Source organism: Rutilus rutilus (assembly GCF_951802725.1).
Source record: "Rutilus rutilus genome assembly, chromosome: 3".
NCBI classification, from domain to species: Eukaryota; Metazoa; Chordata; class Actinopteri; order Cypriniformes; family Leuciscidae; genus Rutilus; species Rutilus rutilus.
Window position 1 is genome coordinate 18,776,858 of NC_140211.1, and position 288,358 is coordinate 19,065,215.

At 37.6% G+C, this 288,358-nt stretch overlaps 16 protein-coding genes across 30 annotated transcripts in view; 8 read left to right on the plus strand and 8 right to left on the minus strand.

The window, feature by feature from the left end:
- Window positions 1–3,533: 3,533 nt before the first annotated feature.
- Window positions 3,534–7,409, minus strand: sox19b (SRY-box transcription factor 19b). 2 transcript variants are annotated; one of them, XR_014626689.1, is made up of 3 exons: window positions 6,501–7,409; window positions 5,207–5,889; window positions 3,534–4,975 (listed from the first exon to the last, which is right to left on the minus strand). XR_014626689.1 is itself a non-coding variant. In XM_084403699.1 (2 exons), the coding sequence occupies exons 1-2, from the start codon at window positions 7,133–7,135 to the stop codon at window positions 5,643–5,645; spliced, it is 882 nt and encodes a 293-aa protein (XP_084259825.1). In that variant the 5' UTR covers window positions 7,136–7,409; the 3' UTR covers window positions 3,535–5,642. The 2 variants fall into 2 exon arrangements, 1 of the variants encoding a protein (XP_084259825.1); XM_084403699.1 differs by having other exon boundaries at window positions 3,535–5,889.
- Window positions 7,410–12,892: 5,483 nt separating this feature from the next.
- eif4a1a (eukaryotic translation initiation factor 4A1A) lies at window positions 12,893–18,968 on the minus strand. Of its 2 annotated transcripts, XM_084404242.1 has the most exons (12): window positions 18,882–18,968; window positions 17,717–17,731; window positions 17,442–17,490; window positions 17,198–17,330; window positions 16,763–16,902; window positions 16,242–16,410; window positions 15,997–16,106; window positions 15,251–15,394; window positions 14,810–14,947; window positions 14,631–14,720; window positions 14,276–14,355; window positions 12,893–14,191 (listed from the first exon to the last, which is right to left on the minus strand). In XM_084404242.1, exons 1-12 carry the CDS (start codon window positions 18,902–18,904, stop codon window positions 14,047–14,049), a joined length of 1,236 nt encoding a protein of 411 aa, XP_084260368.1. In that variant the 5' UTR covers window positions 18,905–18,968; the 3' UTR covers window positions 12,893–14,046. The 2 variants fall into 2 exon arrangements, with proteins under 2 accessions (XP_084260368.1, XP_084260369.1); XM_084404243.1 differs by lacking the exon at window positions 17,717–17,731 and having other exon boundaries at window positions 18,882–18,920.
- A 248-nt stretch (window positions 18,969–19,216) lies between these two features.
- On the minus strand, window positions 19,217–26,891 carry senp3b (SUMO specific peptidase 3b). The gene is made up of 11 exons (XM_084405823.1): window positions 26,694–26,891; window positions 25,249–25,986; window positions 24,237–24,380; window positions 23,888–23,999; window positions 23,608–23,755; window positions 23,468–23,515; window positions 23,274–23,351; window positions 21,425–21,562; window positions 21,172–21,255; window positions 20,996–21,046; window positions 19,217–20,007 (listed from the first exon to the last, which is right to left on the minus strand). Exons 2-11 carry the CDS (start codon window positions 25,946–25,948, stop codon window positions 19,897–19,899), a joined length of 1,614 nt encoding a protein of 537 aa, XP_084261949.1. The 5' UTR covers window positions 25,949–25,986; window positions 26,694–26,891; the 3' UTR covers window positions 19,217–19,896.
- Window positions 26,892–28,664: 1,773 nt separating this feature from the next.
- tnk1 (tyrosine kinase, non-receptor, 1) lies at window positions 28,665–40,752 on the plus strand. Its single transcript, XM_084404292.1, has 14 exons — window positions 28,665–28,965; window positions 32,357–32,539; window positions 34,197–34,267; window positions 34,357–34,545; window positions 34,659–34,811; window positions 35,762–36,039; window positions 36,175–36,301; window positions 36,416–36,562; window positions 36,794–36,888; window positions 37,573–37,719; window positions 37,836–37,900; window positions 38,594–39,072; window positions 39,960–40,055; window positions 40,149–40,752. The coding sequence occupies exons 2-14, from the start codon at window positions 32,380–32,382 to the stop codon at window positions 40,284–40,286; spliced, it is 2,145 nt and encodes a 714-aa protein (XP_084260418.1). The 5' UTR covers window positions 28,665–28,965; window positions 32,357–32,379; the 3' UTR covers window positions 40,287–40,752.
- Window positions 40,753–41,425: 673 nt separating this feature from the next.
- On the minus strand, window positions 41,426–45,684 carry LOC311286981 (phospholipid scramblase 2-like). The gene is made up of 8 exons (XM_084403497.1): window positions 44,977–45,684; window positions 44,779–44,883; window positions 44,367–44,431; window positions 44,225–44,267; window positions 43,531–43,730; window positions 42,971–43,132; window positions 42,685–42,846; window positions 41,426–42,230 (listed from the first exon to the last, which is right to left on the minus strand). The coding sequence occupies exons 1-8, from the start codon at window positions 45,191–45,193 to the stop codon at window positions 42,186–42,188; spliced, it is 999 nt and encodes a 332-aa protein (XP_084259623.1). The 5' UTR covers window positions 45,194–45,684; the 3' UTR covers window positions 41,426–42,185.
- A 1,095-nt stretch (window positions 45,685–46,779) lies between these two features.
- plscr3b (phospholipid scramblase 3b) lies at window positions 46,780–61,861 on the minus strand. 2 transcript variants are annotated; one of them, XM_084403499.1, is made up of 9 exons: window positions 61,625–61,861; window positions 60,913–60,982; window positions 55,770–55,979; window positions 55,302–55,366; window positions 54,218–54,260; window positions 53,165–53,385; window positions 48,706–48,867; window positions 48,414–48,578; window positions 46,780–48,175 (listed from the first exon to the last, which is right to left on the minus strand). In XM_084403499.1, the coding sequence occupies exons 2-9, from the start codon at window positions 60,923–60,925 to the stop codon at window positions 48,116–48,118; spliced, it is 939 nt and encodes a 312-aa protein (XP_084259625.1). In that variant the 5' UTR covers window positions 60,926–60,982; window positions 61,625–61,861; the 3' UTR covers window positions 46,780–48,115. The 2 variants fall into 2 exon arrangements, with proteins under 2 accessions (XP_084259625.1, XP_084259626.1); XM_084403500.1 differs by having other exon boundaries at window positions 61,610–61,845.
- LOC311286984 (uncharacterized protein) lies at window positions 53,399–66,667 on the plus strand. 4 transcript variants are annotated; one of them, XM_084403504.1, is made up of 5 exons: window positions 62,664–65,361; window positions 65,605–65,703; window positions 65,840–66,036; window positions 66,236–66,299; window positions 66,404–66,667. In XM_084403504.1, the coding sequence occupies exons 2-5, from the start codon at window positions 65,605–65,607 to the stop codon at window positions 66,431–66,433; spliced, it is 390 nt and encodes a 129-aa protein (XP_084259630.1). In that variant the 5' UTR covers window positions 62,664–65,361; the 3' UTR covers window positions 66,434–66,667. The 4 variants fall into 4 exon arrangements, with proteins under 4 accessions (XP_084259627.1, XP_084259630.1, XP_084259629.1 ...); XM_084403501.1 differs by adding an exon at window positions 53,399–53,653 and having other exon boundaries at window positions 65,219–65,703; window positions 66,236–66,667; XM_084403503.1 differs by having other exon boundaries at window positions 62,664–65,703.
- A 98-nt stretch (window positions 66,668–66,765) lies between these two features.
- On the minus strand, window positions 66,766–71,762 carry phf23b (PHD finger protein 23b). Its single transcript, XM_084403498.1, has 5 exons — window positions 71,256–71,762; window positions 70,040–70,071; window positions 69,864–69,956; window positions 68,423–69,026; window positions 66,766–68,237 (listed from the first exon to the last, which is right to left on the minus strand). Exons 1-5 carry the CDS (start codon window positions 71,281–71,283, stop codon window positions 68,044–68,046), a joined length of 951 nt encoding a protein of 316 aa, XP_084259624.1. The 5' UTR covers window positions 71,284–71,762; the 3' UTR covers window positions 66,766–68,043.
- Window positions 71,763–76,310: 4,548 nt separating this feature from the next.
- Window positions 76,311–77,946, plus strand: hsbp1a (heat shock factor binding protein 1a). The gene is made up of 4 exons (XM_084403505.1): window positions 76,311–76,502; window positions 77,074–77,140; window positions 77,284–77,428; window positions 77,681–77,946. The coding sequence occupies exons 1-3, from the start codon at window positions 76,458–76,460 to the stop codon at window positions 77,403–77,405; spliced, it is 234 nt and encodes a 77-aa protein (XP_084259631.1). The 5' UTR covers window positions 76,311–76,457; the 3' UTR covers window positions 77,406–77,428; window positions 77,681–77,946.
- A 4,369-nt stretch (window positions 77,947–82,315) lies between these two features.
- tp53i11a (tumor protein p53 inducible protein 11a) lies at window positions 82,316–108,846 on the plus strand. Its single transcript, XM_084404293.1, has 8 exons — window positions 82,316–82,404; window positions 83,913–84,023; window positions 95,178–95,346; window positions 102,895–102,953; window positions 103,198–103,246; window positions 103,568–103,658; window positions 105,677–105,778; window positions 106,874–108,846. Exons 3-8 carry the CDS (start codon window positions 95,221–95,223, stop codon window positions 107,005–107,007), a joined length of 561 nt encoding a protein of 186 aa, XP_084260419.1. The 5' UTR covers window positions 82,316–82,404; window positions 83,913–84,023; window positions 95,178–95,220; the 3' UTR covers window positions 107,008–108,846.
- A 1,952-nt stretch (window positions 108,847–110,798) lies between these two features.
- On the plus strand, window positions 110,799–126,756 carry cd82a (CD82 molecule a). Of its 3 annotated transcripts, none has more exons than XM_084403898.1 (11): window positions 110,799–111,015; window positions 111,242–111,296; window positions 111,656–111,858; window positions 116,434–116,505; window positions 118,661–118,733; window positions 122,660–122,784; window positions 123,105–123,179; window positions 124,257–124,355; window positions 124,655–124,828; window positions 125,306–125,389; window positions 125,492–126,756. In XM_084403898.1, the coding sequence occupies exons 4-11, from the start codon at window positions 116,443–116,445 to the stop codon at window positions 125,567–125,569; spliced, it is 771 nt and encodes a 256-aa protein (XP_084260024.1). In that variant the 5' UTR covers window positions 110,799–111,015; window positions 111,242–111,296; window positions 111,656–111,858; window positions 116,434–116,442; the 3' UTR covers window positions 125,570–126,756. The 3 variants fall into 3 exon arrangements, with proteins under 3 accessions (XP_084260024.1, XP_084260025.1, XP_084260026.1); XM_084403899.1 differs by having other exon boundaries at window positions 111,261–111,296; XM_084403900.1 differs by having other exon boundaries at window positions 110,834–111,015; window positions 111,264–111,296; window positions 111,659–111,858.
- A 15,342-nt stretch (window positions 126,757–142,098) lies between these two features.
- On the plus strand, window positions 142,099–171,517 carry tspan18a (tetraspanin 18a). 3 transcript variants are annotated; one of them, XM_084403908.1, is made up of 9 exons: window positions 142,099–142,357; window positions 156,126–156,201; window positions 166,922–167,017; window positions 167,553–167,747; window positions 168,424–168,498; window positions 168,584–168,682; window positions 168,769–168,930; window positions 170,600–170,683; window positions 170,897–171,517. In XM_084403908.1, the coding sequence occupies exons 3-9, from the start codon at window positions 166,955–166,957 to the stop codon at window positions 170,942–170,944; spliced, it is 726 nt and encodes a 241-aa protein (XP_084260034.1). In that variant the 5' UTR covers window positions 142,099–142,357; window positions 156,126–156,201; window positions 166,922–166,954; the 3' UTR covers window positions 170,945–171,517. The 3 variants fall into 3 exon arrangements, with proteins under 3 accessions (XP_084260034.1, XP_084260033.1, XP_084260035.1); XM_084403907.1 differs by having other exon boundaries at window positions 142,143–142,357; window positions 156,126–156,210; XM_084403909.1 differs by lacking the exon at window positions 156,126–156,201 and having other exon boundaries at window positions 142,153–142,357.
- A 2,043-nt stretch (window positions 171,518–173,560) lies between these two features.
- LOC311288076 (uncharacterized protein) lies at window positions 173,561–177,782 on the minus strand. 3 transcript variants are annotated; one of them, XM_084405305.1, is made up of 6 exons: window positions 176,746–177,269; window positions 176,520–176,590; window positions 175,620–175,802; window positions 175,477–175,538; window positions 175,102–175,242; window positions 173,561–173,601 (listed from the first exon to the last, which is right to left on the minus strand). In XM_084405305.1, the coding sequence occupies exons 1-6, from the start codon at window positions 176,907–176,909 to the stop codon at window positions 173,590–173,592; spliced, it is 633 nt and encodes a 210-aa protein (XP_084261431.1). In that variant the 5' UTR covers window positions 176,910–177,269; the 3' UTR covers window positions 173,561–173,589. The 3 variants fall into 3 exon arrangements, with proteins under 3 accessions (XP_084261431.1, XP_084261432.1, XP_084261430.1); XM_084405306.1 differs by lacking the exons at window positions 173,561–173,601; window positions 176,746–177,269 and adding an exon at window positions 177,682–177,782 and having other exon boundaries at window positions 174,810–175,242; XM_084405304.1 differs by lacking the exon at window positions 173,561–173,601 and having other exon boundaries at window positions 174,810–175,242.
- ext2 (exostosin glycosyltransferase 2) lies at window positions 177,450–202,971 on the plus strand. The gene is made up of 15 exons (XM_084405302.1): window positions 177,450–177,650; window positions 178,413–178,753; window positions 178,847–179,070; window positions 179,283–179,372; window positions 182,477–182,593; window positions 182,677–182,872; window positions 184,342–184,481; window positions 184,911–185,004; window positions 189,251–189,382; window positions 194,161–194,350; window positions 197,039–197,205; window positions 198,519–198,662; window positions 198,943–199,071; window positions 201,194–201,276; window positions 202,068–202,971. The coding sequence occupies exons 2-15, from the start codon at window positions 178,439–178,441 to the stop codon at window positions 202,204–202,206; spliced, it is 2,160 nt and encodes a 719-aa protein (XP_084261428.1). The 5' UTR covers window positions 177,450–177,650; window positions 178,413–178,438; the 3' UTR covers window positions 202,207–202,971.
- Window positions 202,972–205,736: 2,765 nt separating this feature from the next.
- On the minus strand, window positions 205,737–226,996 carry alx4a (ALX homeobox 4a). Its single transcript, XM_084405303.1, has 4 exons — window positions 226,323–226,996; window positions 212,850–213,163; window positions 209,174–209,302; window positions 205,737–207,942 (listed from the first exon to the last, which is right to left on the minus strand). Exons 1-4 carry the CDS (start codon window positions 226,831–226,833, stop codon window positions 207,625–207,627), a joined length of 1,272 nt encoding a protein of 423 aa, XP_084261429.1. The 5' UTR covers window positions 226,834–226,996; the 3' UTR covers window positions 205,737–207,624.
- Window positions 226,997–276,556: 49,560 nt separating this feature from the next.
- The window catches only part of caprin1a (cell cycle associated protein 1a), a 12,279-nt gene continuing 477 nt past the window's right edge, over window positions 276,557–288,358 (plus strand). The window contains exons 1-19 of one of the 3 annotated variants that reach the window (XM_084403482.1): window positions 276,557–276,737; window positions 277,422–277,553; window positions 278,208–278,270; window positions 278,362–278,448; window positions 278,649–278,887; window positions 278,962–279,044; window positions 281,093–281,245; window positions 281,334–281,383; window positions 281,522–281,605; window positions 281,891–282,070; window positions 282,144–282,234; window positions 282,944–282,996; window positions 283,075–283,185; window positions 283,271–283,399; window positions 285,551–285,704; window positions 285,831–286,031; window positions 286,129–286,235; window positions 286,335–286,395; window positions 288,187–288,358. The exon at window positions 288,187–288,358 is cut by the window's right edge and continues 477 nt beyond it. In XM_084403482.1, coding sequence (XP_084259608.1) covers window positions 277,422–277,553; window positions 278,208–278,270; window positions 278,362–278,448; window positions 278,649–278,887; window positions 278,962–279,044; window positions 281,093–281,245; window positions 281,334–281,383; window positions 281,522–281,605; window positions 281,891–282,070; window positions 282,144–282,234; window positions 282,944–282,996; window positions 283,075–283,185; window positions 283,271–283,399; window positions 285,551–285,704; window positions 285,831–286,031; window positions 286,129–286,235; window positions 286,335–286,395; window positions 288,187–288,251 — 2,043 coding nt within the window. In that variant the 5' untranslated portion in view covers window positions 276,557–276,737 and the 3' untranslated portion in view covers window positions 288,252–288,358. The remainder of the gene's footprint in view (window positions 276,738–277,421; window positions 277,554–278,207; window positions 278,271–278,361; window positions 278,449–278,648; window positions 278,888–278,961; window positions 279,045–281,092; window positions 281,246–281,333; window positions 281,384–281,521; window positions 281,606–281,890; window positions 282,071–282,143; window positions 282,235–282,943; window positions 282,997–283,074; window positions 283,186–283,270; window positions 283,400–285,550; window positions 285,705–285,830; window positions 286,032–286,128; window positions 286,236–286,334; window positions 286,396–288,186) is intronic. The other 2 variants (XM_084403483.1, XM_084403484.1) reach the window with 2 other exon arrangements.

The window sequence follows — 288,358 nt, forward strand, 5'->3', positions numbered from 1 at the left end:
GCCAGTCTTTTGATGTAGATTATGTTCTGTTGACAAACAGGAATCCATGCGTTTTATTTTATTTTGCTCTGAATAAATAAAGTGGAAAAAGTTAAGAGGTTGGCCTACACACCTCCCTCTTAGAGTAGCATCCAAATTTTGATAATAATAAAAAAAAGGATAGCGCAAGATAGGATGTTGATAGATTTGGCAGAAACATCCTGCCTACGGTGTGCAGATTTGTCGCTATACCTTGGTTTGCTCTACCTTTTAGTTTTTATAATGTTTGTCTGTGCACAAAACACACGAGCTCTTGTAATACACAAACAGATGTCTCTGTTTAATCAGGTTTCATATTCTATTCATATCTTATAAAATTAGCCAAACATTTGACAAGTGGCAGACACAACAGAATGTTATCGGATGAGTCTGGCCACCCCCCTGTTATTGCGTGACAGGCAATGCTCGTCGAGGTTGACTCACACACATGCGTGTCTGCAGCCCTGGTGGCATTTCAACCAACCGTAGCGGCTGTTTAAAAAAAAAAAAAAGAAAAAAAAAGGGAAGAAAAATGTACGCCCACTCACTCACCTGTGCATACACAACGTCTAGGTATGACTGACAAGCCAACACGCAAGTGAGCGATGAAACATGTTTTGATGTAGGCCTGTGAACAGATTGAAAATGAAATAGCGCACTCAAAAAGAAAAGCATAGGTTATGTTATATTTGCTCACCCTTATGTCGTTCAACTTGTTATTTTTCTGTGAAACAGAAATTAAAAGAATTATAATAGGCCTACTGAGGAAATTCCGCTGTAAAGAGAACAACATTTTAATGAGCATAAACAAAACACCGAACAACATAAATGCAGCCAGAACATGGCAGAAGGGTGAAATAATGAAATAATTTTCTTTTTGGAGCAAAATATTACTTTACATAAAACATTTATCTTGTATGGGACAAAAATGTTGCATGTTGTTGGTGTGGACCGCATATGCTCGTGAATTTTCATAAATGTAGTCTACAGTAGGCCTAGCCCATAGGCCTTATTCACGGCAGAGGCGATTTTTTAGCGGGAATTAAATTAAGTAGCCTAGCCTATTAAAGCCTCGTTTTCTATCGCTGTTCTGCATTGTTTGAAGTGGAAATGCTATGGAATATCTATATTTCAGAGTCAATTTGTCAATTCATAGCCATAATTACCACGTTCTTCACATTCACTGTTTTTATTTCACCTGTTAGGCAGTGCAGCCTGTGCAGTGTGTGTGTGTGTGTGTGTGTGTGCGTGCAGGAGGGGAGCGGCTCCCTCGGAATGCATGTAAATAATACGCACCCCCCAGTTTCCAGAGCAACCATTAATCTCGTTTCCGGGTTTATGACGAAATAGTAACATGCTGTCAACGAATTTAAAAAGAATGTAAAAAATATTGCAGTTTAACGAATAAAAAAAGAGAAAGAATTAAAAAAATATTATCATGATCATTCAGTCAATTTCATTCATTCGAATTTTGGCCTTAATCTGCAAACTGGCAACCCAAAATATACCATGGTAACAGTTTGTTTAAGCCTCAGTGGTCGTTGCTAAGTGATGGTATGTTTCTCACCAGAAAATTCAACACCCCCAGTCCCCCGCCCTCTTCTCGACACCCACATTCGCCCTCTTAACCCCCAGCTTAGTCAGAAGTCGTCTGACGATAAGCGCAGCTCTTTTGAAACCAAAGTGGGTTTGATTTTCTCCCTTTAAACACTTTAAAAAATTGGTAATGGATAATGATTTACTTGCATCTAACTTAGGAACACGCCTGAACTGTTATCAAGGTTAATGAAAGTACGCGCTCTTCCCAGCAACCCCCCTCCCTTCGCCCTCCGATTAGCCGCGGCGAGCTTTTACATTTTCATGAGAATGACATTAGGAGGTGAGGGGGTTAAACCCGAGAAGAAAACGGAGAGAAACGACGGCAACGCTAATTTTCCGCACAGCGGGAAGCGAGAAAAGGGAACAAAGTGGTCCAAGGGAGCCTCTCCGGATTCAGTGGCTTACTACGTACACCTGCGATCTCAAAAGCAACGGACAATGTGCCTCCGAAACGGCCAATTACGACCGAGACAACAACCAGTTTTCAATCTGGAGAGAGAGGGTTATGTTGAGGTGGACAGTGAATTTGGGGGCAGAGTAACGTTAGATGATTTCGCCATTGAATCGTTCCATTCGGCCTGTTTCTTTAAATATTTATTCCTCGTCTCTAACTTTTTACGACACAAACGTATTATTAAAACTACATAATACAAAAGAAAAACTAAATAACTGCTTTAATTAAAAGTAAATTATATGGCTTAAATGTTTAACACAAAATGTTTGAAAAGTTTGATAAATGTAAAAAAAAATATATATATATATATATATGTTTGCATTTTGCAGAGTTAATGCCTGATCATGGATTTTAAATTTGTTTGTAAATTGCAAATAAATAGTGGCAATTAAAAAAAGTTTATAATAAAAACGGAAAGGTTTTTCCTTTGCGCTTTAACATACTGTCAAAACGATCCCTGTTCACACGATCTACGGAAACAATTAAAAACGCTGTATTATTCATGTACATTTATTGGCGATGTCACTTTGTAAAGAAAAACTAGTGTCTGAACAGGTAATACACATGCCACGTGCATGACGTTCCTGTTTTCACAAATTCACGTTTTTGTGGTTTACAAAGAGACAATAACGGTATCGTTTTCAAAAACTTGCACTTTGAAACCCTTTTTCAAAAGTTTGCGTTTTCAGGCCGCCAAAACGCTGTCGTCATGTAAATGAACAGCCAAAAACATAAAATATTTTTTGTTTTTAATTGAAAACGTTGGAAAACGATCCTTAGGCTGGTCATACACTTAAAGAATTTAACCTTGGTTTGCAACCCCTAATGATCTGGGGAGTGTGGCCCGATTCGAGGTTTCTCGCAACCAACTTTTTGTCCAAAAAAAAAAAAAAAAAAACTGTTTTGTTATTACGATTATTTTACTGCTCCCGACCTCTTCGGAGCTCACGCGATCCCAAATCTTAAATCAAACTCTTGATCGGGCTGCCTCTGACGTGTACCCGCGATAGCCAATGAGAGCGAGCGAGCTTCACCAACCGGATATTGCGTGCTTCTATACCTAAAACTTGTCAGCCACAAACAAAAAGCGGAGTATTGAGAAAGATCACCCATATTCTTTTTTTTTTTTTTCTCCTTTGTTTTTTTAATCCACTTAAAACAAAACTCACAGGGAGAATTCAGCTGACGACGTTGATCATCCTCCATTTGTTTTTCTTTAAGTCAAGTGTTGACTCGCTAGTCTACAATCGACAGGTGTGTGGTCTCACGGTCCGGACGAATCTTCTAGTGTGTGCGGTTGAAATCGCCAAATCGATCGGTTGAGATTAAACCAAATCTGTTGAACCTGCTCTTTAAGATTTGAAAATAGTCTAGTGTGTCCCAGACTAGGAATCAAATAAACATTTATTTAGATTCAAATATTTATTTCAAAATGAGAAAACTTGAGACCAGATGTTGTATTTAAAGGTTTTATTCTGTAAAAACGGCCCTTATAAGAGCCACAAAAACCAAGAAATATACACTGTACAAAAAAGGTATTTACAACCTAAATCAAAACCATAAAAAAAATTTAAAAAAAAAATTAAACAGCAAGCTGCAAACTCACTTCAATGGTAATGTAAACTGTTTATCATTGTGCTTAAATCACCATTTAACCAAAATATTAGTAACTAACCAAGCTTTGTGGCGGCCAACTTAATTTTTGACTGCCACAAAATGCCACCTACACACACTTTGAGCTCAAAACAAACCTCAAGACCTTGACATAACTTTGCATTTTGTTGTCAAAGGACAAAACAACAGAGCCCAACAGAAAATTTCAGTCAAGTCCACTGAACTCACTGGTCAACCATACTGTAATGGCAAAAGCAGACTTAATGCTGTGGTAGAATGAGAAAGACCAGATGAGGTAGAGAACCTTCTAGTCTAACGAAGTGCATCGACTGACAGCGAAGATCAGTGCATTCGAGTTTGACCCATAAGAGGGAAATACTGGAATGCTAGGCAAGACAAACTCAACATTTAGCAATCTGTAAATATGGCTAAAATATTGAGCAATTACAGGAGTGCAATTTCATTGTAGACTACATAAAAAAAAAAAAATAAAAAAAAAAATTTGTTCATTCACAAACGTATGTGCACACTGGTATGGTACATATGCATTTTCAGTTATTATTAAAGTATGAAAACAAAGCATATAGAGACTGAATGACTTTCCTCTCTTACAAATTGGGTAGCAGTATCAAAGATTTCTAATTGGATGAGGCAATGTCAAAGCTGACCGATACTGTCATTTTCATGCTATTTATTTGAAGAAAGCCCTGAGATTGTCCAAAACACTACTATATTAATATCCAAATTTAAAGAAACTTAAAAGGTCAACTTGACCAATGACTCAGTTATTCCACGTGCTGAGCCAGTTTGGGCATACAAGTGGGAAACTGGGTTCACAAAATAAAAATAAAACAATTTACACTCCTTAAGGTCTCATGTTGTCCATCACTGGCCATTGCTATCAATATTGGCAGACCGGTTTTGTACCCCAATTAGATTTTAAATCATGACTGCCCACTGCTGCATGAACAACGCATGTTCTAAACATTGCACAGAGCACAAAAGAATACTGTTTAAAAAACAACAACAAAATATCTGGAATTGAAAAAAAAAATGAAAAAAAAAGAAAGCCAACTTAACGGGTTAGTTCACCCAAAAATGAAAATCCAGTCATTAATTACTCACCCTCATGTCTTTCCAAACCTGAAAGACTGATGTTCATCTTCGGAACACAAATTAAGATATTTGATGAAATCTAAGAGCTTTCTATCCCTCCATTGACAGCCTACGCAATTACCACTGTCAAGCCCCAGAAAAGTAGTACAGACATCATTAAAGTAATCCATGTGACTGCAGTGGTTTAAACTCAATTGTAAGTGACGCAAAATATGAGTCTCCAACATAAGAGCACCACAACGCATGTGTTGTGTTGACACGAAAATGGACGTTACGTAACTGATTACAATTTTGTAAATAAAGAGGTAAATTATGTTTTTTTGCTCAAACAAAGCACTTGCGTCGCTTCATAAAATTGAGGTTAAACCACTGGAGTCACATGGATTATTTTAATTATGTCTTTACTACCTTTCTAGGGTTTGAAAGTATCAGTTGCGTAGACGGTCAATGGTGGAACAAAGCTCTCACAGTTTTCATTAGTTTATCTTCAGAACACGAATGAAGATTTTTTTTTTAAAGTCTTACGGGTTTGGAACGACATGAGGGTGAGTAATGACAGAATTTTCATTTTTGGGTGAACTAACCCCTTTAAATGTCCATAACGCCATGAGTTAGGAAGTTAAGGTGATCTGTCATAGTGTGATGGCTGCAAAAACAGGAAGAAAACAGGAGACTGAAAAAGCTAAGTTTGCTAGACAGTTTCAGCAGACAACTTCAGATCATTTAAAGCAAGGAGGTAGTAAACAATCAGAAGTGTTCAGTAATCCATACAGTCTATGTGTGGCACTACAATCCCAATAAGGGTCCAACTAATAGGAGTTCAGGGAGCATTCCCCAAACTTCAGATATGAGTGAGGGGAACAGTTCCACCTAGATAGTGCTGTTGGACACCAGAGTAGGCCCTCTGGTTTGAGCTATCGCTGGCATCCCCACCTGGAATGTACATGCTAATCATGTCCCTCAGGTCCCCTTGGAAAGCGCCACGGTGGTGGTTTGGTACTCCAGTAGGTGAATGGGATAGGGGTTCTGATTTAACCATAGACATCACTGGACTGGGCTGCTGAGGGCTGCCACTATACGACATTTGGCTGTGGACAAAAAAAGGGACAAAATAAGCCATTAAAATGTGATCAACAAAAGAAGATCAGGGCATCAGACACATGAACAGCTTTGAGAATCTGTATTTGTTCAAAGTAATGAAAACAAGCAAATAACCGGTCTGTATACAGGTTAAGTCAGCTTAGTTGTGGTGAATCTGAGAAAAATCTATAGGCAAATGCTAAATAAATATGGGCAATGATAAGAATCTAAATATGCAGTTATGATGAAAAAAATAAATCTAGTCAAATGCTGAATAAACGCATTTATAAATCAAATAAAGTGTCATGTTCAGTACAGAAAGCTTATTAATTTACCAACTTGAAAAATAACTTAAATGAAGTTACTTTTATATAGCCTACTACGATTAATATTTTAAAAATCAATTTTGGTTTGATAATACAAGTTTAAAGAGACAAATATGAATTGTTCACAAATGTTTGATTCATCAACTTCTTTTCACAGTTAAACACGACGAAAACTGAATCAGTTAACATAAATGTATAAGTGCGCGCGCCCCACATAACTAGTTTTCTAGTTCCCCAATTTGTCAAGCTTCCCTAGTACTGTAACTGCACTAAAATCCCTTGATAAAACAAACCTGTAAGGGCTGGCGCTGTTCATGTACGTCTGTGCCGGCGGGTATTGGAGAGCTGACAGGTCGTAGCGGTGCAGTTGCTGCGGGTATCCGAGTGCCTCGCCCTGCATGCCCATATAACCACCGGCGTGACCCCAGCCATAGCCGTCCATTCTCGGGCTGCCACTTTGTCCCTGTGCCACGGCTGAAGCCAACAGGTTGCCGTGTGCGAGAGGATATTTGCCGACGTGATTGTCCTTCTTCATGAGAGCTTTGGTCTTACGCCGAGGTTTGTATTTGTAATCGGGGTATTCCTTCATGTGTACAGCCCGCAAACGTTTGGCCTCATCGATGAACGGTCGCTTCTCCGCGTCCGTTAAAAGTTTCCATTCCGCTCCGAGGCGTTTGCTTATCTCAGAGTTGTGCATTTTGGGGTTCTCCTGTGCCATCTTCCTCCGCTGACCGCGAGACCACACCATAAACGCATTCATGGGGCGCTTCACTTTGTCCATAGGGTCCCCGCCGGGTGGACAAGAAGTTTTTGATCCGTGGTGCGCAGTTCCAACCCCGTTGACCGGAGGAGGCATCCCTGGACTGTTCTGGTGGGGATGAGGTTGACCCGCGGTCTTCAGTTCATGCTCCATCATGCTATACATCATGCCTCTACTCACTTTGAGTTTCAACCACTCAATGCGTAAAGCAGCCAATTAAAAGTGTCCAAGCGAACCTAATCAGGTCAAACAAATCCGGCGCAGGTGAAGTCTCTTTACAGCCGGGATTGTCTCGCCAAATTAAACTCCAAAAAAGGAGCAATGAGAAAACGATCAATCAAAACATTTATAGCAAGTTTTTAAAACCAAAATAAAGTAAAAAGGTCTCGAAAAGTTTCTCAATCTCTGCTGTTTGTCTCTCTCTCTAACTCTGTTGAACGATATCCACAAGCCACTTGTTGAGCAGAAATAGTTTGCAGTCCACACTGAACCAATTGTATAATTGTATTCCACGTCTGTCCAATCAGCGCTCAACGCAACCCTTTGCCCATTTGCATAACAATGGTAGGGGTGTGGTGTTGTACGTCGAAGATCACTTGTTGCAAGGAGGTAAACGGCACGCAGAGACAAATAGAGACTCATTTTATTGATCAGAGAATTCAATTCTAAATATATATTACTGATAATTATTACATATTTCAGTATAAATTGTCATGGCACATGTTTTTAATACACTTCAAAACAGACAAGCCTTTAAAAATTAGACACAAATGTTGTGTAGCTAATTTTGGACCTGATTTCTTTGAATCACTTTCTATGACTTAATTAGTTTCACTTTGCACCTTTACAATTTCTGTCTCTTCTATTGTCATTTCTTAGCCCTGTCATGGTGGGGTCATGAGAACATTTTCTGTGAAAACGAACAGTTTGTTTAAATCTTGTGCGTTTATTGAGCTGTGTTTCCAGGGTAAATTTGTGTGAAATGGGAATTGTTACAGTACGCACAATATATAATTACAGCAATGTGCCATTACTCCCTTTTATGACCATTTATGACATGTGAATGTCAGAAACTTCTAAAGGTGTGGATTGCTTCTATAATTGCTTGAGAAAAGGTGTGGGTGCAAAGCTTTATGTTGTTTCTTTCTCTTTTTTTGTAGACACAGGTGTGAGTGCCTGTGAGTTTGCAGGTGCTTTGTGAACCATGCGAGCGGCTTCTGTTCGTGACTGACAGTTATGCCTTAATGCCAATCAAACCACAAATTGTGGGGCTTCATTCTTATAACCATGTCCAGAAAACACTTTATGGAAAGTGCCTGACTCATTCTGCCATCCTTTGTCTCTTTGTCCCACTTGGTTGAGACAGAACCAAGACAGCTCAGAGAATTTCTCAGAAATGTTAAGTGTAGCCCCCTACAGACACAGATAGCTCAAAGACCTCATGTTTGCATACACATGTGCTCCACATGCCTCTCTTTGACTGTTGTATTGCTTTTTAAAACCAGTGTTTTCATGGGTTTGAATATGTATGTCCAAAACAAGTTACAACACAGTTGTTTTTCCAAAGCGCACACAAAAGATAACCACCCATTCAGCTGCATGGGCTCTAAGCTGCTCAAACACAGATACCTGAATGAACCTGTAAAGGAGAATCAACACGAGTTCTATGGCTGAACTAAATAAATACGGCATCTAGACTGTTTTCACTTATTTGATCCTTCTTATAGTGTGTGCACGCTCTTTTCCCCTTGAATTGCAGAATAAGAAATCTAATGGTCAAATAATATTTAGCTTTCTAATAAATAATTATTTTCAATCACTGTAAGTCTTACGCTACATGACCAAAAACGGAGTATTTATGGATACTATATGCTCAAATGTAACTTTTATGTAAATGTAAAATATAGAGTTATATTAAATATCTTTTAAATATCAATTATTACTTCTTACATTTTTTTAAATGAAGAATGTGTTTATTGATCATCAAGATATCTAAGAAAGTTTACGGTCATTTCATTACAAACAAAAGAGAATCCTGATCAAAATATATTTTTCTTAAAGAAAAGTATTTTAATGATATCTTGATAGGACAAGAACTTTGTCAGAGAATATTCACTCATGACCACTGAGAAGCTTTAATATGCATGTTTAAAAGGACAGTGAATTTGGCATATATTTTTTAGCATTTATGTGAATTTGCATCAACAAAATTTGAATGATTAATTGCAAATCAGTAAAGTCATAAAATTAACACACATTATACATAGCTTTATATGTGTGTGTGTGTGTGTGTGTGTGTGTGTTACACATACATACATATATTTTATTTTTATTTTAAAATACCATTTAGAATTGAATTTAACTTTAAGACAGATGGGGCTTTTTAAAACAATATTTGGCGTTCAAAATATCCTTTTAAGTTAGAGTGTATTCGTGTAATACCTTTTTTGAGTTGTTGTTGTTGTTGTTGTTGTTTTAATCTGTGAACAATGAAAAATTAAATGCTATGTAATTCATTGGGACAAATATGACATTTTGATTTGAAATAGGAAACCCAATAGAGTAAAAAAAGAAAAAAATTAAGTGGCCCAAAAATGAAGAGACTGAGTACAATGGCTCGAAGAAAGGAGGACGGATGAGGAAAAGCTTGAGGAGAAGGGAGAATGGCAAAGATAAAGAAGAAAAGAGAGACTGAGAGGGGAAGAGGGCAACTTGGAGAGAGTGCAGTTTGTCCCTGAGTCCTCCCTGACAGACCGAGTGAATGGGGCCTCTATTCTCTCCCTTCTTATGTAAATGGGGGCTCCTAGCCATCCGTCACTGCACAGAAAGACCCTGGCAGGCCCTTTACGAGCCTCCTGCTCGCATAATCCCTGAGCCCACAATCATGCGCCCAGCAGGGGGAGAGGGGGAAGTGGAAGGGGGGGGGGGGGGGGGGGGAGGTTACCATGCAGACAGTGAAAGTTTTTCGGAGGGCCACCTACACTGAGCACACATAATCAAAACATTTCTCATAAGGTGTATAGCCCTGGGCGAGATGGAGGGGAGAGGTTGTTATGCCTCCAGTGGAGGGCTGTGATAGGAGGAAGAATGTTGGAAAAGAAGACTGAGGGTATAAAAGGGCAGGAAAGAGAGGGGATTGGTACAATGAATTGAATGAAGGGGACGTGGGACAGGGGTACATGATGCGGGAATTAACATAGTGTTTGCGTGATGGACAGGTGAATGAGGCCCTGCACTTTATGTCAGGGGATGTTGGTGAAGCGATCTCGCTGAAGTGATCAAAAGTTGCAGCCGTGGAATTGTAATGACACAGGCCTTCAGGGAGTTCGGATAACTATTGGCACCTATGTGTGAATAAAACATTTCCTAATACATCCCCATGTGCTGGAATGACAAGTCCAATGGGATTGGTATGCATCCTGAGTTTGTGGCACAGCTGAAAGCTCCTTTCTCTCCTGTGGATCCAGATGGTGTACAGATCTGCCCTCCTGTGGACGCACTCAGAACTTGCCATTAAAGGAGCTGTACTAGGTCTGTCTCTTGACTCTTGCTTCAAGAAGTGCGCTTCTCAGGAGGTTTTCAGTGAAAAATGGGCACCAGATTCAGCATAATGATATGTGAACATTTAGTGCTTACATATCTAATTTAGGCCTGGTTTCACAGACAGGGTTTAGATTAAACCAGGATTAGTTTAATTAGGACTTAATTAGTAGCTTTTATAAACATGCCTTAGACAAAAAAAAAACATCACTGGTGTGCATCTTGAGACAAAACAATAGCAGTGACATATTTTAAGATATGCCAGTGCAAGTTGCTTTCAGTTAAAACTGCTCAAACATGCATTTTAGTCTGGGACTAGGCATAAAGGGGTAGTTCACCCAAAAATGAAAATTCTTTCATTTACTCACCCTCAAGTTGTTCCAAACCTGTATGAGTTTCTTTCTTCTACTGAGCACAAAAGAGGATATCTTGAAGAATGTTGGTAACCAGACAGTTGTTTGTTTGTTTGTTTGCTTTCTATGGTCAGTGGCTACTGTCAACTGACAAAATGTACATTTTTGGGTGAACTTTCCCTTTAAGCCGTGTCTGTGAAACCGGGGGTAAGTGTGCTTATTGATTGAGCAAAAGTTTAGTTTTGCCCAAATGGGAATAGTTACGTCAAATAAGATTTAAGAGAACATTTACTCATTGATCGCAGTGCAAATAATTGCCATAACAGAAGTTAATTCCATCACTTTAATTGTAAAATATACATATTGTGACCAGCAGGTTTAGTTTAGTTAGGTTCAGTTTTTCAACATACGAGTATCTACATATCCTCGAAACTACACTACAAGAAAAAATGAATCATGGTATAGTTTATTACTATTATTTGCATATATTTGAATTTAAGTAATCTGCAGCTTTTTTTTTTTTAGGCTTTATTCAAATTTCAATTTTAGTTGTGAAAACAATTAAATGGAATCCATTAAAAATTATGAACATGGTTAAAATATGGCGGGCTGAGGAACAAACAAGATTCAGTTAGTTAATTAGAGCTTATAGCATTGTAAGCATGTATGGTGTTGTATAAAGTAACACCCTTCTTTTGTTGTTTGTAATACTTTTTTTCTTGTCATCTGGCACTGTTCTTATTTTATTTTACTTTATATTTGTTTCACTTTGAATGATGATCTGGTTCATGGCATTAATAAAAAAAAGAAAAAAAAAAGATTGGTTTACGATAGTAAACATAAACCTAGTTATTGTGTATTTAAAACATATTCAGTTTATTAGTTCTATTAGGCTACATAAACCTAGCTTTTGTTTCATTCATGTACTACCGACAGCAATGCATCAGAATCAATTGTTTTTGTTGAAGGGTTATAGTTCGCCCATAATTCTGTCATCATTCACTCGTCACCTCATTTCGCTCCAAACCCGTAAGACTTTTGTTCATTTTTGGAACACAAATGAAGATCTTTTGATGAAATCTGAGAACTTTCTGAACCTCCATCGACAGCCTACACAAGTTCATAAAGACATTGTGAAACTAATCCATATGAATTGAGCGGTTTAGTCCAAATTTTCTAAAGAGACAGATTGAATTTAGGCTTTAATTCACACACGTGGTGGAACCTCAATCATGTTCGCTTGACTTGTAAGAGTGAGCTTCCACAAGAACCAATCAAGTCTGTTCTCGTGCATCAAGCAGGTTCGGTTGAGCTTGATTATGTTCACTGATCAATGTTTATATGTGAATAAAAGCCTAAATTAAATCTGCTCATATAAAGTAATGGAGTGAGTGTCTCTTCAGAAAATTTTGCCTAAGCAGCTCAATTCATATGGATTAGTTTCACAATCTCTTTATGAACTTTTTGAAGCATCTAAATGGTAGTTGCGTAGCTGTCAATGGATGCGTAGCTTCATTTGTGTTCCGAAGATGAACGAAAGACTTAGGGGTTTGGAACAACATGAATGTGAGTAATTAATGAATAGTTTCAGGTGAACTAATGCTTTAAAACTAATTCAAACGGCCATGCAGTTACATCATTTTAAATGATATTTATCTTAAATTTATACCTAAATATTTGAATGCATATTCTAGCAAAATGTATTACATTAACGGAATTAACACTTCAAAACATGAATTGTGGTACCATAAGTTCCAGAAGCCATCATTCCTGTTGTCTGTAACTATGACGTGTGCAGTTGTTGCTGTATGTTTGTCATGTATACTGTCGACTGATCAAACAGCCAGAGACACTGACTGGAATGTTGATAAAGAAACTAACAGCAAAAAGGTATGATGCGTTTAGCTTCAAAATAAAATACAAGCTCAACCAGGGCAAGACCCATAAACATATTACATTAAAGGTTTTCACTTGTTTAACAGGATCTATTGATTTATTATATAAAATAAAGACAATAAACAAGTAAGACAACTTAGCATGTTAAAAATGGGAAATACCTTTATTTCAGACCATTAAAATAAATACTATACAGAACCCAATGTAGAAAAGACTTAATACATTGCTTCTGTCTCAAAAAGGTTAATAATTATCACATTTGTAATAAATTTGTTTAAAAAAATAGCCCTAACCACCCCAAATGTAAACCCCACATCCAAACCCACCCAACAAAAGACAGGCATTTTTTGAACAATACGAAGACATAATGATCTCTATATACTCTACTACTGCAGTTTGGTCCTTTACATATTTAGACCCCTCCAACACAGTTTGGTGAGGTAGGTTATGGGAGCAAAACTCCTCAATAGGACTTTGATGCAGAGAAAAATCTGAGGCAATACAATGGTGGGTTATCCAATCATATCAACCATTCCAAATTCACTTCTAATGCCTTTAGCCATTCATCCCGCCAGAGTAAAGCCTATTTACAAAAACCAAAAAAGCTACAGCCACACACACAGGACAACAAAAGATGTAACAAGAATTGGACAGTTTGAGAAAATTACTTGACCACATTTTTCAATTCTAGAATCAGATTTGTTCCCACAAACCAACTTCCTTTTGAACTGAAGCATCTTTTAAATCAAGCAGATCTTAACCAACTCAGATGCTTCTGTAAAAGGAAAATGGCAGTGACTTGCAATTTGGAATAAAAGTCCAAGTCCTCCATATAAAACACATGAATCATTATATAGTTTACATCCTTTGCCCTGTGCTAGAAAAAAAAAAAAGGAAAAAAAAAAACTTCCAATGTAGAGTCACATCTCAAATATGGTTAAACCAACACTATCAAGAAAAGCAGGGCATGTCTCCAATCCATTATGCCAGTCAGTGCATTAACATTTACACCACACATGCAAATAAGCCCTGCAACACCTCCTTGATCACTAGATGGCACCATTTTAAATGGGCAAGATTAAATGAGCCTTATGAATATTGTATTCAGTTTGAGTATTCAATGAGGCCAACATACTGGATTTATATATATATTTTTTTAAAACACACCATCAGAACCAACAGTACTTGATTTGTGAGGGATTTGCATGAAAAGAGATGTGGGTTGGAATGAGACTAAAGAGGGGAGGAAAAAAAAAAAGTAGGGAAGGAGGAAAGAATGGGGCAGGGGTCTTAGATCAGATCAGCAACGTTCATGGGCATTTCCTCCACAGTAGTATTGTAGAAGGTTTCAATGTCTCGCAGCGTGCGCTTGTCATCTTCGGTGATCATGTTGATAGCAACGCCCTTTCTGCCAAAGCGTCCACCACGTCCGATTCTACACAAATAAAGCACTGTTACTAAACAGGGACAAATACACAAATCAGACAACCACCATCACAGAAAAGGCTTTTAGACTCACCTGTGAATATAGTTCTCCCTGTTGGTTGGAAGGTCATAGTTGATAACCAGTGAAACCTGCTGCACATCAATGCCTCTTGCCTAAGAGTAAACAAGTACTGTGAGGAATGGTAACGGATTGAAAAACAACTAGCAAACCCAAGTTAATTACAAGCAACAGTGCGTTTGAAAATTGTAAATGTCAACTGCTTTATAGTCGTGTTGAGGGACTTGGCAACCCAGGCACTGTGGAGAGCAGTTAGAATAATCTCCCAAAGAACTTTATTCCCATCACAGCACAGCACGCTGGTGGAAGAGGGATCCTTGGTGTGACATCTGAGAACTGTGGGTAAAGAGGAAGACGAAAGGTTGCTTACCAGCAGGTCGGTAGTAATGAGGACTCGGCTGGAGCCAGAACGGAACTCTTTCATGATGACGTCTCTCTCCTTCTGCTCCATGTCACCATGCTATGAAGCCATAGAGTGCAAAAAGTTAACCACAAAGGCATTTTGGAAAACTATATAAACAAACACACCACAACCCGTTAGTCACTCACCAGCGCAGAAACCGTAAAGTCCCTCGCATGCATTTTCTCGGTCAGCCAGTCCACCTTCCGGCGCGTGTTGATGAAGATTACAGCCTGAGTGATGGTCAGGGTTTCATAAAGATCACACAATGTGTCCAACTTCCACTCCTGAAAGACAGAAAAAAAGCTTAGCAAATGGAGGGAGATAAAACCCTGCTCTTCCAATAGGTGGTGCTGTTTTCAGAATTAAGTCAAGATCATGTTCCCAGAGTCCTACAGGCTCAAAATGCACTGGCAAGCAAAACGCTTACCAGACACTGAGCACTGCAGAGAGTCTGGGATCAGTTGACACGCATGGGGATCATCACAAAACAGCATTACAACTTCAGTCCCAAAAAACTAAACTAAAACTGCAAATTAACATCTTTGAAGATTTTAGGGTAGAGAAAGGAATATTTATTACTCACTCACCTCCTTCTCAACATTGATGTAGAACTGCCGGATTCCCTCAAGGGTCAGCTCTTCTTTCTTGACTAGGATACGAATAGGATCTCTCATGAACTTTGTAGTCACCTCCAGCACCTCCTGAGGCATGGTGGCAGACAAAAGAATCACCTGGGAAAAGAAAAAAGAAACCCATGCATAAGCTTACAAAACGAGTCAACACTAAGAACACCTTTTCATGTTATAGGATAGGCTACTTGTTAGGTTAACAAATGTACAGTTATCATGGTCAAATCTACAGCAATCTAAGCTGACCATGGTGCGGAGGAAGTTATGGACTGATTTCACAAACGGGGCTTAGATTAAGAGAGGATTAGGCCATTTAAGTATTTCATAAACATGCCTTGAGACAAAATGGCATTGACACTAAGATGAGTCAGTGAAAGTTGCTTTCAGTTAAAACAACTCAAACATGCATTTTAGTCTGGGACTAGGGTTAAGCCTTGTCTGTGAAACCAGGGGTTAATGGCTCAGCCAGATTTCATCTACTTTGAAGTTAAAACAAACTGCACAGCAATTATAAACTCATTTAAGGTATGAAGTGTCAGCTGCTTAATAGTCATGAAGAGGGACCCCAAGAGCCCAATCATAGTGGAGAGCAGAAACATTTCTCTACCAAAGATCATGATTCCCAATTCAGCATAGGAAGCTGGTAGGAGAGGGAACTTTGGTGTGGGCACCAAGAAACTGTCAACAGAAAAGTATTAGCTTACCTGAGTATCTGTGGCCAACTTCTGAAAGATCTCATAGATTTGGTCCTTGAAGCCTCTGCTCAACATTTCATCTGCCTCATCCAGCGCAAACATCTTTATATATTTAGGAGCTGAAAAAGGAAAATAGGTGTCATTTCTAAGACATTAGGCATGCAGAATACTAATCTGTGAACCATTGCAATCAACAGAACAGGTAGTTGAGAAAACAATAAGTGCTAGAACAAGTGCCCATAATCTGTACTTACAGAGATATCTGCGGTTAAGCATGTCAAACACACGACCAGGGGTCCCAACCACTATGTGGGGCACATCAGCCTGAAGCTTCTGAACGTCATTACGGACATTGGTGCCACCGATGCAGGCATGGCAAGATGCCCCCATGTAGTCTCCAAGAGCCAGGACCACCTTCTGAATCTAAAGACGACAAAGACAGTTTAGCAAATAAAAACGATCCAAAAATAAAACATCTGTGCTCATGAGTCACTGCACAAGAAACAAAATGGATGGTGAATCGTGTTATAAAATAATTTTGATGCGTATCTGTGCCCATAGCATGAAACAGTCTTTGTCTCACTGTGTTGAGCTGACTGGGATGAATATGGCCTTAATTTCCTCTTCCCCTAACAGATATCGGACTTTGCGTCACTGACAGACACAGCCTTGCCCAGTTGATAGGGGACATGCTTAAACTTTCCACACTTTTTCATTTCAAGACAAAGACAGAACCTGTGTGCTATAGCAAACCTGAATGAGTAATGCTTTTCACCTGTTGGGCCAGCTCTCTGGTAGGAGCCAGCACCATTGCTTGTGTAGCCTTCAGCTCCACATCAACCTGCTGCAGAATGGAGATGGCAAACGTGGCCGTCTTTCCTGTGCCAGACTGAGCCTGTGCAATGACATCATACCCTACAGACAGAAAACTGCAGAATATTAACCAATGGCCATTCAATCTCATGGAGTTTCAAACTGACTGTAACTAAGGAAAGCACTTGTGCCCATACCATGAAACAGTCTATGCCTCACTGTGTTGAGTTGACTGGGATGAATATAGGCTTTATTTAATCTGCCCTTACCAGATATAGGTCAGTGTCACTGACAGACACAGCCTTGCCCAATTAATAAGGGCATGAATAAACTGAACTTATAATCCAATAATATAAAATGACTAAGCATAGATGGACAGAAATAAAATTCTACATACCCTTGATACAAGGGAGGATTGCCCTCTGCTGAATGGCAGAAGGTTTCTCAAAACCATAAGCATAGATTCCTCTGAGAAGAGCCTCTCGCAGATTCATATCATCAAAACTATCGACAATCTCCTTCCAGTTGCTCTGAAAAAATAACAAATGATATATTTATAGTTTACGCTGATGCGCATATAAACACGTGTTATTTTATATCAATATAATTATAGAAAAATTAAATGGCTCTTAGACACCAACCTCAATGATACCATCTGGCTCCATCCCCTCAGGGCCATTGTCTCTGGGTCTGAAATGAGAGGCTGTAATTAGTACAGCTTTGATGTAAAACTCATTTCACATTTTCCAGTGTTGAGATGTGAAAAGTCAGCTAAATGACTAAACAGCAATTAATTGGATTTCATCCAATAATTCAGTCACTCGGTCCCCCTATAGTGTTGGGGTTTATCTACACACAAACATTTATACATTTATTGTTAAATGTTTAATTAGTTCAAGTAAAAACGAAAACTTACTCAGACTCATGATGACTTGTGGGGAAAAAGAAAAGAAAAGGTTAGTCAGAATGACAGCCTCAGTCACTATTCGCTTGCATTGGATCATTCTCCATAAAACGAAAGTGAACGGTTACCAGTGCTGTCAGTCTGCCTAATATCTCCTTTAGCATTCCACGGAAAAGTCACGGGTTTGGATTACGATAATTTATAAAACATAACGATATTTTACAGTTAAGACACTGACCTCGTAAATTAAGAATATGACCAAGAGGCAGCCATTTTCAGTCAGCGCCATTAACAACGTGGCTCTAGTAGTTCGTCGGAAACAACAATCGATCATTACAATTACAATGTTCTCTCTTATAAAAGCGGTTTAAAATAACACCGTGCGTCAACTCCGTATTATACCAATCCATGTATACATTTAATTATCGACCCAAAGTATTCAAGTAAGTTAATAGTTTCACAGACGACATAAGTTTCCCTTTTCTTTTAAAATTTTAAGAGAATAATCAGCATCTTTAGCATTTATATACATTTTAATAAGAGAGGCCTATGTGAGGATAGGCCTTGGGCCTACATCGCAAGAACACTCTATTGTCTAGCCCAGGAAAGGCACATGGCCTACATATTTTCTCCTTTGTAGGCCTACATCTGCGAACAAAATACATATTTTCCATTAAATGGCACCTGATACGGTGATATTTGGTGAAGTACGTTAAAATTTACGTTATAATGTAGATAATATGTTTAAAACGAGGATAAGGGAGTGACCATGTGCCGCATGGACGCGCCGGCCACACGAGGAACTGAACAAGCGCGTGAGACACGTTGCGTCACAAAAACCGGCATTCTAACGGAACGTCGAATAGACGTTACAAAAATCATTCGAAAAGACTTTCCAATAAACATGACGAGTATAATCTTAAGTAAAACGCATGGTAGTTACGCTACCTGGTGAAAAAACACATTTCTGGGTAATTTTCTACGAGGCGGGAACAGGGAGAGGACGAACGTGCCAAATCGGCTGATAATGCTAGCTTTTAAAACGTTGATTAAAGACAAATATTCTATATTTTCCACACAACATATGAAATCAATAACACTGACTAAACATTTCCCGTAAACCGATCAGCACTTACATAGATACATAAAAAAAATTTCTTCGAGCACGTTTTCTTACCTATCTTCATGTTCAGACGACATTATTACAAAGGACTGTAGACTGGCGGAAACGCGCAAATACTTAAACTGTGACGACGACCAAAGTCCATTGATTGGACAACTTCCCGTTCAATCAGATTATAGACCCGCCCAGCGTGTCTTCCAATTGGCCAAGAAGCGATTGGTCTCTCCCTATTATAAGCGCCTGTTTAAAGACGTCACCAAACGAAAAAAAGAGATCAAAATCCTAGCTGGAAGTTAAAAAAATGCTATATTAACCACGTTTTTTCTCTAAGAAATGTGATGTTTGGTTTTCTAGCATCTACATTTTTTAAATGATAAATTCCTAATTTTATATTAGTAAACTAAAATTCATAAATATAAAAGGTTTTGCTCACTTCCAGAAAATATAGTCAGAAGTAACGCTTCCCTTATTACCCAAGAGCTGCAAGTGAGTCATCTATTATTCACAGCTATTGTAAATAGTTGTTCTTTTAATATGTGATATAAATATGCGATGAGAAGAAAAGAAAACAGCTTACTGGGATTATTTCCAGTTTCAATAAGGGTGAACAAAGCTAACTTGATGAGAATACTACCATAATAAATCCTGGCCATTTCAAAATACAACATTAATTACAAAGTGACTAACAGAATAACAATTTAAGTGTTCTGATGATTACCCAGATCGTTATTTTCATAAGACGATTTATTAAAAACAAAACTGCAGACAAGATTCGTCACTTGCTTCAAGGGCACAGTTACTCTCATCTTTATGCACAGAACAAATACAAAACCCAAAACAGAATCTTCCATTTAGGCAGTATGTCACAAGGGCAAGCCAGGCTGTCAACCGTGGATTACCTCAGATCTCTCAGTCAAGATGTTGGCTTCAAGTACGAAACCAACTGAAAAGGTTATACAAAATAAAAATAAAAGTGAGTGATGAAGAAATATCCTCATTGTGAAGTCTCTCAGGCTTTTTGGACAAATGTATCTCTTTCCTCACTGGTTGTGCAGTCTTTACACAAATATCACAGTGAGAGCTTGCAATGACACAGTTCTTTGTACATAAGTCTCCTCAGCTTGGGCATGTCCTGCTGACGGAAGCTGAAGGGCTGACCCAATGCGAGACACTTGCAGTACTAAAGAGGAGGTGGATAAATAAAGAGAAATAAAAGGTCAATCTTATGACATCGAACAACACATATTCTGACAATATGTCTGTGCATTTGTGGAGTACAGTTTGTCGTATTTTGGATGAAGCATGTTAAAAACTTCAACCCACCACAGTCTATTTTAATGGATTTTACTCTAGATAAACAATTATAAATCTACAGCATTGTGTCAGTTAATCTAAGGCCCCGTCCACACTACTGCGTTTTCGTTTAAAAACGGAGACCTTTTGCTACATTTGCACCTCCCGTCCACACTAAAACGGCAAAAACGGAGAACCAAAACGAAGAAGTTTAGAAACGCTGCCGACCCGTTTTTCGTTTTGAATCTCCGGAGGGCGTTTTAGTCTGGACGGGTCAAAACGGAGGACTTTAGAAACGATGACGTAGTAGAGGCTCACGCTCGGATCTATGATTGGGTGTCATCAGTCATGGCGTAGGCTATATCTTTTCTAGCAGCTGTTGTGCAAGTAAATTCTGCATTTTACAATGCTAACTGCCTACATGCGCCGGAGGCAAGCTATTATTCGAGCGATCTGTGACAATTCCCGGTAAAATAGTGACAATTCCCGTGTGCAACTGACAATTCCCGATAAAATAGTTTACGTTTGACAATTCCCGGTATCGACCGTGTACATGGAGCGTCAGTTTTGGGTTAACCCGGGAAGAACCAGCGCATGGTGGGATAATTTTATCAATGAAGTTGTGTTTACACCGGCTCGCGCATGCCCAGTGTTGGTGAATGGTCACGTGATCCGCGTTTTCAGTCGTTTTAATGTGGACGGAGATCAATTCTAATACGCAGCTAAAACGCTGGTGTGGACGGAGATCGTATTCGTTTTAATTCTCCGTTTCTAAACGAAAACGCAGTAGTGTGGACGGGGCCTAAATCTTATCAACCACCACTCATAAAACCCCAGACCATGGTCAGCTATATGAAAATGGTGTATGTACAAACCTGCAGGACAAATGCCCCACAGTCACTGTCATTATTCTGTCTGCCAACATTCTGTAACATAAAAAAGAGGCTTTATTAACTGTCATTGACACATTTGAACAGCATTAGAAAAAAAAGAAAAGCCGTCACAACAAGTAGCAATTTGTGGAAATGTTCACTGCAGTGTCTGGACTTACCATTTTAAAAAAGCCTTTCCACCCTATCAGGAAGTCTCTCTTGTCTTTTATCATGGCTTCTGCCTGCAGGTATTTAAAAATATGCTGTGGAGGGAAAAAATGGTCACTTAGCTAATTAGAGTTACAAACACAAAGGCTAATTATTATATTGTTTTAGACATTGCACACAGGTTTAAAGAAATTTCATAGTTTGTGGAGAAGATTTTGAGTGTACTATAGCACATACAACACTATATTCTCATGTGGTTTATACCTTGGGGCAGCGGCGATTAAGAGTTCGCTGAGAATCGAAGTATGTGATGGAGCGCCGTTTAATATCAACCGAGACCAATGACCAGTGCACTTCTAAATGAATGGGAATCAACAAAAGATCCTTCTGGAAGATGTCCACCTGAAACATGTTTGAATGTGTGTTAATAAAAGCAAGAACAAGAAAAGTTCTGCGGATTTGTTTTAAAGGGATGGTTCGGAGTAATTTCAACCTAGGGTCCTTTGCACCATGACCTCGAGCCAAACATTATACGGATCCAAGTTTGTATCTCGTAAATTACCCCACTAATAATGCCCATAATGGTACCAAACTTCTACAGTAGTACAAACAGGTTCTGTACTCATAAAACGAGGCATTGGAAAGTTTGTAAATACATCAGGAGTTTATTTAAATAACACTTGCCTGATGGCTCATGCTACCGCTAACCCGGACGTCGAGGTCACTTCCGTGATTTGGGAAAAGCCTGTAAAAGTCCTGGCAGAAAGCGATGCATAAGGATCTAGTGTAACGACGCCCAGTTCCAGGAATGCACTAATATTTGTAATATAATACACTGATATTTTCTTGGTAGTACCAGTTTGCAACAATTATTAGTTAACACTAAGTTGTCAACACTTCAGAAAAATAATTAAAAATGCATCGCTTTCTGTCAGGACTTTTACGGGCTTTTCCCAAATCACAGAAGTGACCTCGACGCCCGGGTTAGCGGTAGCATAAGCCATCAGGCAAGTGTTATTTAAATAAACTCCTGATGTACTTACAAACTTTCCAATGCCTCGTTTTACGAGTACAGAACCTGTTTGTACTACTGTAGAAGTTTGGTACCATTATGGGCATTATTAGTGGGGTAATTTACGAGATACAACCTTGGATCCATTAGCGCCTGCACTAAGCCATTCTGGGGGGGTGTTTGGCTCGAGGTCATGGTGCAAAGGACCCTAGGTTGAAATTACTCCGAACCATCCCTTTAAGGATTAGCACTGAAGAATGGATCCACCAAAATATCATCAGATGTGTACATGTATATGATCTTGTTATATACAACATAATCTTCAAAGGTTTGGGGTCAGTGAGATTTTTTTTTGAAGAAATTAACTCTTATGTAGCAAAGATGCATTACATTGATCAAAGTGACATATTTCACGAGTTCACACTTACATACAATTAGAGGGAGTAAAGTTTAATGCGTATTTGGCGTGCTGTCCGGGGGGAGGGCTCCGAGCTCGGAGTTCGGCCCGAACCCAGAGTACTCCCCTCCGTATATAAATGGTTAGGACTAGAAGTGTGGAGAAGGGGTGGTGGAGGGATGCTGCTAAACTGTCAACGAATTGAGGTGAGACTGCTGAATATATATACACCTCTTATCGTTGACTGCTGAGTGCTCTCCACTCGTGTTAATTATCTGAACGTGCTCCTCCCGAACTTTGTAAATAAAATATCATTTATAATGCTAGAAAAGATATCCATTTCAAATAAATGCTGTTCTTTTGAACTTTCTATTTTTTAAAGAATCCAGCACAATGTTTTCAACATTGATAATGATAAGAAATGTTCCTTGAGCACCAAATCAGCATATCAGATATATTTCTGAAGGATCATGCGTCACTAAAGACTGGAGTAATGATGCTGAAAATTGAGCTTTGCCAACAAAGGAATAATTACATTTTAAAATATACTAAAACAGCAATATTTCATAAGATTAAGTTTTTTTAATTTAATCAAATAAATGCAGCCTTGATGAGCACAAGAGACTTCATTCAAAAACGTTAACATCAAAATGTTTGAATGGTAGTGAACTTTTGTGAGGTAGTGAAGTTTACAGTTGTCTTACATTCTTTGTCCACCGTTTCACTCCATCATAACCTTTGGTCCTCAACTTGTCATAAAAGAAACTGTTGAAGAAGTGCACCTAAAAGTAAATGAGATGGCATTAGATACAAAAAAAACCCACTGAACACAAGTGAATACAACTGAACTATATAAAAAGAAAGAATTCCATAGGAGAAATAAGAAAAGAATATTCACCTTTTCAGGCACTGAATCCATCACAAGGTCTCCATACATGTTCATGATCTTAAAAAATCAGATGAAATAACAATGTGTGCATTAAGAAGGACTAAGAAAGACTAAATAATGAAATGTATCATGTATAACTCAAAACTGACCTGGTCATTGAGCCAATTCTGTCCATAGAGGGTGCTAAGATCATCCATTGTGAGAACATGACGCTTGTAATTCACCCGGAACCCTTTCAACATGGCAGTCCCTGATGACCTCTGGTAGGATTGAATTAAATGTTGCACCACAACCTTCCTGTGGGCACATGGTAAAGAAAAGAAAAACACTTCAGCTTTCCTTCTAAAGATCTATGTGATACACAATAGATGCACAAAGACAAAGAACTAAACGAAAAAGAGTGTATTTGAGGTTGTGCATGAGTGAGACCTGTGAGTCTGAGAAAAGTCCTCATTGAAGATGCCCTGCAGTTCCTCGACAATATCATCTGTTTGTACGGGAATTAGACTTCCATACTTTCGAAGGTATTCATCAAGAAGACCTGAGAAAGAAAGAAATACATGCATGAGGTAGCACCACCACTGAGTTCGGGACATTTTACACATTTTAACACCAAGATCTGTGAGGACTGAGGTGTATTACATCCACTTTGGCCTGCAATCTTGGCATAAACCCTAAATTATCCTAATATGCTGGACATGCTTCCATATCATAACCTAAAGAGATCATATGAGATAGGATGTATGTTTCTGCAGCTTCTAGACAACAGGAGTTTTACCTTGGACATACGCCCTGTGCTCCTCTGTTAGGACCATCTCCATCTTTTGAGTGGTTGGCTTCACGAGATATTCCCGCCCCCCTGTCACTACTGAATTTGACTGAGAATCCCCATGATAACCATTGAAACCAAAAAAGGGATTTTCTGTGGAGAGAGAACAAACATTAATATAATGCAATTTCGGCTATAATTCTATTTACTTTAAATCAGTGGTTGTCAGTGGAGGGGGGTGGGGAGTCGGCCTACTATGATATTAGACTACATAGCCTATAAAAGATAGTGAATTTCAAACCTGAACCAAACATTTTTATTCAAAGATCAACAGTCTGTCATTAGTCTTTAGTCTGCCACAAAAAAACAACATTGAAATCATGAACTCAAATGACTGTTGCCTAAAAACAATGACTGTTGTAACAGTGCGTAAATCAGACCTTTCAGGCTATAGCCTAACGCTAATAAGCCTTATGCCAAAATTATTAAATTATATAACTAAATTGTCAGTCATTAAATAAGAAAACTAAATAATTGTGTAGATGATTTGCTTTGTGTAACCCGACATCAGACCGAAGTATTTTTTTTTGCACACAGTGCCGCGACCAATCACTCCTTTACGACTGGCTGCACATCCACTGTCCTCGCGACTGTGCCAGCTTGCGCTCGCTTATCAATGCATATCTAAATTCGCGCCTATGGTATCTTTGTAGAACTTCAAAAAAAGAAAAAAAAGATGCTGCAGCCAATGAGCAGCCGACGGGGGCTGGCTGCAGGACGACTCAACTTCCACGGACAGTTTTTAATGTTTTATCAGACAATTACTACTCAAGATTTTGCTTTAGTATAATTTTCGGGACAATTAGGGCCGGATTCGGGATTCGGGAAAACAACTTAGATTTCGGGACGTCTGGTCACCCTAGACCTCCTCCTAGTACTCCCTTGTGGCCCCTTGGGGGTCCACATACCCCAGTCTGAAAACCCCTGCTCTAAATAACAATGAGAAAAGGAAAAATCTCACCTGGTTCTCCTCCACTTGTTGTCTCCAAACCTATTTGTGATGAGCCCAAGGTGTCACATCCCTGTTCTTCTCTCTTGCTGGCATAAAGGCTATACCGGCGCCACCTCCTTGCCCGTCGATACCCTAAGTTGCCAACCCATTGTGCCCGCTGTCTCCACGTTTTCCAATTCTGCACAAGCCGGTTGCGTAACCTTGCACTAGACCGTAGTCTTCGCCAGCGCTTCAGTCTTTGCTGCCTAAGTCCACGAAGTCGAATCTGGACGGGATTCTCGTGAAAGTCTCTAGCTTGGAATTTGACCTCCCCTTCATGTGAGGACATCTGCTGCCGATAATTGTTAGCGAGCATGACTTGCGGTTGTGATTCAAATGGCATTTGCCAGTCTTCCACTTCATCTTTCTCTTCCCAGGAACCACACTCAGAATCAATCTCTTCCTCATCTTGTTCTTCTTCTTCAATATCTTCTTCATTCTTATCAAATCCAAGCTCTTCATCAACTTCTACCGGTTCTATGCACTCTCCAGTCCAGATTCGCTCCTTGTGAGCTATTTTGAGGTGAATGGGGCTGGTGGTGTTGGGAGGGGAGTTTGGATCCATTAGATCACCTCCCATGCCCCCAACACTGCTGGCCTCCTGGCTCACAGTCAAGGAGAGTTCCCCTTGCCAGCGGTTCTGGGCCAGGCTTCCACCACTGTCTCTCATAGTCCACTGGCAACCTGCTACCTGCGCCAGCTTGCCGTCTGCAAGAGTGAAAAAATGTGAATTGGAAAAAAAAGTGAATTCAGTATCCTGAATTTTGTTTCTGATGCAGGTGGATAATTTGCATTATACAGATATGTTATTTATGACTGACTGATAACTGGTCTTGTATAATGGTGATTGTCAAAGTGGAGAACATATTAGTTATCTTAAATATATCTCATTTTACATTTTAGATATTATATATATAAATAAATAAATAAATATATATATATATATATATATATATATATATATATATATATATATATATAACATTTTGTTTTCATTTAGTCTTATTTAAAAGGATCAAATACAAAAGAGCAAAACACTTCGGACAGAAAGCAAGTATTAGAATTAATACATTTTCACAATAATTTAACAATTTGTCCGCGTTTAACCAAACGTGATTCATGAAATTTGCACATATATTCATGCACAATGGTAAAATGCTACTATCAACAACAAAATGAGCGAAGATATTATACACTCACATCTAGCATGCCTAATCAAAGCCTTTCAATTGTCGTGTCATATCTAGAGAACAACACATATTTTGTGTGTTTTGCAACGACGTTATAAGCCGAATAATTCACGGTTGCTAACTAGGTAGTTTTCGATCTCTGGCATGTGCAAATTCGCTAATTAGCTGACTAGCTAACAGCTACCTACTGTACAGTCTCTTTAATTATACCCACATATCACTCACCTTTTACGTGCAGTTTTAAACCAATGTAAATGAAAAACACACGCGGCAGCTTTGCCTTTATTTTCAACGATTTGAAGGCAAAGAAACCAGATTGTGCATTACGAGGATTTCCACCTCAATCAATGAATACAGTCGCGGTCTTTGCACGAAACCATGAACAGCTGCTGCGCGCAACTGATGACATCATTGGCCTCGCGTAATGGCGTTACAGACCCTTGCAAAATAAAGCATAAAAATAATACTCATATAAAGACACTTGCAACACGTTAGCATATAAATATTGGATTGAATCGTGTAATGAGGGAAGAGTAGTAAAATAAAAATGAGGGGTGTGCACCCTTCTTCCACTCTTGTAGGCTACCCTTCTTATCGACTAATTTTGATTTTTCTGAATCAAGTATACTTAGATTTTTAATAGGTTTAAAAAAATAACATTTTAGTAGGTTATTGAGTAGGTTTTCAGTAGCTGAATTTAAATGGCTATCCTTCAAATACATAGTTACTCATCTATTTTGTCAGTGATCTTTTTCTATGCTGTCAGTATGTCAGTATGTCACGTGTTTCCAGTCTGAAGTAGATCCTATGGTTAAGAACATGCGGCATATTTCTAGGCCTGAGTCACAATATGATGGGAAGGAAGAACTTAAAAAAATCGCACTAGTCTGGCTAAATGATGAGTCCTTTGAATTGCAACATGCAGTTGACTCAAGAGATTCACAACAAATGGGATTTCCCAGAACTCAGCTGTTAAATATCTGTTATATCTTACTGATATGGCCCATTATTATATACAAAGTTTTCATCTTGTGTGTGTGTGTTTTTGTTGGTTTATTGACAGATTAAATTAGCAGATAGCAATGATTGTATACATTTAGAACAGATTTCATGCAGTGAAGTTGCAGTTAGTTTTATACAATCCAGTGGGTCATATATGCACATTTTAAGGATCACAAAAAAAAAGAAAAAAAAGAAAAAGAAACCATGTATACACCAGTTTTCTATTGGTAAAGTTAGCATGGACAACCCATGATGTTTCAATATTTATGATATATACATTATAAATATCCAGGAAGTGAATTGTTCATAAAAGTTCTTTTTACCCTAAAGGGTGATTATGTAGGGTAACGTAATACATGATTTCACGTGATCATTTGCATATGTATGCGTTTGTGTGTCTTTGTGACAAGAAGAAAGTCCATAAATATACCAGTCAAACTGGAAAGACAGGATCAGAGGGGCATGACTGAAAATGACACTGGGGAAAATAGTCTCTGTTTTCAAGTTCTTTTAATGATGCAGGGCTTTATAGTCCACATGTGTGAGTTCCTTCATGCTGAGTGTACAAATACAATAACTCCCAAGTTTCCTGTCACACCTATTTATTTTCATTTGTTATTAAACAATTGTTGATGCCTTTTATGTCAACACTTCTAATTGTTTTAATGTATGCCTATAACAAGAAGTAAGCCCATATTTCCTGGACAGCTAAACACTTGGCTGCTTTGGAATTTTGCGTTTATCCATTATCACCGCAATCTTAAACTCAATGTAGGCTATAGCACCACATTTAAAATCATTTATAAGTAAAATGTAAATAAATGGAAAACCATGTTGTCAAACTACATAATATTCAAAATAAATATAAGTTGCAGACACAAATAGACACAGTGTAAAGTTTTATTTATTATAAAGAGTATGAAACAATAATAATACTTTTTTTATATAATTATGATGGGTAATCAAAGAAAAAAACACACGTGGTTTTCAAGTAGCCTACAGGGGAAGTATAGTGCCTTTTTTAAAAGTAGATTTTTGAAATCATGCAGCATAATAAAAATATAAAAACGGGGGAAAGGAAGAAGATAAATAGCTACAATCTACATGATTGTCAAATTTGGGGAGAAAAACAACAGTCATTATTAGTATGATGTAATAGAAAGGTATAAATCCAGCAGGTGATCGAGGGGAAGTATTGGTGAAGGGCGGAGGACGTGAGGAGGCGGTGTGACGGAGAACTCAGCCCGAACGCTTTGAAATCACACAGAGACGTCAGACGCAGTCTAAAACACCTGTCCTTATTTTACAAACTACTCTTATAACTTCAGATAAATTATAGTCAGAATACTACTTTTTTTATAGGCTGTTCTAATATGGCGGATTTTAACATTATAAACATACGTGAAACGTGGACTTAAAGGACATCTTATACCAAGAGTGCATTTGACACGAGCTGAAGAAGAAGTGATTCTATTGTGGACAACGTCGATCGTTTGTAAGTATACGCTTTTGTTTATTAAGTAGCATTCTTATTCTGCAACAAGTGAATTATATCTTGAAATAAGTAATATATTTAATCAAAGTGCATGAGAGTCTAAACTGGTTGGTCAAAACTAAGGATTTACTAGGGAATTATTTTGAAAAAGCGTCATTTCCGCTTTGGTGTTATGCTTCAAACACTCACCTGGGCACAGGTATATATGTGAGTCGTCCTTATCTGCTGTAATGGCTGATTTGTAGTACAAAGTGAAACTATGAGTAGGCTATTATTATTTACGTTTTCGTTCTGAAGCTGCATTAAAGACTTTCCTTCGTATCCCCTGCAATAAATCCCCTGCTGTTTATTCTAGTCTATAGGATAGGCTATACATATAATGTTAATCTTTATGCAGTTTTTTCCTACCTACAGTGTGTGTGGTTTCAGTTTCAGTGTAGGCCTATGTGTTTTTTATATTTGTTGAAATTACACATTTTGTAAAAAAGAAAAAACTGAACTGACATTATTAATGCTGTAGGCCTATTATTAATGCTGTCATCTGTTTTGCTATTTCATGTTTGTGTAAAAAAAAAAAAAATCCCAGCACTCATTCTGAATATTGAGTGGCCAGGCACCCTTAAAGACTAGGCCTACAACAAATCTCTCAAATAACTGTGATATAATAATTAGTACTACACTGTTAATTGGAAAATTAGTAATAGCCTATGTAGTATGATCCACACATTTATTTGTGACTAACCGGTCATAAGTCACATGCATATGTTTGACACATTTCTATAGTTTCTGAAGGATTAAAGTCACACCTTTTGATAAAAATCCCAAACCAACAGAAGCTGTCATTTGTTTCAATGCGCTGGGTTTACACTCTTTGTAAATGGCCACTCTTTTCTGCTTTCAAGACTTTAAAAGTTTGAAACATATTTGATGTAATCCTGTAGAATCTGTCTGATCTATCGGTTCACACCCAGTTTCAGACGAGACTATGAAATGTGAATGGAAACAACCAAGCACGGCTTCATCAAGTTGGCTAGAGGAAAACAGGCCTGAATGTTGCAACCTGTTAACTGAAATGATTTGTTGTGTGATAATCTTTCAGTGTCCTCTTCGAAGATCATTTTTCTCTTGTCATTCAGGGTGTGGATTTTGGGTGTGTTGTCTTAGAATCTTATTTTGACTCTCTCGGGTTACCTGCTCAGACAAGCCCCCATAGTTTTAGAGTGATCTCTTCAAGTATACTGGCTGATTATTCACTAAAGGTCACATGTGTCTGACTCTGAGTTGGTCTATATGTTGTCCTAGTTCTGTAAACAGAAGAGTGCAGAGAGTTTCACATTTTCTCTTTGTACGCATGCTGATAGGAGTTCGCATACACGTGAAGGCAATGACCGTGTTGAACAGGCCAAACTAGTATTTATTTGAGGTTTCATCCTATTCTGCACATAACTTTAAAACAATGCTTTGCATACTTGCGCATACAGTATGAAGCTGTTAGAGGGGGAGAGGGGGAGAGGGGAGATTTCCTTGCCAATACAAACAAGTTAGAATACATTAGAGAGGTATTCAGTGGTCATTCATAGCATAATTACTTTATGAGTTTAATTGCATTGCACAGGTAAATCATTCTCTTTTACACACACATGCCTGAAGTGGTTGGCCACATACCTTTCTCCTCATTGGCATCTGCTGAAAAAAGTGGTTCGTTTGGTTTATAAACTTCTCTGCTTCCTTGATTCAAGTATCAGATTGTTTTGTCCCGTCTGTTGCTATGGTTATATCACTGTCAATCATTGCTGTTTTGGATAGAGTTGTAAATCCAGAAACTTTGCAGCATGAAAAACAAAAACTTTTATTCAAATTGTATATGGATTATAAACAGAAAACGAGCAAAGAGCGCTCCTTTTATAATCACTGAAGCTTGGTGTTTTGCGCTGTGTGCGTTCACATGCTCAACAGGTATGTCTGTGATTGGCTACAATGATCAACACTTCGAAAACACATTGTAACCTGTTTTAAAATTATTTTTAAAAATCAATCATAATTCCTGTGCCTAAGAAAACAACTGCCACGGTCTGTATGAATGATTTTAGACCTGTAGCCTTGACTTCTGTGATAATGAAGTGCTTTGAACTGCTTGTGAAATCATAACTGCATTCCTGTCTTCACTGATCCACTACAATTTGCATATAGATCAAATAGAGCTGTGGACGATGCTGTGTCTTTGGTTTTACCTTATACTGTCTATGGGTTTTACATACTTCACTTCAACATCTAGAGGGTAGGGATACGTATGTCAGGATGCTGTTTGTTGATTATAGCAGTGCCTTCAATACCATCAGACCTTCCATTTTAATATCTAAGCTGTTAATTCAAACTAAGCTTCAAACTAATTCAAACGCGTACATCACGTTTTAGGGACAATTTTTACCCACAGGTTGTAAGGCTACTGAACGATAGTGCAAGAGGAAGGAGGGTTGAGGTTTGAGCGGATGTTTTAATTTTATTTTTATTCTACCTTATTTATTGACTGGTGCTGAGAGAGTGCTAAGGCACATTGTATTTCATTGCTGTGGTACTCTGTACGAATATGCATATGCCAATAAACTTGAACTGAACTAAATAGAAACCTTTGAAGCTCTTCACAGAGCGCTTACACGAATACACACAGGATCATTCGAAAGCTGTGAAAGCACAGTTAATGTCAGCATTTACGAATAGATTATTCAAATCAAAAATTGTATCTGTTAATATTATTTAATGGACCTGAGCTAACATGAACTAACAATGAGCAGTTTTCTTTTGATTAAATTATGTTATCAAAGATTAATAAACATTGTGACAAATGCACTAAAGTTAGATAATGCATTAACTAATGTAATCTCAGAGGACCTTATTGTAACGTGTTATCAAAAATAGTATTAAATGTATTTTGAAAACAGTTTTAAATGTATATAAATCTTGATTTAGTTTATTTATTTATTTAGTTGATAATACATCCAGTTGAACTACAGTTGAAAATTACCTCAAACTCAGAAATGAGTTACCTGCACCATCCCTGTAAATCTAAACTGAATAAAGTAAAAAGGGATTAAAGCACCTTGCACTTTAAGAGGACTTTCTCAACAAAGCTCTCTTGTTTTTTTTGTCTGGCTGCAAATTCCCAACAGGCATCCATAGCAACCCAGTGAAACCTCTAATTCTAACAGCCGTGCGGTGTCTGTTCAGAAGAGATATGTAAATGCAGTACTCTAGGTGTATATAACTAGTTTCTATGAAAATAAATCCAAAACTGTAAAGTGCTAACCAGAAAAATCGAGTAACACTCTCAGATTTTTTAGGCTTGTCGTACTTCCTTTTTTGATCTTATCTCATTGCTCTGTTTGCCTCTCAGAGTTGCTGTGCGACAGTCTAATAATGATGGATCATGACACTCAGTGGCTGTACCAGCTCCTCGCTGAAGTGCAGCTAGAGAGATTCTACCTAAGGATGCGAGATGGACTCAATGTGACACGAATTGAACACCTGAACTACGTTAAAGAAGCAGATCTTGAACAGATTGGCATTAGTAAACCAGGTTTGTCTTGTAAAGCAGTTTTTTATTTGAAGATCATGTTGTTTTGATTTTGTTTTGTGTACTTAAATCTCTTTCAGGGCTAAATGTAATGTTTCTGATATCATTACTACCTTTACAGTTTTTCACAATTGCTAAGACTCGTTTCTTGAAGCCTTCACACATTTTCTCACAACATTAAACAAAACCAAATCTTCAAACTAATTACAAAACCCCCCAGATTTTTCTGGAAAAAATCAAAATCAAACAATCGTCTCAAAATCAAAGCTTTCAGATCATACACACATCAGTCAATATATGAACACTACAGAACATTCATTAGACACTACATAGCAGCATCCAGAGCATGTAGTAAAAATTGTATATTGTATACAGTAAACAAATTTTGCAATTCCGTAAAAAAGTATAGTAATCACAACTTGGTAAGGTGACTATATTGTACACTGTATGCATTTTGCAAGTATAGTGCTCTATATCCAGCACTTGCATACTGTAAAAATGCAGTAGTCTAACTACAAAACCCCAAAAGGTCAAAGAAAACTAAATGAAAAGCTTTTTTTTTTTACTGCAAAATCCAGTCCAGTACAGTTTTTCACAATTTTTAAAACACTGACTAAACTCTGTCCTCTGAACCTAATTCTCAATGGCCTAAATCGCTCTTTCTTCAAAGCCTTAAATAAGTTCAGGTAGTTAGACACCATTTGCAAATCACATGCATTCTTTTTGCAAAACTCTAAACATTATCACTCACTAAAACACATTTTGCACTGTGATGCACTTGTGTTGCAAAACAGTAACACATGTGGCAAAAGTAAAACACAACTACCACAGTTTTCATCGTTTACACACAATGGCCCAAAATTGTTCACTGAATTCAGGTGCACTGAATGTTGAAACCAACTATGGAAAGAAACAATCTGAGAGGGAGAGGAGGAAGAGTATGTGTTTTTTCCTTTGCCTGGCAAGTGGCAAGGGACATAATTGCCTGTAATGTGGAAAAGATTCTCAGGCCGAACCCAGCATGAAGACATGATGCTGAGGCCGAATGAATCTCTCTTTGACCTTGATTTTGTAGTTGCACAACTCTTTTGAGTGTACTGTAACATGCTTTTCATTTAGAGTTTTCTTTGACCTTTCTTGGACATGAACTTGAAATATTTGACAAATATGTTTAGGCGATGAAGCATTTGGTTCAGATTTAGTGTTTTAGCAATTGTGAAAAACTAATATACACTCTTAAAAAAAGTTTCAATCGGGTTCTATAGCCATAGGGTTATGTATAACCATAGGGTTCTTGACTCAATTTTAAAGAACCATTTATTCCAAAAAGGTTCTATATAAGAAGAAATGTCTTTAATGATTGCAAACTTCTTTCATGTTTAGTGTCAGTGATAAAGCATGTTTACAAAAAATATTAATTAAAAAATGAATTAAAACTAAATCCATAAATTCATCCCATGATGGAAACCCCTAGAAGGTTATATATATTAAGTGCCTGACAGAACCCCTTTAAAGTTCTATATATAACCTTTTCTTCTAACTTCTTCTATGTTTTGTGTGTCTGTTTGTTAGTTCTTTGTTTTGAATTATTTTCTTAGCTTTGTATTTATTGGGGTTTTCCTGTGATAAATTTTTTTTGTGTGTGTGTGTGTGTCAAAAGGACAGCGACGATTATGGGTAGCCGTCAAACGGTACAAAACCAACATGCGACCACGGGCACGGATGACGAAGGTATAGTAGTATTTGACATCTTTACACACCCTCTCTGTTTATTCATTCACTCAGCCTACCTGTGATAATCACTGTCTGTTTTCTGCTAGCCCTTCAATGCCCGCACCCCTGGGGGAAGTGAGCAGAATAATGGTGTTGGGTCAGGCCAGGGGCCAGAGACAGGCCGCACGCTCCCCTGTCTTATCCAGAACAGCGAACTGATCTTTGGGGAGAGGCTAGGCTCAGGTTCATTTGGGGTAGTTAGGAAAGCAGAATGGCACACACCGACTGGACGAGTGGTGAGTACTCTATACCAAAAATGAGTATCTATGTATGTCCTCTTTTTGTCTATCAAAATGCTTAAACACAGGAATAAATGTCACCCTAACTGTCATGTTTCCCTCTTTTTAAGTTGCCTGTAGCAGTGAAAACCTTGAGGAGTGGATCGTGCAGACAGGACGACATGGTGACTGAGTTCCTCCAGGAAGTTACAATCATGCAGTCTCTGGACCACCACAACATTATACACCTCTATGGTGTTGTCCTTACTCATCCTCTTAAAATGGTAAATATAACTTTTTATCTAAAATCATATTCTTTACTAATATTCGATTATTTGTATGCATTTACATAGCCTATAAACGCCTTATTCCCTTTTTCACATTTGTTTTATTGTAACTTTACTGTTTATTGTATCAGTCCTGCTGACATTCAGACCAAAACATGAATGTGAGTGTGGTATTGGGTTTTATATAACAGTTCAATAAATAAGAAGTTAATAAGTATCTACAGTTTAGATACAATATTTCCATTTACTTTTTTTTGTGCTCCGCTAAGGAAACAAATGTTCAAATTCTAATGCAGAATTAACCACTGCACGTTCCTCAATGAATCAGTGTATTTGAGCGAATCTGTTGAACGAATGATTCAATGACTCGCTTGTAAAGACCTGAATTAATTGTGTTTCTGAACCAAACAGTTTATTCAGTGATTCAGTTCGCTACATACTGGCACAACAATGTAACTTGCAGAAATTACAATACAAAATACAATTTTTATATTAGTATAACATCTTGGTGCATACACTGCATTACTTTTCGGTCATTTGTATTTTACTTTACATTCGTTTTTTTGTTGTTGTTTTTTTTTACATTATTTTAATCCCTCTTAGATAGTGGAGTAAAATAAAACTGTATAAATTTGATATTGTTTAAAGATGTACACTACTGTTCAAACATTTGGGGTCAGTGTTTGGGGTCTTTAATTAGATTTTTTTTTATATATATATAAACAAGGATGCATTAAATTGATCAAAAATGACAGTAAAGACATGTATTATGTTACAAAAGCTTTCTATTGTAAAAAAAAGGCTGTTCTTTTGAACTTTCTATGCATCAAAGAATCCAGATTTTTTTTTTTATCATGGTTTGCACAAAAATATTAAGCACTGATAATCATAAGAAGTGCTGGGAAGCTAAGATGGATGACATAATTACACTTTTTCTTTTTTATCAGGTGACAGAGCTGGCTCCTCTCGGTTCTTTATATGACACTCTGCGTTTACGACAGGGAGAATATCCTCTTTCCCGACTCTGGCTCTTCAGCACACAGATTGCTGCAGGTATGGAGTACCTAGAGTCCAGACGCTTCATCCACAGAGACCTTGCCGCCCGGAATGTGTTCTTGGCTGCTAGAGAGGAAGTGAAGATTGGAGACTTTGGACTAATGAGAGGCTTGAATCTGAACAAAGACCCCTATATCATGACGCCACACAAACGCATCCCCTTCGCATGGTGAGAAACTGAATTTAAGCACAAAAAAGAGTTCTGAGTACAATTTCAGAAAGCAAAGAGTACAAACAGTGAGCTTCATTGTTTCACTATTACTCACTTAGGTCAAGGATAGTAATTCCATCCTCCTTTCTGTAGGTGTGCTCCTGAGAGTTTGCGTGTGGGTTCTTTCTCTCATGCTTCAGATGTCTGGATGTTTGGTGTCACATTGTGGGAAATGTTTACTTACTGTGAGGAGCCCTGGTTGGGACTGTCTAGCAGACAGGTATATAGTTGGTTTGATGCAGATAAAGTGTAAAAAAATGTGTTCTGTTTATGAAGTGCATCTGTAAACGCCACTATTTCCATTGGTGACAAATGGATGCGCGTTGTCGTGTAGATTTTGTGTCGTGTAGAGCGGGAAGGTGAGCGGTTGGAGAGACCTCCAGACTGTCCGCAGGAGTTGTACTCTGTAATGCGCAAATGTTGGGCCTGCAGTCCTGCTGACCGACCGACCTTCTCACAGCTCACCACCATGGTAGCAGATGTAAGTGTCTCATTAAAAAAATAGTCTCATTAATATACACTACTGTTCGAAAGTTTTGGGTCAATAAGTATATATTTTTTACCAAATAAATACAGCCTTGATGAGCAATGCATAATCTTACCAACCCCTGTCTTTTGAATAGCACCACTTGTGCTATTGACATTACAAAAGATGTATCTAAACTCAGGATGTATTCTTTCTCTAATTTCTCTCTCTTTAATGTATTTTCAGGCACAGCCAATGGAGGTTCGTGCCATGAAAGATCTCATAGATCCCAGAAAACTCTGTCTACAGGCGAATGATCTAGTGACTGTAATAGACCATGGGTAAGAGAGCCCATGGGCAAACTATATTTTAATTGATTTTTAGTTTTAATGTATTTTTCTTTCTTTCTTTTATTTACCCCCTTCTTTTTGTTTATTTTTTATATTGTCTATCGTTTATTTTCTTTAATGTCTATTTCCTTTACCTTATGCTCTTTGGCAGTATTGTTTACAGTAATGCCAATAAATCTTAGTTGAGTCTGACTCTGATAAAGGTCGTTGTGGGTAATTATTAACCTGTCTCCCCTCCCTTTGACTTAGTAGCATTCCATTCATAGTTCAACCCTTAATTTCAATCAACAAAGAAGTTTTGTCAGACTCTCATGCAAACCACACTTGGACAGTACAAAAATTCAACAAATGTTGAATTTGACAGAACAAATTCCACATAATTTAATAATTACAGCAAAACTAGGTACCAATGACTTTAAACAGTTTTAGATACAGTATATATTAGTGACATTTGATACTATTGAAATAATTAGCATATGCAATATGCATTAGCAGATAGATTTCCCAATATATTGAAGTTTGGAGTGCAAATCAGTGACTTGACACAGAGGGGAAGGTGCTGTGGATTATTTATCTAAATGTATTTGTAAATTAAAAGTAGAGAAACCAAATAGGGCTTTGTGGAAGTCATATTAGATGCTATAAAACTGACTATGCTCTTATGTTTCCTCATAGGCTGGAAATTTGTGAGTGGAAGGGGCAAAACCAGAGAACTCTAAGTGTTGGCTGGTTCCCCCCTGTGTTAGCTGCCCCTGCTCTCACAGCAGCAGCTTCTCTGTCTGGTTCGACACGCAGCTGGGCCGCCCCAGATCGAACAGATGAGTGAGTGACATTTTAAATTAAGTTGTAAACTATATGGGTTGAATTTACTAAAGAGCTGAATGTCACTCTAATGGGACTGTTTATGTGACTTTTGCCATTCAATGTGAACTTTTCAGCCCCAGACGTGGGAGGATTCCAGTAGCAAGAGAGAAGGCAGTCTCAAATCTGAAGAAAATGTCAGGTTAGAACTTAAAATATACTATAACAAACTTCTTACTTTATCATTTGAGTATTATTGAAGGCCTGAACGTACTGCAAAATAGGCTATTGTCTTGTAGGCTATACACTAGCATTCAAATTTTTTTAAGAAATTAATTCCTGTATTCCTAAAGGATTCGTTAAATTGATCAAAAAGTGACAGTAAAGACTTTCACATTGTTATAAAACTTTTTATATATATATATATATATATATATATATATATATATATATATATATATATATATATATATATATATATATATATATATATATATATATAAACGCTGTTCTTTTAAACCTTCTATTTATCAAATAATTTTGCAAAACATGTATCATGATTTCCACAAAAATATTAAGCAGAACAACTGTTTTCAACATTGATGATAGTAAGAAATGTTTCTTGAGCACCAAATCAGCATGTTAGAATAATTTCTGAAGGATCATGTGAAACTAAAGACTGGAGTAATGCTGCTGAAAATTCAGCTTTGCCATCACAGGAATAAATTACATTAAAATATATTCAAATATTAATAACAATATTACTGTATTTTTGATCAAATAAATGCAGCCGTGCTGAGCATAAGAGACAAAATCATTAAAAAATCGTACCAAATCTCACATTTTGAGTGATAGTGTATCCAATACCATTCTGTGTCTTACTCTCATTCTTCAGGCATATCGATAAGCCTGGAATCCATCCTTGATATTTCAAAAGACAAAGGTCAAGATGCTGGTGGGAATGGAGCTCAGAGACCCGACCCACGCAGACTTATGCAGAGTAATTTGATGAGAGACCCTCGCAGGTTTAGTGATGCTGTTGTCATCCCACCTCCACGCCCACCACCCCCCAGCATCCAATGCATCAGTCCACCAACCACCAGCTTCAAACCCCAGATGATGTTCCATGATCGGAGAACAGCAAACCCAGCTGGCTGGACCCCTCAAACTCATCCACAGCTACAGACACAGTTCCAATTCCAACCACAGCAGCAGGTTTTAGGGACTAACAACCTTGTCAGGATGGCACATCTGGCCAAGTCAAGCCCTCAGTTAGATGATGGCCTTGAGAGAGAGCAAGAGAAAGAAAGAGAGCGGGAGAAGGGAAGGGAGAGGTATCCACCACAAGTTAACAAGGAAGCAGTCATAGCGCAGGTATGTCGATTTTTTTCATGTTCAACAATTTTTATATCTTATAAATGTGAATAAATATAAAATTGAATAAAGAACTTATGTGTGTGTGTGTGTGTGTGTGTATATATATATATATATATATATACATATATACATACAGTGAGGAAAATAAGTATTTGAACACCCTGCTATTTTGCAAGTTCTCCCACTTGGAAATCATCGGTGAGCTTAACCAAGTCCTAGAAAAAAAAAGTTATATTTTTGGCAAATGTAAAGGCCCTTACACACCAAAAGGGAAATGAATAAGCCTCAGGCTGGAGGAAATGCAAATTCTCGCCTGTACGGTAGAGGACACAGCTCAAACAAACCTTTCTGCTGTGCTGCCGTTCTGGATTTCAGAAGAATATGATGCAGGAGAAGAAAGTTCAACACTCTTACATAAGCAGTAAAAACAAAAACATTTAACACAAAATGTGATGTTTATCTAGTCATTTTTGCTTATTAGTATGGTTGAATTGGATCATCAAAGGTCAGCAGCTAAGACATTGGTTAATAAAGTGAGATTAAATACATTTGTGTAATTTAACATTTAATTAATTGATTTTGCATTTCACTCCCCTCAATTGTGCAGTACTTTTTGTGCAAGTTTTTGCTCACATTTAGTCTAGAACTACAATAACCGCCATGTTTACACAATGCACACAACACCTCTGCACTTACTCCAGATTTCTCTCAACATGAGGGCAGAAGAGCTGTCAGTTAATGAATGGGAAAACAAAGTAACTTGCGTTACTTATATGAAAAAATGACTTTTATTTGTATTTCGTAGTAAATTTATAAGTAATGTGTTTTAAAAAATATTTTTTTTGTTTATTTTTTTGTGTAATACAATTCTCTTTTGTCATCAGGTTCAGGAGGCGGTGCATGGAGTGACCATTGAGGAGGCTCAGAGAGCTCTGCATCGCAATGACTGGAATCCTGCACGGGCGGAACAGCAACTTAAAGTAATCGAGAAATAACACTTGTTCAATGTTAATGATTGCATACATTACTTTGATTCTCAATGTCATTCTTTTGGGTTTTCCTTGCATCATCAGACAGACCAGCTCTATTACATGAATCAGTGCTCTCGTGAGGAATGTCAAAAAATCCTCGCCCGCTACAACTGGGACCTGCATGTGGCAAGCCGTTACGTCCTCCGACTGGTTAAAGATAGACGAGGAGAAAGAATTTAACGCAAGACAATATTAAGCGTTAAGATTGTTCATAATTATTTAGGATTTAAAGTTTTTTTGTGATATCACTGAATTGTCAAGAGGTCACACAAAACCCCTGATGAAGTTTCCATTCATCTCCAATGTGAAACTATCTATAGTGAGACTGTATTATTGCTTGATGGATAATCTGGTGATATCAGTTGTTATTTTACATCTGTTTGGAAAGACAGCACAATGTTTTTTTTTAACAGATGTCATTCCAGTTGCTATTGTGACTGCTTATTGTTAATTATTTACTGTTTTTTTTTTTGTATTCAAATAGTTTGTGATATGTGTATGTGATCAATTCAGTGAAACTGAGTAAATGTATATGATATATGGAATGTTAGAAAACTTGCTTTTTTGCAGATTTTCATACAATTATTAGAAATTAAAATATGTAAGGTTATGGAAAATAAAATGCTGTGTATTTTCCATAAAGAGATGACTCGATTTTTCACCAGTACTTTAACAAACATTTTCCACATAAATACCAAGTTAGCCTATATTTATCACAAAAACAAAGCGTGCCATAAAATGCTGACAGAAAACTACCAATACGTTATTGTTTCTGCAATTGTAAAGCATTTTAAACCTGTGCTTGTATTGTGACATTAAAACAAGACCTCATATGGTACAAGAATATTCATTAACAAATAAATGTCCTATTAATTATACATCAATACTTGAATGGGAAGTGAGGCTGAAAAGAAGAGTTGCTGTACCCAGAACAATCACAATGTGTCATTGGAGAGCTAAATCTGATTATGAAAGCTAAATACTAATTATGAAAAAGAGTGACAATAGAAACTGACACTTTCAAGAAACAAATCAAATCGTCTGCAGACATAAAATATGGATTTGCATCAAGTCCTTATTAATCCTAACAATCTTCAAAGACTGCACACTGGCTCCTCAGAGACTTAAAATGGAATTATGACAGATAAGTGACTGTTTGAGGTTGATTCAATTAATTTAGGACCTTATGCCAAGTCTCTTATGCTCACCAAGGCTGCATTTATCTGATCAAAAACACAATACAATTGTAACATTGTAAAATATTATTACATTTTAAAATCACTTTTTATTTATTTATATCCAGTCGTCAGTGTCACGTGATCCTTCAGAAATCAATCTATTACTCTGATTTGGTGCTCAAGAAACATTTGTTTTATTATTATTGATGTGCTGCTTAACTTTTTTTTGTGGAAACCATGCAGCATTTTCCCCCAGGATTATTTAAAGAATAGAAAATTCAAAAGGACAGAATTGATTTTAAATATAAATGTGCACATTTTGCAGCATTATACAGTCACTTTAATGCATCCTTACAAATATATATATTTTTTAAATGTCTTTCAAAAAACTCTTACTGACCCCAAACCTTTAAAAGTAGTGTACATTTCGAAGAATGCTTACGTTTGAACACAGATGAGAACGGTGCAAATATCTAAAAGCCACAACAGTACATTTGAAGTTAAATCAATAAATAACTTTTGGAAAGTTACACAAACACAATTTTACATATCATATTGTCTTATGTCTTACCTCAAATAATTCTGTAGCTGTCTCCTCTAATGCATTAAAGCAAATATCTACAGTATTTGTATTAAGCATATATCATTTTCTATGCAAAATAATTAAACAGTCAAGACAGTTGGGAGTTTACATTTAAGTCTTAAAGGGCAAGTGCCCTGGCTCAAACTGAGCTTTTCAGTCAGAGTGCCAGGGATTGGATGGAGAATATCAAAGGGTATTTACCAAAAAAAGAAAAAAAAAGAAGAAGAAGAAGATCCCATAAAAACCTCACTAACACTACAAGTGACCCTCAAGGAAATGATTATAAATAGAAAAAAAGGCATTTCATGCTGCCTTTAATCATTTTACAAATAAATGTCCACCTTTGTCAAAGAACATGATGTCCTGTGAGGAAGAAGAAAGAAAGAGAATGAAGAGAGATTAGTTCAAACAAAAATCACTACTATAATAGGCTACTACGGGCCAGATTTAATAAACGCAAAATGGATCAAGACATGCCTTTTTTCAGTGATACATAAATGCGCAAAGTACATTGATTACCGCAAACCAATCACGTTGCATGATATATTTAAATACTCTCCTCCCATATTTTGCGTCTGAAAGGAAACCTCCAACAAATGCATAACAATAAGGTCAGCCACAAAAATAATTTTCATCGCTAATTTTTCATTGCATGTCTTTAATAAATCCTGACCGTTTAATGCCAAAAGAGGGTTTGCGCTAGTGCAAACTGTTAGTAAATCTGGCCCAATATATTTTAACTGAATGAACTTCTCTAGCATACAATTTATACAGCGATGTCCAGTGAATCACTTGAAATCCTTGACTTAATACTCACAATAAGGAAGCAAGCACCCAATAATACAGTCTTCATTTTAACATCCATGTCCAGAGGGAACTGGATGCAAAAGTTGCTGGCATCAGTGAAGCATTTCTTTAAGAAACCACTTCGTTGTTTTATGATTCGACCAATTGAATTCCCACCATTCATGCCTTTTACCTAAAGATAGACCTTCTTAGTTGTGCAAATCATGCATTGGTATGCAAAATGTAAAACGCCTGAACATGTTTGAGTCTAAAAAAAATAATTAATTCAAGGACTAGCATTGCCTGAAATAAGTTACCTCAAAGTTTATGTCACCGCAGCATTTGAGAGGAAGGAAGGGCCCCTGGATTTTCAGTAGTACCTCATTGTTGGGGCCCAGGATAGAGAATTTTGGTAAAAAGCAGGAACACTCCTGTTTCACATAGCCTATGGTAACTCCAAGGGGAGCCTGTACCTCAATCTGAGGGTGGGAAATTCACATCAAGTATTAAATAAGAAAGGAAAGTATGTGAAATGTGTGCACTAAGTAGACACATAAACTTATTTGAGGCACCTACAGTTACAGGTTGTAACAGAATAGAATTGGTTTAAATCAGACTATCATTGTCTATCACTACTCGTTGTAGTTTATGTGCTAAAACATTCCTTTACAAAGCAGTAACTCTTGTTAAAAACTCAACTATACAAACATCTTTATTGAGTGATTCTGCTTAATGTCACTTTAGGTGCCAATGGCATCCTCGTTGATTTGGTGTTGAGGTCTGAAGCCTTTTATGTTGGAGCTCCTTTCAATTTCTCTATTAAGACATTTTAATTAGATGTTGCATAACCCCTGATAAGACTGATAACGTCTTCTACCTCTTGCAGGAAGCAGCGCATTGGTCTTATCATCCGTATGACCTCTTGGCCCACGTTGTTTTTAATTCGCATTTGAAAACAGCGCGCTGAACCAAAGATATTGCGTGAGCAGCAGTCACTATTTTCTTTGGCGTGGTAGATCTCTTGACCGATGCTGTTCTTGATCTTATACTGGTTGTTGGTCTCAAAGCCAGTGAACACTGTAGACAAGTATGATCAAAGTTTGTCAGTTTAAAGGGATAGTTCACCCCAAAATTATATACTTTGGAATAAGTCAATACTTTGGAAGTCAATTGGTGTCGTCAACTGTCTGGTTATCAAGATTCTTTAAGATATATTTTCTTGTGTTCAGCATGAGAAAGAAACTCATACAGGTTTGGAACAAGATGAGGGTGAGTAAATGATGACAACATTTTTGGCTCGATGGTGTTTTTAGCCCCCAATGGCTCCTTAGAGGCAGGTAACCCTAACCTCAACCTTAAACCTACCCATCCCCTTGCTGCCTGGAAGGCGCCATTGGGGGCTAAAAACACCAAACACCACATTTTTGGGTGAACTATTCCTTTAAATATGGCACAGGTAAAAAGTATGCAATCTATCAGAAATGGTAAAGGTGTGGACAAAAATGCTTTTAAACATTGGCAGTGCTCTATGATTAAACAAGAAACATGAACATGGCTCGGAGAAGACTCACTCTCTAGACACGATACTTTTTGGTGGATAAGGATCTGGTCTATCTGAAATGCACAAAAAAATGAAACAAAACAGGTTGTAGCCAGACACCACACTTTAAGACAAATGTATTGATAGAACGAGAGAGAGAGAGAGAGGCCCACCTCCATGAGGTACTCGAGACCGGGTGGGACTCCAAAAGGTATAGCCAGCGGTGGAACTGCAGGTGCTAGAGACATTTACGAGGAGGATAGAGATATTAGCCTTCCATTATCTTTACAGCATTAATGATCATTAAATACATCCATTCCACACACAATTTCCTTATGGCTTTAAAATAAATAACATTTGAACATCCAAATATTACAGCTCTGCAGGAGGAGCCGGTGCAGGACCTTCAGGCAAGAGATTTGGAAGATTGTTTTTGAGATGTGGATGCCACTATTTGTATGAATAGACAATAAAGAGACAACAAAGTCAATTTGAAACTTTTATTGTATAATGGAAAGTGGAGCCTTTGTTGAACATTTGCACATCTCAATGTAACACTCAGATATGCATTTATTCTATGTTTACCTGCATATGGCTGAACCTGGTGAGGTGCTGGATTCATGACCGGCTGAACTGGAACTGGTTGGTTCACTAGCTGGACCCCTGCAGGTTGAGGAGCCGGTGCAGGACCTTCAAGGCAAGAGATTTGGAAGACTGTTTTAGTCTGGAGAGCCAAGTTTGAGACAATAAAAACACTCAGTTATACATTTATTCTATGTTTACCTGCATATGGCTGAACCTGGTGAGGTGCTGGATTATGTGGACCTGACAGATTCATGACCGGCTGAACTAGAGCTGGTTGACTGTCTGGATGGATCCCTCCAGGTTGAGGAGCCGGTCCAGGTACTCCACAACCTCCTATGGGATAGGCGGGTGTGTACTGTCCTGGCTGAGGAATTGGATTTTGGACCGGAGAGCCTAGTTTAGGATGACAAGACATCTTCTGAGTTTCAGATCACAGACCTTCCATCTTTGCACACCAAAACTGAATCTGAGCGAGAACGGGATATGAGAGCTACAGTGGGTGGTAAGATTTTCAGTGAATAACCACTTTGGTCTGTTCATCAAATAAAGCTGTCATATGGCCTAGTTTTAGGATCAAGGCTTTTTCTAAGCAATGTTGAACTTGATGGTTAGAAGGTGATATTATAACTATGCAGGGACGTATACAGCAGAGACAAAAGAACGTTGAAACCACTCACGGTTGACTGACAAAAATGTTACAACATAAGCATGTTGTATTACATAGAATGTGCCAAAACTTGTTAATGTGCATTTCCTGCCAGACACCAGTTGTTTAAACTGAAAAAAATGTAATTAAAAGAAGACAATTCACTTCCAGACAAATCACATAGCAGTAATCATCTGCTAGAGAAAAAAACGGTACAGTAAAACTCTGACTGCTATAAATAAAAGACATTATTATTATGGTAATACTTTAAAATAAGGTTTTATTTGTCAACATTAATCACATTAGTTAAACTAAAAATGAACAATACTTTAGCATTTATTAGTCTCAGTAATGCATTTTTAAGATCAAAAGTTGTATCTGTTAACATTAGTTAATGCAAGTGAACTAACATAAATGTGAACATTTTTAATAAGTTACATTAAGAAAGGTTAATAAAAGTTAAAACCATAGTGATCCTTGTTATTTCACATTACTTAATGCATTAGTTAATGGTAACAAATGAGACCTTTTTGTAAAGTGTTACCATAATTATTTAAAACGAATAAACCGTCAGTACCTGGTTCTGACATTTCGAAGACAAGTCTGTTTGACTGCACAATCACCAGAAGCAGCACGACCTCTGTGGTGATGGAGGGAAAATAAATAAATACATTTTTACACAAAATTGTGTCCAAATGAAGCCAGACACAGTAGTATGATTTCCAACAACTACAAAGACCAATGGTAAATGATCCCTTACCTATTAAAACTCTGCACAGTCTGACCTCAGGATGCTCCACGAAAAAGCCCAGTTCCTTGGTGTTGGATTGTTAGGATAAAGGAATTAATAATATTTTGTGATTTCCTTTCGTTTAGCGTATGCATATACAAACACAAATGTTTGTGGCATTATATATGCACTTGTACTTTCAGTTTTTATAGTATCCCTCCCCTTTTCTTACATATTCAAATTAACAACCTGAGAAAGGTGCAAGGTGATTTTTTTTATTAGATCGACTGATGAAGGTTAACCGGTTGTACAAGAGCATCTTGTTGACATCAAAAAATGTTGTCGCACTGTCTCCTTTGTGTGTATGTTTGTATGTATGTGTGTATAGAGATAAACATTAAGAAACATTCTTGTTTTGTTTAAAAAGATTGATACAGATGATTTGTTTTTTTAAGGTATAAGTATTGTAAATGTTAGTTATTTTAGCTTTGACTCACATCTTAAGTCCTTTATTTAGGTACATATTATGGGGTTAAACACAAGCTGGGTATGGTTTTTTTTTTACAGTGCACCAATATGCCTGTTTTAGAACTTTTCCTAGATCCAGTCATAAAAAACACACAAATCACCAACATAATATTATACGTTTATTATTTATGATGTTACACTAATATCGCATATTATAGAAATGAATACAAACACATAGACAAAACGACACATATGTATATTGATTATGGATAGGTAGACCAGGGTGTTTTGTAACTGTCAGTTGAACCAGTTAGTAATTAGCTACCGTGGTGGTAAATGTGATTAACATAGAAAAATTGTGTACAAAAATTTTAAACTGATGTCTAACTATTAATGTTACAATGTATGTAACAATGTAAGTGGTAGCCTACTTACTTTAGAGAACAACTTTCATTTGCAGTGTATAATGTGAGAAAATATCAAAGTTTAAGGAAAATAGTGACCAAAACACAGACGTTTAACAAAAAGTGTTAACACTGCTCACTCTGCATATTTTTATATTGTTATCTATATTTAATATATTCCCATATTGATAGAAGGCTAGTCTCTATATAGCAAACCAGGACAAAAACATTGCCATATGGTATGTAACGAGAAAATAAAGAGACTTAATAGTTTTACTTAATAGTTTTTAGAATAATTTCCTGAATTGTTTTGTATTTCAAGCTACTCATTTATTTATTTAATTGGCAAACATTTAATATTTAAGATCCTAAGATTTGAGAGCGGTTCAATGGGAAGCTGGTTTTCCAAGTCCAAGTAGGACACTATTTCTTCACACACTGAAAAAACTGTACTAGTCAATACAAATTGGCTTTCTACCAGTTTTAAGTAACATACACACAGAAAACCATGCAACTACTTGGTTGTTTAACTTGATAGTTGTACTGCCCACTTCATCATGCATTATTTGGCTGTGTAGGAACATTTGTGTACAATGTCAAAAATGCTTTGCATTTAGCACAATAAAAGTGAATTTCCTTCTAAAAGACAGAAAAATATACTTTATGTATGAGAATAAAAAAAAAAAACATGGATGTGGTATATTTCTAAGAAAAAAACTTGACAAAAACATACAAATGTTAGCTGCTTGCGCTGTAACAGTAATTTGTTCAGTGATTTATTCTTAGGCAATGACTAGTTTTAAAGGCACCAGTGAACAGTTACTCATGATACTTCGGCTGTCACTGTAAATATTGCTGGTCATGTGATCACTATAAAATGACCATGAACATGTCCTTCGGGTTCACTGCAGTGGCAGTTTTCTATAAGGTTTGGTTACTTAAGAAAACACAGGAAATAAAGGAAGTCCAGACTTAGAGGACATCCACAGACTGTGGGAATTTCAGAAGTTTAAAAAAGACCTGAAATGTTTGCAAAGTGATGCGAGTTAGTTGAACATATGTTCCTTTATAAGTAACCTTTCAGGAGCTCTAAGAGAACACAGTATTACGCTGGTTTGTGTCTCCAACTTTTTCAAAGAACATGAAATCCTATGAAAAGAAAAAGAGAACAGAATCAAAGAGTCAGAACAGATATCCAGTGGGGAAGAATGTGTTCTAGTCTATGTGATTTGTATTTTATTCTATATTTTTATATTGATCGTAGTTGCATAATGGTAAACGATCTGTGCTCTTATGCATACTGGAATGCCCTCTAAGGCAATACCAAGCACTTCAGACTACCATCTAATGTGTGGATCATTAAATGTGTTGTTAGTTTAATACTCACAATAAGGAAGCAAGTGCCCAAAAGTACAGCCTTCATCTTAACATCCATGTCCAGAGGGAACTGAATGCCAAAGTTGTCGGTGTCAGTGAAGACTTCCTTTAACAGGCCGCTCCACTGCTTACTGATTCGACCAATAGGCTTCCCACTACCGTCTTTGCCTTTGAGCTAAAGACAGAAATAAGACTTTATGGTGAGAACCCACCAGCTTTTGCTTGATTTGCAAAGATTTTGCTTGGTGTCATAATAACGTCTGCCTTTGAATTTCAATTTCAATCCAATTCTAAATAGCTACCTCGAAGTTCACATCACCACAGCAGTTACATGCCAAGCAGGGTCCCTCGAGCTTCATCATAGTCTCCTTGTTGGGCCCCTGGATGGAAAATCTTGGATAACAGGGGTGCCAGTCCTGCTTCACATACCCTATGGTCGTTCCAGGGGGGGCCTGAACCTCCATCTGAAGGTGACATATTCAAAAGAAGACATTGTTATTTACAGTATATACATAACAAATTATAAAATGTATAACAATGCCCAAAAAGATTTTTAAGCTAATAGCTATGTGTGCCGGTAAAGTTCTTAAAGGTTTTTGAAAGAAGTCTCTTATGCTCACCAAGGCTGCATTTATTCGACTGAAAATGTCAAAAACACTAAAAATATATTGTGAAATATTATTACACAGTAAAATAACTTTTCTATTTTAATATATTTTTATTTTTATTATATTTATTCCTGTGATGGAAAAGCTGAATTTTCAGCAACATTATTCCAGTCTTCAGTGTCACATGATCCTTTAGAAATTATTCTAATATGCTGATTTGGTGCTCAAGAAACATTTATTATAATTTTTTTTAATCAATTTTGGAAAAAGCTGTGTTGCTTTATAGTTTTGTGGAAACTGTGATAAATTTTTTCAGGATTCTTAGATGAATAGAAAGAACCGCATTTATTTTGAAATATTAATATTTTTAACATTATAGATGTCTTTACTGTCTCTTTTGATCAATGTAACATCCTTGCTGAATTAATTTCTTTCAAAAGTTTACGGACCTTAAACTTTTGCACAGTAGTGTAACATTTAAACTAAATAAACAGTGTGACTGTTGACCAGAGACTGTCAGACTCATTGTTTAGGTCCATACGGACTCTATGCCATTTATAACTCATAAGTCACACACATGTTCCTGTCAGTAGTAGATCACACAACATGTCCTTTAGATGGGTCACTAGCTGAAACCCAACACAAAGATCAGGGGCCGTATTCACAAAGAATTTTAAGGCTAAAAGTAGCTCCTAACTGGCGAATTTAGGAGCAACTCCTAAAAATAATGGGCGTGTCACTCGTAACTTTAGGACTCCTAATTTTTTTCACTAAGAGTAATTCATGAAGCATTTTAGCCCTAAAAGTAGCACCTAAGTCTGGGACAGCTTAAAAGAAGTCGAGAGGACTCCTAACTCACTAAGACCTATTCACAAACAGCTTTTTGTGGCATTTCACGTTGCGATGTTTTGAAATGCGTACGCAGCGGCTACAGGAGCTTCCAGTCGCGAGGGAACAATTTTGCATTGTAAGCATAACTAGGGATGCAATAACGCCACCAACAACAACCAAAACTAGGCTACTCATTGCATTTAAACTAATTGTAACGTTTCATTGTGGATCAAATTAAAATGTTCTTCTCTTTGCAAACGTAGGCAGAGGCATATAGTGACAGATTAATTCAATAATGTTGCAAAGATATTGCATCAATCCATATGTTTCATTAGGCTACTAGGCTATTTGTTTTGCCTTACTCTTCATTTAGGCTATTTATTCAGTTATTCATCATCTTCCGTCCTTCGCACTACTTGTGTAGCGCACGCATTCTCAGACCTGTCACCTGTCACTCATCATCGTAGGGGAGGTGTTTGGAATCATTCCCGCGTTACAATCATCAGCCAATCAAGGTGGTCACTTCAGTCAAGCTCGTGCATGAGTAATGATGTCATCCATAGCAACGAAGACTCACTCTTAGTTTAGGAGTTGTCATTTTTCTTTACTAAGAGTAGGTCTGAAAGGCGTTGTGAATAACTTTTAAGAGAAAACTCCTAGCTAAAATCTTTTAGTGCGATTTAGGAGTACTCCTAGTGGTAAGATAAAATGCTTTGTGAATACGGCCCCAGATCCTATATAGTGATTAGATTTAAACATTTCAGGTTTTTGAGACTTAAAGGGATAGTTCACCCAAAAATGAAAATTCTGTCAGTAATTACTCACCCTCATGTTGTTCCAACCCCGCAAGACCTTCGTTCATCTTCGGAACACAAATTAAGATATTTTTTTATTAAATCTGAGAGCTGGATCACCCCTCCATAGGCTTCTAAGGGATTGAAACGTTATTAACCCAGAAAAGTTATTAAAGACATTGTTAATATAGTCCAAGTGACTACAGTGGCTCAATCTTAAGTTTATCAAGCGACGAGAATACTTTTTGTGCACAAAAAAACCCCGACTTTATTCAACTATTCATTTCCTTCTCTCTGGGCCTCGAGTGAGTTCACGTAGTGTAATAGCGCAGCGCTTCTGTGTTGTACGTCACACGCATCACACACATGACCAGCATCGGCCAATAGTGAGCCTACGTGTGACGTACAACACAGAAGCGCTGCGCTATTACACTATGTGAACGCACTCGAGGCCCACAGAGAAGGAAATGAATAGTGGAATAAAGTCGTTATTTTTGTTTACTTTTTGCGCACAAAAAGTATTCTCGTCGCTTGATAAACTTAAGATTGAGCCACTGTAGTCACTTGGACTATTTTAACGATGTCTTTAATAACTTTTCTGGGCCGGCAAGTTTCAATCCCTTAGAAGCCTATGGAGGAGTGATCCAGCTCTCAGATTTAATCAAAAATATCTTAATTTGTGTTCTGAAGATGAACGAAGGTCTTACGGGTTGGAACAACGTGAGGGTGAGTAATTACTGACAGAATTTTCATTTTTGGGTGAGCTATCCCTTTAACTAACATAACTAAATGATTTTTTATTCCCCGGGAGGAATGTCGTGTAGTCCCAACCAGCCGTTTGTTGTAGTCCTTAAAAAACGATTTCTTTAAAAATAAAATATCTCGCTTTGCTTTGAACTTTGAGCGTCGTAACTTTGCAGATGTTGTTTATGTACAAACGGCAACATTACACACTAACTAAAGTTAGAAAAGTGAAATCATAATCAACCACCCCTTTAAGTCAGTTCGAGGCTGGGTCCTCTTACTCATTTTCTATGACCTCTGCAAGTGTGGGGAACTTTGTCTTCAGTGAACTCTGTCAAATGATTGAACTTCAACTTTGACTTCTGGGGCCGTATTCACAAAGCATTTTATCTTACCACTAGGAGTACTCCTAAATCGCACTAAAAGATTTTAGCTAGGAGTTTTCTCTTAAAAGTTATTCACAACGCCTTTCAGACCTACTCTTAGTAAAGAAAAATGACAACTCCTAAACTAAGAGTGAGTCTTTGTTGCTATGGATGACATCATTACTCATGCACGAGCTTGACTGAAGTGACCACCTTGATTGGCTGATGATTGTAACGCGGGAATGATTCCAAACCCCTCCCCTACGATGATGAGTGACAGGTGACAGGTCTGAGAATACGTGCGCTGCACAAGTAGTGCGAAGGACGGAAAATGATGAATAACTGAATAAATAGCCTAAATGAATAAAGAGTAAGGCAAAACAAATAGCCTAGTAGCCTAATGAAACATATGGATTGATGCAATATCTTTGCAACATTATTGAATTAATCTGTCACTACATGTATATGCCTCTGCCTACGTTTGAGAGAAGAACATTTTAATTTGATTCACAATGAAACATTACAATTAGTTTACATGCAATGAGTAGCCTAGTTTTGGTTGTTGTTGGTGGCGTTACTGCATCCCTAGTTATGCCTACAATGCAAAATTGTTCCCTCGCGACTGGAAGCTCCTGTAGCCGCCGCACACGCATTTCAAAACATCGCAACGTGAAATGCCACAAAAAGCGGTTTGTGAATAGGTCTTAGTGAGTTAGGAGTCCTCTCGACTTCTTTTAAGCTGTCCCAGGCTTAGGTGCTACTTTTAGGGCTAAAATGCTTTGTGAATTACTCTTAGTCAAAAAAATTAGGAGTCCTAAAGTTACGAGTGACACGCCCATTATTTTTCCCGAGTTCACGCGCATGATCATAGCAACTAAACCTATGCGCGTGAACTCGGCAATCGACTACTTTGGACTTCAACCGAAAACAGGATGTAAACACAGGTATTTGCGCTGGCTTAAATAACATCATTTTTATACATATCTTTCACATCTACTGCAGTCAGATTCACTCGTGTTCACTCAGAAGGAATCACTCACATTTTCTGTGCACTTGTAATGACACATCAAGGATGTCAAGAGGCTAAAAGCAGGTTTACTACTTGCCCCATTGAAGTCAACAGGGTGCAAATTTTAAAAATAGAATAACTCGGTGTAGGCAACCCCGATTTTTGTCGTTGTTCTCTGTATTGACAGCACTCCAAATGTACAAAAAAATGAGCCTAATGTTAAAATTGACCAGAGTTCTCCTTTAAGCATACTGGTCTCTTTATGTGGCTTAACTGTAATTCCCTTACATTATTATTGACAAAACATTAATCCAAAAATACTGTGTTGAGTCATAATTCAACACACTCACTTTATGCAATCTAGGGTTAACCTTACATTAGCTTTGATATGACTTGTCTGTTAGCCATACCTCTTGCAGGCAGCAGGGGCACCAACAGGAGACACAACGGAAAGGTCGGATGAGTCGAATGACCTCTCGGTCAGTGTTGTCTTTGATCTTCATGTCAAAGCTGCGCAGGGCACCACAGCAGTTGCGTGTGCAGCAATCATTTTTTTCTTTGGCAGAGAAGATCTTTTGACCGAGGCTGTTCTTGATCTCATACTGGTTATTGGTCTCAAAGCCAATGATTGCTGTAGAGGACCGAAAATTATGCAGAGAAGTTGAAAAAAAAGTTTACAATTAAACTATGAGTTAAAACAAGTCTCTAGTTTAAAGGAACCGTATGTAAGATTGTGGCCAAAACTGGTACTGCAATCACTTTCAAATTACTGTAGAGCGGTGTATCCCCTCCCCCCTCCCTCTTTCCCCTGACTCGAGGTTGCCAGTTAGGCTGCAGGATCCAGCAGGAACGTAGGCTGCTACAAGGAGCTTCCAATGGCAAGTGACGAGTCCTACACAGTAAGTTTTTTTTTCTGTTAATTATGTTTATGCTTCATGAGAGATGTTTTGCGTATTTCGGATTCATAACGAGGTCTTTTAGGTTTCGTAACATTAGACATGTTTTATCCGACACGTTTGTAGCTGCAGCTGTGGTAACTAGAGCAGAGCTGGCAACCCGGATGCCGAAACACTACTGACTTCGTGATTAGTAGATAGGTGGAGGGTGGGGCATCAAGCCAAAACACAACATGACAACATCAACATCAGTTGAGGGCTGCAACTTCACTTTTAAATGACTGGCCGGACTACTGTTGTCAGCGATCTAAGTATTTGAAATGAACATGATTTCTTAATGTCTAGTGACATATCAGGGCCATTTTATGATTAATTGAAATACATTTCTTACATACGGTTCCTTTAAGTCTCTGGTTTAAAAAAAAGTGTAGCAAAAAAGCAACAGTGAATAAAATTGTCTCAGGGTTAAAAAATAGAAACGGACAGAATGTGCTTTAATGCACATTACTGCACTGAAATATAGTAAACAGCTTCAACTACATATACATAATAAACAAAAAGACTTACCCTCTAACAACTCCACTTTCTGATGAATAAGGATCTGGTCAATCTGAAATGCAAAGAATATACTAGTAACAAGAAACAAGAAAGATAGCGATGTACCTTTCCTACAAACTCCCCTTCTATAAAAAGATGAATAATGAATGCTCATCAGGTTTGTTTTGTGAAGATAATACATTTTTGAAGGTATTATATTTGTAATATTTTTTATTGTAAATAAAATAATAGTAATTTCATACATTTCAACAGTTTATCATCAACTACAGACGCAGCATCTATTGTGTTCACCATGCTTACACACTGACACGCCTCCCAACTTAAGCCCCTTGCACAGATATTCTGGAAAACACATTGATTTTGGTTCATTCACACTGCCAGTGATTTTGCGGAATCTGTGAGTGCGTTCACACACATCCCGTAAAGATCCTGTAAAGACACTTGACGTCAGGATGTGTTGTAGAAAGGCCAGTCTAATTTTTCGCTACCGCTCTTTCCATTGTAGTCGTGCACTTGGTGGATTTTTTTTACGCAGCATCTTAAGTTTACTAATGATCTGCGCTTTCGATCTCGAGAAACCACGCTCAAGCATTTTTTTCCGGATTCGGTCGTACATTAACGTACCGTTCCACAAAGCTGGCGAACGATCTCAGCTTCAGCGTGGATAGTAAGGAGCTCCCTGGTCTCTGCTTGCAGACATTCTTTCGTTCTTTCTTTGTTGATGACGAACACAAACTTTCTTCTAAGAGCAACAAAATACCTGTAATACGGCATTGGTCCTGGCTTTTGTTCACACAGGATGCGTCCTGGGACTGATCCTGGCAATGCTACTAGGTCCCCATCCCGGCATTGATCCGGGCATCAATCCCGGGACGTGTTTGCGTTCACACAGAAGGCATTCTAGCAATTTTACAGCAATTTCCCGGGATCAACGCGCTGTGTGAAAGGGGCTTTAGAAACTCTTGGCACAGAGTAAAAAAATCCCAAGATTCCCAGAATCAGAACTATGACATTGTGGTGGCATTCATGGGAGTTCAACTCGTAAATACGATCTTTCCGACATGACTTTAATGTACCAAAAGACATGGCCTACCTGAGTGAGGTACTCCAGACCAGGTGGTACTCCAGCAGGCACTGACACTGGTGGAGCTACAGGTGCTAGAGAAGGTTGATAAAGGCACATCACAATTAGTCAGCTTGCATAATGCAAAAAATGCGTTGCATTGTCTTCATAGTATTAAAGTTCATTAGAATGTGTAGATACTAGAAAAACAGCACATTTTCATTGAATCCGTACTATTACAATTATTTCAGCAATGATTTGTAAATATTAGCTTAAGTACATATACATACATTATACATACATACACAAACACATACATTAATATATCTTAAGTATAGAATATTATATACTAATATATAATGTATATATATATATATATATATATATATATATATATATATATATATATATAATAGGATAATAGTACATTAACCTTTTACCTACCACCGGTTTTTTTAAAACGTATTTGTAAATTAAGTACAAATTAGACATGTTTACCTCCATACGGCTGGCCCTGGTGCAATGCTGGACTAACTGGACCAGGCTGATACATGACTGGCTGATCTGGAACTGGCTGGTACCCTACTTGAAACCCTGCAGGTGGGGCCACATATCCTGGATCTCCATAACCTCCCATGGGATAGGGGGGCATGGATTGTCCGCCTGGCTGGGGCATGGGATACGGAGGCTGGTGTGGAGATGGGTAGCCTGGTTTAACACAATTTCGAAAGCAAAGAGAGAAAACCATCATGTTAGTATACTGCTTATTTAGCTTTACTATGAAAAGAAATATTAAGCAATGATGTAAAAATCTGGAGGGAACAAAGTTTAAATCATAAGATACAGTATCTGGTCTTGGCTTTTTGTTTAGTTGTTTGTTTGAATCACACATTTGGTACATGCAAGTCTGCTAGATTTGTGCTGTGTTATGTCATTAACGGGGATGTTTTTGTGCAGATTATGGAGTTGGTTTCGTGTTTGTATGTCTCTTTAAGATTGTGGCTTCAAGTCAGAAACTCTCCACATTATAGTCTTTGAGCTACTCGGTTGTTGATTTACTCCCGCCTGTACTTTGATACTTTGTATAAGTCAACCTCTTTTTAGTCTTAATCATAAACAGACGTCCTGAAACGCTGTAGAAAGTCCTGAAGACTTGGAATGTATTCTTCCATTCAAGCTGTCAATGAAAATCCCAACACCATGTCTAATCACTGGGATATGATCGGAGTTGGTATGCAGTGGATTGTAAAATGACTGGAACAACTGACCGATTTATTCTCTTTCAATCAATAAATAGAGACACACAGAAGTATGCATGTATGCTGGGTAATTCTTGTATGATCAGATTTGAGATGGTTAATGCAGGCCTCCCATGTTCTGTGGACTGGATCTATTTTAGACTGCAGCGTGCATGTTAGGCATTCCAATGGGAAAAACAAAAATAGCCACCCATAACAGAAAGGGTCATGAATAATTAATTGTAACAATATTGACTATTTGCAGTCATTATAAGAACATCATGAACAATGCATGTAATTGTGAAATAGAGAAGATGGTAAATATTTAATCACATCAGCTCTTTTACAACAACCACACAATGTTTTTTACAGACATATAAAGTAGATGAATATGAGGCATTAACTGAGCATCAGCAATTAGGACAAATATTTCATTCATTTCTGTATAACAAACTTTATTTGATTAAAATATATAATTAATCAAAAATCATTACCTCAAATTGCAACCCTTAAAACTTTATCATAAATAATGAAGGCCCATGGCAAAGCATCTTATATACAAAGCACCTTTTCTGATGTATTTTTTTTTTGTTTGGTTTTTAAAGGCCCAGTTTCTCTGAGTTAGCAATACAGGTTGCATGCAAAAGTATTACAACCTCAAATTATATAATATTATTTTTGAGAATAAGTTCTAGCATACTTTTGAACACCATCATCAAAGAACCCCATCAGAAAAGCAGTTCAACAATACATCCAGTTGGATCTCTCTCTCTACCAGAGAGCAAACTGTTCTCGTATACACATTTTTTTCAAGATTATAAATCTTGTAGTTTCTTGATAACGATGTAGCAATATTGAGCCAAATAGAGGATAATTCTTTACTTGCACCCATCTACACAACCACTCAAAAGTTTTGTTGTTGTTGAGAAATTAATACTTTTATTAAAAAAAGGATGCATTAAATGAATCAAAGTGACACTAAAGACTTTTACACAGTTACAACATTTTTATTTCTTTTTTAACAAATGCTGTTCTTTTGAATTTTCTACTTATGGAAGAATCCTGAAAAAATGTACCATTGTTTCCACAAAAATATTAAGCAGTACAACTGTTTTTAACATTGGTAACAGTAAGAAATGTTTGTTGAGCTCTAAATCAGCATATTAGAATGATTCTGAAGAATCATGACACTGAAGACTGGCTCCCGATGGCAAAAATTTGCTTTGCAATCACAGGGATACATTATATATATATATATATATATATATATATATATATATATATATATATATATATATATATATATATATATATATATATATATATATATATATATATATATATATATATATATATATATATATATATATATATATAAATAGAAAACAGTTATTTTAATGTTTGTGCTGTATTTTATCAAATAAATGGTGAGCATAAGATACTTTTTTCAAAAAACAACCCCAAACTTTTAAACGGTAGTGTATCCCAAGAGTGAACACTGCAGGTGTCGCTTAATATTTGATTCGTCTAACCCTCTCACAAATCCAGACCTGCCATTTTCCTACGAAAAAGCTCAGCTTTTGAAATATTCAAATCTTTCACCAGCCTTTTGGGGGTGGAATGATTCTGAATGGAATAAAGCTCTTTCATCACAAAGGTCTCTCATTCAGGTGCTGTTGAGGCACAACCCTTAGCATCATGGGACATTATTTGAAAGGTGCTGGCTTTGTGATAGATTGCTGACTTCTAAAACCAAACCACATATCTGCTATCCAACATTATGGGGCCATTGAGAGAAGCCTTTGAAGACTCAGCATTAAGGATGTTGTCTATTAAATAGTGTACCTCCACAATCATACATGTATGATCACAAATTATTATATTTCCTACCTAGACACTGAGACAGAAAAAAAAAAAAAAAATGCAAATCATTGCAAAATAAATAAATAAAACTATTCAATGTGTCTAACTGTGTCTATTCAAGACTGACAGCCATGGGGCAAAGAAACAACAGTGCCTTTCACTACCAGCAGAGAGAAGAACCTGGCGTGCATCAATACGCCTGAGGTCTTCAAAACAGGCTTGCAGACATTTTGCTTAAGGGGAGAAAGTGTAGTTTATTTAAAGTAAATTTACTGTTATTTTAATATGCAGTTTCCACAACAATTACTGACCACTCACACAGGGGAATCACTGAATTAAGAGATTGTTGAACCAGTAATGGTTAGAAATGTGGCGGACCGCATTCATGACACATTGCTTGTTGGTGAAGTTATGAAGCTTACTGATAAATGGCAAGGGCGCTTTCTGGGTCGTCTGGCAGACCAGCTGAGCTCACACTGAATCTAAGCCCTCGATCGTTGCTAATTTGATTCTCCAGACCTGCCACGTGGAATTGCAACCTGCTTCCATCATGTTATCTTACCGTTCATGAATCACATGTCCATTGCACAAAGCATTATATTAAGTGCTGGGGAAACCAGTCTCAAGTCATTTATCATTCAGACTAGCACAATAAATTGCCTTCAGACATCCACTATTCCAATTAAATTAAAAGAGAAACATAAGAAAAATGTGCGTACACTCTTAAACATAAAAAAGTTCTTTATTGCCATCGATGGTTCCATTAAGAACATAGTTTTTATGGCCCAGCTACAATCCTCCCCCAACTCACTCATCAAAACAGACTTCCTGCATAGTATGACGGCATAATCCTTGACCGTCCCTAATAAAACCACTGACATTTACATCACATGTTTTGTGATTGTATTTTTTGAACACACCCTTCTTTCCATTCCTGTTTTCAGTGCTACTTAAATAAACATTTCTTGACTTGAGTAATTCACCAAGACAATGGATGAGGCAAGCTCTTTTGCAACAGAACGATCCACTTTCTTAACATGGACTAAATAGTGTCAGTCTGCTTGGTGAAGCTATCTTGAATTCCCCAGCTTGTTAAGAACACAGTTGCTCCAAAGAACGACTCTTAATGGGGTTAAGGAATCACTTGACTGCCGATTTAGCAGCAAAATGCAGTCTGGTATAGATAGGACTTGGAATATTTTTTTGTAAGAAAGATAGAACACAATCATCTGCTCTGAATTAAGTGCATGATACATTTACCCTTATGATAGAGCTGGGTCATTTCCGGGATTCGGTGCATTTTGTGTCCCCCGTAAAGAACATGATCTTACTGCCTTAAAATAATGAACAATATGAATTTTTAAACCAGTCTGAATCATAAATAACACCAATTGAACGAAGCATATTGAAGTATATCAAAATAATAATTTGATTTTACAGCATTTTGAACCACCACATATCACCATTTTTTCCTGTCCCCAGGCCTGCACCCCATTTTCATGATAAATACAACAATTACTATACATGTTATTATTTATTTATTTATTTATTATATATAGTTTGGGTATATCAGTAATGATTCTCTCTAATGTATATTATTTTTTAAATGTATTTAATAATTTATTAAATCAGTCTTTGACTTTTCCCTCAATTTATTGCCCACCCTGTTATTTTTGACTATTTTCCCTTTAAATAAAAGTTGAAAGAATAACTACATCATATCATAAAGCAGTCATCACTTCTTTAAAGGGATAACAACCTGGGCAAGTGAGTGAGATCCTCGATTATTTTTACCAATTTTATCTTTCAAATGTGATGTGGTCAACCTTGGCACTGGCAGAATGTTAAAGGGAAATATACTTTTTTTTTTGTTGTTGTTGAAAATCATATTTTTAAAATGACAGTTTTAAAGACCATGTAGTTTTTATTTGATAAACCTAGTATGTTAGCTTGTTATTGCTCAGACACTGTGCATTGACTGATTTTAGATCACCCTATCATGATTCATGACTACACTTACATTTATTTGTGTTTGATTTTCTACATTTTATGATGGCCAACAGGCACCGAAGAGACCACATATTTTCAGATAACAGTTTTGTATCATCAGACAAACTTGTAAAATAAGAAAAAAATAGCTAAGTAAAACTAAAGCCACAGCCATTTCCTGGTGTAAGATCACAGACATCCCCCACATTCCATATAAGCTGTGGAAACTCATAAATGTGGAACACAGCCACTTTTGTAGGGCTACACTTCCTGCATTCCTTTCCCACTGACCTCTAGAGAAAAATGTTTTCACCTTCAGTTTCACACCTTCATTGAAACAGCACAAATCACACTTAAGAGGAAAAATGTAAATAGACAGTGTGGACCGTTTTCAGCACAATGATTGACAATGAGTTACAGCAGGTGGTACTGTAGGGCAGCTATTGCAAAACTCACTGGTTGTTTGAATCATTACATGCTGCATTTCCTAAACTACAAATCCACAAACTGTTGCATTTCAAGGAAGATAAACAGATTATTATCATCATTACCTGGTCCAGACATGTTGAAGACAGATGTGTGATTTTCAGAGCCAACGCCTGTATAGCAGCACCACGATCACTAAGTGGGCGAAGAAAATGTAGGGAAGTTGTTTTGTGAACAATACAATCGCTGGAAACAAGCAGAACAGGTCCAAAAGAACAGAAGCTCAGCTTGAAATGAAAAGACCCAGGTTTACATGAAGAAATACGGAAACCCAACCGGATATTAAAGGAAATTCGTGGGCAAGATTCGAGCCAAACATTAAACCATAACTATCATGTTTAGTTTTTTTGTGTTTTTTTTTTTTTTTGTTAGATGGCGAGAAACACACTGAAGCAATAACACTATGACGTCAGGTCAGGTGGGTGTGGCGACGGATATTATTGCGTTTATCTTATGAGTCAAGTAGCCTACACTGTTTCCAAACAAAATAAAACGGCAAATATTGCCAAGCATTGGCGAAAAAAAAAGAAAAGAAAAATGAAATGAAATGTAGAAACTGATCCAAACCCCTTACCCTAAACGTCTCTCGAAAAATAGACTATTTAATCAAAATAAATTAAGATAATTTATTGTATATAGCCAATTAACAATTTAGCGAACACAATTACTGCAAAAGCGTTTTCTTTAAAACCTAGCCTACTCTGTATAGCCGAGGCTTCAAAAAGGGTAAAAAATATACATATATATAAATATGTAACCCACCATACTCTCACTTACATCTCAGCTCTTGGGGCAGGCTTGATACTCCGCAAACAAACCTTCGGGGGAAATCTCCACAAAGTAGTTATTGTTGTCGCAGTGATTATTCGGATTTATGGAAAAAAGAGAGTTTTTAAATAATTTTCTTCACTTTCGCTATACACTTTTGCTAAAAATAAAAAGACTATCGTTTCAACACTACGCCCAAACATGAAGCATTCGTTTTCTCTATGAATCAAACTCCTCCCCTTTTATGACGCATTCGATTAGAAACCTGAGAAATCCACGAGACTTCTATTAAGCAACTAGATTAACTTTTAAAAGAAAAAGAGGACAATTCTGCGTTTATTGCAGTGTTGTCAGTAAACGACAAAGAAATGGGAAGAACTTGAGGATTTTCTTTTTAATTTGTTCTTATATTTCATACCCACACAGCCTATAGCTTTTTTACACACTTGCGGCGTTTGAATCCATTTCCTGACACACTCACGAGTGTAAACCACACAACAACCAAATACATAAATAACCATCAGCAACACCTCCAGTCTGCTCCGAAATGAGATACACTACTCATACCATGACCTTCTCTTAAAAAGGTGTTTTGAGTAAAAGCTTTTCATAACTTATATGATAAATGAAAAATATAATAGTTCACCAAGACATTTTTTATTGGTCAAACATGGTAAAGCTTTTGATCATGTTGGCTAGTTGGAGAAACTTGAAGTTTTAGTCACAAGCATTTGCTTTACCACGTTGGTGTTTATCTTTATCTCCCCCAATAGGAGGCACAACTGAGCAGATTCTGTGAAATATCACATCCATTCTGACAATGATTACTAGCTGTTTTTAATAATCATTTCACACATTATGGACCCAGCATTTATAAAAGAAAGGGCAGTGAATTTGTATATGTGATGTGAATATGTGAATGTCAAGACTCAAAAAGTATGCCCGGTCACAGTTCACAGTAAAACAATACAAAAAATACAAAACATTAATAACAAATTATAAAAATAATCAATTATGTTTAGCAAAAAATTACAATAAAGTATGTTTTGGAAAATATATTTATTTTTGCTTGTTGACGGGAGAATTCAAGACAATTAAGCACATTGCAGAGATAATGTCAAATGTTTGTTACAAGAATATTTTTGTCATTGTACCACCTTGTGGAAATCCCTACTATACACACACACATGCCAACTGAAATAACTTTTTTTTACCAGTTGACATTTGATAATAAAATATTTTTGTACAAATTGCACTCACAAATAAGAACAATGTTGGAAACATTTGAAAACAATGTAAAGAAAGATTTTACAAAACAGACACTCACCATAAAATACTAGATTAACATTGTCTATCGAAGCATTACAAAGAACTATGTAGTAAATCAGCTCCAAATCTTCAATCTTGCTCTCAGTTTTCAACTTAAATGACTGCATTTTCCACAGAGATTAACAATTTTGTTTCTATCTGTTATGCCTTGTCATGTCTGTGGTTGAAATTGAATGTTTGGTTTAATGTTCTGCATTTTGTTTTGTGATATAACTAGTAGACTGCATGTACACACAGTAGTCACTAAAAGAAAAAGAAAAAAAAGAGCATGCACTTTTCACCTACTGAACATCCGTAAGACAAAGCTGAGAGCAAGCTGTAAACCAGTAGACAAATATATTTTCAATTTAATGAATTGCAAATGTAGTGCAGTACTGTAGAAAAAACTGATCCATACCTTGGATGAAACCAGAGTAGTGCAATATGAACTCTGCATATTACTCAAGATCTTATTGAATCGCCAAATGAAGTGCTGAAAATTGAAGTGCTCTATCATCTTGAAACGTTTTGGATAAAACGTTACTGCGTCTACAATAAATGTTATATACAATGAAAATACGCAGCCTAAAATAACATACATAGTAAAAAAAAAAAAAAAGTATTGATTCTGCAAATAATTTTCACAAAAACGCTTATATTGGTGCTGGCACTGGACTCTTTGGAATTGTATTGTTCTAAATTTGGAACTCTAGGTACTTATAGGGGAGAAACGAGAAGGCGGGATTGTCAAAAAATAAGCACACACACTCATTTTACACTAATTAGAGTAATCAGTGGCAACAATTTGTTCCCAATCTCTGTTGACAGACATCTTGGCGGATTGCAGCGGCCCCGTTTAGTAAAGGTAGTTTATTTTCACCATGGGTTGTCTGTCAACAGCTAGTCTATGTCTGGTGGCCCCAGTTGCCCGAAATAGCGATAATTAGGATAGGGAGGGAAAAGAGGAAAAGAGAAAACGTGTAAGACTGCTGGTAGGCCATCCACAGAGGCCTCTCCTCCTTTTTTTCTACTTGCTTCTGTTTCCTCTGTTAATACTACGACCATCCCTAATGAGACAGATAGAGACCGTTCTGGTGTACGTGGATGAGAATCCAGTGTTTTGAAACTGAAATTGGGCGAGACAAGATTATCTGATACCTGAACAGGCCACACACAGAGTCTCCAAATGACCGAACATTCAGAATTTGTATGAATGTCAACTAGCTAAAATGCACAGTTGTCTCATAAAATTACTAGTGATGCATAATATCAGAACCATAACCATTATTAGCGGATATTAGAGATTCATTTTATATCGGTTGACATGTTTAACTATATATGCTAGTTTCTCACATTTTTACATTTGGATTCACTCCTTATGGAATACTCTTAAAAAAATTCAATTATAAAATTTTACATTTTAAAATTACTAATAAAATTCTTTAAAAACACTAATTAATAACACTAAAATGCAATCTTTGGAAAATCTCAAAATGAATGTCCACTTGCCTAAATTCACTTAGCATATGATTCATTTGAATTTTTATTTATTTTGTGAATATTTATTAATTTATTTCAAGAATATATGGTCGATTTTTAATATCAGCCATTTGTCAGTTTTTGGTCATAACATTGAACCCTATACAGTTCTTGACTCAGTTTTGAAGAACCCTTTGTGCCCAATAGGTTCAATGGAGAAATGTGTTAAATGAGTGAATAATGCTGCATGTTTAATGGGTTATTTTGAATTGAATTAAAAAAAAAATTAATTATTAATTAATTAAAATTAAATCCATAAAATGATGCCATGATTGGAACCTCTAAAAGGTAATATGAAGTGCCAGACAGAACCCTTTAAACGTTTTCTTTGTCAATCAGAATTTGAAAATCAAGTGCAGAAATCACATTGTCACATTTGCTTACAAAATTGTTTAATTAGGAGTTAACACAATATAGCTAAATTAAAGCCTTACACACCTTTCAGGGCAATATGTAAATATGTATATACATTTTGAATCAATAGTTTATGTATTGTGCATACTATGAAACATAAGAATATCCCACACATGTCATTATGAAATACTGACTTTTAAGTGTAATATTCTCTGGGTGCCCTCGAAGTAGATACTGTCTTGTCAACTTGTTAACCTGAGTTTGAACTAGAACATTTTAACAACAACCAAAATGATGCTTTTATCATGTTCTAATCTTTTTGGAGGGTGGGTGAAGTCATGCTAGACACACCGACTCCCTTTATCCATAATCTCCTGGTCATCCTATATAAACCCACCCCAGCTTCAGGTCTACAAATACCCAAAACACACATGCCCTTGACAAAGAGGACGGCAAGGCAACATACACAGTCAAGACAGGACAGAGCAGGATTGTCAAACAACCCCTGAAGAACCTTCTAAAGGACAGACGAATTCACCAAGAAGGTAAATATGAGAAACACAATATACTTTTATTAGATTCTGAATTTTATCCTAATCATTGAGCTGAATTTGCCACATTTTTCTTAACACGTGGCCAGTGAGAGCCAACAGAAACTCTGTGTGAACTAGAAGTTTGAAACAACTTCCAATCAGCTGATTGTGCTCACTGTGAACAGTTTATCGTAAAAGCAAGTATTTGAAATAACTTTCCTCAATATAATATTTGGTGTGATGTTGTACCCTCAGATGATGTGCTCCAGGTGTTTGCTACTTATTCTGGTTGTCTACTTCTTGATGGACGAGCTTTATGCTTTCCTGATACCAGACAGACTGCGAATGAAAAGAGTAAATATCACATTACTTATACGCTTCACGTATCCTCTTCTCAACAGAATACACATTTATATACAGTTCTGATGTGTTTTAATACAGCATTTTAAAATATATCAGATACATTAAAAATGCATCTAATTCCCTGCAGAGCAATCACAGGTCGGATCAGGAGATGTCACACATCTATGAGCTCTCTGATCTGGCAGACTTGTTCCCAGGAAATGAAGGTGAAATGACACGGGACTGGGATCCCAATCCGGCTAAGTCTCCTGCCTTCTTTTCCCCTTTGGAACATATCAACGTGCAACCGGCAAACAGCAACCGCCGCAAAAACAAGGATAAGAGGTCAGTTGGAAGTATTTATTCCATTAAATATAACATTTTGAAATAATTTTGTTATATATATATAATTATTTTCAATCTCTATTTATTTTACAATTTGTAAATTGATTTCAAGTTTTTTTTTTGGAAACTCTTAGTTCTCTGTAACAGCTATTCTATGATTTTAAGCCCAAATTGACATTTTTTTTTGTTCCGCCATTAGGAGGAGGATCACTATTCCTCTGGATCCCATTGGAAGCTCCTACTTGTCTACTTGGAAAAGAAAGGTATTTTCAGACACGAGAAAACCATGGTGGCTTGGCTGCATACATTTGAAGTAAAGACTGCATATCCTATCAGTGTTAAAATATTTTTTGTCCCCCACCCTTAGGAGGAACCTGGAGAGTATGATGCAAAGTGATCAAGCTGACAAGATTACATATACCGTTAAAAATGACAATATATTATGTTGTGTAGTTTTAGTTCTTTTTTTTTTTTGGTTTCTATTAAGTCATTGCATCTCAGGTTTATGAACTGTGACTTATTTATTTGTATTTATGTTTTATGAATATTAACTCATCAGCTCCCTCTAGTGGGGTGCAAACTGACAGACGCTGTACTGGTGTTGCTGCAAAATAAAACATTAATGGATAAACTACCGAGTCTCGTCTAATGTTCTTTCAGCTTATGTTAAAATGCATCATGTCTCTGTGAATTAAAATAAGCTGGATTAGGAAAATAAGACATTCAAAGCCCAATAAAGAAAAGTTTTATTTCTTCAGGTAGTTAAAGAAAATGATATCAGATGCAAAAAATATACCTTTTGCTTTGCTTTTCTCTTCACTTTCACATATGTACACTTCTCAAAATCTGTGCTATTTACAGACTGAAACATTAAGCAAGAGATGTTCGGTTTATGGGGATTTCCAGTCCCCCTTGCTTCACAAACAAACAAACAAAAAAATCCAAACAATAGTCTCCAAACTAATTCAAATGAAACAGCTCTTAGCATAAATGAGTAATCTTCACCAGTTCTCAGAGTTTAAAACCCCCAAACAATTCCTGAAAACAATTACAACCATTCCATTCGAAGACAGCTTCAGCAAAGCTCCTAAATCTAGCCTTCGCATCTTATTAAACTGAAATCTTTCAAAAACTCTTTTAACACATTGAAAAAAATAACACTATGTTGTGCAAGTGATTAAAGACTGAACAGTTCTGATAGATTCTTCGACAAAGTACATGGGTTAACATACTGTACATTACCAGTAGAGTTAGAAGAAATTAATGTTTGATATATCAATAACTGCAACTGAAAGGATTCCCTGCTTAAATGACTCATATAGCTCTTTATATTTGATCATCTAATATATGTTAGCTGACTGAAGTTCATTTAGGTGTGACATAAACATCAATTAAAAGGGTGTATGATCACCAACAGGAAAGGCATTCAGACTAACACAATACATCTACTATTCTTCAAAAAAAGCCATTTATCCAAACGAAACAAAAATGATCAATTGGACAGTTCACTAAGAAATATCTTTGGCAAATTCATGACAACATTTTCCTGTAATTTGAAGAGTTTTATTTGATTTTAAGTAGGCTATTTTAAATTGTAGTATCAATACAACCAATATAGTACACATTTGTGGAAACTGTAGGGTGGAAACGGTGCCCTCTAACTTTTCCCACAAAGGAAAATAGTGCCAGCCAATCATTTCAAACAAATGTCAATTTGATGTGACAAAAGGATAGTTTACAAACCAGCCGTCACATTTGAGCCAAACAGAATTCACACTGCTCGTGGTCAAATACCAACTCAGGAGGTAAGAGATTAATTCAAACATTATTTCTCCATCTGTATTTAAGACCTCTGACTGCAAAATGTAATGAGTAACTATTTGCCAAAACTAGAAATGCAAAGAAAGTAGAAAAAAAAAAAAAGGATTTTGAAACTGAAAATGGTGTCGGATACAAAAACTGGAGAACCGGGAACATTCAGAGCTTGGAGGGAATGAACACCCTCATCTAAGTGTCTTTTTTCTGACTTGACCGCCGAGTGTCTCTGCATTTGTGGCAATTAAATATGTCAGGCACATTAGACTTCTTAATTTTGGCGCAAGAGAGGTGCACCCACACGCTGCACTGACTACATTCAATCATGGGCCGTCCTGCAAAGGGTTTACCGCAGTAACAGGTGATTAAATCCCACGAATCGTCCCCTGTAAGGAAAAGATATATAAAATAAATAAAATATATATATATATAAAACAAAAGAAAAACTAAGTCCTACACATAAAAAAAAATATATATGTGTATGTACATAAATATACACACACAACCATACATAGATAAACACACACACAAACAACTGATCTAAATCTTCCTCGGTCCCTAATAAACTAACCTGACTCCACCATTATGTCTTCATCCGCTATCCAAGTCTCGCCTTCACTGGAGCTCATATCCGCCTCTTGGGTGGCCTCCTCCTTCTCCTCTTTCACCTGTGCCTGTAGTCTGCGCTCAGTCATTGCTCCCGGGTCCGAATGCTCCTCTCCATGGCCGAGACCATTCTCAGAGTCTGACTCGCTGTGGGCCGAGCTCTTAAGCTTCTTAAGGGCTTTGGACTGTTTGGGGTTTTTGCTGCGCTTGATCCTTGCACGTTTCTCGCCACCACTGCTACTGCTACTGCCAGCGCCTGAACCTAGAGAAAGACGCTTCAGCTTCTTGTCCTTTTTGCGTTCAGCTTTGCTGGCCACTTGGTCCTCATAGAAAGAGTCTTTTAAACGCATTTTGTCCATCATGGTACTGTCAGATGAGAGCCGCCGCATACTCTTGTTGCTCTTATTGGCACGAGCCTTGCGAACGAAGGTGTGGATGGTGTGCAAGTCCGACGTGCCGTGACTCCAGCTGGGAGCCATGTTAGAACTCGCTCCACCTAAAACACTGCCTTCTCCTGAAGCACCAGAGTTATTTGGAGAACTGGAGGATGCTGCCGACCATGGCCTTTCCTGCCGACAGAAACAGGCACACAAATCTCAATCTGGATGGATCGCATGAAATTTGGAATTAAAACACCAAAGCCATCACTGACATCTAGAAATACAGGTTCAAAAGACCAGTCAAAAGTTCAAGAGGACATTCAAAGGAAAATGTACATTGACAGTACAGGTTAAACCAGGAGTGCCCAATCCTGATCCTGGAGGGCCAACATCCTGTAGAGTTTAGCTCCAACTTGTCCCAAAACACCTGCCCAGAAGATTCTAGCAATCCTGAAAACCTTAATTACCTTGGTGCAGATGTGTTAAATTAGGGTTGGAGCCAAATTCTGCAGGACTGTGGCCTTCCAGGCGCAGGACAGGACACCCTTGGGTTGCACTCGGTAAATCTGCAGGTTATCACTGTTATCATCTGCTGGTCATCATGGTTAATTTCATAAAAATTCAACACTTTTTTTTTTAAACTCCTGACTTTAAAAACTATCAGCCAATTAATCAGTTAACTGGCACAAAGTTACAACTTGCCCACACCTAAATATTTTTGCATTGCACCAATAAACTTAGTTGAAGGAACTCCAAGTATAAACTAGATATTTACAGAAGCCTTAGACCAGTAGTAACGGTTGGAATTAAATAACAGATTTACTGAATTGCACCAACAAGCTCTTGTTTTACCTGAGAGACTTATGAATGGCTGGTGCAACCCTACCTAGCACATTAGTACAGGCTCCATGCCCTGAAATGGATGTCAAAATGTTGCAGCCCTTGGAGGTCTTTGGGAACAATAATTTTGCAAGGGCTTCGATACATAAAACCACACATATATGAGAAACAATGCTCCATTCTTACCTCCTTTGGAGAAGGGATGTAACCTGCATATGCAAGAACAAAACTGCAAAACTTGTTGAAGTCCTCCACTGTCCTCTTTCTTCTCTCTGATGGCTGGACATGAACATCAATCATTAGCATTGGGACAAGCACTGCCATCTGTAGGGTGAAATTTTTAATTTCCTTGTTCGACTTACCAGAGTCTCTGCTTTGCACTTCAGTAATGAATCTATGTAGCAAAAAGAAGGGGAAAGAATAACATTAATTCGTGGCTAAACAACAGGTTTGAACGAAAGAACGTTGCACGGAGTAGATTCGTGCCGTTTTCAGTCGTACAAACCTGGTAAAAAGTGCGTTTTCGACGGTAAGCTAACTAGCTAACTGTGTTGTTCCTCGCGACACCCTGTTGATCGAGGCGTAAAATTCAAGTGCGCAAAGCACCATTTTACATCCAAACATCCACACGGTTTGAGGGACTTAAACTGTGGAGAAAGCTAGACTAATTTAGCGACATACACGGTAAGCTAAACCGGTGATAAAGAAAACAGGACGCAACAGCAGCATGTGTCTTAAGCATTAATTATCGACGTCGAAACAAGTCAAGACAACTTAACTGGTTTGGAAACTCTTATAAAATCATATATGGTTGATTATGGAGTATTTACAAAAAAACAAATCAATAAGTGCTAAGCGGAGATCAGACACCATCGACAATACATTTACCGCGGCAAAACAATGGGTTACAGTCAGGCAGCGAAATGCTACAACGCTAATAAGCACAACACAGTGACCTGTATTAAAAAGGCAACATCTTTGTCTCAAATGGTATAAAAATATCAAATAAAAGGACGAACTGTGTATTAAACAAAAGGCAATCAACTGGCATCGGGTTAAAATGATCAACAGCAGCAACTAACGTTACTTTAAAAACAGAGCTGGTTTAAATGTTACTTGGCGAAGACAAAATGCGCAACGATGCGTAACTGCGGTTTTGGAAACGTGCACATTAAATCATTTAAACAGAAAGCAGTGGTTGGACATCAGCAATGTTTTTGAATCATACGAGTTACTGCTTAACGACTAGCTACAATCAACTCGACTAATTTTACTCCATTGCACAAGATAGCAACTTGGCCAATCCCTGTATGAACCAGCTCGTCAGCGCAAGTAAAATGTCCCCTACTACATTACCACGATCATACAGTACAGAGTGACTGGCAATGAATCAGGCTTACTAGAGAAAGCAGACTTATAAACTAAAGAGTATGTTAAATTACTACAGTATGAAAGCTGCTAACTGCTAAAGCTGCTAACGTTAGCTGACTCTGCTAAAACTGATCGTTAATGGGTGTTGCTTATCACAACATGGTTAAAGTTTAAATATTTAAAATCAAAGTCAAGATTTTTCCTTACCTTGGTGCTCGGACATTATTTCAAGCATTGTCGCCTAATAAACTCGATCCTCTTCAGTTGGATGACACCAAGCAGCGTCAATCTTCGCCCGGCTTGGGCGCAGCAAGCCCCGGCTGACCAGCTATAGTCTGGTTAGCTGGGCATCAGAATGACTTGTACGACGATTTTACTTCGTTTTACAAACGGATCCAATGGAATATCGCTGGATCTTGAGTCCCTGGAAGGATTAATTAACTTAATTTTGGTCAGCAAGAAGCGTTGCAAAAATAATCCAGCTTCTATTACCTAACGGACCACCAAGTGAAAAAGAACCAATAATAAAACCAAGGATCCAGCATTTTTTTTGTTTTGTTTTTTGCAAACGAATGTTAGTAATATAAATAAACTCTGCGTTCGGGCGATTATCCTTTTTGACGAAGGGGGAAAACGACCAAAGTTCCCAAAAAAAAAAAAATTACGTGTGCGTGTCGCCTCCGGCGCGCCTCACCAAAGTCGACGATGTCAACTGACTCAAGAAACCCCTTGCGGTGAAATTGCCGTTGCGATGTAAAATTTGCCTAAGTGTTAATGGGAAATGTAGTTCAACCAATGAGATTTTCCGACAGACTGCACTGAATGCAATGACAAATAAACAACAATACCCATGATTCATTGCGCTAGTCGCTGTTTTTATGGGAAATTGAGTATATCTGTTGCAAATCTTATGGTTTGTGTTTGCATTGTGCACATGATTAATAATAATACATTTATAAACTATCATCCTTCTATGCAGATATGTGGACATTTCAATCCAAGAAAGATCAGTAGTTAGTTAGACAGGCTTTACTTTCCTGTTCTTGTCGGTTGCCAATGACGTTTTACCATTGAACCTAATCTAGAGGAATGGCTAGAAGCTGTTTGCTATGAAATAACCATTTTACATGGAAAGGGGGCGCTAGGAAGCATTGGTTCACAGGAGACGCCTCTTCTTCTACTGTTGTTTAAATGGCGGTTGCATAGGAGACGCTGGTAAATAAAATTATTTAAATCTAGGAAATAGTTAGTACGGGTTAAATAAAGCTATATCGTTAAATAAAATATTAAAACTTAATAATGTCAAAAGGCCATTAAAAGTCTTAAATATCTTAAATAGCATAAAAAGTCTCAAATGTTATTATTTGTGGAGCCATTCAATTTAAGAATGGAAAGAGTGACAATTCTAATAAGTGAAATGTCACCATCGGCTGCCATTTAAATTCAATTGTTGATATCAACAATTGATTTGTTACTAGTTGAAATTCCAATTTCACATATCAGAAATACAATTCTTACTCGTAAATCCTTTATTTTCGATATCAAGAATTCAATTGTCACTAGTTAAAATGTCTGTTCTTGATATCAACAACTGAATTGCTACAAGAATGTACATTTTTTATATCAATAATTCGATTTTCATAATTCGAGACGTTGGTGTCCGTGCCAGTGTCTGTTCCGAAGAAGTTGGTGTCCATTCCGGAGATGGTGGTGTCCGTGCCGGAGACGGTGGTGTTTGTGTCGGAGACTTTGGTGTCCGTTCCGGAGATGGTGGTGTCCGTGCCAGAGACGGTGGTTGGTGTACGTGCCGGAGACGGTGGTGTCTGTGGCGGTGTCCGTGCCGGAGACAGTGGTGTTGTTTCCGGAGACGGTGGTGTCCTTTCCGGAGATGTTGGTGTCCATTCCGGAGACGTTGGTGTCCGTTCGGAGACGGTGGTGTCCGTGCTGTTGTCCGTGCCGGTGGTGTCTGTGCCGGAGACGGTGGTGTCCGTGCCGTTGTCCGTGCCGGTGGTGTCCTTTCCGGAGACGGTGGTGTCCTTTCCGGAGACTTTGGTGTCCGTGCCGGAGACTTTGGTGTCCGTTCCGGAGACGGTGGTGTCTGTGGCGGTATCCGTGCCGGAGACAGTGGTGTCCTTTCCAGAGACGGTGGTGTCCGTGCTGGAGACGTTGGTGTTCTTTCCGGAGACTGTGGTGTCCATGCCGGAGACGGTGGTGTCCGTGCCCGGAGATGGTGGTATCTGTGTCGGAGACTTTGGTGTCCGTTCCGGAGATTGTGGTGTCCATGCCGGAGATGGTGGTGTCCGTGCCGGAGACGGTGGTGTCCGTGCACTTGTCCGTGCCGGAGACGGCGGAGACGTGCCAGAGACGTTGGTGTCCATGCAGGTGTCCGAGACGGTGGTTTCCATTCTGGAGACATTGGTGTCCGTGACGGAGACGTTGGTGTCTGTGTCGGAGACTTTGGTGTCAGTTCCGGAGACGGTGGTGTCTGTGGCAGTGTCCGTGCCAGAGACGGTGGTGTCCTTTCCGAAGACGTTGGTGTCCGTTCCGGAGACGGTGGTGTCCGTGCCGGAGACGTTGGTGTCAGTGCCGGAGACGGTGGTGTCTGTGCCAGAGTCGTTGGTGTCTGTTCAGAAGACGTTGGTGTCCGTGCCGGAGATGGTGGTGTCTGTTACGGAGACGTTGATGTCCGCTCGGGGTACGGTGGTGTCCGTGCCAGAGATGGTGATGTCCATTCCGGAGACGGTGGTGTCTGTGCCAGAGACTTTGGTATATTCCAAAGATTTTAATTTTGGTGCATTTTTCTCTCTATAGAGTGTTGATATGGCATCTAGTAAATACACTAATATAAGTTTCATCATGCTAGCATGTGTGGAAGTATTTAAAACAAGGGTGTTACAACTAGCCCCGCTTTAGGTTGTGCCCCGCTCTCCCCTATCCCTGGGGGTACGTCAGGTGATAGAAGGGGGAACGCGAACAAAATGCGTTTATTTAATTCTACCCCACCTTAAAATAACATTAAAACTGAGCATGTATTTCTAGCTGGTAAAATGCTGTAAATACATGACATCCGATCAAATTACCTCATCTTTTGCAGTCAAAACTGACTGCATTCACTCAACAATGCTGCGTTGGCTAATCGCGCGATAGCCTACTGCTGTTCTCGACCATGTAGCCTACCTTTGTAAAATTGGGGATTTAGCACTTACTAGCATGAAGAACAAATATAGACAGACTGTGCATAGAGATCGATTTAAGATTTAAACTCTCTTCGATACAAAAACATACCCTGTGTGAGTTCCTGTGTTTAATGTTGATCACATGAATCGAATATCCACACGATTGCAAATGTAATTTTAAACACAGTATTGTCAGTATTTTTTTTCAACAAAATAATAGCTCAACGAAAGCCACAGCAGAACAGCAGCACACAGCAGTGTTTGTGAATGAATTTGTAGCTTTGAACAAATCGTGAGAGTCAATGATTCAATGATTTATTCATAATTACAGCCAGTTGCTTCGTTACTGAATAAATTACTGACTCGACTCACTCATAAAGACAGTGACTTGCCGCCACCTAATGGCGGTTTTAATTTGATATTTAAAAGCATCATTTCGTTTTTTACCATCATTGCATATTTCTCTATTGAACTTTTTTATTTATTTAAAGCATTATTTATATTATAAAGGAAATTGTAAAGGTAAAAAATGCACTGGAAAAATCGATTTAAGGGGGCAAATATTGCCTCTTAGGCTATTGAAAAAGGTGTGACGTACAAGGATGTTAAAAGCCTTAGGGGGTACGATACTCTAAAAAGTTTGAGAACTTAACTGTACAAATGGTATAATGTTTACAAAAATGTTTTATTTTTCGTTTTGGTTGTATTGTGTTTTCATTTGATGCATTAGAACAAAGTGTGAAGAAAACAACAATTTTCGTTTTGAAGAGAGAACACTATGATCTGGGCTGCGTTCAGCCCCGACAAAAACTTCCAAAATGTATTTTAAATGAAAACGGTGGTGCGTTGAACACCGTTCTGATGACTTAAGAGTTGCAACTATGGCAGCTGAGAAGGCCATTCTTTGTGTTCTTTTTGAAGAATTTTCGGAGCCTGATGAAATTTAAATACGTGTTTAATACTGCAAAATACGCTCGATGTTACAGTCACTGCCCTTGCCATCCAGAATAAAAGAGAACATCCCAATCGAGTGAAGGGATTTGTGGAAACTGACTAAACAAAAACAAACAAACTAATAATAAATAAACAAGGAGGCGTTTCTCTGACTGGATGTTCTTCCTCCATTTTTGGCATAGGCTACTGGCGCTTAAAGAGGAGTGTGGGAAATCCAGTTCTCATTAATATTCATAAACTCATTACCATAAGCTATTCTTACCTGTAAAAATTACATTTCTAGAATACTATTTTCACTAGTTAAAATGATAATTCTTGATATCAACAATTGAATTTCAACTAGTAAAAACTATAATTCTTGATATCTGAGACCCTAAAGGGACATGGTGAAGGAAAAAATATGAAACGGAGGGGAAAAAAAATATGTCAGTGCTTTTGTGTTCTCTCGCAAATGTTTTGAGTTCTCCAGAGAAACTTTGCGTTCCCTCGCAAAAACTTTTGCATTCCGCAGAGAAAACGTTTTATTTGCTCGCAAAGAGCTCAAAGGTTTTTCAACTGAATGCCGAGTTTCTTGGGGGAACGCAAAACATTTGCCAGAGAACGCAAAAGCTCTGACTGTGTCTCATACTCTCTTGAGTAGGTAGGCTGCTCATTTTTAGTATGTTCTATCTATATAGTATGAGAGTGTGTAGTATGAATGTAATCTGGACGTGCTACATTGTCATTGTCATGTGACCTATCAGTGTTTTTTTGTCGCTTCACTGCTATTCATGAATCCTCTCCCGTGGCCACATGGGATAGTAAAGTGTCCATCGTATGCACACTTCATAATCTTGCCGGAAGAAGTAGGTCATCTGGGTACTTTTAGCCTACTCTTACATTTTTCTTTTGTCTAAAAAAAACTATAATAAAATATAATCAAAAGGCTGAAAATCAAGGTTTTATTAAGCTATTTGTAACTATATCGCCATTTCAGCTGCGCAGATTAATGTGACATAACATTCTTTTTAATCTTTGTTTTTGCTGCAAAATTGTTATTTCTGACTTTCTGAGCCATCGAGCGCCCCCTGTAGGAAATAAAAATGATACAAGCTAAAAATGCATGCATAAACCGCTCTATTGATTTCAGTTCACTGACCAAACCCCTTAACAACGAAATCAGCTATTGCTTCCACGACAGTTTCCACCTCGAATGCTTCACACAGGCAGTACTGTATTGCCTTGACAGGGCTCTTGATCACACGCAAAGGCACGTATAAATTAATTGTTGAAGAAGATAATGTCCGAGAAGGACCTTAAAACATCGCAGGACCTGACTGTTGTGGTGAGTGTTTGATTTTCACCGAGCTACAATGCTGGGTCGTGCACTTTTACAGCCGCCTAATATTTAGTCACGCTCACTCCACTAGCCAAAGTATAGTTTAATCGGTGTATAATACTGAGAAGTGTTAAGTGTTGTGATTTGCCTGACTTCATTAATCGTTGTGTCTTGAACTCGTACTGACAGATCACTCTAACGAGTTCCTTAAGCAAATGTTTTCTTTCTTCATCAATCTATAGTTAAGTTAAATTAGAATGTATTTATCATTTATTTTCAGGAGGGTAATGAAATGAGAGCTTTCTTTATTTCAATGTCAGGTATCTTGTGTGATTACAGTTACACGATGATGTTGAGAGGTTTCCCTTGTTACTATGGTTTCAGTTCCACGCGTGGGCGGAGAGCATGCCCTTAAACTGCTGTTTTTACTCCTGTGTGGGAAGCCCACGCAAAACCCACACGATTCTAGATATTTCTTTTATGCTAGTTGTTCATTCACAATTTTAGTGAAACTGCTCTGTTTAGTCTGATTGCTTGTTTCGTTTTTACGTTAACATTTTTCTTTTATTCAATTCAGGTACAGACATTGCTGCAGCAGATGCAGGACAAGTTCCAGACCATGTCAGACCAGATCATTGGGCGGAATATCCTTTTGCATATAGTAATTGCTGAATTGAGTGGAATACACTAGCTATGTATTGTATGCCATTAAAACCTGATTCATGCTTCCTAGCTTGATTATGAGATGATAGGTTCTTCAAAAACGATTTTGTCTTAATTCTAATACTTGATGAGATGAGTACGCGAATCGATGACCTGGAGAAGAACATCTCTGATCTCATGACTCAGGCAGGCGTGGATGAGTTAGAGGACGAGATAAAAGTCTCTGAGACCTCTGGAACCGCTTGAAGGCCATGACCAACATCATCTTAGTAAGTGTAGGTGGTGCTATTGCCACTTTGAAGAAGCCTTGTTACCATTTAGAGAACACTTACATTCCATAAATTGTGGTAGAACATGTATTTGACATTACATTTGGATTCTTCTGCTTGTGAAACAGTATATAAAGAAAGTCACATAGTCATTTTTTTTCCAAACAAAGTTATTTGTAAATTTAAGTCAGGTTGTTGTCTTGTGATCATGTATTTCTGTTTTGTTTACGTTTGCTATCTTTTCCCTTTCAGACTGCCAAGGAACACAGTGAAGACCTTCTACTGCAGTATCAGAATTTTTAAATGAAGTGTGAATTAATCCTTTTTTAAGCAATTCATTAAAAATGGTGCTTGCCTATGTGTATTACATATTATATTACATATTGTAAGGTTAATTAGATTACTGGCCTGAAGATTAAGATATTAAAATCTTCTTTTGTATTTATTCATTGTAATGACAGGGGGAAATCATGTTGTTCCTGCATGTTTTGCTGATTATTAAAAACCCCATAAAACTACTTGATGATCACAGTTTTCTTTCCTATTAAAACAGAAAATAGGCAGGGGTGTATTGAAGGACACGTCCCTTGTTATATAACCAATAGCATAGAGCAAATTATTTAAATAATGCCATGCAGTGTAACTATTATTATTTTTTGCATTTCATTGACAAAGAATTTAATCAGAATACATGGCTACATTTAAATGGCCTTCAATGAAAAGTTTATGCAGCCAGTCGGTGTGGTTATGGCATCTACCAGCAGGGGTTAACTGGGCCAAACCAAAGTCCCAAAAGTTTTTGGCTAAACCTTCACTAGCGACTAGGATCAAAGACAGCAGATCAGCTAAACCCCTGTAGATGTGAATTTTTATCCTAAATCTGTTTATCTTGTACTGGCATCAACATTTAGAGGGAATGAGGTCTATTATGGGTTTGCCTGTTACATTTTTGACAAAAAAAACACCCAGTTAGATACTAATGACTGAATGGCTTGTTGACACATAAATAATGTTTTAAAATGGAAATATTAATTGATTCAAATCATTGATTGTATTACTTGCTGTTTACAAAAATGAAGCTGGGTCTATTTTACCATACAGATTGTTCTACAACCCTTTTAGGCACATATTTTAGATTTGGATTATATTCTACATCAGACTTGTATACGTTGATTTGAAACCTGCTGACAAGATCGATTAAGTCCTTCTGGAAAGTTCATATTTTATGAGTTGGGAATTCAGTTGGGAATTCCCTTCTCTTAATTAACTACACAAAAACACATCAAGGTTTTTAAACTATACTTCTAAAAAATGAAGAACAATGAATGTGCATACAATTTGATATTTTGTTGTAAATAAAACAGCTTGACAACAGTACTGCTAAATACATAAACCGACACGTTTCTCACGAACACGCCCCTAAATCGTAAACTCGGGAATTCTCACTCGTATTTATGACGTTTGTGGTGGATTCATAAATACGTAAATCGTAAATACGATCTTTCCGACAATGCTAGTGTTTAGCTTGCTAATGCTAACCCGAAATCACCACGTTAGTTCCCTTGCCAATAACTAGCTGACACTGACTTCCCCCCGCTCAGCCACACAACATGCGCATTTATCAGCACATTAACTTACATTAATTCCGCACAGGTAAAAGCCTCATACAATAAATTATTCATAATTCCACCACATTGCAAACAGAGTCGATAAAAGCTGTGCGATTTAACCGAGGCAACGGCTCTAGGTGGTAGCCTGCCGTTTATTACTGGGTTTATTATTTGGACTCTTTCTGCGACAAAAGCACGATTTTCCTAACATAGTAAACAATGACTCATAGATGAGGTGTGCTAGCTCGAAAATATTTTTGCATGAATAACTTCAATGAAAGTAAATGATAAGACTTATAAGAATTGGAGACTTTATTGTATATATTTTTATACAATTTTATCAAATTGTACAGTACAACAATACAGTATATCATACAATTATGGCTGAGATGGCATGCAACATTCTGACATTCTGAAGTCATGTCTTCACAAATAAAAAATGACCAGCAATGTCCACTTGGTGGAGCTATTTAGTTATTGAAACATTTTTTTCTACAGTTGTTGTTTTTTTCTACATCGATATTGCTGTATCTATTTGAAATCTTGTTATAAGATGCATATTCAGTCACGTTGTTGTTTGAATTGACCAGGCAGAATCAATTAGCTGTCAATAAATGTTAACATTAAAGTTAAAATTGCAAGATCCTGTCTGAATTATTCCTTTAGGGAGTAGTCCCAAATGTTTTGTTTTCTTACAAAATTTCTTTCAGAAAATGATCGAGTAGCCTAATCCATGTGGTGTTTTGTGTCTTGGTGATAGTGACATCTGAGACAAAAGATAGCCTGCTCATTGCCAATGTGTTATAATGTTTGCATGCATCTATATAGTTGCATTTGTGCAACAATAGGGGATATATTTTTTATTTTTCAAGAGTTGGAAATTAGATTCCCTTCTTTTTCTCAAAGCTGAAAGTCTCAACACACTTGATAGAGGTAATTTTATACCTCAGCTGGGAGTACACTTTCCCTCTGGAGTCTGGATGTAACATAAAGTGGACCATTTTCTTTTGCTCTCTCTCTCTCTCTCTCTCTCTTTCTCTCACTCTTTCTCTCACTCTTTTTTGCCCTTCACTGTGTGAATTTTATCACAACAACCCATAAGACAAAACTCTTCAGCCTTTTGGATTTTGCAGTTTTTTTCTTTACACTTCATATAGCATTACACATCCCTCAGATTTAAAGGGAATCTTTTTTTTACTCTCTACATTTGACATTTAATGTCTGTCTGTATGAGTGTTGATATGATAAAAAGATAGAGCACCATGCATTTTGGCCGCAGATGTGGTTAAATAAGATCTGTTTATTCAAATACCTGGAAGGAGAGATATAACAGCCCGATGGACAATCTAATCTTTGCTATCTAATCTACTCATGCTTTGTAATTTAACCAACTGCTTATAAACTGTGGTTCTCTTTCCCCTTCTGTGGCAGGATGTTTCTTCTCTTCTGATCACTTTTACATCTCAAGTCGTCACCACGATCCATTAGAAGTGTCATGGGAAGCATAGAATAACAGGGGAGTGGCTGAGCATTTTCCTCTTTAGGACTCCACTCTATTACATGGCTAAAACTGAACTGAGGTCATAATACATTCAGTGATGTTACTTTTGTTAGTATTTTATATTTTCTGAAACAGATTAAACATTCGTTCAGACATTTTCACATGTCATCGATGAGTTTTTCCTCTTTCCTGAGAGTAGGCCAGGCACGTTATAATGCATAAGACTGATTGCATAATGGTTACAGACTGCATTTGATGAGGGTCAGAGGTAAGGAGAGCAGCCAAAGCTTTTCTGTTTGAAAGCCTTTTATCAGAGGTGCATGTGATGTGATTCAAGACATAGCCTGCTTAACTACGGTATTAAATTGCTTTTGTGATCTTGTGTAAGAACAATGTAGTATTTTATGCTGTTCAGAACAAGGGCACAGTGAGGTAGATAAAACTTCAGATAAAATTTCCAAAAAGATTTGAGGAATAGATGGAGGAACTACCATTCAGTAATATTAAATGGACTTTCACTGGGGTGCTGGACATACAACGATATTAGTGACAGGAATCGACTGAGGATGCAAGTAATCTTATGTGAGAATGATCGCTTCCAGGTCAACACCATTTTTGGGCTCTGCTGTAAAATCAAAGAGGGTTATTGCACTTGGCTTTCTTATTTGCAGAATGAATAACTATGGATTTAAAGACCCTATGCATCTGGGGGGCAAAGACCCCTGTTGTCAAGAATTGATTAGGTACCACGTGATCAGCTAAGGTCATCTGTCTGGGTTTAGAGAATTTTTCATCCTTTTTCTTTTTTGTGGAATGACATATTTTGTGGAATGAATTCATGTAGCATTCATGTAGCAGTTGGCCTATATTTAATTTTAAAATGATTTTTTTTTTTAAGTTTAATATATAAAAGTAGCAAGAACAGACAAGTAAACCATTTAAAGCATGCCCAACATCTGCATGGGGCATTATTACTTTATTAATTACATCATCAATTAAAATGTCTTTACAGACACCTTGTTTGACCTGAGGGGTTGACTTGTCTTTTTATTCCTTAAAAAATGCATGCCTTGTGGTAGAATGCTTCTAGGGCCAGAAAATATATTCTGCAATGAGAAATTTCCAGTGATTCATTTAGCTCATACATGCATTGAATACCTTCATAATAAGACAGATACTCACAAAAAAAAAAAAAAAAAAAAAAAACCTAACCCAACCGCTATTCTTGCAATTTATGCTGAGGGCAGCATGTTCACCAGTTTATACTAAACTGGAAAACAGCAGATTCCCCGCAGGTACATACATCTACTTCAACATTCTAGCCTAAAATTTGATATTTTTCAAGAAAAAAAATCTCTGAAATATGTTTTCAATACTGAAACAGCAAATATGGGCTACTTGCTATCAACTTAAAGTTACTGCCATACATTGTTTTGCTAATGATCTATTCCACTTTACTTCAGTTTACTTAACAAAAAAAATAATAATAAAAACCTGTGCAATGTAGTGCCTTATTATGTCCATGAATAACACATATAAACAACATTCGTTTTTGCTAAGCATTTATATTTAGGAAGGTTTTGTCATCAATCTAAAAAAAGAGTCAATATGACACCTTCAAATGAGGACCTAAACACAAGGCTATAATTTTAAGTGAAGAAGAAAATTATGACGTTTTGTCAGCTATATTCATTACGGTAGTTTCCCGGCGCCGCGCGCGAATTCTCTTCTGTTGCTTACGGTAACTGAGTGCGTGTACGTGTGCGTGTGCCTTGTGGCTTGTGTTGGTTTTGCGATTGTCACAACTGTAGCACGCGAGCGCACTGCATTGAAGGCAGCACACAACAGATTGTCTGCGATATAAGGTAAAATTGATCATCATTTCTTGGTCTCATGAAATGTTAGCTGCAATTTTAGTTATTTTAAATTAAACTCAAGCATTAAAGATCGCTGTTGGTTTTATTCAAAAGGAGGAAAAGTGTTATTTAGGACTATTTTCTTTTTTGAAGGCAGCAGTTCGTCACATTCTCTCTGTTTGGTCCGATTAATAAAACCGTGAAAACAACTTACGGTAATTAGCCCACACACACTTTCCATTTTAAAGTATTTATCTGCTTTAGCTCTAGACTAATAAAGGAATGTCATTGAAAAGTTAGGGAATAAATCAACTTTCTTCCAAACTCGGCGTGCTCCGTCCGTGCTGTCATAATACATCTCGTGTACTGGCTTTGGCCAGTTTTTCTGTCTTCAGGGCGAACATTTTGCATTTGCAATACAATAAATGGTCATATTAATGATGAGTAAAGAAGGTGATGGAATTAAATTGTTTTGAAAGCCAAGTACACAGAATAAGGACAGATGTCTGTTAAAGTCACTTTTTGACGTTCATTTTTTTATAGTAGCCTAGGCTATACAATCCTAGGCTATTCCAGACATCGAAGAGACACTTGCAGTTGCCACTCCCCCTTCGAGAGATGTCATATCTTTACTAAAAAAAACAACTAAAAATCGTCATCTGATATATGTACATTCTTGATGTGCCTTTTAAATCTTCTATAAACAATAGCATCATTTTTAGTGGTTTTGCTGTGTCTTTTATGAAGTATTTATACATAACAATCTGTGAACCTTCAAACTTGAGTAGGCTACACTCCCTTTGTTTGATGTATTTTTGGGTGTTTTAGGTTTGAGTATGATTATATATTTCTGTTATGCAGGCAGAATTACTTTATGATTTCCAATTGATTTTGATTACAGACATGCTACGCTATACATTTTTCAACATGAACTACTGAGTTTGGGGTGGTCAGTTACTGGGATGAACAGTAATGTTAATGTTGTTTTAAAAAATCCCTTTCGCCACTCTTTGCTATCTTATAATCAGCTGTCGATGTGTTGGATCTCATTTTTCAGTGGACTAAAATTGAAAGCCAGTCTTACGGTTAGACTTTTGTATATGGCAACAGAAATCAGTGTAAACAGTCTTATCTGATTTTCAGTATAGCACAGAATCGTATTTAAAGCACTCAATGCATCAGTGTTTAGGGACAGTGTTTTAAAGAGTAAGTATAACAGTTGGTCACAACAAGGTCTTATTTTGCTTGTGGTGATTTGGAATAATTGTTTAGTTATGTTTAAATAGACAGTGATATGTGTGTGTATAAAATAGCAAATAGCCTAGCTTTGATTTCCCTTTCAGTACCTTTAACAATTTTACAGTATAGCTTCTAAATGAAATTGGCACATAATGTGACGATTCTCACCATATGGATTGAAAGTACACAACAGGAAACACTCTTAATTAGGCCAGTCCCCTGCGTTCTGACTTCTTTAACCTGCTTCACATTAATTAATCATTTTCTCTGTTCTTCAGATCTCTGTAGATGCACGTTGGAATGTGCATCTGAGTATTTACCAGAAGACGCTGGACCATATGTTCAGAGAGTGGGATTTTGAATTCTGTGTCCATCTCAATTGACTAGAAGTAAGTTGTTTACATCTGTGTTTGTTTCATATTTTGATATAATATTTGTAAAATAACAGCAGGTTTATAATCAGGAAAATAATTTGACTGCATAGCGTTTTAAGTTTTTCATAAAATCTAAATTGTATACATTTACCATTCATATTTGTCTAAATACGATGCAATGTGTAACACGAAACACGCAAAAGCACGAAGGTGGTACTTCAAGCTTGAATTGCTCTGATGGAAAATCCCTTTTTGTGGAATGTGCATACATGTCAGTGGCCTGATTAATTGCGCTAATTGTTTTAGTTAATTCATTTCCTTATAATTAATTTCAGTGTTAACACATTAAATTGCCTACAGCCATAATTTTGGTCACATCATGGGTCAATAAAATCAGGACCCTTTAGACAGTATTGGATTAAATGCTTCCAAAAGCCTCTTCAGACATTGTGTCCTTTTGCTGTAGAAAAGAATTTATGTGAGTCCTTGTACTGAGTCACTGAGGAAGATGCATGCTGTGCTTCATGAAGTGAAACATTAACAGCTCTGATTGAGGTAATGGCTCTGTGCCGATCATCAGTAACCCAAGTCTAGAAAAGGGCCAGAAGGAAAATTTCCCATCACCAGGTGATTTCCATTGTAAATTTGTAGGTGTAAGGTTAGGAGTGTGAGGGCTGTGTATTTCTATTACAGTAGAGAAAGCACATTTTCTGTTTTTTTTTTATTTATTTTTTTATCTACTATAGTGCTATATGCTAACAGCTTGTCATTTGATTTCGAGGTTGCTGCTGGTGAAGGAAATATGCAGCAGTTTTTAGGGTGATAGAACTATATGTATCCGAAGATGCAAATGAAAAGTGGCACTTTTTAGCGTCCTGTTGCTGTCAAAATCAGATTGAAGCTTAAAGCCAATGATAGTCTTATCTTCTTCACAATTAACCACCCAACCCACCAAGCCGTGTCACTCAGCTGCATCTGCCTTACTAACACTCCCATCTCTCACATAAAAGCCCTCGTCTGTCGCAATCCATGAATTCCTCTCACAGTTTTTGTTCAACCCTTGTACTTCAAGTCATTATACGGCACTTTGTGACCTTTCTTATAATACTTTTTGGTAAGAAGACATACAGACAATACGTATAAACAAAAAGAGAAAGCTTGTCCAGATGAAACACATCTTGTTTATTGAGCAAGTTCTAAAAATGTGTTACATCATCTGTTTAAATCTGGTTTGTTATGGCCGGTATTGTAAAGTAATAGAGGTACAGATGATTGATAGATTAAGGTTAATGATAAATGAGGTTTTTATGTGATGCTTAGTTTCTAATGTTTCCATTCATGTGGCCAGTGTTTACTTTTACAGTATTCAAATAATACAGCAAATAATTTTGACTGAAGTGGCAGATGATGGGTTTTCATTCAAAGGAGCACGGTGAAGTATTGCTCTCAATATAGGCTGATTGCCTGTCTGTCACATATTACGAAGGGTAATCATTTGACTTAATACATTTCCCTTCAGACCAATAAAATATCTTTCTATAAATACCCAATTGACCCTCCACACATATTCTCCATTGTATAAGACATGAAGATTCCTTTGGCATGAGAAGCTCTATGCCACTTAACCAAATGAAACCGGGTTCAAAGCAGTCCTTTGTGAGACAAAGTGCAGAATGTCTGTAGCCTTTATATATAAACCAAATTGATTTTTCCCCACACATGGCCATGGAAAAGAACACCCTCAACCCTTTCACTGTTCGACACAGATGACTGCACACCAGAAAAGAGGGCTTTTCATCCTCCAGCCTAATTAGCTTTGGGGGTCTTTGTCAGGAACCTCTTTGACAAGAGCATTTAAATATTTAGCTGTACTAATTTCATTTTATAACCATAGACTGTCTAAATGTGCAAATTTGGCTAAATGCTGAGCATTATTCTACAGCTGCAAGTACATTTCAAATGTGTATATCTTTTCCCTCAAGGACCAAACTGATCACACAGAATCATTTTAAGATTATGAATGCATGATGATTAGTTGCTTGTTGGCTGCATGCAAAATTATTACTGTATAGGACAATTCTTTAGAAATGCGAGTGCTTGGATGGGCATTTACCTAGTTTTGGCCCTAGAGACTTTAGCCCAGACGTGTTGAATTTGGTAGGATGATGTGCTTTAAAATTGTTAAACTTAAACTGATACTGATTTGTTGCTGTCAAAGTTTGATCGAGAAGCAGGCTTGTAATTTAATGATTAAACAGTTTCTTTTGTTAACCTGGTGTTCATATGCACTATTCAGACGTGAAAGTAGTGTAAGCAAACGTTAAAGTTTGTTATTGGCCCATCATAGAGGAAGACTGTGGGAGACAAATTTCATGTGGGTGAGTCAAATAATGGCTGCGATAACTGAAAATTCTGGTTTGGTCAGCGTTTTTGCCAATATCATGAGAACGTTACTCAATGTTCTTATGTTTTCATCATGGCATGGGTCATTAACATCATTTCACAGCTTTTGTATTTCTAACATATTTGATGTTGTTTTATGAATGCTGTTGTTGCCCCACAAAAATATCCATCACTTGCCTGATTTGCAGGCAGCTTTTTTGATTATAATGGGAACAATCTAATTTAGTCATGCCACATTTTACTGCTCGCTTATAGTGTAGACATAGCATTGGTCAGAAAATGTACTTTATTTCATTTTACATTGTAGAGTGAAGTATCTGAAATTTACTCAAATCGGTATAAATAATACAGATTTTTCTACTTCAGGATCAATAATACCACAGTGTTATTTTAGTATCATTGGTATACTATTATTATTAATATTGTTATATTCATATTTTATTTTTAGTTGATGTATTAGTAAAATTGCATTTGTACTCATTTGAACTAACATGTAGAATCAAAGTAGAACATTTACAACATGATATTTCTATTTTTTGTAGTAAATATAAACTTATGAGAACTGAATGAATTTAGTACAGCAATGTGAAGTAGCCTTCCTTTTGCTTTTTGTTTAAGTGTTCTAGTGGAAAAATGTAAGTGTTTATGCATTGTTTATTTCTGCTGATGAATCACCTTTTAGTTTGGAATATGAGCATTATGTCAGCTCTGTTTAACTTCACCAGGATTGTACTGCTCGTTAATATTATTTTCACTGAGGTGACTCAGAGAAGCTCTTGGACTTTCCAAGCTTTCCCTCACATGCCAGCTGCCAGGAGGCACAATTCACAGAATTACTATCCAGGGCTGTCCCCCGGCCAACGATTCTTCTAGTCGACTAAAGTAGTCATTCATAAGCTATTAGTCGACTAATTGCATTTTTATATGACAGCTGAAGGCATTGCATCATAATATATTGTGATAAAACTGCTTTTCTTGACAACTGAAATGGAACCTTCGTATATTGAAGCTTTGACTAAGAATATATTAGATATTTAACACCCGTAAATCTCATCATTTTCTGTGAGCTCTAGATGCACTTGTTTCATTTTAAGGAACCTTTGCACTCCAAATATGTGATTAGGATGAAATGTTTAATCTGTCAGATCCCAAGTCATGTAATATGCATGACTATAAATCCCACCCAGATCTGCACTGACCTTTCTTTTCTGCTGAGTATGAGAGTGTGTTGTCATGGCGAAAGCTTGACTGATGTGTAGACATGAGATCAAGATGTTCATCTCTGCTGTTGGGGCTTTGAAATGTCTGTGTCGTGAAGGCTTCTCCACATTCAAACCCTGCTATTTTCGCAAACCTCTTTATACTTTGCATGGATGCAATGTTTTCTTAAGCAGCAGGAAGCAGTTAATGACTAGATTACTGCCAAACTGTTTGTTTAGGGTCAAGAGGGCTCTGTCACAAGAAGGTTACCGAGTAACAGTCCTGAAAAGCTTAATGGTTTGCCATTGCTAGGATGTGCATGTAAAATCTATTTTAATTAATTGATTTGTTGAGAAATTTGTTATTGTAGGCCAGTTGAAGTTGATTTCAGCCAAATGTTTTTTTGTAGCTTCAGACTATGAATCTGATGATATCAAACACATTTGATATTTTGAGCTGATTTTAGAACACATATTGCTTTCAACAAGTCATATTTCTTCATGAGTTTGTTGTGTTCAGAACGACCTGAAAGTCAGTGTGAGATCCTCATTGGTTTAGTGTATGATGTATAGTTTTTCTCTGTGACCATTTACAAAGTCGGCAAGTGTATGGTGCCTTTTGTTGTTTAGATTTTACAAGTTGTGTAGCGTATCCCAGCCTTAAGTCACACATGTTTGGAGCTACATAATCGTTTCAGTAAATTATGACAGAATTCGAATTATTTGGCAAATAATTCCTTTTTTTTTTTTTTTGCAGAAGGGTTTGTTTTATGTGAATTTTATGTTTATTATAATTTCATATTTACCCTTAAAGCAATAGACTGAATCATTTTAAAAGTTAAATGATAATTCCAGAAAGTGTAATATAAATGAATTTAAATAACCTACTAAAAAATCTATAGAATGGACATAAATGTATATTTGGTCTGAGCATGTAGCGGAGTAGAATGCCTTTGCTAATGCAGTAATATAGAGTACAATATTGCTAAGTTGTGCAGTAGCGATGTATGTGTAGGCCGGTCTTAGTTCAGATGGGGTCTCAAGTATTCCAGAGAGGCTAGTAATGGAAGCGGTAGAAGGCTTCTTGATAATCGTAATAAGTTAAGAAGCTGCACATTGTCCTGGGGGGGAAGTGGAGGATCAGGGCTGAGATGGAGAGTTGTTCAGTGATGTCTTGCAGCATCTTCTTGTCTGATAAATGTCCTGCAGTTATTGCACAGCCTAGTTCACACTGCCAAACACAAATCATCCAACATTTATGCAGGTTGCCGTTTTTTGGTGTTTTGCACAGAATGTTCAATCAGTGTTTATTTATAAAAGTCTTCACTTTTGAGCAATTGCATACTTGCTAAATATATAAATCTATTTCAAATAAAACACTTTTGCTCTCAGTTAATGTGAGAAATTTAAAGATGTTCACCTTTATCTTTAGGGAGAGGTGGTTGTTCTTGCACCAAATTACCAGGTCAGTCAGCTTCATCATCATTTCTGTTATTCTGGTGCTAAAATAGATAATTAAATAGTTTGTTGTGGGTACATTTGAGTGTTTATTACTCCCTCATTCAGATCTGTTATAGACAATTATCTTACAAATCCATTTCCTTTCCCAGATGATTAGTGGGCCCATATTGTAAAAGGGAACAAGTCGAAATACCTTTCATCTTGCAAACAAATTGATGAATTGGCAATCTGATTTATGTAACATCATAGTGCTTTTTTCTGTTGTCAGTTTGTTTAAATGAGTTGGCAAACTGCTGTGATTAAGCAACACATTGTAAGCGCACGGCTAATGGAGAATTCAAATGTTTGCCCTCGGTGCGCCTCATAAAACCCTCTTTGAACGTAAAGACAATGACATCGAGGAAATGATATGATTAACATTTCAATAGAGGGCACATCATTAATAACAGCCAGCCTCAAATAGCTGATTAATAATTAGAGAGGCATGATCCCTGAATATATTTATGATCATATGAAAGGCACAAAGTTTTGTGTTACTAGGCAAATGAAGCAACTTAATGTTTGTTGTGAAGATAATGATATGAGATTGAAGAACAATTGGATGAGCTGTCATGGATGGCAGACTGTGCATAAAAACGGATGGAGCAGACAGTTTACGCTTTGCATTCATAATCGTGCCGTATTGTACAGCCTGGAGGGGTTTGAATCTGATTTGAAATATCAAAATAATAACTAGTGAAATAAGCAGGGGGTGAAATTTAGTTGTAATTTTGGTTTTCCTGTGCAGCTGGGATTGTAATGTATACTGATTCAGTATAGGGTACCGATAGAAATGATGAATATCAAATAATATTGTTTGTCGCTCATTGTCACATCATTTTGTGTGTAATAAGGTGCATGATGACAGCTAGAGAAACAGATATTAATCTGCATAGTGTCTAGCTCAGTGTTAATTTGTGACAATATTTTTGTGGATTGATTACTGCATGTGCATTTAGCTTCGTCTCCAACTTAGCGTTCACATTGGAATTTTAACAGCGAACCTAAAGACGAAGGGATATGTTCACAACCTGATTGGTCGGCTTTTATTACCGAACATGCCAAAACAATTGTGTGCTAGGCTAAATGCGCTCATTGTATGTGTGTAGCCTACATATGATAGTATTTTGACCAGCTGAGAACTCGTGAAGAGCTTATAAAAAGTTGAGAGGAGTCCAAATAGCAACAGGAATCCCTCTGTGTCACACACAAAAGAAGATCTGCTGCAAGGAGGTTCTGTTGTCTGTACCAAACTGTGATGGGCAACATCGCGACTATGAAAAGAAAAAACGGGTATGCTTGAGCATTCTGTCCTTTTTAGGATCGCATCTTGTTGTGACATCATGTCCTGTTCGAACTGCACTGGAGTTGGTTTGGTGCGCACCAGGTTTCGGATGGCAGCATTCAAATAAACCTCACTAACAGAGCAATCGCACCAGGTTTCATTATAATCAAACCAAACATGCCAAGTGTGAGCACACCCTTAATATTCATCAGTATTATAGATTTGACGGCCGGACACTATTGGATGATGATGATAACTGAACTGAGCTGGACGATGACTTCACTATTTTTCCGCAGAATTGCTTTATGGATGAAATTAACTAAATTAATAAGTGATGATCTTTACAATATAACTGAATCAACACTTAACTAACTTCAGCAGAACAGTGACACTGTTTTCTTTTAGAGCTACTGTACATCCGAAATGAACATTTTCCTCTTATCACTGTAAAGCTGCTTTGAAACAATCTGTATTGTATAAAACACTATATAAATAAAGGTGACTTCACATTGTAAAAAGCTATTTTTAGAAGAAATTAAAATGCTGGGAAAAACCCAAAGAGTTACTTGATGATTATTATTTTGGTGTTTATTTAATATCACATCATAATGCAGATTTGCTATCACGATATAGGCCTACACTGAAAAATACTTGTGATTCAGTCACATCTACATTTTTCCCAGCATGCCAGCATTTTACCAGCACATTAATAATTAATATGGGTGCATTTATGTGTATCTCACTGAACATGATTTGATGCTTCAGGTTTATGAGTGTTGCTTGATGACTTTTTGTCACTATGTTCTATTGTTTAGTATTAGCATATTGTCCTGGAACATTGCAGAGTTGTAATTCTATGTGAAAGACCATAACAGACTTAGTGAAAGTATATATAAATGTTCTTATAGAGTTAAAGCCAAAAGCCTGTTTAACTTTCATGATGTCAGTGGATTTTAAAGGGTTTATATCTCTTTAGAGCATTAATACAATGTTTAGATTTTAGCATTTAGTTTTTATTATTTTGTAAAAAGAAAAAAAGAAAGAAGCCATTTAGGACTGGCTCCTGTTGTTTAAATGCCTCAATAAAGTAAATTTGTGGTCCATTTTGGCAAGTGCCTGCAGTTTTTCTCTCTCTCTTTTTATTAGCTGCCATACTCAGTTGTCTAATGGAAATGAGTTGAGTAATGGAGTAGGACATCAGTTCTAACCCTACAGACTCGTTGGGGCTGCGGCTTCGGCAACATCAGTTCATCTTTTTGCAGTAAGCAGCATCTAGTGTCTCACAATAAGTTGAGCAGCCTTAGTTTGTGCTTTCTGTCCTTATTAGACTGAGGGCTAAAGAGCTAGGATCAACATGAGGCAGCTGCTGTCATGAATCAAGCTCCATTCATTAACACCAACCTAATCAATTAGATTAGAGTTGTTCAATAAGCAGTCTGCAGTACAAGATATCAGAGAAACATGTCCTGTTCCCTTCTGTGCAGCAGAAATTAGCTGTCTTTGAACCTCTTTCAAAGTGTATTCCGTGCCCTGAGACATGTCAGGTAATTTCATGTCTAAGTTATCTACACAGAAGGATAATAACATAATACCATTTCCTGTTACTGATGAGACATTATGTGGTGTTCTTCTCACCTAAAAATGTAATTCCTTTAGGCTGTTCAAAGCTCATTGACAGTAAAAATGCAGTCATGTCACAAGGTCATCGCTGTCTCCTTTGGTGTTTGCTTCTAAAAATAACCCAATATTTATGGCCATTGTTTGAATATAAAAAGAATTGTGATTAGAATGATGTGTTAAATGGAGTTTATTTATTCAGGACACATTAATTTGACTCAGTAAAGACATTTATATAAATATATATATATTTTTTTCCTATTTCAAATAAATGCTGTTCTTTTGAACTTTCTATTAATCAAAGAATCCCAAAAATGTATCACAGTTTTCACAAAAATGTTAAGCAGCACAACTGTTTTCAACATTGATAATATTAAGAAATGTTGCTTGAGCACTAAATCAGCATATCAGAATGAAGTGACACAAGCTACATTTACATGGACACTTTGTTTTTTGAACAATCCAAACGTAATTTTTACATGAACGCTAAATAAAGTGATTGGGTTGATGTTCGCGTTTGTGTCATAACTTCACAAGCTTCAGGCCATCCTTAAAAATATTTTGGTTTGCAGTAACAGCAAAAAAAAAAGAAAAAAAGGGTCGGTAGGTCGGTCTATATTTTTTTATATATAAAAAAAATAATATAAAAAAGTATATATTTTTTCATTTTTTTAAAAAAAAAATCAGGGTCGGTGGGGGGGGTGGGATGACATTTTTCACCTATGTCTAAGGGCTGTTTACACCAGGCCACTTCATGCGTTTTCTCAGATCGGATTGCAATCTGATTTATCAAAACGATTCCATTTACACCTGGTTACATAGGCTAAATGTGTGTTGTTTTTTTGCGGATATAAATCCGATCTTCAATTACCGCTATATGTAGATTTAATGGAGTGCACGTCACCGAAAGTTATGACTACATTATTTTATTGATCAGCTAAAATTTCTGAATCAAAGCCCGCAATAAGAGAAAGCGGAAACAGCCCTGGTAAGATCATTTCGTTTCTTTACATTTAATGATGATGATTGTGTGTTAAGCGTCAGCGACTTACTTTCACTTTGATTTACGATAACGTTAGTTTGCACGTTGATGCTCAGCTTCTCATCTGCGGCAATGCGTGTTGCAGTAGCGTCGTCATATCTGACTAAAACATGACATATAGCCTATAACACGCTCTCGCATGTTTATTTTTTAATAAACCATATTCAACAACATATAAAAATGAAATAATCTTTAGAGTAAAGCCGCAGCCATCATTACCAAGCGCGAAACACTGACAGTGAATGAAACGAAGCAAACTTAGCTTGCAGGCAGTAGTGTGACATGCGTTAACGGTTAACCAATGGTGTAAACATAATCATAGATGACGCGCCACGGGTTTTTATTTAAAAGAAAGAACGTAGCTTATGTTTGTATGTAGGTCTAGGCAATTTATATTCACAATACTTAATAACTAATATTATTTTATTGCATTTGTATTAGTTGTTTGAAGAGTTAAAAAAAAATCGGTCGGTCTTAACGCAAGTTTACAACCGGCAAGTCGGTCGGACTGAAAGGGAAAAAAATAAAATAATTGGGTCGGTACTAAATTGACAGGGTCGGTCGGGTTACGGCAAACAAGAATATTTTTAAGGATGGCCTCAAATCACACTTTATTTTTTGACATGAGCACAGTGCACGAATATACAGTTTCTCGCTGTTTGTGCTTACTATTTTCCTAAATTGATTTTTTGACTTAATATTTACTTATTTCGGGTCCAAATTAGGAGACTACGAGTACATGAAGCTTTGTGTCGTGCTGCTTATATTTATTGAGCAGTAAAAACTCTCCTTCCCGCACCCAAAACAAGGCGTCTATGGATGAAAGTCTGAAACAAGGACTATAGTGGGACGTTCCACTTCACAGGCCCTGTCCCAAATGGCACCCTAAGCACTCACGGTCTTCCTATGAGTTCGCACTTTTGTGACGTAACGGCACTTTGACTGTCGAGAAGAGGTCTGTGGTGGAGCTCGCTTCAGTGCGGGCTCAGCAAAACTGTGCATCGAGGGAGCATATTGACCGCAAAAGGGGGCGCTCGCCATCACCGTTCTGAATCCTAAAATGACAAATGGGACACCCTACAGTCTCATGGACTTAACGGACAGGCGCACGCGGCAGCCATTGTAAGTCCACAAGACCGAATGCGCATATGAAGTGTGACATTTGGGACAGGGTCCCAGATGATGAGTGGAAGGAGAATATTAGAATGACACAACAGTCATTTATGACACTTAATTCAACAACAACAAAAGCTCGTTACTCGCGCCATACGTCATTACGCCATTTTAACGTCATTGCACACGCTCAGTACTTTCCAGTTTCTTTTTTTTATCCGATCAAGTGTTTATGTGTCCTCTTGATCGAATTAGAAAAGGTTTAAACCACATATTACAATCCAAAATTAAATTTCAGATTTAAAAATCAGATTATTAGGGTCCCATCCATGTAAACGCAGCTACTGGCATCACAGGAATAAATTATATTTTTAAATATAGGCTATTAAAACAGATAACAATTATTCTATATTATAATAATATTTCACAATATTGCAGTTTTAGTGGATTTTTGGTCAAATTGATGCAGCCTTGGTAAGCATAGGTAAAATATTTCAAAAACAAACCAACCCCAAACTTTTGAATGGTATTGTATTTAACAAGCATGCAAGAGACAGGGAATATGTCGAATTTTGTGAATGAAGGGGATCGGAAGGGAAATCTGTGGAGTTTTACATACACACATACATTCTATATGAGTCTGATTATAACCTTGATGTTGCTTTCTTTTCTTTTCAGTCTTTAAAAATGTTTAAAGTACATCCCTATTCAGCTAAAACATTTTCGTCTGAATCTTTGTGTGTGCAGCTGTGTGGGAGCAATGTTTTATGTATTTTCACAATGCAATGTTTATGTATTTTTCTACTGCTGTCTTGTTTCGTTTAGCCTGTGTAAAACTTACTGATAGCTATGATTATTCATAGTCACAGTTGTGAAACAAAATGACATGCTATTGTCAAATTTCACAAACCCTACATATTACTAGTTGTGAATTCTTTTTCCCTATAACTGAAATGCTAGGCACAAACAACTCTGAGAAAGTGCTCCTGCTGATGTTATCGTTTTCTTAGTCCCTCTGACAGCTCATTGAAGTTCCTGCTTTCCTCTGCTGCCATGACCTCCACACCACCACCTCTTATGAAGAAGCACAGTCAGACTGATCTTGTGAGTCGCCTCAAGTCCCGCAAGGTTCTGGGTGTCGGCGGGGAGGATGATGACGGAGAGGTGCACAGATCAAAGGTAACGTCCCACCTGACTGCATCAGTTTTATTGGCGAAATTTACAGACTTTCAGCTGTTTGCAATGACCAAATCAAACAAAAGTTATTGAAATAGCTCAACACAACAAATATTTCAAGTGGTTTCCCCAAATTCAACTGAAAATGCAACTTTTAATGACTTCTGCAGTCTCAAAATTATCCAACCTCTTTATGGCAAGCATCTTTAGTACTTAGTAGAACACCCGTTTGCTGGTATGACCTGCTGCAAACGAGATGTATAACCAGACAACAGCTGCTGGAACCGTTTCTGAGGAATCTTAGCCAATTCCTCATGAGCAATGGCCACCATGCTGCAACCACTGCCTTCAAATCCCACCAGAGATTTTCTATAGGGTTCAAGTCAGGTAACTGATGGCCACTGTAGAATCTTCCAGGACTTCTTCTGCAACCAAGCCTTGGTGGAATTTGAGGTAGGCTTGGGATCATTGTCCTGTTGGAAAACCAATGACGCCCGAAGCTTCAGCTTCCTCACTGACGGCATGACGATTTTCTCCTAGGATTTCCTGATACCTCAATGAATCCATCTTGCTTTCCACACGCTGCAGGTTCCCAGTGCCAGAGGATGCAAAGCAGCCCCAGAATATCACAGAGCACCACCATGCTCAACTGTAGACAGAGTGTTCGTTTCAGCATACGCTTCAGTCTTCTTCCTCCAGACATACCGCTGATCCATAGGGCCGAAAAGTTCCACAGAACAGAATCCCAAAACTTCCGTCTTATTTTTATGATTCTGTGCACTTTTCTTGTGCTTTTAGGTCAGTAGTGGTGTACGTCTTGGAGTTCTGGCGTGGAAACCGCATGCACTTAGTACTCGCCTTACTGTGCAAGCTGAAACCTCAGTGCCTTTTGCCACCAAATCTTGCAGCAGGTATTTTGTAGCCACTCAAGTTATTTAGTAAACCTGCCTTCTCAGAAATCTGGTTGCAGCCATTGATAGCTCCCTTTTTCTGTCCTGTCCAGGTAGTGTAACCACCGTTCCTTTAACTTTGAACTTGCAAACTATGTGTAATTAAATAAACTAAACTAAGCTAATTTTTTGGACCATTCTTTTGACTTAGCCATGTTCCTAACATGCAGACAAATGTGGCACTCAACAAACCTAGCCAGTTGAGGTATTTCATGTGTTCTAGCTCAAGCAAACCTGGTGCAACTAATAAAGCCCTTGATTAGTTGCATCAGGTGTGCTTGAGACAACACCAGTTTTGCAGATTTGTGCTGTTTTGAGGGATTGTATTCAGGGGGTTGGATAATTTTGAGACTGCAGAGGTCATTAAAAGTTGCATTTTCAGTTGAATTTGGGGAAACCACTTGAAATATTTGTTGTGTTGAGCTATTTCAATTACATTTGTTTGATTTGTTCATTGCAAACAGCTGAAAGTCTGTACATTTTGCCAATAAACCTGATTTGAAATGGTGGTTGAATAATTTCAATTACAACTGTGTGTATATATGTATATACATATATATATATATATATATATATATATATATATATCTTATTCATATATTCTTTTATTCAACAGCAACCACAATCAAAAAGTATTTAATTTATTGATTTATTTATTAATTGAATAATAATAAACATTTTGTTATTATTAATAATTATATTAATAATTAATATAGTATTCTATTAAGTAAAATATTATTATTATTATTATTATTTAAATAATAATAATAAAAAAAATTAAAAAGAACAATTATTATTTTTGGATTGTTGGATTCTAGCTGACTGTTTTCTGCTTTCTGTTTTCTGAGATGCTGCTGTTTATCATTTATAGTTTTCTGTTGAAAGGAATTTATAAATTATAGAATATATTGCGTACAGAGCTCTCTTGCTATATGGGAGGTAGGAATACATCACTCACAAACCACAAATTTATTGTGCATTAGGAACACACCTGCTATGGGGGAGGTGGCTGACTTGATGAGTTGTGGCATAGTGTGGAACGCCAGCTCTGATTTAGGACATTAATTGTCCCCACACAATGATCCTGAAGCCAGTGTGCAGTCATGTTGCACGACTATGAATAAGGGAAGTGCGCAACGACTAATTTCGTTAACGTTTAAATTGAAATTTTGCAACCGACTAGTCAACTTTTAAGAGTTTTCTCTTCCTTAGGTTGTTTATATAGCAACTGTTCAGGTGCCAAGTAATTTTCATTCATAATGTTTCTCCTTCAATCTCATATAAAATTTCATATCGTATTATTGTCGCTCTTGACCGGTAGTATAACAAGTCTATAAGCATGCTTAATGGTTATATACTAGTTTGACATGACGTGTAGGCTTACAAAATACCCCTCACCTTGCTCATCTTCCGAGTGGACATTTCTCTGAACCTTCCGCGAGTTCCACAGAGAAAACAAACACATGCACAATCGGAGGTAAAATGAAATTATTTGTTCCCGCTCCAGAAATACACTATTCAAAATAATATATTAATTTTAAAATGTAACATTAACATGATGGTAATTTAAACGTAGCCTTTGTAAAAATAAAAACATTAAATGTGCAAAACAAAATGAAAATGACTCTCGCATCCCAAATATGAATACCCCACAATGAAAGCTTATTGGCACCACTTCCCATCTCACGCTCAGCATTATTAAAACATATGGGGCTTTGAGGTAGTCCACATGAAACATGGGCGGCACTCAGACACAGCTGCCCTTTCCGCCCCTGCAATGTGCATCAATCCTTGGGTAGGGTCACAGAGAAAGATCTAAGAGAACATCCATTAAGGGGCAGTCACCCATCACCCTCTGTTTCAACAGAGATGGCTCAGCTAGCACCATAATGGCGGGAGATGTATGCATGAATCCAGCTCCACAAGAGCTTTCAAGAGATGCTACAGTATATTAGTAAATCAGCAGTTTCACCAGTCAAAGTAGATCTTTTGGGTGCAAAATTTTTCTGAGCAACTTGAAAATTCATTTGTGGTACAAAATGATTTTGCTCTTCCATTACTATTTGAAGACTTGAAGACATGATCATGATTTTCTGTTTGTCATACCTAATATGGGCCGTGATGTATATTCGAAGTACTCTGTTTAATTTCTCCATTAGCTTGTCACTTAAATAAGCAGTTGCTGCGATCCTGTGGTCAGATTAACATACTGTGTAGAAGGGGTGCAATGGATCACAACACTCATGGGTCAGATCATATTACGGTTTTTGAGTAATGGATCGGATCTATCAGGGAGAGGCAATCGGTATCTTCTTCCGATCATTGTTTTTTTTGTTTTACAGCTTTTCGGAATTGCTAAAACAAAACTCTGTTCTCTGAACCAAATTCTCAATGGCCTAAACCAAATACATGCTGTGGATGCTGTGTTCACCATTTTTTCTTATGTAGTGTCTAATGAATGATCTGTAGTTTTTATAAATTGACTGATGTGTGTTTGATCTGAAAGCTTTGTTTGATTTTGCCAGAAGAGTCAGGGGTTTTGTGAATGTAGTTTGAAGATTTGGCTTTGTGTTTAATATTGTGAGAAAATGGGTCAAGGTATCAAAACCTTTTTAATAAAAACAAAACAACAATATGGCTTGATTTTTAGTTTTTATGTTCAGGGATAGAAAATGCATAAAGAGCTTAAATATTCGGTCTCTACATGTGACCCGGAATGAAATGCTGATTGGTCAACTAAACATCAAAATGTGCCATCATCAGTTGTTCCTCTGTTCCTTGCAACAGAATAATAGTCATCCGCTGCTACAGTTGTACGGATTCTTAAAGCTTTTATTGCAACTACATTTCATCTCATTCTCATCAAACAACTGGACTAACACTTGACCAGTTTAACATCCCTTGAATGTTTAAATTGGCATGACTTAAAATGTGCAAATGATAAACTTTAATTTACAATTATCCACGTCAGATGCGTGGCAAACCGTGTGGCCAGGTCTGGATCAATACGATCTGTTACACCCAAACTGTTTTATCATCTGCCATTACAGGTCTTATGAGAAAACGGAGTACTCCCTGTTCCCAGCAGTTGTTGAGATGTGTTAATCCCCTCAGAAACAACCAGAGCGAGGTGTCGATTGAGTGGTGGTCTCCATAGAACATGACATGCTCTTGTTTCTCGGTGCGACATGCTTTCTGAACACCATATCTCTGTGAACACTTTTCTCCTGAGAGGATTCAATGACCTGCCGTACTAGCTGTTTCCTAAATACAGCAGCATTTGTTCATAGTATACATTTTTTGGCAATTTCATTTGAATGAATTGCAGTAAATGTTCATGGTCTAATGTTACAATAAGCGAAACCTTTAGAACGGAACCTTTACAAAACAAAACCAGCTGATGTCAGCTTGTCTGTGACATCAGTTTTAATCTAAGCCATTATTACTATTTAAGCACTCCTGAGAGGCTAAAACAGACGCTGTGAGAAACGCCCTCATACAAACACACACCATGTACTAGGGCACACAGATATTTTTTCTTTAAAGGGGCCTACCATAGCAAGAAACAAGCATTAGGACTAAAGAAAATACAATTATATGTAGTCCACATGTTTGCACTGATAAAAGTGACGTTATTCTTGAGCTGCTATAAAGCCAAAACAATCTCTGTTACTTTATTTTCCAATTATCAATGTAAAGCCGCTTTGGAACAATCTACATTGTTAAAAGCGCTATATAAATGAAGATGACTTGACTTGACTGATCAGGGCCGCATTCTGCAGGCCACAGCAGTCACTTTCCATCAGTCCCGCTCACCTTCCTCGATCACATTCTTGCTTCCCTCTATGAAATGACCTTTGGCCAAGAGTTCATCTTCCCATCAGAAACGGATCAGGTTTTCATCAACACTAAATTACCCACGCTGCGGAGGCTTTTAGTGCAGAATGGCGGAGAGGGAGATGGATAGCTCCCTCTCTTTTAGGGTGGGAGAAGAAAGAGAGAGCTTGCATGTTTAATGGCCATTAGGGTGTATTGGGGGTTTTTTTTAGGCATGGAAGCCACGCACATCAGTTTGAGATGGAAATGGAAAGGAGCGAGGTAACAATAATTGTGCTAATTTCTTATAGAGCACATCAAAGTAAGGGAAATGCCTGTTTATGTGTTTCAAAGATGGTAAATGGACATTGCTACTGTAAAATTAGCCTACTAATTTCCCACTGCACATTAGACCCTTCGCTAAGCCTGCACCCATGGTTAGTATTGCTGGATCTGACAAGCTTTCCTGTTAGTACTTTCACTGCGGTTGATAACATCTAGATTAGCTATGAATTTAAATATACAATTATATATAGGTTTCATCATCTGGCATATGCTGCTAACTATCGAGATATACTGAACTAAAGCTGGAGGAGCACAGGTTTGTTAAAAAATATGGCAGATGGCTACAGTTTTCCCGGGAAAGGATTGACCAGTTAACGTTTTTAAGACCAGGCTTAGCGAAAGGTCCACTGCCCTTCTTATCTTAACCACCTGTTTCCCTTTGCCCACAAAATGTACACTACTGTTTGGGTCAGAAAGATTTTTTTTTTATATTAAATTAGTACTTTTATTCAGTAAGGATGCATTAAACTGATCAAAAGTTACAGTAAAGTAACATTTTATGATGTTACTAAAGATTTGATTAAAAAAAATTACCATGGTTTCCCCAAGCATATTAAGCGGCACAACTGTTTTCAACATTGATAGTAATAAGAAATATGTCTTAAAGGGGTCATATAATGCCATTTTTGTACAAGCTAATATGATTATTTAGGGTCTAAATTAAAAGTTTGTAATATACTTTAATTAAAAATTCTCAGTAGTATTGTAAGAAAACACTCATTTTACCTGGTCAAAAACAGCTCTGTTTTCAGCACGCCATTTAAGTGCATGTGTCTTTAAATGATAATGAGCTTTGCTCACCCCGCCCCTCTGTTCTGTGCGTACACCGTTTGTAACACAATAACACAATAACCATAACGCGTTGTTCATTATAAACGTGGGATTATGAATTATATTGAGAACGTCGTACATAGAAAACATGCCGTAATGTACCCTGAGTGTAAACAGCCGCATTCATCGTGAAGCGTGCAAGCGATTTGCAAGGATTAATATAAAGGTTAATAAAACGTTACACTCACTTCAGTTATTCTGGAGGTGCAGCAGGAACATGAATAGTTGGTACCGATCCTTTTTTCAGGAGCAGCTTCTTAGCAAAACCAGCTTTACTGACCCTCGTTTGTAAAGCAGTCTGGTGTGTGAAATGATTCGCGCAAACATGAAAGCATTTACGTTGATCGTGGGGAATATTCCCTTCGAAAAATAAAACTCAGCCACTGCGTCTTCAGCGGTTCGGATTTAGGAATATCAAAATGACTGCTGTGTTCCTTATTACACCCAAGAACAGAACACCACAATCGCTTAGATGCCATTCTGCTCATAGACAGTGCTCCAGCGTATCAACAATGACCACGCCGGTCCGCGCGGACTATGATTGACAGCTCGCTCACGAGCGAGGGCGGGTCTGTGTTGAAACGCTGCTGTCAATCAACAATCGCGGGAGGGGCTTCCGACCGTGTGACGTCACACAGTCGAACGGCTTGATTTGAGATGGGGGAAAACATATAAAAAGATTTTTAAAAAACCACTGGATGGATTTTTATCATTTTATGATGGTTGTGTACAGGCACTGCCAACACACATTTCAGTACAATCAACTTGTAAAAGTGCATGTACCATTATATGACCCCTTTAAGCACTAAATCAGAATATTAAAATAATATTGACACTGAGGACTGGAGTAATGATGCTGAAAATTCAGCTTTGCCATCACAGAGTAAATTACTTTTTAAAATATTTTAAAATAGAAAAGAGTTATTTTAAATTGAAACTATTTCACAATATTACTGTTTGTTTTGTATTTTTAATCAAATAAATGCAGCCTTGGCAAGCATCATTTTGAGTTGGTTCCTTTAGAGCTTTAGCACTCTTTTAAACAGCATTCTCCTACAAAACCCCCTGTCACTTATAGAATGATAAGAGTTAGGCTACCCAAACAAAGCATTATATTGTAGCATACCACCTTCCACATCCTTATCTGTATGTGTCTGATTCTGTCTGAAGGAGCTGTGCTCCCCTGTGGCCCACAGCCTGGATTACGAATACAAAGCCATCATTGTGAAACCACCTAGCCTGCTGTCAAAATACACATTAAATCAGAACAAAACTCAAACTTTCCTATCAGTCCCTCCAGATGCTACACCAAACTTTCCATATTTACAAAATAAATGTGTCCCTCTACATGGACAATTCAGTCTTGGCAGGCTTCTGCTATCAGCAAATTTGATAATCCCACTTTCTTAGGCCTGTTTTCCTAAATTTGACATTTTCCTTCCATGGGCCTGTATTTTAGTGCGCCACCTTGCTCGACTTAGTATATTATAGTAGTAGTACATGAATGAATAGTATATTAATGTGTCTTATTAATTATTACATTTCTAAAAAGAAGTTAGTAAACTGACTAAATGTTACATGCTAATATTGATAAATTCTCATTTTGCAGATCAGTCAGATGTTGGGTAATGAGATGAAGTTTGCTGTACGTGAGCCCATTGGTCTCCGGTAAGACTTTAAACATGATCAGTCTCTTCACATCAGACCACTGACTTCAAGCTTGTCTCTGTCTTTACGTGTGACATCAAACACCCTACTAATTTAATTGCTCCAATGTTCTTTGGTTTTTTTTTGTTTTTCTTTTTTTTGTTGTTGTTGTTGCAAATCCTTAAAGGTTTTGATTGTGGCTCATTTGTGTCTTATTAGAGGCCAGTTGGTTTGATGTGTAATGTCTTTCATTCTCTCATTACAGGATTTGGCTCCTCATCTCTGCAGTGCTGTTCACATCGGCATCCTTAATGGTGAGCAGTTACTTCGAAATAGTTCTTGCTCCGAAATGACGCAATGCTCATTGTGTTTTGTGAAATTATTTACGCTACTGTACAATAGATTTTCTTTTAAAAGAAATAAATTCTTTTATTCAGCAAGAATGCATTAAATTGATCAAAAGTGACAGAAAAGACATTTATAACATTACAAATAATGTTACAATAAATTTTTTTATTTATAATTGACATTTCTCATTTCGCTGTCATCTTGAAGGGATTTTACAGCTTTAATGCCTCTACCTAGAGGTCCCATAACATTACAGTCATTATGTGACCACATTCTCTGTGTTGTAGGCCCTGGCTTTCCCCAACCAGCTCTACGAGATAATATTTGAGCTCACCACCACCAGGATCTCCATCAGGCTCTTCGGCGGAGCCCTTCTATGTATGTTCAGTTTTTTTTTTAACTATACACATGTACATATACATTTCCATGTAACATAGAGAAACAAACACAAGAACAAAAACAAACATATAAACAAAAAATGCTTCACAGTATTTTACATTGATATTCAGTACCACCTCTTTTCTTAGTCTTCTATTAACACCTTTCCTAACACGTTTTAAGAACAATCTGAAAGGTCCCCAAACTCTATCAAAAACTGTATATTTATCCTTTAAAATCCTTATCTTTTCCATTGACATATTTGTTACAATTTATTTTAGCCAACGTACTATATTTGGTGCTCAAATACTTTTCCAGTTTAAAGAAATAAGCCGTATTGCTTGAAGAATACATATATTTATAAAAATATACTCTTTCTTTTTTAAGTTGATCTCCTTAGGATATAAATAAAATGTAATTAAAAAAGTAAAGGTGACAGCAGAATGTTAACATCAAGGATGTTCACTATCATTTCTTTCACACCTTTCCAGAAATATTTCTTCACACTCCATATGCAATGATATAGTGTACCTTTAAACTCACTGCATCTTAAGCAAGTGTCAGGGACATTTTCATTATATGTATGCAATACAACTGTAGTTATATAAATCTGCATATATGTTCAGGTTTAATTGGATAAGGTTAAAGATTACGTCTCCTCATTATATACTATATATGAAACAGAACATATATACAGGGGTTAAGATGGGGACTGATGAGTGCACAGCTGAACGTGATTAATGTCCGTGACAACAAATGAGTGACGTAGGCAGGTGATGACAAAACATAATGAGTCCAAACTAACCTGAATATGACAAAAGGGATATTTAAATGCACGCTTCTCCACATATTATTGTCAATGTAGCATATGTGCACTTCTTTACACTTAAGCTTTTTCCACTCTGAATTTATGCATAGCAAATGCATAATGTAAACACATTTGTGCAAATCTGTCTCCCACTCACAGGAAATATTCATGACTAGATGAGCTGTTCACTGCCAGATTAGTATGATTTCACGAGATATTAATATTTTATGCCTCGGTTTAAAAAATGGATGAGTCCATACAATTCCATTTAGCCACATATAGGGCAGGGCTTTCAGAGTGCTGGGTAGTGCTATTGCACTAGAACTAGTAATGACCCCCTGCTGGTCCCAGGAAGCTTCATAACAACAGCACATGCCAGGCACACCCCGTGCTTGAGCTTACAGTCAGCCGTAGGAGGTCCTGTATTATAAAAGATCGCAGGGGTGGCTTATGGGTATGTGAAAGAGTTTTGTGGAAATAAAATCCCTTCCCTCCCTATGCCCTTATTTCATTATGAACAGCAGCCTATTTGTCTTTTCTCCATAATAGCATAACGCAGCCTCTAATTCAGCATAAAGAAGTTTCCCACCCCAATTTGTTTAGATTCCAGCCCTAACCAGTGGGTGATAAAATATTATGCTAATGTGATTATTACATACATTATCTGTCTATGAATGCTCAGTAGTAGGGTGCTGCAGCAGAGCCCTGAAGGCTTTGCTGTGTGCACAGTATACAAATTTCAAATGGGCTGTATTTTGTGGTCAGACCCCTCACTGAGCTCCAGTGGTCTTTATACAGTGTGACACCTGGTTTAGCTCACAAACAATTCATACCCCTGTGGCGCTGCAAGGTGTGAGTGTTCTTCTGTCAGATCAATGGCCAGTTGAGTGGTGGGAATTACTCAAGCAAGGCTGAAAAAATAGTGCTGGCAGATGGCACTTGGCAGGGTTGAAGAAACAGCTACCCTCCTTGTCATCCATATCCACAGTGTGGGAGGAGATCAGAAGGACTCTGCGCCTTTCCCTGAACAGAGTCACAACCCACACCAGCATCGGTCCTCTGATCTTGGGCCAGATTTCAAGCTTTTTAATTCCGAGCATAAGTGCTTGGGTTTGAGGAGATTCCGCATTATATTTAATAGATGAGCCTCTTTTATTGTTTCTACCTGACTTAGGATGAACTGACTCTGAGTGTTTCCTCTTCCCAACAGGTATCTCATTAATCCTGTGGAATGGCTTGTACACACCGGAAAAGGTCATCATTCAATGGACACTACTTACAGAAGCGTGTTACTTCGGGGTGCAATTTCTAGGTGAGAGAGGGATTTTCTTTTTCTGAGAACAGTGGGCAGACAGTGCTAAGGGGGCAGACCCATAATTAAGGGACATTTAGAGTGGAGAAAATGTTATTTAGGCCACTTAAGAATGATTAGCAGGGCTCAATGATGAGATTTTTTTTACATGGTATATATTTTTTTATGTATTTTTTTTTATGTGCCAGAAAAAAATATTTCTTAATATTTACTTAATATGTTCTGTTTTATTTATTTGTATTAATATTATATTTACTAGCAAGGACTTTTATTAGCATTAATAATATTAAATTAAACAGCAATTATGTGGCTACATAAGCTGTACATTTATAAACACTTACTGGAAAACAATGCAAAGCATTACAGATTGGTTCATAATTACCCATTCTCCAGATGCTTCCAAGCCTATCAGAAGTTGATCAAATCTGTCTTGAAATACTAGGCCATTCTTACTGTTGAGTCCTGGTTAGCAGAGAAGGTCTGGAATACTCTTAGCTCTTAAGGCTGTACTGCCCTCTTATGGCAACCAGCTCTCTTAAAAATCCAATCCAAGCATAGGGTTCAAATTAACTAATAAACTCCTTACTTTGTGCTAAATATAAGTTAAGGAGAGTGATCACACTTACTGTATTTAATAAAAAGCCAATGGGTTGAAGGTGATGCTTGTTTTTGGTCATTTTTTGTCTTGAAGCTGTAATTAAGTCTGACTGTAATAATTTTTTTGAGTAGTATGAAAATTTCTTTAAAAACAAAACAAAAAGGCCAAATGACAAAAGAACTGATTCCAATGTTTGTGACATATAGCCTCTGGTACATTCATCTATTGGTACAATCATCTCGTGGTAGATTCAGATTTTTTGATTGATTGATTTTTTTTTTAGTCCATTCCATTCTACCCTTTATGGCATTGTTTTACCAATGCTAAAGCATGTATTTCCATAAGAGGGCAGTGTATCATTGTCTCGGCACATATTTTTACGAGTTAAATAGGTTTCTGAATTCTGCTTGGCACCATTTTGCTAGATGTCTATATAAGTCTATGTCTACTTCTTTGTCTGATTTTGCCAATTAGTCTCTATACACTTTTTTCCTCAGTGACATCCATCACTCTCTTGGAGATGGGCACAATGTGCAACGGTGCAATCATTCTTCTTGTTAGTGAAGCCTTCTTCCTCTCCATCACCTTGAGTTACTATCATCACCTTGGCCGGCGCTCCAAAAAGATGTGAGGGAGGCCAGCTACCATGCGTTTACCAATCTGACAAAATCTTGTGTTAGATGGGTGGGTTTGAATAGCACTATTGCCTGGACCAAATGAATTTACACTTGACTGAAAATCAACCTCTGTTTGTGGGAAATTTCCATTTTATGTAAGCACAGTATCAGGGTTATTTATCTCATTAGATCCAGAGGGCCTTAGATCTTGACTTTTGTTACATTAAGTTCACAACAGTGGCTATAATTATCTGACAGCTTACCTGTTTGTAAAAGCTTTTTCTGAGAGTATATATTGTATGGAGGGTTGATGTATGGCACATACCGTGTGTGTGTGTGTGTGTGTGTGTGTGTGTGTGTGTGACACAGGGAATTTAGTCTCCCAAATGTTCAAATTGTTTTGGCAAGGTGACCACAATTCTGGTCATATTATGTAAGAGTTTTATGAAATTCCTTTGTGGTGTGTTATTCTATGCTAAGAATGCGTTCAACAACACCACAGTACAACCTCCAATAATGTAAGACAAAGGGTAAAACAAGGAATAGCATACATACAAAATAGGCCTACATTAAAATTTGAATGTATTGAAGAACTAAAATTGTAAATTGTTACATTTACATGTAGTTACTAACATTTCCAATTAATTTACTTTTCAATTTACCTCCATAATTCATCTGAATTACATTCCAAAGTGATAAACATTACAAAGTAAAGCCTTTACAAATACATTACTTTTGAATTTGGACTCCCAACAGTACATTTTGTGATATGGTAAAAAAATAACGGATGTAGTATTAAATTGTATTTAAAGTGTGTATTTCAGAAAATACCTTATTGACTTTGCAGTTGTATTTATTACTGTCTTTGACAAATCCATCTATTTGTGGCTTCAAACAAAGAAATTCTACCCCTGCTAATTCAGGCGTAATTAGTTTGTTACTTTTTTCTGTTTAACATATACCTAATGGACATTTACACAACAGGTACTGAAGTAAATAGTGTAATTTATTCATTTAGCACAACTCCTCTTTTATTACGGATTAAGAGATTACAGAGAATAATTTTTTTCTCATGTTTTCTCGGACTCGTTGTATGATCTGCGTGTTACTCATGGTTTAACTTTTACAAATGTAACTATATGTATTAAAGGGACAGTTCACCCCAAAATTGAAGTGCACTATCTACTCTCAAAACGTATGATTATCTATCATCTGTGGAGTAAAAAAGGAGTATTCAAGTCTGAATTCATATGATGGTTCCTGTGTATCTCATCATCGACAGCAAACTTCAGAGAATTTACTTTTTGTTTGAACTCTTTTTAAAAACTATCATTATGCACAACAATAATACATTTTAGAATTGTATTTAGTAAGAAATACTTTATGCCTTTAGTGATCCTTGCATGAAGTCAACAATGCAGATCAGCAGTAGCTTTAAAATGTAGCACTTTCATAAATATAAAATATGTCAGTAAAATATATAGTCAGTGATTAAAACTTCTGTTCAACTTCCACATAAAAAAAATAAAATAAATGTTAGCATGTTGAAATTCTATTCTATTTATTCACCTCTTATAGTCACAATAATGTAGCCATAATTGAGAATGTTGCAGCTCTTTTATCACACCATCAACATCTGGGCCAACATCAGCTAAATTTAATTGCGATTAATAATAGTATAAATGATTGTTCTATAATTAGATAGCAGGTGTCATTCCTAATAGTATGCTTCCATCAATGAACTGTCATTTGAGATGTGACCAGTCACATTACCCTTCCATAGATCTCAGATGCTGCTTCCAGTAAAACACAAATGGCTTTGTTCCAAAGGGAAATCAAAGGATTAGATATATATATATGCGTTGGGATAGCTAGATAGTATTTTAGGTGTTTGTTAAGAGGTGGTCTGATTAACCCATTTCATAATTTGATATTAACTGCATAACTTCAGAAGTAAACTGCTGTTTGTTTATTTATACTGTGCATCTCTCTTTTAATGAACTGTTTAGTAATACTCTGTTAACTAGCAAGACAATGGACCATGATTCGATTGTCAAGTCAAAGCACAGTTAATGATTATACGGTAGATTTAGGTCATTTTTTTTGCTCTGTAAATATTTGAATGATTAAGGAATGTGTAACACTTCTTAAACGTCTGTAAACGTGCAACTTTTTATTTTATTTTGTTTTTGTTATGGACAAAGATGATTACTGTCAGTTTTACAATCTTTGCTTAAAGGAGAACTCCGGTCAATTTTAACATTGAGCTCATTTTTTTGTACATTTGGAGTGCTGTCAATACAGAGAACAACGACAAAAATCGGTGTTGCCTACACCGAGTTATTCTATTTTTAAAATTTGCACCCTATTGACTTCAATGGGGCAAGTAGTAAGCCTGCTTTTTAGCCTCTTAACATCCTTTAAGTGTCATTACAAGTGCACAGAAAATGTGAGTGATTCCTTCCGAGTGAACACGGGTGGATCTGACTGCAGTAGATGTTAGAGATATTAATAAAAATGAAGTTAATTCAGCCAGCGCTCATACCTTTGTTTACATCCTGTTTTCGGTGGAAGGCCATAGTAATCGATTGTCGAGTTCACGCGCGTGATCATAGGTAACTAAGCAACAGTGGAGACTCAGACTGTCAGCCCAGCCGATGACGGTGCTGTGTGGTGTTCTGAGAATATCAGATCTGATGGATAGTTCATCCGAATCAGATGTTGAACACACAGAGGATTTTTTTGAACTCGACAATCGATTACTATGGCCTTCCACCGAAAACAGGATGTAAACAAAGGTATGAGCGCTGGCTGAATTAACTTCATTTTTATTAATATCTCTAACATCTACTGCAGTCAGATCCACCCGTGTTCATTCGGAAGGAATCACTCACATTTTCTGTGCACTTGTAATGACACTTAAAGGATGTTAAGAGGCTAAAAAGCAGGCTTACTACTTGCCCCATTGAAGTCAATAGGGTGCAAATTTTAAAAATAGAATAACTCGGTGTAGGTAACACCGATTTTTGTTGTTGTTCTCTGTATTGACAGCACTCCAAATGTACAAAAAAATGAGCTCAATGTTAAAATTGACCGGAGTTCTCCTTTAAGTTTCTTATACACACGTTTGGTTTGACAGTTACTTTTTGTACAGTGAATGTGCTCAATTAATAAATCTGTAAAGTTTTTCAAATGCAAAAAGTATTCTTGAATCCTGGTCTGATTTCTTCCCACAGGAGCATTGATTCTGTTCCATATAAAGGTGTTGAAAGCTTCGATCAGAAGCAGTTTGAAAGTTTTAAAATCGGGTGAGGTCTAGTATATATTATCACACACATACCCTAAAATCATATTGAGGCCACTGAACTTTTGCTGAACATGTGGTAGGATATATGTCCACTGGCCTCACGGAAGTGCAGTCCTGCAAAGCCTTGGTCATGAAAAATTGATAAGCAATGGCGATTTTTCATAAAAGAACTATAATGAAAATAATCCATCAATCCTCAAAGTGAATGCTGCTTTCTCTTCCATATTTAGTGTTATAATGACTTTGAGTGAGGAGCAGTTTAGAAATAGATGTTGTTTTGGCTCAATAACTCTGGGCTTCCCCTTTTAGCCCACATGCTGTTATGTTTCCCCATTTCAGCAGATGACATTACTGCTTTCACTTTCTCATTGACGATTGGTGGTAATTTAAGATTTAGGAGCAGATTTATTCATTGCGTAGGTATTTTTGCAGCTTAAAGGTGCAGTAAGCGATTTTTGAAAAACGCTGTTGAAAAGTGGATACAAAGTGGATACACGTATGTAACCAATCAGCAGTAAAGGGCGTATACACTCATGATGGGGGAGAAGAGAGCCAAGTGCACAGCACATACATTAGCAGAATGACTATAGAAAGAGAGAACTACTGCTTGTTTCTGGCTCGTTTCCAAAGACTATAGATCATTACTGCAGGTTTCCCCTTGTCAGGGGTTTCACTTTTCTTTTGCCTCCATGTGGTCATATATTGAAACCAAAAGGTTTGTAGGCCTACTGACATTTTAGCAGGTGGCATTACTCAAAGTGAATGCATCTTTTACTTTCAGTGTTCATTATTAGTAACCGCTTTGAATGAGGCAAGATTTATTATGTGTCCTGAATGTACTGCTTGCTACTAGATCAGGTGGTCTGGATTTTCCCTTGTTGGGATTTTCACTTTTCTTTCCTTCCCCACATGTTGTCATTTATGCTTCCACGTGCAACAAGTTTGTGTCCTCCATTTCAGCAGCTTTCTCACTGACGACTTCAAGTGAGAAGCTAGGTAGGTAACAGCTTCTTTTTGTATTTTTTTTTATCTCTTAAACTTCTGCTGAACAAACAAAGTTGTTTTCAATCTCATATACTGATTCTAACGAGATTAGCAGCTTTAGTAGCCTGACCTCCGGAGGAGAAAGCGATTTCCCTAGCGATTTATTTTTTTATTTTTTTATTTTTTATAATAAAACGTTTAGAAATGCTGTCATATATTGTACAAGCCTATATAAATGGGGTCTTAAAATATGTATTCGCATAGGATCAGTTGACAAATTTTTATGGGTCAGTGTCTTTTTTTTATTTTTTATCGTCAAGTTCGTTTGTTAAATGTAACGAATTTTTAAAGATATTTTTTGTATTTCTTAGCAGTTCACTGAGGCCCCCAAGTGGACAACTCGCTGGTTGAGCAGCACTGTTGTAAGGTCAATAATATTCACACGGGGGAGACTGTGAGCAGATCTTCTTCTCTAACTCCAGCCTGCTCACTCGCACTAGACTCATTAACGCTGGAGGAGACGCACAGCTGACATCTATTGTACTTTTCTCCTTTTCTCATCCCGACACTCTACGTGAGTATATGCTTTCAGAGCTTGACACCTAAAGTAATAAATGTTTTGTACCTCATACTGAATAGTTCTTTACATCTCAAACTGAAATTGAACTTACGACTGAAATGAAAAGTTTGAATAGAAAGTGGTCATGAGTTGGTAAATTAGATTTATTTTCAAGTGTTTTAATAGCAGAGCGAGTTTTCATGTGTTGGTGTGTCATGTATAACATATTTTCTGTCAGTAGCTATTACTAGGCTACAGTAACGGAGTTGACAACACTCGCCTGTTCACTCTATTTAAGTTTTCTACTTTTGGATTTAAAGGCTAATTAAATTCTGTTCACTTCTGCGTTGTTGCTCGCACTCATTGTCATCATTTCGCTTTCAGTTTATAATAATTTGATCCTTCAGTCCTTCAGGGAAGAGCTATTATCAGCCGAGATAAAGTACCAAGCATGTACCTATTCTTCACAGTCCTCAAAATAATTTGCTTGAGTTATTTTTGTTCAGGGTTATCAAAAAGCCCGTTTTCCCCGCCTGCGCATTGTCCTTTTTTTCTTCTTTAATTTAGTCTTTTTAGGGAGCTCTCTTTGTGAGGATGTTTAATGCACTGGTTATGAACTGTAATATGAGATCTGTCGTATGTAGGTCAGGTCGGTTTACAACTGTAAGTGATTTGGCACGTCAGTTGAAAAATACTTTTTCTGTTTGGAGGCGAATAGGAATTTAATTGAGGTGAACTAAGCTAAAGTTTGAGTCTATGTCTGCCTACAAATTAGGTTCTTGTAAGATGTTGATGTGTGGATTAAGTTGAACTAGATTAACTTACAAAATAATGCATTAGTAGCCTAATAACAGGAATATGTTACACTAATACTTTAACTCAAGTTCAATTTATAGTCAGTTGTTTTTGGATAAAAGCAAAGTATGTGTATCCATTAGCCTATATTTTACTTTTTTTTTTTATTGTTTAGAATTAGCTGATTGCAAACGCACCAATAGGGGGAAAAAATAACAATTGAGATCTTTACTATCTCTCCTAGACAACAATAAGAAAATATGGAGCTCAAATGAAGACTTAATCATCTTGAGAAAAATACCTCAGTAATCTCACGTCTCCTCTAAGAGATCTCAGCAATTCAACACATTCTATTCAAATCAGGCCTAAACGAAAACACTGCATCAAATTGTCCTAAAACCAAATGATTTGGTCTTTGATATCCACTTTATTTTTTTATTTGGTCCATTGGTCTTACTGTATGTCAACAATTGTCTCATTTAAGTCTACCTTAATTTCTCAGAATTGTTGGACAAGCATCTGAGACAGAGTTAAGTTGATACAATAAAACAAAACGAATCTGAGCTTCGCGTGAGTAAACTCTAAACAATAACACCTTCTTTCGAGTAAACTCTTCTAGTTTGCCTGCATTCCACTGATAGGTGATGTTTCAGAGAGAAACATCTGTCCCTCCCCGTTGTTTAATTGTTGTTGCTTTTTTAAACCATAGTCATCGTTCATCCTAAAACGTTTAATAACTTCTCTGGGACATTTTAGTAGCTACTCGCGCAGCCCACTTTAACATGACTGGTGGCATCAAGTTGGTCTTTGTGTTCAGGTGGAGAGAGATTAACCGTCCTAATGAATGTACGCCTTGTTTCTGGCTGAAGTAACGGTGGAGAGACAAGGCCATTGGCCCCTGTGGGCTTCCCCTTATTTGGGGTTTCGCTTTTCTTTTTTCTGCATGCTGTGTGGAGTGCGAGACTGTTTAGTCCCTCAAGAGGGGTTTCTCTGCACCCCTTTATGCCAGCCCGCATCATGGTTGCAGTAGCAACCTGTTTGGCATGTGCAAGTTCAAATGAAGTTTTCATGAAAATGACAAAGCCTAGAAGGCGTTTAGACAGGGGTTAAATGATCAGCTTTAGGCTTCATTTAGTCACTTGCAAGTAAGCTCAATCACTTTATATAAAGCACACTTGCTCAATCAGCATTTGTTAATAGATTCCACAACAGTTGCACTTGTAAGTTTTCTTTGGATGTTAAAGTTGAGGATGTCATCAGTTTGGTGGTAACTTTAAGGCTACTGGGCTCCTGAGTGTGTGGAGTTTCTCCTTTTGTTCGATTTGAAAAGCGTGGCTGAAAGCTGCCGTTGTGGTTGTGGGAAATCAAAGCTGGTCCTATCGCTGTGAGTGTGGGGGAGGGTGGCTGGAGAGTGGAGTGTGAACTAGACTAGAGCCTCAGTGTACACTGTGTAGATGAGCTGAATGCTGATGAACCTCAAAGGATACTTGCTCGCAGTGGCTATACTCATTTTGCAAGCATTTCATTGCTTTTCAGCTTAAAAAGCCCTAAGATGAGGTTTAAAACTAGTCCCAGACTAAAATGCACGTTTGAGCTGTTTTAACTGAAAGCAATTTGCACTGGCATATCTTAAAATATGTCAGTGCCATTGTTTTGCCTCAAGATGTACACCAGTAATGTTTATTTTTCTAAGGCACATTTATAAAAGGAAGGCCTAATCCTGGCTTAATCTAAGCCCTGTCTGTGAAACCAGGCCCTAAGGTTATTTTGCAATGACAGAGATAAGATAAACTGTTTCGGTTAAAATATGTACGATCAGATTTTTCCCTGTGGTGATGTGCTGGCCTGATTCAAATGTTAGTGCGTTGTGACACACTTTTTGTCTGTCTGACTGAGATTGGATAAGCTACATGTGTGTTGGCACTCTTTTAGGTAGTCATAATAGCTCTGTGACCTTATGTGGTATATCAGCTCAATGCTGACATTGATCAGAAGCACAACAGTGTTCTTATCAAGGTTGAATTTGTTTAAAACCTCTTTTGTTTATGTCTTGTGTAAGACCCTGTACAGATATTCGGAAACTCACTTAAGGTAAAAAATAAAGCCTTGTTTCTCTCTGTAGAACGAGGAGGAAGTGCAGGTAATTTGATTCCACAGACTTTGTCGCACGGGACATATCAACGTCTGAAAAAAAACCTTACGATCTCTCCCATGGTGGAAAAATATGAGAGATTTTTAATTGAGCAGCTGGTTGGCCTCAGCTCAGCAGCACTGTGATGCTTCTCTTCAAAACTAAATTGAAGCAAGCAAGTTAAACAAATGTTTGTTTATTCCAGGCTATTCCTCACAAGGTTAGTTCCCCATGAACTGATTAAAAACTACGTAGAAGTTAATGTAAGTTTGTTTATGAAGTTTTTTTTCTTTTTTTCTTTCTGTAAGATAACTGTCTAAAAAGAAAAAGACACTCTGTGAACAGATATTGGCTTATGGGATATTTGAGCTTTTTGGTCAATTTTTTCTCTCTCTATTTTAGACACTTTTATCCAAAGCAACATTTTGAGTGTATTTATATACATTTAAACACACACTTTGGGGTTGGTAAGGTTTTTATTTTTGAAAGAAGCCTTTTTTAAATAAAAAAAAATACAGTAAAACAGTTATATTGTGAAAAATTTGTTTGCTGTGTTAACATATTTAAATATGTAATTTATTCCTGTGATGGCATGAATTTTCAGCATCATTACTCCAGTCTATAGTGTCACATGATCCTTCAGAAATCATTCTAATATGTTGATTTGGTGCTCAAGAAACATTTCCGATTATTATCAATGTTGTTAACGGTTGTGCTGCTTACCATTTTTTCAAGAATCTATGATGGATAGAAAGTTCAAAAGAACAACATTTACTTGTAATATAAATATTTTATAACATTATAAAAGTCTTTACTTTAATACTGAATAAAATGATTAATTTAATTAATATGAAAATTTTTATTATTTTATATATAAAAAAAAAAATCTTACTGTCCCAAACTTGTAACCATAAAATACTCTGCTGTTTATATATTGACACTCCCATTCAAAGGTTATGGTCAGTGGTTTAATTTATATCACTGTAAAACTGAAGTGGTTCTTCAGATGTAGTATCTCTGAGTGGTGGAATGAAAGTCCATCCATTCATCTCCACTGCAAGAAAGCTTTGAATGAGCTCCTGTGTTTGTCTATAAATGGCTCCAGCAATGCTGTTTTCTCCATCTGTGGCCTGATCTGCTTTGTGTTGGTGCTCTATATCTGCTTATCATTACTCACAATTCCTTCGCCCTCTCTGAGGTCATTGGACGTGGTGAAGTGTGCCACGCAGCACACAGACCCACAAATAGCACGAGAAGTATAATACTAACCTATTAATGATAACCAGAATGTGGGTCATTATCTAAAAAGAGTGCTAACAGCCATCACGCAGTCCAGAGGAGAGTATTGACATATCCTGTGGTATTTAGTTCTGTGTGCTCCATATTGATCTGATGATGACGGCATGCTGTGTCTGAAAGCAAGGGGATGCTGTATTGAATTTTTAAAACTCTAGCAAACATGTAGCATGATGAAAGTGTACGTTTGCTTGTAGATTCTATTTTTTATTTAGCTCGCATCACTAATCCTGCAAAAAAAGTTATTGTAAGCCATCTGTTTATCTGTTATGTCCTGTTGCTCATTTGCCATTTTTCTTAATCTGTGAAATGTATTGTATAAACTGGTCCTTAATTTACTTCTGTTTCCCTGTTTTGGGTTTTTACAGGTCAGCAAAATGGGGAAAGGATGCATCGCTGCCACCAAGTACTTCCTGTTTTTCTTCAACTTAATATTCTTTGTAAGTCTCACTTTCTAGTATTTAAAGAACAAAGAAAAGTTCAGTTAGTTGAATCATTTGAATGTCAACTGCTTTGTGCTTTGTTATTGTTCCTTGAATAGAACTAATAAAAGTAAGATCACTAATAGAATGTTAGCATTAGATGGAACACTTTTCAATAAGGTTCAATTTGTTAACATTGTTTAATGCATTATGTATCATGAACTAACAATGAACAGTATTTTTTTACAAGGTTGATGTGAATGTATAAGTATAACCTATATTATTCATTCATTTGTGAGTGTCTAACACACTAATGTAAAAATGAACCGTGCCGAAGATTAGTAAATGCTGTAAAATGATTGTTCATTGTTAGTTCATAATACCTAATAGATTAACAAAAGTATTCAAATTGAACCTTATTATTAAGTGTTACTACATTAGGCATGGGTGATCTGTTCTGGGCAAGTTTTCCAAATGTTCTGAGGGCAACTTTCCCCCAGCTTGTTTCTTTTTATAAATGATGATTTTTAGCTCACTGCTAAAAGCTGATGTCCCAGTTTTCTCAGTTTGACTGACATTCACTGAACCAGTGATAACTTCGCTGTATTATAAATAAGTCATTACTGCTTAAGGTCTTTCAGTTCATGGAAAAAGCCACATGTTTATTAGTTACAGGTGCTTCATAGCGGCCTTGTATCTCTCTGTCGCAGGAATGCACTCTAGTTAACATCCAGATGAAGTGTTTGCCATTTGTTACCCAGACAGTTTACTTTTTCTTGGTCTCAGAGAGAGAAACAGCCTGTTCTCCTTTGTCATCCTTGGGCTTGTTCCATGTAGGAAAAAAAAGAAATCTCTGATCCAAGTTTATTCTTTGCAGGCCAGGGTGCTCAGGCTTAAAGGGTACAGGAAGAGTCAAACGATCATTTCCAAGCATTTGGAGTGCAACCAGTACGTTTAAATGAGCCAAGCAAAATGTTTTAAGAAAGTCAAAAATATGACGACAACATTATGAGAGGAAGGTCTCAGATTGGTGGTTGAAATATGTTCATGTCTTTGCACTTACATATTTGTATTATTTGCAAGATGCTTTAAGTGATTTAAACATTAGGAACATCATAAGCAATTTATTATAAGAGCCAACTGTATTTGCAGTACATAAAGTTTTAAATATACGACTAGATTAAGTACACAGACTTGAGCAGAAATGAAATACAGAAAAAAAGAGAGAACATGAATTTTCTTGAATTATTTCATTTTTTATATATATATATATGTATATGTATATGTGTGTGTGTATATGTTAATATTTTATTTTTATATACATTTATAAAATAATTTTTATATACATTTTATTTAAAATATTATTTTTTAAATAATATATAAAATATTAAAATATTATTCTTTAATTTGTAGCATATTTTACTATTTTTGTCTGTTCTTTTTTTTTCTATTAAAAATAAATACATTTTCTTCATTTGTTTTCTTTAAACCCTAATGAAGATCTGTGTGCTAAAATGCGTTGATTTTTTTTAAGTAGTTCATCAACAAGTGTTCCTGGATTTGCCTTTGTCACTTCCCATTCCCAATTTTCCTGTTTCCATGCACCTTATTTGTGAAGTTGCACCAGAGTAACTAAAGAATCGGTACACAGAAGGAACAAACCTTAGTTAAACTCGGTTAAAAAAGCATTTTGACAAATGATAGCGCACCACCAGCATGTGCCCTGGTGTTATAAATGAGGAGAGTAGATGGAGCGCTTGTTAGCGAAGACTGTGGTGCTGTTGGACTCCTGCAACATCCGCTGCGCTCCCCCCCTCCCCTCCAGCCACTGCCACGCAGAAGCACAGCCCAATCAGTCCCAGATGTGAGAAAGAGTCTGGAACCCCACAGTTAGAGATCAGGGAACAGTTCATAGCTTCCTACGGGCCAGGATTAGTGTGTTTGTTACATACTCTCACACACAAGCACACAACCTTCCTGTCTTTCAGGGAACACATTAATACTAGAGTTTCCAGCTTTAGCTCTGTCCAAGAGATTTGGAGTGAACAAGTTGCAGCTTGTAAACTGAAATGTGGGGCCCCTCGTTCCCCTCCTGTCCTGCACTATATGATTGATTCTCTCTTTCCTTTTTTCTTTCCTCTGTCCCCCCTCCATTCTTTTTTTGTCTCTACAGATCTTCGGAGCTACGATTATGGGATTTGGACTGTGGATCCTCCTAGACAATCAGAGCCTCATTGCAGTGTTGCGTAAGTTTCTGCATAAAATGTGTGCAACAAACCATAAAATGTCATGTAGTTGGGAAATGATGCTCCTGATAACCTAAATCTACTCTCACTGCCATTTTCTCTAGGATGGTCTGAAAATGAGTTCACATTAATCTAAAAGGCTATTTAATGCCCCATGGGATAGTTCCTTTGCTTTTAGTTGGTTGTTGTAAAATCCAGCGGAAGTGGTGATAAGAGTTGGTCGTTGATCTTGTCTTTTTATGCTCTCATTAGTGAAGTTTTATCCCGTTGTACCTTTGAATGAAACCTTCTGGGCTTGTGCACCAGTGACTCAGACCCACTTTTACAGGGGCCATCTGTCTCTCGTTTTGCTCTTGTTTGATGATAACCATTAGTCTCATCTTAAAGCATATGATTCAGGCTTTTGGACAGATTGTTCACGATGGGCTCTGTATTTTTCATCACTCCTCCCCCTGCACATTTTCGGATCTATTTTCCATCCCAGAGGCCATTGCAGGGAGCTCTGGGTCACTAGGTCTGGTCTTACAGACACTGCCAAGCAGGCTGGAGCTACATGTTCACAGCTGGCTCCGGATCAGCCATTGAGTTCACGGCTCTGTGCGCGAGCCAGGCAGGGCCTGTGTGTGACATAGCACGTCTGAGGCAGTCTGCAGGTGCTCCCTCGCTGCCACACAGGGCTCTTTTAGCGGCTGACTCATTAGCATGCATCACGTCAATGCTCAGATCAGGCCTCTTGTTGCATTAGACATTGGAAAGAACAAATTAACACTGGTGAGCAAGTATATCCAAGTAGGGAAAAGAATGAGCCTCTATCTGCCTCCGGTCTTAATCGGTTCAAAAGTTTGGTAAGATTCTTTAATGTTTTTAAAAAAAGAAGTCAAAAATGCTTACCAAGGCTGCATTTATTTAATCAAAAATACTGCAATACTGTGAAATATTATTACAATTTAAAATAACTGTTTTCTATTTTAATATAGATTTTAAAATATAAACTATTCCTGTGATTGTAAAGCTGAATTTTTAGCTTCATTACTCCAGTCTTCAGTGTCCCACGATCCTTCAGAAATCATTCTAATATGTTGATTTGGTGCTCTTTGTGTCAACAAAATGACTGACAAATGTGGTCAATAACAAAGGGTTTTTGATTTTATCAACAAAAAAATGCACCTCATTAAGATTGAAAATATTGTGAAGAAAAAAATAACACTGCAAGATATTAATAGTGCAATGTTTTGAAAAGATAAAATCTAGAAAGAATATGAATTTAAATCCTTAGTCAATAATGTTTTGGATTGACTTCCTTATGCGGCGTAAGCTGAAGCGGAGCAGTAAATGTATGCTGGTTTAAATTGGCTCTTTCTCATCAACTAAATTTAGAGGCCATTTCAGTCCAAGTAAAATTGACTGAAATAAATGAATATAACAAAAGAATGTGTGCAAATGAACAATGCTCAAAGCACATTGACAGTCCCTAAATTTACAAAATGATTACAGTAGTTGACTTGGGGAAAAGTTTTCAAAGGTTGTCTTGTAAAATGTAGTGTGCCTGACCCAAGACTTGAACCCAGTCTGAGTGGCTGTGCTATAAAAAGTTTGTGTTTGATTGATTGTTCAGAGCAGAAACTGATTTTAAGAAAGCCCAGGCTCACGCCATAAGCATGATACCAACTGCAGTGAATCTGTCAACCTTTAGTACTCCTCCTTTTAACGTCATAATTCTTCTGACAGACACATTCCTGCAGTGCACAGCGGTCGCATGGCTGTTTGTTGGGACTCCCAGCCATGCATGCAAACAGTGAGCCCTTTAACCCATCGTAAAAAAAAATAAAAAAAAGTTTTCTGAACATCATTGTTTTTCTAATCCAGATGCCAGTGGCCTTCACCGGCTCACTGATCCCTAGAGGATTTTCCTGTTTCCGTTAGACACCATTAGGCACTTCAACAGCATGGGGTTGTTTGAGATTTACAGTACTGAAGTTAGAAAGGCCCACACATTTGAAGCTGAATTGCAGACGCGCACGTTTAATGCTTTTATTTGTAATGCCAGTGCCCATTCTTGGGGTTTGGGAATTGGATTGAATAACTGAAACCGAATTGTTGCATTCGGAACTGGTTTCCTCAGCCAAATGCTTTGAACTTGGTTACTGCTGAGCACAGTGGTCGAACTTACAAAGGCATTTGCTTTGTTAAAGGAAAAAGGTCTTGGTCTTTGTTCTATTCTTCTATTGTTTATGGCGACAGAATTTCAGTAATATTTACCACATGGTACAAAAGAGCCTTAAATCACTGTTTCCAATTTAAAACTCTCTGCCATTTAAAAAAAAAAAATCACATTAACAGCTGTTTACCAATAGTTAAGTCAAACATTTCAGAACAACCAACTGCTGTGAATCTTGTGAGAATTTCTCCACAACGAACAGAATGGGCTGAGATGATTCACTCACTTCACATTGTTCCTTAGGATGCTAGATTTGTTTGCTTACTTGTGACTAATTGCAATCCGCTGGTTCACAGTTTCCACCTTCTAGGTTTCCCAGTATCTAGTTCTCTCTTAATCATTAATTATTAAATGGCCTGAATTATGTAAGATATAGATCGTGCCTTCTCAACCGTGTGAAAAGATGAACTCATTGTGTTATTTGTGCTTTGACGAATGCTGTAATCATCAGGGTTGAGCTGGTCATCTCATCTAAGTGCTGGGTTTCGTAATGATGATTACATCAGGTCACATGATAGGCCATTGTATCCTCTGCACCCACAGTCACACAGCGCTCTGCTCCACACTGTGGTATTGTTTGTAAGGCTGTCTGTGGTAATGTTGTTTTTGCTGGGGAGCCATTGAGGTATTTTGAGGCTGGATGATATGACAGAGGCTTTTCAGTATGGCGTTCTGACAATACGCATGAAAGCCTGACTGAAGCAGGACCAGTTGGAGAATGTGCTGCTTCTTTGAGGTAAAGCCACAGAATGTCTGACTCAACTGTTCAATGGCGTACAGTGAGCATTGCACTGTACTATAGTTCGTCACGACTCAGTCAAGATTGCAAGGGAGACCTGCTAAACCCATCTCGACATTACACAATGCATATTCATGAGGACAACCCGAGACTGTATTTACTGGCTTGGAGTATTTGACGTCAGAATTAGTTTGTAATGTGCAACAAACCATATAAAAAGTGTTGATGACACTTTAGCATAAGGTTTAATAAGGTTAAAGCATTTACTTATCTAGATTAATGCTAATTTATAGCTATATTGTTCATCATAATTTTTTTTTCTAATTTGTACAACTTGAAATGTTAAAAATGTAAACTACCCTATAAAAGATAAAACTTTTTTTTTTTAAATCTCTTATATGCTCACCAAGACCTGATTTATTTGATCATAAATACAAACAAAACAGTAATGTTGTGAACTATTGTTGTAATCTGAAAAAAAAGAAAGAAATTCTAGTGTATTTTAAAATGGAATTTATACTTGTGATGGCATCTTCAGGGTCACATGATCCTTCAGAAATCATTCTGATTTGGTGCTCAAGAAAATGTCTTATTATTAATGTTAAAAACATGATTAAATGTATTTTTGTGGAAACGGTAATACTTTTTTTCAGGATTCTTTGATGAAAAGAAAGTTTACATAAATGAAATGCTCTGCTTAAAAAGCTAAAGTTTCTTAAAAAAAAAAAAAAAACTTTTACTGACCCCAGACTGTTTAATATGTCGAAATTTACATTAACCATTAATAAGTGCTGTAACTGTATTTTTCATTGCTATTTCATGTTAACTTATGCATTAACCAATGTTAATGTTTAGAAAGTGTTACCAAAGTGTAGAAAATAAGGGCTGTTTACTGAGTTACTTCTAATCAACACAATTATGAAATGATTCGTTTGTAACCAGGATTGTGTTTGTGTTTCTCACTAACAGAGGATTCATCCATGGTCCTAAAGGTGGTCTCCTATATTCTGATTGGCGTGGGCTCATTCTCCATGATTCTGGGATTTCTGGGCTGTCTGGGGGCCATATATGAGATCCGCTGTTTGCTCGGATTGGTAAGACACAAAAATGCAGCCCAGCCCTATTCAGCCCTATTTTTATCTATCCTAATTGAGTTTTATTTTGTGTGTGTGTGTGTGTGTGTAAATCATGTTTTTTATGCAAACTCAAAGTGGAACTTCTGCTGTCATGTGGAAATTTGCCTTGCTGAGCAGTTTCATGTCACACGATCCGAGTATACTGGACAGCACCAGCTGTTGCATTTCTGTTGCACATATATGCGGACTGTGCAGTACATATGTGAGACCGACATATGTGGCGGGGGTGCACATGGATCTGTGATATCTGAATGCACTGTCTTTTTCTTTCTCTACAGTACTTCACCTGTCTGTTGCTCATCCTCCTTGGTCAAGTGGCTGCTGCCGTTCTCATCTACTTCCAGCGTGAATCGGTGAGTTAGTGAACGCCCTAATGTGGCTGCCGTAGAGGGATTGCCCATGAGAACATTTGAATTCTGTCATTTACTCATCCTCGTGTCATTCCAAACCTGTATGACCTTATTTCTTCTTTGGAATGTAAAAGAAGATATTTTGAAGAATGTTTGTAACCAAACAGTTGTGAATCCCTTTTTTTCTATTGTATGGTCTGAAAATATAGTGAAAGTAAATGGGAACTAAAATAGTTTTGTTACCAACTTTCCTCAAAATATCTTCTTTCGTGTTCCATAGAAGGAAAAAAAAGTCAAACAGGTTGTGAACTAGATTTCTAGTGAGTAAATGATGTCAGAATTGTCATCAAGCCTGTCATCAAAATGTTTTTTGGAGTGCAAGACACTTATGGCTTGCATGTTCTGTGCCGTTAAACACTTCGGAAAAGTTGAAGCCAAACCTCCATGTGTTCCATTTTCCAGCTAGATTTCATTGTGAAGGTTTTGTTTAGATTTCTGGAACAGCTGGAAAAGAGGTCAAGAGAATCAGTGGCTGAAAATGAAATGATATCGCCCCCTATCGCACATACCAAAAAATACACATGGAGTCTTTGCAGGGCATTTGAGGATCGCTGTTGTTGAATAGACCTTCACCATGATGACCCATGAGGGGAAAAAAAAAAATCACACAGGAGGAAGATGAGCAATGGGTTGACCACAAACAAACACTTCACTCACTCACACACACTTCACTCACACCTCCACCTAGGTCAGCCAGCAGCAAGTGTGTCTGAGGACACTATAGGAAGCATCTGAGCAGGATATGCAGTAAATCATGAAGTATTTGGAACAGGTAGATGATAGACGTTGTCCTTTTTTTTGCTCATCTTTTCATTTTCGACATAAATGCAAACCGGCTTGGAGGCTAATACAGAAATTTTGCCTCCAATACAAATGCAACACGTGCTTTTCTAATGGAAAAGGAAACACTGTTCCATTTTAGTAGCTTAGTAACTTTTTCCTCGGTCAGCAATGTGAATCTCATGTCAAATACCTGGGGCTAGAAAAATAAACCACTGACCCTTTTAACTTTCATTGCAGTTGAGGAAGGAGACAAGCGAAATTGTGTCCCAAGTCATAGAAAACTACACTGGACAGAACAAAACCGCAGAGCAGGCCTGGGACTACCTACAGAGAACAGTGAGTTGAGAATGGGCGAAACTCATGTGTTGTCTTTAATTCAAGCTTGAGACGTGTATTAAATGTCATTCGAATGTATTGCCATGAAAAACACTCGGTTTCTGTGGGAGGTTCAAGCTTTGGAATGTAGAAAGGCTTGTTGGGTTGACCGAGTTTAACCTTTCACAACATTATGACCGTTCCCTGTTCATTTTCTTGTATGATGGAGAGATTTTATTGGGTTGAATAATCCTGGTTTATCGTTTAGCCAACATTATAAAATGCTTCATGCCTTGTTGTTTCTTGTTTGTGTGTCTCAGATGCAGTGTTGTGGCTGGCTTGGAAGTGAGGACTGGGATGTGAACCATATGATAAAGAACAGTTCAGAGAATTTGTACTCATGCTCCTGCCACAATGCTTCCCTCCAACCATTTAATGTCACAGATAGCGGCTTCTGTTTGGACGCATCTAATAAATTGCCCATCTATGAGACGGTATGGGAAATATTAGTCACTTAAGTCATTTTAGCGTGTTAAGTGAATCTCTCCATGTTTCCCTATATTTTCGTGTAATTCTGTGTTGTTAAAAGGATAGTACAACCCAACATAAAAATGTGGTTACGAAGCTGTATGACTTTCTTTCTTCTGTGGAACTTTGAAGAATGTTGGTAACCAGTTTCGGGCCCATTGACATTCTTCAAAATATCTGTTCAACAGAAGAATGAAAATCATACAGGTTTGGAACTACATGAGGGCAAGTAAATGACAGAATTTTTATTCTTGGGTGAACTATCCCTTTAAGGTTGTTTGAAATGGTAGATAAATAAGATGTACTTTTGCTGAACACTGAGGGCAAAGTTATTAAGATACCGGTTTCTTTAATCATTTTATGAATTTTGTGGTGGATGATTTCAATAACAGGTTAGTTCAGGTGAATAATGTTATGACAGAGTGTTTTTCTGTCTTCATCAGGGCTGCATGGATAAGGTGGGGAGCTGGCTCTTCACAAATTATGGCATTATTTTGGGAATCTGCCTTGGTGTGGCTGTCATTGAGGTATGTTGTATGTCCTCCAGCCTAGGCGTCATGAACAATACGCCTGTGTATTACTAAGAAACCGTGAGGTGTTTATTATCAATGATTTTTTTCCCCCTACAGCTCCTTGGTATGATACTTTCTATGGGCCTTTGCAAGACTGTACACCAAGAAGACTACACCAAAGTGCCAAAGTACTGAGGAGGAAACACAGACACTTGCACACAAATGTATTCAGTCCTTCCTTATTTGGAACAACAGATCTCCCTCTTTTTCTACGGTATATACAGTGTTTCCAAAAGATAAACTTTAGGGTTGTGTTTAGTCATGAGATTTCACTCTTTGTCAGTAACGCTATCGCCTGATATATATATATAATCAAACCTTTTTAGTCCAGTTTGAATAGCCCATTGTAATGACAGTCTGAAGTGCAGAACATGAAAGCTGCCCACGTAAATGAATGAAAAGTGTATGAGTCCTGGTGCCCCTCAAATGTCTATTTATATACAACAACACTTTTTAACACCCAGGCTGGCCTACAACGTATTTGCTTTGATATTTCTTCATTAAAGTGACCCAAACTATGAGTTAATAGCCTATTAAACTTCGGTTTATGCTTTATAGACAACGGAAAAACCACAAAGGCCTGCTTTTGTTAAAACAAGGGACTTTTCTTTAGATATTTAGCATGTGTTTGTTTTGTGTATACATAGACTGACACAATCTCCACCCTGCCCCAGTGGCATGTCCCAAATAACAAAGTTGGCTGTGTTATAGTCTGTCATTTATGTCTGTACATCAGTGTTGTTGCCTTTGTTTATATTTTTTAGTGTGTATATATTTTTAGCTTTCATTTGCATGTTGATTTTGACAAGTCTCGGGAGTCAAAATGTTCCCTTTTTTTGTACAGATGATAAATTTTTATCTTTTTCTACATGCTTAATTTGAGCATATCTGTATGAGCATATTTGTAAGGAAGTACAATATAAAGCTATTCCTTGATGATGTGAACCAAAATGAAGATTAGCCCCCAAAGTTGACTGCAGACTTGATTTAAGTTTATTTTTGATTGCATTGATCCTAATTTAACTGGTTTACTCTGACACCGCTATGACTTTAATTGTATACTTGTTATGACAAGTATAAATGGAAAAATGCTAACAGTGTTTTCTTTGTCATCTTTAATAGTTCTGTTAAATACGTAAAACTTTGAGTTCTTAATAAAAGGTAAAAACTTATGTTACTGTTTTAATGTTAAAAAAAAAATCTTTTTTTTTAATACAGGGAATATGATCCCCAATCAAGTAATTGATATGATAATGATAAAAGTATTGTAACTACATGTACCTTTCTTAAGCTGAATGTGTTACAATAAATGACTCACCACACCCATTTGTGCTCAGTGTGTTTATTCACCATGTACTTTTGCCAGATCTTCACTAGGTGGCAGTAGCACATCTGTTGTGCTATGGTTCACATCTACTCTATGGTTCAACTTAATAAAGTGAACTGGGAAGTGGTGGTCAACATCTCACATTTGCATAATAGGCAAGTAAATAAAAACATACCCTGTATTACTAAATCACCACAAACAAAACTTTAAGAAAACTGCATTACAAAAATCTACTTGTAAAATATCATTGCTTGTGCCTTTTGTTCATTTCTGCAGCAGATGGTGGTCTTTCTCAATGGTCATGGTGGTCTGTGTTTATGTGAGGAATTAAATGGCATGACTCACCCTTCTTTCTCTCAACAATAGAGGGTTCATTGCCACCTGTTGTTGCCCCCTTCATATCCGGCCTGCCCTGCCATCCTGTTTTCAGAAGACCATGTCCATGACTTTCCAGTCTTGCCCAGGCGTCACACATATGGATACTCATGATCAACTTCTCTTTTTTAGAAACATGTCAAGTGCTCTGAGTGTAGTAATAATAATACACATAAATGCAGCTATGGATACCTTCAGTAGGCTACAGTGTTTTCTTTTTTTACCTGAGCATTTAGGGTCTCCATTGATCTATTCTATGGTAATAATGCAGCTCAAAGAGGATGTCGGTTTCCTCTCCCAGCCTTCTGATAATGTTCTGTTCCAGGTCTCCAGAGCTACACTTGTAATTATAATGCTGTAGGGATGACACTGGAGATGAGCTGTCTTTTGTCAGAAAGCAGTCTGGAATATCGCTCTGATCATGTACTGCTAGTCTCCCAAACAATAACAGCTGCTGCTCTTTGCTGTAAAAGCTTTCATAGACAGCAGAATTATTCCATCATGTAGCTGTATACAGCTGTAGAATGCTGATGTTTTTATGAAGTAGTTTTGAAACTGCATTTTATAAGCAATATTTACAGTCAAACATGTTCTCTACGAGAAAGAGCAGATGACAGGAAGCCCCAGAGACATACAGGAGACAGAGCTGTCATTCACACACACTCACTCTCTTGTGACCGAGTCATACTCTGCTCACCCTCATTGAATTTAATCTAATTTCACTTCACAGAGATGGCTAATGAAGGGGAGGAGGAAGTCCACTAATAAAATGAGAACCAAAGGGAAGTTCAAAAAGTCAAATCAGCTCTGAGTTACTACTACATTATGACTTTAAAAATGTATTTTTGACATAATCCATGGTATTTTCTTCTGCTGAGCATCAGCCCGCATTATTATAGCTTATAAAAAATAAAAATAAAAATCGTGTTCATTATATTACACATGATGCTATACAGAAAATTACACCAATCAGAGAGTCGAAAAAGGCAAAACACGGCAAAATAGCTCTGTTTTGCCGCCCAATCCCATGAGGCACTGTGAATGACGGAATTGAGTCGATCTGCATTCAAAATGCTTAAATGTTTGTTAAATGTATAGTTTTTTTAATGCATAATCAACATTTGTAAATGAGTATTTCGGTAATTAATTCAAGTAATTTCCCTATTGGTTTTTATTTGAGTATGCTTTTCACAATGCTTCATGAGCTTATAGTTCTTTTCCTCACGCTGATAGCCTACACAGTCTTGTAGGCTACTTTTTTTTTTTTTTTTGTCTGATTTTCAAAAAATGTTATGCTTCCAATCAAAGTTTGTATTGTGATTCACAGCTGATTGGATCTAGCACTGCTGAAAAAGGGGGTGGCACTGTTAAAAGAGCAAATCGCTGACTGGTAAAGTAATCATGTAACTGTCAGAAGTTCTGGATCTGGATTAGTGTTCTGAGATTTTTTCCACCTCTATTTAGTATGTATGTTTTTTTTTTTTTGTCTCTGGTATGGTATGTCTGTATAAATGTTTGATTGTATATTGATGGTTTTACACGTTTGTACCCAATGTTACCATCAATAAAAATACGCTTTTTTTAACGCTATTTGAGCATAAGAAATACAAATTTATGAGACAGTTGTTGTCAGATTTCATTGGTGATTTCAGATATATATATAAAAAAAAATCTTAGTAAACAGCTTTGGAGAGTTTGATGTTTCCCTATTCAAAGAGATAGGAGCTGCACTTGTATGACTGAAACTGCTGCCCGAGTGGGGTTTCAAAGATGGCCGCCGAGTCAAATGACTTGTCTTAAAGGGACTTTGATGACGCTGCAAGAGGGAGGGGACGTTTTTTTGTTATTTTGTTTTGTTTTAAGAAGTAAAAAAATAATGAGGATGCACATGAATAAATTGTTTATAGTAAATAGTGCAATATTCATAAAAAAAATAAGAATTGTCAGTTTTGATTTCATGGTGACTTTAAGCCTTTAAGTCCTTCAGACGGTGTAAGGTCGGATCAGAGAACGAATAGTTTTTTAATTAATCTTTTAAGTGAACGAACACAGACTCATACTGTATTTGTCTTCGCTAAAGCCCTGTTGACATAGCTCTAATTTGAATTGTCATTATTTGTCTCATTTATATTTTTTATTTAATTTTATATTTTTCATTTTTATTACAGTGGCACTACTAACAGAGTTTAATTGTGATAACAATAGCTATAGGCCTATTAGCTGGTATTGCGACAGCACTCTAAAAAATGCTGGGTTGTTTCAACCCATGTTCAACACAACCCAGCATTTTTTACAGTGAGTAGTGATTTTTGTATCCACACAGTACATTTAGGCTACTCATTGCCGTTTCATTGTAGTGACTCATCCTGTACATCTGGTCCTGGCCAGAGGACCATACATTGAGCTGCTGGAGAACAGTCCTATACAGGAACTACAGTTGTTTTCATGGAGGCACAAGGTGAGATGTGAGGGTGAACATGAATAATAAGTGAAAAAGGCTGACCTGGTAACAGGTCCAGCTGGATCGAGGATCTGAAGGGCCACTCATGGCAGGTCTGGAACACTCATCTAGGTGGACGTAATAAAGCTAGGCTGGCCCAAGGCCAGTGTATGGTTCCCCTCCTGTTAACCTCTTAAGGACTCTTGTCTTTAGCTGGACATATCACACAAGAGCAAAGAAACACTGCTGAGACAATCTAGACAATGGCTCTCTTTGTATACTGTAGTCAGTGTAGACAGAGCTAAGCAGACTTCTGTTTGATCCACAAAGTTAACTTTATAGTTTTTTTTTTTTAATCAATATAATCCATACACAAATACATAAGGATTATTTAAGAAGATTTTGAAAGACCATCTAACTTTGAACAAATGTTCTATTAACGTTACTGGATGACTTTGAGAGAACCTTGATAAAACATTAGCCAAAGTTCTGAGAACGTTCCCTGTTATACCCTTGAAGTGTAATAAATATACCACACATGTGCTTATTCCTTTGTTTATGTACTTTACTTAATAAACGCAATTCATTTCGCACATGGCTCTTTTGTCTGGGTTATGCTGCGTAACACTGCTCTTATGGTATGTTTTTACTAACAGACCCCATAGAGAAAATGTGTGGAGGTTTGATGGAACTAAATGGTCTGTGGAAAGGGAATGTGATGTACCGTAGGTTCAAGTTGTTTTTCCCCTCACATTGCCAGTCAGAACACAGCAAGAGTTCATGCTTGGTTTTCATACTCTCCCAAAAATTCCTATTTTTTGAAAATTTTTACCTACTAGTTACTTTGATAGTGCAGCTTCCTTCAAAGAATAGAATACTGAACCCGTGAGACAGGCCACTAACCACTTATAACCTCCTCCTCTCTGCATGTATGTAATAAGAATAATATCCTGTCTGGAAATAATTTGGTCCTAGTAAAGCAGCATAACATATCCGGCAATGAGATCAGCACCAAAGATGCCCCGCCACTCCTTTGCACTCTGGATGAGGTCACATATAGGCCACGACCCTTTTTCCTGCATTTGGCAGCTGCTGGAGACTGACAGACTGCTGACTTGCGCATATTATTGGGATCATTCTGCTTTATACTACTGTGGAGTTTTATAGCTTAGAAGAAACTGAGTAATCACAAGACTGACAGGGTGGTACATAATTATTTGATCATGAATATGATCGTAGATTTTCAGTTGACTTTTGCCGTGACATCGCTCCAGTTTGTCAGGTATTTGTGGTTTTATGAGGCCTGTAGAGATACAGAACTTTTCATGATTGTCAGTATGCTGGGCTCTCTGAATCTTCCAGAGATTCCAAGATTCCAGGGAATTCTGTTGCCTGGTTAAAAGCCAGATGTTTGGGTTTCTGATTTCTTAGAGGAATGTCCTGGATCTTAACAAGCCGAAGACTTCCTGGAACTCAGACATTTATGGAGAAAAAGACACTAGTCCAGCTAAACAGATTAGCCTAATAGAGACAAAGTCATCTTATGTAGTAGCCTTCATTATTTACATATGCAAAGATCTGAACAGACCTGTATTTATAATATACAGTATGTATATTTTTTAGAAAATAAACCTACTATCTGAAATATATCATTGTATAAGATAACACCAACTATATAAAATGGCTCATTTTTTTAGCTAATGTTCTGGCAAGGTTATATGAACATTATTCCAGTAACGCTAATAGAACATTCGCCTAACATATTTTATATGAGATGAGTTTGTATAAGAAAAATATTCATATTTAAAACCTTATGAAGTAAAATAACTAGCTTCCGGCCAAACGAACATACGGATTCGACTTAAGTCGAAAGCGCAACTTACGCAACTTATGACGTCAGAAGTAGCGTTGTGCTTCATGGCGTAGTGTAAATATCAGCAGTGCGTCGCATTTCTCGCATAAGTTGCGCTTTTAGACTTAAGTCGAATCCTTATGTTCGTTTGGCCGGAAGCTAATTATTTTATTTTATAAAGTTTTAAATATGAATCTTTTTCTTCCACAAACGCGTCGCTTTGCTCCAGAAGGCCTTTATTAACCCCCCGGAGCTGTCTGGAGTTATTTTATGATGGATGGATGCAGTTTTTTGAACTTCAAACTGATAAAGCTTGGAAGTGTCAGGGTGTTTATTAATATAACTCCGACTGTATTAGTTTGAAAGAAGAAAGTCATATACACCTAGGATGGCTTGAGGGTGAGTAAATCACGGGGTAATTTTCAAATGAACTACTCCTTTAACGTTAGTACAACCAAAGAGTTTGTCATATATATATATAGGCTATATAAAATGTTTTGATAACATTAAATTATTTCTGAAAGTTTTCTGAACATTAAACGTCCAGTTTATATATATATAAACTGGACGTTTAACGTTCAGAAAACTTTCAGAAATAATTTAATGTTATCAAAACATTTTTAAAACATTATTGGTAGCTGCTGGCTAATTAAAAATGTTTTATGTCATTCTTTTTTCGGTTTCTTTAAGGATTTAAATATACATTTTTCGGATCATTATTAAATGCCACAAAATTTGGAGCAACAACCGGTAGCGATTTTGTGTTTTCATGAGTTTGGACGATTTCCCATCTGTCAACAACGTCTAATATAAAAAGAATAGAAAAACAAAAGAATTAAAGTCCCCCTGTAGTCAATAATTTTATCCTTTAAAACTCACTTGAATGTTACTTGCCTCATTTAGTCTAGCCTACGCAGTTCTATGAATATGCAAATGAGCCCCGCCCCCATTTATTCACACCAGCTCAGAAATTCACTGATTGGTTAGTTTGTGACGTCAGAAACACCAGCGATTTGAACCCACGTTTTTGAGACTGTCTTTGGTTCACTGCCGTTTTAAGGAGAAAATAAATAAGCAATGGTGTATGGCAAGCCGTTTTAACTTTTATTCATTTCCAGGATATGAATTGTTGATATCAAGAATTACATTTTGATGGAAAATGTAATTGTTGATATCAAAAATTTAATTGTTGATTTGTAATTATATTTTCACTAGTGAAATGTCACCATAGGCTGCCATTGAAAATCAATTCTATATCAAGAATTGATTTCTTACTAGTAGAAATATAATTTTTGATATCAATAATTACAATGTTACTATAGTAAAAATGTGAATTACTGATATCAATAATTCAATTGTCACTAGTTGAAATGTCTATTCTTGATATCAACAATTGAATTGCAATTGAATTGCTACTAGTAAACATTTTCATTTTTGATATCTGAAAATGTATTTCTGATATCAATATTATTTCAGATATATAAAATGGCTTTCTTACTAGTAACAATCACATTCATGATATCAGAAATTAACATTGTTACTAGTAGCAATTCAATTGTTGATATCAAGAATAGACATTTCAACTAGTGACAGTTTAATTCTTGATATCAAAAATAAAGGTTTTTACTATAGTAAGAATTGTATTTCTGATATGTGATAATGTGAAATTGGAATTTCAACTAGTAAGAATTAAATTCTTGATATCAACAATTGATTTTGAATGGCAGCCTATGGTGACATTTCACTAGTGAAAATACAATTACAGATATCAAGAATTATAGTTTTTACTAGTTGAAATTAAATTGTTGATATCAAGAATTCATATCCTGGAAATGAATAAAAGTTAAAACGGCTTGCCATAATGGTGTTGACTTATGAATTTGTACATGGTTTGTCTTAAAGCACATTAAAACACCACACAGACATATAAACAAAATGAAAAGCTTGATTATCACCACAGGGGGCTTTAAAGACGAGAGTGAACATCGGTAAAGCGGATCCCTGGAAGGGCTGAAAGCTTCAAAATAAAGATGCCGAGTTTGCTTTGCTTGACAGGTAAAAACCATGGTTACTCCAAAGCGGTGGGATTATAAAGAGAGGGGGCGTGTCTTTAAAGTTTTAGACTGACACTGCTAACAGCACTTCAACTTTGATTGACGCAATGATAATAGGCTGTTACAGTATCACAAATCCATCTAGTCTCAAAGATATTTTAAGCTAAATCCATGTTTGCTGGTTGCTGCACACCTTCGCACTGAGACAGTAGTCAATCTATGTTGATGTCCAGGTTGGTAGACGGTGCTCTGATAGCCTATGCTGTATCTGGCTGGTCAGTGAGGGCATGAAGTGCACTAGGCTTGAGAAACAGGAAGGAAAGTAGAAGGGAAGGGACTGAACTGAAGCTGTTTAAACAGCTGTACTGAATCAGCAAGTCCAACACCACAGCCCGCACACCAAGCTGAAATATACAGTTAAAAGAACAATCTTCGACCCACATTTTGCTATCCAATTTTGTGTTTTTTTTATGGTGGCCGAGAGAGCTGCAACTGAAGAAAACACATGCAAATAGAAAAACACCCACAAATTAAGAAAACATCTTCATCAGTTTCACAACACATATGTGTGCTCCAAATACTCACAACACAACCAAATACAGAAACGTGCTGCAAATAGCACAGAACACAACGGAAACGTTTCTAGGTGAAGAGTGAAGATAAGTGAAGAACCCGGCTGGGACGTGCTTATTGCTCGTGAGCATCCCTATGTCCTACTCCCTTCTAAGGGCAGACGGCAGAGCCCTTGAAGTGGGACTTTGGAGTGAGCAGGGCACTTGTGTGCCATTATGTAGCCGTTTGGAACGCACTTGATGAAGGGAGCAAAGAAAGACAACGTAATTTCCTCATTATTTTCACCTGGGATGTTCCCACGACAACGCAGCACGGTGTTATTACCAGAAATAACATAACTGTTGCAAATAAATATACCTTTTATACAAAAAAAGTTTGTATATATCTGTGTGTGAGTGTCTCTACTTTAAAACTTTCCATCTCATCTTTGGACCATGCATTACCATTTCTTATGAAACGGTATAATGAAATTATCATTATTATGGGCTTGTGCAGAGGATGTTTTTGTATTATATTTTTATGAGATATGAAGAGCTATGAATATCCCTTATGACAGCTGTTTTTTTTTTCACTCTATTTTGATCAAACCAATACCGACACATATGCAACGCTGTATGACTGCTATTTGTTGATTGAAACGGACTGCTTACAAATGACTCACATTTTATTACTAAAGATTTTTAAAGGCTATTACTTTAACCCATCTGTCATGACATCACTCCAAATCACTCCTCAAAAATGCATGAAAGGCGACCCAGTCTGGTCCTTTCTTTCATCTACTCTCTGTCAAGAATCTGATGTTCGACTTGATGAGGCTGAAACTCCTGTGACAGTTGGGAGAAAAACACAGTCCCAGAAGACCAAGGCTGTCACTCTATCTTTATGTAATGTGGAGATGAGTGTGTCAAGACAAGTCTTCACCTAAACTTTACTTGGACAGCGGCGAGCTCTGCACTGAAAGAAAACACATACCATTTGAGGTGTTTTTGCTTTGAACTGTATAGATTTTAATAGTACTTTTATGTTTTATGAGTTGATTTTTATTCAAATTAACTAAGGTTTCAGCTTTTTATTTTTGTTATGTGAAGATCACATTTATAATATATACACATTATATATAAAAGGAGACAACAGTGTTGGTAAAGAGCATTCTTTAGATGGTTAGGCATGCGATGATTGAAATATGACTTTTATTTATATCTTTATACTTTTATTGAGTGTCATTTCCAGTCAAGCTGTAATTTTGTCTATGCAAAAAGTGAAAATATTGTGTGAATTATTATTTAACTTTGTGCTTTTAGGATGCATAAAATGCTAGTTATGAAATTACCCATAGCAAGAAATTTTTTTAAATGTAATTTGTTTAGCAAAGAGCATCGGCTACTGGAACTGTCCTCTGCATACCTACAGTATATCTGGACAGTTGACAGCTTACTATCAGAAGGTATTTGGACATGACACATGGGAATTTATCTTCACCTAACACTACCTTCACCTTATTTCATCTGGTTTACATAACAGAATGCCAGTGGCCACATTTTAAGAGTTGGCTCAATCCCTGTGGTCAGACTGAGGGGGAGAGGCAGAGAGATAAAGAAAGCTTTCAAAAATGAGGCAGGGTTAAAGTTTACAGTGTGGAGTGTTGCTTGCCAAAACCTAATGGCTTGATGCATGCCCTGCAGCGCTCAGATGCAGGACGGTACCCGTCTCCTCCAAGCACTGCACATGTTGTGTCTTTACAAATCGTGAAAATGCACTACCTCGACACGTGATGAGATGCACTGCTCGATATACTATCAGTATCAGCTTACCAACACACTTTACCTGTCTCGCCCTCAGGGTGGAGAAGGTAGCTCTATACCTGGTTGTATTCACAGCATGTGGATGTCAATTAATAATGTCTTTAAACATTTTCATTCCCTGCTCCCCACCCTCAGTGCTTGACCTTTCCTGAAGCCCTTTCCTTTGCTGCCTTTTTAATAGCTCCTGCCAGGAATGATATCAGAGCTGGAAGGTTAGAGCCGCAAATGCAATACAAAAGAGCAACAAAAGACAGGAAGAAGACAGGAGCTGATAACCAAGAGGTCTACAAAGAGGTAAATGTGGCCACACACACACACACACACACACACACACACACACACACACTGCTATCTTTGCTTCAATATTTTGATGGAAATATTCTGAAAACTTTTGCAATCCTTCTTAAATTTCAGCCAACAAACATAATTCCTAAAACCATGAGTAATTGTTCCACAAAACCTTATTGCTCATCATGGAGTAAAGCGGCTTACATTTGGATGTTGCTCATCTGTATTAAGGTCTATCACAGATTATTGGAATTGTGAAAGATCATTTCCGACTCACCGAACCTGATGAATGCAGACTTACCTCATTTACGCAAATGCTCTCTACTTTATACTGAATAAAAATGCCTTTTATGAGTAAAACCCCCAGCACTAGTGATAATGTAGAAGTCTAAAGCTATCTAAAGCACTGACGTTTGAGCCACATGGTTGTATCTTGTGTTGTGCCCTTCAGCCATATTAATTATTCTCAAATCAGCATTTAAGTCATATCCTTATAGTAGACAGCACTATTAACAAATTTCATTAACTAAATTGTCTATGTTGTTGACGTGTCGTGTTGAAGAATCACCATACCTTGTCTTGTGATGACATCAGGAGCTGTAAATAACTTGAATTCTCTCACTGTGATCTGTCATTCTCCCCACAGGCGACAGGGAGAATTGTACATTATTTAATAGTGACCTCTGGCTGTAGTCACATCAGCTCTGGAAATCATGTTTTTTTTTTCTGTTCTTTTTTTTTCACTGAGTAAATAGTTTCAAATCAAGCCTGGCAGCATGCTGATGAGGTTCTTTGCATGTGTGCATTGTGTGATGGATTTATTAGTCATCTCTTTTAAAACATAATGAGCCTTATTGTTAATGAGCTTTACAGCTTTATTGTTGTTTAGAAATGTCAAGATTTAGAAAATGTCATCTGCAGACCTATAGCGACATCCAAAAGACCACAATGGAAAACTGGGATTTGAAAACAGCCTTTTAAACCTGGGGAAAAAAACCAGGAAATATTATGATGTAATTTGAATAAGAAATATTTATTATTCAGCATTATTTCTTCTAATAATCAATCTGTGATTAGTCACTAATTATAAAAGCAAACTTGTGACTTGTAAACTCTGTGCAAAAGGTCAAATGTTCTTGCTTACATTGAAGCTCAAGATGCTCTTGGATCATATTTAGATCATGCTGGAGAACATAAACATAAGAGTTTTAAACAGACATAGAGTTTAAGTGCAATAAACATCCCCATTTTCATTAGTGGTCTCTGACTTTTTGGACCCCACTGTATGTTTTGCAGTTGAGGTGTTGTTGGCTTTGTTGGTCCTGTTTCACAACGATCGCTCCCTGCGCCTATCCGGATGTTTAAACCGTTAGCTGGATCTTACAGATTTCTCTAGGTGGTTTTCATGCATGGTGCAGTCTAAAATGTGATGGTCTCGTCTTGTTGAAACTAGCCTGAGTCTTATCCCCATAACAACTGGCAACACATTATAGACGGGTCACTGCACAGAACTAGACCGCTCAGCATCGGAAGCAGAAGTCATGGTTTGTCAAGTGATTCACTGAGGCCCTGGAGGGACAAAACACTCTTTTTCACAACTGCTGACATATATTTGGATTTTTTTTTTACTCTGTAACTTTATTTCTGAATGGATTTATTTAGAACAGTATAGCACCTTGCTAATATAAGACAGCGCAAGTTATCAATGTGGGCAGGCCATCTTGGTAGATCTTATTATGTTGGTCTACAAGTCAATTCAATCTATACGAACATAATGATCAAAGATGGGTCACATCACTGGGATCTTCCTGTTATGAATGACCTCCCACTTCCTTGCGTGCGACTATCGCAACAGGACGTGAGTGGTCATTGACAGAATAGAAGGAAACGCAGAATGAGTGAACTTGAGAGTGTGGGAGAATAGAAGAAAGACATTTGGAAAACTATTTAAATGCCTGTTCTGGGATTCGAGAGAGGCACCATTTGACCCACATTTCCCTTATTACCATTTTATCTAAGCCAAATTCCCGTAACCGGAAAACTACAGATAGCAAGCTGATAAAACTTTAATCATACAATGAATATACAGAGACTATGATGCACTTCAAAAATATCAGAATAAAACATCAGTCAGTTTCGTGTTGCTTTAAATATACAAACACCAACGTCTTGCCAAAAATAGTGTGCTTTTATTTCCTAAATTTACATGCTGCTTCACTTTCAGATGTTTAATAAATGCATTTTTTTAATGAACAGTGTGAAGCATTTTTGATGGCCTGCCGGGGTCAATGGATACAATATGCTTCCAAAACAGAAAATAATGAAATAGCAAATTGGCATGCAGAACTTGCAACACATTGGGCTTCAAACAGAAATCTGTTTGCTAACAGAGCTATGGCTTATTAGACAACATTACTCATTAAAAATCATTTCCAGTTTGCCGGATTTTTTTAAAAAATGAATCAATTTTAGATCATAAGTGATAATGTGGAACCTGCTCATACAGAAGGATTACATCCAACTATACAAGCAAGAAATCCCTGTGTTAGAGATACACTTTTCTGTGATTAAGGATGAATAAAATGAAAATGATAAAAACAAAACAAAAACTATATTACGCCATTGCATTCACATTCCTTTAGAGAACATTTACTACCTCATGCAATGCTGTTGTGATCAGCTTTGGTATGGTTAAGTTTTCAGTCCAAAAAGGGAGAGGGGAAAAGTGAGGTTTTACTTTTGCTGTGAAGTGAATAAAAGGTTTACAGACTTGTGTTCCGTGATTTAAAAAAATGTTCCTGCAGCTCAAACGTTTTCCTATAGCTCAAACAGTAGAGTTTGGGTTTCCCGGGCAATGCAACTGGAAGAATTGTACCTTGAATGCTGATTCCTTTGTGTTGTTTTGGTTAAAATGTGTCTGCCAAAAGTGTAAATGTAAAGACATGCCCCCCAGCTATCAAGGAATAAAACCTTGAATTAGGTCCTAGAGATTATATCAAAATATACAATAGTATACAGAACAGCCTTTGGTTTACCATTATAGTGATTGAAAAACTGAAAACAGTGGGAGAGGTCACCAGTCACCTTTTGGATGTACTACTAAATCAATATAAAATGATCCTGCAGAATAAAAGTGCATTACATTTATAGAAATAATTTGCTTAGTTAAGTACTGTGACCATTTGTCTATAGGAATCAAGTCTTCAACATCCCCACACATTTTTTTTTTTTAATAAATAAAGCACTCGTGCCCCTGAGCACAAAATCTCTCTGAAAATGTGTGTGCCATCACTGACTGAATAAAGGCTGAAATTGTATGTGACAGGAAAGAATAAAGTAAAGAGTGCAACAGAGCCTTGTACCTGTAGTCACTGTCTATAAATTTAAGCCTCAGGGCTCAAGCGGAGCGTGTAATGATCTAGGTTGGGTCACCTTGCCTTGAAGCATTATTTATGCGGTTCTCTCAGGACCTCACAGAGCCCATCAGTCAGTTCGTACAGGTAGCACTGAGCGCTCACTTGAACGTCACAATCCATAGAGTCTGACTAGTCAAGAGTGATGCCACAGACTCATTCTCATTTTTACTTTCAGAAGAGAACACATATTTGTCTTTACATCTCAGGGCTGGATATTGGAAGGTTGCTGGTTCAAGTCCCGAAAGGAGAAATTTAGCCACGATGAACCATCACCAATCCTAACCCCAGGCTTTGTCTTTGTAAATGCTTTATTCTTGTTCTATTAGTTCTAAAATTACAATTTAATCAAGATTTTATTTAGAAATATTTTTTACAATTCAATGCATCATATGGTTATGCAAAGGTCATGGGTTCAGTTCTCAGGGAATGCATGAAATTATCAAATACTTTAAAAACCATGTAAGTTGCTTTGGAACTTACATTGTTGGAATATTTTAAAACTGCGTGCATGAAAATAGTTTAAACATTATAGTTTGAATATGAATGAATTATATGTTGGTTATTATATGTAGGCTACTAATGATAATTAGTAATCACAATGCATCAGTTTACTTAGTAGATATTTTTAGGATTTTAAACTGCTGCATGGCTGCAAAAAAATCAGAAACTTTTTTGGATGAACTGATGCTGAGGTACGTGCGCAAGTATCTCGTATCTTAATGTTGTATATTTGGGGACTAGATGAGGAGCTGAGAACCAATAGAAAAATGCAATTGCAGAGATTGTACATTCTTTATTAAGGAGAGACAATTTGGTCTCTCGTCTTTTCTGGACTTTATGATTTGCTGCACCAAATCTCACCTGCTGTTCATGAAATATGTGACTCATCTGTCTACAGGTTCATAAAAATAAAATCAACAGTGTGAATCTTTACTCTGAGAAAAAGACCATATGCTGAGTTTTTCACAAACCATGTACCTTAAGAGTAAGACACCTGCTAAGGTGGTCTAGGGCAGGGGTTCCCAAACTTTTTCGTTCTAGGACCCACCTAGACAAGTATAATCAATCGCAAGACCCACTTGCACTGGTGCTACCAACTTTATCAGTGGTCGCACCAGCATGATTTGGTCGCACTTTTTTTTTTCTACATGCAATGGGATTAATCAATGCATGCTGATGGTCTTAATCTGCATTCCCTAGTTTTGCACTGATGTAAAAAGACTGACAGTGACAAGCCTTCATGTTAGCAAAATATTTTAAACTTTTAACTCTTAAAAAAACTTTTAAAAACATGTATGTTCTTTAATGTTTGATTATAATTTTACCGTCTTCACATAGGGATGGGAAATGATAAGATTTTATCAATAATAATAATGCCACTGACGATTCTGATTATCGATCCGATTCTTTAACGATTCTCTTATCGATTCTTGATAGCACTGTGTGGAAAAATGTAGTCATATGGTTTTCAAATAAAAACAAGGGGTTTTATTTATTTTAAAGCTTAAGCTTGAGTAAGCAAACTGTACTTTTTATGTAATTTATGTAATAAATAGAACTTTATTGTAAAGTGTTACTGATTCAGACGTCTCCTGAGTTCACTGTTGGAAAGATCAGTTGTCCATTCATTAAAATGAATCGTTCAAAGGAGTCATTAGTTCGCGAATTGGACGTGTCATGCGCGTTGTGTGATTATCCCAGCAGTTAGGACATAGACATCCAAGATTTGTGTCAACACAGAAAACATTTCATCACTGGATAGTTTTTTTTCGTTTAATTGAAGTGTTGTTTTATGTCAGCTGAATCTGGGACGCTTTTCAGAGAAGATAAGGCAACAACTTATTTAGCACAATTCACACCCAGCGGTAATTGAGGAAGAAAAAAAAATCTCCGAATGCTCCACATGAAACTTTGGTCTTCCGACCTTTTACCACCGTGTCGATTTATTTTGATTAATATGTGCGAGGGAGAGAGAGCAAGACAGCGCTTAGTTTGGAGACGGTGAAGTCTTTTTTACACTTTCGCCTGGCTCCGAAGAGAGAGAGTGTGCGCGCGCGCGACCGAGTAGCCTACTCTCTCTGCTCGTTCTTTCAGTTAAACATGCACTGTGACTCTGTCACAAGCGCAGCAGTTCATCTACATTACTCAGCGATCAAATAACACTTTGGCGGGCGCTAAAACTCATAGTCGTTTGGTCATTAATCGGACTGGTTTTGTTTCACTCATCGTAACGTAAATTTAGCTGCAGCTAAGTGCCTTTGTGCGACCCACCTTTTCTCACTGTGTGACCCACAAGTGGGTCGCGACCCACAGTTTGAAAACCACTGGTCTAGGGGGTTGTGTCTTAACTGGAGATTGAATGACTTGATTTAGAGACCACATTTATAGGCTAGCAGCACGTTAAATCACTGTCAGTGATTTCCAACTGTGTCAATTTATATATAGGCCTATAACATGATAGGATATAGGTAAAGCCTATATATATAACAGCCCCGTGATTTTGTGTGATTTACAGGGCAATTCGTCACCATTATGTGGAATATGAAGAATTAATGACAGGAGGCGTGAAGGTCTAGTAGCCGCCCCTGGCCAATGTGTGTCTGAGCAGAATTACACAGCGAGCAGCAGTGAAGTGTTGAGTAGAGTCATGATTCAGTGCTGTCGAAAGGAATGAATAAACGGGGCGAAACATTCACAGATCAATTGAATGAATCCTAAGGACGTTTTCACCCTCTTGGATAGCGGAGTTTGATTTAAGTTCGCCTGTCCTTAAACGCGAGGATACCACAAATCACGGTAGGTGTTTTAAACTGGACGCTGAGAGCATCAGATCTCTGTGGAGACGCGTGTGTATTTCTGAGGATCTGAAAGTTTTTTAGCGGCAGCATGTTTTACGATGACATACAGGTGATAAACATATACGTTTTTTAATTTTTGTGTTGCTTTTGGCTGCCTTGCAACGAGTTGCATCTGCCAAATTTCACTCTAATAGCCTACTGTGAAAGAGAAGATCATTTGAAGAAAACAATTATTAGCCTACTATAGGATTTTGTATTGGACGTGAAGTTTTGTTTTACTGTAGTTTAAATCGATGAGCTTACTGTAAGGGAACATTTCACGTTTTACCCATATGTGTATTCATATTGTTTGGAGAAGAATTAGCCTACAGTAGGATTGTTTTAATCATATTACAGCTATCTGTTTGCATGAACAAGGTGGGAGTGGCCACGTGATGTTTGGGTGTAACCAAGTCATTTGCAATCTTCTAGAGATGGAGCTATTTTGTTCTTTGGAAGGAAGGATGTGTTTGTGGCTGAAATGATTTACAATCATAGTGGGAGCTAAGGTTTACTTCTGCCTTGGTTAACTATAATCACATTTGGCACTCGCAGCTGCCGCCAAACCTAATTTCATGTTGCGCATTTGAATTCAAACCAGCCATGTTTCTCCTTTTTTATACTATTCCCATTGTTTATTTTCTGGCAAAGTTGGACAGATAATTTACAAAATCATCAGCAGCGATTTTAAGTTTATACCAAGTTTTTTTTACTGCAATTTTAGAAGTGAAATATTTATTATATATTATACAAATATGTCTTATATAAGTGACAAAAGTGAGTTTGAATAGGTAGTGTATAGGTTATATGCCAAAAGAATATAATAAACAGTATGGTTTTGTGGAAGCTGTAAGCTGGTTTGTTACTGGTGCAAGGTGGTCTTCCAGGTCTAACCCGTTTGATGAAGTCTTCCTGGTCAATCTGCCTTTCCAGCTGGTAGCCACTGATTAATTATCTGGATCATCTTGGACCAGCTAATGGCCATAAATGTTCAGCTTGATCATACTACAGATCTAAAACAAGCTACCATCAGAAGTCTTACTCTAGCTGGCATATGTGATCTCATATCTGTACAGCTCAGCTACATTAGACTATTATGACAATGATCATAATCCCTCTGATCAATTTTATTTATACAATTTACAATAGTCATTTGTGATTGTTGCTTGACAGACTCTACAGACATGATCCCTCCTGTAAGCCATGTCACACTGTAGGATCTCAGTTGTCTTTAATGTCAGACTATACGGCAATCAGCATTAGTTAAAAACGGATGCACGCAAGAAGACTCATCCAGAGTTTTATATTGTCAATCCGTGACTTGTTCAGTGACATTGAGATAGATGCAGCATAGAAATGGTGGCTAGCAAACCAAAATGATCTCTAGCGTTAATTTTGATCATGGCTTGTCTTGAAACGAAAAATAGAAAAGACAATGTGTGTGGAGTTTGTTGTCACACTCTTCAGGTTCTGTGCTCCTATGGTTTTTTTATTTGATGGTTGACGTAGGAGAAGCCACTACAGGACTGTGCCTCAAAACTTTTGACATGGCAATCACAATGGTCATTAATCAGCTGTCAGCGAACATGTCAAACTAGCGATCAAAGACTACAGATTTTAGCCTACGGTCAGAGGAATCGTTTAGGATTTGTAAAACTAGTCTCAGACGGCCAAATCGTACAGTGTGCACCTGGCTTAACATGTTAAGGCAAAGTACTTATGTAATTGACCATTAAATCATCATTTAAAACCCATCATAAAAGATGATGTCCCATTTCTGCTGAACAATTTCAGACACACATTCTTCAGTACTCTTAATTCCTCTACAATATGTTGTCATTCATGAGACTTCTGTCACAAATCCCTGCTTCCAGAGATTCAGTGACCATTTAAAATGAAGGTAGATGTCAGGAAAAAATCCCTTTTACAGCAGCAAGAGCCGTCATCCCCTTGATATCTATTGCTATTCATCCTCTGGCTTTAGTTAAGTCAGGGAAAGCCACTTTAAAGAAGCAGTCGGGCACTGGGGAGGAGCTGATTGGCAGGTGAGGGGCTGATTTGGAGGCAGCGGGATTAGAGAAGTGTCTGAAAGAGAGAAGACGAGAAGCTCGGTCAGGACCTGATTCCCCTTCAGTGATTAAACCGATCAAATGCAGAGAAAAAGAGGGGTGTGGAAGGGTTGACGTGCCAACACAAATACTTTTCTCGCTGTGTATATGCTGTTTACAGCATAAAACCTAGGCTAATTCACGTATTTCCATCAGAAACAATGGCGCTTTAAAAGGGGCTCAGACAGTTTAAGTCAATTATAAAAACTGTCAAGTGTTGGGTTTAGTCGGGCTTCATGGCTGGCAGGGGGCGAAGAAGAGCAGATCAGCACCGCAGGCGTAGCTCTTGAGTGACAGCCTATATCAGTATACCTGTGATGCTAGTTACTGTACGGAATAGGCTATAATGCCTACTGTCTTCTTTCTTTATCTTGTTTGTCTTCTTTCCTTATCTCCTCTATGTCATATAATTGTGGTTAAATATCTGACTAAAAAGAACATAGCATTACTGAACTATAGTGGTAGGGTCTGTTATTTTGTATTCAAGATGATAAATAAAATATTGGGTGACTCATAAAATATTTATTAAGGGATTATTAAGCATGATGGGTGATACTGAGGAAGCATTTCTGACCACATAAAGTCAGCAGAATTGTTCATCCTTCTTTTTATGTACTACTAAATGAAGAAATTATTTAGTGTTGCAATTTCCCACATGGAAGTTCTCTTATGTGTTGGATTAAGCTTTTTTTCTGGACCACTTAAAAGGGACAATCTGTAATTTACTCAGCTTAATGTTGTTTTAAACCCGTGCGACTTGAAAGAAAGTTGACATTAGGTAGAATTAGAGCCTTAATCACCATTCATTTTCATTGGATCTGCATTATTCTAATGAAAGTGAATGGTGACTGAAGCTGTCATTCTATCTGACATCCCCTTTTGTGTTTCATTCACATCCATGTTTGGAACAATATAAGGATGTGTAAATGACAGAATTTTCATTTTCAAACATTCAAATGCTGGCCACCATGCTAGGGTTGAGCAAAATTCTGAATTTAAGAATTGAAAGTGGAATTTAATGAACTACAATTCATAAGAAATGTAACAGGTTATGTCATTGGCAACTGTTTTTCCTCTCTGGTCCATAAATTTGTCAAAAATAAAGTAGTGTATTTGAAAAATTAAGGACAAATTTCTATAGAAACAGATTTATCTGTCTGCATGTAGGGCTTTTAAAAAATATTCCAACAATGTTTTAAACTTTCAAACAAAACTTTGTCAAGCCATCATTCAAAGTTTGTCTTGATGAGCCTTCTCTACACTTATTCAGTGCATTTTAATATTCCTTTCTTACGATTCAAAGAGCATCCTGCCTCAATTCCATTCTGCATCCTTCCTCAATTTAAATTCAGGAATTTAATTGGAATTTAAAAGCATTCTCAACCGCACAACCCAGCACCATGCAACATGTCAGAACATATGCCCTTCCCACCAGGCCACGTCTCCAACAAAAAAGAGTTCCTTTGTCCGGGACTCCACCTGTGAGCATTTGTGATGTTTCTTCCCCTGCCATGATCAATGGCGACCCAGGAGATCCCAGATTTCAGCTTGTAAAGGCTGTGCATTGAGGCCTTGTCTGGGCCCATCTGAAAAGCTTTTGAAGCTTCCGTATGTGGTTGAGAATGTGGATAAAGCGCACAGGTGTCTGTGTTCATTTCTACTTTCTGATGCGAGTCAGGGACCTGCACCATGTAGTGCAATGGCTAATTAGAAAGCAAAAGAGAGACACAATTTTATTTCACAATGAGGCAGTTCTGTCATTCCACGCCGCATGTATGTGTAGACTGGTGTCTTTGTGGGGAGTCACGGTGAAATGTCCAGGGACAAACAGAAGTCCCATCTGTTCCTGTTTTTCATCTGCAGTCAAAACCTTGCTGCTTTCTCTAACAGAGGCAAGTATTTGACTGCATTCAGGTATTATACTTTTATAGGTACTTTTGTTCCAGAGATGTATGTATTATATAAAATGTATTTGTGTATATATATATATATATACACATACAACACACACACACACACACACACACACACACACACACACACACACACACACACACACACACACACACACACACACACACACACACACACACACACACACACACACACACAAAGGACCTCAATGATACTTTACATCTGCTGTACACTCTTCTGCTTGTCAATCAAGCTTTAAAATGAATGTGGCTAGGCTGAAAGTCTTGTTTTATTTAAAAAAAGGACCATTAACTGTACATTCTGAAGTCAGATGGTTCTTTGTCGATGTCTGCAGCATAATGAACAATGGCCAGGTGGTGCCAGAAAACCTTCTTTCAAAAACACTTTGATACAGCAGGATATTTAGCTGGTATTATCAGTAAGCCACGTCCCTCCCTAATTGTTTTCTTTGACAGACCTTTTTTGGCATGCACAAAATTAATTTCCAAGTGAAATGAGTTTTGTACATCAATGTACATCTCCAAAAGCTTAGAAGTAATACTTTTGGAATCACCATAGGCTTAACACTTGTGAGCTCACAAGCTGATAAGAAAGCTAAAGATGAAAAACATCATATCATGGAATGCAGGTGTGCCACCCTGGACCAGTGTGGAAATTCATACTGGTATTATTAACATGGATGGGAATGTATTTTCTGTACAGTTTGTGTGTGTGTGTATAGTTTACACTTCAGTAAAAAAAAAAAAAACATATATAATTTTCAGTTTAAAAGGACTGCTCTCTGTATTATTGGTGTCGAAAACAGTTGCGCTGCTCAAAAATTTGGTGACAGCCATTAATGAATAGAAAGTGTCTTGTATCAAGTCGCAGCAGTTTAATGATTTGACATCTTTAGTTTTCTCGCTTTGACTTTGCTTTATCTGGTCCCTCTGGTTTCCTGACAAATAATAGAGACTCATATTTGCTTTCAGATGATCTAGTTGTAGAAATGTTTACACTGTTGTTTAGATCAGCATTGAAAGACAAGTTAACTTTTAAACTCCTAGTGACATTGAGACTAGACTATGCACAGCTTTTTTCCATTTTCATGAAGGTTAATGCACTCAAACTGACAGCAGGTGGTGGAAGCTGTGTATTGAACTTGTGTATTGTGTGTGTGCTCTCCTTACGTTGGAATTCAGCTGATCCTGTGTTAATATATAGTATACGTTTTGTAGTTGTTCTGAAAACAGGATTGTCAGGTGGGTATATTGATGATTGTTTTTACAGAGTTGGTCATATTATAAAATGCACAAATATTAAAGTCTTTAATTACTCACCCTCATGTTGTTCCAAACCTGTAAGACTTTCGTTCATCTTCGGAACACAAATGAAGACATAATTTACAACTTTATTTAGAAAATATGAATCTCCAACGCTCGTTCATGAGAGCTCCATGACGCATGCGTATATTGTGTTGACGCGAGGGCAGTTGTTGTTGCTTGAACGTGCGTTGGAGATTATTATTTTGTAATTAAAGTGGTACATTTTTTGCTCAAACAAAGCACTTGTGTCGCTTCATGAAATTGAGGTTAAACCACTGGAGTCATATGGATTATTTTAATGATGTCTTCTTTACTACTTTTCTGGGGCTTGAAAGTGTCAGTTGCGTAGACTGTCAATAGAGGGACAGAAAGCTCTCAGATTTCATTAAAAAGATCTTCATTCATGTTCAGATGGGGGTAATTAGTGAAATAATTTTCATTTTTGGGCGAACTAGCCCTTTAAAATTCTGGCTGATGCCGATAATTATTTTCATATTATGGATAAATGGCTAGATTAAAAATTCTGTACTCTTTTGTCTGAAAAAGTTACACATAACAACTATGACCTAAAATGCACAGAGGCAATTACACTAAAATTCTACAAGTGAATTTAGGCATCACACATAATGTACAATATGAAAAGGCTCTCAGTATTTTTTTAGTGACGCATTGAAAGTTTTGGCTGAACAAATTAAAATATTTTTAGAAGGCCAAAATCATTGACTGGAAATTGAAATGAAAGACAATTCTGTTTCATTGGAGATATAAACAAGACTTTATTTTGAACCAAATATAAACCAAACTTTTATTTTGGTTTTGGTGTTTCAGGGTGGAAAAAAATCTTTTTTGTGCATCGCTACTTCCTATTCTCACTGCTTATCACTAATCAGTCAGTTTCACAAATCGACATCATCAGTCTCTCCACAAACCTCTGCCCTGGCTCAGTAATGGTCCCAGTCTCCATAATTGTCCACTTTTATGTAACCTGGAAATTTGAACATGGCATAACTCATGTTATCCCACAAGAATATTTCAGTAGCAGCATATTTCAGTCTCTTTTTTTGCACACATGCCTTTTTATCTGCACTTGTTTTTGTTTGTCCATCATTGTTCTCAATATGCATATAGACATCTTGTTTATATCTCCAGTGAAACAGAATCATCTTTAATTCCAATTTGGCTCCCCTTGTGGACTGAAGTGATGTTATAATTAAAAAATAGCAAATCCATGAACCATATGCTTGAAATAAAAGCAGAAAGAAGAGGATTAGGGGTGAGGAACTGCTTTCCACAATTCATTAGACACGCTGCTTTCCTGCTGTTCACTGGGTCCTACTGTGCTCTAATAAAAACTGAGCTTCATGTTGGCGAAGAGAAACTCTTTGTAATGATCGTGAGGCCCAGATGGCTTGATTGAGAGGGACATGTTCATCTTCAAAATTCAACTTGGCCCGATCACATGCTATATTATACACCAACCCTTCATGAATCCTGCAGAAATGGAAGCGGAGGTCCAATGACCTCCTTGTAATTTCAGTTGTGTTTTGTGATGATGATTATCGATTGTTATGGTACTGCAACCTTCAGTTACGTACCTATTCTAATGCTTTAATTTTGCATTCATGAAGTGGCATGAACTCTCTCCCAGGGGCTGTTTATTGTGTAAATGCTGTTTGCTGTGAGGCTGGACGAAGTGAAGTCAGAGCCACTGCCTTTGACCAGTGTAGTAATAAACCACATCGACTCCCTCTGGAAGTTCAAATGTCCCCGAAAATGAAACACGGTGAAGAAATCTGGCCATGCAGTAAATAAGTCTCAGAATCGGTGTCTGCGCCTTTTCCCTTTAGGTATTGCCTCTTTGTCTTTATAGTTGTCTCATGGCTGCTAGTTTAGTCTTTCATACTGGCTTCACTCGAGTTGTAGTAAGTAAGTAGAAAATGAAAAGCCTCTTTCTCCTTCATTGCTGTTCTGCAACCTCTGACCATTTTATGTGTATCCTCTCATGATATAAGCTTAATATACATATACATTTCTACAGTGTCAGCGTAGGAAAGTTATCATGCACTTTGAGAGCTTGATGGACCATTGACTGCTGTTATGTCCCATGTGTTTAGGGGATTGGACGCAACATAAAGAAAGTGGAAATGTAGTGAAGAGATTACGTTTTTGTTTGATATTTTGTTAATTCAATAATACTGAAGGATACCTAAGAACGTGGTGCTCTCACTCCATTTGACACATTTTTACTACGTTTAAATCCATTCTGCTGAATGGTTTTCTTCTGAAGTCAGTGCAGAAAATGTGAAAAATTAGGTCTGTAATACTGTCACGGACTCAGCCGTACCATCAGCGCCAGATCCTGCAACTCCTTCGCTACATGTGCAAGACTTACCCGACTCTTACCTGTGTTCCTGTCTGGCAATCTTCACCTTCTTTTGCCCCGCAACCACCCTCTTCAGTCCCACAGCTTCGGCTTTCTCTTCAGTCAGTTCACCTGCTGAAAGAAAAAAGAGACTATTAAATCAAGCTAAGTGACCTGCATGTATTCCATACAGTGCCGGTTCCTTTGTTGTCTGTTGGTGAAGTTTGCTTCAACAGACTCACTCATTCCGTTGTCTGTTCTCCCATCTGTGACAAATACCTGGGGCCTCATTTATAAAGCTTGCGTACGCACAAAACGGGGCTGAAAACATGCGTACGCCAGTTCCTGCGCAAAAGGTGGGATTTATAAAGAAAAACTTGACGGGAAAATTTGCGCACCTGCACGCAAACTCTGACCCATGCGTACGAACGTTTTGGAGATGGAGCACTTTGGCGACACCGATGGTGAGCTGGAGTTAAATGTATTTTTGGTCACTTTTATACAGAAAATCTAAAGAAAATTAAACATATACAGAAAGATTATACAAATACAATTTCAATCACCAAGCCTGTCACTTGAAGCAAATATCCATTCCTTCTTAAATGTCCGCGGCAGCGAGCGCGTTGAGCCGTTTAGTGAAACTGACGCAAATAACAGTTTAAATAAATAAAATACTTCTGATATAAACATTTATATTAAATATACCATTCAAATTAATGGAGTTAAACACTTAAACATGAAATCATTACTGAAGTTACAACATTTTTTTAAATTCAATCATTAGAAATATTTGTTGTGGATGCGATTGTTTTTGAACACTTTTCCTGTGGCGTGCTTTAATGTTTTAACCACAGAGATAATTGCTTATCATGATAATACCAGATTGTCTGAGAAAATAGTTTCGTGCAAATAATGCCCAAGGCCTATCTGTTTCCATTAAAAATATAAATCAATTAAAAATACAATTCGGCAAGTGGAAAAGATTGAGAAAAACTTTCTCTGAAATGTATTTTACACTATTTGATTTATGTAGGCTATTCAAAAACAAGGCAAGGATAGACAACTACTTGATTTGTATTAATGTAATGTTTCTTGTACTGTTTATATCATTTGCATATGATTATTCATCCACGTGATAACGTTTAAGTTATCACGTGGATGAATAATCATATGCAAATGATATGTAGATGAGGATCTGCATAGTAAAGGCGTTGTAAGCTCCATATATGGTTATTTCGGGTGGAGACGCATGTACGCACAATCTTCCGCTGACTGGGATTTATAAAGTGAATTCTGCGCAGGTTCTGGCGTACGCACGGTTTTATAAGTCTGAATATTTTTTTTGCGTACGCCATTTTTGGCTTTCGGGCGCACGTACACTTTTAGTAAGGTTCCTATGCACAGTTTTATAAATGAGGCCCCTGGACATTATCGACAGTAACTGTAATGGGAATTGTAAGTAGTGCTAAATACTAATGGGATATGAATGTAAGAAGTCTCATTACTATGTACAGAGGAGTGATATACATTTTAAATTTATTTATTTATTTGCACACAATATATTGTTATGCCTGTTCTGGGTTTGAGTTTGGTTTGAGTTAGTTTTGCACTGTTCCCAGTTCTGTTTCCTTTGTCTTTGTTCATCTGTTGCTATGGTTTTTATTTGCCCTTATGTGTTACACCTGGGTCTAGTTAATTATCTTGTTTAGTCCCTACTCCCTAGTGTTTTTCTGTGTATTTATAGCCCTATGTTTGTTTCAGTCTTTGTCAGATCTTGTCATTATTACTGTGGTTGTTCTGCTTATCGTGTTTTTGAATCCTTAGAACCTGAGAAGTTTTTACCTGAGTTTATTTTGATTAAAAAAACTGCTTGCAAATAGATCCATCACTTTTATTTACGTCTTCATTCAACCCCAGCATGACATATATAACAGCCCCCATTTGTACATTTATATTGGTTTGTATAGCCTTAAGTTTGCATACTGTTTGCAGCTGAACATTTGCCAAGTTTTTTTAAGTAAAATGTAACACACAATTTGTAGAAATAATTGGCAAAATAAAATTGAAACCGCTGCTAATTCAATCACAGCCTTTTGCTTTCAAATATTATGACTTTGATTTAGTGAATATTTAGATTAAAATGATTAGATTAATTGGTTTAACTGTGCGGTAGTTGGGATATTTGGATGGGGGAATGTAACTGCACCGGTCCTGCCAGAAGATGTTGGACATTTTTCTCCCTTTAAATCTTTGTATATTTTCATAAACCGATTTCAACAGCTGGCCCAGAAGTTGATTGCCCCATAGGGAAAGCAAGGTCCTGGTGCTTTGACTTGTCCATCCTTGAATGTTTTTAAGTGTCTTTTATAATAGCACACCACCCACACTGAACCACTGTAGTATCCAGTGACTTCATGCCGAAGAAATTGTTGAGCCGGTCATTGTTATTGAAACATCCAAGAGACTGATGAACTTAATCGTCAGTATAGCTACTTGTGTTTTATTTGATCAAACATGCTGTTGAGTGGATTTAGTGAAGTAAAGAGCATTGTAGGGGTGTTATGTCTGAGGGAGGGGATGAAGAGAAGAATTGTGTGCATTAAGACCTCGCAGGTGTGCTAAGTTTTAAAATATTACCTAGATAAAATATACACAAGATTTTAGGTATAAAGGACAACTATTATCAGCCATGCATTCCTTCATGCCTGATTCTGTGTCTCGTCAGGAGTGTTTCTCAAACAGCTTCGGTTGTGTATGGAACCCCAGGTACTGTATAGTAGCCGAATAGCTTTGTGCTCAGTAAGTGGAAGGATATGGGTCATGATTGATTCCCTTTGCCCCAGCCATACTGGAACGGACTCCAGAGACCGATAGAGAAGCCAGGCTCCTCAGTGTTTCTGCCATGTTCTTTGAAGGTACTGCACATAATTGAGTCCTTGGGGTATAGAGCTTGGCCTTCAGTGCTCTCCTTTCATGCCTAAGGTTTTCTCTGATAGCTGTCATCTGAAACAGCAGAAACTGAGCTTCTCAAAACCTGATCTGCATTTTACCATGTATTGCTCAGAGGGACTTGTGGGAAAGAAAATCTTACAAGAAATATTGTGGTATCAGTTTTTTTTAAAAACTTTTCTCTACTATTTTTTCCTTCATTGAGGTCGACCTGACCAAGGACAACTCGTTCCCAGAAAAACCTTTGGGAGGCCTTACTTAAATACTAGATATTTAAGCTTACGTTAAAGTGCAAACAGTTTCTAGTTGTGGAATAGTGTTCAGACAGCTTGAATGTCCATCAGATCTGTCCATCAAATGACACTGAATGGTGCTGACGTAAAGCAAAGCACACAATGTGATTCCCAGTGCACATAATAGCAAACTATGGATGGATAGGCTGCTAGTAATCTCATATATTTCTCTTTATCAGTGGAGGTAACATTTACTTTTTGCACTTTTTGCAGTTAAGCTGGTCAGAGTGTCCCAGGAAGAGTCTAGAGATGAAGATGGAAAGCTGGAGGTGTTGGTTGATCCTAAACAGTGTTGTTATAGTAAACTAAAACTACTGAAATATTTTATGAAATAAAAAAAACCTAAAATAAAATATAAATATTGGAAGAAAATACTTAAATAAATATTGCATTGGCAAATAGCTGAAATACATTTTATTTGAAGTACTAAAATTAAAACTGAAATATAAAAATAAAGCTATATAGAAATTTACTGACAAAACCACATCTATAATAAAAATAAAAGCTAATTAAAAATATGAATAAATACTATAATAGTACATCAATAATACTAAAATAACATTGGTCTTGAGAGCATTAGTAGAATATGAGTTGCTTTCTGTTGCACAAGGATGATTCACCTTCCTTCCTATTTATCTTTACTGTCTAAAAGTTCCATTCTGGCCATTAACAGTTTGCTCTATTTTGTCACATTGTTCTAGGCCATAGCCTGAATCTGTCACATGGTGTGACAGGTCATATGTTGCATAATCAATCTAACAAGTGCTTATTTTTTTAAAGGAACAGTTGCTTTGGAGTGTATGCTCTTTTTCTGATTATAGCACAGTACACTTCAGCATGTTCATCTCTTGTACATAAGTTAATTTTCACAAACCAAACTATAATACATTCATTTCACAATTAGTGACATCACTGATCTCTTTACGATTTTTATTTTTTATTTTTAGATATGGTAACGGTTTTATTAATCAATTACTGCGTCACAGTAATATTGTTAAAGTTCCCAACCATCTGTAGTGGGGTAATGCTGTGTTTTATGCTAAAATAAAAAGTCACATCCCAAATGCACATTATATAAGGTAGTTAAATACCTGTGTAGATTAATAGATACTCCTCAGTTGAGCTACTGACATGTTTTCTGCCCGGTTGAGCTGAATCAAAACAGTTTGACTCGCTTTTAAAGGAGAACTCCGGTCAATTTTAACATTGAGCTCATTTTTTTGTACATTTGGAGTGCTGTCAGTACAGAGAACAACGACAAAAATCGGTCACAAATTTTCGACAGTCGATTGTCGAGTTCACGCGCGTGATCATAGGTACTAAACCAATGCGCGTGAACTCGACACTCGACTACTGTGGACTTCGACCGAAAACAGGATGTAAATACAGGTATGTGCGCTGGCTGAATAAACATCATTTTTTATATATTTCTTTCACATCTACTGCAGTCAGATTCACCCGCGTTCACTCAGAAGGAATCACTCACATGACCTGTGCACCTGTAATGACACATCAAGGATGTTAAGAGGCTAAAAGCAGGTTTAAAACTTGCCCCATTGAAGTCAACAGGGTGCAAATTTTAAAAAGAGGATAACACGTTGTAGGCAACACCGATTTTTGTCGTTGTTCTCTGTACTGACAGCACTCCAAATGTACAAAAAAAATGAGCTCAATGTTAAAATTGACCGGAGTTCTCCTTTAATATATGATGCTATACTTTTTTAAATTGCCAATGTAGCCCTTATGGCAGCAGGACACAAGTCTTAGTAATGAGTGCTAGTTTGTTTATCACAACTGTGATGAGTTAGTCATCACACTGTGATCCAGCCATGGTAAAGTCAATGTGCCGCTCTTTCTCAATCATCATTTCTCACAGTTTGTGAAGCATGGCAGGCTGTGGAGCCTGCAGAATTGAACGGCTTCTGGAGGATGTAACTCCACTGTGCAACAGCTGGAAAGTTACAACAGGCAAAGATCGATATGGCTGTGGAGCAGAATTAATGTTCAGGAAAAAGCACGTTCCTTTTTTAAGTATCTTTTATTCGATTTAAACATTTTTTTTTTTTTTACAGGATATATATCTTAAGCTTGGTCTTTTGCCTCCCTATTCTGGTTCTTCTAAACATTAAATTGTAACCCAATTTGATGTGATCATGTTGACTCTGTGCACCTCAGACAGTTTTCTGCAACATTTTATTGGTACTCCATTTTCCTCTCTGTTTGTATCCATGGAAACAGATGAACATTTCAGTCCCTTAGTGCCGAACTCCCCACCATGGCTAATCTGCTCTTGATGCTCTGTGCTCAGAGGGTATAGGTTGACAAAGAGTTTTCTACAGTGCATTAAGTACCCGAGACATAAGTGGCTTATATTGTTTCAGTTGTGTGGCCTCCTGGCTGATAATCAATGTGGTAATGATATTTTGTTCCTTAGAAGAATTGGTCATGTGAAGCATCCTTAAGCTTGAAGGTTAAACTGAATAAACTGATTGTGATGGCCTCTGGAGAAATGATTCTTTCTGTGAGTGCAGGCATTGTTCATATTAGCCACCAATGGTCTCAAGGTCACTGGTCAGATTATGAGCATGTCTTCGTTTGGTGCCCTTGTTGTTGCAGAAGTGATCCAAGCAGACATCTAGCTGATCACACTTGAAGCACTAAAAGGATGCATGAATACTAATAGCAAGATGGTTGCAAGATTTGAAGAGAGTTGAGAGTATGAGGTCATGCCATATGAAATAATGACTGTCTTCGTTTTATGCACATTTATTCACAGTCTCAGAGAAGAAGTGTGAAGCAGATTTCTGAAAAGCAGCACGCTTGCCATCAGCTGGAAGGAGAGACATATACAGGTACATATGGTATGGTGATTTTTTTTATCATTTTTAATCATACCATCAAAATCTGACTCTTGTCACTAAGGTCAGCATGAAAATGAACATTCACTTGGTTCTTAATTTTAACCTCACATTTAAACCTGTGAATACATCCTATTTGTGTATCCCAACCACAAATGCTACAACTAGGGTTGTCAAAAGTACCAGTATGGTACCAAGTCGATTCTGACATTTTAAAAACGTAACGACACCCACCTTTCTGCAGTTCTGGAAGAATCGTGTACTGGGTTAATCTGGTACCCGCTGATAGGAAGCTACTTTCAAATGTCCCCGTCTGTATTTGTGTGAGCACTTTGTGAAGAAGGTCAAGGGTCTCTATTTACAACGTGTTTTTCCAGCGTTGAGAATCACTCAAAAAAATTGCTCTTTGACTGAACATGATCCAATCATGGACAGTGGTTCCACGTGACTGAAACAAGTAAAACCCAATAAATCTTGATTAGTTCTGTGATCTTCAGAACAATAAACTAAATATAACTTTTCTTTACACATGTGATGTTCAGTGTTGGCAGTCTAGAAGTGATGCTGGTTTCATCCAGAGCACTACCATAGTGATTGCTTTATTACTAAAGCCATTTGAATTCTTGTTAGCAGGTCAGCCGCAAGCACTCAGCACTTCACAATGGTAACCACTAACATGACAGAAACTTTTAAATACCAACATAATAGAACATTAAACGTTAACAAGTCTTGCCATTTCCTCAACTTGCTAAAAAATGCATAAAATAACACTTTATTTCAACATTTACTCTCCCAATTCAGCCTGTGCAAAGAATGATGAGAAGTGAAAGTCCTGTTTCTGTTTGATTGGGTTACTTGATTGAAGCATGTTATTTCAAAATCAAGTCAAAGAGTAACATGAAGCAATCACATTTGAACCAGGAACCTGATACAATGGTGATAAATAAAAATGAATTGTTTAAATAAAAATTTCTGGGTGAAATTTTACTGGTATTGGTACCAACTACTGAAACGTTGGTTCAGTGACAACCCTTGCTACAACTATCCATCTAAAACCCTCATCCTCCATCGGTTGTTATTTTAATCTTGGTTTCACAGTGTTCCCCAATATAATTTGGCATTCTTTCCATCTCCCTCAACAATTTCTTGGAAAAATCAATTGTTTGTCTCTAATGCTTATCATGCCATATTGACAGTATAATAGCAAATGCTCCTCCTTATCTTTTAAAGTTGGCATGAAACTTACCATTGTCTTTTCTTCCCTATTGTGGCGTATATCCGTGTGGAATTGCTTCTCGGACGAGAACAAAATGTAGGTTGGGAATTGATTGGATCGTTGTTGTTTTCTACTTGCAATCATTTTGTGTGAGTGAAAGGTTGGAGGGGAAGGATTGAAACTCGTCTGGCTATTGGACAACATAACATAAAAAAAAGAAAAAAGATTTGTTCATTTTGATTTCATGGTGACTGAAGGTTTTACATGCAATTTTTCCTAGTTATGTACATTATAAGTGGAATTTGCCTTCAGCCTACAATCTTGAAAAGGAAAATTACAGCTAAAAGTTTGAACTTATGTGTCTAATTCTGAGCAAGGTTTCTGCTATCAGCAACTTCAGACATTTCCATTTCCAAATATTGTTCTAATGCTGGGTATATTGTGGCTTCTTACTATATTCAGCTGCTCCTAGAATGTACAAGAATAACAAGGGTAAATTTAATCTATTGATTTGTATGACATAAAATGGCCTTTTTCCTTTGTTAACAATTGTTTTGTCTATAGTGCTTTCTTCCTCTGCCTTTGCAAGTGCAAAACTTTCTCAAAACAAAGGCTCGGTCTGAAGTGTTGTAACACTCTTCTGCATTGTTTCATTCATGTTATTGTTAGTATTTAGAGCAGATGGTGCAAGGGGTTTCATGCTGGCTATTTTCTAATGTGTTTTTTTTAATCAATACTTCTCCTTCCTGCTCTGCTCTTTTTTTCTCTCTGGCTCCCTGTGTCTATCACCTTATCTCAACAGGGTGTTAACAGACATTCAATAAAGCTAATGCTAAAGGTTTTCCATCAGCTTCACAGTTTTCGTGGCTGAAAACATGTATTTTTGAGGTTCCTTGCCAGAAAGTGTGTCATGGCAATCTGAAAGTTTATTAGAATGTGGACATTTTGTAAACCTAGAATTCTCTTGTTTTTGAGGGAACCAGACACCCACCCTGTCTGACGTACATGTTTGTATCATTCTCAGCATGTCGTTGAAAGTATAGATGTCTTCTGGCAGATGCCTTGCTCTCAGATTGTGACTGGTATCCTCCAGAGACAGAGAAGAACAGCATAGTTCAGTGTCTATCAGTTCGCAGATTGCACTCAGTTGCCCTCCAACACTAACAGCCTCCTTTCCTTTTAGAATAATTAGAGCTGGGAACATTATGGTAACACCCAGAGGATGTTAATGTTCATGCACTGTCCTTTTTGTCCTTATTACTTGTTGTCTCCATTGTCATAGACACAATTAGAAATAATGAGAGAGTTTAATTTATAATGCACCTAAATTATAAGAAAACTATTTATTTTTTGTTATTATTATAATTTGTTTATTCAAACATATTTTAAGTTGATTTTTCCATAATTACTTTATTGGCATGTTTCTCGGGCACTAATCAAGTCTAGTCCTTGACATTTAAATGGAGAACCACCATTAAGAGCCTAATTTAGGAATATAAATATTTGTTTGTGTGTGCTGGGGAAATTGCTCAATAGCCTAATATTTACTTATATACTGATATTAACTTTGAAATAACCATCTCTAATGACCCATTGCATGTGTTTTATAAAATCCTATTAGTTGTCTGAATTTGTATCTCATAGTCTGAAATTGATTGATTCTGTCCATATGAAATGATACTTGTTTAGGCCTTATATGTGCTATGCCTGGTCCTGACATGTCCACCATGTTTTGTCCCTCACAGCATCATGCTATGGACTTCTACTAAGAGGACTGTCCAATACACAGATCTCTAGTGTATTTTAGGGTCAGCGGTTTCATTTTCTTTAAAAATAAATAAATCAGTTTTGTCTGTCTGACCTTACGTCTGAGTCAAAACACATAATTTGAAGGTCATAGCATTTTGTGTGGAACAGAGTAACGGCTCCTGAATACCAATGGGGCCGTGCTAGATAAAACATCTCATACACAAAACTCAAAAATCTGTTTTCTAAATGCGTCTTAATGTGAACAATTTTGAGCTTGTAATTTTTAAACAAAAAGCTACACATTTTAGGCTTCTAAAATGTCCAAATCTCTATATGCCAGACGTTTCCAATCATTTCGGATTTTTTTTTTTTTACAATCTAATGCAAGCTCAAGTCTATAAATGAAGTCTCCTGCCTAATTATTTAGATAATCTGTTTAACTCATTTCGTCACAATACGGAAGAAAAGATCAAAGTTACAAAGCACTCCAAAGGGAGTTATTCTCTATATCAGTAAGCACTGTTTTTGAACCCCCTCCATTGTAGTGTTGAGTTTACTTCCGGGATTGTACACTTCACAATATTCCTCATTTAAATAATTCCCACCCAAGGCATACGTATAAAACGACGAGGCCTGGTTGAGTTGCGTTAGTAGTGTGTTGAAACTCGTGGTTACGGATGGGAAGGGATGTGACGTTTCCGAAACATTTCCAATCAGAGCACATTGCGTTTTTTGAAAGGAAGGGACAGGAACAAAACCAAGCATTACAGACAGACTGGGAAGAGAGGTGCTGCAACAATGTAAATTATGCGGACGAATAAGGCGTTTTTTGAACATTCAAGCATGAAAACCTATTCTAGAAGACCCCAAAAACAAAATCAAAGCTTTGTAAAAGGGCATAATATGGTACCATTAAGTACAATAACGTCTAAACTGGTAAAAAGAATCACTGTTTCTACTGTGTAAGTGGCATGAACTTCTAAACATTCTGAGCTTTATCTCCAAGGAGAGGCGGTGAGATTGTGTATGATTGAAGGCGTTGGGCTGAGAAGGGAAAGACATAAATAATGGCTTGTGTTTACTGATGCATGCATTAGCATGTTTTTGTGTTGCATCGTTCACAAAATGCTATCAAATGAAAAGGCAACCCTCTTTTTTTTCTAAATTATTGCCTTTAAGTGTTGCCCTTTTGCTTAATACACTCCTTTGAGAGACTGCAGCATTCATTGACTGAGTTCTGCGCCAGAGAGCGGTTCATTAATACAGAGGTTATGATGTATGTGTTGATGCCACATGAGATGGTAAGTCAGACAGCCATTTCCCAAGGGCTTCAGTAACTGTCTAAAGAGAAGCGGCAAGTCCTATAAATTCACTTTATGCGTCTGCTTAGCATTCAGCTCACCTCGAACAGCAGCCGTTGACTCCTGCTCTTTAATATGGATCTTTCCTCCACATTTTTTTCTCTCTCCTAGAGCCATAAGAAGAAAATAATATATTTTTGTATGTATTTGATATGTTGTCATGCCATTCATTTGAGCTTATTTGGTGCAGTGACTTATCATCAAAGGTAAACGCAAGAGCTGTTTGACCTGAGTATCAGGTGCTTGGAAATGAAGATCTGGAAGAAAAAGAAAGACCCCTCATGGGTAAAATACAATCTTTACTAGGTCAGTCTCAGTTCAGGAATGCATGCCAAATAATATCATGGTTTCGTGAAGCGGACAAGATACAGAGAGGTCCATACATCTATTACAATAGATCTTCTTTTGACAATATAGTTAGACTTTTTATTTGGCTTATTAATATTAGTGTCTGATCATTGTGTAGCAAATCATTCAACAGTCTTTCAGTATTGTCGTTTCCACCTCCTTTTCATCATTGTGAACAATAAGAAAACTGTTGAGGGAAGTTTTAATTTTAAAGTCTAAAGAAGTTTGGCACCATTGAAGGGTCCATTAATCAGGCTTTAACTTTGACTCATATCTCTCTTTGTATTTTTAAATGCAAAAGAGAGAAAGCTTTCAGTGCTGTAGCGTTTGAAGTTCAATATATTCCACTGAATCACCCCCATGCTGGCACAGTGATGAGAAAAGTTAAAAGCATGCTGTCTGGTTTATATCACTCAGTAGAATGCAAATCTTTTAAATGGTTGTCTTTTACAATAAAATGCTATGATTTGTTTTTTTATCATAGCAAACGTTAGTCTAATAGTAGCCTGTGTAGTGCATGTTTGTAAGTCATCCAATTTCTCAGCAAATACAAAGGTCCATATAAACAGCAACAACACTTAAAGAAATATTTCACCCAAAAATGCAAAATCTGTCAGCATTTACTGAACCTTATGTTGTAAACATGTATGAAAAAACATCATTGGACAAGACATTTTTCACTGAAAAAATCTTTTTTTTAGACATTTTTCAGAATATCTCCTTTAGTGTTCCACTGGACCAAAAGAAAGTAAGTCAAACAGGTTTGGAGTGACTTGAGAGTGAGTAAATTATGAACTATCCCTTTAAATGACTAATGAAATAAGAAAGTGGTGCCAGAACAGTCCATATTTATTTATTCTCACTGAAGCTGCCAGTAAACATTTACACCGTTGCATCTGAATTCAGGCAATACTTTGTTCATGTGGTATTCTTTCACTGAGCTACAGATTGATTTGCTGCCAAAAGGGGCGATGCAATTTGCGACAGGGAATCGGAGAGAAATGTCAGAGGCAGGCATTTAGTCTGACACCCTTCTTCCATTTTTAATCGGTGAGTGTGACAGACCTCTGACAAAAGACAGCAAGACTTCACCAAAAGCAGTCAGTAGGCTAGGTGTGACATCCTTTACCAAAATAGAGTTGTCACCGTTTTTAGTTAGAAAACATGAAAATCCGTCAATCAGAAACATCTTTTCCCAATGCTATTATTTGTTAAGCAGTTTGTACTTCTCAACCAGGAGAAACCAACCAGATGGAAAGATCTTACACCAAAGCTGGATCTCATAGGTCAGCTGAGACAAACATGCACAGATGGTTTGAAGAGCAATGTCCTCACGTCATTGAGCTTGTAACGAGTGTTTACTTGCAGTGTGAGGAGTGGATGAAGAAGATCCTCCATACTGTCTGTCTCTGAGCTGTACCTCCCAGTTGGAGGCTGTCTTGTGATGGATGAGGGCAACGTACTGTGTGAAAATACTCAATGTGTATTCTACGATTCTTCCAGGCAGCTGTGACAGGTTGATTTATCTAGAGGCAGAGGCAGTGTGTGATTGGTTCTCTTCTAGCTGGATGCAGAAATCATAGCTCAATCCTGCTCCACTATCTCCTCGGTCATTAACTTTCATCTACTGCTCTAACAGTGCAGTGTTTTCTCCTCTACAGTTCAAGAGGTCCCTTTGCATTAAGAAGACGGATCAGATTTTGAGTTCAGTGAGCAAAAAACAACCCAAGACTGTGAAATTTGATATGTTGATATTTGACTTTTAACTGAACAGAAGACAAATGACTTTTTTATTTGACAAATTGTAGAATCACTGGATTAAGAAGCACTTTAGTTCCTTTTTTTATGTAGTGATTATGTAGTGATTCTTGTTTTATTTGTACCATATATATATATATATATATATATATATATATATATCTCAGTCTGGTTTGTTTGATAATTTCTACTTTTATCTGTTTATTTCTGTTGATAATAATTCCAACATGTCACCATGTCAATTTGGGTGCCCAAAGGTGCTCTTACAATAAAAAATTGGACCATACTATGCAAATGACCAATAATATTTACTTGTAATATTTAAAATGTAATGTTTTGTTTTGAATACCATTTATTACAACAAAATTTTGACGTGAATATGTATCTTTAATTACAAGAAACTGTTTCCCATTCATTTTAAACTGGATATAACCCGGAAAATGACTGTCACAATCTGGTCCAATGATGAGGAAGACAGATCAGTTCAATAATGTTAAGTATTTATTAAATAAAACAGAAACAAGTAATTCACTGAAGAGAATGGTCAGCGTAACAGCGTGTAAAACACGAGACTGAGACTGGAACTTAAATGCACAGTGTGCTCGTTAAATGAACTTCCATGTCAATTGATAGGTGGTGGGAAACTAGAAATGTAAGCTTAGCGTTAAGTTCTGCCAGGAAGACTCAATCAGCGTGTCATGAATTAACTCACTTCTAACCAATCATGTGTTAACACTCTCAGTATAAAAGAATGGTACTTACATCCGTCTGAGTTCGCAGATACTGACGGCGCCAATTACCTCCATCCTCCCCAACCACCTCCAAGATGGTCCTTTCCCTCCATCCTCCCCACCACCACCAGGATGGTCCCTTCCTTTACCTCCAGGGGGTCGGCTGCGCCCCTGCCTTCATCTTCAGGCGGGATTTGCAGATTCCGTTACCCTCGCATTGCTTGCTAAGGACGGGGCCTACGCCAAAGACTATGCTTGCTGAGCTATTAATAAATTTACTCTTGTTATATCATTTTATCTCCCGAGTCTTTCTGGTAGAACAAAGGAAACAGGTAACAATAAATGACAAATTAAAAGTCCATAATGGTGACAATGACCTATTTCATTAGTTATGTTTACATTCACTAATTTTCATCAATCTGAATGAATCCAATTGAATTTCATATTCTGAAAGTTCTGTTTATATGTACCCTAAACATTGTAATCTGATTCATGTATTTGTTTACGTGTGTATTACATAATTCCGAACAAAACTTGGTGCATCCAGAAAAAAACATTGCAAGACTGTCAAAGCATAACTGGTGTTTTTGCCTGGATGACCGATCCTTTTCAGTCCAATTGAGCCATCAATTCGTTTATTAACGTATTATTAGATTGCATGTAAACTTACCTTTGAATGAATTGTGAAGTTCGAAGCTCCCTGGTTTTCAGGGTGCATAGTGGAACTTTTTAGGGAGCGAACGTTTCAGTACACTGGTAGGATTTCGCGATTGAGACCCTTAAAGTGTCTGTCTCCCTGATCAGTGCCCTGACTACTGAACTAGGGAGTTGATTGAGACGCACCCGTAGACAGTAACCCAGCGGCGCAAACTAATTTCACAGTTCCTCCTGAACCAAAACAATGATCTTATGCTGCGTTCACACCATAACTACCATAATTAAGAGATGGCAACCCGTGACGTTTTCTACCCGGAGCTGTTCACGTCCTCAGACACGGAATTATTCATTTCTATGGCAACACTATAAATGCCGAAATGAATTTGCAGCAGTCAGGTGGTACAAGTCAGAGCTCTGTAACTTATGTGCTTTGAGACATTTGTGTAATTAAAGGCCGTCTCTCGTGACGCTTTGCAAGACTCTGCTCTGGGGTGCGCATTCATATGTTTTGGAGGAGGCGTGGCTTTTGAGAGCGCTCTGAAGGGAGGGTGGGATCTTATGCTTTCAAAGCTAGCTTGCTATTGCTAACCTCTCCGAAATTGCCTACCCTGCCTTTAATTGCGCAACCTCACAGAATAATAACAAAATGACTGGTGTCAATGGTGACAAGATTTTAATTCATTGTTGCAAATTAGTGTTGTGTAGAATCTGTGACCATTTTGAACGGACCCTGGAGCCCTTCAGAGGAGGTTTAAGCAAAGCAGCACAGATGACCAAAGTAAATAAGATATACATAGGTCCAGATTTACTAACAGTTTGTGCCAGCGCAAACCCTCTTTTGGCGTTAAAAACTGACAGGATTTACTAAAGACACGCATTGCGCATTAGCATTGAAAAATTAGCATTGAAAAGGCGTGGACATTTATTTTTGCGGCCAACCTTATTGCATATGCATTTGTAGGAGTTTCCTTTTCAGATGCAGAATCTTTGGGAGGCGAGCATATAAATGAATCATGCAAGGTGATTTTCTAAGGTTTGCGCTAGTCAATTTACTGGTATTTGCGTCATTATTTACCGCCCAAAAAAAGCATGTCTTAAATCAGACGCTAATTTGCGCTGCTCTTGGTAGATTGCATTTGTCATTATGGAATTGATCCGGCTGCATCTGTGTTCTTTAATTTAACTCTCCTCTCCCATCAGCGCTTTTGTGGAATTGTGCTATTGGATCTCACGCTAATTTGCCCAGTTTAGTAAATCTGGCCCAGAGTGTAAAGAGACAAAAAAAAATCAACCAGGGTCCATGTAATATAACCCTTTTGCCCATTATTGGAGTGTCTGGATTGTTGTGGTTAGGTTTAAAGACCTTAGAGAAAAAGACAGCTGTGGCTCTGTGGTAATGGCCTTGAGACTTGTGGGCTGAGCCTTCTAACCTTCTGAGGCTGGTGGTCTTAATCTAAGAAGACTGATATGGCCAACCACCCACCTTTCCACACACACAAATAAAATTGCTCACCCACCTGCAAGTTAACCGAGTTTAGCGGGGCTCTTCTGCCAATTATAACACCTGACTGACTCGCAGTGTTGCACAGGAAATTACTTTGGGAAAACCAGGCTGGAGGGATTATTGAATTATGCCAGAACTGTTCCGTGAGAGGAGAGGTGGAATTATTTGCTGCCACGGCATCTACCGTCAGCTCCCGTGAAATCGCCCAGCTGTTCGGAGCTATTTTTACAGGGTCCACAGCTGCAGAAGGCTAGCCGTGAGACTGACTGGTCATAGCAAGCAGAAAATATGAGAGTCCCTATGTTATTATACGCACTACTGCTCCACCTGATCCCAAGGGCCAGTTTTTGAGGAGGTAGCTCAATCAAAGCTACCTGAGGGAGGTGAGCTCCGGACCCAGTGCACTAATGAAGAACTGTACCATCATTAACCTAAATTCCCCTAATGGCCTGTAATTATAGAGAGTGCACTGCAAGGGACACTTTAGCTTTGCACGGAGGGAGCACTTACCATCAACCTTATTCCTCTAAAAAAGGAGAAAAAGCATCAAACATAATATTCCTTATCATCACACAGCTGAAAAGCAGGACACTGAGTATAAATGGAGGGAAGGCTAAAAATGATCATTAATTTCAGGTAACCAGAATCTAATTCGACCTCTTATTATGTTGTATTAGCACCCTCTAATAGTGTTTTTGTACAGCGTACACCCTCTATTGTCTCGTAGCGGAGCAAAGGGAAATTTGCATCATTAAAGAAGCACAGGTGATGGAGCACCATTTGAAAACACCTGGAGCATATCAGCAGAAAAGAGCCGAGAGTGCTTAGATGAATTCAGAGAAGGTTTGGGGCACAGCTTGCGGTCTGGAGTGCTGAGAGGACATGTTTATTTAGCTGGCTGGTGTGAAGATGAACAAATGTGCTCCAGCAGTCCCGATGGTGTTTTTTTTTAAGTCATGCTGCCCCGTTTTCAGTATTCCTCCCCCATATTTCCTTTTCGCGAACAACTCATCGCGTACGTCAAGTCAGCTTGTGACATGCATGACCAGTCGGTGTGAAATGTTTTTATTGAGAAAATGTTTTACATCCATCTTTGTGTTACATTTCCAGGAATATGATTACAGGAGATGCCAGTCATTCTGTGAACGACATAATGCAGCATTATTCATCTGGAACGCCTGAACACAATATGTCATTCAATGTGTGTTTTGTCAGTGCCAATGTATTATTTTAAGTGACAATTCACGAAATGATCTCACTGAATGAGCTTCAAAACACAAAAGTCCAGCAGTCACTAACAACGGTGACTCATGGACTCATCTTTAAACGAACCATGTGACTTCTGCGTCTTCAGTAATGGCTTTCTTTGTTTCTCATGATGTTTATTCAGGGGCAGGGAGAACCTTCAGCAAGAGGCACAAGTATGGAGGGGGACTGTCTAAGCTGCATCAAGTACCTCATGTTCATCTTCAACTTCTTCATTTTTGTGAGTGCTTTCTTTTACTTTCTCTTAAATGGCACAGGACCTCTCAGTTATAAAGGCTGTTGTTATAGGCTCACTGTAGGCTGTGAAGATTTGCCTGTGACATCATGCTAGTTGTATTTTTTTCCCCGATGATTTGCTTTGGTTGGAAGTGTGTGATGGATCTGTTTTAGAAAACAGTGTCTGATGATATGCAGGTGCAGATTCCTGATAGCTTTCCTAACAAAATACGTAATTCAAAAGAGTCGGAATGATCCAAGTTGCTACTTTGAACAAATATTAATGTTACGGTATGAAAAAGTGCATTGATCTTGCGCCAACTTGTCTTCGTTTTGCTCATGAACCACATTGCACTTCCTTTGTTTCTCAGAAGTGTTTTGTTAGCAGCCTCATGAACTTCCTACTGCCACACTAGTGCTGTGGGAAAATGCGCAGTTCCATAGAAAAGCTGAGCATCAATATAGCTATATCATAAAATCACATTTTGTGTGCTTATATTGTGCAGTGGTCTTCACTAAGCCCTTTTCTCCTCCTTTAGCTTGGAGGTGCATTCCTTCTAGGGGTGGGAATCTGGGTGCTGGTGGATCCGACAGGTTTCCGGGAGATTGTGGCAGCAAACCCTCTTCTGTTTACTGGAGTCTATGCAATTTTGATCTTGGGCGGGATGCTGTTCCTACTGGGATTTCTTGGCTGCTGCGGAGCCATACGAGAAAATAAATGTCTCCTTCTGTTTGTATGGGCTTTTCTTTCTTTCTAGATATAATTTATTGGTATAGGTCAATATGCAATGTGTATCAGTCAATATTGTATATTTATTGTTTAATGCTCATTTCCCACAATTGTACATTTTAGACTGCCTTTGTTGTCATCTAATGCTAACTTAAATTTAATCCAAAAAAAAAAAAAAAACATTTAACAAAAATTTTGTAACACTAAATGTAATCTTTAGCAAATATCCAACTAAATATTTTTTTATAATGTTCATTATATTATTGTTGTAATGCTTAAATTCACATGTATCATTTTAAATGTTTCTTTTTTTCTTTAGTGTTTTTTTTTTTTTTTTTTTTAGACAAAATAATTAACATTTTAATATCGGTGATAACATGAAAATTGGCTTTATTAATGTTCTGCATCCCTATTTAGCATTAAAAATCATTGTGTGTAACATATACATGATAATTATTGGCTCATCAATATCAGCCAGAATTATATTAATATTGTGCATTTCTATTTAGCATAAAAAAAGAAAATCTTAATTTATATAGCGTTTTATACAATATATATTGTTTCAAAGCAGCATTACTGTGATAAACAGGAAAATAACACTTAATAATACGTATTTGTTGCATATTTAGGCATCTGAACTACTGATTCAAATATCTCAGAATCCTGTTTTTCTCCCACAGTTCTTCATGCTCATACTCGTCATATTCCTGGCAGAGCTGGCGGTGGCCATTCTGGCGTTCATATTCCGGGAGCATGTGAGTATTATTATAGCTGGATTTCATCAAGCCACCTGTAATATACCTCTGCTCTCACTACTCTTGTCTATCCTTGGATCAACAGCTCACCAGAGATTACTTCACCAAGGAGCTGAAAACACATTACCAAGGCACCAATAGCACTGATGTCTTTACCTCCACATGGAACGCCATTATGACCACAGTACGATAACACTGAATACCTCTACCCAGCTCTACTACACAATAATGGCATTCAGGACGTTTAACTGACTATTGGTGTCTCCACAGTTTGATTGCTGTGGGGTGAACAGTGCTGAAGACTTTGAGGATCAGAGCCTCTTCAGAAGGCTGAACCCCAGCAGACTAGTGCCAGAGGTCTGTTGTCAGAGGAACGATCTGATGATGAGCAAAGAGGACTGTATCAAGGGAATTATGCCAATCCGGAACAAGGTCAGCAATGAGTTTACAAATGAGTAAATACATGCATCAAGTAGTTTACAGTTGATTAGAAGGAAGAAAACCAAACATGTTTTTATTGGAGGAAAAAGAGGCGTGGTATCCACCTTATTTTTCAGGTAAGAGCGGGCACAGCCATTTGTAATTTGGTAACACTTTAGAATACTGTTCCTTCATTAATGAATAACAACACTGGAACAAATGAGTAACGCACTATTAACATTTTAGTAACTATTAACTAACCATAATAAGTAATAGCGCTCAGTTGAATGTGGTAGTTCACTAGCTAATCAGTAACTACTATTTTTTTCAGACCTCACCAGAGAACTACTATATATAGCCTACAGGTTAATAATTAACATGAATAATGCATAATTTAAGGTATAATAAAAGGTAACGGTAACCCACTAGTAAGGAATCAAGTGTTACTATATCCTTCTAAGACTAAGACTTCTAAGACACTGAAGACTACTAAGAACTACTATATTAAGGTTGATAATTAATATTAATAATGCAATGTATAATATAAGGTAATGGTAACCCATTAGTAATCCTTCTAAAGGAACTAATAATAAAATGGATCAGTATTCTAAAGTGAAAAACATGATAACTACCTAATATTGACTGAAGTCATTGTAAGCTTTTTAGATTTTTGTAAGATTTTGAATAGTAATTTCTTCCGATGGATTTGGTAACACTTTAGTCATTACTTGTGTGTTCCCATGATCTTCACTTTAGAATACTGATCCAAATTATTAGTAGTTCCTTTAGAAAGATGTAGTAACACTTGAGTCATTACTATCCAAAACCTTACAAAAACCTCAAAAGCTTATGACTTCAGTCAATATTAGGTAGTTATCAAGCTTTTCACTTTAGAATACTGATCCATATTATTATTAGTTCCTTTAGAAGGATGTAGTAACACTTCAATTCATTACTAATGGGTTACCATTACCTTATATTATACATTGCATTATTAATATTAATTACGAACCTGTATAAAGTAGTTCTTAGTAGTCTTCAGTGAGGTATGAAAAATAGTAGTTAATGATTAATAGTGAACTACCACATTCGACTGAGCGCTATTACTTACTAATTCGTTAATCAGAGTTTCTTGTTAGTTAATAGTAGTTACTAGAATGTTAATAGTGCGTTACTCATTTGTTCCTGTGTAGTTATACATTAATGAAGGAACAGTATTCTAAAGTGTTACCTGTCATTTTAATGTGTCTGGCTTCCTGTGTCATTCGCTTCGTTATTTTTAGCTGTACTAAACAGCTCGTTATGCCGTGCTCGATATTGTCTTAATTGTGAACACGCTGGTTTATAGAGCACACAGTTTACTGCACTTTGATATATTCTTCTTGTTATTTCCCTATAGTGGCTAATAAATCTGAAGTCTCGCACATTCACAGAAAACACCTTACTTCACATTGAAAAATTAGGTGGATATAACCGTCCGCATAATAGCACTCAAAATGAATGTGAATTTCAGTCATATAGTCAAGTCATGTGTAGCAACTCTGTTCTACCAGTATAGATAAATTGATTCTAACCATTTAGAATGACAACACTATGAGCGATGAATAAATGAGAAATTCAATATCCATGAAGCAGCAACCTTTTGTTTTCTCATATTGAAATTCACACTTCTTTCAAACAGGGCTGTTATTCAGCAGTGGTGGACTATTTTGAGACATACATCTATATGGCTGGAGCCCTTGCTATTGTGGTGCTGACTATTGAAGTAAGGTTATGATTTTTATTTTTATAATGAAAGTCAAAAGTATGATGTGATCAATTTACACTTGGAATGTTTTGGCAAAAAAGAACTGAGTTGTGATCGCCACCTAGTGGAGAGAGTATGAGTAGCTTCGCCATGAATGTAGAATATTTTTAAAACCTTATTTTTTAGAGAACCCTTTACTAATTTTATTTGTTTTTCTTTCTCTTTCATCAGCTCTTTGCCATGGTGTTTGCTATGTGTTTGTTTAGAGGAATCCAGTAATTTTCACACTCAGTAAGGACATTTTGAGGAGGAAGAACACGGCATGACATGGACAGCAATTTTTAAATAAGAAAAAGAAGAAAACGCTTATATATTTGCCATCTCTGTGTTGTTATGTAAAGAATTATGTTGGAATATTTGAGAATTGCCAAAAATGTATCGTACTTCACAGCTGGGACTTTGAGGTACTTGTTTGTGAAAACGTAAAAAAGTAAAAGTAATTCGTACATTAAAGGTGGTATGGAGGGATGCACTGATATTTGGTGGAATATTTATAGATGACAAAATACTGATTCCTACTAAGATGTTTTACCTCTTATCTACAGTAGATTGTTCATCACTGATCCAGAGCCATGCTTAAAAAAAAAAAAAACTACACCGTGTGAATGGAAGTGTGTCTGTGAAACAGAAAAGTTTGGTTTGTGTGTGTGCTTGTGTTTCTGTAAAAAATCTGAGAGGCCAGTAGCTTCTATAAAATAATGTTTTGTGAGTTATAGTCGTGAATATTTTATGTCATTTTAGCAAAACTGTGGTGTATTTGTGTTTTATCTATTGTACACATTGAATGATATTAAAAAAGAAAAAAAAGAACATCTGGAGAGTATGTTTGCATGTTTCCCATCATGAGTGGAATCTGTCTTTTTCAATAGCTAATTTAACCATTCGCTTTCAGTACATTCATTTTGAAGCACATACTAAATACTACATGAACCGAACATGGTTTTAAGGAGTATGTCTATAGACAGGGAATGGACAAGTACGATTCAAGTGTAACATATCTCCAGAGTGGAGCATAAATATTGCATAAAGAAAATGAAAATATTATCTAGGAAGCTGAATTTGAAAACCAACTGGTTTACAGTTCAAAGAAGAAGAAATAAGCATTACAATCTGCTTTCCCTGCCTCCAGCTATTCAAGATAAATAGCCTGGGCAGTGATTCTCAAGACTCTTGCGACAACAAGCAGGTAAAGAAGCCTAAAATGCACGTTCTCTGAAATAACACTGTAAATGTTGGAAAAATCACTGATTCTTGAATTAAATAAGATGTATGGAAGGATGAATAGGTCTGGTTCCTTGGGACTTGACAGCTATTAATTTATTAATTTATTTATTTTTGCATTTTCCCATGCTTGTCATTAGATTTGCTGGCAGAATGAGTTTGTATTTTCCAAGTGCTAAACATAATAATTATTTTCTGAATGCTAACTGCCTATGTTTAATTTTGTTTGTTTGCTTGCTTAATGCTTAGCAAGCATTGTTACATATGACTTAATAAATAAGATGTCCGAGAACAGCACTATTAAAAGTGTATGGAAGTCAACATTAGCCATTGACTTCCATATAGGGAAAAAGAATACTATGGAAGTCAATGGCTACCGTCAACTGTCTGGTTACCAACATTCTTCAAAATATCTTCTTTCATGTTCAGAAGAAAGAAACTCATACAGGTTCGGAACAACGTAAGGATTAATAAATGATGACAGAATTTAAATTTTTGGGTGAACTATCCCTTAGCACTTTTAATTGTGTAACCCCTTAACTGTCACTGTCCTGCTAGCGGGATGCTTGGCCTTTTTTTCATATCGTATATTTTGGTAATCATCATAAATTAGGTATCATTCAAAAGCTTACGAACTTAAAATTCTGTGAAAACCATTTTGAAATTGAGGTTGTGTTAACATTGAAACGGTACTTAAAATTTCAAGGAACTTCAATTTTTGTGATATCAACTTCAAATTTGGAACACAACTTGGTTAGATATATGGCTTTGATTGTTACTTTAAAACAAGACCAAATATAGGTCTATATTCCAAAGCATTCTTGAATTACAACCATTTAAAGGTGCATTGTGTAATATTTAGGAGGATATGTAGACAGAAATGCAATATAATATACATAACTATGTTTTCAGTGGTGTATAAAGACCTTACTTAATGAATCGTAATGTTTTTATTACCTTAGATTGAGCCATTTCTATCTACATACACTGCAGGTCCCCTTACATTGAAATAGCCATTTTGCACAGACATGTTTCTACAGTCGCCCTAAACGGACAAACGCGTTTCGTCACTATGTTGTTCTTCATGCAAAGAAGCTAGCTAAAGTCAGTGAATAAAACACTGACACAATGATGAACAAGTAATAATAATATTCGCAATAACATAGCGTTTTACTGAATAATAAAGTAAACACAATTTCTTAATTTATCTTTGTAAAGAAACCTCATTGCTTAACTGGCTACTCTCTGCGGTCTCAGACGACGCCATCTTTTCCTGTCGGGCACCGTAACTTCTGTTGGGTGCAAACATCACCACTAGATGCCGCTAAAATTTACACACTGCACCTTTAAGTTTGGATAGTACACGTCTGTATTGTTGAGTTCAAATGTGCTAGGGTCAACTCCATTCTATCCATCATGGAGTCAGCTTTATGTCAGATTTAAGCAAGAAAACGCCAACCCATTATGATTCAGACTGGTGACAGACGCTATGAATGTCAGCCTTTTCTAATGTCACTATACCTTGCACCTTGACAAGCACCTCCGTTTTAATAGCATTCTTGCTACGCATAAACGCTGTGGCTTGTGAATTTTTAAATGTAGGAAAACAGTAGGTTTATATAAAAATGCTTTATTGATGCATATCAAAGACCATCCTGTAATGAGAAAAAAAAAAGGTAAGTTAATAAAGTTAAAAGGTAATTCAGGTAAGTACACCTATTCAGCCCACTTTCAACTTTGAAATAACACACACATACACACACATATATAAATATGTAAAACAAATAATTACATTTTACATTTTTAGTTTACACTTAAAAATTGCACAGAAAACAAATATTTATATTTCATTTTGTCCATCATATTTTAGTGGGTCTTAAGGTCACAGGCGTCGATTTCGGGGGGGACGGGAGGGACGCGTACCCACCAGATTTCGTCATGAGTAATTTTGTACCCACCACTTTTAACTTCCATCCATATTAATTTGACTTTTGGTTCGATTTGTTTGACCGTTTTCAGTGGTTGTGAGGAGCAATATGAGAGAGAAATTTGGTAATCATTGTCTGACCCAACAAAAAAACATTATAATATTCATTTTATTTTAGTTTCCGTGTTCGCATTTATGAGGGAAAAAACAACGTGTCAGTTCTCGGTTACAGACGGGCGCTCTGAAAGTGGCACTAAAAGACTGCTTTAAAACTTTCACAGAGACCTCAAACAGAACAGCTGCCTTTCTTTAAAGTGAATTTCGTTTTGTATTAATTATATCTTAATTTTAATCAATGTTTCATGAACCAATTGCCTGGATTTAATAAATAAGAAGTAAATATAGCAGAATCACGACATGGAGGCGCCGGCGAGTGAACTGGCGGAGTTCGTCTCATAAATGAACCGAAACTCAGCGTATAATGCACATTCATATTCACAGCGTATTTAGACACATTTAGACACAGTCATAATCATTACTTTTACTGGTTCTTTGTGGCAAGCTTTATGCGTGCGGTCGTGCGCTTGAGTGCGTAGCTAGGCTATAAGTAATTAAATTAATATAAAGGGGCGATTTGTCCACGAATGACTTAAATGAACAACTAGCCTACTAGTTGACTAGGAAAAAACTTTTAGTCGGAAGCAGCCCTTATTCCACATATTTTCGAACCAGGCAACAGGACATCTGGGTTGAGCGAGCGACCCTGCGGAATGAACGAGCAGAATATTCAGAAATGCGCTCTCCACTCACGAGCTCTGATCGGAACAAACCCGAACCTCACTGTCTGCTGGACTTGCGCAGAAACATCAAAATATAACCAGCTTTTTAAAATGGTTTTTAAAACTAAACACTATTTTAGCACAAATTATGAGCTTATTGGCGATTTTTTTATAATTATTGACAAAATTATAATGTAGTCAAAGTTTTTTTTATTTTTTATTTTTTTAAGTTTTAGGTGGGCCTGTTGAAAAGTGGGGCCGTGCCTGAGCTAGGACATCGTCTTTCAAAACATAACCTGCGCGAAAGAGAGAAAAAATGAATGCGTCATTGTACCCAGCACTTCTGAAAATGCACTTCCGAATGCGTCTCTGTCCCCAGCACATTTCAAACCAAACTGACGCCCATGCTTAAGGTACACTTTTCCTTTTATTCTGACAATATCACTTACATCCAACTTTCTGTCCAACAACTGTATTTCCTTCTCCACTTTGCGCATTTTTAAGGCTCTGTATGCCATTTCTTGCTTTCTGTTGTAGATCTCGACTTGGAGATACTTTTTGTACAGGGTCTTAACATCCTCCAAAGGTTCCTTAAAAAAAAGAAAAAAAGTGAGCATTAAAAAACATCTTCCAGCATTTTATATCACCAAATAGTACTGTTATGCCCTGCCACATACCCTTTGTTAAATATTGTATTATAAACAAATTGTACATGTTTTTTTTAATTAAGCATTTAGTATTACATATTATATTATTTATTTAATACTATGATAACTGACATCCCATAAAAAAAAAAAAAAAAAAAATCTGAGCTGCAAACTTACAGAGTCCAGTTCATCATCTGATAATATAGGTGGCGGAAGGAGGTTCAATCCATGTTCAGTCACTGAAATGATGTGATATGAATGATGTAAATTTAACTGCAGTATTGATTTAAAGAGACAAAGAAAGACAGAGGTGCGGATACCTTTGACATAAGTGCTGCAGCCAGCCACATCTCCTGGGTCAGAGCAGCAGCCGCCAACTATGTGCTCTATGATAGGACCCTCCACATCGTTCTCAGGGGCCAGCTCCTCCTCATCTATGTACTCCTCTTTTGTTGGGACTGGAAGTAGTCCCATCGTCTTTAGGGCAGCCCTTCTCTTGTTAGCTAAATTATTTGCATCTTTGAAGTTATTCAATTCAAAAACACTTCAAAACACATTGAGTATTTTATATAGACCAGGGGTTTTCAAACTGGGCCCGGGCCACAAGGGGGTGCTAGGGGTCTGCAGAAACTGTCACAGGGGGAAAAAGTGTAAAACATGTACAATATAAAGGTTTGGTTACAATTTCAATCTGGTTTCTAAAGACGGAGTAAAGATAATAAGAATAAGATGTATCTTTATTTGTAGATTTATATTGAAAGCTATAGTTTTTAAACACAGAAATTTAATCAACAAATCTGTGTTATACTGCACATGCTTTCAAGAGTAGTTTGTGAGAGTTTCTCCTCACCTTTTGCAACCCATTTGGGATTTTAAGACCTTATTACCTATATAATTATATTATAATTATATCATAGTGCAATATCTTTGAAAAAGTGTTTCTCTTCATGTTTATACACCTGACATTACTCAAATAGTGACTAAAAAAAGAGATATGCCTATGCTGACTTACACTTATCCAGATAATATTTGAGTACATTGTGAAAGCAAGTTATTTAATTTAGCAAATAACATGTTGTATTTAGAATATTATTCTTATTTTTCCACACACAGTATAGATGGGCCTTTATAGATAGGAAGGGAGTCCCTAACAAAGGGGATTATCATATTAACATGGCCCGTGGGCTGGCATCACCAAAATCGAAAAACCTACGACCTACCACTTTGAACGATGTTCTTGTATTTCGTCTTCACTTGCTGCCACGTTCGTCTCGGTCCCATAGGGTTGGATCTACAATTGAAATGTGGGCGTGACAAAGAGCAGAATGAGAGAGAAAGCAGCTGAGCTTAGACATTTGATTCATACACAAGCTGTAGTGTAGCACATGCGTCATGTTTACTGCATAACGAACTCTCCCAGACTAATTACATGTAGACTATACTTACGCATTTAATTTGACAGATATTTTTCGCCACGCATCCTGACGGACTTTTGCAGCCGCTATTGTATTCCCTTTGGTCTTTATTAAATGTTTAACTTCGTTATATCCTTCAATTAGAAGTTGCAATTCAGTCGGGCTGAAATATGCAGCACGCTGTTGTTTGGCCATGATACAGTTATGGAACTGTTCAATCTTCACACGAACGCTCAGATACCTTAATGAGTCCTCCTGAAATTAGCTAGATACTTAAATCCGAGATATGGATATGTTGGAAGAATCGGGAAAAAAGTCAATTTCAGATAGCCTATCGAGCCAGCTCAATCCGGGATATGTAAACTAATCCGGGCTTTGTTAAACCACAGTCGAAGAACAGGACCCAGAGGATTGTTTCTTGTCTAAAAACACCAGCCATATATAAATGTTTGCCCTAATGTTCAAACCAATGCACAACAATGACGTTTAAAGTTATTTACGCCGTAAGAAAAAAATGGTGGCTGCCTGAAACCATAAGCTGATTAGCTCTTGTGTATGGTTGTGTCTAAAAACGCGTGAGCTGACTATCTAGACACATAAGGTACGAGGCATTAACCACTCCAAAATGCTGTCTAGGTAGGCGGCTCACTAGGTTTCGAGACGCAGCCTATGGCGCACAGTCGTTCTCCCTCTACAGCAGAGGGCGCTACGCGGCCCGAATTAAAACAAGACTGTATGGCACTCACACGTGAAGGAGAGACGCATTTCTTTTTTTTTCCTGTCAGCTGTCCCTTTAGCGTAAGGAATGTGTAGTGGGATAATAAACAAAATTCAGTGAAAATTTTCACTTTCAGTCTTTACACCATACTGGACTAACAATTGAGATTATGGTTGAGGCGTGCTGAGATTTGAGGCCATAAACTGGACACCGTGAAGGTTAGTTCATAAATTTGAGTGGCTAGCTTACCTGCTATCGTTAGCGAGTGTGTTTTGGATTTACAACTCGAGACAGGGCATATTTTTAGTAAGACGATGAAATATGGCCTGCTTTTACTAATAAATATAAATCATTAAGAAACCAGAGGGAGTGGTTATAAGAAATTAACTTAAATTTGAGTGACTGATAATATGATTCATTGGAATTAATCAGTCGTATAATTAATAAATTAGAATTGGACGAATCAGTCATAGATTAAGTTATTTGTAAGTAAATTCATCAATAATATGAGAAAACACATCAGTAGGCTACATCAGCATATATGCATCAGGCATATAATAAATTAGAATGGGAACAATCCATCACATAATAAATTATTTGGAGTTTGATGAATAAGTCATATAACAGATTATTTGGAGTTTAGTGGCGTAATTATATGTAATTCCAATTAATCCATTAAATTCTAAATAATTTTATTATCATGTACAATAAGTTAATTGGAATTTGGATTAATCATGAATTGATTAGATGGATCAATCATACAACAAATATCAATTAGAATGAACAATCATATATGAAATGTAATTAGATGGATCAGTCATATAATAAATTAAAACAATCAATAATCTAATCTAAGTTCATTTGTAATTCGATGCATCAGTCATATAGTTATAGTAAATGATTTGGTAAAGATCATGTGCAGTCCATGATATTCTCTGACATGTGTAGATGTTCATCAGTGGCGTTTGTGTCTTCTGCAGTGGTTTTGGCTCTGGACGGGCTCATCATGTGTGCAGCAGTGAAGTATGGTTCCCGGGGCCCTGCTCTCATTCCCCGCATGAAGACTAAACATCGGATCTACTACATCACCCTCTTCTCTGTGGTCCTGCTGGGGTTGATCGCAACAGGGATGTTCCAGTTCTGGCCTCACTCCATTGAGTCCTCTGCAGAATGGAGTCTGGACCGCCGTAGTGTGCATGACGCTCCTTTGGTCAGGATACCTGTGAGCAGCCCTATTCCTGAAAGGGGTGACCTGAGCTGTCGGATGCACACTTGCTTTGATGTGTATCGCTGTGGATATAATCCCAAGAATAAAATCAAGGTGATGCGATTGAAGAAGAAACGATTGTATTAATGATTGATGTTTTTTGGGCTGTATGTCATTCCTTGATCTATTAATCGTATTTGTCCACAGGTGTACATCTATCCTCTTCAGAGATTTGTGGATGAGGTAGGGGTGCCCATCAGTAGCACTGGCCTGTCTCGAGAATACAACGACCTGCTGAGCGCCATCTCAGACAGTGATTTTTACACTGACGATGTGACTAGAGCGTGCCTGTTCATACCCTCCATTGATGTGATGAATCAGAACTCTCTGCGGATTCGTGAAACTGCTCAGGCACTGGCCATGCTGCCCAGGTACATATATTTATCCTTCATTATCTACAAATCAAACCACTTCTGCTGTACAAGGACCTCAGTTGTTCTCTATTATGGTGTCACTTCTGGATCTCTTGTGAGCTATTATTTATATAACTCTTAGATTTTAGCTTTTAGGTACTGTATTTTGAAGTCATAACTGACCGTTTCAAGCTATATATATTCAGCATGTTTATGATACTTTTTTTCAGGTGGGACAAAGGCATGAACCACCTGCTGTTTAACATGCTTCCTGGAGGACCCCCTGACTACAATACAGCTCTGGATGTGCCCAGAGACAGGTGAGATATAGGAGTAATTAATAGGCACACAAAATTGTTAAACTTGACAGGAAGTCTGAAAGTTCTCAAATCATATTGACATTATGTACTACGTAATTCAGAAGTTTGGGGTCAGTGATAGTTTTTTAATTAGATACTTTAATTAGATATTAAAGACTTTCACATTGTTAAAAATGTTCTTTTAAGCTTTCTGTTCATCAAAGGATCATGACTTTTTTTATCACTGTTACCACAAAAATATTAAGCAGCACAACTGTTTTCAACTTTGCTAATACGTGTATATTTTTAATAATAAGATATAATAATAATAATAATAATAATAATAATAATAGTAGTAACTAAGTGATAATAATAAGTGTTTCTTGAGCACCTAATCTGCATATGAATGATTATGAATAAGAATGGCTCCTGACAATTCAGCTTTGCCATCACAGGAATAAACCATATTTTAAAATAAATGAAAACAGAAAACAGTTATTTAAATTTTTGGTTAAATAAATGCAGCCTTGCTGAACATAAGAGACTTCTTTTAGGAACATAAAAAAAAATCTTACCGACCCCAAACTTTTGAACCGGTAATGTTATTTTCGAACAGTCTCTATACTCTATCTTTATACTTGATTAGGTATTATGCATATTGTGAGGACAGTGTTCAAATCCTCATTTGAGTTTATTTTTTTACTTTTCCATTCAGATCACAAACACTATTTTGTATAACTGTTTCTCGTTCTGATATTTTGGTCTCATTCTGGTATGGTGCAACCTAGGAAAGATTTGTACTCTCACATTTCATTATTCACATTGTTGTCATTTCATTTAGTTTCAGAAGCAAGTGGTGTTGAATGTGTAGCTAATAGGAAATTATTTCTTCATTAAAATCAGGCCTGAAAACACTAAACATGTCCAGATTTGAGACCAAAGACTAAAGTTATTTACATCTACTTTTGTATTTGATTTTATAATTGGGGGCCATAATTGTTCAAATTAATTCCAGTCTTTGACATAAATTCCAGAGGTCAAAAATTGTCACTGAAAACAATGGCTAACTTCTGATAGAGTTCAGATGTTATGTCTGCCAGTTGAGGGCAGTGTTGTCCTCATGATTGACCTAAGCAATGTCACCTGACTGAGAAGCAAAAAATGCTCCCATATCCTCTCTTAAATTTTGATCTCAAGATAGTTGTTCACAGAAGTTTACAACATGGCACTATTTTACCTCTGGACTAATGAGAATGGATTGATACATGGATGTCCTCAATGACATTGAACCTCAGCACTATCAGGTTGATGCCATGTTTAAGCAATCCATGTTTAAGCAATCCATGTTGGATTTAAGTATATTTTTGGTTTTGATTTCAACAATCTTGATATTGAGAGAAATGGGAATGCTTGCAATATATAATTAAAATACAACCATCCCAACAAATCCATTCACACAGATCAGTGTCACAGAACTGTCCTTTTCAGATGTAAACCCAAACTGTCATCTTTACTTTTTTACAATTACATTTCCTAATATGTATTTGTATCTACGTATGTATGATCATCCTAGTTTGTTCCTTAGATCAAGAGTTCAAAGATGCAGTGAGAGTGATCATGAAAGAGAAGAACACGCTACCGCCTAGAGCAGGCAGACAAACATAATCTCCTGGGGCCTCATTTATAACCGTTGCGTACGCACAAAACAGGCCCTGAAAGAGGCGTACGCCACTTCCGACGCATAAGTTGTGATTTATAAAAACAAACTTGACGGGAAAATTTCCGCACCTGCACGCAAACTCTGACCCATGCGTACGAACATTTTGGAGACGGAGCAGTTTGGCGACACCGATGGTGAGCTGAATGACTGACGGCAGATGAAGGAAAACCACTTTAAATCTTCATTATGAGTCCTAATCATAAATACAGTGCATGTTCACAATAATAAAATAATGATTAAAACTATGCTTTAGGCTACATCTGATATACACATTTAGATTAAATATGCCATTCTCATTAATGGAGTTAAGCACTTAAATTACATGAAATCATTACCAAGAAGTTACAAAAAGAATTTATATTATAAAAAATATAAATACTTGTTGTGGATGCAATGCTTTTGAACACTTTTCCAGTGGCATGCTGTGTTTTAATGTTTTAACTACAGCGAGGATTGCTTAGCACATGATATGGTCTGAGGAAATATTTCTGCGCAAATAATGATCAATAATGCACAATAAGGCCTATCTGTTTGTTTCCATTAAAAATATAAAGAAATTAAAGGCAAGGATAGGCTACTAAATTATTTTTAGCTATGTAATGTGACGGCACATCTGTATCTCATATTTTCCAAATGTCTTGTACCGTTAAACATGTTATCACGTGGATGAATATGCATATGCAAGTGATATGCAGATGAGGATATGCATAGTAAAACTAGGCGTTGCAAGCTCCATATATGGTTATTTCGGGGAGGAGACGCATGTGCACAATCTTCCGCTGATTGGGATTTATAAAGGGAATTCAGCGCAGGTTCTGGCGTACACGCGGTTTTATAAGTCTGAATATTTTTTTTGCGTACGCCATTTTTGCCTTTTGGGCGCACGCACACTTCTAGTAAGGATCCTACGCACAGTTTTATAAATGAGAACCCTGGTATTTACTGCAGTATAGGCCATGTTTCTCAGCCTATTACTTGGCTGATCTTTTGCTTTGGGTGGAAAAGGTGAGTTTTATGTACTAGAAAGCCCTGAAATGATGAACACTTATCTGGAGCTGTAGGGAATTTCCTGGGCTCATCCAGCTGTGCTCCATTTGGCGTGCAGCCTCATCAGAACCAGCTGCCCGTATGTGCATATGTGTGGGGTGAGATAAAAAGATGTTGTATGTTGCGTGGCGATATTTGCAGCTCTCCCTATACACTCTCTGTTCCCTCAAACAGAGAGGTGTTTGAAGTTTTATTGACTCATATAACTTGGACGCAAAGGCAACTCTGTTAAATGCTCCGGAGTGGCATGTTCGCACATTTGTTATGTAAAACCAGATTAGGGACGTGTTTCATCTTCAGCGCATTTGCAGATGCTCGCGGCGACAGAGTTGTCATCTTCATTGCATTTGTTTCACAGAGCACTGCTGGCTGGGGGAGGCTTCTCCACATGGACATACAGGCAGGGTTATGATGTCAGCATCCCCGTGTATAGCCCCTTATCTGCTGAGGTGGACCTTCCTGAAAGGCAACCAGGGTGAGATCCTGCTCATTGACATTGATCAGCCGGATTAGATTTAATGATGGAAAATGGCATCAAATAATACGCGTTTTCTCCAGGCCACGGCGGTACTTCATTCTATCATCTCAGACGGCCATCCATCGGGAATACCGTGTGGAACTGGAGAGGCTGAAGGAGGAGAATGGGGAGGCCCTGCTCCTCCTAGACAAATGCAGTAACCTCTCTCAGGGTTTGGCCTCAGTCAGAAAGCGCTGCTATAAAGGACAGGTCTACGACTACCCACAAATCTTACAGGTTGGTGTCACTGATCATCCGTTCATATTAAACATTCAATTCACTTGGAATTTTTGCATAATGAATATCCTAGAGTTTTTTTAAATAGCGCCAATTACATTGCATACATTATCAACTACTAGACTAACATCTGATTTACATTTTTTTTATAATAAATTATTAGTTAATTTTCCTGACGACGGAGAGCTTTCTGTCTCTCCATTGACAGCCTACTCAACTACCACTTTCAAGAAAGGTAGTAAAGATATCATTAGAGTAATCCATGTGACTCCAGTGATTTAACCTCAATTGTATAAATTGACGCGAGTGCTTTGTTTGAGCAAAAAAAATAAATGTACCACTTTATTTGCAAAAATGTATCTCTCTTTACACAAACAAAGCACTCACGTCGCTTCATAAAATTGAGGTTAAACCACTGGAGTCACATGGATTACTTTAATAATGTCTTTATCTCTCTGGGCCTTGACAGTGGTAGTTGAGTAGGCTGTCAATGGAGAGACAGAAAGCTCTCACTTCATTAAAAAGATCTTCATTTGTGTTCCAAAGATGAACGAAATTCTTAGGGGTTTGGAACGACATCAGGGTGAGTAATTAATGACAGAATTTTTTTGGGTCAACGAACCCTTTAAAGGGTCATGAGAAATCAATTTTTTCTTGATCTTCAACTTGTAATGTCTTTGTGCCATTAAAGCATCCTGCAAGTTTCATGAAAACATCCTCCCCATTAAAAACACTTCCTCTAGAGCAAGACTTTGATGAAAAGTTATGTATCATTGCACCATAAACCCCCACCCACTGGCACTCAGTCACTTAATGACTAACAACTGTCTAGATACTGTTTAAACTGTAAATTGCCCCCACTGGACTTCAGAAGCACACCCATGTCAGGAACAAGTGGATGGTATATATTTTTTTATTTTTAATGGTGTCTCTGAGCATGTTGTAGGATTATTTGTTTGTTCAAAGCACCAGAGTGGCTATTTTGAGTGGCTGTATATATAAAAAATTGTACAAATAAATTTTATTACCTCAAGGAATATGTTAAAATAACAAATTTGTCATGACCCCTTTAAATCTTTAACCCGTTCAGAAACGATCTTTACCACCGCAACACATTTCTCCATCAGTGTAAGCAATAGAAACAAACACTGTTCCTGTCCACCACGCTCATCTCCCGTCCAGCCCTGTCTAGACAGGAAGTATGCTTATCATCTGGGCTGGGTGCTGCAGCACATCTGGGAGACGTTCCACAGTGAGAAGGAGCGGAGGCCAAATCCCTGTGAGAGCCATCACCCCCCCTTTTCAACACAAAGCCCCTCTAGAATCTGATCCTAGCACCTTTCATTACAACCCCTTCATTTACACCACACAGCTAGATCACACTACTCTCTATGTTACAGCATCACTGAAGAGGTCTGGGGGTGTATCGTTATTAGAGATAACAAATGTATCCCCTGTGTGTTCTGTAGGAGTCATCGTTCTGTGTGGTTCTGCGTGGGGCCCGGCTCGGACAGGCCACTCTCAGTGACGTGCTGCAGGCCGGATGTGTCCCTGTCATCATGGCTGATTCTTACATTCTGCCTTTCTCTGAAGTACTGGACTGGAAAAGGTAAACACCAAAATTCCAGTGCTGTCAGTCACTTTCATCATGAATAAAGTTAATATGATACAGTTAGCTGACTTGGTAATCACTTTATGAATATCTAATGAAGAAAATCATATTAAACACTTATTTAAAGCTTCTGAAAATCATGAGCTAACACTGAATATGTAATGTTTAGCAGATCAGACGTTCATCAACATTCAGATATGGAAATATGACAAACACAAGCACACGCACAACAAACAAAGCAAACAAAAGACATGCCGCTATCTTTGTCTTTTGTTTGCTTTGTTTGTTGTGCATATGCTTGTGTTTGTAATATTTCAATATCTGAACTAGTCCTGGTTATGTGTTTTCATACACGGTAATATTGACTTGGTCACATGAAAATCAAGCGCATGGAATACAGTGTCATTTGTGTGTGTGTACTTGCAGGGCATCCGTTGTCATTCCAGAAGAAAAGTTGCCTGAGATGTACACTATTTTGAAGAGCATTCCTCACAGACAGGTGGAGGAGATGCAGAGACAGGTAAGAATGCTATTACAGCATTGTATTCACGGTCCGAATGTGAATTCATTTGTTGTGTTTAATGGGTAATTTTCAGTATTGAGTCAGTCCAAGGACTGAAAATTAAAGCGAAGACACTTTTTGTACTATTCACTCTTGTCCTTTACTGCAAAATTTTGAGCAGAAGTACAAAACACACTTGGAGCTATTTGTGAAAAACGGTCCAATAACCCTCAACCCGGTGTGACAGTTGCTAAACAGTACCAAATGCTGTCAGAACTGATGGCAGAGTTCAATAACAGCTGAGTCATTCTCAGACTAAATGCAACCAACCCTCTCAGGTTTAATACAGGGTGAAGGCAAGGTTAAAGGAGTCACAACCTCTCTTATTCTCCACTACATTCTTTCTTCCTTTCAATGGAGTGCTAGCTCCACTATGAAAATAAATGTTAGACAGGTGGGTTAATGCCAAAAACAATATTCCTTTAAGTGTATGCTTCTGATTCTCTGAAGATGAAATTTCTCTCGCCATATTAAATCATGATGAAAGCTAATTTTAAGTATTAGTGATGTATCTTTATCCAAACAAATTGTTAACCGCACACTTTTGCTTTAATTTTTTCCCTTCAGCTTTTTCAGCTGTACACTTATATTAAAGTGGCTAAACCACATGGAATACATGTAAAGAGATATTTTATTAAAGAGAAACCACTACAGAGTGGTTTAGAGTAATTATATGTTGCCATGTAGAATACTATAAGTTAGCCATAATTATCCATTGGCTTCTTCAATCTCAAGTTCTTCATCTCGATGTTGAATATTTTGTGTGAGGAGAATGTTGTAGTTTAGTTCCACAGGTTTCTGGGTGGTGTTAAGACTTGGTGTGCAGAAACACAACTTGTGCTGGAAATATGACATGGCACGAAGCCAGTGAGATATCAGCCCACACTTGAACACATCTTGATCCACTCCTTTCTTACTAGCCTATACCACCTCCAGACAGTAGAGCGATTGAATGGCTGCCATTGTACAAAAGAACCGGGTCTTGATATATACCTTACTTGGATTTAACAAAAAAACATAAAAAATCCTACTACTTTGTTCTTGATCTTGCCAGAAAACATCCCCCTTGAACTTTCAGGGTCGGACTGCATAAAATGCAGAAGTAATGTAGACAGTTGTGAGGATTGGAATAGGTGTAGTGTAGCTTCTCTGCATTTTGACCAATAGAGGGGGCAGCCATCTACTGTACTTCATGGTGTGATCTCCAAGTCTTCCAGCCTCCAGTTTGTGTGCATGTTTTACTCAGCGCTTATTACTTTTGCCTAATGGTTATTTAGTATAATCAGCACATAGAATGATGTTATTTGTTATATTGGCAGTGATTTAGGACAAAATAATGCACTAAACTACTCTGACAGTCTTTGCTGTGCGGCACCACTGCTGAATCTATAGCATGAAATTTACAGCGGGACCAGTTTAGTCAGATTCCCAGAACAAATGATGCTGAGCTGGTTCTTTAGTGAATAAAAAAACAAAACAAACATGCACTGCAACCTGTGTAGTCCAACTGATTCTCCATAATGAATGACTCTTATAATATGAACCTATTCTTCCTAGTGAGTCAAAACAATGATGTGTAAGCTCTGTTATCCAACAGTTTCCAGAACTAATGTTTTTTTTTTTCTTCTTTTTGCTGAATATCAACTTTCCAGTGGAATCAGTAAAGTCAAGGCTATTCCTAAACTAATGACTCATGAGCTGAATTTATTTTTAAACCATGTATATGAACTTTTTTTGCGTTAAGGCTTGTGAGACATAAAGCAGTGTAGTGACTGGCTGGTTGTTCATATGACATTGTGTAGTCAAAGATACTTTATACCAATAGTGTCAATATTATTAAATAAATTAAATGTTACATATTTTTTTGTTTGTGTATTATAATTTTAATACAGTTAAGGCCAATTTGTGTATTGCTTGTATGCCACCTTTGAACTTTGTTGTTTAAAGTTTATGTAATTTTATTTTATTTGGCAATAGAATTGCATTTCTTTTTTCTAAATATTTTTTCCTTAAAAGCACTAAAGGAATAGTTTTTGGAACCAGAGTCATTGAGATAAATTGGAACCGGAATCATTCAATTCTTTATGATTCCGATCCGCAGTTATTATGGCAACAGTTAGCCTGTGTTTTATATAGAACAGTGTCCTATAAAAGCACAGAGGAAGGAATGTTTCTTGTATGTTCAAGAGTGTATTGTATGAAGAACCTTAAGTGTGTGAGAAGAGCAGCCAATGTTTTCTCCTCTCATGAGAATCCGTCTCTTCCCTCCTCATAAAAATTCTTGCAAGCGTTCAAACGGGGCGGGTTCAGCACTTGGGGGGTGCGGTTTTCTCTCTGCCTTCTCCTGGTCGGAAAGGAAACTTTCATCACGAGCTGATTTATGGGCGGCTGCGCTCCCCTTGGGATCAGAAAGTCTTTTTGAATCCTCTTCCCCTCTCCATAAAAAAGAAAAGCTGTTTTTGTGTAGTTGTATTTCTTTAAGGTTTAAGGGCCAGGCCCTTGGGGGCCGGTGGAAGGGGGAGTGACAGCGCTCTTCTAATGTGCTGAACTGAGTTCTGGGCTGGGAAAATGACAACAAACACACCAACCAATGAAGTGATGAGCAGCTAAAGACCCTCAGAAGCAATTAAATAAATAGCCTTGCTGCAGTGATTTTAGTTCACTTAAGTGAGAATAACTGGAATGGTCTGGGTTCTCTTTTTTTAATGTTTCGCAAACCTGTTTCATCAATTCCTTTTTAAAAGAAGGACCATTAGAGCGCTGAGGTTGTTCAGTAATTGGCCCAGGAAAGTGTATTGAGAAAAAAAAGAAAGAAAGAATAATGGCTTTCCTATTCACCCTGGTCTCATTTGACTCTTTGTAGTTGGACCTAATCTGACACTGTTTGCGGTCAGGCCAGGTAATGAGGCTGCCCCCAGCCTGCACTTGGTTGGGCCTGTTAAAGAGAACCGGGTCAAACGGGACCAGGAAGGGTGGAGCCGGGTCACTGCGGCATGGCGCCTCCTAGCAGGAGATAGCACTGTTTTATGGGTAATTAACTCTTATGTGCTCCTCGCCCTCTCTGCTGGAACCTTGGGTTTGTTAATGGATCAGCAGCGGTGGGCAAAGAGTGTGTGTTCTTGTATTGACAGATTATTTAAATTAATAATTTTAAATAGATATTTTCTATTTAAAGACCAGGGTTTAATTGTTAAAGGTTTAAGTTGGATTGAATTTATGCAAGCTGCCAGACTTTTGTGGTAACTAGTAAAAGTATGGGCTATTTTATTCTCTAATGGTACTATGGAAATTATTTCTTATTTTAGTTAATATGTACAGTACTGTTCAAAAGTTTGGGTCGGTAAGGTTTTTAAAAATGTATTAAAGTCTCCTATCCTCAAGGCTGAATTTATTGTTAGAAATACATTAAAAACAGTAATATTCTGAAATATTATTACAATTTAAAATATCTTTTCTATATTATATTTTAACGGTTTGTTTATTCTCATGATGGCAAAGCTGAATTTTCAGCATCATTACTCCAGGTTTCGTTGTAACATGATCCTTCAGAAATCATTCTAATATGCTGATTTGGTGCTTAAGAAACATTTTGTTATCTTCATCAAACAGGTTTTGGGGAATCCCTGATAAATGTCATCTTTTTTTTTTTTTTTTTTAGGATTCTTTGACTAGAAAGTTGGTTCTAAAATATTTTAAATATCTTCGCCAATGTAAAATTTGTTACTGTCACTTTAATCAATTTAATTCAGCATTTCTTCATGTACAAGAGTACTATCCTTTTTTCTGTATCACATTGGCATTATAGCAGCATGGCAAATGTGATTACATTGCAGCATGTCCCTGTGCTGGTGTGGAGTAAAATGACCTGACCTCTGCTCTTAAACTTTAGCTGCCGTCTCAGTGCCACTTGAGTGGAAAAGTTAAAAGACTGATAGTCTAAAGGGCTCATAACCACCTGGAATGGTCCCTGCAGTCATGTCACCAGTGTTTTAATGGGCTGTTTTGCCTTTGAAAGTGTGTAGGGGTCATAAAGGCATGAGCAGGATGGTGGGAGTAAAGGGATATGAGAGGCCTTATCTTTTGCCTTTGGTTTGTATCTTTCACATGGTTTTTGTGTGCGTATATATTTCTGTTTATCAGTTTGTCTGTGCTTTGCTGCTCTTCCCACAAATATTTGAATGCCATGCCATTTATTATTTCCTAGGCCCGCTGGTTCTGGGACGCCTACTTCAGCTCCATGAAGGCTATTGGCATGACGACTCTCCAGATAATTAATGATCGCATCTACCCATATGCAGCTCGTACCTACGAAGAGTGGAACAATCCTCCTGTAGTTGTAAGTAACATTTTTGCTATTTAAAAAAAAATTCACAATGTATAATGGATTTTAAATGTAAAATTAGTTTTTCCAAACAGGCCACATGCCTGTTACATAGAGAGTTACATAGATCAGATTGAAGACTGTTCTAAGTAATAGTGTAATTTTTTTAATATATATATATATATAATCTACAGTAATTACTACCAGGTCTTTATTGGTGACTTTTTTGCTGTTTGAATAATACAATTCAACTTGCTCTAACAACAAAAAAAAGCAGGACTATATTTTGTTGTAGATGTAAAGTAGTTAATTGAGATGCATTTAGTTTTAAAATCTTGTCCCTCATGTTTTCATTACACATATTTAGACTGTGTAAATAGGCCTTTACCCCAAGCAAAGTGTTAAATCGGTATCAAATATATATATTTTTTTCCAGTCCTTGTGCTTTTATAGGCACCGATTCCTGTGGTGTGTAAGGACATTCTATGTTTTTGCGTAAAATTGTCAATGTTCTTCTCTAAGCCGAATTTAAAGCCTAAATTGTAGGTTAGATAAAGATATGGATAAGTGAGAGAGAGTGCTTGCAAAAAAAAAGAAAAAAAAAGGAGTGGGCCTGTACTTTTCAGCTTCGTGTCATTTCACATGGCTTCACGCTAGTAGTGGCAACAGACAACTTTCTAAAGACAACATCAACATTGCACATTGGTGTGAGCTTCAGATTAGTGTCGCATCACGTGAAGGACACTTGTCTGTCTGTCAGTCAGTCCTCTATCTAGCACAATTCCCAGCTTGTAACTTGCGGTGTGCCGAAAAACAAACATCTCTCTGATTTTGTACACAGTCATAACTTAGACCAGAAATGAGAGAAGCGTGGAGTTCATTAGGGGTTTCGTTCGTTGTTGTTGTTGTTGTTGTTGTTCTTCACTAGTTCTCACCAGTTCTCATAGTCTCACTTCCATTCAGATCAGATGGAGGGATCCAGATTCCAGACCCCCAGGAGGCTAATAGTCCTGTCTGTGTATTTTGACTGCTAGCATTACGGGAAATCTTAAATACTTTCTGAATGTTCAGTAAAACATGCTGAGCAGAATCGGAGCAGTACATAAATCGAGAGCATTTCTTGTTCTGCTTCCCTATATCCACCGGGACCTAATTGAAAGCACATTTCTTCAGCTCTGCCTTAGGAGACGTCATCAGGACAGGCAGCTTTTTGTGCTTGACTTCTGAGGGAACTCGCATTCAGCCTCTGCTAACCAAAGAATGCTTTATGTTCAATCATACGTTTATTATCTGTGAAGAATTCTTAACATCAACCGTTTTCGGGATGCCAGATTGAATTTTTAAATGCTGAAATAACTGGAAAGGTTAATAGTGCTGAAAAAATAAGCTCGGATTTCATATGTGTGATTTGTAAATGTACATCTTATCATGTGCCCCAATGATATACATTTCTCATCCTATTTTTTCCTTGCTTTGAAAAGAGTGCAGGCACTGTTTATCTATTTGAGGGACAAAAACTAAAGAAACGTGACTGCTGCTGCCTGTTCTCGACAGTTCGAATCTGCAGAAAGCCGCTGCCACTTAGAATGCAGCTCTTATTTTAGCCAAGTCTCTGTGATGTTAGCGATCGCTGCCCATCAGCTTCAATGAGAATCTGGAGGTAAATGTTCTGCGCACTGAGCCTTTGCAATTGAACAGGCGTCCATGCTTTCATCTGGGTTCCATTTTCGACTAATCCCAAAGCTGTACTAGTATGATCCCAGCTGCAAGACTTGCCAATCCCCTTCGGCCCACATGAAACGGCCTGCAATCCCTCACCGTCACTCGAGCCGCCTGTAACCTCCTCTTCACGTATGACAAAAGAATACTGTTGCCCAATAACAAGCTCTTCATGAGTAATTGTACCTAAACCCACACACTTTCATATCCAAGATGATAATAGCGGCTTTGTCTTTAGGGGGTGAAATTCCTCTTCGTACCATGTATTTCGAAGTGTAAATGAAGAGATTCAAATGGGACTTTTGGCATGGAATTTCAGACTTTGGAGAGTCTGGCTGGCTTTGGTTTGAGCAAATCTGCATTTACAGAAACAAGCCAAAAGTTGAGAACCCGGTCATTTACGGCTTGTTCCAAATAGCAGGTGAACGCTGACTAACCGCAAGCAAATATTCTGGCATTGACTGTCGGAATAAAAAATTAGTCTTGTTTTCCTGCTTATTTACTTTAACAAATCACAAAGACTTGACATACGCCGAACCGCACTGGAGCCTGCCCAATTAGATCAGAGCGTTTTGACCGAGCTAATATACACCACACCCCAGTGTTCTTCTTTATTCTTCTTACCACTTATATGTCATAGTGGTACTTTAATTATTTCCCCTCTGCTTTTGGTGTCCGTGTCAGGCACCTCAAAGAAATTTCCATTGGCATATAAAGTTTGTTTTTTATTAGCAGGATGGTTGACTGATGTTGTATGAAGGACGGCTGTGTCCATGGTGACAGACCGTGGCGGACGCTGCGAGGGAGCTGGTTAACCACCACTCTCTATTTGCGGGCACCTTCAGCAGCTGCTGTATGGGAGGGTGAAATGGGCCCACAGCCTTGCTGTAGGCTGTCAGTCCCATAGAATCTCTTCTTGCGGGTCGCATTTTGTGAGCCATTTGAGTTTTTAATCAAATTCACGTTTTGATTAAAGGAAGTGTTATTAGTACTGTTATGAGGAAAATTTAAGTCAACTGTTCAATGAAGGCCTCACTACAATAGTGAGAATTTTACATAGACGAATTTAAAGATTTAGGATTTTTATTTAATTTATTCGGTTCTTTCTCTCTTGGAAGAAATAAAAACCTATTTGGATTTGGCCAAAAAGATGCAAATAATCTTCAAATGTTGAAGTCCAATGCTGAATTTCCCTTATTCAATTTATATTTTTCAAAAACTCACTAATGCATGAGTCTTCCTATTAAAAGTGAAGCAGTCTTTTTTTTTTTTTTTGTTGCTGGAGTTGCATCAAGCTTTTTGTTATTTGTCGCTTTGTTTTGTGTCTCTTCTCCACTGACAAAGTAGAAGAGACCATGAAACGGCAAAGAAAGTCTGCGTACTCGGTCTGTGTTCAGTCCTTATTCTTGAGGCCAATAAACAGCAGTCTTCGTGACCGCATCAGAGGCCCTTTAAGCACTCGCAATATTTACTTTACAGCGTCACTTGATCTGGGCTCCAGTCCGTGCATCTTTGGGAGTTTACAGGCTGTTTTAAAGCGGGCCAGGAAGATGAGCCAAGCCCCACACTGGCAGGAGACAGCCACTGACGCCGATAGCGTCCCAGCACCCCTGCTTCACCCCGGTCCTGCCAGGACTCATCTGCACCCCTGCTGCAGCAGAGTTCACTGGAGTGCAGTCATAAAATTCTACTCTCGACAAAACGGCTCAGGATAAATGGCAACATAAGAGATCCAAATTAGAATCGGAATTGTGCTCATTAATAGGTGTATCACTTTACATTAGAACTTGAGCTTGCTTTGGTGGTGGTCTAATGGATTAACAGCCACTGTAAACTAGTTTTATACATACATAAACTGCTGAAGAAGCATACGGAAAAAAGCAGGAATTGATATAAAATACAAATATGAGACCGAATACAGTTACCAAGTTTAGATCTTATATCTGACCATTTTACAGCTCATGGCTTGAGTATTTCCATAATTCAGAATATAATGAATTAATGAGGGATTTTTGCGTCTGAGAAATAATGTCTGTAATAGAGATCTCTCTTTTGGAGCTGTGTAAATCTAGTTCATCAGTAATAGACAACTAATGTTGATGGTCTCTTGATAAGTTTAACTTAATGAGGTTTTGTTGACTACACCTAACGGTAATGACAATTGCTGTTCTATAAATGTTTTGCACATGTATTAAGTTCTCAGTTTCTATACTTATTGTGTAGGAAGAGAAATCTCAAGAGCGTTTATGTTTTGACCAAGCTTCAGAGGATACCATATGTTTGCATTTTATTTTAAGAAGAACACCAGGAAGTTTAACATTCTAATCAAATTCAGATACATAACAGTTAACAGGAAAAGGATGGATGGATGCCATGGAATGACAAAGAGCCAGAGGCAAGGAAGTATTTAATTTAGCTCTTAATATCTGACCAAAGTGTATTGGATCTTCACATTGTCGTCTTCTGCTCTCCGCCAGATTTCATTCAGGTCAGCTAAGGAAAACATGTCTCTGAATCCATCCACTTTTTGAAATTTAGTCTACCAGAAGGAATGTAGCACCTATGCACACAAAGCCTTTAGTGGATTGAACTGCGATAGGAGTTTTACAGGACTGTCATGATAGAGATGCTTTATTGGGTAGCTTCAAGTCCTAGGTTATAGAGTAAAACTCTGACTGAAAGTGCTTAATCTTTTTATTTTTTGCCAAAGACTGAAGGAGAAGGTTTAGACGAATACTTTGGCGCAATGAAAGGTCATGGCATGCTGCTCCAGCTGTTTGTTAACTCTGCTCTAAACTTTGTTGGTTGTGCGCTCGACATTCCATGCCACTTTTAATCGCCTACCCACCACTGCTGGTTATTAGCATTCTCAGTAATCTTTAAATTTTATAGCCCATGCGTGTTTCCAAATAAAGCCATGTTTTGGCTGAGGCTGCTGATTATCTTACTGCACTTCAAGTCATTAAAAAAGGCATGGAAAGTGCTTGCATTTATTGTAAAGATAAGAAAACTGGTACATTGAATTGAGTTTCCCACTGATTTATTTAAATTGGTTGTGTTTTTTTTTCCCACAGAAATGGTCAAGTGTGAACAGCCCACTTTTCCTTCCTCTCATACCACCACGCTCTCCTGGGTTCACGGCTGTGGTGTTGACATATGATCGAATCGAAAGCCTCTTTAGGGTCATCACTGAGATCTCCAAGGTGCCAAGCTTGGCCAAACTGTTGGTGGTGTGGAACAACCAGAACAAGAGCCCCCCTGAAGGTTAGTGTCATGATGGGGTAAAATGTAATGTAATGTTAATTCACTGAAAATAGAGACATATTTCAATCTCTGCTTTTATGTTATAAAATAGAAATATTATTAGGGACCTTTTAGTCACTATTTGTAAATGTTTTAACTAATCCCTTTTTCTTTTTGTTATGTTTTGATGAATTGTATGCGTGCAGTGATGTCTGTGTGTTTGGATGTCCTCCAGCAGATTGTTGTACTCCTGCCAGGCTGTTGTAAATTAGAAATTGTTCTTAAGTGACTTGTCTCGTTGAATAAAGGTTAAAAAATAAAAAACAAACAATGTGGTAGCCCATATTGGCAGAGACATTGCTAATGTCCCCTATTTTTACTACTTTTTGCCATTATGTAATACTTACTTAAGTTAATCTTTAGAACACTCATAACATAACATTGTTATACGTAATCTTTAGCAAATATAAACATTTATATCCCTTTTTCATACTGTATATACAAATATTTTGAATGCCTAAATTCACTTTCAGCATTTAAAATGATTGATTTTAGTTTGTAGTGTTGATATTTCTTTTAGACAATATAGAACATAGAAACAATACAGCATTTTAATATCATATATTTATTTATTGGCCATAGCATGAGGACAATTATTGAAATTAATATTATAATTGATATCTGCCAGAACTTTAATATCAGTGCCATACACTGTCAGGCTAATACAACATATTTTGTTATATTAATATATTATTTATTTTAGTAATTATTTTATTTGAAAAGAGATAACTAAATCTACACGGCTGTACTGACAGCTTTAGTTGTTAAAGAACGTGACTCCAGAATGAAATGCTGTCGTGTGGCTCTCACAAAAGACATGAAACCCCTGATATGGAACAGATGAATGATAAGCTAGTGAGTTGCCAAATTGTGTTCCTCTTGAGGTTGGAGAATTGAAAGCATGATGTGCCTTGGTCTGGTTCCAGACCTCTCTGGTTTATCTTCAAGATATGGAGTGAGAACCCAAGCGTTTGGTCCATCCACTGGCATATAGCTGCACGTGAGGAGACAGCATAAATTTGGCTTTTCTCATCGACTGTCTACAAGCTGTTGATGTCTATGAGTCCTCTTACTCCAGACTAGATGAATTAAGTGTATTTTAATTCATTTTGATATATGGCCTGTTTTCACCAGACGTCCACCCTTAAACTTTATTGTCAAACCGAAAGGATCATTTCAATAACGGTCTTCCTTTTCTACAGCTGTGGTCAAATTTATGGCCCATTAGACATGTCAAAATAAGCTGATATTAGTAGTTATTTATTGTGGCTCTGCCTCTAATGATACTGCTTAACAAGGCGATTAGGTATGCGTTCATTTATGAAGTCCCTGAGAAAAAAAGAGGAATGGGGAATTAAATATATCCTCTCCATAGATTTGAGTAATGCCATTATGAAGGGAAATACTTTGAAGTAGACTAATGGTTCTGTGTTGCCTTTGATTAGAGGCGTCGGTGGAGCCGGGCTCAAGCTTTGTGACCCATTAGAATTAATAAGGTCTGTTCACGGGTCAACCTGAGGCTCAGGACCTGATGAGGATGGATTTCCTCCACACCCTTTTCCATCGCTGATTATGTTTGTTTATTTCAAGCAGCCTTAGCTGCCCAAATCTTGACACTTTGTCATTTTAATGAGGTGCTGGAGAACTCTGACAAAAGGATTGCAATGTCTAGGGAGTTTCTCAATTGGCATAATACACTCGGAGGGGAGGAGATATTTTATATGGTTGTGTCACAGGGGATATAATTTGCTGAAGCAAATTAAAGCAAATGTTCATACATAAAGTACAGCCATTTCAGTACTGGGCAAGGAAGTGATTACTGGCCATTAAAAAAAAGCTTTCGCACAAGTTGTTCGGTGCGGTTGAGATTGCTGCTTGTTCTTATGGTGCAGATTTATGATGTGTGAACATTTAAGTTTGTGCATTGTGCTGCTCTGGAATCACGCTGGTTAGGTTTAGTTGTTAAAATGTTACTTGTCTTTGTAGTCCATCTTGTCTGTGTTTGTCTTTGTCTTAGTTGAAAACACTGTGCCAGGCTTGGATGTGGTGACAGTATCAGTTTACTTGCATGTGAAGATCTGGCTCTTCTTTCAGCCTTCGTCTGGGGCCAGGGAGGTTTTCCGGCAGTTAGGAAATACTTTTCTCTTTTCTTTTTTCCCCTCTTTCATAGTTTGTTGTGTGATCTTGTGGAAGCACACTGTAGGCTGAAACGCTTCATCCTAACGGAGATGAGCTCATTCCAGATCTCCAGAGATTTCAAGGGTCTATACCCTGGCTTTGGGGTACCAGTATAATTGCAGACTCTCCTAGTCTTAGGGTCTCTGTGTTTGAGTTCCAGTAGACTCTCTCTCGTCAGTTTTATTAGGTGACACTGTGTGCCATCTGTCTTCTGCGTGCTCTGAACTCCTCCCAAGCCCTTACACAACTGAAAATAAAGAGCGTTGTCTCTTCTGCCCTGAGAAGAATGTAAGTGCGGTCAGATTCATATGTGCTTTTACTCAGTGATGTGTTTAGATTTATCCACCCACGCTCTTTTCCACAGTTGCTGCCATCTCTCATAGTTTTTCATCTTCTCTGAAACTGACAGTGTATTATTATTATTATTATTATTAGCTCACTGTTTTCTTTTTCTCCTTCTCTCTGTAACAGAGACACTGTGGCCCAAAGTCGCAGTTCCTCTTAAAGTGGTCCGCACCAAAGAAAACAAGCTCAGCAATCGCTTCTTCCCGTTCGATGAGATCGAGACGGAAGCTGTTCTGGCCATTGATGATGACATCATCATGTTGACCTCAGATGAGCTGCAGTTTGGATATGAGGTAGTGAAAGCACCAAATCCCTGTTTGCATACTTCTACTTGCTATGAAAAGCATGTACTACACTGATGAAGGTTTAGTACATACTTGTAGCTTGAAGCAAGTCAGCACATCAGTATTGGGTGTTGAAGCTGCATCAAGTCGCAACCCAGTCCTGTCCTCTAACATATCACATGCACTATCGCTTAAAAGTTTGGGGCCAGTAAGATTATTATTACTGTTATTAATATTTTAAGAAATGAATATTAAATTGATTAAAATGGACAGTAAAAATATCCATTTCAAATAAATCCTGCTCTTGAAAAAAGGTATCACGGTTTCCACAAAAATTGCATTCAGGGAGAAATAAATGCATTTCGCCCTAGATGCTTAGAGTTTGTTTGGAGCATTTGATGTTTGCTTCGAAACTTGGTGCATTTTAACTTCAGTTTGGTTTGTGTGTAGGAACAAAGCAAACTCGTCCAGGTCTGAAAATGCCCTGAAATTGGCCATTAGACTGAAATAAATGTTAGCACTCTAAGTTGTGGTAAAGAAAACCATTCCTTCTAGCTTTATCATTCTCCTTACTCTTTAATATAGCCTCCATTTGACTTGGAAGATTATCGCACTGGATGAACACCTTTTATCTTGATAGTTAAATGGATTCTATTGAAGTAGTTGTTTTCAAACCAAATTCACAGAATCTGGAGCAACTAAGGGTTAATTGTCGTCTCCACATGCACGATGATGATCGAACAGAACTGTGATCCCAGAACCTCTTTGGGTCACTCCTATTTAAAATTGAGTTTACATGCATCACAGGACTTTTGAACTATCCTCTATTTCCTAAATCTGTGCTCGGCATCTCAAAAGCATTCCTTACAGTTGAAGTCTCTATTTTTATATTTGAGCTTTTCATATGTGAAGGATGACAGGACAAGCAATCCTATCCATGGCTACAGACTTGCCTTCAGCTCACCTGCAGGCATTTATACACTATTGAGCGAATGATGTGTAATTTATGGATAATTGTATGAAATGGGTCACAGCTTTAGACATGGCTGCCTGGCTAAAACACTAGCTGCTTATGCCATTCGAGAATGACATTCAAGAATTTCTACATCATATCCTGTAGGCCTGCCTGTCATTTTTGGGATTAATGAACCATTAGACTTAAACTTCATTGATTTAACCTTTGAAATCCATGGTTTAGCATACTTTGAAGCCAGTATTATCTAAAATGACTCTAACTTTTGAACAGTTTTCTGATCTTTTACGGTCTTAGCATTTGTGAAGGTTTATATTATATCTCAGATATACTGTGTGTCTGTGTTTAGGTATGGCGTGAGTTCCCAGATAGGTTGGTTGGATATCCCGGACGGCTCCACTTATGGGACCACGAGATGGGCAAGTGGAAATATGAATCTGAGTGGACCAATGAAGTGTCAATGGTGTTGACTGGAGCTGCGTTCTACCATAAGGTAAAGCACAAAACCGTCATAGACTCAGTCACCTCCATCCAGGGTTGGTGACAGGTCTGCCAAAATAATTTTCTCAGTGTCTCCATGCTCCCTCAGAGGTGTCCTTCAGAGATCAAGAGAGGTTATATCATTTGTAATTCAAAACCTTCATTGATTTCAGCTTTCTCTTCCAGGAACCATTTGTTCACTCATCTCTACTGTGAATTATTTATTTTTTTCAACACAGTGTTTCTTGTGTTGTCAAAAAATGTGTTGACATAAGTTTATTTTTCCTTTCCAGTACTTCAACTATCTCTACACGTATAAAATGCCTGGAGACATCAAGAACTGGGTGGATGCTCATATGAACTGTGAGGATATTGCCATGAATTTCCTTGTTGCCAACATCACTGGCAAAGCCCCAATAAAGGTAACAAAACCTCAGAGTATGATATTGTTTACTGTGTTAATGCCTGTTTGTTTTGGTTCTGCAACAAAGGGACTATATATCACAGATTTTTAATTCTTTTTTTAAATAAGAGTACACAAAGTTTTGATAATATGGTAAAACGCTATTTACTAATGGAAACGAATCTCAAAAACCATAATCTTCATTTCCTACGTATTTTCCTACATATACTCCCATTCAAAAGTTAGGGGTCGGTAATATGTTTATGAAAAGTCTCTTATGCACAGCAGGGGCTGCATTTATTTGATCAAAACACAGTAAAAACATTAATTTTGTGAAATAAAAAAAAAAGTTAAAACAAATAATTTAAAACTACAATCATCAGCCATTACTTCAGTCTTCAGTGTTACACGATACCTCAGAAATCATTAGAATATGTTGATTTGGTCCTCAAGAAACATTTCTCATTGCTATCAATGTTGAAAACAGTTTTTGGATGTGTAAAAAAAAAAAAAAGTATGATCACTTAAAAATGAATGCGGGCGTTCCCTAAAAGAATGCGGACATTCTGACAACGCGCTCTGTCTCTGATCAGCCTTCGCCCTTCTCCCCCAGTCTATACAGTCTGTAGTCTACAGTGACTCTGTCCAGGTGCTGTTCGGCCTGTAAAGCCCTGGCCTTAACCTTTGTTATCTGGGTGTCACTGTCTGCCTCTCTCCTGCTCGCTCTGTTTTCATAAACTCACTGGGGCACATTCATTCTGCAGTCAGTTACACTGTGAACCTTCTCCCCTCTCTCCTCCACATCCCCACATCACCCACACCTCCTAGTGCCCCAACCCCAGGCTCCCACTGTGGAGAGTGTCAGTCAAGTGTGTGTGTGTTGTTGGAGAAGGAATGGGACAGAGGGGTCGTACATCATTCGTCTAATGAGCGCGGCAGATACGGTCGTTTAGCTAGGCCACGGGCACGGACGGCTCTCTCATTACATCTGACTTATATGACCTGTCATCAAGTCATCTCCTCCCACCCAGCTCCTACACACACACGCACACACGCACGCTCTTTACAGAGGCCCATCATTGCAGCCCCAGCTCATTATTAAACAACCTTATCGACGTCGTGTCAGATTTAGTTGTTTTTTAATATAAGGAGCGTGTCATGATTTCTCAACATTAAATCAGGAGCTATAGACTTAGGTAGGTCAGATAATTTAGTTTTTTTCACTGCTTTGATGTATGAACTGATAAAACACTTTGTTTTATGCATTATGTAAAAAAGGAAAGTATCTGCTTTCTTATAATATAAAAGTCGACTTGTTCCTCTAAATATTCCAAACAATTTTCAGGTGTTTTTTTGACAGATTTATTCAAACATACATTAGATAATTTAATACAAATGTATTGCATTTATAATGTAGTCTATATATATTTAACATATTTGCAATTTTAGCTTTATACTAAGTTTTATTTCTAGCTAACCAGCTTTCCTGTTTCGTTGATGCCTTGATTAGGCAATTACAGTACAACTTACTTGAAATATGTTCTCTCATGTATATTTAATCATTCCTTCAGATGGTTAATCATGTTTTTTCATGCTATAACTAGTGAGAAAGTGGAAGAGTTGATTTGCTGATTTGGGCTCCACCCTGGCATTTGATCTGTCACACCACGTTAATGAGCATCAAAAATAAATGAGTTTTTAATAATAAAATGCCACCTTCTGGCATCTAGCCCTTAAATAACCATTTTATTTTAGATAAATGGCAAGCAGATTGGCAATCCTGATGATTTTTATCAAGACAAAAACTTTAACTTTATATATATATATATATATATATATATATATATAGAGAGTTATGTACAATTTGTATTTCTTATATTTGTGTTTCTTAAATGCTAAATATGTATCTGCCACAAAATAGCCTGTGAAGCAGCTATGACAATAAACTGAAATACAACAGCACAATAAAAGTGGCGGTTTAAGATACACACACACACACACACACACACACACACACACACACACACACACACACACACACACACACACACACACACACACACACACACACAAAAAAAAACCTCATTGTGACTTCCACAAAACAAGCCTTACATTTGTTTTGTTTTTTCCTCTTTCTCTAGGTTACACCTCGAAAGAAATTCAAGTGCCCGGAGTGCACAGCGATTGACGGGTTGTCCCTGGACCAGACGCACATGGTGGAGAGGTACAGTATAACCAGGGATTCCCTGTATTTGGGCAGAGGGGGCTCTGGCAGCATTCTTGGCATCTGAAACGCATTGTGGGTTTCACCAACAATTGGCTCATTGTAGCTCAGTACAGGACATACTTTCCTGTGCTCTGAGATCAAAACATTCAAACTCACTGGACCTTACGAAAAACTTTCCTTCTCAAAGAACTGTGACTTTCCTCTCTGTCAGAGGTTCACCACAAATCATTAATTCATTCTGAGTTTCAATTTAAGTATGAACCAAGCGAAGCACGCATCAGAAAGGCTTGAATTGATTTTCCTTGCAAATCACAACCGTTTCCTCATCCGCTGAAGCAAAGTCTTGATGATTGGTTTCATACTTCCAAGCTGTGTTTGAGGAATTAAAGCAGGAGTCTGGTGGACTGTGAAGCAGCCTGCGAGAGAGTGTTTGACCTTGAAGTGAATACGGAGTGGTTGCAGCCAATCAAGGGCTCCGTTGACTGCTGAACCTTTCCAGGGGTCACACTTGTTTAGATTGATGAAGGGTTTCCTGCCTCTGGTTATGCTTCTCTCTGATATGTGTCCTGGGAATGCCAGGCATTTTGAAAATATCTGATCCCCGTTGGTATATTTTGTGCATGTATCTCATGATTCAGATGACTCTAGAACACTACCATTTATTTTCTACCATGTATGTTTGTTTGTTTTCTCAACAGAGCCATTTTTGGAAGGCATTTTTTTTGGCTGTATTATCCAAGTTGCCTGTTTTCCTCCACTCTTTCAGCCTCTTTCTTTTTCCTTTCCAGGTCTGAGTGCATAAACAAATTCGCCTCTGTGTTCGGCACCATGCCTCTGAAGGTTGTGGAGCACCGTGCCGATCCTGTACTCTATAAAGACGACTTCCCAGAAAAACTCAAAAGTTTCCCCAACATTGGTAGTCTGTGACACTACCACAATGACTCTTTCCCATCACTTTCATCTATCAAACAGGCTATGGGCACTCCAGGATTTCTCTTTCTTGTTCTGTATCTGACCTAATGAGTTTTGAGGAGTGCCTTTCCAATGGTGGTGTGATGGGAGCTGATGCACTGTATAACTTATTACCATATTTTCATTCTTGAGAACAGTTGCTGAAACAGGACAACGCATCAAGACGGTTGATGATTTCTGTGAGGACGGGTCAGAGCTTGGGTCTGTCTGTCAATCACAAGCTGAAACCTTCCTTGTGGTTGACAGTATATCTGTGTGAGGAAAGTGAACACACAGAGGAGTATCACAGCTCACTGCTAAACAGAATAGCATATATTAATGTAATTTTACATTTATAGTTTAACTTTTTTATGATATGCATCACGCTGAACAAATTGTAGCAAAACTTCAACTGAATATCTGGGGTGTTGGGATGGGGCTATTAGTTTGTACATGGGATATTGTTTTGCACAGTCACTGATAGTGATTTTAATAATACAGTTTGAGTTATATCAGTTTGACATTTCATTTTATATTCTGTTGCTGACTTTTTGAATGTTGCTGGAGAAAAAAGTATTTTATGTAAATGTTCCCAATTTAGTTAAACTCTGCCTAATTAAAGCATATTTTGTGTATTAATAGATATCAAAAGACACTATTTGCAGAGTTTTATATACTGTACAGCTGATAACAACATGGTTTTATACCATGATATTGCAAAGAACTCATTCATTTATAATGTATTCTAGTCAGTTTCTTTTTGGTATCTTCATTTTTTCCTTTGAATTTTGTTTGTTTGTTTTTTACATTACGATGTATTATATGTAATAAACAGTGTGAAAAAAACTAAAATACTCATTGTAGGGATGTGCATTTTGGCCATTTTGAATATGATAGTATTTTTTTAACTGTGGTATGCATGTGTCTTTGGCCTTTACATTGCATCTTGACGACTTCAACAGTTGTGCTCCACCTTGCTGAAACAAGTTGTCATCCTTTTCTAACCTCAAACAAATCACAGAGTTAAAAAGTTAGGCCAGATTTTGGCATGTTTGTGCATAGTTGGTGTGAAATATTCTGATGTTTTCATTCCAGTCACTTCCTAGTATTCAGGTTCTCATGCTCATCCCTAATTCGATGGTATGTTGACTTGGTGTAGATTTGGATGAATTGTCTTCTTCTTTTTTTCCCCCAGCTGCCTGTGTTGTCTGAGCCCAGAAGCAGATGTCTGTGCGCTTTGAGTGATTTAGGTTCAGGAGCCTGCACGTCTGAGATAAATTCATTTCATCTCCAAGGGGAGTGAACTTGTAAAAAGAAATCTATTCTTGTTCTGACTCTTTCTGTCTGAAGAAAATGAAAATCTGGTAAGGAAGTTTCAGCAACATGTTAACTATTGGAAATGTCACTGAATGACCAATTACACACAGAGAGCCAGATTGTCTGCAGCTCGTGAAGCTTTTTATATACCACAGGCAAAACTGTCATATGAGTACAGCAGTCACTTTTACAAAATGTCTACTTTATCTCTGAGCTCAGCATCAAAGTAAAGTATTCAGGCCTATCCAAGAGCCCTCGGTTTGATTGGTCAAACATTTGCTGTACCATTATTAAGGCGTTTAGTAACATGTTAAAACTGTTAAATATCAACAGTAAAATAAGGTGCTTTCAGGATTTTTGCCCACTTTCATGCTGTTTTTTTTTTTAGATTTATAAACTTCATGGATTGAAATTTATGAATACAGCTATTAATATATTGCACAGGAACATTTTGTATGATTAGTTTTTTTTATTCATCTGGATTTAGAGAAACACAAAAAATGAGCACACAGAAAATGTCAAATGAAATTAAACATCCATAGTAGAATACCCAGCACTTAAACTTTTAAATGTAGCCTTTTAATGGCAGTCTCTATCCAACAGGAACTTCATGTCTTTAATATGTCTTTAATGTAAAATGGCTTTTATATCATGTTCTGAGAACAGTGTATCCGATGTCCTGGAGCAGAGTGACTCTCAAAATCAGCATTTGTGATTTTCTTTTTTCTTTTTTTTTTTCTTTTTTTTTTTTTTCTTTTTTTGGGGGGCCAAGTTTAAACAAAATATACAACTTGTTACAACAACAAATCTGAAAAATGCACGTGAACAATTAATTTACCAGCCCTCGGTACTTCATGTTCTCAGAGTACTTGATAGTTGATTGAGTGTACACACATTCTTTCGTGATATTCCACTTGAATCAGATGTTCTCAAAGCAATTCCAACAATAAAAAAAAAATTGTAAGTGCAATAACTTACGGTTGTAAATCACACAATATATATAGACCGTAAACAAGCTTGAAAGTAAATAATTATTCAAATGATTCAAAAGCCATATGTTTAGCTTAAAGCCATCACAACTATTTTAGGTTAATTTACATACCAAAAACCCTAATGAATCACATTTTATCCCTAGACCCACAATACAACAAAAGCCCTTAGTCACACATAAAATAATATATTTCTAATAAGGATATTTTTACAGAAGATTGGGTCCAATGGTATTTTATGCCAGAAAGGAATCCAAAGAAAACCGTACATGCGACCACACACAAAACAAAGAATTATATTATTCTAGTACTTGGATATGCCTACTTCAGTAGTATAAGTTTTGAGAGATGGGACAGAGATTTAAGCATCTCTGTAACTCGTAGGCATCTGCAAGTTACTGTCAATTGTACTGTACAATTAACATTTCCTTCAAGAACAATCTGTTCTAATCTTGTACAATCTCTACAGAACTTTCTTGACCTTTTTACATATTTAGTTATGATTTACCTTTGAATGAAATACAAGAGTATGAAAAGCAAATGCAATGAATTGTGTTCGGTTATGTGCATATTAGCTCATTTAATGGTAAGTGTAAGTGTGTGCTGATACTACATAAACTAATGATAGTGTTGACCTGAGCTTCATCGACGCCCCTCCTGGCTCCACAATAGTTAAAGATAGGCTAACACAGAGCCTAGGCTGCTCTGTTCTGTCACAGAATCCCTCTCCGCAGATGTCTCAGTGTTAATTAAAAAGACTGCCTGAGAGCATGGATGTGCATGGACTCAGAGTCACTGAGGGCTGATGCTTTGGCTGGGGTAGCAGGCCGGGCCCTGTTCAGCATGGGGCTTTGAAAGAAGAGCCATGACAGCTGAAGGGAAGCATGTGCGAGGCATGTTTGTTTTGCATTACCCCGCACACAGCTGTGTGGATTGTCCTTTCCCAGAACACCGGAACACTATAGTCACTTCACCCTCTCAGTAACCCCTTAAAGGCCAAAAGTGACAATGTCAGGACTCACAATTCTGCTCTGGCAGAACTTCTCATGGCTTTTAATGAGGGCTGGAGGTTGAACTGCCACTCTGGTGGATGGGATCGGTGCAGGACGGGTCTGCTTTAGTAAAAAGTGCCAGGTTTAGTTCTGCTGAAAAGCATATTAACATTATCATTGATTTTTTTTCATTTTTTTTTTTCAAACAGGTCCCTTGCTAGGCTGGGTGATGAGATGCTCAGTCATGAGATGCAATGAAGACTTCTGCCAAAAAATTAATGAAGCATGGCTCGAACTTCATGAAGCTCCAACACTTTACATATCATATTTCCAGGCCATGGAGTACAAGACTGAGCAGCTGTAAGGAGGTGATCTCTAATGAACTTTATGTAATGAGGTTCTTTTACAAAGTGATTTTAACATGATATTGTGTCCAATGCATTATGCATTTTGTTCAAAAACATTAAGTAATGAAGCCTAGTTTCTGTCGATCTGAAAAAGACCTCAATATGGAACACGATTCTATGTCGTTCTATGCACCCCCCCCCCCCCCCCACACACACACACAAAAAAAAAAACCCAGGTAAGTCACTGCTCTGGTATTATAATAAAAAAGCTGTGTGTGTATATACGTATCTCCAGGGATCCAGATAAGCTGCACAGCAGAATGAAGGAAAGGAAATGTGGTTCTCATTTACAAATTAGAAATGGCTTCTCCAAAGGGCAGAACGTATCAGATTCAGCTCCAGATTTCAAACAGCTTTGTTTTACCTGATCTAAATCTAACTTGGGAAAAGTAGAAAGCTCGTAGTACCTTGAAATGGTGCTCGCTTTATATTTCTGTCACCAAACCCAGTATTGCTTCCACCCAATCAGAGCCATAGTGAATAATGCCTAGATTGGCAAGTTGATCGTTTCATTTGAGATGGTGCAATGAGGACTTCTGCCAAAAAAATAATGAAGCATGGCTCAAATTTCCGGCAGCAAATTCATGGAGAGTGAGGGGAGAGTAGCCAAGGCACCAAAGTTCACTGAAAGATGCAAGAATATTGTGATCTTCAAAACACAAAGCAAAAGTTTCTCATCCTATTTTTGCGTCCTTTTTGTAGATTGTAGTTCTTAGTGAAGATTGACATTTGACTTGACAGTTGGTATGATGGATCCAAGGTTTGCATAAAATCTTGCCAAACGGCTTTATTACAACTCTTTCCTGCAGAGAAATTGAAATGAGACTGCAAATAATAGAAAGATAGATTGCAGTGTGGACAGAAAGTGCCACCTGTTTATTTTATGTTCTTTAACCGTATTGCTTTGGCTTTGCACTGCCAGATTGCACTTGTCTTTTTCCTGTACTAGGGACACAATTCATTAAGGCAAGAGGAAGCCTGCATCGAGTGCCTAGTTACCCACAGGAGAGGTATGCTTTTCTGCAAGTGTAGTACATATCTTAAATAGCCGAATTCTACAAGGACAAATGAAGAAATGAATCAATGTAGCAGCAGTAGTAGTTGTTCACTGAGGGATTTTGTCAGGTTTTATATTGGGAAACGGCGATTACTACTGTATAACTGTTTGGATAAAGGCTGCAATGGGAAAGTTTTTACTGTGAGAAACTGTATTGTTTGTCCCTTGGAAGGCATATTTAGAAAAAGGAGTCTGTGACAGAACAAGAATTAAACAGGTTTTGATTATGCTGAGATGAAAACGAAGCCAGATGCGTTTTGATAAATTTACGTGTGTTTACAAATGGGACACTAGTGGCGGATAAGTGCAGGGTTTTCTTTCCATTCTTTATTTTTTTCCTTTTTCCTTTAATTTGTGTATGCATTCAAATGTCAAGTTTCTGTCGTCTTTCTTGTATTTCTTGTTTTAAAGCCAGAACCTTCTCAGTTTTATGATCTCTGATTTTCCCTAGTCTCTCTAGACTTCAAATCGAAATAAATCTCATGGTTTCTCAATTACTTTTTCTTGTCTTCGTCAATCCACACACTCCTTGATCCCAGGTCATGCTTTGGTGGCTAACTGATGTTCACATTTGCTCCTCCTCCTCTTGTTTGTTGAGGGACTTCAGAGATAACGTCCTAAAGTTGGGGGAGTCATGTAGCCCAAGAGATGGCTGCGCTGTGTTCTTTAGCTTTCATTCGCAGTGTGGCGATGCTGGAGGATTTCCTGTCGGGGTCCATGTTTAGATCGTACCCATTAATGCCAGAGCTCATGCCTGGACTCCCAAACAAGCTGCCCATGTGTGTCTGTCCCATGTGACCTCCAGGACTGGGCACACCCAAGAAGTCAGACACTCCGCTAGCAGCATGTGGATGAGGTGGCATGCAGGAAGTGACCGAGTCGCAGGGTACGACGCAGCCCGGCACCGGAGAGGCCGCACTGCTGCTGCCTATCCAAGAAGGGTTCTGAATCTGCAACGAAGTCAAATGCAGAAGGTTAAGGTATAGTGCATTTACATTCTGCAATCTCAGCATCAATAACATTAATGTAACTTCTAGTCTTGAGAGCATTTATCAAGTCTGACGACTCCTTGTTTTGAAATATTGCATTGGCGAAGGTGCAGAATCCTCAGTGGTACTCGATGTGGAGATATATCAAGAGCTGTGGGGCATTCATCTGGTCCCGTACTGAGTGGGAGCTGCTTGACTAGTGTGGAGGAGGAATGCCTGTCTCTGTACGCTCCTTCAACACCCAGAGTAACCTCCTCTGCTGAGCGGAGGGAGCACAGAGTGAATTGATAGGGCTGTATTCTGCTCTGGGCCTGGGGAGGTGGGGGTCTGAGGGAGGGCTGTGGAGGGAGATGAAAGCCCTCTCAGGGAGATGCCCCAGATGTGAGCAAAGCTGCATTCCACAGCTGCAGGCGCGCTCCCCAAAGAGCCACCCCTGCCCTCCGACCCGGCCACATATTCATAATAAATCCAGGAGATTCTTTGGCTCTCCTGTGAAGGCGTGTCGTCCTCGGCCACAGCCCTGGTCTGACCTGACCTCGACATTGTGTTTCCTTAGGTCTCGAAATTGTCAGTTGTCTGCCTTCCTACTGTTTTTCATTTGAAATTCATCACCAATATGCACTCTTTTTAAAAAGTGAACTTCATCATAAAGATAACTTGAAAAAAGAAAAACGACTATGACAGTCCGTTCTAATAACAGTCTTAATAAAACACTCTGACAGGGCTCCCCGCACTACTTAAGTGGCGCCGCAACACCAGTGTAGTCTGATTCCTGAATGAAAGAATTTATACTTTTTACTGAATCAAAAACATAAAGCACAATCAGTTCCTGAACAAATGACTCAAATTAGTGAATCAAACACATACAGTTTACAACTGAATGTCTTAATTCAGTGAAGTTACTTTATATGTCAATGAATGTGTAGTTAAAGATAAACGTTTTCAGTTTTTCCTATTCTAAAAGTGAAGTAATTAAAAAGTCTGTGTAAATTTCTGTGTAAATCTGTGTATTTTCATTCCTTAAAAGTACTAAGAGAGCCATGAACAAAACACTTTTTTATGTAAGTACTAAAACAACTGATAATGGAATGGAACTTTTTTTCTTAAAATTTTTCACAATTTCCATCCTTAATCAGCATTATTCACTATTAATATTCATTTCTTTCATTTATTACTGGAGGTAGCACTATACCTGAGCATAGTTTTCTGGCCGAGTGAGAAGAGGCAGTTCATAGGCCGTGGAAAAATGTGTCCGGACCTGCTGCATCTGTCCGAAACGCTCTCTTTTCCGCCACTTGGCTCTTCGGTTTTGGAACCACACCTGCAAGCAAGACATCAACCCTTAATCATGAGGATATCGCATTAGTAAGTGATTAAATGACCTCATGCAAACTGGCCACCTGTGGTGTTACATCATAGAGAGGAAATGTTTTCTTAGATGTTTATTACTCTGTCAATAAATCTCCACTATTATCAAACTTTCTATTTTCAATACATTGTGTAACTAATTTGGTATCAAATGTCTAGTTGCACTTTCTTTTTGGTGCCTAGAAAGTCTGCCACTTTAGTTGTAAGTCAAGAGCTCATGTAGGAAGCCATTTGGCTGTATTATAGATCAGCATCTTTTCCTGGAAACAGTTCGGGGAGACCTGGCCATTGTTTGATGATGTGGGAGCTGACAGATTGTGATGGCCTCCTCTGAGTTTCTTTTCTATCAGAGCTATCAGCAGCAGCAGGGGGCAGGGAGGGGAAAGCAGGAACCCACCGGGTCCAGAGGCTTCGAATAACCGTTTCACTCCTCCTCCTGCACTACCACCACATGCTTGCTTTGATGGATTAGGAGATTGCTGCTCGGCTTTTAGAAAGGAAAAGGTGAATTGAAAATGAGAATCATTTACTCACCCTTGTGTCATTCCAGACCTGCATGACTTTAATTTCTGTGCTGAACACAAATGAATATATTTTGATCATGCAATGAAATTAAGTGGGCTCCAATGTTGTTTTGCACCCCAAAAGCATCTGAAAATGTATTTAAAATATCTTCTTTTGTGTTCCACAGAAGAATGAAATTCACACATGTTTGAATGGCATGAGAGTGAGTAAATGATATTATTATACTTTTTGGGTAAACTTTCCTTTTTACAAACAGTTAGTACTGGATTTTATCTGACAAGTTACACTTTCTTTCACATTTTTCCCTCTTTTCCCTCTTCTTTTCTATAGAAATATGCATTGTGTCCCTGAATAGATGGTTATTTAGAGATCTGGGAATTAGAGAGCAAATTACACAAAGTGATTTCTCATGGTTCGCAGTCTGAAGAGCTGCCAAAAATTCCATTCTTTTAATCCCTGTTCTTCTCTGTTTAGAAGTATCTGTTTATTGATTTGTGGAGTGGAAAGTTTTTTTTCAAGCTGAGTCTTTCTTTTGTCTTGCAATCTCAATTCGTCACGGAGCTTGAACTTGGATCTGGGGATGGCCCTTTGGTCAATCAGTTTGTGGTTATTGCATCCATTGCCAGCAAGATGTCAGCCTATCTCTAAGCGTAACTTGATAGCACCTTAGCTCTGTTTGCACTTAATTTGGTGGTGGACATCACTGTCCCTTGGCTCCACATCATATGTTTGTAGAGCTTAACTGCCTGGAGAAAAAAAGAACGTTTGTTTTGCTCAGATTTTTTTCAGAGAGCATCATCACTCTTGTGGCTCTCCGCTTGCATCCTTGTGTTTTGAATTGATGCTAGGTTTTGATACCGTCTGGGCATCTAAGAATGCAAAGACGTCCGTTTAATATGATTGTCTGCACAGCATTTTTATTCCTGTTTTTATATTTATCTCTTTCTCAGACTGTCTTCCCTTTCATAAATCTAAGCATGGAAGTTGGGAGATCGAAAAGAAAGATGGAAGAAAGTTCAAAATGGAGTTTGTTTTCATTCTATGTTTAATTTCCTGACTCTTAAGCCCCTGGCTTTCCATATCTGACTCTCCAACCCAGTAGAGGCGTGTAGACGAGTGGTGGAAAGATTCCCTTGCACCTCTCATACTGATGAGCCAATACTGAGGTGTGTTGTATAATGCTTACGCCAAAAGTTCACCTTTGTACTAGACTGGCAGGGAGCAAGAGAGACCATAGATGGGGAGTTATTTGGATCTGTATTTTGGTCAAAAGTGGTTGGTGCAACCTTGGGCTTGCTTTTTGGTTTCTTCAAAATATTTCCAATCATTCTTTCCCTTTAGTGGTTGCTGGTCAGCAACATTAGGCTGCCAACATTAACAAGTCAACTAATTTTGACCAGCACCTGTTAGAAACGTAGTAGAAAAAGTCTTTTTTAATCTTTTGTATGTTGTCCATGCGGGCTAGTAACACAGTAATTGGTAAAGACGTTGACAGCTAAAGCAGCTTAGAGGCTTATTATGGAGCTTTATTTATGTTCCAGCACCAGGGGAGAAAGAACAGAAACACTGAACTAAACCTAGCAGAAAAAACAGCTTTGAAGTCCAGAGTAGCTTTGAGGATTGATGGTCTGACTCTGCTGTCACTCAAGCTCACCTCTTCTACTTCAGAATCATTCATTTTTTTTGTTTCTTGACCTCCAGAACTGTAATTATTGTAAAATGCTATTTATAGCATATTAAGCCCTTAACCTTTTACCAGATGTATCCAGACATATGAAGTATATTAATATTATCAGATCTTTTCCTTAGAAAGGCAAAGAAAAAAACAATCTCAGCCAATTTGTGGAGACATTAGTAATTTACACTAATGCAGTTGAGTAAGTCTGATTGTACATAAGTACTGTTTCTTTATTGACTTGTTATTATTATTAGTGAAGATGTGAAGATAGGAGAGTAAAGAACCAACAGGAATTGATGGGGAAAAGAATGGGTGGAGTGGTGGGTTCAGCAAATGACTGAGCCAGACTCGAACTCTAGTTGCTTGTACAACCTAAGCTTGCTTTTCGCCGTATGAGTCATTTGTTTTTTCATGTTGCTGTAAAAAATCTTATGGTTGGCATTAGGGTAATGTGCAGTAAAAAATAGGTATCTTTTTGTGCTGTCCCAAAGTAGAGAGTATTTGAGAAAAGGCTTCACTTGTAAGTTTCAGAAAGGTTTGACAGTGTTCATTGTCCCTGGAACTGAACCATTGTGGTTCTTTGGATGTTTCCAATTATTCTTTAGTTATAGCTAGTCGTGTACATGGATATAAGTCATAAGCATCCCTCACCATGTGAAGGAACTTCAGGCCAGATTCTCTCACCTACCCTTGAGAGCAGGGAGGGACACATTCTTTCCTGAGTGGGACATTAATGAAAGACAAACAGTGTAAATCCAGGGCTTCTAAGTAAAGCGCACATTCAGGGTCGGGTAAAGGGATCTCCCGGTCTGTCTGTTGATGCAGGAATGCAGCAGTAGTGTTGGAGGGATTATATGCAAATTTAGGGGTAGGGGTGGGGGTGGGTCACATAAAGGTTCTGGTTTTCCAGACCTAGGCTGAGTTTAATACAGCTGGGCTCAGAGGTTCAGGTAGAGGCACGAGATGAAAGCAGACCCTGACATGTCTAATCTGAAAGCCCCTTTTTACTTTATGATCTCTTGTGACGGCCAACTTCAACAGCTTTTTCTCTGTATTCTCTATTTACTTTTAATATTCTTTGCACTGAGCGTAATCACTCTTCCTCCTAGTGTCGCTGTTCTTTTACCAACTTTGAAAAATACCTCTTGGTCTATATTAACAGGACTTCCATTCCTCATTTTTCAAAGCTCAAATGGACTACAATTAGTAGAGAGAGACTTCATTGTTGATCTAGCCTCATTGTACAAGGTTATTCAAAACATGTTATTGAATTTGGCAATGTAAATGTGGCTCACACCTGTACACGAGCTTCTGTCAGGTCAGTCCTCAGTGCGAGTTGTTCCCGAGCGTAGACGTCGGGATAGTGTGTTTTCTGAAAGACTTTCTCCAGCTCCTCTAGCTGATAGCTTGTGAAGGTGGTACGGTTACGTCTTTTCTTGCCCTTGTTGCTCTCTCCCTCGGCCTTGTCCAACAACGGAGAAGCCAAATCTGAGTTTGGCTGCTGGGGGCTCTTCACTCCTGACTCCTTTATGCTGAGGTAGCTGCCATCCATCCCTGCAGGATCACTGTTTTGGGGCAACTCAGAATCTGTCAGCCCTGTGCTGTCTTTACCTGTAGACAGAAAAAGAGACATTTGTGAAGGGTCATTATGTGCATTACTTGAATACAAATGATTATGAAAATGATGTGAGGGAAGCAATTCTGTTGAACCATTTGATCACCAAAATATTGTGAGCAATTATTTAATTGAATTGAATTTGATTTAATTTCATTTGAGGCTTGGTTTAACAGCAATTATTCTCCTATCATCATTGTGTTCTTCATCCCAAGTCACTCCAATGACTTACTGTAAATTTATATTATAAGAGTAAATCCCTCTGAAGCAATCTGAGGTTTTTTCATTTTCAAAGTTACATTTTTTCTGTTAAGAATTAAGTAATGTTTGCTGGTATGTGCATTGTATTTTATTATAAATATGTATATATATATTTTAAACTCTATTCTTTTAACTAAATATTTACATTTTATAGAAACACACAGGGGGGGGAAGTCATTAACCTGGTGTAATTTCATTTTTAATACCATCCCTATTTTTTACAGTGATGTTTGGAAATTGAAAATATATATAGGTAATACTTTAATACTTTTGGGTGTCATGATCTGACAATGAACAATTTTTACAACATTTATGAATATAGGTAATGTTAATTAATATGCTTTTGTTCATTACCAATTAATGTTTGTTTGTAATACTTTCATGCTAGTTATTAACAGATTTACTATCAAGCATCAGAAATGTAGAAATTACCCTACATTAATAAAGTATTGTTCATTGTAAGTCCATTATACCTGCATTGTATTAACTAATGTTAACAAATTAAACAATACTGTTAACTTATCTAAGTGTTATAATATTGGTCAATATAATATAATATTGCATGCAATTTAATATTAACCAAGGCAATGTAGTGTTGTCGTTCATAGTTGTAAGACCCGTGGTTGTAGTAACGGCCGCCGGTCTCAGCTCATGAATCAGCTGCTCATGTGTAACAGACACCATGGCTGTAATTGCAGACTGACAGAAAATTACCGGTTTCCCACTTGGGCACAATTCGAAGACTACTGCCCTGTTTGATGAGTGTAGCCTCAAACATACACACAGTCTGTGGAAAGGGTGCAAAATGGAGCTTGGCTCGCAATGAGGCCGCACTAGCGGCCCTAGAGTAGTAATTTTCTGCGTCAAGCCACTGGAAACACACAGCAGCTCAGCTGTGAAACCCCAGTCAGCGTGCCGGTCATAAATTCAGTCAGATCAATGAATGTGAGGATTCCAGTACATTAGGTCATTTCTCCAGCTCTCTCTCAGTGCTCATTACCTGTCTGTGCTTTGTGGAAAAGCTGTGCTACAAAGACTGGCATGCTCACTCAAATCATAACGCTTACAAACTTGATGGCTGTATTGGCAGACTTTTGGCTGTTTCTCTGTTTCACTCATTTAACTGCAAGGAGGAATAGGGTGTAAAGCTGGATTAGAGTTCCTTTTGGAATGTTCCCTTCTTATGTGATCCAGTGGCGACCCTGAGCTTTATGTCTTACTTTAGCTCAGTGCTCAGTGACAGAAAGTTATTTTAGGTGATGCAGTGTTGAGGTGTTCATTTTCTAATGCGAGACTTGATTAAAGCCTTCTCGGGTTTGAGCTGAGGGGCAGATGGGTAAATGCTACTGGTACGCATGCTTTTCTCACCTCCTCACAGAACCATGTAGGGTAATGTACAGAGCCAGATTAGGTTATTGTGGTGCCCCGTGAGAGAGATTGTCAACGGCTTGTAACTGGTGCAGTACCCTCAAAAGTACTCCTTTGTATTTTATCCCCAAACAGGGTGCATATTAGCATCTAATGGTAGGCTACTATATTAAAGGGATATTTCACCCAAAAATGAAAATTAGCCCATGATTTACTCACCCTCAATCCTAGGTCTATATGACATTCTTCTTTCAGAAAAAATACTATTGGAGTTATTTAAAAAAATATCCTGCCTCTTCCAAGCTTTATAATGGTAATGGTTGTTTCTGTTTTGAAGTCCAAAAAAGTGTATCCATCATAAAAGTAATCCACACGGCTCCAGGGGGGTTAATAAAGGCCTTCTAAAGCAAAGCGATCTGTTTGTGTAAGAAAAATATCCATATTTAAAACTTTATGAAGTAAAATAACTATTTTCCGTCCAAACGGCCATACACAGTCTACTTGCGCCTAAAGAACAACTTACGTTGCTCTTACGTTGAGTAAATCATGGGCTAATTTTCATTTTTGGGTGAAATATCCCTTTAAGGGCATAGTCCACCGAAACGCACAAATTCTGGCATCGGACAACCTGTATGACTTTTCTTTTGAAATGACATGTAAGTCAACAGGGTCTAAAGTTGTTTTGGACCCCATTGACTTTCATTGTATGGTTAAAACATTCTTCAAATATCTTCTTTCGTGTTCCAAGGAAGAAAGTAAGTCATACAGGTTTGGAACAACAATAATAACATAATTGTAACTTTTGGGTAAACAATTCATTTAGGGGTAGATAAGCCACAGATATGTAGCTTTTGAAGGCTCTGCCCCAGTAACAAGCTAAAAGAAAAAAAATTGCACTCTTTTCACTCTTTCACATCTCCCACTATTTGAAACCATTTGTACGGCCCTGATTTGTTCACACCCTAAGCATGTTGTCCCTGGGCACATGCCCAAACGCCCATGTAGTTAGTCCAGCCCTGGTAATGTGTGCAACAAGAACATATTGGCACAACCAGACTTTCATTCCTCCAAGTTCTAATCTTTCAGTTGCCAATAACCATGTGAACTGTGATCAAGACAACAATTTGTGGCTTTGTGAATCTCGTGTGGTGTCACTGATTTGAAAAATTGATTCTGCCTAGGGAAAAAAACATTAAGATAATGTATAATACTCTCCATAAAATGGAACCAGCTTTTTTTAATGGCATTTGGCTTTTGGTTGAATCTCTCTCTTACAGGCATAGTTCACTAAAAAATGAAATGAATCACTCTTGTGATATTCCAAACCTCTTCTATGAAAGACAAAAGATATTTTGAAGAACGTTGGGTACGGAACTGTTTTGGTGACTGTTGACTTCTATTGTATGGATAAAAAAATCAAGGTATGTTTGCATGTGCTAATTTTCCTCAATCCAAAAAAATCCATTCTGATTTTAGATTCTGTTTATAGGAATCCTAAACTTTGCAACTCGATTCACATTTTCATTTACGTGTGTCTTTATCCTCACTGGGAACTAGAGAAAGCCACCGCTGTAATGTTACCGGAGCTACCGTGAGTAGAAATTACGTTTTTGCCTTGATGACATACCTTAATGGAAAGTTAACAAATATGCCAAAAAAGCTTTTTTTTAGCAAATATTTGGTTTCCTCCATTGACACAGTTCCTAAGACAAAAATAAACACACAGTTTGCACGTTCATTATAAGTAAAACATATGTAAACTTATTGTAAAAGGGGTCTGGTAAACATGCGTATCACAGCACTGCGCATGTGTGCAAGGTATTTTTTTTAATCCGATTGGGGAAAAAAGTATTGATCGTATTATTTCAGGTCTACACCACCCCTTTCAATGTGATCAAAATTTAATTTGGGTCAAGCTCAATCTGATTGATTGGGATGTTTACATATGAAGGCCTTTCAGTCTAATTGAGCCATTAATTTTTTGGGATAAATTGAGATATTTCTCTTTATGTTGCACAGAAAAAAGAAAGTCATATGATTTTGGATCAATATTAGGGTGAGTAAATAAATGACAATTTTCATTTTGTGTGAACTATCCCTTTAACTCTTATTGTTTGTTTTAGATTTAGAGAGCTTTAGAAAATTTCAGCTTGGTAAATATAGCATTTTTGTCTTGACCTTTTGTAGGTATATGCCTTAGGAACTGCTCCTGTTCTTGACCATATATCACATTGTATATGCTTCCTTTTGGTTGTCTCCCTATTTGCCTTTTCCAGGCACCATGGGCTCAGCCATGACAGACATGGAGCCAGGCCTGGGGGTATAATGGTTCCCACATTGCCTCTTGCCCACGACTGACACATCTTGTTAAGCAAGTGGGAGCAGCGAATTTACTCAAACATAAATATTTTCAGCTTGTCCCTTCAGATGCCTCACGCCTTTTGCCCCCACATGGAAAAGCTGACAGCCTGTTTGAAATCGGGGCCTAGCGATCAAAGGCTCTTGTTTATACCCCGTGTCACTGATGGCTTTTGGCAGACCTAGAGTATTGTGACAGTCTCGTAGTCCACCAAGGGTTCAACCCAGGCTCTCCGCTGCTCAAGGTGAACAGAGACTTGGCTGCCCCGTAGCTCCACCATATGGGCGAGTAACATGACCTGCCTTCTGGGCAAGAAATCTCACGGCAAAATGTTTCTGTCAGAATAGAAAAAGTTTTGAACTGGAGCTCTGAGGGGGGTAGTGGTTGAAGATTGCAAAAAAAAAAAAAAAAAAAAAATGCAGAGCAGAACATGGTCATGCTGTTTTACCCTGTTTGTGGTGCTGTTAGACACACTGAAGTTTCATGAGGTCATATCTGGCTTTAGGAAAAATGTCTACCACAGATAATACCAGAAAAATCACCAGTGAATTGCAAGTGAGAATATTATTTTAGCAGAATTGACTGAACAAGGGATCTATTCACTGTCCATTTTAGGCTGTCTTTAGGCTACTTGTATTTTCACTGCTATTGATCACTGATTTTTCTGATTTATTCATTACATATTTTAAATGTTTTGCTTGATGTTTTTGATTGTCTTACCATTCAAATGTGTGGCGTTAAGATTTATAAATATTTTTGAAAGAAGTCCCTTATCTTTAACAAGTCTACATTTATTTGATTAAAACACATTCAAACATATTCTGAAACAAATATTACAATTGTAATATTTTAAAATGTAATTCATTCCTGTGATGGGATCATTACTCCAGTCTTCAGTTTCTCATGATACTTCAGAAATCATTGTAATATGCTGATTTTGTGCACAAGAAACAAGCTCAGTTAAGCTGCTTAGTATTTTTGTGGAAAGTGAGATAAAAAAATAAAAAAATCTGGATTTTTTGATGAAAAGAACAGTAATTGAAATGGAAATCCTTTAACATCATGTCTTTACTGTCACTTTTGATCAATTTAGTATCTTTGCAGAATAAAAAAGACTTCTGATCCCAAACTTTAGAATGGCATTTGTACATATAACATATACATAATAACATATTATGCATGTTATGTAGAATGTTTTTGCTAGCATTGATAGTGTGTGGAATTTTATTTCTCTTGTTTATTAGACATCCTGCATACTGGTTTTGGGGGAGCGATTATTATTTTATTTTTAATTCATGAGGACATAATAGTATTTGTGTGTTTTCCATCTAGTTATCTGTGCGTCAGCTTTCATAACACTGATTCTCCTTCCTTACAGAGTGAGGGATGTGTGAAGTCTTTTACTTTTCCAGTGCAATGAGGTAAGAGAGTCATTGCATCAGTTACCAGGGCAGGACAAGAAGTTCAGCTCTAGGTTAGGAGACGGTGAGGTTCAGGAAAAAGACTAATTGGCATTTTAACCCGAGTAGGTTCACACCTGTATGCGTAACAAGAATGGGGCTTGTAAACCTACTTTACAGCATCTACTTTTACCTCTGACTCCAGAGTAAAATATCTTCAAATGGGTCGCCATTTGATATATCCTATAAATCAAGAGGAAAGGGCACCACTATATATTTTCATAAAATATGCATGAATGGCTAGCACAGTGGTTCCAGATCCACTTGCACTAAAAAGGTGCCTTGCCTTCGATGGGAGACGCCAGTGGTTCCTGGCTTTGTAGGATGTCGGTGCTCGACCCCGTGAGTTAGCAAGGGTCAGATCTTTACAAGGGGTAGTCATTTAGTACCAGCTGAAAACGGGGGAACACATCAAAGTGTAATTTAACTAGCTGTAAAGCGGCAGGGCATCCTCTATGCTTTTTTACAGAATCTGATTGTTAGGGTCAGCAGCAGGCAAATAAAAGAAACACTATAAATTAGGCTACCTGGGGTCTCTGTGAAGGGTTAATGGTGAAATATGCCAAAATTAAAAGGCATAAATAAGACGTAGTCAGGCCGGGTTTCATCGTTATTATGACTCAAAGAAAATCGGGGAAGACTGTTTGCTCATCTAAGCTTTTATTTATATCAGTAATTAGATTTGTTTTCTGTGCTTAAAATATGGATTGAATTGTAATAGGCAGCTCTGTGCTCTGAAGCCAGGCCAACAGTCTGAACTTCCCTTCCGCCATCTAATTACTTCAGGCTCTTACAGACGGACACGGCAAGAGATTGATAGGTTGTGATATGAAGAATGACTGGCTGGTGGCATATGGAAATGGTGAAAGATTTTTTTTTTATTGGTGATTGTGAGCGTGACACCACAAGATATTAGTAGAGAAGGAGCCTCATTAGTAAACGTCTACTCGTGCAGCCATTTGCAAAACCAGAGCAAATCACATACTCAAAGGCAGATGTGACAACAGCGGCGCGATTCTTAACTTAGCCCAACCAAACCACAGGGACTGTCTCCTCCTATAACTTGCTTTACGTTTTAGGGGTCACCTCTCGTTCTTGAAGTTGCGTGCTTCTGAGAGAACTGTGACTCTATTCAATAGACATATACACGCACAAGACAGCAGTTGTTTCAGAGGGAGAGTTGAGTCTCAGCTGGTGCCGACTGAAAAAAAAAAACGCCCGGTAGTGAGACTCTGATGGGTATCCGCAGAGAAGTCCAAACGCACAGCTAGTCCTGAAGGACGATTTATCCCAGCAGGCTGCAGCAAAGAGCACATGCTGGGCAAGAAAACACAGCATTTCCTTTAAACTGCTTCTCGCGATAAATCACAGCTCGCTCCGCTCCTCCGGCTCCCTTGGAGTGTCAGGACAAAAAGTATTTGAACTCAAGACTGCTTAAACCTGAGGATGTTTATCAAATGCACTTTGAGTCCATATGCACCGTCAAAAAGAAAACGTGGGGTGTCAGATCAAAACTCTTTGAGCTTGTTTTCCTAAGACTACTTGGTTTGGTTGCGGCCTTTCAACCAATTATGATTATGGAGAGTTTAGATTTGGTGGTTTTCTGAAAAAATATATAGCGAGTTAAAGTACTCTGTGTAAGTGCAGTATTTTAGTGATTTCGGCTGTGGCTTCGGCTGTGAACGTCCTTGGGCACAAATATATCTCTATTGTCTCTGGTGCAAGGGTTACAGAATTAAATCAGTTTAAATATGTTGCAACAACTTGCCTTGTACTGTTCTCTTTTTTTATTGTACTGTTTTGTTTGTTAAGCAGTTGACATTGCATTTCCCAAACCCTCAGTAAAGTTTGGAATCTCCTGGATGGCATTAGAAACCACATTGGAGCGGTGCTCTAGTTAACAAGCACTATGGAATGCTGTAAAAACCTAACTAATCACTGTCTTGTAAGATGATAATGTAAAGAAAAAATACAGAAGAGCCTAAAGCTAAATTAGCATAAAAGCATACTTTACAGTATTAGAAACTTTAGAAACCCTTTTTTTTGTGTGTGTGGAAATACTGTAATTTACTCATTTTTACGTCATTTTAAACTCATGACTTACTGTATTCTTTCTTCTGCAGAAAACAAAAAAGAAGATATTATGAAAAATGTCCATACAATGAAAGTCAATGGAGTCCGGTGGTGTTATCACAACATTCTTCAAAATATCCCTTTTTGCAATTCACAGAGTTCAGAAAAACACAAAGGTGAGTAAATAACAGTATCTTCCTTTTTTTTTTTTTTTGGTAAACTATCCCTTTCAAAAAAGAATGAATGTGTCTACATTTATTTTATTTTCGTATTATCGATAAGTTCCAAATCAATAGTAAAGATATGAAGCAACAAATTTCAATTCGCTCACATAAAAAATTGCTTTCACCTTTGATCAAATGCTCAGCCGTTCACTAGTAGTGGAAGACCCGTTAGAGGGAATCTATTTGGGTTCGATTATGCTGTTTAAATAGAGGCCTTGTCTTTGAAGCCGACTGCCGACTTGCCGCGCTCAGGCAAGCACACTGAGGCTAATGTAAACTGCAAAGCCAAATTTTGAACTGGTAAAATGATCCCAAGTCCTTGTCACCTCTCCTTAGATCAACAGACTATGGGAATATGTCTCATACCCCCCCCCCCCCCCCCCCCCGCCTTTGTGCAGTACTTCTGTTCCACTATGACTATATCCATGCTTTTGTTATAATCATTTCAAATTACAATAGTGTAGTAATACAGACATTGCAAATGATTACCAATGTAAATTCATATAATACATGGTGAAAATTCATACAGTTGATATCATTAAAAGTACTTCAGATGTTGTGTAAATTAAATAACGTTCTTTATAAATTATAATATTTCAACAAATCAAACTATTTTTTCTTTATAGCATAGTATGTCATTATATGCATGTGATATCTCATTAATAATTTACTTTTATTTATGTTTTTCTATTTATTTTTATATGATAAAAGTGGCTTTTTTACCTTTATTTTTTTATCCCTACCTGCAGAATTTAATTGTGTTTTACAACCGGAAAAAGGTCTTTCTGCTTGTTAATGCTCATTAAATAAATGCAGCTGAGCTACTTCCTTTCATATAGTTATTCATCATATCAGCCAAACGCTCTTATAAATGATAGTTTGCCATTTAGTGAGAGTCTTTAAAAAAGATTTGCAAGCAGGGAGAATAAATGAAAGCGTACGAACACAACCTAGGAATCTAAAAGCTTTTAAACTAAAAAGTCACCATCATTAAAATGTAATCTCCAACCATTATTTTACGCACGATTTTTGGAGTTTTTCTGAATGATAAACAGAGCACAAAAGTCCACTGAACAAGTATCAGGTCTGATTTGTTTTGTAGTTGTCTCAAACACTGATTGGAGCAAAGACTTTAAACACTGCCAGTGGAAACAAACTATGAGCAAGCTTAAGCCTAAATGATTCACACAACCACCAAAGTACAAAATAATACTGAAAAAGTAGTAATAACCCAAACACAAGTTGCAAGGTTTGCCTGTTGCGCTATAGGTTGTCAATCAAACTAACATCATTTCTTATCTGATTATCTCTACTGTAAACACTAAATGATGTAGCCCATGAATACGGTCTAGCCTATTCATTTTCTATAATACAAATACCTTGTTCATCATGACCTGATCTAAAGCATGTACTTGCATTGTGAGTGAATCCTTAATTGTTGCCTTTAATGCTGATATTGCCAAACGTTTGTGATCTCTTCCATCAACATCTCATGCCAAATGCAAAGGCTGTGATGGTGACACGTTGTGTATTTGTACAAGGCATTTGTTTAACAAGGTTTTATGAAGTCATCATCCTTTGACATTTCACGGGCTCCCTTAGTCTTGATTAACAGGGACCTTGTCAATGTACATCTGACCTATAGTGATCTTTTTTTGGGGGGTGAGGACAATTCTAGTGTTCATGTTCACTAATGAAGGACAATGCTGTGGTAAAATTGGGGTTTCACTGATGAGGTGATGAAGGGCTCCCTTTTAAGAGTGTCATTTTCTTTGTGTTATTACCGCTGACCACAAAGGAGGAATTAGTCAAAAGCTTGTTTTGAAAACCACATTCCCTCTTCGGCATATAATAATCATGCCCAGGGGAAATGTGAAGTTGATGCAAGTGTTAGTCTGTGACTGCAGAATTATGTAAGCCACACTCAATTTGGTAAGTATCTTGGTTTAAATAGGCATTTATGTATTCGTTCAATCACTAACTTCATTATCATTCCTCTATGCAGGCATCACACATCATAAAATTACTTAGCAACTTTCATTTTGGCCTGAATAATTTCTCTGGCAGGACACTTTGCATGTTGCACTTTTTGAGTTGCTGTAATGATGTCTTTTGAGAGCAGAATGAATCATTACATTTTAACAAGCTCTTGGTTTAAATGCACATCTGAATATTAAATTGTGATTTACTATTTGATAATCAAAGTGGTTTTTCAAATTAGACCACATGTTGTAATTTCATTGCCCTAATGAACGGTAGTTATCTGTATCGGCCAATCTCTTCAGAATGCATTGTTATTCTTTGCGCTTCGAAGTTGCTTTTTCCTAATTATATGAGTGACACACTGTCTCAAAAGAGTTCCATTTGTGGCAACGTTCATTGGAAATATATTAATATCGTAAAAATAGCACACAAACAGTCATAAACCCATTCATATAAATGGATGAAATGTGTTTTCAGTTTAAGTCAGTTACTCAGTGTTCACTAACCTCTAGATCAATTACATTGATGCATTCATTATCCCTTATTAAAAAAATAAGCTATCCCTTTGAACTGAGACTCTGGAGATGCTGTTGTTTACAGGATGCCACCAAATGCATGCAATTCTTCAGTAACCTATTTACTACCCGTCATGAATAAAGCAGGATATTGTTAAGAATATCAACACTCCCTCACCACAAGAGGGTTTGCTGTAACTGATTTGGATTAGTACTACCTGCTCTAAATAGACAGACATCATTTTTAAACGGACAAGTAAGTGTTTTTCAATTTCTGTTTTCTATTGTGATGCTTTTTGCTAATTTTTATGAATGAGCTATATGTCAAAGCCAGCTGCTGATGGTAAATCCATCACTTTACCACTGACACTTGGAGGATTAATTGGAACGGTTTTTCTTACCATCACAAAATAACACTTTATAATAACTTATGATAACACTATCATATAATGTAACAGGTCTTTTGTTAATGTAGCTTACATTTTGAAATGTCATAACACTTTGGTTCATATAAGATTCAATTAGGCCTTTATTAATCAAATCAACTTCTAGTCTGTAACATCGTCATATTAATAATGGCATAATAAAACATATAGGCTAAGTTTAAATTAAACTGGCTAATTTAGCTATTTAGCCTACTTGTAAGGTTATGTTAATCAACTCCTATGGTCTTTTTTTCTGTCAGAGAGGTTTTAATTATAGTTTGGGAAATAGGACTTTTATTTGACAACATCTGCACAACAGACCATTATTAAATCTAATGTAGCCTATGTCTATATCTCGTTGCGTCATCCGTTTATTATGCAGCGCGTTCCCGAAAGCTGCAGATGTAAACGAATGATGGCTTTTGTAGGCTATTTTGTCGTATGAAAGTGTCAATCCGGTCACAATTCTAAATGGGCAATTTATCTCTAAAAGTGTTACTATTAATGCCGTTGTTATTGTGTTACTGCTTATTTTCTTTCTTTTTTCCCCTCTCTTCGATGTTGCAACTGACAATAATATCGCCATGTTCTTACGGTCTCTTTTGCACTATGTTCCTCTAACACTATGTGTTTTTGACAACTAAACCTAGATGAACCCGTATGGCATTCTTTCCCATATAAAATTGTCGTAGTCTTATAGTTTTCAGAGGACACAAGTTTCTTAGGCCTATAACAGATTGAGATGCAGCCTATTCGTTTTGCCCTTTCTTATTGCAGCCAGTGTTATGTTTTTCTATATTGAATGATGATCGTAGTCCTGCTATATATTTAGGCTATTGCAAGCTTTGGTAATTTCAGGGGGGAAAAATACCAAGTGATTGTAGCCAATGTCTGAAGATGCATTTTTGCTTTACTCTTGAAAGTCGAAGCATGTTTTTTAAAGGTTGTTTTGATATTATAATAGGCTAGGTGATTAATGACTATCGGTATTCCATTTTCCAAAAAAATTCCTTTCCTTTTCAATTTTTCTTAAATTTGTCAATATATTTCCTCTTTCGAATAATCCAAAAACAATGCAGTCTTAATACTTATTTTGTGATTTTTAAGCCTTTTTTCTTCTCTTATTTTAAACTCCAGACAGTTCATACAGCGTTAATAGCCTGTGGTCGCACAGCACACCTGACATTTTTCTTGTTACGTCGAAAAAAAAAACGTTTAATCTCAAACAGATTAGTGTCAGTTTAAAATATGTGCATTGTTAAAAATGCATTAACTAAAACAAACATTTGCAAAAGACTTTTATGGACACATTGAAACATTTTTCCAACCTCATTATGGGCTACCGCTACCAACTCTTTGGCTTCCGTATCCGGAAATATTTTTAAATGTTTGTCCCTCCTGTTTTAGAATTTATATTTTTTATAACATGGTCATTATTATTATTATTATTATTATTATTATTATTATTAGAATACGGGAATCCTGAGAAAAGCTCTCGTGTAGCTAATTATTTTGTTTCCATCCACGAACACTAACTTCACAGATTGCTAAAACGTGTTGAAAGAAATATTTTTGTTGCATTTGTAGAAAATTAAATGCCTTTACAGTTTATAATTTAAGCTGCACATGACTGTACCAATTCCAGTGCCCTCATTTTACAGGCTATTGGTTAAAGAAGCGTTTTGATTTAGTTGCTCTTGATTTTTTTTTTTATTATTATTTTTTTTTTTAAGTGTTTTATTTTGTGCTATCTCGCGGTGTCTTTTAACTAATTCCAAATAAAAGCACTTCACAATTCACCGAATGCACGAGCTATAGCCATGCTTGTAACCTATTTTATAACCTACAGTTATGCAACATTTTCGCCAAGTCTTGACTTTGTTAGCCCAGAGGGCTTTCGTATTGCGTAGCCTATACATATCCGAGCCTGCGGTCATATAGAGAATTTGTCAAAATCCTTAATGTGTCGTCGACAACTTGTAAAAGTCTTTAAAATTAGTTGCGTTTGCCTTCCAAAATGTGTTAATTCAATTGTCTGCTTCAGATCCAGTATTAAGAATTGTAATTCAGATTATCGCATTAAATATAATTTGATTCAATCTTCAAAGGTAAAATGTAGGCTAATAAAGGGGGAGGTTATGCCTCATCCTAATTGTGTTACTGTGAGAGCTGAGCCAGTTATATTGGTAGTAAGTTGTGAAGTCAATTGCATTTGCTTTGTAAATATTAGCCTACTGATGGACTTCACTCTGATGTGATTATCAATATGAATAACCGCCTCTCAAGAAAAATAACCTGGTCTAATTGTAGCTTTTTATTAGAGGGATTTGCAGATTATCTTAACAGAGTCATAAAAACATTAATGTCATTGCAGTTGAACGTGACGCTGTGCATTTATTTGAAACGAGAAAGTAGAGGACATCTTGAGTTGCTTCTCTGCATACTAAGACTATTTCCTATTTTACAAATGCTTGATTTTAAACTCACCATAACAGGCGATGAGCCCTCCGTTGTGTCCGCTGTCCTGCTGGAGTTTGCTGCTGTCTGGGGGAGTTTTGCAGGAGGACCTCTGCATGAAGAGGTGGTATTTGTTAAAGGTGCCTTCCCCAGCAGTGGCATCCAATGACTGGCATTCCTGCTGGAACGGGCTCCCAGCTTTTTCCCCGTACGCCTGACCTTTGTTGGTCAGGAAAGCGGGGCTGTATTTGGTGTCACTCGCCTGGAATGTCCTGAAAGGGTTCGCCTGGTGATCCCTACCTTGCGGTGCAGATGGGCTATAATATGAATCCATGGATGTCATGTCGCAGTATGAAACGCACGTCTCGGCGTTCATTCCTAAAAAAAAAAAGTTTCTGGAAGAAAAAAGACGTCCAATCGATTTTTTTTCTTTCTTTCTTTTCCTTTTTTGGAGAGCAAAGTGAGCAGATACGCTCACGCTCTCTCCCTCTTCCTCGTACAAACCAATAATACACACATACACACTCACACACGCACGCATAGACTTGTGCAGCAGCTGGCTTTGGTTATACAATGATTCAGATGTTTTCCAGAAACGGATAGCTAACCAAAAGCTAAAAAGCCCCCTTAAGGTTAGAGGAGTAACGAAAAATGCGTCTTCTGAAGATGCAGCCCAGATCTCCTCGGTATAGACCACTACGCACGTCAAGACCTCTCCTCGGTTATTATGTAGATGAAATGAATGGGTGAGGTCAGACCTTTGCTAAGAAGAAGAAGAAAAAAATGTTTTGTTGGAAATATGTGGGGGGACTTAACACATGACATTAATGTCATTAGGATATGAAATGTATAACTGATTGAATGTGAAGGGCAGAACGGAGGGAACAATTTAATGGTTGATTCGCAATGCTTTTTAACTAAGACTTTATCCTGCAATGCAACAAAGAAACAAGTTTGAGCTCTATGTGGAATTATATGTTTGTTGTGTTTAAGCCACTGATGTGTTTCACTGTTAGAATCTTATGGTTTTCTTTTCTGTTAGATATAGTTTTCACATTTTTGTTTTTTAATCTTGTTTTATCAGGTCTGATCAATCCTTTGCCACCATCAAGATCGACATCGTATGCCTTTTTGTGCATTTACATTTTTAATGCAGTTTGAAAGAAATACTAGGCTATTAAACCCGAATAAATTAGAATTCAATATTTTAAATCTATAGATTGCTGTAAAACTTTTTCTAGATAGAAATATTAAGGCCACAGTAGCCTCACTAAATTAATTCTCATTTATTGTAACGAAGGTGTTCTTGCAAACACACTAGCTATATTATGTTTCGTGTAGCCTATAACGTTGTTGGTATGGTCTGAAGCTCTTTTTATTTAACAATCAGCATGAAATTAGGTCGTTTCCAATAATAATAATAAAATTTTTACATTTTTCTTTCGGAATAACAAACCTTGCTGAAAAACATGTTTGGTCGAGGTGGAGTAAAACCTGACGCAGTAGCCTAAAACTAATGACGAAGTTTTCCAAGTTTCAGTCATGAAAAACACGACTTTTTGTCATTTAATTATGCAAATTAAACATTTAGTAAGTTCATGTGCGTACAAAATCTTTTTGATTTCATGAGTTCATGTCATGTTATAAAAGTGCATGTCGTTTTTAAGTGTAGCCTATTATCTTTTTTCTTTTTCTCTTTTATTCTGCTGCGGTAGTCTACACTGTAACGATTATTTACGGTCCTCACTCTTGTTTATTTGAAGTTTCCACCAAGCAATGCATTTACAACAACACCTGTGACCTTTGCATGTTCTTAATTTGATCTAGAGTTAGAGGTTAAGACCCAATTTATCCGAATCCACAGAAAAGAGCAGTCCCGATGGCTAATCATGGTCAGCATTTTTTTTTTTTTTTTTTTTTAAGATGCATGTGAGATGTCTATTAATTTGTATGCGACCACCAACATGTGTATTTTTTTTATTATTATTACATATAGGCTGTGTTCTTCATCCAAGTTTCTTTTTAAAACAACACAGCCATACAATTGCGAGCCATCATTTTAAGTTGGTTAAATAACGGTTAAATCTAATTTATTGTGTGATTTTTGCGTTCTGTACATCATCATGCTTGCAACTCAGTGGTGATGGTGTAGTATGGTGAAGCACGGTTGCATTAAATTAGCATATGAAAAGCTGAGGGGAACCCTGTCAAGAAAACAAACCTGTCTAAATTACACACATTTCCAGCAATGGCGAAATGCAGGGCCCTGTTTAATGCAGAGCTGATACAGCAAAGTGAAACAGCTGTGAGTAATTCGATTAAAGTGCATATCTCACAGCAATTTGTGTCAAAATATGGCTCATTTTCCGAATGTTGTTATTTGCGGTGTTTTGCGATGGCTTGATTATTTAAAGTAGTAGGTTACACAAGTGTTCAGTGGCATTGGAAGGCAGCACTTCAGCTGAAAACGTTAGCGAGGGGAAATAAGAACGTCATAAAACGGTGTCAGCTAAAGCTGCGTTCCTTATAAAATTCAATAGAGCATTTATTTCTTGTGCTGCATTGAAGTTCTTTCGTACATCAATTATTGCGCTATCCATATCGTCTGAAACTAAGTGACCATTCAGTCCAGCGCAACCAGATATTTGACTTGATAAAGGAAATATGAGCTTAATTGGATTTCTGACTGCAATGCACCACATTGGTTGGTTGCTTGCAGTTGTAACAATACTGAGATGAACATTTCTGCTTATATTACCTGTCTGCCACTGATATTGCGACTTATTTTTATTTTTATTATTTCATGTTTTAATTTAATCGCTGTTTAACGAGTGTAATTAAATGCCAACGAAATAAATGTTTCACTTAAATCAGTTTTGATCATTGTGATTTATTAATCAAACATTTCAATGTTCTCATAGCTTATTTTATAATATTTTCCCCTTTGCAATTACGGATTTTTTAAGCCCACGTTGACGACTTGTCAGATTGTTTGAATGCAAATTTACCAGCGCAGTGTACAATCGAATGTGGAATCATTTTATTTATTTATTTTTTTTTTTTTTTTTCAGTTCGCAATGAGCATACTCTCTAGTTCATGTGCAAAAGTTCACTTTCACAGAAAAGTGCATTGATTAAATTCGTTTCAAACCCAGGGCTAAATGTAGCCTAATTGAATTAACTCAGGTTTAAGGTCTCGATTTTCAGACTGCCCTCGTGAATGATAAACATAGAACCGTTAGAACCGGCTCAATTTTCATGTCGAACACTCTTGGATATTTTTTTAACATGTTTGGTCTATCTCTTGAGTTATTTATGGCTATCAAATGCTTCACTACGCACGTGTCTAGGATCATTTCATTAAAGTGGGCTATTTTTGAAATAGCCTGATGTATGATTTGTTGCTATATTTAAATGTCATTCTTTTTAATATGCTTTGTATTACATTTTCATGTTTTTCATTTTCATGCACTCTAAATTGCTTACTTTTTATTTAAGTGAAAATAGTATTTAACTCCAAATATAAATCTTTGCTAATTTGCTAAAGTGTTTGAAATATATATTTTAACCCGCTTTTTAAGATAGGTATAGGCTAATCATACAATATCATACCAAACTATTCTCAATTTTAATTCATAAATTGAAAACATGCAGTAACATAATAGAAAAGTGTATATGAAATGCATTTTTTCCCCCACATAATATACGGACAAAAAAAGAGCGCCTCTTCATGTATAGATATTTGCTAATTAATTTACCGAATCTAATATATCATCATCCTTATGAATCGGCAGTTGTGAACGTCCTGCGATCATAATTAACGCAACGCAATAGGTCGGCGGCCGATACAAGCGCACGTTCTGGACACACAAGTAGCCTACTGAAGCACTAAAGGCCACCCTTTTTATTGTCCGCGCATCATGTTAACAATCATTTACACGCTGAATAAAGCAAACTGATTTAGCCCTCTTTATACTTTTTTTTTTTTTTTTTTTTTTTTTTTATATTTATTTTGTATCTAGTCTCTCATGCCCTGCAGAAAATTAAAGCACAGCTGCGCTGGCCCAAACAAAACTGGCATCAGATGGAGAATAAAACAGTCGCTTCAAATGAGTGGCGCATCTCTCTGAACCATGACTCCACAGATGGCTCTTGGGCAAGATGACTAGAAATAGAAAGTCTAAGGAGGGTGTGCAGGAATAATTCTGTGTTTGCTCCACATGATGGCTTTAAGGATGCTTGCAGGATGTGGTTGCCCCTGTGGACAGGTATATCAGACATGATGTCAGATGTGTATTTTTACATCAGGTTGTGTTCCAGTGACCTAACATTTATTGTGGTAGATTTCAGTCGCTCCACAGAACTGCTTCTCATATCCTGCATGTAGAGCACATGCCACAGCAGAACAAATGTGAACCAGCCCCGTGCAGTCTGTTTCCAGCACTCTCTCCTTATGATTGGAAATGTTAGTCCACTGAAAAGGTGCCTGTAAATGTATATATCACTGTCTGCATATGTCAGGGCAGATTATTCTGAGCACAGTCTGCCCTCACCTTGCATAAATCATTCCACCCATTCAAGTGATTAATTATTTCAGAATTTGCAATCAAACAGCATTAAGGGATGATTAATAGTGGGCTTTCAAATTAATTGTCTTGGACCATATGCAAGTGACTCACTGTAAAAAGTGAACAGTTGGATCAACTTTAAAAAATTGCCTCAATTGGTTATACCTAAAGAAATTAAGTTTTCTCAACTTAAATTATCACGGTTTATCGTGAAAAACGTGATAATTTAAGTTGAGAAAACTTAATTTCTTTAGGTGTTACCAATTGAAGTAATTTTTTTAAGTTGATCCAACTGTTCACTTTTTCCAAAACTGCTGCTTTTTATTTATCTAATCGTTTTATCTGTTAATCTTTATTTATTTGTTAATAGTATAGTGTTAGTGTGCAATCACATTTACTCTGCTTTCAAACTTCATGATTTCGTACTTTACTACAATTAAGTGAAAAATGCGGTTAAAAAGTTATTCTCTGTCTACTTTACATTTTAACTTATATGGCTCCTTTGTAATGATTGGCATTTCATTTAGAATTCTTTCTTTTTGCAGGAGTGAAGTTACTAAAATTATTTTTCTTTGCTTGTTAATGCGTTTTACAAGCTTTAATCCACAAGCTTTTGAAATTCTGGCTGCTCTTTCTTTGTGAAATTGTAACATATTTAGACAATGCAAATATATTTAATCTAGGTAAATAGCATTTATATTTACCACATTTGTGTGTTTCATATAATTTTACAAACATATCTGTCCGATATATGTATAAATAGGAATAGAAATGTGAATAGAAATGTGGCAAATGGCTATAGTGAAAGATAACACTGTCTGTTTAAAACTTAGGCTAAACCACATATCCACCTGCATGCCTTTAATAATTCAGCGCATTGAGCGTGGTGACACAAAATATATTTACAGGCGAAATCATTTTTGCAACAGTTTTTCAGTGATTTTATGGAAAAATTTTAATCTGAAGTGAATGATTGGTGTTTATTATAATTAAAAAAATTTTTTTTTTAATTATTGTTTCTTGTTGTCCAATCCAATGTTTTATGTGGAGTACTTTAAATCAAATACATTTGTCTGTAATTTTTATTTGTCATCTCCTCAGTAAGTCTGATTAACTGCATCTGTTTTTTTTTGTCAAATTATTTGTTCGGAAACAATAGAAATTCTTCAGCATTAACAATGCGTAACATTAAAAGGACTATTGGTAGAAATGTTGTCAAATTTGCTTATATATTAAAACTAGTGACAAACCACTGTGGTGACGCACAACCCCATGAAAGCCTTGATCCTGGAATTTCACTCTGTTTTCTGTGGAATTCTTTGACAAAAGGGGTTAAATATCAAAGCATGAAAACTTTTTATCAGCCTTTGCAAAGAGAGTGAAAATGCATTTTTATTAGATTAATTTAATCACAGTTCGGTCTGACAGCAGCACACAGAAATGTTAACACATTTTGTTTCATTAAGATGATATTATTAAAATGATTGTATCACTAAAAAATATAATAATTTCCAGATTAATCATATTCATATTTTGCTCCAAATAATGCAGTGAACTTGTTCTCTCTTAATTCCTCATGCCTTTAGTGCTTTTTTTAATATCCTATTTAAGCCATGGTCCATATAAATGTTATATTTTATTATAGTGCAACATGTGCTTTCGTAGGCTTGCACAATATACTCCAATACTGAGCCTAAAGTCTCAGTTTAAAGAATGGTTTAAGTAGGCCTGTTGATAATCACAAATTGACTTTTTCCAGGATACCGGACAATGAAATTTGACAGTTTTAATGACAAAATAACACAAGCTGGAAAAAAAGTGTTTGCTCCACCAGAGGTAAGGTCAAGAATTTCATAATAAAAAGTCAACCTTGTGACATAAAGATAAAGAATGGATTCAGGCCATGTTGTGAATCTTGTATTTATAGACTGTGCTCTGGAAAACCTTACCATATGTGTACTAGAACTTTTAACTTGCATATAAAGCATAACAGATTTGCTTCTTATTGTTTGGTTTGCATTGAGGTAAAATAGTCTAGTATGTTGAGATGCCATGAGTTATTATATTATATGCTCTGCTCTCATCTGAACGTCTCTTTTACAACATGAGATTTATGACAGATGAGCTCAAAAGCTGACAAATGTGACTCTCCTCTAAATTTAATGCTTGTTGCACTTATTTTTATAATATTTATGCTTTCACTCTGTCATAATCAAGTGTTTCCTCACTCTGATACGAGAGGGGTCACCATGTCTGCAAATGACCTTTGACAGTGTTTTCAATGGGACTTATTTAAGTAAATTTGGGGGTCATCTATTTCTGTGTTTTTCAAAACATATTTAAAAGTTATGGAAGCAGTTTCAAGTTGACCATTGATGAAAATACATTATCGGGTCACAGGGGGCACTGGCCTGTGGCAAAGGCAGTGGATGCTTCCGTTTGAAGATGTTAATTTGGTGTGACAAGTGAGTCATAATTGACGGTTTTGTTCAGTAACAGCATTTCACAATAACTCTCAGTGCAGATGCAGCGAAGACAGACAGCAGGAAAAACAAGCAAGGAAATGATCTTTGTCTTTTTATTTGGAAGTCACTTCACGCTTTATTAATCGATTTGGTTGATAACATTAAAGCGGTTCCTCACTTTATTTTAGTACTTGCGAATCAATCTCAGTCTGAGCAATGTGCCGAGGGCAGAGGAAATAGGATGCCGTTGTGCTTAAATTGCCCCTATCCCTGAGTGCTCAGTACATCCAAGTGCATCTCTACCAGAGTCCAAACATGCCTTAATTCCGAGGCAATAAACAACACTAATTGGCCATCAAACAAACTTGACATGCGTTTCAATGTACAGATGAAGAGCAGGCCCCGTTTTAGTTTTTCATCTGTGCGTGTGCATATGTGCAATACACATCATGCATTCATTCAGAACACGACCCAAATTTGCTCTTATCATCTGTGCCCGCTCTGACAGCACATACTGCGGTGCGCCGTTTGATTTGTAATTTATCCTAATTTGCTAATCACAGTTAACACCAACAGTCCACACAGCAACACTGAAAGCTGCAATGTGTTATTTTATTTTTCTCATTGAGGTAACATATGTTATAGTCTTTCAAGTGCTGATTCTCTCCCTTCACTTTCTATTACATTTCAAAAGTCTTTAAAAGTCCATACATGGGCTAAAGCAAGTATACATTGTATGCAGTTTTGATTGATCTACACTATAGTTCTAAAGTTTTGGGTCAGTAAGATTTTAAAAAAATTATATTAATACTTTTATTCAGCAAGGATGCATTAAATTGATCAAAAGCGACAGTAAAGACATTTATAAAGTTACAAAATATGCTATTTCTAAAATAAATGCGGTTCTGTTTAACTTTCTGTTCATCAAGAATAAAAAAAAATGCATCACGGTTTCCACAAAAATGTTAACTTTTTTCAACATTGATAATAAAAAGCAATGTTTTTTGAGCAGAAAATTAGCATATTAAAATGATTTCTGATGGATCATGTGACCTGAAGACTGGAGTAATGGCGCCCAAGATTAAATTGTTAAACATTTACATTTCAAATATTAAAATAATTTTTACATTTATGCATTTGGCAGATGCTTTTATCCAAAGCGACTCACATTGCATTTCAAGGTACATGTTTACATTCTTATCAGTTTTTGCTTTCCCTGGGAATCGAACCCATGACCTTGGCGTTGCAAGCGCCAACACTACTGTTAGAGCTACAGGTGAGCATAAGAGATTTTAAAAAACATGAACAAATCTTACTGTACAAAATGCTATCTAGAGGACACACAAACATTGAATTACATTGCCTTGATGCAAAGTATACATGTAGCCTATTTAAAGAGATAGTTAACCCAAAAATGAACATTCTGTCATCATTTAGTCACCCTCAAGTCATATCAAACATGTATTACTGATAGAAGATAGATTGATAGTGTGATGTTTAGTGTTGTTTTGGTCTCCAACGACTCATTGTACTCGTGTCTTTCCAAACCTGTATGACCTGGAACGACATGAGGGCAGTTAATTTAGGTATGAACTGTCCCTTTAACCTGTTTTCCTCTGATAATGTCACACTGGTAGAGCAGATGTTCAACAACATTTAACACAGGGACTTCTATGATTCGTTACTGGATTTCCCTGGAATCATTCGAAAGGCAATCTTTTTCCCATCAGAATTATTCCTATGTGTGAGGCGAAGAGAATGCTTGGGAGAGAGGAGCGGAATCTTTGCCATCACCTCTCCATGGTAACCAGATGGTGTTCTTCCACCACAGTCATGCTGTGGTCCTGCTCGTATGCAACATGACGCACAGACTTGGCTGTAGGCTTGTTTATTTCGTTGTGTGTTTTGTGGCGGTGTCTGTGCACTCTGAGACGCAACCCTACAAATGCTCAACCCAAGCCTGCTCCGGGTCTGGCTCCTCACCTCCGCACGGTCACATGGGTATGGAGCTCACCGACTCGCCCAGACATGAGAACGTCTTCATGGGCGAGGATGAGCCGTGTCTATTTGGAGCTCTGTTCCAGATTTTTATGTGTAGCTAAAATTGGTTTCACATGAGTTGGGGGCAGCCTGCATCAGCAGATTTTCTGATCAAATTAAACAGAGAAAGAGAGGGGGAAAGGCAGCGGTTGTACTGATCTTTAATTGAATAAACAGGACTTGAGGAAGGGAGGCGAGAGAGTCATCAGTACCCCTTCTCACCACTGTCCTCTTGGTCAAAGATTGTTTAACCCCGAGCGGCAGATCCAGGCCTTCATATACTCCATCCTAACCGGCTTCAGCCAGACTTTAAAAAGTTGCGGTTAAGACCAAAGAGCCATCAGATGTGTGCACGATAAGTGTCATCTTTCATCCGTGGAGAGAAATTCAGGAATACAATTTTTCCCTTTCAATTTTTAGACCCAGTAGGCTGTTCAGTATCATTCACTGGTGCACATGCTGGAGAACACAGAATCGAACCATTGTGATTTTCTCATCTTTTATGTTTTTGTGACACCTCACTGGATTCGGATCTGCTAATCACACTGGAGGTCTTGTGCTTGTGCCCGGGACCCCCTCAATCTGTAGATGAAAGTTTATTAAGATTTATAAAAATGATTCCCATATGTGACTGATGCTGGAATCTGGTTTTGATCTTACAATTGCTCCTTTTAGTGATATGATCAGTTGGGTGAATTATGCCACTTCATCAAATTCAGAGCACACCCGACATGAGCCGTACGGCAGTTAAAAGAGAGGGAAAAAAGCACAAGAGAAATGAAGAGCGATGGAAACGAGAAAAAAGAAGCGGGAGGGATTATTCTAATCATTTCGAAGAAGGATAAGAGAAGCACCGCAGTTTCTTCTAGGTTATTATTGATCAAAAGAATTACTTCGTGTTCCGAAGAAATGGAATGAGAGTCATCAATGCTATGGAAAAAAAAATAGACCCATTCCACGAGTCAGTGTCACTGCAATTGTCAATCCAACATGTTTGGTTCAAAACATCAGCAGTTCTCTTGTGAAAGATGCACAGAAAGACTCCAGTTATAATCAAGGAACACCAATCATACCAAAAGTATCCAACAATTGACCACTGGTATGTAAATAACTGCCGTTTCTCATGCTTGGGCAGAATTATGAGTGCTGTGTGAGTGTCTTGCGTTTAATTTTTATCCCATGGCAGTCACTTAGATTACTTTTACCAGTATGTGAAAGCAGAAGAATGCCAAGCAAAATATTTAGCATGCCTTTTTATGTTTGTGTTATATTCATTTTCATTATTTATTTATATCTTGCATTTTAAGAGCGCATGCTACAATTTCCATCCTGCTGCTCTCTGAAAGAAATCATAATGATTAAAAAAGTTTATATTAAAGTCTTGTATGAGTGCATGACACCCCAAAAGGCATGGGCTTGTAGCAGAGGGAATCTCCAAACATTTCTCACAGATAATGCTGTGCAAATGGCTTGCAGACAGCAATTTTGGTAGCAATTTCTTCTGAATAAATTACACAAATGTCCAGCAATTGTCTTTTTTTTTTTCTTCTCTTCCCTCATTCCTTTGGGAAAAGCCAGATGTGGGAGTGTTGGGTGCTGTGGTTGCTTCTATTATGTTTGAGTGTCTGATAATAAAACAACAGTTGTGCTTCTGTAGACATTTATTATGTTGATTTGGTAGCTATTCCTATTGTAAAAAGATCTCTTGTGTTCAGCTTATGTTGACTAGGATCATAATTCATTATGATCTGCATTGAATTATCTTTAAGATATAATCAATCAGAACCAGTCCAGTCTGCTATGTGTGGAGTTGTGAAATTTGTAGTTGTGAAATGTGGAGTTGTGAAATGAACAGTCAAGGATGCCTTTTATGATAGTCATAAGACCAGGCTTGGCTATCCACTGCAGCACCAGGATTTGAATTTTCTTTAAAAACAGATACAATCCCAAAGACAGCTAATTGGTTTCAATTTGAAAACGGGACAGGCACTCTCAGCTCTATCTGTACATTATAGAAATTGTGAAAGAAATCCATCTGTTGTCTTTCCTGTAATTTTATACTGTATTTTCATCTTTTCAAATGAACACTGATCGAAATCTGACTTGATTCCTCCAGATCTATCTATACCCATAATGGCTTTATATTTATACTTATTGTTTGTATTTATGAGCAATAATTGTTTGCTATGATTTCAAATGCCTAGATAGCTGCCATTGTCACACTCGTGTTATATATTGAGGTTCTGGAGACTTTTTTTCTACTTTTAACCTGTAATGAGAAGAATAATGATCCATTTGACTTACAACATGTTGACAATGGCACTTTTTCTATTCAGAGCCTTTTATGTGAGCATATGAGACAAAATCTGTTGGTATGTTCTTTTGTTACAGGAGTTGTTTAGCTGAAAGATGCAGGGCTGGAGCTTTTAATAATTCTTGAGTAATATACTTGTCACTGTGCTCATGTGAGCCTGTTACTCTCTGAAGTTTATTATTGTTCTGCAAAAGTTTTGCCAATTTGCCGTTTGAGAAAGAAAAACAAGCCCATAATGTTCAAATGAGCCCAAATTTGGTTCAAATTGTGTGGAATTAGGTGAGTAAAAGGGAAATGCTATGCAGACACTGACTGTTTTTTAGTCTAAAAGATGGAATGCCAGTTTATTGGAAAATGGGTTTATTGGAATCAAGAACCTAAATGTTTAAGTAAACTTCATTTAATCTCATGAAGTAGACTAGTTCAAATGTGTGTGTGGCCTAATGCAGTTTAACTGCCTCCTCCTATAAATTTTATTTTATTTTTCTAGTTGAAGTAAAAATTGAGATAAATGGTGGTTGATTTACTATTATGTGCTGTTCTTTTTTACACTTGGCGAAAAGCCAAAAAATAAAATATCATTAAGTGCCTCGTGCTGAACACTATTGAACAACATGAAATTTGGTGTAAATAAGGTTCATGTGGCATTTTCTGGAAATTATAGGCCCCGTATAGCCTGGGTTTTCCCATGCTGCCTTGCGCGCAGCGCGATTTTATTCACGCTGCTAGGCAGCCTGGATTCCATGGACCAGATTTTCGCCTCAGCGAGGGGACCAATCACAGAACGGGGAGGAAGCAGCAAGACGATGACGACGTCTATGCGACACACCGAAGCAGTTTGTTTATATCTATGGATCCAACATGGCAGAAGACGCGAAGTTACCTTTCGATGCAGCCTTAGATAGTGTTCTAAGTAGTTTAGTCGCTGAACGCCATCGTGTACACATAAATCTCTGACCCATCTTCCTCGTCAAATTTTTGTCGCTCTACATACGTCATCTAATTGAAACGAATGGCTATGAGCTACGTACAGGCACATTTGATAGACATTCGTAGCGCCCAATAAACGGCTCTGGGCATTCGTAAACCATGCCTCAAATACGAGAAAATGAACATGTGGTTCCCAGACCACGTCTCAATGAGACGAGGTCTGACGTTAGCCAGGCTAGGACCCGTATGTATACGTTACATACTGACATGGTCAAAAGTTTATTATTATTATTATAATTTAATAAAAATCCAAGTCCCCCATAAAAAAAAAAAAAAGACGAAATCTATATTTTATAGCTGCTTGTCATATTTGATAGAGTTGTTATACAATATATTGGTATACTGACCACAAAAATGATACCATTCCCTTTCTGCTCTGACGTGTCTTCACATCTGCTCCATAACGCAATATAAAACCTCATTGGAGAGGAGGAATTCTGGCACAAAATGATATTACCCTGCTATTTCCATGACCACCAGTCGGACTTTCTTTTTCAGTTGGAATGAATTTGTCTTTGGGTTATGAGCGTCATTATAGAATTGCCTTTCAAGAATTCTGGTTCAACCGTGAATGACTGTGACTATGTTAAGAATTCAACTTTTTTTTTTTTTAACTTTTTTCATTTACCCCATTAATTGCCAATATACCAAAGAATTTGTGTGGTATCACGCAAAAACATTGTCCATTAGGCTGCCAATAATGATGGGTGTGTATAACATTGTGCAAGTGGTTTTATTGTGTGCTAACCTCAGGGAGATTATTGATTTCACAAATAGTAGAACTGGTAGAACTGGCACTGGCATTTCTGTCACAATTAGGGACTTATCCTCAAACTTTCGTCCATGAGTTTATAGAAATTGATTTTCTCTGACCTTTTTTTCTTGAATGACTCCCTCATAGATTTGACGTTAAAAATCTAGCTGTGGGTGGAAAATCATAGACTTGGCTCAGCTTTAGTGTCTTTTTATTTGCATCCCAAGACTATATTACATCCGTGGCGCTCTCACTGCAGTCTTGCCCATTGAACATCTCTAAATCCTTAAGAACCCTGGGCTTTTGGAAGAGTTCAACTAAACAAACATTGGCTTTGATTTGCTGTGTTTATAGTTGCAGGAGGACACGCAGTATAATATGCATTGAGATTTGTTTGAAATCCCAATTAAACAATGTCAGTGAAATAAGGTAAAAATGTGATGGCCATTTCATTCTGAATCACAATATCAGTTCGAGATCATTTTCTCTTTTTAGTCTTTCAAATGGGAAGTTTCATGAATTTGGCGAATGCATGGTAATGTTGTGAAGTGAAGAATAAATAATTTGTTTCTGCCAGTGTCAAACATGATTCCATTGCAAGAAAAACAGGGTAGGTCTGTCCCAGCTTTCCTTCTCCGTGCATTTGGAAGGGATGAAAGCTCAGTGTGATCTCAAAGGTCATCTGGTGACCCTGTCTCTGTTTTCTCAAGCGCAGACCTGATCCTCAGTTCTGCTCTTGGAAGTTGGTGAGCAGATCGGCTGCTGTTGTCTTAGTGAGGTGGGCCACACTCTCACAGTGAGGTGCCCGCTGTCATCACTGTGACCTCTGAACTCACTGATGGGCAGACCCAGGACTCCTGAGGCTGAAGGCAGTATTGCAGATGACCAATGACTGATATTCATATAGGGGTCAAAGATCACAATCTGTGGACTTTTATTTTAGCTCTCTATTAGGGTGGAACAACATATTATTTTTGGTAAATTTTTCTCACTGTTTGTTACAATTATTTTTTTTCTCACAGCCTTTTGATGGTGTTTAACTCTACACTGGTGTTCAGAGGTTTTGGGGCGGTAAGATTTTTCAAATGTTTTTGATAAGCCTCTTTTGCAAGGCTGCATTTCACAATTACAGTATACTGTTGTGAAATATTATTACAATTTCAAATATTTTTAAATATAAAGGCTATATTAATTTTTTCCTGTGTTGGCAAAGCTGAATTTTTTAGCAGTCATTACTCCAGTCTTCAATGCCACATGATCCTTCGGAAATCATTCTAATATTCTGATTTAGTGTTCAAAAGAACAGCATTTTGTAACATTATAAATGTCTTTAGTGTCACTTTTGATTAAATTAATGTTTTGTTTTGAAAAAAATAGTCACATTTTCTCATATTTCAAGTATTTTCATCTCTGGTTTCTGCTGACTTTTAAGTCAGTCACAGAGCTTTAAGCCAGTGCCTAGATGGATAACTTCCCAACAGACCTATCTGAGACCGGTCACTCACCTGCCGTTTGGCAGTTAGACATAAACCAGATTACACTTTCTCTTCCTTTCTGTGCCCTTATCATGCCCCTTCTGCCACCGGGGCTGCAAGTGGAAATGTTATCGTTGGGGTTTGTGTCTCCCCTTTGTCCTTGCCTTCCCCTCGGGCACTTGACCATAATTTAATTAAACATTCGTTTAAGAGGATCACGCAGGAAGAGACAGGCTGGTCACAGACAGGTCAGGGCAAAAGAATGTAGCCAAACTGAACTGCCTCTGTGTAGAGGAATTCAGCTTCTTTTTGCAATTGCACAATATTTTATTTATAAATACATGTTCTTTGAATACATGCTTTTGTCTGGTAAATGTTAATAGCCCGCCTTGTAAGAAGAGAATTTTTTTTCATTTACATTTTATATTACATTAATGTATTTGACAGATGAGCATTCTTTCAATGTCTTCAACCCACATAGTTTGTATCTGATATGGTAACGATAATCACTGACCATTTCATACCAAAATTAAGTTACAGGCGGCAGAAAATTATAAATATGGTCTTTGTCATTAATTTCAAGAAAAAAATTATTACTAATATGCTTCATTGTAGTAGATTCAGGCTGTTAAGAAATCACTTGATAATCTGACTCAATTTTGGTGATGATTGGACAACATTAGAACCATTGTCAATTACAGTCGTCCAAATAAAAAAAAAGAAATGTAACAACTTTTTTGTATTAATGTCAACTTTGACTTTTATTCAAATAATTGTTGATGTCATTTTAAGATAGAAATAGAATTACTGCATGCATTGTTTTCAGTTTTGTATCACAGTATCCATGCTTAATTTCAAAGCAAGAGCAAAGTTATGTCCGGTGGAATAGATACAGGGTCTGAAAGGGTTAAAGCTACATAAGTCAGTAAGGTGTCCTTTTTTTTTCCTTTTTTTTTTTTTTTTGCTCTTTCTGGCTGTATTCTTCTGGGAGAGAGTTAAAACCATCTATGGTTTATTGAATCTGACTTTAGGCTGTCTTTAAAATTTTGTCTTTCTACGCTTTGAGTCTTTTAAATCTGAGTTCTGCCATGGAATTCTGGCTATGATAGTTAATTTCCAGTCATTTCCAGACTATAGTCTCAAGCAGGTTTCCTATGACCTCATTAATTTTTTGAAAACAGCATTTTCTAAGGGAACTTGTTTTTTTCCTCTCATTTTAAGATTGCCCTGTTGTCTTGATTAATTAGTATCCTCATTACAATAGCCTGTCTTCTATTATACTCTCAATAATACATTGATCTTGGAAAAAATATATAATATAGTCTGGTTGCAAAGGAAAAGATTGTTTTGAATTCCTTGTCCAATGGCATCATGTTCACAAGAACCAATATCTAAAGCTGATGATTTCGGCAAAGCAGATTTTTATTTATTTATATATGTATATTCTCTACCTTTTATTTTTAATAATGGGGTTCAAACTGTTAAGTGAGGAATTAATCATTAGATAATAACAAAATCTCTCTCTCTCTCTCTCTCTCTCTCTCTCTCTCTCTCTCTCTCTCTCTCTCTCTCTCTCTCTCTCTCTCTCTCTCTCTCTCTCTCTGGTGAATGTTCATTTTGTGTAGTGGTGAGGAGAGACGCCTGTCTGTCTTGCATCTGCAGTAACACTGAAGGCTTGTGGACTCTTTCTTTTGGTCCTGCTGTGGGATAATTACCATGACCAAAAGAACATTTATTTTGAAAAAGAGAAACAGTTGTTAAAAGCTCTCAATGACAATCTCAATTTACATGGCTTTCCACATGAAATATTTCAAAAGTGATGCCAAAGAAAAAGGCCTACAGTATTTGGTGAGGAGTTGGAGATTTGGCCAAGTGGCATCAGACTGGGGTGTTTCAATGTGTTCTTACTATGTTCACCAGTTTAACAAGCGTTGGACCACATCACTCACTTTGCCGGGTTAATTTCAGCGGACCAAGACTTAGTGCAGTGATATTATTGGGTCTAGACTGAGGGAAAGACAAAAAAAGGTCTTCTCAGAGTGCGGACAGAGTGAAATGTCGCTACTCCAATTTTAGGAGCTTCTGTAGGAAGCCCAACAAGCTGCAAATTTTATGGATATCTTTGCGTGTGTTTTAATGATATAGTGGGTGTTTCTGACATAAAACACTGCTATTAAACTCTTCATGATGGCAGAAGCTGTTGGCCATGGTTAGCTGCTGTTTTTATTCTTACAGGCAGTTAAAATACACTTTTCGAAGCAAATAGTTTTGTTGTTTGTTGGGGTTTATATACTGGCTGGAGTGAATTTAGTGTGTGACATCAATGTTGTCTGGTGACTCAGAATGGACCACAAGTCTCTCTGGTCAGCCACTGCAAATGGTGCTGACATCATTTTGCCATCATGTCATCACAGATTTTTGAAACTAAGCAAAGCGCTGTCTGGATAGGAGACCCTTTGGGTCTGTATAGTATCTACAAGTTCCTCAGCAATTTAACAACATATAGATAGCACATTATATATCTGGACACAACTCACACTTAAAAATGTATGAATTTTTTGAAAACAAAGTTTTGATATTTAAATCACAAAACATTTTTGGTTGTTAAACTTTTTTTATGTGTTTCAAGTTTCCAAACTTTTTTTCGGGATACTGTATAACATAACCAACCAAAATAAAAACCTACACTGTAAAAAGTAATTGTTGGTTTAACTTAAAAAAGTAAGTTACCTGGTTGCCTTAAAATTTTGAGTTCATACAAAGAAGGAGATTGGTTTAATCAACAGAATCTCAAAATATTACGTTATCTGAACCACATTAATTATATAAGTTGATTTGACAAAATAAAAAAAAAGTGTGATAAATCATGAAAATATTTTTTTTTACAGTGCAGGAAACTGAATCTTATCTTAATGTCTTCAGGTCAATTTCAAACACCTGTTGGTTTTCTAATAATGATATATCACTTAAAATTATATGAATAATATATAAAATAATTTTAAATGATATTGAATAATTTTAAAGGCCAATAATGATATCATTTAAAAAAAATTGAAAATGCAATCAAAAAGCAGAGTCCTCACTATACGACTAACTATAACGGCACAGAGGGACGATATCATTGACATCACTTTCGCAACAATGTTTTTCATCTTATGAACGATCAAAACATTGACAACCAATCCGAATCCAACAGACTATAAAGAGCTTGAGCATTTAAAGGACAAATACAAAACTCCAGTGCATGCTTATGGTGTGGACGCTAATATTTAACGCCAGAGTTATCTTTATAGTTACCCTTCCAAAAAATAAGGATAGGCCTACGTCAAATTCAAGTATACTTAAAGGGATTGTTCACCCAAAAATGAAAATTCTGTAATTATTTACTCACCCTCATGTCGTTCCAAACCCATAAGACTTTCGTTCATCTTTGGAACACAAATGAAGATCATCTACTCTACACAACTACCACTTTGATGCTTCAAAAAGATCATAAAGAGATCGTAAAACTAATCCATGTTGCATTTTGTGCAGATAATCAATAATCCATAATCAAAATGAAGCTCTTTTCCAGCTGATGAACAACAAAAACATTTGCAGCCAATCAGAATCCATCTTGCTTTAAAGAGCTTGAGCGGCAGACAGTGCACACTTAGATTAAACAGAACGATTATTTTAATATTTTCCACTGGTGTGGACGCTAGTTATCATTATAGTTATCGTTTTTTGTGTGAACAGGCCTTAAAGGAGAACTCCGGTCAATTTTAACATTGAGCTCATTTTTTTTGTAAATTTGGAGTGCTGTCAGTACAGAGAACAACGACAAAAATCGGTGTTGCCTACACCGTGTTATCCTCTTTTTAAAATTTGCACCCTATTGACTTCAATGGGGCAAGTTTTAAACCTGCTTTTAGCCTCTTAACATCCTTGATGTGTCATTACAGGTGCACAGGTCATGTGAGTGATTCCTTCAGTGATCACGGGTGAATCTGACTGCAGTAGATGTGAAAGATATTAATAAAAATGATGTTATTTCAGCCAGCGCACATACCTGTATTTTCTTCCTGTTTTCGATCGAAGTCCATAGTAATCGATTGTCGAGTTCACGCGCGTGATCATAGGTAACTAAACCTATGCGTGTGAACTCGACAATCGATTACTATGGACTTCGACCTAAAACAGGATGACATTTTTATATACCTGTACTTAAAACTGTACTTTAAGTAGATCTGAAGTAAATTTCACCAGTGAACTACACAAAAATTCAGATACTCACAATTAGGAACATATATGCTTTCTTTATACAAATCAGTATTTTCAAAGTTTATAAGATAGTATGTGAAAAAAAGTATTTAATAGGCTACTCCATCAAAAGAGTAAACACAACTACAAGCCAAGTATGCTTACAATGCTTAATTATAATTTTAAGTATATCTCGATCAAAAGTTTGAGTAAAAGTTTTTGTACTTTTTTTTTTTTATAGGCCAAATAAACAAACTTTTCCGGAAGAGAATACAATGCTGAATAAAGTTGTAGTTTTTTGTTATTTTTGGACCAAAATGTATTTTCGATGCTTTAAAAAATTCTAACTAACCCACTGATGTCACATGGACTACTTTGATGATGTCTTTATTACCTTTCTGGACATGGACAGTGGACAGTATACCGTACATACATTTTCAATGGAGGGACAGAAAGCTCTCGGTCTAAATCTAAAATATCTTAAACTGTGTTCCGAAGATGAACGGAGGTCTTACGGGCTTGGAACGACATGAGGGTGAGTAATATCTTTTTTGAAAAGGGTTCTTGGTGTAAACGGACATTAGTACTAATAATTATTAGTGTCATTATAAAACTTAATTCATATTGAATTGTTTAATTTTACAGCTTTTTACATTTAAAGCTCATAGCAAAGTTAATTAGTTTTTGGCTTAGACAGACATAAGGCAAGAACAAAAGCATTAATAATATTCGATAGATGTGGGATGGATCAAATTATTTGTATTTTTTGTTTGTGTCATAAAAAAAATCTTCTCCTGTTTGATTCTGTCTAACAGATGCGGTCTCTGCTGCATCTGGCAATATATTAGAAAATACAGTCTTACAAACAATGATTCCAGGAAGTTCAGTCTCTGCTCTGAATTTTAGACTGTGTGACATGGATCACCTGCACCTGAGTCAAGTTAACCCAGAACGTTTTGAAATGCTGTTGTTCGGAAGCTCGCCTGGACCACACGTGCGGCTCATGCAGTTATTGTGGGCTCGGTTGCCAAAGTTTTACCGGAGCTGTCAGGCCTGCAATAGCGCCAGCTCCCATGGCAGAGGTCATCCAAAGCAGGAAACAAAGGGAGTCTGTCTGCCACTAACATACCAGAATGTCCTGGAATGGACAGAAAGAAGCTCTTTCAAATAGGGTCCTAATCAGAGTCATGTTCCTTATTTAATTTAGGAGGACACTTGCATGGAAGAACTTGTCCTTTCTTCACAGCTCCATTCATTCACAGAGGATGGTAATAATGAACACTTGGGGTTTTACTACACCCATCTACCATAAAGCTATATTCATCCCCGATGGTACATATTTTTCACATGCACATACATATTTATTTTAAGTTGTTCTCATTCATTTCAGCCATTGCTTTATTTTATTCTTAATGTTTCGAGTTCAGTGTAAGAGCGTCAGGTGAGAGCTGCTTAAAATAAATGGATTTTAATCCTCATTTTTGTTTTCTAAAATAGCATCCTGTATTTTAAAACAGCAGAACCTGAATCTTAGTGATAGTTCACTCAAAAATGACATTTTTGTCATCGTTTACTCACTCTCAAACCCATATAAATAAAATTGCAATAAATAAAAATAAGAAAGTCCCACAGGTTTGGATTGACATGAGGGTGAGTACTGTTAAAAAATAAAGGTTATTTGTTGGCGTTAATGGTTCTGTGAAGAACCTTTAACATCCATGGAACCTTTCCATTCCACAAAAGGTTATTTATACGGTTTATGGCGGTTTTTTAGATTATTAAAATGTTCTCCACACTAAAAAAAAAAAAATGGTTCTGCACCCTTCCAAAAGGGGGGTTTCACAGTGATGCCATATAGAAGAACCAATTTTGGTTCCCCAAATTAACCTTCCAGTGAACAGTTCTTAAACTAGCAGCCCAGTGTGAAGAACATGAAGAACCTTTTGTGGAATGGAAATCGATGTTAAAGGCTCTTCGTGGAACCATCAATGCCAATAAAGAACCTTTAAAGACTGAAAAGAGTTCCAAAACCCCCTTTTGTAACCTTTATTTTTAAGAGTGTAAATGAGGACAGAATTTGTATTTTTGTTTAAACTGTTTATAATATGCATTATAATATGCAAAAAACTTAATTTGTCTTTTCACAATGTGAACAGTTGGAGTACATGATGTTTTTTGTTTTGTTTTTCTCTATATGATATGATAAAAATAGCCTTTCGCTTGTGCATCCTGCTGAAATGATGCAGGTAGTGAAGAGAGAGATTGCTCTCAACAAAGCTCAAGTGCTGTTTACTGGCTGAGGTCGAAGGGTCATGTGTGACCATGTCTGATCCTCAGAGTAGCAAAGAGCACTAGAACGGGGCCCTTTCTGGAGAAACCGCATATATTGAGTGTATATATATATATATAAAAGAAACACAGACCACATCCTTCAGAAAAAGAAAAGTTTCAGAGACTGAGATTCAGTTGACCTTTCACCCCTGCTTCCCAAAAGAACTCCAAAACCCACTTCCTCCTCAAAGTATTTCGAAAAATAACCAACATTCCCAAAGCGCTAGAACAATCTCAACCAATTAATCAGATTAATATGTGACCTCAGAGCACAAGAGGCAAGAAAAATCAATTTGTTTTAGCATGCAGAGAGTTCCGCCAGTGAGGCGGGAGAGGTGGGATAGCCTGAGAGAAGAGTGGAGGCCGGGGTATAGGGTCTGCCGTGCCTGAAGGCTACAGGCCTTCCTGTCAACAACGGAATATGACGTGGCAGTCGCAGAGGACCCGGGGCATTACAGCGGCAGAGTTTGAAGAACTCCCTCCAGCTTATCCTGTCCACTTAGTGACCAATATAACAACTTCTCTATGGAGCTATTGTTTGGTGATGTGACACGTATGCGATTCGTTGATAATCTTTAGGGCATTTTAAAGATGATTTTTACGTTTGGAAATGTTCAAGCTTTGTTTTATGCAGAGTTTTCTTGCAATTGTACATTATTGAGAGTAAATGCTGGAGCAGACATTTTAAGATACGTTAACACGACAACGTCATCAAATGATCCCCGTTCACACGGATCCGTGAAAACGACTAAAAACGCTGTGTTATGCTGCCAGGCCAGCAGTTGGCGATGTCACTTTGTAAAGAAAGTAGGGCTGTCAATCGATTAAAATTTAATCGTGATTAATCGCATGATTGTCATGAGTTAACTCGCGATTAATCGCATTTAATCGCACATTTTTTATTTGTACTAAATGTACCTTAAATTAATACTTTTCAAGTTTGTAATACTCTAATCAACATGGGCATGGATAAATATGGATGCTTTATGCAAATGTATGTTTATTATTGAAACCATAGTCAACATAGAGCATGAAGACGAGACATGTTTCAAAGGTCATAGATGTTTTTCAGAGAACTTGTTAATGTCTATTAGACACATGTAGAAAGAACAAAGAAATACCAGGTTCCCATTACTTCTCTTTCTTTGCACTGAGCAATTTACTAACACAAACATGTTTAGATTTTTGCATGACAGGGCAGCTCTTCTGAAAATGCTAAATGTACATTTATTATTTATTATTACATTAGTTTGTCTAAATAAGGTTTGGGCGCTTTTTTGAAGGGAAAAAATCGCTAAAGGGGTCTGCAATGTCGCTAAGTTGGCAACATTGTGTATCTCCATTTCTCCAACTAGGGGTTGGGCCACGGGTCAAAAATTTGTGCCGTTAATATGATTTTGCGTTAACGAGTTATTAACGCGCTAACTTTGACAGCACTAAAAGAAAGACAATGCGTCTGTGCACAAATGCATTCAAATGCGCATGGCCAGCCCGATCTCACGGGAAAACGTACAAATTCTAGGAGGTGGCTTATTCGTACGAATTCATACGACCTGACTCGTACAAATTAGTACGATTTTTGCAAAATCGTACATATTTTACGAATTGGCCAATTCGTATGAATTCATACGAATGACCTACCCCTGACCCCGCCCCTAAACCTACCCATCACGTGGGTTTAGACAAATCGTACAAATTCGTACGAGTGAGGTCGTACGAATTAGTACGAATTAGCCAACTTTTTATCATTCGTACGAATTCGTACGAATTGGTCGTGAGATAGCGTTGGCATGGCATATAGACTAAACGCGTAATAAACAGGTGCCCGTCACCGTTTTCACAGATTTGCGTTTTTGTACTTTACACGGAGACGATAACAATATCGTTTTCAAAAACGTACACTTTGAAACCTGTTTTCAGGCCACCAAAACACCACACATAAATGAACGTCCAAAACGCATAAAAGGTTTTCTGTTTTAGTTGAAAACGGTGTAATGTAAACTGGCCCTATAGATTATGCAAGGTTATTTCTTATTGAATCCCTTTTCAGCTCAAAAAATAACTGCAACTCACAATGTAACTTGATGTCTCCCAGTGTGACCCCATATCTCACAATCTAGATATTTAGTTACTTATTGTGAATTGCTGCTTTGTTTTTTATTGCTTTTGCAACTTTATATCTCGCAACATGGCTTTTTATCTTGAAATTACAAATTTGTTTCTTGTAATATGTCATAATGTGACTATTTCAATTGTCACAATTACCTTTTTTTTGTCTTAAAGATAAAGAGAAAGTTTTTTATTTACTATGACTCAGAAACAAAGTTTCCATAATTTCTCTCTGGCTCAGGAAAGGAAAATTAAACAAAACAGCATGTGGTGCCTTAACATACCATTTTGCCCTCTTCCTTTCCTCACCAACTGTTGTAACAAGCCCCACTTCCTGCTTGGGAATCAGTGGCAGTGATTTGAAATAAAATTTTACTGCCAGTCAGAAAAACCAAGCCTTTGCCGTATGCGTACAGACACAACAGGCTTTACTTTTCGTGCTGCCTATTACTGTAATGAGCTATACATCTAGAAACACATGTTTTCACTGTACAACTTTATGATTTAGTAAAACAGTGACCAGTGGTTTAGAACTTTATATTGCCATAATGACTTTTTTTATTAGTGGATTGGTCGTTTTTTTACACATTGATAAATTCAGTGGGGCTCCTGTTTGGATCTTCTCAAGATAGGATGTTAATTCACCAATTAAAGGCATGTAGGCCTACACGTTCGTTAGCTGGATGAAAGTTTGGTCAAATGTTAATTTAATACTTTGCACGAGTTAATTGGACTTTGAAGTATGAAACCCGATTACAGAAATCGCGCTCAGATGAGAGATGTGGGCCGCCTGTGTGTGTACAGCAGCAGAAATATAAGTGGGAGTCATTAGTAGATTAGGCCTGTATAGGGGGTGCAGGGGCTGCGCTCGAGTGTAGCCGGTCATCCTGGCCATGTGCCCATTAAGACTTGTGACTTGCGCTCAAAGGTAACGATTGTGACTGGGAGACAAAGGCTCCACTCAGCACACTTACTTTTATTTTCTCCCTCACATCCATGCACTCTGCCCTTCAATTGCTAATTCAATAACCGCTAATCACACAATTAAAATCACATGCATCCAGCAAGTCAATAAGGCCCTCTCGATGGGCCAGAAACCCGCAGACTGAAAACTATGTTGTTTTCCTCTGAAACTTTCTGCCGGTGGAATGTTAAGGGAACGGCTTCAAGTCATTGTTCTATCTATAGCACCAGTCAAAAACATCCCAGTCGGTGCAAAACTATTAAACTTAAAGACATAGTTACAATGTCCATTAAGCTACCAGAATGTCACACCAGATAACCTTTAGTTTTTAAGTGCTTCTCATCTGCATTTCTGCAGTTATGTATTTATTTTTATTTCCCTGTCTCTTATTATTTAGGTGCTATGCTACTAGCAGTAAATGTACACTATTGTTCAAAAGTTTGCAGTGAGTAAGACTATCTTTTTAAATGTTTTTGAAATATGTCTTTTATGTCTGCCAAGGCTGCATATATTTGATCAAAACTACAGTAAAAGCACTACTATTGTGACAATTTAAAATAACCGTTTTCTATTTTAATGTATTATAAAATGTAATTGAAGACTGTAGTAATGGCTGCTGAAAATTCAGCTTTGCCATCACAGTAATAAATGTCACATGATCCTTCGAAATCATTGATTGTTCCATTGATTTGCTGCTCAAGAAACATTTCTTATTATTAATGTTGAAAACCGTTGTGCTGCTTAATAATTTTTGTGGAAACTGTGGTATGTTTTCAGGAATCTTTGATGAATATAAAGTTCAAAAGAACAGCATAAAACAGAAATCTTTTGTAACATTCTAAATGTCTTTACTGTCACTCTTTGCCGTATAATGTGTCCTTGCTTAATAAAAGTATTAATATCTTTTAAATAATCTTATACTGACCCCAAAGTTTTGAATGGTAGTGAATGTGTGCATACAGTGTATATATATATATATATATATATATATATATATATATATATATATATATATATACTAACACTGTAGTGCTAATTCACAGATTTTTCCAAGTGCAAAAGTCTGACTAAGGCTCGCTAAAGGCTAGGACATAAAGCTCACGAAAAGCCATAAACTCCATAAAAACCGCAGTTCTAGTGAGAGATTGCTGAGAGAAAAAGAGAGGAGGAAAAGGAAATGGGGCTTGGCATGTTGACTCAGGAGAAAATCCCCCAGGACCCCTCAATGGACAGCTATTGAAGTTTAATTGCTTGCCTTGTCTTGTCTTTTTGGAAGTTATCACGTGTTCACGTGAAGTAAATAGCAGTTGCTATCTAGAGGTAGCAGGCAAAAAGAGGCTGAGCACAAGGTTATCGACACCTGTCTGTAATGAACATTCAGCCCAATCCTTCACCTTAACTTCAACAATTACCAGGCAAAGTCCTGATGTTTTTCAGGGAACATTGCAGATGACAACAGCGCTGAAAATGTCCACAGTCAGCCCAATTTCCCATTCCCTCAGAGTGTGTCTGAGCTTTGTAGCATTACCATTTGCATAATTCACTTTGATGGCAAGATATTAGCTCTCCATCTTTGCTCTCTTTTGTATCTGAAGATTACAAAGGGACTATTTCCAGCGCCACGCAGACTACCAGGAGGAGACTATCAAAGGAAGGGAGCAGGCTTTCAAGTTAGGACACTTCGATTGTGTTACAGATTGGTTCCAGGTGAGGCAGCTTTGGGAGGCTCAGCCAGAGGAAAATTGCCCTCCACGAAGTACCGGGTGAGAGGCAGAGGGGCTTCACGGTTGGGATGGCATTCCAGAATTCCAAAACTACTCACGTTTGGAGGGATTTGAAAGGATAAAGGCCGGGCTTCAAAAATCTTGTTGTGGTGATTGCCTACATATTAAAACTGAGGGGAGTTTTAAAAGCATGCTAAATAGCCTTTGATTGTCCCTGTGATACTGCTGAACAGATATTTTCCAGATCTGCTCTTTATTTTTGTTGCATGCTTTTTTCATGTGGTTCTCGATTGTGACAATTGTCAGTATAATCCTACAATCTGCTGAAAAACAACTACATATATGGAAATAATGTTGCCTTTCAACTACTATACTTAGAGAAAATGAGCTTCATAATAGATCATTTTACTTCATATGCTCTGTCGTCAGAATGCGGAGAGTTAATTTACTAATAAAGGTGTGAATTATGAGTGCGAAATAGGTGATATATATATTTTTTTTTTTTCAACAGTTTTCAAATATTTCAATAAGTGAGATTAGAAAGTTAGTCAAGGTCAGAATTTCTCGACTGCAATAGTATACTTCCAAAGCCATTTTTATTAGGATTTTATTCAGAAAAAATAAATAATTGACAAAACATAAATACTTTAATTATTTATCACTTTGTTTTAGAGACAACAAAAAGATATCATAAAAGACTAAATTGTTTTATCTTTAAGACGGTATCTTTGTACGGCACAAGATAACCTTTCTTTAAAGATTTTTTTTTTTCCATCTTGAAAAGAAACACTTTACAATAAGGTTTCATTTGTTAACATTAGTTAACTATATTATTTAACATGAACTAACAATGAAAAATACTACGTTAATTTCAATATTTACTAATACGTTGTTATTTGTTTCTATTATTTGATGAACCTCAGCTAACATGAACTAACAATGAACAGTTTTATTGATAATTTGTTCGTTAATGCATTGACTAATGTTAACTAATGGAACCTTATTGTAAAGTGTTACTCAAATTCCCTTAAAGGTCATTGTATAATTTGTTCAGTGATAATACGTCTAACATTTATGTAAACTGAATTTTACAGAACAATAATTATGTAACATTTCGTTTACATTGAAGCTATAATGCTTCCCTGGAGGCAGGATGTTCTTGATCAGAGCTTTCAAACCCTAGTCATGACTATAGTGAAATATGATCGACGGACATCATTTAATATTATTGCTTCCACTGTAATACACTAGCAGCGGTCATCTTCTTTCAATAGGCTGAAGCCTCTCTTGCCAGGTTTCAGAGCCAAATTTGCCTGTGCAGTTTAACGGATCATAAACCAATTCTCACTGCAACTGTGTGGATCTCTGAATGTCTTGAGCGCTGAATGTGTAGAGATGGGCTCCTGTGGCCGCCGCCGTTCACCGTTCATCATGTCAGGCTGATCTAAAGCAGGCCGCCGGTGGGATACATGTTCCAACCAGCACTGTGCCAAACATAATGAGCCTGCCAAGATCTTTCCCTTCAGTCACCTGGTCTTCTAGCTCACTATATGTAAAAGGTACAGTATTATCAAAGCAAAGTTAATTTGTCTGAATTTTTTTTTACAGTCTCGGAGCTAAGAAAAGTACTTTTTAGTTGTTGTTCATGTTAACTTATCTATATATACTCTCCTCAACTGTCCTCAAAAATGATTATACTCATTATCAAGTTAAAGCGGACAACTGAGGTTAAATTAGCGCAAACGTGGACCAGGAAAGATCCGGCCTTTAGGAGTTATTAACGTGGGAAAAAATGAAATCTTGTAATGGTTGGCTGATTCTCCACTGATTGAGTTTACACTAAGAGGAAAGATTGTTTCCACCTTCAGCGAGGGATGAGGCACAGTGAAGTGGATCCGGACGGACCTCAGCACTCCGTCACGATCCCTCCGCCCTCTGCAGAGGCCACACAGAACAAATAAGCTGTTATTCCACTGTTGTTTGAAAGGCTTGAGGAGGGATTGGTCCTGTAATGAAAAGAAAATAGAGATGATGTTCCCATGACGGACATGATATAGCGAATGGTGCCGGGCCGCACTGCAGTGTTCAGTTCACACCTCTAATTCTCGGAGCCCCTGACAACACTCGTCCAAACTCCCTCACCCCCTCAGCTGAAAACCTCATTGCCTGACTCACTTTCCCAACAACATGATCCGGCCCAGAGGCCCATGCCATCACTTCCTGTGCCTGATTTGTTTGGGAACTTTAATCCATGCCCCTGCCCAGCAATGTTTTGTTTGTCTTGCAGAACAACCAGCAAGCATGAGTTGGAAATCCAGAGGCCTCTAATACTCTCATGCAAGATAGCCGGTGATCCAACTTAATGCTCATGTAGTCTGTCTTCAAAGGATTCTTTTTTTTCTTCTGATGACCTCTTTTAGACATATTTTTTAAGAATAATCATTTCTGCTCTCATCTTTGAAGGCCATTTTCTTAAAACATTTTGGTGTTTCTTCAACATTGATGATAATAATTTTTATAATTTTAATTTCAATAATAATAATTTCACTTAAAGTCTTAGAGATTTTTTGCAATGCAATGTTTTTTTTAACATTTTTATTTATATACTTTTCAAATACTTTTCATATAGTGTTCACATGTTCCAAACTTTCTAAACAGAAAATATGAATTATATGTTAAAAAAATATATAATAATCTAAACAGAGTGAAAAAATCCCAGTTATATATAATAACTGTCTATAACTATTTAATAACTGTTAAAAACGGATAAGGCAGGCTCATCCGGGTTACTGAAGTCAGCAGCGCTGTACGCTTGCTAGGAAAAAAAATGTGTTTGTGAAAATTTCGCATTTGGTGAGCTAATAAAATATTAAAACTCATTCAAATCAATATTTTATGTACAGTTATTTAATTATGCCATCCAGTATCGTGGACTCACTCTCTCTTGTTTCATACAAATGCAGCTGCTGCCATTTTGTCACTATTGTTTTGCTCACTGTTGGATTATAAAATACAAACAGGTACGATTTTAAAACAGTTTAATCTGAAATCAGTATCTCTTGTCTCCATAATTATTTATGTGGTGAAATTCTGTGTAATAAGTGGTATGATTGTATACAGTATCTCTTAAATATCCATCTAGTTTGAACTCGCCGAGCTAGCAGCTGCTCTCTCCGCGGAAGCTTTTCTTTTAAATACCTAATAAAATATTTCAACTCAGATCAATATTTCGTGTCTAATTATTTACTTCTGTGGCGAGTAGCCGTGCAATAAGCGAGATATTGTACATCCAGCCGGCTGTTATCGCAGAATAAACCCCCGAAAGGGTGACGAAGAGGAAGACCCCGACTCGAAGCTGAACAACCAGCTGGATGTATTATCCCTTAGGCCCGCTTAATGGCGCGATTGACCAATCAGAATCAAGTATTCCACAGAGCCGTGTAATTATCATTAATATTTATTTCTATCAGTTATAAAGAAGATCTAACTGTGCTGTTATTTCCACCAATTCAAACTCTAGCAAGTTGGTCATTTTATTGCAATTTTATATTTATTTAAACATTTTATTAAAACATTTAACCCAATGGCTGGGTTTGTCCATATTGGACCCAAATTTGGGTTGAAACAACCCATAATTTTTAAGTGTGTACTACACACAAAGAATAATTTGAGGTCTGGTGGAAATGACACTGTGGTGGAAATTTCATGACAAAAAAAAAAAAAGAGTGTTAAGACACTTTATTTTTTAAGAAGTCCACGAGGCCGAAATGCCCAAAAGAAATACCTTTAAAAAAAAAAAAAAAAAAAAAAAAAAAACCCTACTGTGGGTATGTGGAGTTCATGTGGACACCCAAAATCATATTAAAGGGACACTTGTTTGCCTCCTCTATCACGTTTGTTCACAACAGGCCCATCATAAGGTTCCGCAAGGGTGCGTATTTGTGTATTTATGTGTCAGAGGTCACTTAACTTCAGTATGCCCTTAAGCTGATCCACATGTCAGAGGACTAGCTGCATTGAGAATCAAAACCAGAGTATGAGAGGAAGTACTCTGTTTATGCTTTTCATAGACCTTCTTTTTCACTTTCAAAGGGAAAAAAAAGCTCTGCTGGCAAGCGGTCATCTTGTGCATTCTCTACGCTGCACAGATTGCCGCTGGCCTGGCTGAACAGTGCCATATTTAAAACTCTCCTCCGGTTGCCACTCTCGGGGGCCCTCAAAAGATTTATCTTTTATCTTGGTGTTTGAGCTGAAACTGTAGTGATTAGACATTTACATGCAGATCATCCTTGATCCTCATCAGCATGTTGTAATTGGATTTAGTTCTCATTTGTGTACACTGATGATTATGTCAATGAAATCCATATGCATATAACCAATATTTTCAGAACAATTAGATATAGAATATGCCTCTCACAACCTCAAGCAATAGCTGAGACAAAACAAGAAAGGCATGATGCCATTATGTATACACATGGTGAGGATGTTTTGCAGAATTTTGATTAATGTGAAGAGCCTGTGAGAGTACGTAATGGTTGCTGGCATTTTTTTCTCTCAGAGATAATACACATTTTATCTCCTTTTTCCAACATGATCTGGGAGACTGCACTTATGTTTATTTGCTGATTGTTAGTTTTGTGTTGCCATGACAACAGCATGATGCATCCTTATGTCTGCTTGGAGACGCCCGTGTTGTTTCTCCTTTTTTCTTGTGGAACAGCAAAAAATGTCTCGCACACTTATTTGTAATTTTAAAACATTTTGAATAATAATTTTTATATTTATGATGGTAAATCACTTTGAAATACTTGTTATACAGTGAGGAAAATAAGTATTTGAACACCCTGCTATTTTGCAAGTTCTCCCACTTGGAAATCATGAAGGGGTCTGAAATTGTCATCGTAGGTGCATGTCCACTGTGAGAGACATAATCTAAAAAAAAAATCCAGAAATCACAATGTATGATTTTTTAACTATTTATTTGTATGATACAGCTGCAAATAAGTATTTGAACACCTGTCTATCAGCTAGAATTCTGACCCTCAAAGACCTGTTAGTCTGCCTTTAAAATGTCCACCTCCACTCCATTTATTATCCTAAATTAGATGCACCTGTTTGAGGTCGTTAGCTGCATAAAGACACCTGTCCACCCCATACAATCAGTAAGAATCCAACTACTAACATGGCCAAGACCAAAGAGCTGTCCAAAGACACTAGAGACAAAATTGTACACCTCCACAAGGCTGGAAAGGGCTACGGGGAAATTGCCAAGCAGCTTGGTGAAAAAAGGTCCACTGTTGGAGCAATCATTAGAAAATGGAAGAAGCTAAACATGACTGTCAATCTCGCTCGGACTGGGGCTCCATGCAAGATCTCACCTCTTGGGGTCTCAATGATCCTAAGAAAGGTAAGAAATCAGCCCAGAACTACACGGGAGGAGCTGGTCAATGACCTGAAAAGAGCTGGGACCACCGTTTCCAAGGTTACTGTTGGTAATACACTAAGACGTCATGGTTTGAAATCATGCATGGCACGGAAGGTTCCCCTGCTTAAACCAGCACATGTCAAGGCCCGTCTTAAGTTTGCCAATGACCATTTGGATGATCCAGAGGAGTCATGGGAGAAAGTCATGTGGTCAGATGAGACCAAAATAGAACTTTTTGGTCATAATTCCACTAAACGTGTTTGGAGGAAGAAGAATGATGAGTACCATCCCAAGAACACCATCCCTACTGTGAAGCATGGGGGTGGTAGCATCATGCTTTGGGGGTGTTTTTCTGCACATGGGACAGGGCGACTGCACTGTATTAAGGAGAGGATGACCGGGGCCATGTATTGCGAGATTTTGGGGAACCTCCTCCTTCCCTCAGTTAGAGCATTGAAGATGGGTCGAGGCTGGGTCTTCCAACATGACAATGACCCGAAGCACACAGCCAGGATAACCAAGGAGTGGCTCTGTAAGAAGCATATCAAGGTTCTGGCGTGGCCTAGCCAGTCTCCAGACCTAAACCCAATAGAGAATCTTTGGAGGGAGCTCAAACTCCGTGTTTCTCAGCGACAGCCCAGAAACCTGACTGATCTAGAGAAGATCTGTGTGGAGGAGTGGGCCAAAATCCCTCCTGCAGTGTGTGCAAACCTGGTGAAAAACTACAGGAAACGTTTGACCTCTGTAATTGCAAACAAAGGCTACTGTACCAAATATTAACATTGATTTTCTCAGGTGTTCAAATACTTATTTGCAGCTGTATCATACAAATAAATAGTTTAAAAATCATACATTGTGATTTCTGGATTTTTTTTTTTAGATTATGTCTCTCACAGTGGACATGCACCTACGATGACAATTTCAGACCCCTCCATGATTTCTAAGTGGGAGAACTTGCAAAATAGCAGGGTGTTCAAATACTTATTTTCCTCACTGTATATACAGCTGAAGTAAGCCACAATAATAAGGACAAACCAAGTGATAGTAAACATTGTTGTTTCGTATTCTTCAAATTTAAATGTCACCAAAGTAACGTTATCCAGTGGGATATAAAGATGAGGATTTGTCAAAAATGTGTCTCACAGTTGTGAAACATCAGTTAGACGATTTGAAAAGCATAAATAAATCATTGTATGTTTATGAGTTTATAACTCTTAAAATTGGATATTTTATTGCACTTTTTTGTTAGCAATTTAAATTATTTGTTTACATATTTTTTTATTAATATATTATATATTTTACTACAAATTATTAAATAATTGTTTATTTTATAAAGAAAGTATAGCATTTATAGGCCTATATATATTTACAGTGGGTACGGAAAGTATTCAGACCCCCTTAAATTTTTTCACTCTTTGTTATATTGCAGCCATTTGCTAAAATCATTTAAGTTCATTTTTTTCCTCATTATTGTACACACAGCACCCCACATTGACAGAAAAACACAGAATTGTTGACATTTTTGCACATTTATTAAAAAAGAAAAACTGAAATATCACATGGTCCTAAGTATTCAGACCCTTTGCTGTGACACTCATATATTGAACTCAGGTGCTGTCCATTTCCTCTGATCATCCTTGAGATGGTTCTGCACCTTCATTTGAGTCCAGCTGTGTTTGATTATACTGATTGGACTTGATTTGGAAAGCCACACACCTGTCTATATAAGACCTTACAGCTCACAGTGCATGTCAGAGCAAATGAGAATCATGAGGTCAAAGGAACTGCCTGAAGAGCTCAGAGACAGAATTGTGGCAAGGCACAGATCTGGCCAAGGTTACAAAAAAATGTCTGCTGCACTTAAGGTTCCTAAGAGCACAGTGGCCTCAATAATCCTTAAATGGAAGACGTTTGGGATGACCAGAACCCAGCTGGCCGTCCGGCCAAACTGAGCTATCGGGGGAGAAGAGCCTTGGTGAGAGAGGTAAAGAAGAACCCAAAGATCACTGTGGCTGAGCTACAGAGATGCAGTCGGGAGATGGGAGAAAGTTGTAGTAAGTCAACCATCACTGCAGCCATCCACCAGTCGGGGCTTTATGGCAGAGTGGCCCGACAGAAGCCTCTCCTCAGTGCAAGACACATGAAAGCCCGCATGGAGTTTGCTAAAAAACACCTGAAGGACTCCAAGATGGTGATAAATAAGATTCTCTGGTCTGATGAGACCAAGATAGAACTTTTTGGCCTTAATTCTATGTGGTATGTGTGGGGAAAACCAGGCACTGCTCATCACCTGTCCAATACAGTCTCAACAGTGAAGCATGGTGGTGGCAGCATCATGCTGTGGGGGTGTTTTTCAGCTGCTGGGACAGGACGACTGGTTGCAATCGAGGGAAAGATGAATGCGGCCAAGTACAGGGATATCCTGGACGAAAACCTTCTCCAGAGTGCTCTGGACCTCAGACTGGGCCGAAGGTTCACCTTCCAACAAGACAATGACCCTAAGCACACAGCTAAAATAACGAAGGAGTGGCTTCACAACAACTCCGTGACTGTTCTTGAATGGCCCAGTCAGAGCCCTGACTTAAACCCAATTGAGCATCTCTGGAGAGACCTGAAAATGGCTGTCCACCAACGTTTACCATCCAACCTGACAGAACTGGAGAGGATCTGCAAGGAGGAATGGCCAAATCCAGGTGTGAAAAACTTGTTGCATCTTTCCCAAAAAGACTCATGGCTGTATTAGATCAAAAGGGTGCTTCTACTAAATACTGAACAAAGGGTCTGAATACTTAGGACCATGTGATATTTCAGTTTTTCTTTTTTAATAAATGTGCAAAAATGTCAACAATTCTGTGTTTTTCTGTCAATGTGGGGTGCTGTGTGTACAATAATGAGGAAAAAAAAATGAACTTAAATGATTTTAGCAAATGGCTGCAATATAACAAAGAGTGAAAAATGTAAGGGGGTCTGAATACGTGTGTGAGTATATGAAGAGTTCAGATGCAAAATCCTTTGTGCCATCTGAAATTTTCTTCTAATGATAATTTTTATCAAGCTTGTATATTTAAGTTCAGTAATTTCACTGAAATTTCACAGTAATTTCATTGCCATTTAAGTGAAATGACTGAACTTAAATATACGAGCTTGATAAAAATAGAAAATTTCAGATGGCACTTAGAGGCTTTTGCATCTGAACTCTTCATAATATATATATATATATATATATGTGTGTTCGTATGTGTTTATATACTGTAATAACTGTATATATCTCAAATCCGAGCTACTGGCAGAGAAAAATCTTTAATGTTAATCTGTGAAATATATAGGGCCTTCTTAAAAATGTATATATCTGCACAAGACTAAACACATTGAGGAAACCAAAGCTGTGGTTTCTATTTTTTTTTTATGCTATTTTCCTTTACCTGTTGGGAACAGCAGGCCACATAATGAATGCACAGTCACAAGCACAGAAGAGTAACAAGACTCTAACCAAAAGCCATAATGACATAATTGAGGAAAAGACCTCTGATGTTAAGCCATACGGTTTTCAAGCATGCATACAAACGTGATCTCACAGTACATGCTCCAAACAGTCCTCACGAGACATCAATGTACAATCCTTTCTCTGGAGAGTAATCAGACCTATATTGTTCTTGCTCTGAAGTAAACCTTGATGCCTGCTGCACTGAGCGGTGTCATGTTCATTTCAACTGTATCAATCTGAAGTAATCTTGACAAGGCATCTCTCAAGATCACCCATGTCGTGTCATACTCAGTGACCCCTGTGGCCTGTGGGGGTGTTCTGCACGTCTGGATCGCTCTGCTCTCTTACCGTGCTGTAACGCAGAGCTCTGTTTGAATCATCATACTCAATCGGCCAGTTGACCCTAGATCGTCTACAGAGCCCTGGCATGTCAAGCCACATCCCCATTAGTAAGCCACAGTCTGCCGCCCTGCTTTGCCTGGGCTGGGTGGAGAAGGAGACAGGGTTCTTCTCGTCATTTCAACCTTAAACCTGCTGGGAGGATGAAGGGTTTATGAATTGCCAGGAGTTCGGCAACAGGCCCGGTTGATTAAATTAAACTTGCCTGATTACTGAACTTTCTCTGCAAGTGACAGACTCCAGAGGCTCTTTAGTGACAGACACCACTGTGGGTATGACTTTTTCCTGAAGTCTGAAGAAAACATTCACATTTGCCAGTGTGGACACTCTCTCGCCAAACACAGAAACATTTGGGATCTACATTTGGTGGCCTGTTCTTCAACAGATATAGTCAAATAGATATTTACTTATGTGTAAACTAAATATAATGTTTTCGGACATTTAAATGAAACATGCAATTAAATGAACGAATTATAGTTTAAATTTAGAGTGCTTTTTTGACCCACTTAAGCAGGACTTAATTACATCTTTATATGTATGTAATCTTAAATGTAATTTCATATAATCACCACTATTGTCTTTGAAATGTCATAAACATTTGTGGTAAACTAAAATACACTTTGTAATTACTATTGAAACGTATAAGTTATGTATTTAAATATATTTGCAATTAGGCCTACACATTTCTAATGATGAATCTGTGATTAAAATTTTGTCACATTTGTTAGACTTTAAATGTAATATTGCATGATGACACTGTTCAAATTCTAATCAAGTACTTTGTGGTTTATTATGTTAGTCAACACATCAAAATAAGTGTAATTTAGAGCATGACATAAGTGCACATTTAAAAGTATATTTCAAGAAACCATTGATTTCATTAATATTATATTATTTGCAATTACAGCTTCCTAAAAATATTTGTATACGATTTTGAGTACACTACAAGTGCACATCCAAGTACACACATGAATTTTTCCCATGAGAATTTTTTTTTCTTCTTTTTTTTCTTTAAAAAAAAATCAGATATCAAGGATACTTATGAATGGCCATGAGTGGAAAAAGTTATTTGCCTCATAGTGCTGTAGTTACAGCACTTACCAGCAGGGGCTAACTGGCCCATACTAACCAACAAAATCTTCCTCCACTGTCATTGCTAAGTGGAAGAATTTCTTTAGAGTCTAAACAATGTATTGAATCCATTCCTTCTAATTTCATCCCTTTCCCATTTTCTCCTAGATCCCGTTACAAAGATAGATCGGAATTTTGGCTGAAAGCTCATTCTGACGTAATTGTGATTGGCTGATATGATGACATTCAGCAGGAAGGAGGAGACATCCAAACATGTTTCCAGTTTGTGTTGTTTGGATGAAATGTCCATTTCTGTTATCTCTTCATCAGTTCCTATTTTGCTTTTCCAATATGGATAGATTTCACCCTAGGTAACAGTGGGAGCTTAAAACCCTCCATAAAGCCTAAAGACAAACATGGACCTGTAGTGCAAGCGATTCTGCTCCAAGTTTGGGTTTAGATTTCCATCTAAACTGATTTTCATCTGAATTCAGAGTAAACATGGCGGACGCCATCTGTTTCTATGTAGAGTGGAAAGAGTTTGATGAAATTCTTGAATGCTTTAGAAAAGTCCTTTGTTAACAACTTTTATTTTGACTTATCCTGTCCTCTCAAGCATAGATCCTTGTGTTTGTCTTTTATTTTCTAAACTCTCTGTGCACGTGGCCCTTAACATTTCAATTAAAAGTTACTCTACACTATATACAGTATATTCCGTATGCAGTATATAGTTATATACACACGTTTAGAATGCTTGAGGACAATAAGGTGAAGACTAGGGGGTTACAAAAAAAAAAACAATATACATGTGTATATAATATACAATTCTTTTTTTATATATTTATTTCTTTTCAATTGATTGATTGATTGATCTAATTATTTTCCCACAAAAGTCTCACTAAATTCCAAGCTTTATTCATAGTCATTATTCATGGTCTTGTACCTCAGCATAGATTAAATGGTAAATTCATACAGAAGCTAGCAGTTGATAATATTAGAGTAACCCAGCCTTGAAGGACATTGTGATCCTGAGTGACAGCTGGCTATGAAAGTTATGTCACATGACTCTAGACATCTGGGAAGCTCCTTGCCTCAAGAAAGAGTGTCCCAGGAGTTCCCAGAATGCCCTCTGTGCTTTGGTCTGTTTTAGCAGACTGACGGGTGTGCTCAGGTTTCGTACTGGGAGATAAGATCAGGTTTGTGTGAATTCTGTACAGCAACAAGCGCTGTTCAGTGCTAACCCCCCAGAGCAGATGCAATATCGCACCACATCTGAGGGCCAAGTGCAGTACAGTCCAAACTACAGCCAGTCACGCTACACATAAATAGGACCCAAGGTCAAAGGTTACACTTCCTTTGAGTCTAAATATTTTCAATAATTCAGTCAAAGGAATAAACAAAACTGTGTGAGACGCTTCTTGATTCTGTCTGAATCATTTGAGCTTTAGGTAAAGACATTTTCCAAACAAAATAGTGTTGAAACTCTAACAGTGTATCCGCATTAGCATGGTTTCCAGTTAATATTCTTTGAATGGTACATGAATACGGTAGTGTTTCTACTATTTATTTAGTATTATTATTATTTATAAAAAAAAATCAAAAAGTTGCTGAAATGTAGCAAGCTATTTTTGTTATGTAGCTTATAGTGTTTTCCAGTTTCAAGTTTAGTTTTTCTATGACTTTCTGTAGATGAACTGACTGTGTTTTTGAGTATAGTTTGTGTAACACTAGCTTCTGAGTAGTTTTTTAACCAGAAAAAAAAAGCGTTTGTTTGAAAATGTATCATGTCTGAACTGAATTATGGCTGGATGGCCCATTTTAAATAAGCTAAGTGCTGAATATGTGATTAATATGCAAAATCATATATTTCATTGTGTCCATTTTAATGGGAAGCTGCTAAATGGTCCTGCTTGCAGTGATGAATCAAAAGTACTTTCTCTCACTCATTCTAGGTCACGAGGAGATGGATGCGCTGCTGCTGTAACTTCACGGCCTCACAGAAGTAGTCTGCTTTCTGTCAGTCTCAGTCCTGAGAGACTGCTTCAAAGGAAGAAGATCAGCTGCAACTGAAAGATAGAACGAGTGAGTGCGGGCCTTTGCAGCTCTTTCCCTCGGAGGGGAGGTGTGGTATAGAGAGGAGAGGGAGGTCACGAGTGAGGTGCACTGCACACACACACATGTGCACAAGTATTAGTGACTCACATCTCCAGTATGTATCAGCTCCACAACTGTACAGTAGCTCACCAAACCAGCATTCATAATGTGTGTAACAGATACGACTGTTGGACTCCTACTATGTGTCAGGCACTGAGTGATGTTTTTATGACTCTTTTATACTGTACTTTTCAACAAATCAATGCAGCCTTGGTGAGCATAAGAGATTTCTTTAAAAAAAAATCTTAATTGTTTCAAACTTTTGACCAGAAGTGTATGCACACACACACACACACACACACACACAGTTCATTTGGGGTCTGTAAAAGTTCACCCAAAAATTGTCATTTACTCACCCTCATTTGATTCTAAACCCGTAAGACTTTCGTTCATCATCAAAACACAAATGAAAATATTTAAAATGAAATCTTAGAGATTTCTGTCCCTCTATTGGAAGTCCATGCAACGACCACTTTGACCCTTCAAAAAGTTCATAAAGAGACCGTAAAACTAATCCATATGAACGGTTTAGTCCAAATTTTCTGAAGAGACTGGATTGCTTAATATGATAAACAGAACTTTTGAATGGTGGTGTATTATATAAATATGATAACATATATAAGTTGCATTTGTGAAATATAGTTTCAATTATAAGAGGAATAAGTAATATACAACTAAACTTATGTTATTATTATAATAACAACAATAATAATAAAACATTTTGCAGATTCTAAAATTTCCCTGAAAAATATTTTTATCTGTAATGTATAGCAAGTGCTCTGCTATCTGGTTCATGTTACAGTGCATGAGCTGTACATAATGTTTTATGCGACTGATCCTTAATGTACAGGTGGGCCCATGTGACCCTAGTGAGAAAACAAGGCTTTCACCATGTGCTCTACAATGAAGTGTTCCCTTCTTTAATGTCAGTCGCTCCACTTTTACTGCCAGTGGAAAGTATGCACTCAAGGGCCGTGGATGAAGAGTGCGGGGCATGTGGGGGACTAAGCCAACTCATCTGGCAAACCATGAGTGTCTTAACAGCCTTATCGTGATGAGCGCTTTTAAAGCACTGTAGAACTTTTATTTAGGCCTGGAGTCCATGCTCAACGCACATCAAAAGTCCCAAATGGTTCTCGAAGTCTTCGACAACATTTTCCACAGTAAGAAATCAACCTAGCCATCTCTAATAAAATAGGTGCTTCTAATAAGAGTGAAATGCGTTTATGTTCCATCCTCTCCCAGGCTGTAATCTCACCATGTGTGCACGACAAGGAAAGAAAGTGTCATTGGAATTTAATGACACATGTTGTGAATCCATGGCTGTAAGCAAAGACCTTTCATTAAATATCAAATGGGAAATGGCCCTGATTTAAATCAAAGTCTCTTTAAGACTAAATTATATAAAGTCTTTGATTTAAATTGTGCAGTCAGCACAACAGTAAGTCAACACTTGTGACAAACAGGGCCACCAAGGGAAGAGAGCTGACCAGATTGTTGAGGTGTTGGAAGACCCCTGAGTAGTGTTGAAGAGCAGATCTGCATTCATTGCAGCTGGCGAGCAGACGTCTAGTCAAAACTCCTGCTAGCGCCTCTTTTCTCTCCCCCACCCCCCCCTCTCTCTTTTGCCGTTCTGTCTCTCTTTCTGGTCCCTCCTGGGGAAAAGAATATTTCTCTCTTTGATTTCAGTCTTGGCACCAAATACAGCTCCTTTCTCCCATATGGGTAAACATCCTCACACAGAAAGAGAAAGGAGGAGTAAATAAAGAACCAAAAAGAGCAGCAACAACAACAAAAAAAGGTAGCTGACCATTAGCTAACCATCATTTCCACCTGTGCATGGACGGACGTACGTCCTGATGAATGTCCATGTTAATAATGAGAGGTCATAACCCCCACAGCTGGATGCAGTGACATCTGAACACACACAGACTCATAGACCTCTGTAGAATAATGCACTGCTTATGCAGATTTTGGATCGGATATTGTAATGACTGGCCAGTGTTTTGTAAAAGGTAATGAAAAATAATCTACACGACCTCCAAATGTTTGGGGTCAGTAAAAATGTTTTTAAATATTTAAATGTTTTTAAATATTAAGCTCACCAAGGCTGCATTTATTTGTTAAAAATAAGGTAAAAACAGTAATATTGTGAAATTAAAATTTACATGAATTTATTTTAAAATTAAAAATGTTCTATTTTAATACATTTTAGAATTTAATTTATTCCAGTGATGGAGAAGCTGAATTTTCAGCATCATTACTCCAGTCTTCAGTGTCCCATGGTCCTTCAGAAATCATTCTAATATGCAGATTTGGTGCTCAAGAAACATTCTTTATTATTATCACAGGTGAAATTGGTTTTGCTGATTAATATCTTTTTTTCTTTTCAGGATTTTTTGATGAAGAGAAAGTTTTTTTCTCAGCATTTATTCAAAATAGAAATCTTTTGTAATATAACAAATGTATTTACTGTCACTTTTGATCAATTCTCTCTTTCTCTCTGTCTCTCTAAAAATCTTACTGTTCATTTAGGAGTCTTGGCTTCAAATCCAACCTGTGTAATGTTCTTTGCCTCATTATTTCCTGTTATCGCTTACCTTTTGCCATCAATAAAAGAACAAAAAATGATTATGTAACAGAGAAAATGTTGACTTAAACACTCCCTGAAATGGGGGTTCTTTTTGTTGTGGTTTTTAGTCTTTTAGCTTTAAGGCCATCTATAAACTAGTGTCCTCCAAAATGCTGACAACATTTATTTTGCTATTATATAAGAATAAAGAACAAACTACAGATTATAATTTAACTACAGATTAAGAAACAGAAACAGAAAAACAAAATAAAAACTATAAATAACCCATTAGATGTGTAGTTAGATTTATAGTTGAAACCAGTCGAGCCGTGTTGCCAGTGATGTGTATAGATAAGGAGACAGGCCCAGATGGACGGCAGGTCAATGGGGGTGAAGTGGACAGACTAAGCGGAAAGATGGAAAAGGAGAGTGAGACGTGGTGGGACGCTGAGAGAGAGAACGGATGAAGAGTGTGCAGAAATCAGAGGGGCATCTGGAGAATTCCAGTGCTTGTCTGCAGTGCAGCGGGAGTGAGGCTTCAGCTGAAGTGTTTGTGGGGCCCCTGTGGTTTTTCAACCAATAAATCCACTGCATGTCTTTAATATGGGCAGAATGTGCAGGCAGAGGAGTGCTGAAGGATGTATGGCCATTACTCAGCGGCCCACATCTGAGAGAAGAGCTTGGCCTGGGACGGCGCAGTCAACTCCCTCCTCTTTCTCAGTCTGAGAGCAGACGGTCAGCTCTGCAGAGGTGTGAAAAAGAATGGATCTCCTGAAGCTCAGGCCACTGACATATAACCTAAATGACAGCCAGTGCTCACGGAGTGTTTTCTGAGTGGGGCTAAGAATGAGGGAGAGAGCATGTCTGGATTATACTCTGAGAAGCTGGATCTCTTGAATTTGTCTATTCAGACGGCTAGTTGTTGATTAAGATTTTGTTGTGTTCATTTAGTATTATACAACAGTTTAGTTCCGGTGCATGAAGTGACAGGCTGTCAGCTATATGCATGAATGCTTCCTCATTAAGTCTCTGTGGCCACTGACTTCCAGTGTGAAAATTGTGAGAAATTAAATCTTTGAGGAAATGTCAAACAGGAGACAGCAATCCACCTTGATGCTTAAGGTATTTAAAGCTAACGGATCTCAATATAATAAGTTATAATTTTTTATTTAATATATAGAAGCTCGTGTAGAACTGAGATTTTAGCGGAAATAAATAGACAGTGTGCGTTCATAGAATCTATTGTAGTGGGGATTTATCGCTGACTCTTTCTGCAGGTTACATTGTTATGCCAGAAGGTGTAGATAAGCTGTCCGGCAAATCACTCATTCAGCTTTTTGCTTCGGAGCCGAGCGGTTGTCTTTACAGCACACACAGGAAGGCGACGCAGAGATGGAGGGACTACTCTTATCCAGGAGGTGGTGAACGCACCGCTCCTTCCCCCGGAGGAGGACTGAGTGGAGAATCTCTTGTTTCTAAAGGGTTTATTTCTGTTCTGAGGAGTTTATTGAAACTTTGGGTATCACTGGCCCTCTGGGTCACATAAGGCGATGTTTGACAGTAAGCGACGCTGTGCTTCCTCATTCTCAGCCCCCCAGTGCAGGAGTTTGTGTTTCGAGGATGCGATGCCTCCTTGCGGTTCCGTGGAGCCAGGTAAGAGTCATAACACACTCAATTAAAGCACCTCTAAAGTCCTGTTTACCTTGGTGGCAAATAAAGATGCCCCTGTCCTGCGCGCAGAGATTGCGGTCCTGCTGGCGAAGGACGCAATAGAGCCGGACCCCCCAGCCGAGATATAGTCAGTGTTTTACAGCCTGTACTTCATTGTACCCAAGAAAGGCGGTGGGTTACAGCCAATCTTGGTTCTGCGAGTCTTGAACCGGGCCCTTAACACTATCCCGTTCAAGATGCTAACACAGAAACATTTCCTCACGTGCGTTCACCACCAAGATTGGTTTGCAGCGATCAACTTCCATGTTCCGATTTTGCCTCAACACAGACCATTCCTATTATTTCCTTTGAGGGTCGGGCATACCAGTACAAAGTCCTTTCCTTTAGGCTGTCCCTGTCTTCCCGCTTCTTCACGAAGGTCGCGCAGGGTGCCCTTGCCCTATTAAGGGAAGTGGGCATCCGTATTCTTAACTATCTAGATGACTGGCTTATTCTGGCTCACTAGCAATATCTGTTGTGCTAACAGGGATCTGGTGCTCAAGCTCCTCAGCCGTTTGGGGCTTTGGATTCGGTCAACATGACGGCACGTCTCTGCCTGAACTCATTCAGGGGCAGAACAGTGGTTCCAGTGAAACAGTTTCAGAGCCTCCTTGGGCATATGGCATCCGCAGCCACGGTCACGGCTCTCGGATTGATTCATACGAGACTGCTTCAGCACTGGCTACATGGCCGAGCTCCGGCACATATCAGGTGGTCATCGCGTTGATCTGTCACCGCATTTTCAGCCCGTGATCGACCTTGCATTTCTATGGGCAGGGGTTCCCTTAGAACAAGTGTCAAGGCATGTTGTTGTCACAACAGATGCCTCTAGATTGGCCTGGGGTGCTGTATGCAACGGGCATGCAGCTTCGGGCTCCTGGACAGAACCTCAGCTGCAGTGGCATATCAACTGCCTCGAGTTGCTAGCAATACTGCTGGCCCTGCTCTGGTTTTGACCTTTGATGCTGACGGACAACACTGCGACTGTGGCGTGCATCAACCACCAGGGCGGTTTACGCACACGTCGCATGTCGCAACTCTCCTGCCATCTCCTCCTCTGGAGTCAGCAGCGGCTCAGGTCGCTCCGTGCCATTTACATTCCGGGCAATCTCAATTGTGCGGTCAACACACTCCCACGACAGCTCAAGCTCCCAGGAGAAGGGAGACTCCATCCCCAGGTGGTCCAGCTGATCTTGAATCGATTCTGAGACGTGCAGGTAGACCTGTTTGCCTCCCATTCTCCCATTGCCAGCTTTTTTACACCCCGACAGAGGTACCCTCGGCACGGATACACTGGCACACAGCTGACCCCTTGAAGTGGCACGACCTGGTCATCAGGTTCCTGAGAGGCGCCAGGAGACTAAATCCTGTGCATTTACATGGACCGCACGCAGAGCTTTAGGAGCTCAGAGCAGCTCTTTGTCTGCTTTGAAGGACAGCAGAAGGGAAAGGCTGTCTCCAAACAGAGGTTGGCCCACTGGATAGTGGATTCCATTGCCTTGGAGTACCAAACTCAAGGCATGCCGTGCCCCTTCAGAGTGTAGCCTCCCCCTGGGTGTTAGCGAATGAGTCTGATGCCAGGCCCAGTAATTGTGTGCATGCCCCCGTGGCCAGCCCCTGTACTGTGCTGAGAGCCCATATGTAGTGATTCCCCTTGGGTAATCCCATATGTGTATTTCTCCATGGTATGTTTTCCCCGATGGTAAATCCATGTCTTTCCTTTGACAGTGTCATAGCTCTGCATTTTTAGCCGTCCTATTCCTTTCCAGGTAGGATCTACCACAGAGATTTCTACCACAGAGATTTCAGATATGTTGTACTGCCCCAAAGGTCAATCCATATGTGTATTCTCCACATGTTACCTCGCTACGGGCAGGATGTGGCCTCCGTAGCGTCTCTTTCCATCTGGATTTAGCACACTTCCCCAGTGTTATCCAACCAGTCATGGCTGAATAGTGTAAAGCAGAAAGGAACAGCAGCTATCGACCTTCTCCTTGGAAAGTTCTGTCCTTTCGTCCCACCAGGTACAGAGGTCTGTTTGACTTACATGGGACGCTGGGAAGAGTCAGCAGTTGTGGCACTTACTACAGGGACCCCATAACATCAGTATCGACGTGACGTCAAACGCGACTGACTGAAAGGGAAGGTCTTGCTTACTCTTGTAACACTCGTTCCCTGAAGGAGGGAACGGAGACGTTACGTCCTTCCTGCCACAACTGCCACAATCTTCATTGGCCCGTTTTCTTACTTACCGAATGTGACTGGGCTCCCAAGTGAGACCCCATAACGTCTGTATTGGCATAATGTCTCCGTTCCCTCCTTCAGGGAACGAGGGTTACAAGAGTAACTGAGACGTTCTCATCTCATGCAGCCGAAGTAGAAGTGGTTCAATCAAAATGCCACATCTGTAACTGCATGAGAGGATAATATATGAGTCCATATTTTTTCCGCTGGAAAACTCTTCGGTTTTTAATGCTTTATTTAACATCACAACCAGCATAACAAGTGGAATACCCTGAATCAGATAAACAAATGATTATCTTTTGACGTCTCTACCGGGAAATAACCTGATTTCTAAAGAAAGTCTGGTAAAGGGTGTCATCCGCGTACCGGTTTGCATGTAAACATGCTCATTGAATCGTTTATTCAACCGAATCGTTCAAAACACTGATCATTCACAAACAAAACAAAACACACTAATGCGTGTTGCTCGGAAACATCACTGAACGACTTTACTGTCACCAAAGACTTTTTGAAAGTGACAATTGATTGTCACTTTTCTTTTACAGTGCAAAAACACTCAAAGTAGCCTAACTGGCAATACTGTGCTTAAAATGTAAGTTACTCAGTATTAATTTAGTGTTTATTTAACTTTTCTATTAAAACACTATCACTCTTGCAATGTAACGTTGGTCTTAAATCAGCACAGCCATGTCATTACCTGAACCCAATCACATATGCAGGAAGTTATTACTGTTTTCCGGGTCATGACTCGTGACCGACAGGTCGTGTTTTGTTATCTGCTTCTCGTCATGTATTAGTCACTGTTAAGCACAAGTATCTTCTGTTTACCTGTTTTTGCTGGTAGCCGACCAGCTGGTGCTAGCAATGCCGAGGTCACAGGTTTGATATCCATGGAGAACACCCTGTATATAATATAATGATATAACAATGATAGATATAATGTATATCTTAAATGCAAAGTCATTTGTTTGGGATAAAAGTGTATACCAAATGCATTTGTATTAGCAAATGCATAAATATAATGCAATGTAATGCAACCTTTTTGACTACAACAAGGCCTGACTGTCCACAACATTATTCAAAGCTCATCTTGAATTAGTTTTAATTAGTTTTAATTGTCCATAGATTAAAATAACTAATAATTATGTATTAAATAGTAAAATTCCAGAAGTTTATGGGTGAATTCATTTAAGAAAATGTCTTAATTTTAAGGTGTTCCAGCTGGTTTTAAAGCTTGTAGACTTTGGATGTTTGCTGAGAGGACCTATTTGGACCTGGTTCAATGATTGAGAACCACTGATGTTATATTTAATGTACAATGACTTTTTAAGTCATACAGTATGTATGTATTTTTCTTATACATTTATTTACTCTCCAAGATCATAGTCATTTTACCCTGTTTCTTATCTGTTTACATTCTTCCAAAGTAAATGTCTTTTGAGAGATTAGCGCCATCTTCTGTTTCAGATTACACTTCCCATGCTCTCTAGGTGTGCAACTTCACATCTGAGTATCTTCATGCAGTGAACAACTGCTCACCAATAAATGGATACTGTAATGGGACTGGTACTGCAAGAAGTCTGTCTTTGATATGATTAAGGGGATACCGGGTGAATGGAACAGGCATTGAAACCAGACGTTCTCATACAGTTTCTTCTCTGTTTACATTCAGGTTGCTAAGATAAAAACAGCTCTCACATGGCTGCATATTAGTTTGATGAACTCCAGTGATTATTGTATTCAAGCAAATCCGTGTTTGGCTTGCACATTTGTTTTGTGTTCAGAGGACACGCTGAAATACAGTATAATCACAGGTGGACACAATTGTAGGCCTGTTGGCAACACTGACCATCTTCAGTGCAATCAAAACAGAGAATAGGTTTAGGATTCTATGAATAAACTCACAATTTTTGAACTCGCTATGGTGTCTCTGTCATTGTCTGTCTCTTGTCTCCCATGTGAAGCATGAAGCAAACATTTTTGGACACAGTGCTGATTACCATCATAACCCTCTGTCTGGGACGCTGCTCCTGGCTCAGGCTCAGAGTCAGCCTGTTTGTAGCTCCATATGTCAGTACGCTGGCTGCCTGGAGATTTGTGGGCCATCATCAAGTCTCGCTTGCAAGACGCTTGCTAGGAGTGGCTTCAACGATTTCGCATTTCTCTTCGCTTTTTTCATCCCAGCTTTCACTTTACTTTTTTTTGGGGCTCATCAACTGTGCAGAGAGACCAGTAATCATCCTCTTTCATGTGGTTGGGATCCTTTCACAATCCAAACGCTTACCATTTGTTTGTGTCTTTTGCTGCCATCTCTCCCACTCCTGACTAAGACAGATTTAAATACTCTCTGGGACCTCACACGCAAATGAAATAACATGGCGGCGATAGCAGCCATGGATGCAATTATCCTCCTCTTCAGTATTCCAGTCTGCAGATCTCTCCCATCGGCTAGCATTGGTGAAAATTAGTTAACAGAGTGAAAGAAAAATTATGAAGTTTATCCTTATGTCTATGGGCCACATGCAGTGCCACTCTGTTATCACAATGGTCCTCCAATTATTCTTTGATCTCAAACAACAATTTTTTATTTATTTTTTGAAAAATACAATTATATGCATGCATTATACAAAAATACAACATAAACGTATATTGAATGAATTAACTCAATTTTCATTCATTTTAAAATGTCATTTATTTCGGTGATGGCAAAGCTTAATTTTCAGCAGGCGTTACTCTTCACATGATCCTTCAGAAATCATTCTTACATGCTGATTTGGTGCTCAAGAATCATTACATATTATGTTATAATCAAAGCTGAAAACGGTTGTGATGCTTCACATGTTTGAGGAAACCGTGATACGTTTTTTTCAGGTGACGGTGATTAACAGAATGTACAAAAGAACAGCATTTGTTTGAAAAATATTTTTGTAACAATGTAAAAATCTTTACTGCCACATTTGATCAATTTAATGACTCCTTGCTGAGTAAAAGTTATTAAATACAATTATTTTAATACTATATCTTTCTTATTGGCTAGGGCTTCACTTGTTACAATATGGCAGTTATTTGTCTCTCTAATGAGTCTTTGAAAAAAAAAAGTACCATTGTCTAAGAATCTTAGCTCCTACGAAATATCTAAAATGAGTTGACCCATTAATAAATATGAAATATAGTTTATTATATATACATTTTGGTTTGTTGTCTGGGCCTACATTAATGTTTACATAAGGCCCCAGAGACAGTTTTCTTCACCACTCACTAAATTCCTAACACTAAAAATACATGCCTTGCTGCATAGTGCCAAAATTGCAATCGAGTTTATCTACAAATTTTATGTGTACGGTCTTACCATAAATAACATGTTGATGTCAATAATGACAGTAGATCCCACACACAGCTCTTTATATCTCAAGCAGTCTTCTTCAGAGATGAGACCGTAAAAAATGGTGAGCCAAAACCAGACCATATTGAAGAATAACAAAAACATAAATTACTGAATCATGGAAGAGACACAGAGCGACTCAAATCCCCTGATGGGATCATCTTTGAGCTTTGAGCTCAATGGGAGAGTGATTTATCTAGCATTATAAACATTTCACATTGGTAGGACAGTATAGCTTTCTCCGTGTCAGTTCATATGATTCACCAAAAATAATATCTGTGAGTGATATCACTACTAGAGAACTCTGTGCACATCAGCACAACCGCTTGTATGGAACAGATGCAGACACAGACAGAGCTGTTAAATGACCTGTGGTCCACAGAAAGAAGCTCACCAGCTCTTCGCTAAAACACCATTGATCTTTATGGTGCCAAACTCTGTATAAAAATGTGGCCTGATATAGCTGAGTGATTTTTGAAGCTGGTCTGAGCTTTTGACTGATAAAACAAAGATAATTATTCTAAAAAAACAGACGTCCACATAAAAGCTTCAGTTCAGGAGGACATATACATGCAAGACACATGCATGTGTGCAGCCTTGCGTGTTTGTGGGTGGCTAAATCACTCTCAGTTGTCATTTTTCTACATGCTCAAAAAAAAAGTCTCCTTTCCCGTCAGTGCGAATAAATTCCTTACCCCTCAGACGAAAGGGGTCTCTTACCACTCCACTTTGCGGTGAGACTATAGCACACTAAATGGTGGGGGCAACTTAAGCTTGTGGCCATCAGACATACCGAATATAGGAAAGAGAGTATCCCTGAAAATAAAGCAAGACATGATTTTCATAGAAGATTTCTAATATTTCAAGCCACTGAACTATCATCTCTGAACACTGATATCATAATAATATATGTTTTATGTTATCCTTAGACACTAAAATGATGATAATATATATTTATTATTAGTGTCTATGTGAAGGAGATTGCTTTGGTGGAAAGTGAGAGAGTGCACCCTGTTTCACTTACACTCCAAATTGGTAATTTGTTGTCACTGTAGTTTGTAGCCATCAATGAGAAATGTTCACTAGAGGAGCTCTTCTGGCCTGCAGTGCCACTTTACAGCTCAAGTCTGGCCTCTAGTGGAGGAAACTTATACTACAGGCTGAGAGCTGGATGATGACATCACTGTTCTGCAGAGCTGAATTGAACTCATAGGCTTATTGATTAACTTTACAGTTACTGAACTGAACTGAATCAACACTGAACGGAGTTGAATTGAGCTGAATAATGGCAATACTACTCTTACTTTTAACTATTACTACTTTTTAAATATGTTTTACAGCAGAATTGGATTCTTTTTTGCATCATTGGTCATTATCTTCCCTATTTATCACTGTAAAGCTGCTCTGTAATAACGAGTTATATAGCCTAAATGAAGGTGACTTGATAGATAGGTAGATAGATGGGTAGATAGACAGACAGACAGACAGATTTAAAATAAGTCAGTATTTTCTTCCACAAGTTTGGAAGCACTTGGTTCTGTTTTTATTTTACTTATATATATATATATATATAAGTAAAATAAAAACAGAATATCAACCAATATATATATATATATATATATATATATATATATATATATAGTCAATCATGTTCACTGTAGAAGTATTTAATCTGTCAAAACTAAGAGAACCGTAAAGGCATCAATATATTTTTGGACGGAAAAACCCCGTATACAGAGTGGTGATAAATATCTGACACAATATCTATAAAATATTTTAACAAAATAATTACCTTGATTATAAATAAGGGGTTTGTTTATAAATGATACCTTCTTTTGGATATGAGTTCAGGCAACAGACACAGACACCTAATAAGGGTCCTTCAGCGCTTCTGCATTGTTAAGACGAAACTCGCGGAGCTGCTGGAGTTGCCGGGGAGCGTCTGTTATACTTGTAGAAAATAACATCTAAAACACTGAAATTCAACTGTATTATACAAGTAAATCTTTCAAAACATTGAAAGTAAAGGTAAGACGTCACGGTTATAAGAATAGTCAATGTTCTGCATCCACGAAAGCGATGACCAGCTCAAGCTAGCGGCTAACGATCACAATCCGCTAAGTCAGAGAATGTAATAGCACGCGATTAAAGTTTAATCCTCTAATTGCAGTTTTGTGTTTATATGTTTACATTTATGTGTTATATGACGTCTGATTGCTCGTTCATTCTGTTGTGTGTTAATACGTCTATCTAATAGAGCTGAAGGGGTGTGCTTTTGGCCAACAGTCGGACCATCCGGCCAAGAAGAAAGATTTGAGTCTGCTAGACTTTAAAGCGTTTTAGGATCACGCTGAATTATACTATAGATGCTGCAAGGATATTAATCTTCTTCTGCTCTGTTGTGGAGAATTGGCAGTTTGTTTATATAATAATTGATGGATTTGGAAAATTGGGGGTTCATCCCAGACAAGTGGGGGTTTCAGTGTCTTCAGTTGGGATACCCGATAGACCTTTGTTTGCTCTCTTGACCAAAAATGCAGGTTTAAATTTTGAGTTTTTAATTAGCTGTAACTTGTTTCTTTTTGACCTGTATAAATGTATCATTGAATATCTTCAGATGAAATGTTTAATTTTCATGCGTACTACTTTTATGTAGTTAATTCTTTGACATCTGGAAAATATGACAAATCATCATTGGCTTTATCTTTGCAGATGCCATCAGTGACCACTGGCGACAATGCTGTTCACTCCTCCAGTCCGGATTTGGGCTCTGCGCCATCTGATGCCCTCAAGCAAGTTCTTGGTGTAATTGACAAGAAGGTTCGCAACATGGAAAAGAAAAAGGTAACTTAATTTTAAGATGATATTAAACTGGATCCTATTTATTTACTTCATACACAATCCTCATATTATTGTGCGCTATTTATCAGTGCATGTAATTCCAAAGAATTTTTTTGTCTTTGTAATATTTCATCAAAAATGTCACTGAAATCTTGCTAGTTATCTAATGCAGATTAACGTAAATGCAGTTCATGTTTTTGCAACATTGGCTTCATTTGTTGTATGGAATAGCCATATAATCAAATCAGTTTGCAATGGGAAAGATCCAGTCCTCTCCTATACATTTTTTCTCCTGTTATCCTGTTTTACTTGAAATCTGCCTCAATTCTTTCTTAATACTGATGTAGTGTCTTACATGTCACATATCTTTAACTGCATTACTGACAAGAAGAATTTATTTAAGAACGGCATTGGGTTTCTGAAATGTTAGTCTAGTAAAGTGTAATGAATGCAAATAAAAATTGTACATGACTGATGAATCTTAATTTACAATGAACCTCAACCAATAATATAGTGTGAAAACAGACTTCTCTGTGGTATTAATTTAATGGTATAAAATATGATGACAACTTTACAAAAAAAGATAGTCGTATCTGATCTGCATTTGCAATGTGCATTCCACTCCTCACCATTAATATGAGCAAACTCTCTGTTAAGAGCAAGCTGGATGATTACCAGACAAGGAAGAACAAAGGAGAACGCCTCAACCAGGATCAGCTGGTAAGTGGCCTATATTCAATGCTTGTTTTCTGTGCTCCAATATATTGTTTTATATATTAAATGCATGTGCTACTTTGTTTTATATGTGTAGGAGGCTTTATCTAAAGCTCCGGAGGTGGCACACAACTTGGACTTTGCCCGTGAGTTGCAGAAGAACTTCCTGGCTTTAAATGTGGAGGTAAGTGTGTTTTTGATTAAAGTTTGCCTCAGTGTCATCTCAGCATTTGCATTCACTCTCATTCCCACCATCTAGGCTAAAACCTTTGATGCAAAAAATGCTGCGGGACGCAACAAAATAAATCTCGCCTTGACCTCAGCGCAGAGTTCCAGTTTGTTTCGACCAGTTGATATTAAAATTTGTTGTTTGTTCTTTTGCAGATGCAGAAAACGGTGAAAAAGGCGACACGACGGGAGCAGTTGAAGAGGGAGGAGGCAGAGCGCAAGAGACTGAAGGCAGTGCTGGAGGTGCAGTACCTGCTGGAGCAGCTGGGGGAGGAGAGTGTGAGGCAGGACCTGACTCAGTCTAGTGGGGAAGCCCCCTTGCTAACAGAGTCAGAACTCACGGGCCTGGACGAGTTCTACAAGCTGATTGGGCCTGAGCGGGACTCTAGCGTAAGGTGAGGACAGGTCATTTGTGTTAGATAATTCGGCATGTTGGGATATCTTTATCATAAATGACTTTTGATTCCAGGTTGGCCGAGCAGTTTGAGGAAGCAGCCGTGCATTTGTGGGAGCTTTTGGACGGAAGGGATAAAGCTGTGGCTGGAACCACATGTAAGTAACGTTTTCTGACAGTGTTTGCCACACGAGAATCATTCTGGGGGTACATTTTATATAGATATATAGATATACTATATAAATATTAGGGGTGTGGCACAAGATCTCGCAAGACTAAAATGTGACGAGATTTCCTGTCCGCTCCCTATACACGGAGTTCACGCAATCGTGAATTTGAAAGTAAAAGTAAAACACAAGCTCCCTGATGCATAAATACAATAGTCTGTCTCCCAATACCCATCTCTGGACTGTTTAGTTGTGGCTATGGTCTCTGTTTGCACTTCGAATATTGAGAGAGTACTGTAATATCTCAAGGACAACAGACAAGGGAGCCTCCGTTTCTGAACTTTTAATCGGAACGCAAGAACAACTGTAGGGACAAACGCACTCACTCATTTCTCTCTACCTGGCCTTGAACTCGCCACATTAACCCTATAACTGCCGGTGCAAAATAAAATGGCAATTTCACAACAACGATAAAGAGTCTGTGAGCTACAGTACTTTGATTATGGTTGCACTTGCACTTATTGTTTGCACTTAATAAGACTAAGAGAAAACTGTTATTTATACTGTTTTTATTTCTGTGTTCAATTTGTGGAAAGGAGTTCAGTTAGGTCACACACAGCCTCAATTAGATGTTCTGAAAGCTCATAAATGTACAGTAAGATCTGATGAGACTCATGCGAAATCATACAGGAGAAAAGCCAGTCAGTGAAAACCTTTTACAGTGCTTGTATATTGTTTTCTTTTACTGCATTATTAATGGGGATATTAACATGCCTAAGACTTTTGCACAGTACTGTATATATTTATTTATATTTGTTCACTGTAGAAATTAAATATTGGTTCATCTTTTATTAAAGCTGTATTTTGTTGTTTTATTAACATTGAGACACAACAGCAGGAATATTAGGCTGCTGTGACTGTCTTAAGACCGAATGCACAGACCGAATAAAATGACAAACATCCGGTTTCTTTCTCAACTGTTCACTTATGACATAACCGAGAGAATACTTGCCGAGACGGGTATTTTGACATTGAATGTATAAATTGGCAAGACAAAACATGTCCAAATGACAAACTTACACTCGATGTGATGGTTAAACTTAGCAGTTCATCCGCGAATCACATGTGTGCCAAACCGTGGGGCCTGGTCCATACGGATCCGTTTCATCCCTATACTATAATACCACTACTACTACTTCTACTAATAATAATAATAATTATAATGTTATAATACTATTCCTATGACAGTAATAGTCATGTATAACAAAGCTCTATTGTGAATGTTTGTCTTCACTAACACTTTGTCATCTGAACAACCAGTTAGTAAAGGGTGGTGTATATTTTAGGATTGTGAGACTTGCGTCACTTTAACAATCCGTACTAGAACTGTTTACAGGATGAGTGAATCTGATTCAAACCGCTAACACAAGAGTGAGTTTGAGGCTGTTTCGTAAATGTTTTAAAAAGAACCATTTCGTAAGAGTAATTTGTTTTTGTTTTCACTGCTTGTCATTTGTTTGTTTCAAAATTGCGTTTGCAATCGTCAAAATGGTCTTGATCCATGTCAACTGTATAATCAAACTAATATTTGCTCTCCAGTGAGTCTGAATACCAATGCGGCCATCCCTCGCTTGGCCTCCCTGTGAATGGTGGCACTTGCAATGACTTTTGAAAGCTTTGCTCTGTCTCGGGCCCACAAGGGTCAGCAGTGCTTCATGCTGACTTGTGACCCACGTCAGCAGCTGGGCAGGCAGCCAGTGGTGTGCGCAAAGCCTCTCTGCTGGAGGTTTCAATGATGGACAGGGCCTGCTTGCATATTCCTACAGAGAGGGTGGGAATCACGATAGTATCAGATTGTGCAAACTCAGCTTATGAGACATTGCTGTATTTATTTGCTGATATTGTTGCTGAAACAGTTTTTGTGAGCTAAGCTGAAATTACCCTCAGTGAAGAAAGATGTTTTTTGAGTCCAAATGATTGGAGACTAACTGTGGACCATGCTAAACCTTGACCCCTTGAATTTTATGTTGCTTTAACAGACAAAGCCCTTAAGGAAACCTTGGACAAGATGCTGCTAAGTGGGTACTTTGATCGTGCTCAAACACATCAGAATGGAGTGTGTGAAGAGGAGACGGGGGCTGCGGCGGCAGCAGCGGAGTCATCAGAGAGCGAGGACCGCCCCACTGAGCCAGGTAAAAACAAAAGCCATCAAATTTCAGAGAAAAGAAACGCTTCCTCGCACAGCTGACGGCTCATGTTGATGTTCTTGTCTTTTCACAGAGGGATCCGCTCAAGAATACACAGAAACTATTGAGGTTGAATCAACAGAGGTGCGGATTGATATTACTATACTTTTTATGTACATGCTCGGAGTAAATCCTAATTTTGTGGAAACATTTCCTGGACTGCACTACTTCAGCCATAGCATTCTTAATGCTCTTCACCTCTTTTTTTTTTTTCCCTAATAGTTTGTAAACAGACAGTTCGTTCCAGAAACCACCTACTGCAGCAGTGACAAAGAACAAGGAGCAGAGTGGAACACGAGCTCTCAGGTATGATTCACTTCACAGGGTTCCTACGCAGCTTGGAAAAGTGGGTGGGAAAATGAAAAAATATTTGCAGATATCTGTACTATATACCAAATATAAAGCTGAAAATAATGCTGTATGAACTAAGAATTTATGTTAAATAAGGTCTGAAAATCTACAAAGAGGTTTGGAAATTTGAGTCAGGAAAAGTATGGAATTTTGAAATGTGTAGGAACCCTGACTTCATTTGTCAAAAAAAGCCAAACGTTTTTATTTCCTTGTTTACACCATGTGATCATTGGTTTTCAGGCGGTCAGTGCCCTTCAGCAACCTCAGCAGCCCCCTGCAGCCATGAGCCCAGCTCTGGTCAGCTCAGAACCACACACGCTGAACGCCGTCCTCCCTACCCCTGCAACAGATCCCGTGGTCCGAAAGCAGGTGGTACAAGATCTCATGGCTCAAATGCAGGGTACCTTCAACTTTATGCAGGTAAACTGCAGATTGTTTTATTCATCTCTTCAAATGTAGCAGTGGCCTTTTCTAACTTGTGTACTGTGGACAGGACTCCATGCTAGAGTTTGAGGGACCGCCTTTAGATCCTGCAATTGTGTCGGCGCAGCCCATGAAACCTGTTCAGATGGTCTGTCCACCAGGTTGGTATACAAACTTTAAAGTAATAGTGTGCTCTTAAAGCAAAAATTGTTAAACTTATTATACTCAAATGAGATTTTTTTTTTTATTATTATAAAAAATTATTATTATTTGAATATGGCAACTTTCGATGCATCAGGTCAGGTTGGGCATCATTGACCATTGGGCATCTGATGCCATTGGTTTTTGTTTCATGACCAAATAATGTTGATTTTTCAATGCCTGGCATCATATTTGGTTTGAGAGCTATGGCAAAGTCCAAAGATTCTTTGCACCAGTACGATTATGGTATTTCATTACTATTGTAGCATTTATTAATATTTGTATTGTTTATTATAATAAACAATAAATAGTCATATTGTTATAAAATGTTTAATTATATTGTTTATAGTAAAAAATATATAATTTTGTAATAATTATTTATATATATATATATATATATATATATATATATATATATATATATATATTTGTATATATTCAATATTAAGGTTTAGTAATTTTTTGGGCTTTGTCATTTTTCTTTATTTATTAGTTTTTATATTTCTATAAAACTTTTAATGTTTTCAGTTTTAGTCATTTTAGTGATTCAACTTGTTTTAGGTAGTTGCCAATAGTTATTTTATTTCAGGTTTTTTTTTTTTTACCAAAATGAGTTCATGCCACTAATATGCTAAAATGTTACTCTTTCAATGTTTTCTGCTGACACAGAATCCAGACTCCCCCAACACAATGCTCTTTCTGTGCAGCCTGAACACACGCAAGTAAGTTCAATGACCAAAAACATGCTTTCAAACATGCTTTCAGGCGTTCCTGAAACCCTTTTCCGTTTTGGTTTCCAGGTCCCGATGGTTTCGGCTCCAAAAGAGGCTTACTCCTCCACACCCCCTCTCTATCAACCCCCTCATAACTCTGAGCCCCGACCACAGACAGACTCCATTGACCCCCTGCAGGTAACGTCGTACACCACAGTCTTCACAGAATGCTGTGTGTACACTATGGCATAGATATGTGAGTGACGTAGGATATACACCCTAGGTTTCCATGCCTCTGTCGTCTGAGCAGCCCCCCACCCCTTCCTCTCAGCCCCAGGTGTTTCAGCCTGTCTCCAAACCCCTTCACAGCGGCATCAACGTTAACGCAGCTCCATTCCAGTCCATGCAAGCGGTAGGCCTCAACCTGTCTACCCCTCCCTCTCCAAATTCACCCCCTGAGTTTGTCTCCATTCTGCTTCTGTTCTGTTTGTCATGCTGCGTAAGGAGCCGTTCACACAGAACACATATTTGCATTACATGGTGCTGCTTTTCCATTGTCTTTCCATGTAAACAAGTGCTATACAGAAATGTTTGGCCATTGCGATCACGTCTCGCATCTCAAGTCAAGTTCAACTTAAAAAAAAAAGCATCTTTAGACCTTTTTTTTTGTTATTTAAATGCTGTGCGTCTCATGTTTTTTAAACGAAAAACACTCATTCCGTGTGAATGGCCCCTGACAGGCTTGTTTTGTTTAAAAAGATATGTTTCTATGAGCATCAGCATTTGTGTTTATCATGGTCAAGCCTGTTGTGACCCATTACTTGCTGCATGACTATAACTAACAGTCAATGAATAAAAAAAAAAAAAAAATTATGTACCTAAAGTTTACCTACTTTGTGTAGATAAATGATGTCCTGTTTGTCTATTCCTTATCTGTTTAAACTAGGGATGGCCCGATACCGATACTGGCATCGGGGATCGGGCCGATACTGTCCTCATATACTCGTACTCGTACTCATAAAAATTCGCCGATACCACGCACCGATACCACGTACATTTTGCGAAACGAAACTGGCCGCCGCGAGTGCTTTGTCGAGGTGAACTGAGTCATAGACGCACGAGCTGGTCGAGCACATCCCTTTAAACAGACAACAGTGGAAAGTTTGTTCAGTGCAGTCCGATGTCAATGGCAACGAAATTAAACGAGGCATGTAGCTTTAGCTTATTATATTAACGTTAACTGACGAGAGAGAGAGGCAGAGAGAGAGACAGAGAGCGAGAAGCGCACTTCTGTTGAATGCTCTTGATTGCTGATCGTTCACTCAGCACGTTATTTGGATGAAAACTAAATCGTATATGTAAGTAAAGTAAAACATGAACTGTTACCTGACTGAAGTATAACGAGTGGTTCCCTACATTATTACAGGACGTGTGCAGAGGTCAAGAAGTTTCATGAATGCAAACATCCGAAGCGCGCGCCCCTCAAACCAGCGTCTCAGCGCGCGAATACTGAATTAAATTGTCTTTCACGTCTTGCGATTGTACGACAAATTCACACACAACTATGTAATAACGCCCGTCTTGGTGAGTATCCTATAGTAAACAAAGTCGGTTATATCTCAAATGAACGTAGCATGTTCAAATGCGGTCCGTGCGCTCGGTCTTAAAGGGGCAGCAGTTTGATAAACCTGCTTCTATGTTTTAATGTTAATCAAACAAAGGACAAAGAAATTACTCACTGCTCTTGACTAAATAGGCTACCCTTTTCAACTTTAGAAAAATATCCATCTATATATAATTCATACAGTAATCATATGCTTTTTTTCACATTTGATTACTTTATTCAAATTTCTGTACCTGTTAGATCTACCCGAAAAACTCTAAAAACACTGTTTATTTCATTTGTAGCCTTTCTTTGTTCTATTGTATTTATTTGTCCTATTTGTAATTCGATTGTTTGTTTTTATTTTGTTACTGACTGCTTACTTGTTTTAAATTCACATTAATTAGGCTGCTAGTTTTTGTTGTAGTATAAAAATTGGATTAAATAATTGATATTTCACTGGTTTTGACAAACATTTGAACCGCTGACCTAGTCCTCAGCACTGAGCCCTGCTGAAGCAGCTCTAAATATGTGCTGTGCTATTAAATGAAAGATAAAATATGATAGAGCAATAGAATGAACAGTGACAGTAGGCTTACAGAAGCTCATATGCATTTTAGCAGGCTTAATTAAGCATGAAAATAACTGAAAGAAATATATATATTTGATGAACAAATTAAGCCAACTAATATGATTTATAATCTTTTGGTTTATCTACTAATACATTTAAAAATTACAAATGCAGTGAAAATTCAGGTATCGGTTACGGTATCGGTATCGGCGAGTACCAAAAATTACAGTATCGGTATCGGACTCGTTCTGCAAAAAGTGGTATCGGGACATCCCTAGTTTAAACATTTATTCACCTAATAGTCTTAAAGGCTGACATGGCATAACAGTCCAAATAAATAGATGCCGCATGCTAGTTTTGATATGCTTACATGTTCTCTCCTCCATTAGGTGTTCAATTTGAATGCTCCAGTTCCTCCAACCAGTGAGATGGACTCGCAGAAGATTTCTAGCCAATATCAGAGCGGTTACGGTCAAGGCTACAGCACACAGGCCAGCCTTCCAGCTGAGCAGCAGGAAATGCCTCAAGAAGCCCTGCAGTCGGGTAAGAGATTTGCTGCTAAGTTGTGCCATTTTTGTGTATGCGTAATGTGTAAAGATATAAAATAAATATCTTTATTTCTTATTATGTCTTATGTAATATGTGTAATATACATTTTTTTCTTATTAGTTGGCCCTTTCCATTCTCAAGACCAAGGTATTCCGTCTGCAGGGGGACACCAGTCTGCACCTCAGCAGCCCTCGGGGCAGGGCACAGGGTTTGGGCGGCCAGGTCAGTCCTTTTACAGCAACAGAGCAATGCCACGAGCTGGACCCAGAAATCCTAGAGGTGCTTTGAACGGCTACCGTGGACCATCAAATGGATTTAGAGGTGAGACAGGACGACTTTACTCTGTGCCGAGACATTCTAGTCTGAACTCCAGTACGAAATCATACAATTAAACCTTTTTTTTTCTCCATATGTTTAGGTGGATACGATGGATATCGTGCTCCTTTCCCCAACACTCCTAACACCGGATATGGGCAAACTCAGTTCAGCACTCCGCGAGATTACTCCAACAACACCTACCAACGGGTAACTTCAAGAAAATGAATACCGTGGAGATTTGAGAAGTCCTAAATATGTGTTTCTGTGATCGGTCATGTTTTGAAGTTCCGTGTGGTTTCTTTACAGGACGGATATCAGCAAAGCTTCAAGCGAGGAGCTACCCAGGGACCTCGAGGTTGCTCTCGAGGTAATGCTCAAGCGATGCGATCCTAAAATCTTTGGGAAGACTTGTTTCTTTTTGGCCACTTTGAACATTCAGTTATTGAGAATGTTTCCCCTAGCCCATATTTTTACTCCTATCAGTGGTTTGTTTTGTTATTTTTTTGGCTTATTGATTCAAGTAAGCCAACTTTGATGGTTTTAATATACTGATGTGTTTTACAGAGACACAGTGGAGAGCTGAAACTGTCAGTGTTGTGATTTTTCAGCCAGGTCATGTTTAAAACATAGATATTCCTGTAAACTTGAAAGATTTTCATTAATTTATTTTTTTTATAAAAGAAAATGCAAAAAGTTAACTGCCACTGTCGGTCCAATCCATAGGAGTGTTTTTTAATATTTTTTTGGCCTGTCCCCTTTCCCACACTTGGTTCTTGCCTGTTTATTGGGTACTGAAGGCATTAATTGTTTGTTTGTTTTTTTTCACCCCATTTCATTTGAAGATTTTTTTTTTTTTTCTGCTGTCCTGCCCTTTGTATGCTCATGTCACTCCTTGAGAGAATGTTTCAATAAAGATGTGTTGCATTACCTGCTTGTCTGCCGCTGCTTCCTTTTTGCTCTCCATGCTGAGAAGTCCTCTCACCTGTCCTGTGACCCTTTGTCTGCTAAAGTGTTTGAGGTTGACTGTTTCTTTAAGTCTTCTAAGGGGAGGCAGGTGATTGGTCCGCTTATCGGTCCATTTTCTGCAACTCTGCTGTTTGCTTTCCTGCCCCTTGCGTCATTTATTATATCCTGCTTTTCAACAAGCTTAAGAGTTTGTCTTAATTGGGTGTGAAGAGTTGATCAAACAAAATGGCTCTCAGATTGCCTCCAATCGGGGAAGCGATAAAAGACATTGCTCCAAATCAATCCATAGCTGATGCACTGCTTTTCCTGCTTTAAGTTAAAAAATGCTCACAAAAAAAATCTGTCATACTAAAACTGTATGATTTTCTTTATTCCTTGGAATATGAACGTGTTTAGCGCAATGTTGACACTGCTGTTTTCTATACAATGAAAGTGAATGGTGACCATGACAGGAAAATATAGGAGTACTTTAAATATTAAATCTAAAAGTTGCATAGACTTCTTGACTCACTGATCACAATTCACTTTCATTGTATGGAAAAAAGCTGAAAGAAAAGAACATCTGGCATAACATCCCCTTATTGTTGGCATATTGGCATATACCGTCAACACAAGAAAAAAATATGGGTTTGGAATTGCATATGGGTGAGTAAATGATCCAAAATGTTTATTTTAGGGTGAACTGTCCCTTTAAATGGTCCTTGCGTGACCTGAACATTAGCAGCCGTTTGGTGGATTGCACATAATTTTAGGAAAGCTAAAAAAAGGTCATGCAAATTTCGGAGAATCCTGCTGCGCACAATGATGTTGCTACTGACATTTTCTCTAACTGCTAAAGATGGTTTAGTTTATTACATTTGCAGAGCCTTTTATCTTTATCATTTTTACTTCATTTTTTTCTCAGTCAAGTTAACAGCAAGACTTGAGTACATGTGAGAGTATTTGAGGGCTATAATGAGTTCTGGAGCTGTTCGGATGAATCTTTTGGTTTATAGGATTTACAGTTTGCATTTTAAGACTTGTAGTATAAATGTAGATAATGTGCATTCTTTATTGTGCTGCTTGGTGATTTAGGAACAGCTTGTACCATCTCAAAAGCAGGGAAAGTGCTCATTGTAATCGGCACAGAAATCATTGAATGCGACTAGACTATTTAACTCAGCATTGATTTTCTGATGTATTTGGGTTTCAGGACGTGGGGGATCATATCGGTCCAGCAGAGGAATGGGTCCCATGGCTGCCCAACAGACCAGCTAAAACCAGTCCTTTAGCCAATATCAGCCCTGTTCCACCCTTTTATCTCCTCCACCCATTTGGACTCAAACTCAAGCCGTGCCACTCCAGACCATGTAGTTAGATGACTG

Excerpts from the sequence above, each read along its gene's own strand:
- sox19b (XM_084403699.1), bottom strand. The coding sequence starts at position 7,135 with ATGATGTATAGCATGATGGAGCATGAACTGAAGACCGCGGGTCAACCT. Across the intron at positions 5,890-6,500 it reads AACAGCGCCAGCCCTTACAG|CCAAATGTCGTATAGTGGCA; the intron begins GTTTGTTTTATC and ends TTTTGTCCACAG.
- eif4a1a (XM_084404242.1), bottom strand. The coding sequence starts at position 18,904 with ATGTCGTCTGAACATGAAGATAG. Across the intron at positions 16,411-16,762 it reads CCAGAGAGCTGGCCCAACAG|ATTCAGAAGGTGGTCCTGGC; the intron begins GTGAAAAGCATT and ends TGTCGTCTTTAG. Across the intron at positions 14,721-14,809 it reads ACTTTACGGTTTCTGCGCTG|CATGGTGACATGGAGCAGAA; the intron begins GTGAGTGACTAA and ends ATGGCTTCATAG.
- senp3b (XM_084405823.1), bottom strand. The coding sequence starts at position 25,948 with ATGAGAGACAGTGGTGGAAGCCTGGCCCAGAACCGCTGGCAAGGGGAA. Across the intron at positions 24,000-24,236 it reads GCACAGGGCGTATGTCCAAG|GTCTTCTTGATGAATACCTT; the intron begins GTAAAACTCCTG and ends TTTCTTTCTCAG. Across the intron at positions 23,516-23,607 it reads AGAATTGGCTCAATGACCAG|ATCATGAACATGTATGGAGA; the intron begins GTCAGTTTTGAG and ends TGATTTTTTAAG.
- tnk1 (XM_084404292.1), top strand. The coding sequence starts at position 32,380 with ATGATGGATCATGACACTCAGTGGCTGTACCAGCTCCTCGCTGAAGTG. Across the intron at positions 34,268-34,356 it reads CACGGGCACGGATGACGAAG|CCCTTCAATGCCCGCACCCC; the intron begins GTATAGTAGTAT and ends GTTTTCTGCTAG. Across the intron at positions 40,056-40,148 it reads GGGCGGAACAGCAACTTAAA|ACAGACCAGCTCTATTACAT; the intron begins GTAATCGAGAAA and ends TTGCATCATCAG.
- LOC311286981 (XM_084403497.1), bottom strand. The coding sequence starts at position 45,193 with ATGTCTTGTCATCCTAAACTAGGCTCTCCGGTCCAAAATCCAATTCCT. Across the intron at positions 44,884-44,976 it reads CCAGGTTCAGCCATATGCAG|GTCCTGCACCGGCTCCTCAA; the intron begins GTAAACATAGAA and ends CTTGCCTTGAAG. Across the intron at positions 44,268-44,366 it reads GTCTCGAGTACCTCATGGAG|ATAGACCAGATCCTTATCCA; the intron begins GTGGGCCTCTCT and ends TGTGCATTTCAG.
- plscr3b (XM_084403499.1), bottom strand. Across the intron at positions 54,261-55,301 it reads GTCTGGAGTACCTCACTCAG|ATTGACCAGATCCTTATTCA; the intron begins GTAGGCCATGTC and ends TTTGCATTTCAG. Across the intron at positions 53,386-54,217 it reads GAAAGTGGAGTTGTTAGAGG|CAATCATTGGCTTTGAGACC; the intron begins GTAAGTCTTTTT and ends GGTCCTCTACAG.
- LOC311286984 (XM_084403501.1), top strand. The coding sequence starts at position 65,590 with ATGTTGTACCCTCAGATGATGTGCTCCAGGTGTTTGCTACTTATTCTG. Across the intron at positions 65,704-65,839 it reads ACAGACTGCGAATGAAAAGA|AGCAATCACAGGTCGGATCA; the intron begins GTAAATATCACA and ends AATTCCCTGCAG. Across the intron at positions 66,037-66,235 it reads CGCAAAAACAAGGATAAGAG|GAGGAGGATCACTATTCCTC; the intron begins GTCAGTTGGAAG and ends TTCCGCCATTAG.
- phf23b (XM_084403498.1), bottom strand. The coding sequence starts at position 71,283 with ATGCTTGAAATAATGTCCGAGCACCAAG. Across the intron at positions 69,027-69,863 it reads ACATCCCTTCTCCAAAGGAG|GAAAGGCCATGGTCGGCAGC; the intron begins GTAAGAATGGAG and ends TTCTGTCGGCAG. Across the intron at positions 68,238-68,422 it reads AGACATAATGGTGGAGTCAG|GGGACGATTCGTGGGATTTA; the intron begins GTTAGTTTATTA and ends TTTTCCTTACAG.
- hsbp1a (XM_084403505.1), top strand. The coding sequence starts at position 76,458 with ATGTCCGAGAAGGACCTTAAAACATCGCAGGACCTGACTGTTGTG. Across the intron at positions 76,503-77,073 it reads CGCAGGACCTGACTGTTGTG|GTACAGACATTGCTGCAGCA; the intron begins GTGAGTGTTTGA and ends TATTCAATTCAG. Across the intron at positions 77,141-77,283 it reads AGACCAGATCATTGGGCGGA|TTGATGAGATGAGTACGCGA; the intron begins ATATCCTTTTGC and ends TAATTCTAATAC.
- tp53i11a (XM_084404293.1), top strand. The coding sequence starts at position 95,221 with ATGACCTCCACACCACCACCTCTTATGAAGAAGCACAGTCAGACTGAT. Across the intron at positions 102,954-103,197 it reads CGTGAGCCCATTGGTCTCCG|GATTTGGCTCCTCATCTCTG; the intron begins GTAAGACTTTAA and ends CTCTCATTACAG. Across the intron at positions 103,247-103,567 it reads TCACATCGGCATCCTTAATG|GCCCTGGCTTTCCCCAACCA; the intron begins GTGAGCAGTTAC and ends TCTGTGTTGTAG.
- cd82a (XM_084403898.1), top strand. The coding sequence starts at position 116,443 with ATGGGGAAAGGATGCATCGCTGCCACCAAGTACTTCCTGTTTTTCTTC. Across the intron at positions 124,356-124,654 it reads GGGACTACCTACAGAGAACA|ATGCAGTGTTGTGGCTGGCT; the intron begins GTGAGTTGAGAA and ends TGTGTGTCTCAG. Across the intron at positions 124,829-125,305 it reads AATTGCCCATCTATGAGACG|GGCTGCATGGATAAGGTGGG; the intron begins GTATGGGAAATA and ends TGTCTTCATCAG.
- tspan18a (XM_084403907.1), top strand. Across the intron at positions 167,018-167,552 it reads TCTTCAACTTCTTCATTTTT|CTTGGAGGTGCATTCCTTCT; the intron begins GTGAGTGCTTTC and ends CTCCTCCTTTAG. Across the intron at positions 167,748-168,423 it reads ATAAATGTCTCCTTCTGTTT|TTCTTCATGCTCATACTCGT; the intron begins GTATGGGCTTTT and ends TTTCTCCCACAG.
- LOC311288076 (XM_084405304.1), bottom strand. The coding sequence starts at position 176,909 with ATGGCCAAACAACAGCGTGCTGCATATTTCAGCCCGACTGAATTGCAA. Across the intron at positions 176,591-176,745 it reads ATATCTGTCAAATTAAATGC|ATCCAACCCTATGGGACCGA; the intron begins GTAAGTATAGTC and ends TTTCAATTGTAG. Across the intron at positions 175,539-175,619 it reads CTGCAGCACTTATGTCAAAG|TGACTGAACATGGATTGAAC; the intron begins GTATCCGCACCT and ends ACATCATTTCAG.
- ext2 (XM_084405302.1), top strand. The coding sequence starts at position 178,439 with ATGTGTGCAGCAGTGAAGTATGGTTCCCGGGGCCCTGCTCTCATTCCC. Across the intron at positions 182,873-184,341 it reads ACTACCCACAAATCTTACAG|GAGTCATCGTTCTGTGTGGT; the intron begins GTTGGTGTCACT and ends TGTGTTCTGTAG. Across the intron at positions 201,277-202,067 it reads CAGACGCACATGGTGGAGAG|GTCTGAGTGCATAAACAAAT; the intron begins GTACAGTATAAC and ends TTTCCTTTCCAG.
- alx4a (XM_084405303.1), bottom strand. The coding sequence starts at position 226,833 with ATGCGTGCGTGTGTGAGTGTGTATGTGTGTATTATTGGTTTGTACGAG. Across the intron at positions 209,303-212,849 it reads TGACAGAAGCTCGTGTACAG|GTGTGGTTCCAAAACCGAAG; the intron begins GTGTGAGCCACA and ends TCTTGCTTGCAG. Across the intron at positions 207,943-209,173 it reads GGCCAGAAAACTATGCTCAG|ATTCAGAACCCTTCTTGGAT; the intron begins GTATAGTGCTAC and ends ACTTCGTTGCAG.